Source organism: Salmo salar, chromosome 13, assembly GCF_965601325.2.
Source record: "Salmo salar chromosome 13, fSalSal1, whole genome shotgun sequence".
Lineage (NCBI taxonomy): Eukaryota > Metazoa > Chordata > Actinopteri > Salmoniformes > Salmonidae > Salmo > Salmo salar.
In genome coordinates this window covers 78826206-79044301 of record NC_138303.1, presented here as the reverse complement: position 1 = coordinate 79044301, position 218096 = coordinate 78826206, and the positions used below count along the sequence as shown (strand labels likewise).

General features: G+C 42.6%; 1 protein-coding gene and 1 pseudogene across 1 annotated transcript; both read right to left on the bottom strand.

Annotated features, from left to right (window-relative positions):
* Positions 1-4506: 4506 nt before the first annotated feature.
* On the bottom strand, positions 4507-146348 carry LOC106567995 (polypeptide N-acetylgalactosaminyltransferase 10). The gene is made up of 12 exons (XM_014137962.3): positions 145859-146348; positions 106895-107003; positions 106364-106502; positions 87093-87259; positions 24206-24391; positions 23834-24017; positions 18360-18477; positions 14687-14794; positions 9808-10029; positions 9342-9458; positions 8122-8271; positions 4507-7725 (listed from the first exon to the last, which is right to left on the bottom strand). The coding sequence occupies exons 1-12, from the start codon at positions 146015-146017 to the stop codon at positions 7561-7563; spliced, it is 1824 nt and encodes a 607-aa protein (XP_013993437.1). The 5' UTR covers positions 146018-146348; the 3' UTR covers positions 4507-7560.
* LOC145860067 (general transcription factor II-I repeat domain-containing protein 2 pseudogene) lies at positions 126770-129157 on the bottom strand (annotated as a pseudogene).
* Positions 146349-218096: the final 71748 nt, after the last annotated feature.

Genomic DNA, 218096 nt, shown 5'->3' with positions numbered 1-218096 from the left:
TTTATATTCTGGACAACTTTTTATTTTACTCCACTACATTCCTAAAGAAATAATGTACTTTTTACTCCATACATTTTTCCTGCCACCCAAAAGTAGTTGTTACATTTTTAGTGTTCAGCAGGACAGGAAAATGGTCCAATTCACACACTTATTAAGAGAACATCCCTGATCATCCCTCTGATCTGGCGAAGTCACTAAACACAAATGCTTTGTTTGTGTATTATGCCTGAGTGTGGCTCTGGGTAGCCATAAATAAATAAAAACATGAAAATCCTACTGTCTGATTTGCTTAATAAGGAATTTGACATTTATACTTTTATGTTGCATACTTACATGTGCATTCAGAAAGTATTTAGATCCCTTGACTTTTTCCACATTTTGTTATGTTACAGCCTTATTCTAAAATTGATTAAATAAAACAAAATCCTCATCAATCTACACACAATACCCCATAATGACATCACAATACCCCATAATGACGAAGGGAAAACAGCTTTTTAGATTTTTTTGCAAATATATTAAACATAAAAAACACAAATACCTTATTTACATAAGTATTCAGACCTTTTACTATGAGACTAGAAATTGAGCTCAGGCACATCCTGTTTCCATTGATCATCCCTGAGATGTTTCTACAACTTGATTGGAGTCCACCTTTGGTAAATTCAATTTATTGGACATGATTTGGAAAGGCACAAACCTGTCTATATAAGGTCCCACTGTTGACAGTGCAGGTCGGAGCAAAAACCAAGCCACGAGGTCGAAGGAATTGTCCATATATCTGGGAAAGGTTACTAAAAAATGTCTGCAGCATTGAAGGTCCCCAATAACACAGTGGCCTCCATCATTCTTAAATGGAAGAAGTTTGGAACCACCAAGACTCTTCCTAAAGCTAGCTGCCCGGCCAAACTGAGCAATCGAGGAAGGGCCTTGGTCAGGGAGGTGACCAAGAACCCAATCGTCACTCTGACAGAGCTCCAGAGTTTCTCTGTGGAGATGGGAGAACCTTCCAGAAGGACAACCATCTCTGCAGCACTCAACCAATCAGGTCTTTATGGTAGACTGGCCAGACGGAAGCCACTCCTCAGTAAAAGGCACATGACAGACCGCTTGGAGTTTGCCAAAAGGCACCTAAAGGGACTCTCAGACCATGAGAAACAAGATTATCTGGTCTTATGAAACCAAGATGAATGCCAAGCGTCACGTCTGGAGGAAACCTAGCACCATCCTTACGGTGAAGGATGGTGGTGGCAGCATCATGCTGTCGGGATGTTTTTCAGCGGCAGGGATTGGGAGACTAGTCAGGATTGAGGGAAAGATGAACAGACCAAAGAAAATGTCAGAACACAACAGCTGCCCAAGGTCTGCACATGCTCTGAGGGTACGGCTAGGGAGCCTCCTGGGCCGGCAGACTTGTGAAAACACCTGGTTTTCTGAGCAATCTTTAGAATTATTAGGTAAACACCTTATTTGGAGTTCCAGCGGTGTATTTGATCTGCGCATGTGCCAGCACCAGTTGTTTATGCCTCGTTCTTTAGCGCGAGTTGTGAACAATTTAACATATGTGTTTTAGAAATAGTTTTCACTTGATAACGCCCGAACTAAGAATCAAATATAGTCCTCAAAAATAAGATGGTCGCTGTTATATGTTTATTTTAATTGACGATTTTTTTCAGATGTGCCCATGTAAACGAAATGATTTGGAAATATCTACTTTTGCAAAGCATGTAAACGTTTTATCGAACTATTTATTATATTAATCTGACTATGCACAATAATCGCATGACTGTGTGCGTGTAACTGTACAGATTCACTTACGAAACGTTGGCTCCCCTCGGTGGCAAAATAATGCCACATCCTGGTGGTGTGACGAGGGTTTACTGTTTTGCAATAGTTACTTTGTGAAGATGTCACTACCTACTGTAGTCTTCCAGTTGGTGACAGATTTTCATGTAAATATTCTAAAATTCACATTAATAAAATATGCACATTCTCCCATAGAGATGTGTTTCAGTCAAATTAGGTTGTTGCGGATAAAAGTCTGTGCGTGATGACATAGCGCACATAAAAATAACTTTTGGGTTTAAATTCCAATGTACCATATAAAAAGACAAGTTAAATGGGTTTCCATTGCATTTTCAACTCTGATGGTTTTGTCACAAAAAATGTTGCGTTATATAGCGAATGTGCGTGTGTGGCAGGTGTGCTCTAGCCAACAGCTCGCTGGTATACATGAGAGCAAATATATACATTTGTCAAACGGCAGCCAAGTATCGACCATGTCACCAGAATAAGTCCACTGATATTTATTGGAAAAGAGCATCAAGCTCATCACCTTGCACTTTCACCATCCTGTGAAGTTTATTGTATTTATTTAATCGGTTTCCACTTCACAAAGATCGCACTTACAGTTGACCGGGGCAGCTCTAACAGGGCAGAAATTTGACCAACTGACTTGTTGGAAAGGTGGCGTCCTATGACCGTGCCAGATTGAAAGTCACTAAGATCTTCAGTAAGGCCATTCTACTGCCAATGTTTGTCTATGGAGATTGTATGGCTGTGTGCTCGATTATATAAACCTGTCAGCAACGGGTGTGGCTGAAATAGCCAAATCCACTAATTTGATGGGGTCACCACATACTTTTGTATATATAGTATATATAACTTTCATTCAAATGTCCTTCGCAAGTTGGACAATAAAGTACTAATCTATTTTATACTGAATATAACTATAAACACAACAGGCAACAATTTCAAAGATTGTACTTAGTTACAGTTCATAAGGAAATCAGTCAACTGAAATACATTCATTACGCTCTAATCTATGGATTTCACATTACTGGAAATACAGATATGCATCTGTTGGTCACATATACCTTTAAAAAAAAAAGGTAGCAGCATGGATCAGAAAACCAGTCGGTATCTGGAGTGACCACCATTTGGCTCATGCAGCGCGGCATCTCCTTCACATTGAGTTGATCAGGCTGATTGATTGGTGCCTGTGGAATGTTGTCTCACTCCTCTTCAATGGCTGTACGAAGTATCTGGATATTGGCGGGAACTGGAACAGGCTGTCATACACGTAGATGCAGAGCATCCCAAACATGCTCAATGGGTGACATGTCTGGTGAGTATGCAGGACATGGAAGAACTGGGACATTTTTAGCTTCCAGGAATTGTGTACAGATCCTTGCAACATGGGGCCATACATTATCATGCTGAAACATGAGCTAATGGCGACGGATGAATGGCACGATAATGGGCCTCAGGATCTCGTCACGGTATCTCTGTGCATTCAAATTTCCATTGATAAAATGTAATTGTGTTCATTGTCTGTAGCTTATACCTGCCCGTACCATCACCCCACTGCCACCATAGTGCTCTCTGTTCACAATGCTGACATCAGCAAACTGCTCGCCCACATGTGGTCGGTCTGCGGTAGTGAGGCCGGTTGGACGTACTGCCAAATTCTCTAAAGTGACGTTGAAGGCAGCTTATTCAATTCTCTGGCAACCGCTCTAGTGGACAGCATTACATCTGTGGCATTGTGTAGTGTGACAAACTGCACATTTTAGAGTGGCCTTTTTTTGTCCCCAGCACAAGGTGCACCTGTGTAATGATCATGCTGTTCAATCAGCTTCTTGATATGCCACACCTGTCAGGTGGATGGATGATCTCGGCAAAGAAGAAATGCTTACTGACAGGGATGTAAACAAATTTGTGCATAAAATGTTAGCGAAATTAGCTTTTTGTGAGTATGGAACATTTCTGGGATCTTTAATTTCAGCTTATGAAACATGGGACCAACACTTTACATATTGTGTTTATATTTTTTGCATTGTGAACATTACGGCCAAGGGACTGCCATAGGACAGCCACAGAATTGGCCACTTCTAATTGCCCAGGAATCTTTCAGTCAGTGGTCACACCCTCAAAGAGGAAGAGAGCATCTGATGAGTCTGCCAGTTTCCTCACCTCTATGGTCACCTGTAAGAGGAGGTGGGAGTCCAGCCCTTCAAGAAGCCCATGCTGCTACCAGCTAGAGGGCAACCCTCTGAAGAAAAATAGGAAGTATAAGGACAGTGACATTTCCAATGTGCTAGTCCCAAGCGTACTTTCGATTTCTCGGAAGAGGACCTAGGATGGGAATCAGCCAGTGGCCCAGGAAACTCAAGAGTCCGAATGAAGTCTGAATAGACAGAGGGTCCAGTGAGGACAGTGACTCGTCTCAACTATAGTCGACCAACCAACTAAAAACTGTATTTGTTTTGTTTGTTGTTACAATTATGTTTTGTGTGGTTCCGAATACAACCAACCATGGCCCACATATGGTGAATTTGTTTAATAATTATTAAATTACTTAATGAAATTGGAAATAAAAATATTATTTCCATTATCTGCATGTCCTTGTTTCTTCAAATTTGAGATGGGATTTAACTATTGCTACATAAAAATTACAAAGTTATTCAGGAACAACATTCTCTCAGTTTACTATACAACAAATAATTCAAATATAGAAACATTTATTTTACAATTTCAGGAAAAAATATTACACAATTCCAGTTTAGTTGTACACAGTGTGTTAAAACACCTAAATACACTTTTACAGTCATTATGTCAGTAGAAAAAAATATTGGATATTCATGATACAAAATGTACACTTCCCTACAAATAAAAATTGCATACACATGTACATAGCATTGTGTGAATGACCAACAATGGTCTAAAACATTACAAACTTTTATTTAAAAAAAAGTAGTATTGTCTTCACATTTTAGCTCAATATTTAATTCCAACACAAGATCATGAAAAAATTGCACTGTATAAAATGTCGCTTAAAACCACAATGACATTTTTTTTAACAACTTCCAACCCAAGTTATAAATCATAACATAATCAAAATAAATGCTCTTTACATGTGCAATGGACAGGGTCAATGTACTGCAAATATTCTTGTTCCATAAACTAAACAGTCTACTAGGTATTCAATAAACTGCCATGGATTTGGGGCAGTCTTACCACCTTTGCAAGATGATCATTCGTCAACAGGTACAACAACCCTGTTTACTCCCTCAAGACACAAACATAGCATTACTACATAAACGTCAACGCTTTAAAGTAAACATGTTTCGACCGATCATTCTGGCATAAGAGAAAAAGCATAAATCAAAATGGAGGTTTTAAAGTTTCCCTCAATGGACATGGTCTCATTTTTTCCACCCGCAGTGGCGGTTTGATTGAATTCCAGCCTTAGTTCTATTATAGTAATTTAAACCATGTGAAGTTATTTTGCTACTTCACTAATAATATTAGTGTAAAAGAGAAGGGACAATTCATCAACTTAATTTATAATTCTAGTACAGATATAATACTTATGTTAGCATAATTGTGAAATCTATTTAGCTGGAATAGCCAGACATTCTATATTTTGGATTGCAAAAATAACACGCAAAACTCCAAGACAGGGGATAAAACACCAAATAACAAACAAGAAAACTTGTTCAATGTCCTTCAAAAAAGTGTTAACTTAGATATGTCCATTTTGAATAGCTTTGGTCTTCCATACATGCTGCTTACTTGCCTGGGTAAAACTATGAACATTTATAGAAAGTGAAACCAAAGAAAGTGAGCAATTTTGCATTCCCCAGCCAGTCCTACATTTCAGTTTAATAAGAAGGAACACATACAACATTACATGTTGCAATGAAGATCCTTCATAAGTAAAGTTGCACAAAGCCATATTGTGCAGCATCTCTTACCAATGTTCCACGTAGACTTTCTCTTATAGAACTTCTAGAATAGAACTTCAAATTTTCTCCACAAAGCATGGAAGGAACACTTTTAGTTTAAACTGCTGACCAACAGTTAAAATCTACAACACATACTAGTGTACTGGATTTATATCGATTTCCCGAAAAGGTGAGGAAGATGGTTAGATTAAGGAAGGGTGTGATCTTTGCATCATGCATATTACATGCACTCTGCTTTGGAATTATTCCTGAGGAGAAGAGGGGAACAAAAACTTAACTACACAGCAGGCAATGTAAGCCGTCTTTCTGAACAACATCCAAGTCAAAACTTTGCATTAAACTAAGACAAAACACTTAAAGAAAATATGAAACACCGAGAAAGTGATAACGCGACAAAACCTAAACAAAGGAAATCAATATTAATGAATGCTTGCATGTCCAACTGGGTTTTGATGATAACAACATGGCATGATGGTGACATGTCACAAACATAAAGAGGGTCTTTGCAGGGAAGCTGTTCACTTTTAAAGGCAGGAGAACACATAGTTGTTTGCTAGTCTCTTCAGCTATTCACTATCATTACATATACATTAGTGTTGTAGAAACCCATCCATGGTTAAGAGCCAGTGTCACCTCAGATGGCCTCTCTCTCCACCATCTCAGTCAGTCTGAGACAGTGGAGGAGTTAGAGGACTGGAATATGGCACCAGGCCAGGCCAAGTCAGACCAGGTTGTATACTTTTTCTCTCATCCAGCAAGGCACTAAGATTTTCATTCAAGTTTATCATTGCAAGTGCTTAATGCATTTAAAACACCTATAATACCCATCACCAACCCCTCCCCCTGGGCAAACCAGTCTAGAGACACTCCTGATGAGTTTGGGAAGCCACCATGGTCTCGCTACTGTCTCGGCGCTGCTGACCTCAGTGTGTTTTTCTGCCACACGGTTTAGTGTTTTCATAATGAGGTCGTTCCAGAGACTGCCTGGGTTTATCCCAGAGGGCAGATGGAGCCTCTGTTCAGGGGATAGGACAGAAAGAAACTAACAACAGTAGTTAGAGCCCTTACAGTTCCCTCTCTGGACAAATCACCTGGAAGAGATCCATCATTGGCATCAAATCACAGCTCTTCAAATAGACAAAGTGCTGCTACTACAGTATTATTCATTCAGATCTAAAAATTAACTCCCTAAAAGATGGGGGGCTTTTCTTTCCCCTCTACATTTGGACAGAGTTTGCCCAACTCCACTTTCGATCAATGCAATAAAGAGGAAACCAAGAATGAGAAACTGCTAGCCAAGTGAACACAGCAAGAAAACAAAAACAAGAACCAACACGGTGCTTTGCAGAGAGTGGTTGTTTCTGGCTGGCTTTACCCAAGTGTCAGTCTGGGTTTGGTTCAGCGAGAGTCTCAGGGGGGCTGTCAGAGCAGTGGCTCCAAATAAGGAGAATGGAAAGAGTGACTGAGTAAGAGGCACACTCACGCAGGGTGATGGAGATGGACATATGGGCAGAGACACCTGGGAGATGCACGGAGAAGCAGAGCGGAGCGTGAATAAGGAAGTGAGATGGGCAACCTCAGAATGGCCATGCCAGACCTAATCCCCTTGAAGCAGGAAGTCCCCGCCACCACAGAGAGCGCCATACCTTCTCCATCTCCCAATAACTGATGTGTCTAGACTGGCTTGCCAATGCTAACCCCCCCCTTTTCCCCCCAGACCCTTTTAGAGAAACAGCCCACTTCTGTCTTAGTAACACAACACAGTCCCTGGGTGAGTGGTATTCAGGTTCAGTGCTGACCCCTACTGGTCTCAGTTGTTACTGCGGTTGAATGTCTCCAGCACTGTGGTGTTGGTCTTCTCAAACACCCACTGCTGGCTGGGGACGCTGGGGTCACACATGTTCATAAACACCTTTCTCTCTGTGGGGTTGCTGTCGATACAGCTGTTACTGATGTGGTGGTATAAACTTTTATCCTACAGAGATGGAGGGAGAGAAAAGAGGTGAACGAGATGGCAATGTTTATTTAATTACAGTGCATTTAACTGAAAATATTTTCCGAAATAGGTAATTTTAAAAATACATATTTATTAGCCTGCATGGAAAACTAGGAGTCATTTTTTTCTAACAAGGTACACCAAGCTTAAAAGGTGAATGTCGGTTTCTATCTAGGAGAAAACTGCCTTATCAATGAGTAGCAGCTGTGTCATTTCATCAAAAGGAGAAGGAAATACAAAGGATCAAAAATACATCTTGAAGCTTGCTCAGCTCGAGCAAAAAAAGTGCACCATAAGCAACTCACAAACTTGCCTTTTTCATACTTGGAAAAAGATTGTGTGTGTGGGTATGTGTGTGAGAAAGAGAGACCTTACCTTCCTGTAGCGCCACAGCTGGTTGCCCTTCATGCCGTGGCAGTCGTACAGGGTGACGGGGCTGTTGTGGGAGATGGCATCAAAGCACACCTTCTTAGTGTGCATGGGGTCCCCCACGCGGATGTCCTCCCTCCAACCAAACGTGAACACCTGGAGGGGGCAGAGACAACGTGGATCAGAACACCTCAGGAGTGGGGCCCCCACTTCCAGCTCGCCTCTTGGAGCCAGTGTCACTCCTGATCCTGGAGTCCACAGGGCAGGCATTTGTTCTAGCCCAGTACTAACATCTGATTTAACTCATCAAGCCTTTGAGATGTGTTAGTAATAAGCTGGAACAAAAGCCTGCACACCTTGTGAGTCTTCAGAACTAGGGTCGAAGAGAACCGCCCTGGGAGTTCCAACATCGGTCACCCCCCCCCCCCCCCGGGACGTTCACTCATAGGGAACAAAATAGTTGTTTGGAAGGGGCTCCTCTGCTGTAACATTCAAAAGGCTCCGGCTTGGACTGTAGCCAGAAAGAGCTCTTTGATTTGCACTGATGCTGTTTGTCGTCCCAGCATTGAATACAAATTGCAACCATGACAGAGATTAAAATACAACAGCCTTTTAAATTACTGTAATTAAACTGTCAAAGCACAGAGCCAGAGCAGGCAACTTAGAAAATAAAGAGAAAACATGGCCATCCATCAACATTCGGTTATGAGCTCTTCTAAACATTATTTGGGATGACAAGGGGGAAAAAAAAATGGGACTACATTAGAACAGAAGAGATAATGAAGTTGTGTGTGTGTGTGTGTGTGTGTGTGTGTGTGTGTGTGTGTGGAGAGAGAGAGAGAGAGTGTGCACCAGTGTGTGGGGGTTGGTTCTTCTAACCTTGTGGGGACCTAAAATCCACAAAAGTCCCCACAAGGATAGTAAAATAAGGAACAATCACCTCCGTGGGGACATTTCCCATGTCCCTGTAAGGACGATGGCTACTTTATGAATAGAGGTTAGGTTTAGAGTTAGAATTAGGGTTAAGTTTAGGGTTACTGAAATAGATTTTAGGTCCCCACGAGAACAGAAAAACATAACGTGTGTGTGTCGGTAGTACTTATGAAGGCAGAAAGCTGTCTGTACACAGTACAAAATGAAGGTTAAGTGTATGCAAAACTAGAGGAAAACTAGCATGTTACAGCAGACAGATGTCTGTATTTAGTTGTGTGTACTAAGCTCCTCACCTGTCCATGGCTCCACCCGGCCTCGCCCCGCCCCTTAAGACATGTCTCCAGGCGGATGGGTGACCCAGACGAAAAGTGTTTGTTCTCCATGCACATGCCACTGCCTACGTTGCGCAGCTAGAACACACAGAAGCAGACAAACCAGTTAACAGAGAAAGACAAATATCATTCAATACTAGTCAGTGTATTAACCACTGACTAGAGCTCTGTCTGGATCTCTCAGCACTATCTGTCAGCTCTCCTCTTTAGTGAAAAAGTGTGACGAGTAATGATGAAGACGAGGCTGTGGCAGGAGCTTGGCCCTCTGACGGCTGATGTGACATCGGGCTGTCACAGGCCAGACACGGTCTCTCTCTTCTAACTTTCTCTCCATCTACTGTCTCGCTTGCGCTTATCTCAATCTTCTAACTTTTTCTCTTTCTAGCTTTCGGTCTCTCGCTAAAGAAACGAGTAAATTAATGTGTACCTCTCCCCAGGCGGCAGCAGGGGGCTCCACAGGTGGGTAGTGCTTGGGCAGGTCCCAGGCCACCTCTGTCATGAACCACTTGAAGCTCTTACAGTTGAGGCTGCTCCTCAAGTCCTTCTGCACAGTCATGTCTCCTGCTGACAGGTGCCTGTACTCTGGCCTCCGCTGGTAGATGTACTCTGCATACTCATCCATCCACACCTCTGCCACTCGCTTTAGGTTCTGTACAGGGACCAAGGGAGAAGAGAAAGGGTTAAAACATTGTTGCTCCACAATGACTGTAGGAGAGGGATGGATGCATGGTGTCAGTCTTCTGGGGTCTCGTTGACTACTGGATGGCTGAACAATAATATACTGAACAAAAATATAAGCGCAACAATTACAACGATTTTACTGAGTTATAGTTCATATGAGGAAATCATAAAATTCTATGGATTTCACATGACTGGACAGGGGCCCAGCCAAGTGGGGTGGGCATAGGCCAACCCACTTGGGAGCCAGGACCAACCACTGGGGAGCCAAGCCCAGCCAATCAGAATGAGTTGTTCCCCACAAAAGGGCTTTATTACAGACAGAAATACTCCTCAGTTTCATCAGCTGTTAAGGTGGCTGGTCTCAGACGATCCTGCAGGTGAAGAAGCCAGATGTGGAGGTCCTGGGCTGGCGTGGTTACACATGGTTTGCCGTTGTGAGGCCGTTTGGAAGTACTGCCAAATTCTCTAAAACGACATTGGAGGCTTACGGTAGAGAAATTCATATTCAATTCTCTGGCAACAGCTCTGGTGGACATTCCTGCAGTCAGCATTCCAATTGCACACTCCTACAAAACGTGAGACATCTGTTGCATTGTGTTGTGTGACAAAACTGACCATTTTAGAGAGGCCTTCTTTTGTCCCCATGCTGTTTATTCAGATTCTTGGTATGCCACACCTGTCAGGTGGATGGATTACCATGGCAAAGGAGAAATGCTCACTAACAACATTTTAGGGAATAAAGCTTTTTGTACATTAGGAAAACTTCTGGGATCTTTTATTTTATAACATGGGACCAACACTTTACATGTTCCGTTTTATATTTTTGTTCAGTATAATACCTCATTAATTTCAGTCAAAGACAGGTTGAGGAGGGTTTAGGGGATGTGCCTGTGGGGTAGAGTTGGGCGATATGGAAGAAAATACATATTGCGATAAATTGCCTGAATTGATGAGATAATAGAATGATACGTTTCTAGCATTAATGTGCACCGCAGTTTAAAATGATCCTTTAAACTACTAGTTTGATGGTTGTAGCCATCAATTGTCCCATTAACAAATCACCAATATTAGCAAACTTGTTTCATTTCAAACTTCACATTTCTCTAGTATAGGCCACTGAACATTATCAGCAAAATGCGTGCGATAAGTGATAGGTGTCGATAATTTCTGGTTTATTGTCCCAACTACTGTGGGGTGGTGCTGATGGCGGTGTCTAGGAGAGGCAGCTGTAGTCAAGTTTTGGGGGAGCAAAAAAAAGAAGCGGCGCCGCAGGCCAGCAATTAATGTCTCTGTGACTCTGAATTACACCCTTTTCTCTGAGCTCACTTCAAAAAGGAACAAAAGGAAATCAGGATGATGCTAAACACAAAGCTGTGCTTAATAGGCACTTTCTATTTTAGGTACAATATTCACCCAACGATCATTCACAGATTTCATTCTTTCGGCATCATGTTAAGGAAAATCAATCAATATGAATGTACATATTATGCATGTATTTGAACTATTGCATAGGCGGCCATTTCTAACTGGAGGCCTTTTCTAAGGTGCTTATGTCTTTGTTGGTGCGTCTTCTTTCTGAAGAAATACATAAACAATTGACCCCACTCCTCAAGTCATTAACATTCCTCACTCAGACAGAACAGGCCTTCCTCATCTGAGAGACTATTCCCCCATGGTGGGGGAACACAACACAAAAATTAACCCCCAAAACAGGCCAATAGTTTTCAATTACACATCCGACCAAGCCAATGGTTTGGGCAAGGATCAGCATACATAATGGATTGTTTCAGCTGCATTCCAAAGGTTTCAAAAGAACGTGGAAATGCACTATATATATATACAGAAAGGTATGTGGACACCCCTTCCAATTAGTGTATTTGGCCATTTCGCCTCACTCGTTGCTGACAGATGTATTAAAAATCGAGCACACAGCCATGCAATTGCCATAGACAAAAATTGGAACTAGAAACGCATTACTGAAGAGCTCAGTGACTTTCAAATCTGGCACTGTCATAGGACGCCACCTTTCCAACAAGTCAGTTGGTCAAATTTATTCCCTGCTAGAGCTGCCCCGGTCAACTGTAAGTGCTGTTATTGTGAAGTGGAAACGTCAAGGAGCAACAATGGCTCAGACGCAAAGTGGTGGGCCACACAACCTCACAGAATGGGACCGCCGAGTGCGTAAAAATCATCTGTCTTCGGTTGCAACAGTCACTACCGAGATCCAAACTGCGTCTGGAAGTAACGTCAGCACAATAACTGTTCCTTCGGAGCTTCATGAACTGGGTTTCCATGACCGAGCAGCTGCACCACAAGCCTAAGATCACCATGTGCAATGCCAAGCGTCGGCTGGAGTGGTGTAAAGCTCGCCGCCATTGGACTCTGGAGCAGTAGAAATGCATTCTCTGGAGTGATGAGTCACGCTTCACCATCTGGCAATCCAACGGAAGAATCTGGGTTTGGCGGATGCCAGGAGAACGCTACCTGCCCAAATGCATAGTGCCAACTGTAAAGTTTGGTGGATAAGGAATAATGGTCTGGGGCTGTTTTTCATGGTTCGGTCTAGGCCCCTTAGTTCCAGTGAAGGGAAATCGTATCGCTACAGCATACAATGACATTCTGGATGATTCTGTGCGTCCAACTTTGTGGCAACAGTTTGGGGAAAGCCCTTTCCTGTTTCAGCATGACAATTCCCTCATGCACAAAGTGAGGTCCATACAGAAATGGTATTTCAAGATCGGTGTGGAAAAACTTGACTGGCCTGCACAGAGCCCTGACCTCAAACCCATTGGAACGCCGACTGCGAGCCAGATCTAATCGCCCATCATCCGTGCCCGACTTCACTAATGCTATTGTGGCTGAATGGAAGCAAGTCTCAGCAGCAATGTTCCAACATCTAGTGGAAAGCCTTCCCAGAAGAGTGGAGGCTGTTATAGGAGCAAAGGGAGACCAACTCCATATTAATGCCTATGATTTTGGAATGAGACATTCGATGAGGAGGTGTCCACATAAACTACATGACCAGAAGAAAAACGAAGCATAAAACTTATTTTTCAAATCTAAAGATTCCGTACCTGCAAACCTGTTTAACCTCTTTGGGATAGGGGGCAGTATTTTGACGTCCGGATGAAAAGCGTGCCCAAAGTAAACTGCCTGTTACTCAGGCCCAGAAGCTAGGATATGCATATAATTGGTAGATTTGGATAGAAACACTCGAAAGTTTCTAAATGTGTTAAAATAATGTCTGTGAGTATAACAGAACTGATATGGCAGGTGAAACCCCGAGGACAAAAAAAAAAAAAAAAAAAGTCAGCCTACCACTTTTTCCAATGACTCATGTTTATTATGAGGCGAAATCCTCCCATATTGTAGTTACTAGGGCTTCCACTAGATGTCAACAGTCTTTAGAAAGAATTTCAGGCTGGAATTTTTGGAAAAATTTGCTAGAATTTGTAGTTTTTCTAAGTGGCTCCCATTTTGGCTGTAGTGTTTTCATGCGCATAGATGAGAGCGCGTTCTTTGTTGTTTATCTCCGGTAAAGACAATAACGATTCTCTGTCTTAAATTGTATCGTTTATTTATGTATTAGGGTACCTGAGGTTTGATTAGAAACGTTGTTTGACTTGTTTGGAGAAGGTTATTGGTAATGTTTGGGATTCAATTTGTATGCATTTTGAAGGAGGGAAACCGGTGGATTATTGAATGAAGCGCGCCAGCTAAACTGAGTTTTTGGGGATATAAAAAAGGACTTTATCGAACAAAAGGACCATTTGTGATGTAGCTGGGACCTATGGGAGTGCCAACAGAAGATCTTCAAAGGTAAGGCATTTATTATATCGCTATTTCTGACTTTCGTGGCGCACCTGCCTGGTTGAATTTTTTTTTCTCATGCTTTTGTATGCGGGGCGCTGTCCTCAGATAATCGCATGGTGTGCTTTCGCCGTAAAGCCTTTTTGACATCTGACACAGCAGCTGGATTAACAAGAAGTTAAGCTTTATTTTGATGTATGACACTTGTCTTTTCATGAATGTTAAATATTTCTATTTCTGTCATTTGAATTTCACACTCTGCAATTTCACCGGATGTTGTCGAGGTGGGTCGCTAGCGGAATTCCTGCGCCAGAAAGGTTAAAGTGTCTTTACAGCGTATTCCTCATCAAGGTCACTTATCTAGCTTTGTGTATTTTGGGGACAAAACCAATAGGGGGCCGTATCACAAGGAGGAAGAAAAGCAGGGGGAAAAAAACAAAGGCATTTGTTAGGTCTCTTTTTTCTGAATGCTTACGTTGTTAAAACACAGCGCCAGGCGAGGCAGGTGCATGAGGAGGTTAAATCAATTCACCACCAAAAAGAAAAGAGGAGTTTCTCACTCGTTCATTCCCACTTGCGGGCCTGACTGTGGAACACAATCAACGTTCACTTCAAACATTCCACAGTATTCCTGATGGATGTGACGAGAGTAGGTGGGTTTGTGGCGGCAATATAAAGGTGTCCAACTATTGCAGAGAAACTCAGCAGAGATGAATGCTCTTTTCACTAGACACTTAAGTTTTATCTTTGTAGATTCCTTATAAAGAGGAGAAGCGAGAGGAAAAGGTGGGTCTAGGAACCAATCCAACACTCACCCTGGCCAGGCTGACCCCGCCGGGGACCTTGTAGGGAACATACTTCCTGTAGATGTGACCCACCCTGGAGCATGGGATGTCCTCCATACGCCCACCACACATCCACACCTGAGGGGGAAGAGAAAGAGAGAGGCTTAACAGACAGCTGTGTGGGGATCATGGCAGCACTGCTGTGTTAGTGTGTGTGTATCCGTGTGCCCTTGGTGTGTAGCTGTGAACAGTGTGAGGACATGAGAGGCTGACAGGTACTAGGCGAGCAGGGAAGGAGAAAAGAGAGAGTGGTTCCAGAGGGAGGGATTGGAGGGAAGATAGATAAAGGTAGCAGGGAGGGAGGGAGGCAGGCAGGAGGTACGATTAGCTATACAGTGATATCATCACCATACTGACAGAGAGTGAGACTATTACAAATGCCTCCTGGGGCTCTTTGGACCAACACATCAATTATGACATATTTAGAGCAGTCCTGGCTAAGACTGAAGGAAAACCTGACAAGTCAGAAAATGTGTAGAAATATGTACAGTATTAAGACTGCATGATGCCAAACGCAGGACTGAAATGTCACAGTTTGAATGTGACATACTTCAGGTTGACTCTTCTGAGTCAGGTGAAAGCTTTGAGCCACAAGCCAAAACAAGTCTACTGTAAACTTTGTGTGTTGCAGGCCTGAAGGGGACGAGAGGCTGTCGGAAGCACCATCGTGTGGTAGCTGTTGATACTGATTTGTAACCCTCCATCATATGTGTGTGCTTCATAAGCATGCTCACTAAACTGAGAAAGAAACTGGACAAAAGGGCAGAGAAAAATAATGACAAATTAAAAGATAGGAGGGAATAACAGAGAGATCGATTAAATATTCCGACCGGGAAACCCTGTTTTCGTTCAAAGACGAAAAAATAAAAACATGGTGTCGGCTTGTGCACGCGCCTCAGTCTCATTGTTCTCAGATCGACCACTATCCAAATGCGCTACTGTTTTTCAGCCATGGCCTGCAAAGTCACCATTCATCGTTCTGGCGCCTTCTGAGAGCCTATGGGAGCGTTAGAAAATGTCACGTTATGCCAGAGATCCCCTGTTTTGGTTAGAGATGATCAAGAAGGCCAAGAAATAGTCAGAGAGAGCGCTTCCTGTTTGGAATCTTCTCAGGTTTTGGCCTGCCAAATAAGTTCTGTTATACTCACAGACACCATTCAAACAGTTTTAGAAACTTTAGGGTGTTTTCTATCCAAATCAAACAATTGTATGCATATTCTAGTTACTGGGCAGGAGTAGTAACCAGATTAAATCGGGTACGTTTTTTTATCCGGCCGTACAAATACTGCCCCCTATCCCCAACAGGTTAACACTTTTTTTGGTTACTACATGATTCCATATGTGTTATTTCATAGTTTTGATGTCTTCACTATTATTCTGCAATGTAGAAAAATCCTTGAATGAGTAGGTGTGTTTTTCTATTTAAAAAAAAAGTGTACACAAAAACTATGTGGGGGATTGGAAGTGATGCAGACAATTACATTGATAGAAGCCACAATCTGCAATATTAAAGCTGATCTACCCCCTAAAAACAACCAAATAAATAGAAATAAACCGTGAAGTGAGCGCTACCGGTACTGGAATGAAATTGGAGCGGGCGAGAAGGCCTATGCTCCAGACTTTTGGAAACTCCAGTCAAATTGGGCACACTCCGCTCCTCTCATAGTCTGGTCTGTACTCACAAAGCTAACTGTTTTTGTGCTTGCCAGTTAAGCTAGCAGTTCTAAGATGTTAGCAGCCAATGGCTAGCAGTTTCTTACTGCCGATAAAAACAGATTAATGCCATAATTTTTTTGAGTCATTACTGAATACTTTAATGTAACAAATCAAACATTAACCCTTGTAAACAATTCATGGTAATGCATGGTAACCTCGCAAACAATTCATTTTAGACACGGAGTCTATTTGAATCTGGCACTTATTTGCTGAAATGTGTGCCACTGCCCAGCTATTAAAAAGGGACAGGTGGCTATTTGAGACTCAGCGTTTAATTTAAGTTTTAGGGTATATATGTTCGTATTGAAATGTAGGCAAGGTTTGAAGTGATTATGTTTTAGTCAAATGTTATATCTGTTTGGGCTTCTTGAGGTCAATTTGCAGTCTACAAATGATTTGTAATTATGTTTCGGCCCTCTGATCATCGGCTGAATCTAGTTGATGATCCCTGCATTCGGGGAATACAACATATATCTGACCCTACAATGGATGTTAGTGTTAACTTCATCCTACTCCTATCACTTTAGCATCCAAGGCAGGGTCACTTTGCCTGACCTTTGAACCCTGTGCCCTCCCTGACCAACACACTCCACTTGGCATGTTATGTCTTCTCTAAAAACATATATATTTAATGAGAAAGTGGGATCAAACGTTTTAGCAGAGTGCAGTCAGTGGATTAGTGTGCAGCGCTGCTAATCCCTCCACCTCTATTGACGACCTCTAAAACCAGTGGTACGGAGCAGGGTGGGCAGTCTACAATAGAGAACCTATAACACACTACAGCCAATGACAGTTACCAAAGCAGCACTCCATAACCTCTTTCTCTCTGCCCACAGTGGGGCCTAACATATGCATTTGTCAACTGAGGGGTGTGTTTTGGCAAATGTAAAGTGCTATTTATAGTTATTTAATGTTTGTGGTTACATTTACATTAAGATAATACTTTAGCAGATACTCTTATGCATTCGCCTTAAGATAGCTAGGTGAGACAACATATCATAATCGTAGCAAGTACATTTTCCCTCAACAAAGTGTTTATCAGCAAAATCAGTGCAAGTCGGCCAGGACAAGTGTATGTCTTTTCATTTGGCTATATTACGAAAGTATCATCTGACAGCAACAAAGAGAATATTCTCTTGTCTCTGCCATGGTATTATTATCCTTTTATATCAGTTTCTCTCTGCATTCCAACAGTGGAGTCAGCATTACATCGGTAAAAGGCTACAGAATGATCCGAGTGAATTCTGGGCCGCTTTTAACATTTTGGTCTCCGTCCTATTCCCAGACCAGGCCTGAGATCTGTCAAGAGACTAGACGGCAAATCAACCTCTTTCATTTGATGAGAGGAAGGATGAGAGGATGGGTTGCTCTCGGTGAAGCAGAGCAGATTTGGACCAAAATGATTGAAACATGAGGTGAAATCTAAATGCCAACTTCCACCATTGCCTTAGAGCTCGTTAGTTAATGGGCTTCTGATAAAACTAGCTTCAGCATGTTGGTGGTGAGATTTGGTGTTCTTCAACCCTGGTCCTGGAGAACTACAGGATGTGCAAGCATTTGTTCCAGCCCAGCACTGACATACCTGACTCAACTAGGCATCTTATCCATTTGCCATTTAGCAGACACTCTTATCCAGAGCAACTTACAGTAGTGAGTGCATACATTTTTGTACTTGTCTTCGGTGAGACTCGAACCTACAACCCTGGAGTTGCAAGCGCATGCTCTACCAACTGAGCCACACGGGACCAACTTATTATGAAGCCCCTTATTATGAAGTGTTACAGTTGTACTAGGGTTGGAACAAAAGCCTGAACACCCTGTGCATCTCCAGGACAAAAAATACAAGAACACAGCTGTAAGTCAATAAGGTAATCTTCCCAAAAACAACAAAGCCGTCTTAATGTCTAGTGTCATTGTGGCATTTTACCTTGAAAGAGATCTCGTACTGCTCTCCTCCCCAGATCTCCAGTCCTGTGTCATATCCTCCCAACTCCCAGAACCACTTTCTGTCCACGGCGAAGAGTCCACCAGCCATCACAGGAGACCTCAAGGACAAGAGGGGGGGTATACAATGCCAATACCGGTCACACTCACACCCCAACATGATGACACTGTCCTTTAAAGCAAATCACTGCTTTCAGACCAGCCAAAAGGACAGGAAGATATTCATACAAATGAAAAGTGTGTAAATCAGTAAGGAAAGGTGGCGGCAATGGCAGGCCCGCGGTTTACAGTCGTCTTTATAGACTGTTTCTGCCAGACGAAGGCTTTATAACGCAACTAGACTCAATTTGAGAGTTATGTGCACCCGGCTCAGCTTTTCCCGGGGGTTCTCTGAACAACACAGAAACAATTAAACCATCAACCATGGCTGAACCTGACTGGCATAATAGGTGTCATACTCAATGCATAATGGGAAACACATAATGACACTCCAGCTCTACAGTAGGATCGCTTCCCTCAAGTGGCATGGAATGAAAATAAGGGCCTAAGTCTTGCTGTGAACCCCAAGGATGTACACAGAGTATACAAAACAGACTGACCTCGTGAAAGCTATGATCCCTTCTTGATGTCACAATCCACTTCAATCAGTGTAGATGAAGGGGAGGAGACGGGTTAAAGAAGGATTTTTAAGCCTCAAGACAATTGTGACCCGTTTCAGGAAACTAGGCGTATGTCGAAGGTCATTACTTCACACGATCGCCACTTGAACGTAATCTATGTAATTCATGTGCCTTAATAACAAACTTGTATGCCATCTGTAAATACGAATAAAATTATCCAAATTACGAGCCTAGTTGGTTTAGCCACAGAAAAAGACAGCAACCTTCCTGCTACCAATGATTGGCTGAGATAATGAGTGGGCTGGACATGCCGAGAGATGAGTTCGGATTGGTCTGCCATATTAGCATGCTTTTGTTTATTTGAGCTGGTTAGTATGTGTAGGTAATCCTGTCTAACGGGGCTTTTTCAAAAATATGTTGTTTAGTAGAACTGCATAAGTGTTGCTCTCCACCTTCTGGAGGACCGAGTTTTGATATCAGTGGAATTAGAGTATGATAGCTAAGGAGATGGAGAAAACACCTGTCTCCGGATTACATTCTTCAAACTGGGCAACCATGGCATCCGTGACAGGGAGAAGCGTCCAACCATGATGTATACGGGTAAGATAGTCTAGCTAGCTACATTTTCAGATATTACACATTTATAATTTTGACAAAGTCGTTTTCATTTCAAGTTAAAGTGTACTGTTAGCTAGCTAGCTAAAGTTAGCTGGCTGGCTCGCTAGCTAACGTTATGTGTCTGAGCTTATTATTCGTATCTCAGCCATTTGCTTGGCTAGTTATAGTCTAATGTTAGCTAGCTAACACTGAACCTGGTTGATTAACTATCTGCCGATTCATGCAGGGTAGTAACGTCATGAGTTGGGATTATGGTTCATTGTTTAGCTAGCTAGCTACATATGTCTTAACAAAAGACTCCACTATTAGGCTGGACAATAGAACGAGTCTAAATTCACCCAAGGCTGAAAAACAGCAAAAGAATGTCGGCTAAGCTGGAACACTAGCGCGAGCCTATAGCAAATTAATGGAATCCAACGTTCGCAGAGCCTGTTTTGACTGGAGTGATGCTTAGAATTCCATTTAGCCTAAATGGCACAAAAAATGTATCCCTTTTTATTTTACCACTACAATCTGTTCATTGGACGAAACTGGAAAAAAACAACTTGTGTAGAAAGTAAACATCCGCACCTCGATGGTGTCAACTGTGCTTATGTCGGCGTAATGAGAAAGCAGGGAAAAAATGAAAACTTCAGACTATTTCTGGTCTAGTGATCGATGACAAACGAGCTCGCTGCCCAGACTTACATAATTACAAAGAAGAGATTCTCCTGATTAAAATGGTGCTTGTCATGAAAAAAATCAAAATATACACATTGTGAGATATTTGGCGAAATAGACCGGCATGCCTCTCCAAAGGAAAACAATTGGGAGAGCACAGCGTTCCAAGGGCAAAAAATATTTTGGGGCTAGCATTTGATGACAACCGAGCTCGCTGCCCAGACTTACATAATTAGATAGAGGAGATTCTCATGATTAAAATGGCGTCAGACTTTAAAAAAATCTAAATTTACACATTGCGAGATATTTGGCGAAATAGACAGACATGCCTATGTAACCGGTTTGAAATGGCTAGCTAGTTAGCGGGTGCGCGCTAATAGCGTTTCAAATTGGTGACTTCACTCGCTTTGAGACCTTGAAGCAGTTGTTCCCCTTACACTGCAAGGGCCGCGGCTTTTGTGGAGCGATAGGTAACGATGCTTCGAGGTTGACTGTTGTAGATGTGTGCAGAGGGCCCCTGGTTCGAGCCCAGGTAGGGGCGAGGAGAGGGACAGAAGCTATACTGTTACACCTACATTTAGCCTATAGGAATCAATGGGGCGACCTCAGAGCTCCATGAGTATTTTATTTTTATTTTGTTTACATTTGAACTATAAAAAACATGAGCAGATCTCATTGTCAACAGTAGCAAAGCAGGCATTGTGATGTAGAACAATAAGCTGGGAATAGAATGTTCGGAAGGCAAGTTGGTGCCACGGTGCTCAATAGAACTAATAGGAGCTGGCAGGGTGAAAAATGCCCTAAAATAAGGCCTGTTTTATCGTGATTACTTCAAAACAACGGCAAGCAGCTGAGAAATATGGTCATATTATGAAACTGGGCTCCACAGCGGATGTAATGAACTAGTTATCAGAAAAAAGCGTTGTTGAAAATGTAATGTGTCCAGCCTACCACTATGCAAGTATCCATTTCAATAGAATGTCACTGTGACAACTGTTGATAGACATAGCTGGTAAATTCACTCTGGCTATCTACTCCAATTTCAGACCACGGGTAAGATAGTCCAGCTAGCTACATTTTCAGATATTACACATTTCTCATTTCGACAAAGTCATTTTCATTTCAAGTTAAAGTGTACTAGCTAGCTAGCTAATGTTAGCTGGCTGGCTCGCTACCTAACGTTACATGTATGATCTTATTATTCGTATCTCAGAGCAATTTGCTTGGCTAGTTATAGCCTAATGTTAGCTAGCTAAAATTGAACCCGGTTGGTTAATTACCAGCCGATTCATGCAGGGTAGCAACGTCATGAGTTGGGATTATGGTTCATTGTTTACCTAGCTAGCTAGCTACATGTCTTAACAAAAAAGACTACACTATGCAAGTAACCATTTCGAGTGCATTTGTAAATACAGTCTGGCCATCTTCCCCGATTTCACAGCACTCTCGTCTGAGAGCGCTCAATACCCGTTGAATATGGCCTGTGGCAGTAAACGTCGGCAAAAAAGTATAATTAAATTGTTGCCAGCGGCAAAGTTACAGCCACCAACGCTCCGGATAACATGAAAACTGCCTAACCAGCTCTGCTAGGGCGAGTAAAATGGTCAGAGTGGGGAGTTCTCTCATTTGTGTCTGGAAGTAGCTAGCAAGCTAGTCAATGTTAGCTTGGGTGCTTGATTGCCGTTGTGAGGTCAGAACGTTCGGATCAACCCTTAAAGAGATGGGTTGGGCTAAAGCCTAAGAGGGTGTGAACGACGCTGAATAGATGTAGACAAAGAGCTCTCCAGTTGCTACCAAAACATTAACAAGGCCCGTGTCTTAAAAGTGAGGTTACAAGTTTATCAACTTTCAAAGCAGAATTACTTTCCCATTGTTCCTCAAATGCAGTGCATGATATATCATTTTGTACCTTTGTGGTCTGCTTTTATCCAATGTAAAAAAAAAAAACAATTTCAAATTTTGATACATAAGACTGAATCAAGGCGGTTGGTTACAATTGAGACATGGATTATGTATGTGTGCCATTCAGAGGGTGAATGGGAAAGACAAAAGGTTTAAGTGCCTTTTCACGCTCAACAGTTTGCCCATGTGTATCAATAATTGTCCACCACCCAAAGGACATCCAGTTAACGGCAGGCCAGTGGTCGAAAACGGGTAATTGATGAGAAGACAAAGGAGGCTGACACAAATTGTATAGAGCAACAGATGGGCTACTGTCCATGCCCCGACGGATTGAGCCTGTTCTGAGTGCAAAAGGGGGTGCTGCTCAGTATTAGGAAGGTGTTCTTAATGTTTTGTACACTCAGTGTACATAGTCATGTCAAAACGTGTGTGTGTGTGTGTGTGTGTGTGTGTGTGTGTGTCAGAGATACACATTTGGCTAAGTATTAATTATGTGTGTATCCATTTGGGGCGAAAAGGGTAGTCATTTGCACCTCCGTGATTTGATGAGCCGTCACTCTCTGGACATTCAAACTCATCCGACGGGTTCTAATAAATCAGAGTTGCAGACAGGTAATGATGCATGTAGTGTTTATCGACGGCCCGTAAAGGCAGACAGGATTTGGGGGGACACACTGGAGAGGTGTCCCTGACTGGAAGGGCTGTCAGAGGGAGACAATTAACCAGGCAAGGTGTCCAAGTGAGACACACTACTGTCTCCGTCTCACATTACAGGCCCTCCCAACAGAACAGGCCCTGGCAACACACACTTCCCGCATGAACGCCATGGGCTGTCATGGATATCAGTGGCCCCCTCCATCTCTAAATTGGAGGCAGAGATGAACCCTCACTGTATTGATATTGTAGGGGGTGAGAAAAGCTTGACATTTCACTCTGACTCATGAGAGAAAGAGCCGGACAGGGAGGAAGACAGGCAGGCACACATTTGGGTCCTAAGCCTCTCTGTTAGGATGATCAATTAAGGAAACAGGGCAGATAGTGGGAGGCTGGAAGCTCAGTGCATTCCGGGGCTTCCCAAGCATAAGGAAAAATCCTGAAGTAGCTAGAACGGTAACAGCCAAGTTCATTTTTTTTTTTTTACTTCCAAGGGCAAATGGTTCTGTTTTGGAGCATTCAAAATGGCAGAAGTCTTTGGCAGTCAACAGCCGTGAATCCGCAGGCTGCACCGCACAGATAAGGAAGGAAGGTAACCGTGGAGACAGTGATGTTTTATGTAAAGCAAAATAGGTCTGCTCGTCCAACGTTACTCCCTCACTGGTACCATGTCGTTCCTATTCCACCCCTCCCTCCATCCCTCAGATTTTCATCATGCTATCCTGTATCACTGTAAGAATTAGAATCCCATTTAATCGACCATGAATATTCAGAGTCACAATTTAGTTGATATTCCCAATTTCTGTCTATTGACCTCCAAGGGAACGCTCACAGAAGCGTGGAGCCCAGGGAAGCCTTGCCTCATCTTGCAATGAAAGAGGGGAGCATATTGTCTAACAGGCCAGTAGCCATGGAGTCCTTCACACTAGCATGGACTTGACTTTTGCGCCCCATGTGCTGATTTGCTGGGCCCTGATATGTTGTCTGGTCCAGTAATACTCACTCGAAGGGTTCGCTAGAGTCCTCTTTTGACAGCTCAGAGGGGATGGGGATGCGTTTGTAGTACATCTCCCAGTCAAACGCTCCTCGCATGGCGTCACCGGCCTGTGTCTCGTAGCCAAAGTTGTCATGGTCGATCACGTCGATCATCGGACAGACAATGGACTTCCTGTTTGTGGCGATACGGTCTGAGAGAGCGAGAGAGAAAGAGGTACACGGCCAAAGTCAAACAAACATCAGTGTTACCGTGAAATGTCCCCCCTTTGGACAAGGTAATGGGCACATTGTACAGATAAGTAATTATATTCATCTTCCACAGAATGACCAGAAAGCATCTCCATAGCAAAGCTCAGTGCGTTCTAACAGAATGACTCACCCAGCAGCGGGGGCAGCCAGTTGACGTTGGCTTCACAGTGCGAGTCGAGGAAAGTGATGACCTCTCCCTTGGCGGCTGCCGCCCCCAGCAGACGTGTCCTGATGAGCCCCTCCCTCTTCTTGGTGCGCAAGATCCTCACCTTGGGCATCCGCACCATGTACTCCTCCAGAGACGCCTTAAGGTGCTCTACAGGGAGAGAGACGAGTTACAACACACACAGAACATGCATGCAGACACACATATGCACACTGCATCGCTTTAGTAAGGAGTCCAGGAGATCTGGAGGACAGACCCATCCACACAAAAGGACAAACACACATATGGAAACAGATTTTTTTCAGGTGCTTTGTGGACAAGGAGAGATTAACATGCGCATGGAGAGTGGTTAATAAGGAACGGTGCGCATAAAGACATGGCCAAAGAAGACCTTCGACTGCTGCAGTGAGTGTTTACAAAAGCATGCTTCCCCACATGAATATGAAGAAAAAGTCTACAGGCATAACAGACATGGATAGCTGCTTCAACAAACATGTCAAAGGGCTCTACGCTGACATTTCTATACAAGGAGCACATGTGCTCCTAAGTTAAAATGTAGGAGCACATACAGAAATGTAGGAGTACAATGAAAAATATTCTAGGTATTAATCCATTAGTCTAAGCTGGGGGAGGGGGTTCTACCAAGGCTCATTTTGCTATTTGATTTTCAATTTTAATACCCCTTGAAGTATCAAAATAAAATAACATATATTTTTTTGATGAAACATTTATTTTGGCTTTACTGCTATTAGGCCATAGAAACACATTAAATAACTGATTCAGAACATGGACCAACAGATAGTCCCCTGAAAAAATCTAAAGGAAGTTTGTTCTTAAGTGTGGTTCCTATATCTGAGTGATAAAAAAGATCAGGATATAGATATATAGATATCTATATAGATATATCCATATCCACAGCAGCAAGAAAAAGTATATATGTGAACCCTTTGGAATTACCTGGATTTCTGCATAAATTGGTCATCAAATTTTATCTGATATGTTTCTTGTCTATACTGAATACATCATTTAAAGATTCAGTGTAGGTTGGAAAAAGTATGTGAACCCCAAGTCTAATGACTTCTCCAAAAGCTAATTGGAGTCAGGAGTCAGCTAACCTGGATTCCAATCATCAATGAGACGAGATTGGAGATGTTGGTTAGAGCTGCACTCACAAAATTTGAGTTTACTATTCACAAGAACCATTGCCTGATGTGAACCATGACTCGAACAAAAGAGATCTCAGAAGACCTAAGATTAAGAATCGTTTACTTGCTTAAAGCTGGAAAGGGTTACAAAAGGATCTCTAAAAGCCTTGATGTTCATCAGTCCACAGTAAGATAAATTGTCTATAAATGGAGAAAGTTCAGCACTGTTGCTACTCTCCCTAGGAGTGGCCATCCTGCAAAGATGACTGCAAGAGCACAGCTCAGGATGCTCAATGAGGTTAAGAAGAATCCTAGTGTGTCAGCTAAAGACTTACAGAAATCTCTGGAACATGCTAACATCTCTGTTGACGAGTCTACATCAACACTAAACAAGAATGGTGTTCATGGGAGGACACCATGGAAGAAGCCACTGCTGTCCAAAAAAATCATTGCTGCACTTCTGAAGTTTGCAAAAGTGCACCTGGATGTTCCACAGCGCTACTGGCAAAATATTCTGTGGACAGATGAAACTACAGTTGAGTTGTTTGGAAGGAACACACAACACTGTGTGGAGAAAAAAAGGCACAGCACACCAACATCAAAAATGTATCCCAACTGTAAAGTATGGTGGAGGGAGCATCATGGTTTGGGGCTGCTTTGCTGCCTCAGGGCCTGAACAGCTTGCTATCATCGACAGAAAAATGAATTCAAGTTTATCAATACATTTTGCAGAAGAATGTTAGGTTATCTGTCCGCCAATTGAAGCTCAACAGGACAACGACCCAAAACACAGAAGTAAATCAACAACAGAATGGCTTCAACAGAAGAAAATACACCTTCTGGAGTGGCCCAGTCAGAGTCCTGACCCTCAACCCGATTGAGATGCTGTGACATGACCTCAAGGAAGCAGTTCACACCAGACATCCCAAGAATATTGCTGAACTGAAAAAGTTTTGTAAAGAGGAATGGTCCAAAATTCCACCTGACCGTTGTGCAGGTTTGATCTGTAACTACAGAAAACGTTTGGTTGAGGTTTTTGCTGCCAAAGGAGGGTCAACCAGTTACTAAATCCAAGGGTTCACATACTTTTCCCACCTTGCACTGTGAATGTTTACACAGTGTGTTCAATAAAGTCATGAAAACTTATATTTGTTTGTGTGTTATTAGTTTAAGCAAACTGTGTTTGTCTATCATTGTGACGCAGATGAAGATCAGATCAAATTTTATGACCAATTTATGCAGAAATCCAGGCATTTCCAAAGGGTTCACATACTTTTTCTTGCCACTGTGTGTGTATGTATGTATGTATGTATGTATGTATGTATGTATGTATGTATGTATGTATGTATGTATGTATGTATGTATGTATGTATGTATGTATGTATGTATGTATATGTATATACTGCTCAAAAAAATAAAGGGAACACTTAAACAACACAATGTAACTCCAAGTCAATCACACTTTTGTGAAATCAAACTGTCCACTTAGGAAGCAACACTGATTGACAAATGCAAATGGAATAGACAACAGGTGGAAATTATAGGCAATAAGCAAGACACCCCCAATAAAGGAGTGGTTCTGCAGGTGGGGACCACAGACCACTTCTCAGTTCCTATGCTTCCTGGCTGATGTTTTGGTCACTTTTGAATGCTGGCGGTGCTTTCACTCTAGTGGTAGTATGAGACGGAGTCTACAACCCACACAAGTGGCTCAGGTAGTGCAGCTCATCCAGGATGGCACATCAATGCGAGCTGTGGCAAGAAGGTTTGCTGTGTCTGTCAGCGTAGTGTCCAGAGCATGGAGGCGCTACCAGGAGACAGGCCAGTACATCAGGAGACGTGGAGGAGGCTGTAGGAGGGCAACAACCCAGCAGCAGGACCGTTACCTCTGCCTTTGTGCAAGGAGGAGCAGGAGGAGCACTGCCAGAGCCCTGCAAAATGACCTCCAGCAGGCCACAAATGTGCATGTGTCTGCTCAAACGGTCAGAAACAGACTCCACGAGGGTGGTATGAGGGCCCGACGTCCACAGGTGGGGGTTGTGCTTACAGCCCAACACCGTGCAGGACGTTTGGCATTTGCCAGAGAACACCAAGATTGGCAAATTCGCCACTGGCGCCCTGTGCTCTTCACAGATGAAAGCAGGTTCACACTGAGCACGTGACAGACATGAAAGAGTCTGGAGACGCCATGGAGAACATTCTGCTGCCTGCAACATCCTCCAGCATGACCGGTTTGGCGGTGGGTCAGTCATGGTGTGGGGTGGCATTTCTTTGGGGGGCCGCACAGCCCTCCATGTGCTCGCCAGAGGTAGCCTGACTGCCATTAGGTACCGAGATGAGATCCTCAGACCCCTTGTGAGACCATATGCTGGTGCAGTTGGCCCTGGGTTCCTCCTAATGCAAGACAATGCTAGACCTCATGTGGCTGGAGTGTGTCAGCAGTTCCTGCTAGAGGAAGGCATTGATGCTATCGACTGGCCCGCTCGTTCCCCAGACCTGAATCCAATTGAGCACATCTGGGACATCATGTCTCGCTCCATCCACCAACGCCACGTTGCACCACAGACTGTCCAGGAGTTGGCGGATGCTTTAGTCCAGGTCTGGGAGGAGATCCCTCAGGAGACCATCCGCCACCTCATCAGGAGCATGCCCAGGCGTTGTAGGGAGGTCATACAGGCACGTGGAGGCCACACACACTACTGAGCCTCATTTTGACTTGTTTTAAGGACAATACATCAAAGTTGGATCAGCCTGTAGTGTGGTTTTCCACTTTAATTTTGAGTGTGACTCCAAATCCAGACCTCCATGGGTTGATAAATTGGATTTCCATTGATTATTTTTATGTGATTTTGTTGTCAGCACATTCAACTATGTAAAGAAAAAAGTATTTAATAAGATTATTTCTTTCATTCAGATCTAGGATGTGTTGTTTAAGTGTTCCCTTTATTTTTTGGAGCAGTATATATTTTTACATGTATTTAACGAGGGGGGGGGGGGGTCCTACTAAGCTACAGTGCATTCGGAAAGTATTCAGACCCCTTTTAGAATAAGGATGTAACGTAACAAAATGTGGAAAAAGCGAAAGGGTCTGAATACTTTCTGAATGTATACTTTCATACATTTTTTTCAACTGGTTCCCGGGGGACCTCCAGACGAGTCATGAAAACGGCATCCTAGAGCAAAACAACCAACGTGTTTGTGAGAGTCTATTAGTTGGTAGCCCAAACTTTTCGGACCCTACAGACAGAAGTTGGCAGATCAACTATACCAACTTCAGACGAATCCCAAGACACTTGTGGGCGTCGTAAAGCAAAATGGAGAACACCATTATGTTCTTGATTGTCTCACCTTCCATAGAGGAAACGCTACAGACGATTTTGTAAGAAGACTGATTTTCAGGATGTCTCATGGTCTGACAAACACCACTCTAGCTCTTTCACCGCAGATGCGGAAGTGCGACATCGGCGGATACGGTGCAGAGATGCATCCAATGCAAAAAAACAGATACCTCTAGCTTAAACTGATGGATTTTTATGGGGAGTTTTTCATTATGCTAATTAGATTTCCACAGGGACATTTATGAGCATATGCGACCAAAATGGTAGCACTGTAGAGCCCTGTGTCATGGCCACACTAATCCCTCGAGACCTTATTATTTTACTGTCAATGCTTAAAAAAAAATACTTTTACAGCACAGGACTCGCGTCACTTCATTTGTAGTCTTCACTCTTCAGTGAGTATCTTTAGTAAGACAATTAACATATTGGCAATGTTATAAGAACAAGAGGACGGGTTAAATTGTGACAAAAGGTATTTAAGCAATCCTTTAGAAATGTAATTCATAGCGTAGATAAATAGCCTCAAGAACTACTCTAGCATAGAAGGAAGAAGAAAATGAGTTATTGGTAGTGGTGTTTTTTCAACACGTTTCTCCCAATCTCAAATATATTTTCAGAGCAGTAGCAACGCCGCTTAATCAATCCAGGAGAGTTAAACATAAGCCTACATTCAGTTCACAGAGAACATTCTCTTTTACAATAACCACCTGGCCATTCTGACTGGATAATATAACATGACGTATATGGATTTGGTTGTTCTCCGTTCGCCTCATGCTTCAAGGTCAGTGCGTTACAGAAAGACATTAACACCATCTATGTGCAACCAAATGAACTCGACACTGATTACATAAAATTCACATTAAGGCCCTCATAATGGATTAAGGCGATTGAAGGCAAATTTCCATCAAACCTCTCCTGCCCCCCTCACACTAACCATCACCTCCCTCTTCCAGCCACAGAGGAGAGTCCCATATCCTGTCTCTTCAATATACTTGAGCAAGCCAGTAATGAAATCCATCCGATTCTCCCCCTCTCCTGTGTTCCCTCTTCCTCATTCCCTCTCTCGCAGAAGTGCCCAGATGCAGACACATTACTGAGTTATTCCATCCGACACCACAGTAAAACTTACAGGGTGAAAACTAAAAGTTGTTTTACATGAGTACATACAGTGGGTATTATAAGTATTTACTCACCTTGGATTTTTACACATTTTGTTGCGTTACAAAGTGGGACTGAAATAGATTTAATTGTTATTTTTTGTCATTGGTCTACACAAAATACTCCAATGTCAGAGTGAAGAGCAAATTCTACAACTTTATAAAAAATGTATAACTAAAATGTAGTTGTTGCATAACTATTAACCCCTTAAATTAGTTCAGGAGTAAAATATGGGTTAACAAATTACATAAGTTAAATGGACTGAAATAATATGGGTTGATGTGATTTAAATCACTACCCCTTCCTCTGTCCCCCATACATACAACAGCTGTAAGGTCCCTCAGTCAAGTATTACATTTCAAGCACAGACTCAACTACAAAGACCTGGGAGCTTTTCGAAAGCCACAAAGGGCAGTGATTGGTAGATGGGTAACAATAACAGACATTGAATATCTCTTTAGGCACAGTCAAGTTAATAATTTTGCTGCGGATGAGGTAGTAAACCACCCAGACACAAAGACACAATCGTCCTTCTAGACTGAGCTGCAGGACAGGAAGGAAACTGTCAGGGATGTCACCATGAGGCCATTGGTGATTTTAAAATAGCTACGGAATTGAATGGTTGTGATGGGAGAAAACTGAGGATGGATCAATATCATTGTAGTTACTCTACAATAATGACCTAAATGACAGAGTGAAAAGAATAATACAAACATACAGAAAAAAAATGTATCAAAAACATGCATCCTGTATGCAAAAAGTCACTAAAGTAATACTGCAACAACAAAAACACGACAAAGGAATACACTTTGTCCTAAATGCAAAGCCTTATGTTTCAGGCAAATCCAACACAACACTGACTAACTGCCTGCTTATTTTCAAGCATGGTGGCGACTGCATCATGGCATGGGTATGCTTGAAATCCTCAAAGACTGAGGAGTTTTTTTTCAGGATAAAATAAACGATATGGAGCTAAACACAGGCAAACTCCTAGAGGAAAACCTGCTTCAGTCTGCTTTACACTAGACACTGGGAGAAGAAATTCACCTTTCAGCAGGATAATAACCCACAACACAAAGCCAAATCTACATTGGAGTTGCTTACCAATAAAAGTGAATGTTCCTGAGTGGCCAAGTTACAGTTTTGACTTAAATCTGCTTGAAAATCTATGGCAAGACTTGAAAATAGCTGTCTAGCAATGACCCCCAACACCTTGACAGAGCTTGAAAAAGAATATTGAAAATAATAATGTCTCTTAGAGACTTACCCAAGAAGACACTTGCTGCCAAAAGGTGTTCCCAACTAATCTTTAAATAAAAAAGAACCTTCCACATTGACAGAGTATTTTGTATAGATCACTGACCGAAACCGATCGCTGCCTACACCTGCCCGCCCGCCCAGCATCACTACTCTGGACGGTTCTGACTTAGAATATGTGGACAACTATAAATACCTAGGTGTCTGGTTAGACTGTAAACTCTCCTTCCAGACTCACAGCAAACATCTCCAATCCAAAGTTAAATCTAGAATTTGCTTCCTATTTCGCAACAAAGCATCCTTCACTCATGCTGCCAAACATGCCCTTGTAAAACTGACCATCCTACCGATCCTCGACTTCGGTGATGTGATTTACAAAATAGCCTCCAACACTCTACTCAACAAATTGGATGCAGTCTATCACAGTGCCATCCGTTTTGTCGCCAAAACCCCATATATTACCCACCACTGCGACCTGTACGCTCTCGTTGGCTGGCCCTCGCTTCATACTCGTCGCCAAACCCACTGGTTCCAGGTCATCTACAAGACCCTGCTAGGTAAAGTCCCACCTTATCTCAGCTCGCTGGTCACCATAGCAGCACCCACCCGTAGCACGCGCTCCAGCAGGTGTATTTCACTGGTCACCCCCAGGGCCAATTCCTCCTTTGGCCGCCTCTCCTTCCAGTTCTCTGCTGCCAATGACTGGAACGAACTACAAAAATCACTGAAACTGGAAACGCTTATCTCCCTCACCAGCTTTAAGCACCAGCTGTCAGAGCAGCTCACAGATCACGGCACCTGTACATAGCCCATCTATAAATTGCCCAAACAATTACCTCATCCCCTACTGTATTTATTTTTCTCCCTTGCACCCCAGTATTTCTACTTTGCACATTCACCTACTGCAAATCTACAATTCCAGTGTTTTTTAATTGCTATATTGTATTTACTTCGCCACCGTGGCCTTTCTATTGCCTTTACCTCCCCTCATTTGCTCACATTGTATATAGACTTGTTTTGTACTGTATGTTTGTTTTACTCCATGTGTAACTCTGTGTTGTTGTATGTGTCGAACTGCTTTGCTTTATCTTGGCCAGGTCGCAGTTGTAAATGAGAACTTGTTCTCAACTTGCCTACCTGGTTAAACAAAGGTTAAATTAAAAAATAAAATAAATTGACAAAAAAAACTAATAAATACATTTTTATCCGACTGTCACAAAATGTGAAGAAATCCAAGGGGGGTGGGGGTGAATACTTATGATACCCACAGTACCTAATTTTTGACAGTGGCGCTTAAGAGGGCGCGCGTCTTGTCGGTCCCTGCTCAACTTTTTTCTATGGCTAATTTTGCGTTAATTACTACTTTGTTTGCTCAGAATGTTCATGCAATAATTTCCTACGATCAAAATACTTCTGGATCATTTATTGGAAACTACACTTCTCTCAGCCTCCCAGAACCGGAATACTACTTTTACTCTTTTGTTCCCCGCACAGCAGGCTTGCCTGTTGCTCCTGGCCGAGATGATCTAAGGCAAGGGCGACAAAGAGGAAGGAAATGGGGAATCCAAGAGACGGGCTACACAGCCTCCTCTTCTTAGTATCCTGGTGGCTAATGTCCAATTGCTGGAAAATACACTTTGTGAACTCAGAGCAAGGCTTCAATCGCAGAGGGACAACAGGGGTATGTTTCCTCAAACAATTCCGGTGTACCGAAGGTCAAAACATCGGGAGCTCCTGTTCACTTGACCTGGAGTTTCTGATGCTAAAATTCCGACCCCACTATATGCAGAGGGAATTCAAGTGTGATATTATCACAGATGTGTACAAACCGCCACAAGCAAACGCCAATGCGTCACTCAGCGAACTGTACAAGATCATTAGACAGCCAGAATCCTCTCACCCGGAAACAGTCCTTACTGTCACACGTGACCTCAACCAAGTCCGGCTAAAACACATTTTCCCAAAATATCCCCAATATTTATCCAGCCCCACAAGAGGATCCAGCGTGCTTGACAATGTATACACAAACATCTGTGACACGTACATAGCCATCCCGTCCCCACTTCGGCCAATCAGATCTCGTCTCTGTTCCTACACGACTACAAGCAGCAACTCAAGAGGGAGCCACCAACACAGAGAATAGTGTGGCGCTGGACAGAGGCAGACTCAATGCTGCAGGATTGTTTTGAGAATACCGATTAGAATATGTTCAAAGATGAATTCACCCAGGACTCAATCCATCAACATTGAGGAATATACATAGTCAGTCTTTATTAGGAAATATTTTGATGTTGTACCCACAATAACAATCTGGACATACCCGTACAATGATGAGAGCCTGTATTGCAGCATTCAATGTCAGCAGAACGAACCCCGATGACTCGGTGGCGAGTACAAGGCAAGCAGGTACGAGCTTTGCAAATCCATTAGGGGCACAAAAAGACAACAGACTCAAACTTGAATTGATGTTTGACAATTCAGTCTTGGCGCATGTGGTAAGGACTACAGGCTCTCATAGACTACAAAGGCAAATTCAGCTGTGCGACCGAAGCCTACCTCGCAGACGAGCAAGACAATACTGAGCCATACAGGAAGACACTCGCTGCTCTCGCTTGCTGAGGCAGACGTGAGGAAAGCTCTAAAAATAGTGAATACTCACAAAGCCGCCAGGCCAGATGGCATCCCTGGCCGTGTCAGTGTGTGTGCTGACCAGCAGGCGGGCGTCTTCTCGGACATCTTCAACCTGTCCCTGTTCACAACTGCTTTAAGGACACCACCACTGTCCCAGTGCCCAAGAAAAACAAGCAACCCATAGCGTTCACCTCTCATGGTGAAGGTCTTCGAGAGGCTGGTCATGGCCCACATAAAGGCCAGCATGCCAGGCACACTGGACCCACTTCAATTTGCCTACTGCTCCAACAGATCCATGGAAGATACCATTGCCACTGCTATTCACACGACCGTAAAACATCTGGTCAAGAGGAATAAATATGTGAGAATGCTGTTCACCGACTACAGTTCAGCATTCAATACTATTGTTCCCTCCAAGCTCAGAGCCCTGAGTCTGGACACCACCCTCAGCAACTGGATCCTGGACTTCCTGACGGGCAGACCACAGGCTGTGATTGGCAACAACACCTCCTCCACACTGACTCAACACAGGGGGCCCCCAGGGGTGTGTCTTCAGTCCTCTGCTGTACTTCCTGTTCACCCACGACCGCGTGGCTTTGCACGTCACCAACATCAAGTTTGCTGACGACATCCCGGTTGTAGGCCTGATAACCATCGAATGAGTCTATAGGGAGGAGATAAGTGAACTGACATTGTGCTGTCATGACAACCTCTCCGTCAACAAACAAGAAAGAGTTGATTGTGGACTTGAGGAAATAGAGGGAACATGCCCCGATCCACATCAACAAGACTGCAGTAGAAAGAGTCACAAGTTAAGTTCCTCAGCGTCCACGAGGACCTGTCATGGACCAACAACACCACCACTCGACAATAAGGTGCAACAGCATCTCTACTTCCTAAGGCAGCTGAAGTATTTCGGCATGCCGCCCCGGGGCCTCTCCAAATACCGTTGCACCATCGAGAGCATCTTGACCGCTTGCATCACGGCCTTGTACTGGAATTACTCCGTCCATGAACGCAAGGCCCTCCAGCAGGTGGTGAAGACAGCCCAATTCATCACTGAGACCGCACTCCCACCCACCCAGGTCATCTACTTGAAACGGTGCCCGAGGAAAGCACGCAGCATCAAAGACCCCACACAACCCTGCCACGAGCTGTTCTCTCCCTTACCATCAGGCAGACTGTATCGGAGCATGAGGTCTGATAGAAACTGTCTCTGAACCTGTTGGTATCTACAAGCCATCAGACTGCTGAACACTTGAACTGGACTGACCACCTGCTCTGAATCTTACTCACTCATGCATGCCCACATACACTGTACATTCATGCTTCACACACATCACAATTGCTGCTACCACTCTTATTATACACTTGCCCCCCAACCCATCCCCAATACACATGTAAATATTGGACTATAAATTGTGTCTTCCTATATTATACTTCTGCTAAAATGTATTATTCTATTCTTCTGCAATTTATTTTATATTCATATATTTTATTATTGTTGTTGAATTGTCTTGAAGGAATCTACAAGCAAGCATTTCATTGGATGATGTATACCATGCGTATCCCGTAAATATGACAAAAACAACTTAAAAACTTCGGTCTCCATCTACCCTTTATTTCTTGGAATACTGGGTATATGGCAGGTTCATTGCCTTTATAAGTTTTGGACTACTGCATTGCGGAGGCCAGAGTGATGGTACAGTCCATTGCGGAGGCCAGAGCGATAGCACAGTCCATTGCCAAGACATGTGATACAGAAATGGTATATGGTTATATTAATGTATGAATAATGGTGCAACACTAAGGAGGACGCGGTTATGAAACATACGGTAATCTTTAGCGCGCCTATGAATTGGCGCCTTTATGTTGCTGTGTACATAATAGAAAAGTTAACCAGCATATTGGTGTTGAGAACAATGTGGCGAAGGCAGCAGAAAATGTTGGAAACCAACTTAATTAGGTCTATGATCAATAGCCTAACTATTGAAATGTGCTTGGCTTTATAAGTCATCTATATACAATACCAGTCAAAAGTTTGAACACACCTACTCATTCGAGGGTTTTTCGTAATTTTTACTATTTTCTACATTGTAGAATAATAGTGAAGACATCAAAATTATGAAATAACACATATGGAATCATGTAGTAACCAAAAAAAGTGTTAAACAAATCAAAATATATTTTAGATTTTAGATTCTTCAAAGTAACCACCCTTTGCCTTGATGACAGCTTTGCACACTCTTGGCATTCTCGCAACCAATTTCATGAGGAATGCTTTTCCAACAGCCTTGAAGGAGTTCCCACATATGCTGAGCACTAGTTGGCTGCTTTTGCTTCACTCTGCGGTCCAACTCATCCCAAACTATCTTAATAGGGTTGAGGTCAGGTGATTGTGGAGGCCAGGTTATCTGATGCAGCATTCCATTACTCTCCTTCTTGTTCAAATAAACCTTCCACAGCCTGGAGGTGTGTTGGGTCATTGTCCTGTTGAAAAACAAATGAGCGCAAACCAAACGGGATGGCATTTCGCTGCAGAATGCTGTGGTGGCCATGCTGGTTAAGTGTGCCTTGAATTCTAAATAAAGTCACAGACAGTGTCACCAGCAAAGCACCTCCACAACTCCTCCGTGCTTCACGTTGGGAACCATACATGCAGAGATCATCCATTCACCTACTCTGCTTCTCACGAAGACACGGCAGTTGGAACCAAAAATATCAAATTTGGACTCATCAGACCAAAGGACAGATTTCCACTGGTCTAACGTCCATTGCTTGTGTGTATTGGCCCAAGCAAGTCTCTTCTTCGTGTCCTTTAGTAGTGGTTTCTTTGCAGCAATTTGAACATGAAGGCCTGATTCACACAGACTCCTCTGAGCAGTTGAGATGTGTCTGTTACTTGAACTCCGTGAAGAATGAATTTGGGCTGCAATCTGAGGTGCAGTTAACTAATGAAGTTATCCTCTTCAGCAGAGGTAACTCTGGGTCTTCCTTTCCTGTGGCGGTCCTCATGAGAGCCAGTTTCATCATAGTGCTTGATGGTTTTTGCGACTGCACTTGAAGAAAAGTTCAAAGATCTTGAAATTATCCAGATTGACTGACCTTCATGTCTTAAAGTAATGATGGACTGTAATTTTTCTTGGCTTATTTAAGCTGCTCTTGCCATAATATGGACTTGCTCTTTTACCAAATAGGTCCATCTTCTGCATACCACCCCTTCCTTGTCACAACACAACTGATTGGCTCAAACGCATGAAGGAAATTCCACAAATTAACAAAGTCACACCTGTTAATTGAAATGCATTCCAGGTAACTACCTCCTGAGGCTGGTTGAGAGAATGCCAGGAGTGTGCAAAGCTGTCATCAAGGCAAAGGTTGGCTACTTTGAAGAATCTCAAATATAAAATGTGTTTTTGATTTGTTTAACACTTTTTTGGTTACTAAAGATTCCATGTGTGTTTATTTCATAGTGTTGATGTCTTCACTATTATTGTACAATGAAGAAAATAGTAAAATAAAGAAAAACCTTGGAATGAGTAGGTGTCCAAACGTTTGACTGGTACTGTATATCTACAGAAATAAGACAGATCCTGCTTCTGTTGCCTGTTTAAGTGTTTGTTTAATATCCTACTGATTCAGCTGTCCATAAAACATTATTCCAAGAGTCTTGATGATCCCCAGGTGCTTCCAGATGCTTTTTAGAGTCAACTTTTTGGACAAGATGGGTCCCATTATGTCTGGCAAAAACCAAACACTGCATTCCACAGTAAGAACCTCATACTAACCAACGGTCAAGCATGTTGGTGTTAGCATCCCCAAACATCACACTTCGCTACCTAAGGACCTGGATGACTTGCCTTAATACAAGGAACCATGAATTCTGCTCTGTATCAGAGAATTCTACAGGAGAATGACATGCCATCCGTCTGTGAACAGAAGCGCAGCTGGGTTATGTAGCAAAACAATGATCCTAAACACACAATCAAGTCTACATTCAAATTATTAAAAAGCAACAAATTTGACATTTTGGAATGGCCTAGTCAAAGTCCAGACCTAATCCCAATTGAGATGTTGTGGCAGGACTTGAAACGAGCAGTTCATGCTTGAAAAACAGAATGTCACTGAGTTAAAGCAGTTCTGCATGCAAGACCGGGACAAAATTCCTCCAGTGACGTAACGGACTGATCAACAACTACAGGAAACATTTGTTTGCAGTCATAGCAGCTAAAGGTGGCACAACCTGTTATTGAGTGTTACTTTTTCACACAGGGGAAATAGGTATACTTTTTTGTTGTTATTTGTAAACTCAGGTTCCCTTTATCTAATATTAGATTTTGGTTGAAGATCTGATAATTCAGTATAAAAAAATATGCAAAAATAGAGAAAATCAGAAAGGGGACAAATACTTTATCACAGCACCGTAAGTCAAATGTCTTCTACAGACCTGGCTTCCCCTTCCCCCCTGAGCAATCAGTAAACATTTGCCCGTTTCGAGTTTCTATTTCACATCCTCCACATCCATTTTGCTGTCACGTGTTTCGGTGTTTGGAGTTTGTTATAACCAATATATTGATGGAATTATGATATTATGTAGGTATGACCTTACTGGTCACATGCATGCAATGCGGACATGTTTCACGTAAAGAGAGCAAGAGTTGGGAATGTTTTTCCTAAACAAATTAGGGATTTCGGTAATAGAACTTTTCAGTCAGAGAAACAAGTAAAAAACAAAATGGCTGAAATTATGTTGCAGCTTCAGCATGGACAACGCGATAAACACTTGCAATGCTGTGGTGCCTTTTCGCTGCAGCAGGGAGGAGAGAGCGAGAGAGACAACGTGAGCCAGTTACACAGGCACTGGCTGTAAAAATTTTTTTAACACAGCTTGGCCATCGGGCTCCCTCGAATCACTTGTCTTAATTACTTAATCAAACAATGCATTTAAAGCATCAAACAAGCTCAGTGCATATAGTTGATTTTATTCTACATATTGTAAAATACTTGTTTTCAATTTTTTTTGAATCTATTGGTCAAAAGTACAGATGACTCGAGGGAGCCCGATGGCCAAGCTGTGTTAAACATTTTTTTTTTTACAGCAAGTGCTTGTGTAACTGGCTCACGTTGTCTCTCTCTCTCCTCCCATGCTTTCCACCTGGCTACCCCAACCTCAGCCAACAGCTCTGCACCCCCCGCCAACACCTCCTTTGGCCGCCTTTCCTTCCAGTTCTCTGCTGCCAATGACTGGAACGAATTGCAAAAATAACAGAAGTTGGAGACTTATTTCCCTCACTAACTTTAACCTGTTGGGGCTAGGGGGCAGTATTTGCACGGCCGGATAAAAAAACGTACCCGATTTAATCTGGTTACTACTCCTGCCCAGTAACTAGAATATGCATATAATTAGTAGATTTGGATAGAAAACACCCTAAAGTTTCTAAAACTGTTTGAATGGTGTCTGAGTATAACAGAACTCATATGGCAGTCAAAACCCTGAGACAAATCCTAACAGGAAATGGAAATCTGATGTGTGGAAATCACTTCAAACATTTGCCATTGAAACACACAGGGGCTTATTAATCATTTAGCACTTCCTAAGGCTTCCACTAGATGTCGACAGTCTTTACAAAGTGGTTTGAGTCTTCTATGGTACAAACTGACCCAAAGAGAGGCTGTGGAACTTGGTCACAGGGGGAGGGCCATTTACTACAATGACGCGGCCGCCCATGGCTACCCTCCCCTTTCGAAACGTTTAGTAAGACAATGCAATCGTCCGCCTTGAATATTATTGAAGCTCTGGTTGAAAAAGGCCCTAAAGATTTATGTTATACAACATTTGAACGAACTTAAATATATATTTTTTGCACATTCGTGACGACAAGTCCCGCGCACTATGGTACATTTTGAGTAGCCTTCGGAACGCGCTAACAAGAAGGAACTATTGGGACATAAATTATTAACTTTTTCGAACAAAACTACATTTGTTGTGGACCTGGGATTCCTGGAAGTGCCTTCTGATGAAGATAATCAAAGGTAAGGGAATATTTACAATAGTATTTTTGATGGTTGATGGTTCCAAGATGGAGCTAACATGAATCGCCTAGCCTATTTTTCTGAGCATATCACGTCGTTTATTGCAAAGTGTGATTTCCCAGTAAAGTTATTTTTAAATATGGCAATGCGGTTGCATTCACGAGATGTTAATCTATAACTTTGAATGACAATATTACATTTTAACAATGTTTTCGAATAGTAATTTTGTAAATTGTAGCGCTGATCCACCGGAAGCATTTGAGGGAAAACATTTTCTGAACGTCACGCGCCGATGTAAAATGCTGTTTTTATATATAAATATGAACTTTATCGAACAAAAAATCCATGTATTGTGTAACATGATGTCCTAGGAGTGTCATCTGATGAAGATTGTCAAAGGTTAGTGCTGCATTTAGCTGTGTTTTGGGTATTTGTGATGCATCTAGTTGCTTTGAAAATGGCTGTGTGATTATTTCTGGCTGGTTACTCTCCTAACATAATCTAATGTTTTGCTTTTGCTGTAAAGCCTTTTTGAAATCGGACAACGTGGTTCGATTCAGGAGAGGTGTATCTATAAAACAGTGTAAAATAGTCATATGTTTGAGAAATTTAAGTTATAGCATTTATGAGGTTTTGTATTTCGCGTGACGCGATTCCACTGGCTGTTGACTAGGGTCTTACCCAGACAGGTTAAGTGTCTGCTGTCAGAGCAGCTTACCGATCGCTGCAGCTGTACACAGCCCATCTGTAAATAGCCCATCCAACTACCTACCTCATCCCCACGTTTTTGTTTTTCTGCTCTTTTGCACACCAGTATTTCTACTTACACATCCTCATCTACACATTCTATCACTCCAGTGTTATTTGCTAAATTGTAATTACTTCACCCCTATGGCCCATTTATTGCCTTACCAGCTTACTTCATTTGCACACACTGTATATAGACATTTCTATTGTGTTATTGACTGTACGTTCGTTTATCCCATGTGTAACTGTGTTGTTTTTGTCGCACTGCTTTGCTTTATCTTGGCCAGGTGGCAGTTGTAAATGAACTTGTTTTCAATTGGCCTACCTGGTTAATTAAAGGTGAAATAAAAAAATAAAGCAAGATGCATTCAAAACGCAGCGGTAACAGCATTAGGGGCAAATTATCATGCACGACATTAGGCATTTGTGTCGGCCGTCAGGCTGGAATTGGAAGAAGGGCCACCGAATAATTTCGAATAGAAAAGTAATACAATGTAAAGAATTGCAGAGGGGAATGCAATGCCCGGGGGACCGTTTCCAATGCCTCGCCGCTGCCTGATAAATGGACCAGCCAAACAGAACAATCTCATATTGGGACCGTGTGGAACAAAACGAGTGTCTCCCCAAAAAAATGACTGAGCATTAAAATATAACCTGGGCTGCTGCTCCTCCCAGACACTAGGCAACAGGGGCCATGCGTTACAAATGGGAGTCTGTCACTGGCCTCCCTTCCTTGGCAGCCACAAATTGGATTCTGATGAGCGGGGGAAAAGCAATGACCCTTTCAAAACTTTTTCTAAAGCTGTTGCTGGGCTACTAAAAGTGGCTCACAAAATGTGCTTAACCCTCTCGATCTGATTTCGCACTGGTCGGGGCTTGTCCTTTTGGCTGCCGAATGCTCTGGGGGGCTAGACCTGATCCAAAGTGACAGCTGGTTCACTAAAAACATTTCCTGAATGGTCCAATGGCTACCAACCTGAGGCCAGTTTCTCAGTCTGACTCTCCGTTTCGCTCTCTTTCTCTCCCTCCGTCTTTCTCCCCCTACCTCTCTCTCGCCATCTCTCAATCTTTCACTGTCACTCATTCTCGCTCTCTCACTCGCTTTACCTCCCCCGCACTCTCTTTGGCAGGATGTGTCGTGGCTAGTGAGGAGACTGTCCGCTGCCGGCTCTTTAGGGAACATGCACTGACCAAATTAAAAACCATCTCCCTGGATCACAGTATTAAAAAATCTGAAACACAAATATCCTCAAGTTCCCATCTGTTACACAACCCCCACGATGAAATGCCCTGGCTGTGGTAGAAAAACACCCCAACAACAGATAAAAGGTCAGGGAGAAAGCATAACACCATATGGTGGGCACAGCAACATCTTACAGTTAGAGGTCAACACTCAATTCTCCACGACATTTACATTTGGTTTAAATATCTACTAGGCTGTTAGAATATTCCAGATTGAGCTCTGCTTTGACATTGGAACAAGGGCTATGGGGCTTGCGTCACTCAGGAAGGCAAGTCCCCCATACGCACCGGCAATAAATCACAGGTAATGAATTGACCATTATGAAATTTTGGCTAATTCCGACTGAAGCGCGCTGACAGGAACATTACATCATGGTCCCCTGGACGTCCTGTGATTAAACAGCGGAACATTTGCATTGTGGAGTGAATGCGAGGGAAAAGGTTATGGCGTCAAATTATGACTGGTTAATTTCACCTGCATAATTTATCCCGACGACTCATCTGGTTTACTCAAACAGGGAAGGCAATTAATCAGTGGAATGAGCAGCACCCCGCTCCACAAACACATTAGTCTTTATTAAATGTGGGACAAGGGAGATGATTGGGGCTGTGACATCATCAACGGTAATAATTTTACGGTACAGAAGAGGCGTTTACAACCAAGCGCCTCAAATGCATTTCTGCTTGGGGGAACATGTCACATTTTCCAAAACCTTAGACCTAATTGAATGAAAACCAAGAGAGAAGCGAGTCACGCAAGCAGCAGCAACTATGTCAAGTTCCAAACAGCAAAACACAGTCACATTGATTAATATATTGCTAATTAAGTTTTTCAGCATACTGTATCAAAGGTCGGTAATGTAATGTCAAGTCTGTAAAAGGACCCCTTGATTCAAATGCAGCTTCAGCTACAACAGTCACAAACAACCTTGATATGCCTGATGCACTTAAGTTGCGCACTTAAACCGACCTACCCTTTTTAAAATAACTTTTCAATACACAGTAGCAATGTGCATTGTGTGCTGATTACCTTTTTATTGCTATTTGTTATAAAAGGAAAACAGTCAAGTGACAAAATCCGTAAACTCTTACCCAGTAACTTAAAGGAAAAATCCACCCAAAACCACAAATGACTATAATTTACAGTGTTAAATAACACTGAGAATTTTTTTTGTTTACAAATCTTTAATTTTGTCGTTATAAGGTTGGTAGCAATGTGAAAATCGTTGTGGAAATCTGTTGCAGCTCAAGTCGACAACTAAACCCATAATTCAATGCCCTCTATATGGGCTGGCTGGCTAGCTTGCGAGGTAGCAAGCTAGCAAACGTACTACACACAATAACAAAGTCAATATCAGCATGTAAAGTAGCTAGATAGCTGTAAAATTGCCTAAACAAACAGCACACTCAATTTAGGAGTCTACAATCTCACCACGTTCAACTGGCAGATCGATGTGCCTCGCAGAGTGGAGTCTGACATTCGCAACAGCACCATGCATTGCACCCTGGTCTGAAGAGGCAGACAACTAGGAGAAATGTGGTGGACCCACATATCTTCAGGTTGGAATATCGCAAAAATATAATCAATGACTAATTCGAGAGAAGACAACTTCCCGCGTTATGACAATGGGCAGCATTGAAATCTGACATAAGACATTTTCGCAATCTAAAAATATGTATTCCTTTTAACTTCTAGTGTAGTGAGAGTGGCTTAATCGTAATGCTATGTCATACTGGGCAAATTTCTGCCTTCTTGAACAGCAATAGCTCAGATACCCATGAAAACATCAAACGACGCCAGGAATCGATGGTACATCGCTCAGAGATTTTTCAATTTTTGTAAATGTTTATTCAACTTTTATTTAACAAGGCAAGTAAGTTAAGAACAAATTCTTATTTACAATGACGGCAAACCCCGGCCAAACCTGGATGACGCTGGGCCAAATGTGCGCCGCCCTATGGTCTATGGGCCTCCAAATCTCGGCCGGATGTGATGCAGCCTGGATTCGAACCAGGTACTGCAGTGACACCTCTTGCACTGAGAAGCAGTGTCTTAGACCACTGCACCACTCGGGAGCCCCGAGAGATGCACAAAAACAATAACATTTAAAAAGAATCTTTCCTTTAAAAGAAGTTAACAAGTTCATGACCATGAAGCATTTACTAACAAAAACAAATATAGTAGTTCCATTAACTCAGAGTACAGTAACTCCAGTGAGTTTGCAGTGTAAAGCAACTGAGTGTTTGGATTTAAACTGCTGTGGGCTGGAGACAGTGAGTCTCGGAATAGGAGAGACCGAGGGATGGTAGAGAACATTCGGGGACACATGATGAGTAGCAGAGACAACCTCTGGTCCCACAGCCATGTCATCCTAATGCACTTCTTTATTCAATTAGCCTCCAATTATAGTGAAGGCAATAAGGCCCAGGGAGGATCTGTCTGAGATGGTGGATTCATTCCCAGATGCTTGGCAGCACACCAAAGACTGTAGCGGGGCCCGGGAATTTATTCCTCCGGCAAAATATTCAAGTGCCCTTGTAAAATTCATAGGGATGGGCATGAGTAATCAAGTACTCGAACGGACGTCAAAGCCCAATCTTTAACCAGAGATAAAAAATAAAAAAATGGGTCTTGCAGACCACGTTAATTTGCTTTGACTCTAGTGTTCCATTTGTACATGTGCATTTGCGGGGCACAACAAAAAAAGAAACCAAGCCAATCACACTCTTCTCCCTAAATTCCCTCCGCGTCTCATTCACTTAAATCAAAACTTATTGGTCACGTACACATGGTTAGCAGATGTTATTGCGAGTGTAGCGAAATGCTTGTGCTTCTAGTTCCGACAGTAAAGTAATATCTAACAAATTTACAATGACTACTTTATACACACAAATGTAAAGGGATGGAATAAGAATATGTACATATAAATGTATGGCTGTGCAGCATAGACAACATGCAATAAATGTTATAAAATACAGTCTACACATATGAGATGAGTAATGATGGATATGTAAGCATTATTAAAGTGGCATTATTTAAAGTGACTAGTGATACCTTTAACTTCTTTGGGATAGGGGGCGGTATTTAGACGTCCGGATGAAAAGCTAGCCCAAAGTAAACTGCCTGCTACGCAGGCCTAGAAGCTAGGATATGCATATAAATTGGTAGATTTGGATAGAAAACTCTAAAGTTTCTAAAACTGTTAAAATAATGTCTGTGAGTATAACAGAACTGATATGGCAGGCGAAACCCTGAGGACAAACCATTAAAAAAAAAAATACTGATTTGCTGTTTGCTGATTTCAATGCCTGGCACTTTTATAATGGGGCAAAATTTTACCCGATTGCACTTCCTAGGGCTTTCACTAGCTGTCAACAGTCTTTAGAAAGAGTTTCAGGCTGTTTTTTGGAAAAATGAGGGAGAAGTTGTAGTTTTTCTAAGTGGCTCCCATTTTGGCTGTCGTTTCCAAGCGCATGGCCAAGACAGCGCGTTCTTTTTGTTTATCTCCGGTAAAGACAACGATTCTCCGTCTTAAATTTGATTGTTTATTTGCGTATTAGGGTACCTAAGGATTGATTATAAACGTTGATTGTCTTGTTTGGATACGTTTATTGGTAACGTTTGGGATTCATTTTGTATGCATTTTGAAAGAGGGAAACCGAGTGGATTATTGAATGAGTTTTTATGGATATAAAAAAGGACTTTATCGAAACAAAAGGACCATTTGTAATGTAACTGGGACATTTTGGAGTGCCAACAGAAGAAGATCTTCAAAGGTAAGGCATATATTATATCGCTATTTCTGACTTTCGTGTCGCAACTCCCTGGTTGAAAATCATTTGTTATGCATTTGTGTGCTGGATGCTGTCCTCAGATAATCGCATGGTTTGCTTTCGACGAAAAGCCTTTTTGAAATCTGACACCTTGGCTGGATTAACAACAAAATATAGCTTAACTTGATGTATTGTACTTGTGATTTCATGAAAGTTTAATATTTATAGTATTGAATTTTGTGCTCTGCAATTTCACCGGATGTTGGCCAGGTGGGACGTTAATGTCCCACCTATCCCAAAGAAGTTAATACATGTTAGTGATGGCTGTTTAACAGTCTGAAGGCCTTGAGATAAAAGCTGTTTTTCAGTCTCTTGGTCCCAGCTTTGATGCATCTGTACTGACCTCGCCTTCTGGATGGTAGCGGGATGAACAGGCAATGGCTCGGGTGGTTGTTGTCCTTGAGGACAGGTAGTTTGCCCCCGATGATGCGTTGTGCAGACTGCACTACCCTCTGGAGAGCCTTGCGGTTGAGGTTGATGCAGTTGCCGTACCAGGCGGTGATACAGCCCGACAGGATGCTCTCGATTGTGCATCTGTAAAGGTTTGTCAGGGTTTTAGGTGACAAGCCAAATTTCTTCAGCCTCCTTTCAGTTTGTCCGTGATGTGTACACCGAGGAACATAAAAAAAAACTTTCCACCTTCTTCACGACTGTCCCGTCGATGTGGATAGGTGGGTGCTCCCTCTGCTGTTTCATGAAGTCCACGATCATCTCTTTTGTTTTGTTGACGTTGAGTGCGAGGTTATTTTACTGACACCACACTCCGAGAGCCCTCACCTTCTCCCTGTAGGCTGTCTCATTGTTGTTGGTAATCAAGCCTACCACTGTAGTGTCGTCTGCAAACTTGATTGAGTTGGAGGTGTGCATGGCCATGCAGTCATGGGTGAACAGGAAGTACAGGAGAGGGATGAGAATGCACCCTTGCGTCAATTGCGTTTTGACCGCTCCGTACATACACGCTCTGAGAGTGCACACAAGCGCCCATTAGGCCTACATAAATAAATGCCTATAAAAACATATCTAACTGACGGTATACACAAACTAAATTCTTTGCAAATTCAAAAAGTACTGGTTGATTGAAGTAGGAAAATGTGTTCCAAAACAAGCTGCAGTTTTGGAATAATTGTGTCCCATCTATTTTCCACCTAGGCTACTGCTAGTGCCATTTGGAATTGGTTAGCCTAGGGCAGGGGTGGGGAACATTTTTGCCATCAAGGGCCATTTGGATATTTATAAATACATTTAGGGGCCATATTATTAAAATGTGCTATTTTCTGCTTTATTCATGTTTTAATGTGACTTTAATCACTGACATTGGTTTTATAGCTTATATATGACTTTTATGATGTTTCTTGTGTCCTTGAGTATTTAGAAAAGTGCTAGTCCTATTTAAATAAAAATTAGTATTGTAAATAATGTTATTACGATTACTTGATCAAACTCACCTCTAATGCGATGGCTGAAACTGCTTATCTTTGACGAGGCGTTTGATGTCTGCTGGCAGTGAAGATGACGCTACGCGCAGCTGTTTTCCAGGTTTTTCCAGGTTCCAGTCAGTCTTGAGCGGAATAGTCTTTGCAAGAGTCAGTTTGGAAAAGAACTGCCCACAGCAGTAGGTTGTCCCGAACACAGATGCAAATTTAGGTGCACGTCTCCTCAGAACAGGAAAATACTCAGCGCTAATGTCCATTTTGGTGAACTCAAGGAGAGGGATGTTGTTGTACCTGGCTTTGAGCTCATCATTGCTTTGCAGCTTAATGACTTCGTGTTGTAGGTCATCCGGCACATCCGTTAGTTCGACGTTAAACAGGGTTGCAAATATGTTCAACTCCAGTTTTCACATCCTTAACCGCTCACAAAATGCCTTCGCGAGCTTTCCACACTCACTAGCATATTCCGACGTAATCTCAAGGTGTTGTTCATGCAGAGTAGGAAAATGCACCGTGTTACTACTTTCTAGTTGGATTTGCCACACCTTTAATTTCACGTTTGACAGCAGATCGCTGAGAAGGTGGTTCGGCCCTTGGAGCTTGACATTCAAGTCAAACAGACACTTGGTAACTTAACAGCCTTGGTTTTTCAAATGACTGCCTTGCCTGGTCCACTAACTACTTCTCAGAGAGTTCAGTGTGTCAAATCGGAGGGCCTGTTGTCCAGACCTCTGGCAGTCTCTATGGGGGTGCCACAGGGTTCAATTCCCATGCCAACTCTTTTCTCTGTATACATCAATGACGTCGATCTTGCGGCTGGTGATTCTCTGATCCACCTCTACGCAGACGACACCATTCTGTATACTTCTGGCCCTTCTTTGGAAACTGTGTTGACACACCTCCAGACAAGCTTCAATGCCATACAGCTCTCCTTCCATGGCCTTCAACTGCTCTTAAATGCAAGTAAAACTAAATGCATGCTCTTCAACCGATCGCTGTCCGCACCTGCCTGCCTGTCCAGCATCACGACTCTGGGCGGTTCTGACTTACAATATGTGGGACAACTACAAATACCTAGGTGTCTGGTTAGACTATAAACTCCAATTCCAGACTCACGTTAAGCATCTCCAATCCAAAATTAAATCTAGAATCGGCTTCCTATTTCGCAACAAAACAAAGCATCCTTCACTCATGCTGTCAAACACTCCCTCGTAAAACTGACGATCCTACCGATCCTTGACTTCGGCAATGTCATTTACAAAAAAGCTTCCAACACTCTACTCAGCAAATTGGATGCAGTCTATCACCGTGCCATCCGTTTGTCACCAAAGCCCCATATACTACCCACCACTGCGACCTGTATGCTCTCGTTGGCTGGCCCTCGCTTCATATTCATCACCAAACCCACTGGCCCTAGGTCATCTATAAGTCTTTGCTAGGTAAAGCCCCGCCTTATCTCAGCTCACTGGTCAGCATAGCAGCACCCACTCGTAGCACGCGCTCCAGCAGGTATATTTCACTGGTCAGCCCCAAAGCCAATTGCTCTTTTGGCTGCCTTTCCTTCCAGTTCTCTGCTGCTAATGACTGGAACGAACTGCAAAAATCACTGAAGCTGGAGACTCATATCTCCCTCACTAGCTTTAAGCACCAGCTGTCAGAGCAGCTCACAGATCACTGCAACTGTACATAGCCCATCTGTAAATAGCCCATCCAACTACCTCATCCCCATACTGCTATTTATTTTTGCTACATTGCACCCCAGTATCCCTACTTGCACATTCATCACTCCAGTGTTTAATTGCTAAATTGTAATTATTTCGCCACTATGGACTATTTATTGCCTTGCCTCCCTTATCTTACCTCATTTGCACACACTGTATAGACTTTTCTATTGTGTTATTGACTGTATGTTTGTTTTCCATGTGTAACTCTGTGTTGTTTGTGTCGCACTGATTTGCTTTATCTTGAAGGTTTCCCCTTCATCTCCATGAATTGTTTTTCTTAATCCTTCTGTCCGTAAAATTGCGCGAGCATGTTTCCACGGCTCAACCATCGCACCACACAGAGGTAAACCAGATCACCATACTCCGATTCAAGATCACTCAATAGCTCCATAAATTGCCGGTTGTTCAGCCCTTTGCTTTTGATAAAATTGATGGTCGACACTACAGTTGCCATTGCGTTGTTTGGCTTCATGGACTGTGCACACTGACTTTCTTGACGTATGATGCAGTTGCATACAATTTGATCACTTGGAAAAAGACAAAATTCATTTCTTCTTTCACTAATGCGGTTAAACCCTTTTTCGAGCCAACCATGGCTAGTGCGCCATCTGTAGGCTACTTAATTTTTCAAACCGTAGCTCAAATTTGCTCATGGCCGAGACACTTCTCTCAAACAAGTTCTCACCTCTGGTTGTGCCATGCATGGCTTCCAAAGACTGCAATTCCTCCATTGTGTCAAACTCAGCGGTAATCCAACACACAAAAATGGCAAATTGGGCAGTATTTTTTACATTTTTATTTTTGTGTAAATCAGCTAGAAAGATGTGTCGGCATCGATTAATTGTCTCTGGCCCCCTCCCAGTTAGGGGGAGTGATGAGCTCTACAGCAGAGTCTCACAACTCAATCGCTGGTTGAAAACTGTTTTCTGCCCCTCCCAAAAGATAGAATTTGTAGATAATTGGCCCTCTATCTGGGACTCACCCACAAACAGGACCAAGCCTGGCCTGTTGAGGAGTGACGGACTCCATCCTAGCTGGAGTGGTGCTCTCATCTTATCTACGAACATAGACAGGGCTCTAACTCGTCTAGCTCCACAATGAAATAGGGTGCAGGCCAGGCAGCAGGCTGTTAGCCAGCCTGCCAGCTTAGTGGAGTCTGCCACTAGCACAGTCAGCGTAGTCAGCTCAGCTATCCCCATTGAGACCGTGTCTGTGCCTCGACCTAGGTTGGGCAAAATTAAAGATGGCGGTGTTCGCCTTAGCAATCTCACTAGTATAAAGACCTCCTCCATCCCTGCCATTATTGAAAGAGATTGTGATACCTCACATCTCAAAATAGTACTACTTAATGTTAGATCCCTCACTTCAAAGGCAGTTATAGTCAATGAACTAATCACTGATAATAATCTTGATGTGATTGGCCTGACTGAAACATGGCTTAAGCCTGATGAATTTACTGTGTTAAATGAGGCCTCACCCCCTGGTTACACTAGTGACCATATCCCACGCGCATCCCGCAAAGGCGGAGGTGTTGCTAACATTTACGATAGCAAATTTAAATTTACCCCCCCAAAAAACGACGTTTGTCTTTTGAGCTTCTAGTCATGAAATCTATGCAGCCTACTCAATCACTTTCTATAGCTACTGTTTACAGGCCTCCTGGGCCATATGCAGCGTTCCTCACTGAGTTCCCTGAATTCCTATCGGACCTTGTAGTCATCGCCGATAATATTCACATTTTTGGTGACTTTAATATTCACATGGAAAAGTCCACAGACCCACTCCAAAAGGCTTTCGGAGCCATCATCGACTCAGTGGGTTTTGTCCAACATGTCTCTGGACCTACTCACTGCCACAGTCATACTCTGGATCTAGTGTTGTCCCATGGAATAAATGTTGTGGATCTTAATGTTTTTCCTCATAATCCTGGACTATCGGACCACCATTTTATTACATTCGCAATCGCAACAAATAATCTGCTCAGACCCCAACCAAGAAGCATTAAAAGTCGTGCTATAAATTCTCAGACAACCCAAAGATTTCTTGATGCACTTCCAGACTCCCTCTGCCTACCCAAGGACGTCAGCGGACAAAACTCAGTTAACCACCTAACCGAGGAACTCAATTTAACCTTGCGCAATACCCTAGATGCAGTTGCACCCCTAAAAACTAAAAACATTTGTCATAAGAAACTAGCTCCCTGGTATACAGAAAACACACGAGCTCTGAAGCAAGCTTCCAGAAAATTGGAATGGAAATGGCGCCACACCAAACTGGAAGTCTTCCGACTAGCTTGGAAAGACAGTACCGTGCAGTATCGAAGAGGCCTCACTGCTGCTCGATCATCCTATTTTTCCAACTTAATTGAAGAAAATAAGAACAATCCGAAATTTATTTTTGATACTGTCGCAAAGCTAACTAAAAAGCAGCATTCCCCAAGAGAGGATGGCTCTCACTTCAGCAGTAATGAATTCATGAACTTCTTTGAGGAAAAGATCATGATCATTAGAAAGCAAATTACGGACTCCTCTTTAAATCTGCGTATTCCTCCAAAGCTCCGTTGTCCTGAGTCTGCACAACCCTGCCAGGACCTAGGATCAAGGGAGACACTAAAGTGTTTTAGTACTATATCTCTTGACACAATGATGAAAATAATCATGGCCTCTAAACCTTCAAGCTGCATACTGGACCCTATTCCAACTAAACTACTGAAAGAGCTGCTTTCTGTGCTTGGCCCTCCTATGTTGAACATAAACGGCTCTCTATCCACTGGATGTGTACCAAACTCACTAAAAGTGGCAGTAATAAAGCCTCTCTTTAAAAAGCCAAATCTTGACCCAGAAATTATATAAAAAAAACTAAAATCGGCCTATATCTAATCTTCCATTCCTCTCAAAAAAATTTGAAAAAGCTTTTCCGCAGCAACTCACTGCCTTCCTGAAGACAAACAATGTATACGAAACGCTTCAGTCTGGTTTTAGACCCTATCATAGCACTGAGACTGCACTTGTGAAGGTGGTAAATGACCTTTTAATGACGTCAGACCGAGGCTCTGCGTCTGTCCTCGTGCTCCTAGATCTTAGTGCTGCTTTTGATACCATCGATCACCACATTCTTTTGGAGAGATTGGAAACCCAAATTGGTCTACATGGACAAGTTCTGGCCTGGTTTAGATCTTATGTCGGAAAGATATCAGTTTGTCTCTGTGAATGGTCTGTCCTCTGACAAATCAACTGTAAATTTCGGTGTTGCTCAAGGTTCCGTTTTAGGACCACTATTGTTTTCACTATATATTTTACCTCTTGGGGATGTCATTCGAAAACATAATGTTAAATTTCACTGCTATGCGGATGACACACAGCTGTACATTTCAATGAAACATGGTGAAGCCCCAAAATTGCCCTCGCTAGAAGCCTGTGTTTCAGACATAAAGAAGTGGATGGCTGCAAACTTTCTACTTTTAAACTCGGACAAAACAGAGATGCTTGTTCTAGGTCCCAAGAAACAAAGAGATCTTCTGTTGAATCTGACAATTAATCTGGATGGTTGTACAGTCGTCTCAAATAAAATTGTGAAGGACCTCGGTGCTACTCTGGACCCTGATCTCTCGTTTGAAGAACATATCAAGACTGTTTCAAGGACAGCTTTTTTCCATCTACGTAACATTGCAAAAATCAGAGAATTTCTGTCCAAAAATGACGCAAAAAAATGTATCCATGCCTTTGTTACTTCTAGGTTGGACTACTGCAATGCTCTACTTTCCGGCTACCCGGATAAAGCACTAAATAAACTTCAGTTAGTGCTAAATACGGCTGCTAGAATCCTGACTAGAACCAAAAAATGTGATCATATTACTCCAGTGCTAGCCTCCCTACACTGGTTTCCTGTTAAGGCAAGGGCTGATTTCAAGGTTTTACTGCTAACCTACAAAGCATTACATGGGCTTGCTCCTACCCATCTTTCCGATTTGGTCCTGCCGTACATACCTACACGTACGCTACGGTCACACACTAATTGTTCCTATAATTTCTAAGGAAACAGCTGGAGGCAGGGCTTTCTCCTATAGAGCTCCATTTTTATGGAATAGTCTGCCTACCCATGTGAGAGACGCAGACTCAGTCTCAACCTTTAATTCTTTACTGAAGACACATCTCTTCAGTAGGTCCTATGATTAAGTGTACTCTGGCCCAGGGGTGTGAAGGTGAACGGAAAGGCTGGAGCAACGAACCGCCCTTGCCGTCTCTGCCTGGCCGGTTTCCCCTCTCTCCACTGGGATTCTCTGCCTCTACCCCTATTACGGGGACTGAGTCACTGGCTTACTGGTGTTCTTCCATGCCATCCCTGGGAGGGGTGCGTCACTTGAGTGGGTTGAGTCACTGACGTGGTCTTCCTGTCTGGGTTGGCGCCCCCCCTTGGGCTGTGCCGGAGATCTTTGTGGGCTATACTCGGCCTTGTCCCGGGATGGAATGTTGGTGGTTGGAGATATCCCTCCAGTGGTGTGGAGGCTGTGCTTTGGCAAAGTGGGTGTGTTTATATCCTACCTGTTTGGCCCTGTCCGGGGGTTTCATCGGATGGGGCCACAGTGTCTCCTGACCTCTCCTGTCTCAGCCTCCAGTATTTATGCTGCAGTAGTTTACATGTCGGGGGGCTAGGGTCAGTCTGGAGTATTTCTCTTGTCTTTTCCGGTGTCCTGTGTGAATTTAAATATGCTCTCTCTAATTCTCTCTCTCTCTTTCTTTCTTTCTCTCTCTCGGAGGACCTGAGCCCTAGGACCATGCCTCAGGACTACCTGGCTTGATGACTCCTTGCTGCCCCAGTTCCAACTGTTCTGCCTGCAGCTATGGAACCCTGACCTGTTCACCGGACGTACTACCTGACCCAGACCTGCTGGAACCCTGACCTATTCACCGGACGTGCTACCTGTCCCAGACCTGCTGTATTCAACTCTCTAGAGACAGCAGGAGCGGTAGAGATACTCTCAAAGATCAGCTATGAAAAAGCCAACTGACACTTACTCTTGGGTTACTGACTTGTTGCACCCTCGACAACTACTATGATTATTATTATTTGACCATGTTGGTCATTTATGAACATTTGAACATCTAGGCCATGTGCTGTTATAATCTCCACCCGGCACAGCCAGAAGAGGACTCGCCACCCCTCATAGCCTGGTTCCTCTCTAGGTTTCTACCTAGGTTTTGGCCTTTCTAGGGAGTTTTTCCTAGCCACCGTGCTTCTACACCGGCATTGCTTGCTGTTTGGGGTTTTAGGCTGGGTTTCTGTACAGCACTTTGAGATATCAGCTGATGTAAGAAGGGCTATATAAATAAATTTGATTTTTCGTTTTTGGTTTTTTTAATTTAGGAATTGTTTGTTGATTTGACAGAGCATTCGGAAAGTATTCAGATCCCTTCACTTTTTGGTACATCACAGCCTTATTCTAAAATGGATTAAATAAATAAAAATATCCTCATTCTACACACAATACCCCATAATGACAAAGTGAAAACAGGTTTTCAGAACGTTTTTCAAATTAAAAACAAAAACATAAATGTCATATTTACATAAGTATTCAGAACCTTTGCTATGAGACTCAAAATTGAGCTCAGGTGCATCTTGTTTCCATTGATCATCCCTGAGATGTTTCTACAACTTGGAGTCCACCTTTGGTAAATTTTATTTATTGAATTTAAAAAGAATACCGAAAAACGGCGATTTACCCAATAAATTACTGAGAGTTGCGGCAAATTTGACCACGACTCCATCTTGCTCCCTCCTGTCCTATGAGTTTCTGCCTAAACAGGTACCCATGCTTCGAACTATTCAATGCTGGTCTGACCAAGTTTATAAGGAAGTGTATAGAAGACGTAGTACCCACTGTGACTATTAAAACCTAACCAGAAACCGTGGACGGCAGCATTCGCGTGAAACTGAAAACGCAAACCACCGCATTTAACTATGGCAAGGTGACTGGTAATATGGAAGAATATAAACAGTGTAGTTATTCACTCCGCAAGGCAATCAAACAAGCTAAACCTCAGTATAGAGAAAGTGGAGTTGCAATTCAACGGCTCAGACACGAGACATGTGGCAGGGACTACAGACTACAAAAGGAAAACCAGCCACGTCGCGAGACCGACATCTTGCTTCCAGACAGGCTAAACACGTTCTTCGCACGCTTTGAAGATGACACAGTGCCACCGACACGGCCCGCTACCAAGGACTCTGGGCTCTCCTCCTCCGTGGCCGACATGAGTAAAACATTTAAATATGTTAACCGTCGCAAGGCTGCCAGTCCAGACAGCATCCCTAGCCGAGTCCACAGAGCATGCGCATACCAGCTGGCTGGTGTGTTTACAGGCATATTCAATCTCTCCCTATCCCAGTCTGCTGTCCCCACATGCTTCAAGATGGCCACCATTGATCCTGTACCCAAGAAGGCAAAGGTAGCTGAACTTAGTGACTATCGCCCCGTAGCACTAACCTCTCATCACAAAGTGCTTTGAGAGACTAGTCAAGGATCATAAACAGCAAAAAAGAAACGCCCTCTCACTGTCAACTGCGTTTATTTTCAGATAACTTAACATGTGTAAATATTTGTATGAACATAACAAGATTCAACAACTGAGACAAACTGAACAAGTTCCACAGACATGTGACTAACATAAATGGAATAATGTGTCCCTGAAACAAAGGAGGGGGATCAAAATCAAAAGTAACAGTCAGCATCTGGTGTGACCACCAGCAGCATTAAGTACTGTAGTGAATCTCCTCCTCATGGACTGCACCAGATTTGCCAGGTCTTGCAGTGAGATGTTACCCCATTCTTTCACCAAGGCACCTGCAAGTTCCCGGACATTTCTGGGGGGGAACGTCCCTAGCCCATTGTTGCCGGTGATGTCTGGTGAAGACCTGCCTTACAACAGGCCTAGAAGCCCTCAGTCCAGCCTCTCTCAGCCTATTGCGGACAGTCTGAGCACTGATGGAGGGATTGTGCGTTCCTGGTGTAACTCGGGCAGTTGTTGTTTCCATCCTGTACCTGTCCCGCCGGTGTGATGTTCGGATGTACCGATCATGTGCAGGTGTTGTTACACATGGTCTGCCACTGAGAGGACGATCAGTTGTCCGTCCTGTCTCCCTGTAGCGCCGTCTTAGGCGTCTCACAGTACGGACATTGCAATTTATTGCCCTGGCCACATCTGCAGTCCTCATGCCTCCTTGCAGCATGCCTAAGGCACATTCACGCAGATGAGCAGGGACCCTGGGCATCTTTCTTTTGGCGTTTTCAGAGTCAGTAGAAAGGCCTCCTTAGTGTCCTAAGTTTTCATAACTGTGACCTTAACTGCCTACCGTCTGTAAGCTGTTAGTGTCTTAGCGACCGTTCCACAGGTGCATGGTCATTAACTGTTTATGGTTCATTGAACAAGCATGGGAAACCGTGTTTAACCTGTTATGGCTAGGGGGCAGTATTTTCACGGCCGGATAAAAAACGTACCCGATTTAATCTGATTATTACTCCTGCCCAGAAACTAGAATATGCATATAATTATTAGCTTTGGATAGAAAACACTCCAAAGTTTCTAAAACTGTTTGAATGGTGTCTGAGTATAACAGAACTCATTTGGCAGGCCAAAACCTGAGAAGATTCCATGCAGGAAGTGCCCTGTCTGACAATTTCTTGGCCTTCTTGATTATCTCTATCCAATACAGGGGATCTCTGCTGTTACGTGACACTTCCTACGGCTCCCATGGGCTCTCAGAAGGCGGCAAAAAGCTGAATCGTGGCTTTGCAGGCTCTGGCTGAAAAACATTAGCGCGTTTGGATAGTGGCTGGTCACAGTACTGTGAGACTCAGGCTCGTGCACGAGGGGATCCCATGTTTTATCTTTGAACGAAAACCACCACTCCCGGTCGGAATATTATCGCTTTTTTCCGAGAAAAATGGCATAAAAATTGATTTTAAACAGCGGTTGACATGCTTTGAAGTACGGTAATGGAATATTTAGAATTATTTTGTCACGAAATGCGTCGTGCGCGTGACCCTTCGTCACCCTTGGATAGTGTCTTGAACGCACGAACAAAACGCCGCTATTTGGATATAACAATGGATTATTTTGAACCAAACCAACATTTGTTATTGAAGTAGCAGTCCTGGGAGTGCATTCTGACGAAGAACACCAAAGGTAATCAAACTTTTCTAATAGTAAATCGGAGTTTGGTGAGTGCTAAACTTGCTGGGTGTCTAAATAGCTAGTCCTGTGATGCCGGGCTATGTACTCAGAATATTGCAAAATGTGCTTTCACCGAAAAGCTATTTTAAAATCGGACACCTCGATTGCACAAAGGAGTTCTGTATCTATAATTCTTAAAATAATTGTTATGTTTTTTGTGAACGTTTATCGTGAGTAATTTAGTAAATTCACCGGAAGTGTTCGGTGGGAATGCTAGTTCTGAATGTCACATGCTAATGTAAAAAGCTGTTTTTTGATATAAATATGAACTTGATTGAACAAAACATGCATGTATTGTATAACATAATGTCCTAGGGTTGTCATCTGATGAAGATCATCAAAGGTTAGTGCTGCATTTAGCTGTGGTTTTGTTTTTTGTGACATTATATGCTAGCTTGAAAAATGGGTGTCTGATTATTTCTGGCTGGGTACTCTGCTGACATAATCTAATGTTTTGCTTTCGCTGTAAAGCCTTTTTGAAATCGGACAGTGTGGTTAGATAAAGGAGAGTTGTCTTTAAAATGCTGTAAAATAGTCATATGTTTGAAAAATTGAAGTTTTTGTATTTTTGAGGAATTTGTAATTCGCGCCACGCCTATCATTGGATATTGGTGGAGCAGGTGTTCCGCTAGCGGAACGTCTAGATGTAAGGGCTAGGGGGCAGTATTTGCACAGCCGGATAAAAAAACGTACCCGATTTAATCTGGTTACTACTCCTGCCCAGTAACTAGAATATGCATATAATTGTTTGATTTGGATAGAAAACACCCTAAAGTTTCTAAAACTGTTTGAATGGTGTCTGTGAGTATAACAGAACTCATATGGCAGTCAAAACCCTGAGACAAATCCTGACAGGAAACTGAAATCTGATGTGTGGATATCACTTCAAACATTTGCCATTGAAACACACAGGGGCTTGCAATTCATTTAGCACTTCCTATGGCTTCCACTAGATGTCCCCAGTCTTTACAAAGTGGTTTGAGCCTCCTACCATCAAAATTGACTGAAAGAGAGGATGTTTACCTTGGTCACAGGGGATGGGCCATTACCATTGTGACATCGCGCCCATGGGTACTCTCCCTTTTCGAAACGTTTTGAAAGACAATGCAACCGTCCCAATGGAATATTATTGAAGCCCTGGTTGAAAAAGCCCCTAAAGATTTATGTTATACAACGTTTGACATGTTTGAACGAACTTAAATATATATTTTTTGCTCATTCCTGACGACAAGTCAGGCGCACACGGTACATTTTCACTAGCCTTCGGAGCGCGCTAACACTATTGGGACATAAATTATAAACTTTTTTGAACAAAACTACATTTGTTATGGACCTGGGATTCCTAGAAGTGCCTTCTGATAAAGATAATCAAAGGTAAGGGATTATTTACAATAGTATTTTTGATGGTTGATCGTTCCAAGATGGCTCCAACATAGACTTCTTTTCTGGGCATACCACGTCGTTTATTGCAAAGTGTGATTTCCCAGTAAAGTTATTTTTAAATCTGGCAAAGAGATGGCATTCAAGACATGTTAATCTATAAGTCTTTGAATGACAATATTACATTTTAACAATGTCTTTGAATAGTAATTTTGTAAATTGTAGCGCTGATCATCGGAAGCATTTGAGGTAAAAGATTTTCTGAACGTCATGCGCCGATGTAAAATGCTGTTTTTATACATAAATATGAACTTTATCGAACGAAAAATGCATGTGTTGTGTAACATGATGTCCTAGGAGTGTCATCTGATGAAGGTTGTCAAAGGTTAGTGCTGCATTTAGCTGTGTTTTGGGTATTTGTGATGCATGCTAGTTGCTTTGAAAATGGCTGTGTGATTATTTCTGGCTGGGTACTCTGCTGACATAATCTAATGTTTTGCTTTTTCTGTAAAGCCTTTTTGAAATCGGACAACGTGGTTCAATTCAGGAGAGGTGTATCTATAAAACGGTGTAAAATAGTCATATGTTTGAGAAATTGAAGTTATAGCATTTATGAGGTTTTGCATTTAGCGCGACGCGATTCCACTGGCTGTTGATTAGGGTGGGACGCAAGCATCCCACTGGCCCAGACAGGTTAATGAGAGTCTTATCTTTCAAATGGTGTAAAATAGTCATATGTTTGAGACATTGAAGTTATAGCATTTAAGGTTTTTGTATTTCGCGCCACGGTCTACCATTGGATATTGGTGAGGCGTTCCGCTAGCGGAACGTCTAGATGCAAGATGTTTTAATGACTTTTTCATTGGCAAGATAAACAAACATGCCAGCAACAAATGCTGAAACCACTCATCCAAGTATATTGTGCCAAATTATGAAAGACAAGAATTGTACTTTTGAATTTCGTTAAGTTAGTGTGGAAGAGGTAAAAAATGATTGTTGTCTATCAACAATGACAAGCCACCGGGGTTCTGACAATCTGAATGGAAAATTACGTAGGATAATAGCAGAAGATATTGCCACATCTTCAATTTAAGCCTACTAGAAAGCGTGTGCCCTCAGGCCTGGAGGGAAGCTAAAGTCATTTCGCTACCCAAGAATAGTAAAGCCACCTTTACTGGCTCAAATAGCCGACCAATCTGCCTGTTACCAACCCTTAGTAAACTTCTGGAAAAAATGGTGTTTGACCACATACAATGCTATTTCACAGGAAACAAATTGACAACAGACTTTCAGCATGCTTATAGGAAAGGACATTTAACAAGCACAGCACTTACACAAATGACTGATGATTGGCTGAGAGATATTGATGATAAAATGATTGTGGGGGCTGTCTTGTTAGACTTCAGTGGAGCTTTTGACATTATCAATCATAGTCTGTTGCTGGAAAAACATGTGCGTTATGGCTTTTTACACCCCTGCTATAATGTGATGCAGAGTTACTTGTCTAACAGAACACACAGGGTGGTCTTTAATGAAAGCCTTTAAAACATAATCCAGTTACAATCAGGAATTCCCCAGGGTAGCCGTTTAGGCCCCTTGTTTTCAATTTTTTACTAACGACATGCCACTGACTGTGTAAAGCCAGAGTGTCTATGTATGCGGATGACTCAACACTATACACGTCAGCTACTGCAGAGACTGAAATGACTGCAACACTCAACAAAGAGCTGCAGTTAGTTTCAGAGTGGGTGGCAAGGAATAAGTTAGCCCTAAATATTTCTAAAGCTAAAAGCATTGTATTTGGAACAAAACACTCACTAAACCCTAAACCTCAACTAAATCTTGTAATAAATAATGTGGAAATTGAGCAAGTTGAGATGACTAAACTGTTTGGAGTAACCCTAGATTGTAAACTGTCATGGTCAAAACATATCAATGCAGTAGTAGCTAAGATGGGGAGAAGTCTGTCTATAATAAAGCGATGCTCTGCCTTCTTAACAACACTATCAAGTTTTGTCACACATTGACTATTGTTCAGTCGTGGTCTGGTGCCACAAAAAAGGACTTAAGAAAATTGCAATTGGCTCAGAACAGGGCAGCACAGCTGGCCCTTGGATGTACAGAGAGCTAATATTAATAATATGCATGTCAATCTCTCCTGGCTGAAAGCAGAGGAGAGATTGATTTCATCATTACTTTTATTTATGAGAGGTAGTGACATGTTGAATGCACCGAGCTGTCTGTCTAAACTACTGGCACACTACGGACACCCATGCACACCCCACAAGACATGCCACAAGAGGTCTCTTCACAGTCCCCAAGTCCAGAACAGACTATGGGAGGCACACAGTACTACATGGAACTCTATTCCACATCAAGTAACTGACGCAAGCAGTAAAATTTGATTTAAAAAACACCTTATGGAACAGCAAGGACTGTGAAGCATCACAAACATTGGCACAGACGCATGCATACACACACACACACACACACGATAACATACGCACTATACATACACATGGATTTAGTACTGTAGATATGTGGTAGTGGTGGTGTAGGGGCCTGAGGGCACAGTGTGTTGTGAAATCTGTGAATGTATTGTAATGTTTTTAAAATTGTATAAACTGCCTGAATTTTGCTGGACCCTAGGAAGAGTAGCGGCTGCTTTGGCAGCAGCTAATGGGGATCCATAATAAATACAACACCATAGCACCCTCCAAACTCATCACTAGACTCGAGGCCCTGGGTCTGAACCTCGCCCTGTGCAACTGGGTCCTGGACTTCCTGACAGGCCGCCCCCAGGTGGTGATGGTAGGAAACATCATCTCCGTTCCACTGATACCCCACAAGGGTGCGTGCTCAGCCCCCTCCTGTACTCCCTGTTCACCCATGACTGCGTGGCCAAGCATGCCTCCAACTCAATCATTAAGTTTGCAGACGACACAACAGTAGCAGCCTTGATTGACAAGACAGCCTACAGGGAGGATGTGAGGGCTCTGGGAGTGTGGTGCCTGGAAAACAACCTCAGTCAACGTCAACAAAACAAAGATGTTTGTGGACTTCAGGAAACAGCAGAGGGTGCACCCCCCTATCTAAAATCGACAGGACCGCAGTGGAGAAGGTGGAAAGCTTCAAGTTCCTTGGCGTACACGTCACTGACAAACAAAGGGACCACCCACAAAGACAGTGTGGTGAAGGTGCAGAGCCTCTTCAACCTCAGGAGGCTAAAGAAATTTTACATTTTAGTCATTTAGCAGACGCTCTTATCCAGAGCGACTTACAGTAGTGAATGCATACATTTCATACATTTTTTCTCTGTACTGGTCCCCCGTGGGACTCGAACCCACAACCCTGGCGTTGCAAACACCATGCTCTACCAACTGAGCCACGAGACATTTTGTTGGGTGGCAGGTCCTGCAAACTATTACAGACTACAAAGGGAAGTACAGACGCAATCTGCCCAGTGACATGAGCCTTCCCAGACGAGCTAAATCACTTCTATGCATGCTTCAAGGCAAGCAACACGGAGGCATGCATGAGAGCATCAGCTGTTCCGGATGACTGTGTGATCACACTCTCCGTAGCCGACGTGAGTAAGACCTTTAAAACAGGTCAACATTCCCAAGGCCGCTGGGCCAGACGGATTACCAGGACGTGTCCTCGGGGAATGTGCTGACCAACTGGCAGGTATCTTCACTGACATTTTCAACATGTCCCTGATTGAGTCTAATACCAACATGCTTCAAGCAGACCACCATAGTCCCTGTGCCCAAGAGCACTAAGGTAACATGCCTAATTGACTACAGACCCGAAGCACTAACGTTCGTAGCCATCAAGTGCTATGAATGGCTGGTCATGGCTCACATCAACACCATTATCCCAGAAATCCTAGACCCACTCCAATTTGCATACCACCCAAACAGATCCACAGATGATGCACTCCACACTGCCCATTCCCACCTGGACAAAAGGAACACCTACGTGAGAATGCTATTCATTGACTACAGCTCAGTGCTCAATGCCATAGTGCCCTCAAAGCTCATCACTAAGCTAAGGATCCTGGGACTAAACACCTCCCTCCAACTGGATCCTGGACTTCCGGATGGGCCTCCCCCCAGGTGGTGAGGGTAGGTAGCAACATCTGTCACGCTGATCCTCAACACTGGAGCCCCTCAGGGGTGCGTGCTCAGTCCCCTCCTGTACTCCATTCACCCACGACTGCATGGCCAGGCACGACTTCAACACCATCATTAAGTTTGCAGACGACACAACAGTGATAGGCCTGATCACCGACAATGATAAGACAGCCTATAGGGAGGAAGTCAGAGAACTGGCCGGGTGGTGCCAGAATAACAACCTATCCCTCAACGTAATCAAGACAAAGGAGATGATTGTGGACTACAGGAAAAGGAGGACCGAGCACGCCCCCATTCTCATCGACGGGGCTGTAGTGGAGCAGGTTGAGAGCTTCAAGTTCCTTGGTGTCCCCATCACCCACAAACTAACATGGTCCAAACGCACCAAGACAGTCATGAACAGGGCACAACAAAGCCTATTCCCCCTAAGGAAACTAAAAAGACTTAGCATGGGTCCTCAGATCCTTGAAAGGTTCAACAGCTACAACATCGAGAGCATCCTGACTGGTTGCATCACTGCCTGGTACAGCAACTGCTCGCCTCTGACTGCAAGGCACTACAGAGGGTCGTGCGTACGGCTCAGTACATCACCGGGGCTAAGCTGCCTGCCATCCAGGACCTCTATACCAGGTAGTGTCAGAGGAAGACCGTAAAAATTGTCAAAGACCACAGCCATAGACTGTTCTCTCTGCTACCACATGGCAAGCGGTACCGGAACACCAAGTCTAGGATCAAAAGGCTTCTCAACAGCTTTTATCCCCAAATCATAAGACTCCTGAACAGCTAATAAAACGCCAACCCGGACTATTTGCATTGTGTCCCGCCACTTCTATATCATTCTAAATCAATAATAATCGCTTTGTTTAAAAAAATATATATTTTGGAGATGATTTTGTTTTTAAATAACATAAAATGAGCGAGAAAAAGGCCATTCATGAACGTGGGGTGAGACATTGTTACTAATTTGTATATAAAGCCAGTTTGTTATTTAGAATGATTTATTTATGTTAGTAGATGGAGAGAAACCAAAAACCTACAGTCATCTCATGGGTCTCCCAGTCGAGGTTGCCATGGGTATTGAACCAGCATCTGTAGCAACACAGTGGGCTACAGTAAGAGCAAAATAATCCTAAAAACCTTAATAATAAAAAAATGATCAGTTTCCATTTAGGTTTATGTCGCCCATTCATTGTCAGAGACACAGTAGGACCCAAAAGTATAATCAGTGCTCTAACACCACCTTGCGCTGGTCTGGAGCAATGAAGTGGTGACGCAGGGTCCCGTACTAAACCACCAATTACATCCAAGTCCCACAGGATAATCGCAAAACTTTTAGTGGAGCAGCCACTGTACTCATCTCATATGTGTATACTGTTTTCAATACTATTCCACGGTATCTCATTCACTTAATATTGTTTATATATCCGGCATTACTTATCTCTTATGTATATACTGTATTCTATGCTTTATCTTAGTCCGTTCCACTCTGACATCGCTCATCCATATGTATATAATCTTAATTCATTCCCACTCAGATGTGTGTATTGGGTATATGTTGTGTAATTTGTTAGATATTAATGCACTGTCAGAGCTAGAAGCACAAGCACTTCGCTACACCCGCAATAACATCTGCTAATCACGTGTATGTGACCAATAAAATTTGATTTGAGTGTGCGACTTATTTTTATAGCTTATAAATCAAATTGATTGAACATGATTTGGAAAGGCACACCTGTCTATATAAGTTCCCACAGTTGAGAGTGCATGTCAGAGCAAAAACCAAGCCATGAGGTTGAGCGAATTGTCCGTAGAGCTCCGAGAGAGGATTGTGTCAAGGCACAGATCTGGGGAAGGGTACCAAAAGAATTCTGCTGACTGCTGACTGCACACAGACACACAATACATTTTTGAAAACAGGCTGATCAGTGATGAGCTGCATTTCTAACCGGAATGGAGTTAAATGGCAAATGGTTGCATAGGAACCAAAACACTTCCTGACCCCGTTACCCTTAACAGTCGAACACTTTTGAAACATCGATAATATCATTCACACATACATTCCTACATTTTCAGTCTCACGCATGGCTAAAACGTCTGAGGACGGATGGTGAGCGCCACAATTCTGAGCCTCTGAAGCTGCAAAGTACCAACGTTTTGGAGCTCCGCTAGCACTCAGAGTTCAAACCAGTTGAGATAATCAAATCCCTGTTTGTTCATATTCTAAATATAATTTCCTGCTAAGAGAAAAATGTGTCTATGAAATATTCATGAGCCCATACTCTGAGCGGAGTAGCAGGTAAGATATAATGCACTAGAACGCAGCTATCATTTATTTGTTTAGCAGAAATGTGCCTCCCTTCTTCCAGGGCGACTTATCAGCCTCCTTAGCACTTAAAAAAAAACACACCCTGTTTCCATCCAAACTCATTAAATTGGGGCATTAGAGGCAAAGTACTTTGCTATAGGGGTAGGACAGCTGTTCCCCACCAAAGAGTGAACAGTGAAGCCAATATCCTTCGGGTCACCAGTGGGCTGCTCTAACCACTCGGCTGGTCCTCTGATTGAAGCCTCCCTCAACCCAGAGCTGCTCCCATTAGCAGAACAGCAGGAAATGGGCCTGCTGCTCCCCAGGGTAGGGCTATTAAAATAGAATTAAAAAAATAAAAACTTGCTCTCTCGCACTCCCCCTCTCACTCGTTCGCTCTTTATGCAAGGTGCATAATGGTTAGTTAGGATGATGATAACAATGCTCCCATTAAGCCAATCTAACGCCAACACTTATTTCTACCATTACAGATCTTAATGAGCCGCGGCGAATGAGCCTTGCCCCAGAATAAACTAAAATGAAAGACAAAAGAATAACTGCTTAGTGAAAACATGCTCACGCCATCGACTACAGATGGCCTGCATAAACACAGCAGCCGAGGCGCCCAGCCCCCTGAAAGAGCTCTTCAAAAATACAAAAGGGGCTAATGAATAACCCGATGGTAAAAAGTAGAGGTCGACTGATTATGAACTTTTATTCTTTCAGTGAAATATGGAACCGTTCCGTATTTTATCGAACGGGTGGCAACCATAAGTCTAAATATTGCTGTTACATTGCACAACCTTCAATGTTATGTCATAATTATGTAAAATTCTGGCAAATTAATTACGTTTTTTGTTAAGAATAAATGGTCTTCACACAGTTTGCAACGAGCCAGGCAGCCCAAACTGCTCCATATACCCCGACTCTGCTTGCACTGAACACAAGAGAAGAGACAATTCCCCTAGTTAATATTGCCTGCTAACATCAATTTATTTTAACTACGTATGTAGGTTTAAAAAAATACACTTGTGTATTGATTTTAAGAAAGGCATCGATGTTTATGGTTAGGTACATTTGTGCAACGATTGTGCTTGTTTTGCGAACACGCTTTTGTTAAATCATCACCCGTTTGGCGAAGTAGGCTGTAATTTGATAAATTAATAGGCACCGCATTGATTATATGAGGCACAGAACAAGCTAGTTAACCTAGTAATATCATCAACCATGTCTAGTTAACTACTGATTATGTGATGATTGATTGTTTTTTTTATAAGACAAGTTTAAAGCTAGCTAGCAACATACCTTGGCTCCTTGCAGCCACAAGGTCCTTTTGATGTTGCACTCGCAAACAGGGTCAGCCTACCACGCAGTCTCCTCGTGGACTGCAATGTAATCGGCATCCAAAAAGGCAGATTAGCAATTATGAAAACAAAAATCGGCCATGCCAATTAAATCGGTCGACCTCTAGTAAAAAGCACTCTTTCCTTCACTCAACTTGAGATTAATGAGATAATATGTGGTTAACTGCTATAAAGACAACTGTCCGTAAAAAGGCAGCAATGAATACGGTTTCACGCCATCTAGCAAACAGGTGTCTATGAACAGGCACCACCACCTCCCTTGCCGTGCCTGGGCCAGACAAACAATGACGTTGTTTAGGGTAGAAAGAAGGAATAATAGAGGGTATATGGAAGAATAGAGGGAAAGGCAAGGATAGAGGGTATAGGGAAGGATAGAGAGGGAATAGAGAAGGATAAGAGAAGGATAGAAGGTGTAGCTCAAGGTAAGGTACAGCTACTGTGCATTGAGTGTGTGATGTAGATCACATCAACAGTATGTGCTGGGGAAAATTCAATTACAGCCTAATGAAGAGCGAGACAATCCCCCCCCCCATGCGAGCGACTAAGCCCGATAATTATCCAACGCAAGAAGGCAAGCATCAGACAGACAGGCGAAGGGGTTTTAATAATGCTGGGCGGGAAGAGCTGGGCTGCCCATCTTCAGTGCATCTGCTCACAACACCACAGTGTGATTAATGCAGCCTGGCCTGATTATCACTCATCACAAAGCATGGCAGCCCTCTGTTCTCTCCATCACCTCTCTGGTCACTCTCTCGATCTATACACTGAGTGTACAAAACATTAAGGACATCTTCCTAATATTGAGTTGTGTGTGTGTGTGTGTGTGTGTGTGTGTGCCCCCCCCCATCAGAACAGCCTCAATTCGTTGGGGCATGGACTCAACAAGGTGTCAAAAGCGTTCCAGAGGGATTCTGGCCCATGTTGACGCCAATGCTTCCCACAGCTGTCTCAAGTTGGCTGGATGTCCTTTGGGTGGTGGACCATTCTTGACACACACAGGAAACTGGTGCACCTGGCACTTACTACCATACCCTATTCAAAGGCACTTACATATTTTGTCTTGCCCATTCACCCTCTGAATGGCACACATACACAATCCATGTCTCAATTGTCTCAAGGCTTAAAAATCCTTCTTTAACTTCATCAGGGTAGGGGGCAGTATTTTGACGTCCGGATGAAAAGCATGCCCGTAGTAAACTGCCTGCTACTCAGACCCAGAAAGTGGGATATGCATATTATTAGTAGATTTGGATAGAAAACACTGAAGTTTCTAAATCTGTTTGAATGATGTCTGAGTATAACAGAACTTTAAAATGGGATATAATAGTTGTATGTTTGAGAAATTTGAATTATGAGATTTTTGTTGTTTTGAATTTGGCGCCCTGCTATTTCACTGGCTGTTGAATAGTGTGTCCCACATACCCCAGAGAGGTTAACCCATCTCCCCCTTCATCTACACTGATTGAAGAGGATTTAACAAGTGACATCAAGAAAGGAACATAGCTTTCACCTGGTCAGTCTGTCATGGAAAGTGCAGGTTGGTGGATTTTGTATACTCAGTCTATATCTATATTATCGCCATCTATAGACTGCCTATTGTCCTCTCTTTAAGGTCCATCACCTCCCCTTGCAGTTAGTCTTTTTTTCAACTCTCAAATGCAATCCATCTCTCCCTTTAAATTCTCTCCATCGGGTTTGGAAAGTTTCTCACTCCATCTCCAAGTCTCTTCCCTTCTCTCCCCTCCATTTCTGTCTCTGGTAAAGAAGGCACACAAAGATTATAGAACCTCCCCTTAATTCACTGTTGCTTAATGATGATTAAAAATAGGACCCGCCAGGGTTTAAGTCATCAGACGACACAGCAGCAGTGGTGTTGCATCGGGGGAGAGAAACATGTTGAGAACAACACAGCAGCAGTATTGCGTCGGGGGAGAGAAACAAGTTCAAAACGACGCCCCTGAGCCTTATGTGGGGTTGGTTATGACTGATGGCGACACAGATAAGACAACAGGGTGTTGACAGAAGAGGGAGGCCACAAAGCAATATGGAGGCCATCTTCCCAGACATGTATGTGTTAGTGCAGGTCGGACAATGTTTCTACCGATTACCTAAACACACTGTTTGTGGAGCAGGAAGGCATATAGATGCTACTAGACTGTGTACACTGCTGTGGATTAGACAGGGAGTTTAGATGTAATGTACTATTAGATGTACTATTAGACAACGCAGAAGGGAATGTCATGTACCGTCACAACAACCCTCCTATGACCGCTAGATAAATCTTCTGAATTACTTCTCGTACTGAAGATTGTTTAGAACTAGCATCCATACTTCCTTCTGCCAAATGAATACTTAAAAAAATATATGCGCTTGCTGAAGATCAGTAAATATTTTGGAAATTACTACAAAGTCAACGCATAATGTTATCTAAATTTAATGATGCAGGGAACACCTGTTGAAATATACTGCAGTTCCAAGACAGAAAGTTACAACTAGTGTATCAGGTGCTCTGGCTCCGCTGACAGAAAGCAATGACAAGTGATTGAGTGCCAGTGGAGGGAAGAAAGGGAGCGAAAGAGGCTCAAAAGAGAGGATGAAAGGAAGCGAGAGGTGCATGTGACAGGACGGGGACGAGTGTAATCGGGTAGGGGGACGGGGGGGGGGTCTGATGCATTGCAGCCGTTCACTCAATTGATCCCATCAGGGGCTCGAGAGTGAGCGAGTAATTGGACGATCAATCTGCCAATGACAGGCCTCCATCACAGAGCGCCGCTCGATGCACGCAGCAGTCCCGCCGCAGTCCCGCCTAGACGGATGGGGCTGTCACAAACCCCCATCAATGATGGAAACACCAGGTGCCGCGTTGTCAAACACTCCCCAATAAAATAAAGCCCCATTTAGACAGAGGGTAATTTTAGTGGCACTGCGAGTCCCGGTATGAGCATCGCGTTGTGGCACTAAAGCCCCATGTCACAGACTGGTTATGGATCTGGTGTGGCGTTTATAAGGGGGATGGAACAATGGACGGATTAAATCAATTAGGGTGAAATCTCCATGAAAATGGCTAGTGGTAGAGGGCCAGACGGCGGCATCAGTCAAACAGCTGCGTGACAGTATCCCTCATGGGAGAATATAGTGTGGCAGCCTGGTGGCAGGACCAGGTTACCGATTGGGCATGTGCCCCGGGGCCCCTGACCTCCAGGTGGTCCCCTACCACAAAAAATAAACACTTGGAGGTCGTGGGGCCCCCAGATTACATATGAACACGTCATAAGCAATGGGAAAACGTATAGAATTGTAGTAAATTAGCTTAAACTGCAACATTTTCTCTCATCCTTATGGCAAAAGAAGAACAGCATGAGATCAGCAACAGAAACAGCACATTGTTCTCTGCATCCTGGCAAACTGTAGAATTGCAAGAAATTAGCTTTAAAACTGATAAATTGTCTCTCTGCCTCAACACACAATGTGTAGAATAGCATTATAAAACTACGTTTCCCACAGCTCTAGAGCAAAATGTATTGAAATGCACCGCCCCCCCCCGCCGCCCAAAAATGGTTTCTTAATTATAATATATATATTTTTTAAATGTGTTGGGGGGCCCCCTGGAGTTAGGTTTCCCAGGGCCCCAAATACAGTAGTCTGGCCCGGCCTGGTGGCTATGTCAACCTGGAGAAAGAGCCAAGCCCACCTTTCTGACAGGAGCTGCGGGGATGACGAGAAGTAGAGCAACAGTTTAAAATGTGTGAAATTGTGAGAGAAAGTAAAACCTTGAGCGCTCTGATTCATGAAGCGTAGATTAAGAGGCTTTGCGAATCTGATCCCTACAAAAGCAGAACATGATGATGCAATATGGGACAGGGGAAGAGATCAGCTGATCGACCTCACACAAAGATTTTGGTCAGCGCCCTTGGCATTGTCTGTCATCCTCTCTGTACAGCCCCAACAACCCACTAGACAACTTACTGCATAGGATCTGACAGGCAGAACAACCTCCTGTGCTGAGCGCTGTCTTGTCTGCACTGTGAAATCACCTGAACTCCGTGACCAACGCTGCTTGACAACGGTGGGCACGGAGCTCAAGCACAGTCCCTGGCATTTAACCTCCCCCATTCCTGAGGTGACAGTGTGACATTGGCACAGCCGTTCCACCGCAGTAACAGCCCCCTTCCACCTCAGGTGTCCACCAACCTGGGTGTCCAGGAGGGAGAGTGGAGAGGAATGGCGAGCGAAAAAAGAGGAAAAGATAGGAAGAGAGAGAGAAAATGTCAGTGCTGATTGTGCTGCTTTGACTCCAAACTTCCGCCTCAGCTGCTCAGTGAAAATCAGAGCTGCCCACAAGACAGACCTGGTAACACAATGTACGCATGGGCGGAAGAGAGACAGATAGGAGAGAGAGGGGAGATGAGCCTGATACAGGAAGGGAGAAGTGGAATGAGAGGGGAGTGTGCAATCGGAATGAAGAGCAGGCTAGGCTGTGTCATACTTGTGTGAGAAAATAAGTCAATACAGTGTATTCAGAAAGTATTCAGACCCCTTGACTTTTTCCACATTTTGTTACCTTACAGCCTTATTCCAAAATGGATTAAATACGATACCCCATAATGACAAAACAAACAGTTTTTCTACATTGTAGTATAATAGTGAAGATATCAAAATTATAAAATAATACATATGGAATCATGTAATACCAAAAAAAGTGTTAACCAAATCAAAATGTATTTTATAATCTTCAAAGTAGCCAAATCAAATCAAATGTATTTATAAAGCCTTTCTTACATCAGCTGATCTCAAAGTGCTGTACAGAAACCCAGCCTAAAACCCCAAACAGCAAGCAATGCAGGTGTAGAAGCCACCCTTTGCCTTGAGGATAGCTTTGCACACTTGGCATTCTCTCAACCAGCTTCACCTGGAATGCTTTTCCAACAGTCTTGAAGGAGTTCCCACATATGCTGAGCACTTATTGGCTGCTTTTCGCAGTGTCACCAGCAAAGCACCCCCACACCTACTCTTCCATGCTTCAAGGTGGGAACCACACATGCGGCGGTCATCCGTTCACCTACTTCGCGTCTCAAAAACATACGGCAGTTGGCACCAAAAATCTCAAATTTGGACTCATCAGACCAAAGAACAGATTTCCACCGGTCTAATGTCTATCGCTTGTGTTTCTTGGCCCAAACAAGTCTCTTCTTCTTATTGGTGTCCTTTAGTAGTGGTATCTTTGCAGCAATTCGACCATGAAGGCCTGATTCCCGCAGTCTCCTCTGAACAGCTGATGTTGAGATGTGTATGTTACTTGATTTCTGAAGCATTTATTTGGGCTGCAATCTGAGGTGCATTTAACTCTAATGAATTTATCCTCTGCAGCAGAGGTAACTCTGGGTTTTCCATCCCTGTGGCAGTCCTCATGAAAGCCAGTTTCATCATAGCGCTTGATGGTTTTTGCGACTGCTCGAGGAAACTTCTAAAGTTCTTGAAATTTTCCTGATTGACTGACCTTCATGTCTTAAAGTGATGGACTGTCGTTTCTCCTGTTAATTGAAATGCATTCCTGGTGACTACCTCATGAAGCTGGTTGAAAGAATGCCAAGAGTGTGCAAAGTTGTCATCAAGGCAAAGGGTGGCTACTTTGAAGAATCTCAAATATATTTTGATTTAACTTTTTTGGTTAATACATGATTCTGTGTTATTTCATAGTTTTGATGTCTTCACCATTATTCAACAATGAAAAAATAAAAATAAAAACTGGAATTAGTAGGCGTGTCCAAACTTTTGACTGGTACTGTAAGTATTCAGACCCTTTGCTATGAGACTCAAAATTGAGCTCAGGTGCATCTAGGGTTGCACATTTTGGGGAATATTCAGGAGGTGGAAACTATCCGTGGGAATTAATGGAAATATATGCAAATTGATAATGCAATTTAAATGTAGATGTTTTTTGGATTGGACATAACCATATCATATGGAGACAAACATTTTACCTTATCCTAAGTAGACATAATTTCAAATCATTAAATCCTTCCTAAATAAATGTGAAAAAAATATTTAGGTACGAATTGAAATTTAATTAAATGAGTTGACTCTTCACATGGGATGATTTCACTGAACAACAAAAGAAAGGGAATATTCAATGATCCATCACATCTCCCAAAAACGTTTAACATACATCTGTAAAATGATAGTCTAGAAACTAGAGCTTTGGTCGTCTTCCTCTCAGGCTTCCAATGTCTTCTCCCTTGACCTCCACAATGTCCACCTCTTGAACATCAGACTGAGGCCTCATCTTCACTGTCCCTTTCCAACCTTGTTGATGGCTCGTTGCCAGGCTCAAAAAGGCCAAAATTTGCCCAGATGGCCACCAATTTTTCAACCCTTGTATTGGTCAGCCTGTTGCATGCTTTGGTGTGTGTGTTCCCAAACAAGGACCAGTTGCGCTCCGAGGCGGCTGAAGTCGGTGGGATTTGGAGGATGATGGAGGCAACAGGGGAAAGAGCCTCAGATCCACAAAGTCCTTTCCACCAGGTGGCTGATGAGATATGTTGGCACGACTGCCATATTGCATCTCCATGCCAAAGCCCTTGCTTGGAAATGTACTTCACTAGACTGCCAAGAACCTTGCCCTCATCCAGGCCAAGGTAGCGAGACACAGTAGTGATGACACCATAGGCCTTGTTGATCTCTGCACCAGACAGGATGCTCTTGCCAGCATACTTGGGGTCCAACATGTACGCTGCAGCGTGTATGGATTTCAGGCAGAAGTCTTCACGCTTTTTGATGCATTTCAGAACTGCAGTTTCCTATGCTTGGAGCAACAGTGAAGTGGGCGGGGCAGTACGGATTTCTTCTCTTACATCTGCAAGCAGAATCTGAACATCAGACAGGGGGGCATTGTCTCCCTCAATCCGTGCAATGGCTACTGCTATAGGTTTCAGGAGTTTCAGGCAGCGTACCACTCTCACCAAAAATACATTATCCAGGAGGATCCTCTTGATGGGGTTGTCCATATTGGCAGACTGTGATATGGCCATTTCTTGGAGAGACTACTTTCCCTCCAGGAGACTGTCAAACATGATGACAACACCACCCCAACGGGTGTTGCTGGGCAGCTTCCATGTGGTGCTCTTATTCTCACCTTGCTTGGTGAGGTAGATTGCTGCTATAACTTGATGACCCTTCACATACCTAACCATTTCCTTGGCTCTCTTGTATCCATTGTTTTCAGGGCTGTGACGTCCTTGAGGAGCAGATTCAATGCACCAGCAGCACAGCCAATGGGTATGATGTGAGGGTAGGACTCCTCCACTTTAGACCAAGCAGGCTTCATGTTCACAGCATTGTCTGTCACCAGTGCAAATACCTTCTGTGGTCCAAGGTCATTGATGACTGCCTTCAGCTCCTCTGCAATGTACAGTCGTGGCCAGAAGTTTTGAGAATGACACAAATATTAATTTTCACAAAGTCTGCTGCCTCAGTGTCTTTAGATATTTTTGTCAGATGTTACTATGGAATACTGAAGTATAATTACAAGCATTTCATAAGTGTCAAAGGCTTTTATTGACAATTACATGAAGTTGATGCAAAGAGTCAGTATTTGCAGTGTTGACCCTTCTTTTTCAAGACCTCTGCAATCCGCCCTGGCATGCTGTCAATTAACTTCTGGGCCACATCCTGACTGATGGCAGCTCATTCTTGCATAATCAATGCATTTTTACATTTTTTTTACATTTTAGTCATTTAGCAGACGCTCTTATCCAGAGCGACTTACAGTAGTGATTGCATACATTTCATTTCATTACATGCATTTTTTTTTTTTGTATTAGCCCCCCGTGGGAATCGAACCCACAACCCTGGCGTTGCAAACACCATGCTCTACCAACTGAGCCACAGGAAATGCTTGGGGTTTGTCAGAATTTGTGGGTTTTTGTTTGTCCACCCGCCTCTTGAGGATTGACCACAAGTTCTCAATGGGATTAAGGTCTGGGGAGTTTCCTGGCCATGGACCCAAATATCTATGTTTTGTTCCCCTAGTCACTTAGTTATCACTTTTGCCTTATGGCAAGGTGCTCCATCATGCTGGAAAAGGCATTGTTCGTCACCAAACTGTTCCTGGGTGGTTGGGAGAAGTTGCTCTCGGAGGATGTGTTGGTACCATTCCTTATTCATGGCTGTGTTCTTAGGTAAAATTGTGAGTGAGCCCACTCCCTTGGCTGAGAAGTAACCCCACACATGAATGGTCTCAGGATGCTTTACTGTTGGCATGACACAGGGCTGATGGTAGCACTCACCTTGTCTTCTCCGGACAAGCTTTTGTCCGGATGCTCCAAACAACCGGAAAGGGGATTCAGAGAAAATGACTTTACCCCAGTCCTCAGCAGTCCAATCCCTGTACCTTCTGCAGAATACCAGTCTGACCCTGATGTTTTTCCTGGAGAGACGTGGCTTCTTTGCTGCCCTCCTCCAAAAGTCTTCACCTCACTGTGCATGCAGATGCACTCACACCTGCCTGCTGCCATTCCTGATTAAGCTCTGTACTGGTGGTGCCCTGATCCCGCAGCTGAAGCAACTTTAAGAGACAGTCCTGATGCTTGCTGGACTTTCCTGGGCACCCTGAAGCCTTCTTCACAACAATTGAACCGCTCTCCTTGAAGTTCTTGATCCGATAAACGGTTGATTTAAGTGCAATCTTACTGGCAGCAATATCCTTGCCTGTGAAGCCCTTTTTGTGCAAAGCAATGATGACGGCACGTGTTTCCTTGCAGGTAACCATGGTTGACAGAGGAACAACAATGATTCCAAGCACCACCCTCGTTTGGAAACTTCGTCTGTTATTCGAACTCAATCAGCATGACAGCGTGATCTCCAGCCTTGTCCTCGTCAATACTCACACCTGTGTTAACGAGAGAATCACTGACATGATGTCAGCTGGTCCATTGTGGCAGAGCTGAAATGCAGTGGAAATGTTTTTGGGTGATTCAGTTAATTTGCATGGCAAACGGACTTTGCAATTCATCTGATCAATCTTCATAACATTCTGGAGTGTATGCAAATTGCCATCATACAAACTGAGGCAGCAGACTATGAAAATGTATATTTGTGTCTGTTGTCCCTTGTGTCTGTGCTCGTGTAGAATACTGGTTGAGGGGTGTAGATTACGTAGTTAATTATTCCTTGCCCACAAACATTCAACCACCCATGAGAGATGATTGCAATACAGTCTGCTTTCTCTATGATTTGCATCACCTTCACTTGAACTCTGTTGAACTCTGCATCCAGCAAATGAGTAGATAAAGCATGTCTGGTTGGAGGGGTGTATGCTGGGCGAAGAAATCAGAAATCTCTTTCAATACACATTTCCTGTGAGCATCAGAGGTGAACCTGTTGCATACACAGACATTCATCAGCATTTCTCTGACTACGTTCCTCCATTGAGTCAAAAAAACTTCTGATTCCAGGAGGACCATGAGCTGTTGCTATCAATAAGGTGTGATTCATCATTTTCACCGTGAATAGAAGTAGCGGGATTTCTGTTAGAGGTTGCTTGTTGTGAGAGCTGAGAGAACTTTATGCACTTGGCCAGATGATTCTGCATCGGTTGCATTCTTCACATATGATTTGGCACAGTATTTTGAAATATACACAGCTTTTCCTTGTATATTAGCTGCAGTGAAATGTCTCCACACATCAGATAGTGCCCATGGCATTTTCCTGTAAAGAGTAGGGGGGAAAAAAAGAGTAAATAAATAAATAAATAATACAATTCCATGTACAGATAAATAGTTAAGTAGTTAAATTAAACTCCTTTGTAAGATAAATATTTGAAAATTAAACATGGAAACAGTTAGCAGGCTCAAGCAAGCTAAACCCCACATAGTAGCAAAAACTAACTAGCAGAAATTGTTAACAAGTTAAAAATGATTGAAACACACTTTGCAGTAGGCTACTATTTCCTAGTTAACAAAAAATCATGTCATAAAATACACTGCTCAAAAAAATAAAGGGAACACTTAGACAACACATCCTAGATCTGAATGAAAGAAATAATCTTATTAAATACTTTTTTCTTTACATAGTTGAATGTGCTGACAACAAAATCACAAAAATAATCAATGGAAATCCAATTTATCAACCTATGGAGGTCTGGATTTGGAGTCACACTCAAAATTAAAGTGGAAAACCACACTACAGGCTGATCCAACTTTGATGTAATGTCTTTAAAACAAGTCAAAATGAGGCTCAGTAGTGTGTGTGGCCTCCACGTGCCTGTATGACCTCCCTACAATGCCTGGGCATGCTCCTGATGAGGTGGCGGATGGTCTCCTGAGGGATCTCCTCCCAGACCTGGACTAAAGCATCTGCCAACTCCTGGACAGTCTGTGGTGCAACGTGGCGTTGGTGGATGGAGCGAGACATGATGTCCCAGATGTGCTCAATTGGATTCAGGTCTGGGGAATGGGCTTGCTTGAGCCTGCTAACTGTTTCCATGTTTAATTTTCAAATATTTATCTTACAAAGGAGTTTAATTTAACTACTTAACTATTTATCTGTACATGGAATTGTATTATTTATTTACTCTTTTTTCCCCCCTACTCTTTACAGGAAAACGCCATGGGCACTATCTGATGTGTGGAGACATTTCACTGCAGCTAATGTACAAGGAAAAGCTGTGTATATTTCAAAATACTGTGCCAAATCATATGTGAAGAATGCAACAACGATGCAGAATCATCTGGCCAAGTACATAAAGTTCCCTCAGCTCTCACAACAAGCAACCTCTAACAGAAATCCCGCTACTTCTATTCACGGTGAAAATGATGAATCAGACACCTTATTGATAGCAACAGCTCATGGTCCTCCTGGAATCAGTCCATAGCATCAATCCCTTCCTCTTGCAGGAACTGCTGACACACTCCAGCCACATGAGGTCTAGCATTGTCTTGCATTAGGAGGAACCCAGGGCCAACCGCACCAGCATATGGTCTCACAAGGGGTCTGAGGATCTCATCTCGGTACCTAATGGCAGTCAGGCTACCTCTGGCGAGCACATGGAGGTGCGGCCCCCCAAAGAAATGCCACCCCACACCATGACTGACTCACCGCCAAACCGGTCATGCTGGAGGATGTTGCAGGCAGCAGAACGTTCTCCACGGCATCTCCAGACTCTGTCACGTCTGTCACATGTGCTCAGTGTGAACCTGCTTTCATCTGTGAAGAGCACAGGGCACCAGTGGCGAATTTGCCAATCTTGGTGTTCTCTGGCAAATGCCAAACGTCCTGCACGGTGTTGGGCTGTAAGCACAACCCCCATCTGTGGACGTCGGGCCCTCATACCACCCTCATGGAGTCTGTTTCTGACCGTTTGAGCAGACACATGCACATTTGTGGCCTGCTGGAGGTCATTTTGCAGGGCTCTGGCAGTGTTCCTCCTGCTCCTCCTTGCACAAAGGCGGAGGTAGCAGTCCTGCTGCTGTGTTGTTGCCCTCCTACGGCCCCCTCCACGTCTCCTGATGTACTGGCTTATCTCCTGGTAGCGCCTCCATGCTCTGGACACTACGCTGACAGACACAGCAAACCTTCTTGCCACAGCTCGCATTGATGTGCCATCCTGGATGAGCTGCACTACCTGAGCCACTTGTGTGGGTTGTAGACTCCGTCTCATGCTACCACTAGAGTGAAAGCACCGCCAGCATTCAAAAGTGACCAAAACATCAGCCAAGAAGCATAGGAACTGAGAAGTGGTCTGTGGTCTCCACCTGCAGAACCACTCCTTTATTGGGGGTGTCTTGCTTATTGCCTATAATTTCCACCTGTTGTCTATTCCATTTGCACAACAGCATGTGAAATTTATTGTCAATCAGTGTTGCTTCCTAAGTGGACAGTTTGATTTCACAGAAGTGTGATTGACTTGGAGTTACATTGTGTTGTTTAAGTGTTCCCTTTATTTTTTTGAGCAGTGTATATTCAACCCACCCAGTATTGTAATCAAAACTTACCAGAAAGGATGTAGTCCTTGGCTCAGACAGTGTAGTAGTGTGGGCTCAATAGCATCTCATTAGTGTGCAAGATCTTGAGAATCAGCTGTACATGTGATGGAGTGCACTGCACATGTGATGGAAGAATGCACTGTGCATGCAGAGTGTTGCAATTCCAATGAATTGGGGATAGTTTAACCAAAATATGCCACAAGACCTAGAATTGCCTTGCGTATCCCACAAAAAAAGGTTCACCGTTATGAGCTAACTTTTTTGATGAATTTAAGCAAAATTCCCCAAATTCCAGGGCTTAATTTCCCCTGGGTAAGTTTCCAACCCTAGGTGCATCCTGTTTCCATTGATCATCTTTGAGCTGTTTCTAAAACTTGATTGAAGTCCACCAGGGGTAAATTCAATTGATTGGACATGATTTGGAAAGGCACACACCTGGTCTTTTTAAGGTCCCAAAGTTGACAGTGCATGTCAGAGCAAAAAGCCAAGCCATGAGGTCGAAGGAATTGTCCGTAGAGCTCTGAGAATGGTACCAAAAAATGTCTGCAGCATTGAAGGTCCCCAAGAACACAGTGGCCTCCATCATTCTTAAAATGGAATTAGTTTGGAACCACCAAGACTCTTCCTAGAGCTTGGTCAGGGAGGTGACCAAGAACCCAATGGTCACTCTGACAGAGCTCCAGAGTTCCTTTGTGGAGATGGATGTCCTTCTGGAAGGTTCTCCCATCTCTGCAGCACTCCACCAATCAGGGCTTTGTGGCCAGACGGATGCCAATCCTCAGTAAAAAGGCACATGACCCCCGGCTTGGAGTTTGCCAAAAAGGCACCTAAAGGACTCTAACCATGAGAAACAAGATTTTCTGGTCTGATGAAACCAAGATCGAACACTTTGGCCTGAAAGCCAATTGTCATGTCTGGAGGAAACCAGGCACCATCCCTACGGTGAAGCACGGTGGTGGCAGCATCATGCTGTGGGGTTGTTTTTCAGTGGCAGGGACTGGGAGACTAGTCAGGATCGAGGGAAAGATGAACGGAGCGAAGTACAGAGAGATCCTTGATGAACATCTGCTACAGAGTGCTCAGGACCTCAGACTGGGGTGATGGTTCACCTTCCAACATGACAACGACCCTAAGCACACACCCCAAAACAACACAGGAGTGGCTTCGGGACAGTTATGACAATAATTTGTTCTTAACTGACTTGCCTAGTTAAATAAAGGTTAAAAAATGAATTCAAAAAGTAATTGAATGTCCTTGAGTGGCCCAGCCAGAGCCCGAACCTGATCGAACATCTCTGGAGAGACCTGAAAATAGCTGTGCAGCGACGCTCCCCATCCAACCTGAGAGCTTGAGAGGATCTGCAGAAAAGAATGGAAGAAACTCCCCAAATACAGTTGTGCCAAGCTTGTAGCGTCATACCCAAGAAGTTGAGGCTGTGATCGCTGCTAAACGTGCATCAACAAAAGTACTGTGTAAAGGGTCTGAATACTTACGTGAATGTGATATTTCCATATTTTATTTTAATACATTTGCACAAATTTCTAAAAACCTGTTTTTGCTTTGTCATTATTGGATATTGTGTGTAGATTGAAGAACAATAACAATTTAATCAATTTTAGAATAAGGCTATAAAGTAACACAATGTGGAAAAAGCCAAGTGTCTGAATATTTTCTGAATGCACTGTAAATGTACCGCAAAGGCAACAATTGGCATATGAGTAAAAACAGGCAGCTTAAAAGCATCCAAAGTTGACCTGGCTTTGTCTGACAATGTGCGTAATTTGGCTTCTGACGATAATTGCTTTAGTGCACCGCATATTTTAATGCTGGTTTGAGGCCCCATCTGACGGCCTGTCATCTGTCCCTGATTGCACAGTCTGTCTGAGCGCAGACTTTTCTAAAAAGAGAGACTCAAACTGGAGCTGATGAGCCCAGGGTGATTCTCATGTTCTCTGAGACAGTCTTAAAAGAGACAACACCCCACCTGAAAACCAGTGTAATGGGAGAGAAATTGGAGAGATTAAGAACATGCTGAATGCAATAGGAAAATGAGTCTGGATGTAAAGTACTCTGCATGCGTCTTCTGAGATGATGATGAACCAAGGGGAACTATCTGTGTTCCTACAGCAGGCACAATAAGTAGATGTACCGGCCTCTTACACAAAAGGAAAAAACAGATAAACCATAAATAATGAATAGCTCAGTTGGTAGAGCATGGTGTTTGCAACACCAGGGTTGTGGGTTTGATTCCCACGGGGGGCCAGCACAGAAAAATAATGTATGAAATGAAATGTATGCATTCACTACTGTAAGTCGCTCTGGATAAGGGCGTCTGCTAAATGACTAAAATGTAAATGTAATGTAAATGTTGATTATAGCAACTTGCTGATTTGTACCTTGGAGGCCCATGGTTCAAGTGACGAGTATGTACCAGTGATGAGAACCATTCAACACTGGTCTGACCAATCGGAAGCCACGCTCCAAGATTGTTTTGATCACGCGGACTGGAATATGTAAAAAAAAATTTTTTTAAAAACCTACCCTAACCAGAAACTGTGGCTGATGGCGGCATTTGCGAAAAACTGAAAGTGCGATCCACCGCATTTAAGCATGGAAAGAGGTCTGGTGATATGGCTGAATATAAACAGTGTAGTTATTCCCTCCGCAAGGCAATCCAACAAGCAAAATGCCAGTACAGGGACAAGGTGGAGTCGCAATTCAACACCTCAGACACGAGACGGATGTGGCAGGGTCCACAGGAAATCACGGACTACAAAAACAGCCACGTCACGGATACCGATGTCACGCTTCCAGACAAACTAAATACATTCTTTGCCCGCTTTGAGAATAATACAGTGCAACCGTCGCGGCTCGCTAACAAAGACACAGGCCCCCCCTCTCCTTCTCAGTGGCTGACGTGAGTAAAACCCTCACAAGGCTGCTGGCCAAGACAGCATCCATAGCCACGTCCTCAGAGCATGCGCAGACCAGCTAGCTGGTGTGTTTACGGGCATATTTAATTGCTCCCTATCCCAGTCTGTTGTTGTCCCCATATGCTTCAAGATGGCTACCATTGTTCCTGTACCCAAGAAGGCAAAGATAACTGAACTACATGACTACCGCCCCGTAGCACTTAATTCTGTCATCATGAAGTGCTATGAGAGACTAGTCAAGGATCATATCACCGCCTCCTTACCGGCCACCCGAGACCCACTTCATACCGCCCCAACAGGTCCACAGATGACACAATCGTCATGGCACTGCACACTGCCCTATCCCATCTGGACAAAAAGAAACCTATGTAAGAATGCTGTTCATTAACTACAGCTCAGCATTCAACACCATAGTAACCTCCAAGCTCATCATCAAGCTGGAGGCCCTGGGTCTCAACCCCTCCCTGTGCAACTGGGTCCTGGACTTTGACGGGCTACCACCAGGTGGAAGGTAGGAAACAACATCTTCACTTCAATGACCCGCAACACTGGGGTCCCACAAGGGTGTGTGCTTAGCCCTCTCCTGTACTCCCTGTTCACCCATGACTGCATGGCCATGCACACCTCCAACTCAATCATCAAGTTTGCAGACGACAACAGTGGTGGGCTTGATCACCAACAACAACGAGAGAGCCTATAGGGAGGAGATGAGTGCACTCGGAGTGTGGTGTCAGGAAAACAACCTCTCACTCAAAGTCAACAAAACAAAAGGAGATGATCGTGTACTTCAGGAAACAGCAGAGAGAGCACCCCCCTATCCACATCGAAGGGTCAGTAATGGAGAAGGTGGGAAGTGTTATGTTCCTGGGCGTACACATCACAGACAAACTGAAATGGTCTACCCACACAGACAGTGTGGTGAAGAAGGTGCAACAGCGCCTCTTCAACCTCAGGAGGCTGAAGAAACTTGGCTTGTCACCCAAAATCCTGACAAACCTTTTACAGATGCACAATCGAGAGCATCCTGTCGGGCTGTATCACAGCCTGGTACGGCAACTGCACCGCCCTCAACCGCAAAGCTCTCCAGAGGGTGGTGCGGTCTGCACAACACATCACCGTGGGCAAACTACCTGCCATCCATGACACCTACACCACCCGATGTCACAGGAAGGCCAAAAAGATCAAGGACAACAACCAACCAAGCCACTGCCTGTTCACACTGCTATCATCCAGAAGGAGAGGTCAGTAGAGGTGCATCAAAGCTGGGACCGAGAGATTGAGAAACAGCCATCTCAAGGCCATCAGACTGCTAAACAGCAATCACTAACTCAGAGGCTGCTGCCCACATTGAGACCCAATCACTAGTCACTAAACAATGCCACTCTAAATAATGCCACTTTAATAATGTGTACATATCTTACATTACTCATATCACATGTATATACTGTATTTTATACCATCTACTGCACCTTGCCTATGCTGCTCGACCATCGCTCATCCATATATTTATATGTACATATTCTCATCCACCCCTTTAGATTTGTGTATTAGGTACCATACTTTCCGGACTATTAAGCACACCTGAATATAAGCTGCACCCACTGAATTAGTTTTATTTAAATATTTTGAACATAAATAAGCCGCAGGTGCCTACCGGTACATTGAAACAAATGAACTTTACACAGGCTTTAACAAAACATGGCTCGGAACAAAAATAAATAGGCTTTAACGAAACACGGCTTGTAACAAAAATAAATAGGCTTTAATGAAACACGGCTTGTAACAATTTTTTTTTATTTTTAATTAGCAGTAAGCTTTAGTTGTCTTTTTGCACTGAGTCAATTCCTCACGCTGCCGTTTCCAAAGTCTTATCATCGACTCATTAAGACCAAGCTCCCGTGCAGCAGCTCTATTTCCTTTTCCAACAGCCAGATCAATCGCCTTCAACTTGAAAGCTGCATCATATGCATTTCTCCGTGTCTTTGCCATGATGAGGGTGACAAAATGACTACCGTAATCAGAATGATGGGAAGTTTGAGAGCGCTCGATTTAATCTAAACAGTAAACAAAAAAGTTGTTTGACCTTAACCTGTTCGGCAATTTCATTGGTCTAATGAAAGCTTCATGCCGCCAAAAAACTGAGCACGTCACAGAATGTTTTTTTGGAGAAAAAAAAACATTTAAAGCGGGAAAAATCCATATATTAGCCGCGTCATTGTTTAACCCGCGAGGTTCAAAGCCTGGTAAAAAAGTTGCGGCTTATAGTCCGGAATTTACGGTAGTTGTTGGGGAATTGTTAGATTATTTGTTAGATATTACTGCACTGTTGGAACTAGAAGCACAAGCATTTCGCTACACTTGCATTAACATCTACTAACCATGTGTATGTGACCAATAAAATTTGATGTTGTTCAAAAACCTCTTCATTTGAACCACTCAGACAAATACTGTACATCAATTCCATATGCACCTACCGTGCATTGACGAATAATTTGGTATTGCAAATGTAATGTGAAAATGTAATGAATCATGATGAATCCTGTGATCCTACATTTTCTTAAATTCAATGAAAGACAGATGGTTTATTCGGTCTGGAACATGAAGAGCAGAACATATACATTGCATCCCTTATTCATGAGTTAATGCTTTCTGCACTATGCTCAAAATGAAGATGTGATGTGGCAAGGGAAACGGTTCGATACTGAAAACATACGCTGAATGGAAGTTCTACTGAAAAGTCCAACAACAAAAGACTGACTTTGCAGTGACTTAAATGAAGTGGTAGAGAAAAGTTTGGTTGAATAATACAAAAATGAAGCTCACAGGTAACAAGACAAATGATCAAACATGGCTTATGATACAAAAGCCTGGAAACGTTTTGCAGATGACGCAGCAGTTTGTTGTGTACTGATATGTACACTAGGGCATAATTACCATAGCTACCGGGAGGTTAGTTAATGATTACAAACACCTACCTACCATGTGTTTCATCAATAGTAGTACATTGTTTTCCATATCTCCTATGACCAGCAGAAGCCAATTGTAACCAAACCATTCATTTTTATTTATTTAACTAGTCAAGTCAGTTAAAGAACAAATTCTTATTTACAATGATGGCCAAACCCTTACCCGGACGACGCTGGGTCAATTGTGCGCTGCCCTATGGGACTCCCAATCACAGCTGGTTCTAATACAGCCTGGAATCGAACCAGGGTCTGTAGTGACGCCTATAGCACTGAGATGCAGTGCCTAAGACGGCTGCGCCACTCCGGAGCCCCAATGTGCATTCATCCAAATAATATAATCTGCATTACCACAGGCTACCTAGCTACCACAGAAGATATAAAAGTAGGAAAGGCTAATCACCGCCAAATAACAAATTAGGTGGTTTCACTTGGTGGTGGGAGGAGGCGTATAAAGAATGCTGTGGCCTCACTGCTGCAAATGAGTCACCCAGGGCTGGCACAGGACCTGGATTGATTATAGCCCAAAGTTTTTTTTTCTTAAAGAGGACCGAATAGCAATCAGACCCTGGACAGCATTAGCATAATCATTTGTTCATTTTCCCTAAGCAAATATGACTCGTCCACAGCTCTGTGTCAGAAGGAGCTATACAGTACGGTGTGCGTGATTCAGCAGCACTGTAGGCTCTATGCAACCCCACGCTAAAGTCTGTAGTATGTGACCTATAGCATTTACAGTCTTTGTACATTGCACTGCAGTGTGTAGATCACATGATGGCCTGACATATTCTGCACCCCTATAACTAAAACATTATTAATATTCTCGCTTCTATTTAGCCAGAATGCATTATTAAATATTCTGGGAGAAAGTGTGGGCAAGAATGTATACACCTCCGATTCATTATGTAAGAGTTCAGAGTCGTGCATTGACTCCATAGTTCAAACTGATTAAACCGTGTTTGGGAACACAAACCCACAGAGACTGTAGGATTCTTCTTAAACAGGCCTACTCAAACACTAGTCTTCAATGTCCAGTCAGCAGCACTGCTGGTTTTAATCCTTCCACATCTAACCAGCAGCTGATTCAGTCCTGACAACAGGTGATTTTCCCCCTCACTGACAAAGTCAAGATCTGTATAAGATTTCCAGTAATTTGTGGCCTGTGTGGTCCAGCGGTTAGAGCCACTAACTGACCCCGGCACACGTTTAATATGTCAGAGTCGGCATGGGTTTGAATCCTCCTCCTACCTTTCCAATCTTTTCTCAACTGTCTCTATACCCACCCACATTAAAAAGTTTGGGGTCACTTAGAAATTTGAAAGAAAAAAGTTTTTTTTGTCCATTAAAATAACATCAAATTGATCAGAAACACAGTGTAGACCGTGTTAATGTTGTAAATGACTATTGTAGCTGGAAATGGCTGATTTATAATGGAATATCTACATAGGCGTACAGAGGCCCATTATCAGAAAACATCACTCCTGTGTTCCAATGGCACGTTGTGTTAGCTAATCCAAGTTTATCATTTTAAAAAGTCTAATTGATCACTAGAAAACCCTTCTGTAATTATGTTAGCACAGCTTAAAACTGCTGTTCTGATTAAAGAAGCAATAAACTGGCCTTCTTTAGACTAGTTGAGTATCTGGACCATCAGCATTTATGTGTTCGATTACAGGCTCAAAATGGCCAGAAACAAATAACTTACTTCTGAAACTCGTCACTCTATTATTGTTCTGAGAAATGAAGGCCATTCCATGCGAGAAATTGCCAAGAAACTGAAGATCTGTGTACTACTCCCTTCACAGAACAGCGCAAACTGGCTCTAACCAGAATAGAAAGAGTGGGAGGCCCCGGTGCACAACTGAGCAAGAGGACAAGTACATTAGTGTCTCATTTGAGAAATAGACGGCTCACAAGTCCTCAACTGGCAGCTTCATTAAATAATACCCGCAAAACACCAGTCTCAACATCACCAGTGAAGAGGCAACGCCAGGATGCTGGCCTCTAGGCAGAGTTCCTCTGTCCAAAATCTGTGTTCCTTTACCCATCTTAATTTGTTATTTTTATTGGCAACTCTGCCTAGAAGGCCAGCATCCCGGAGTCGCCTCTTCACTGTTGACGTTGAGACTGGTGTTTTGCGGGTACTACTTAATGAAGCTGAGGACTTGTGCTGATGCTCCAGATACTCAACTAGTCTAAAGAAGGCCAGTTTATTGCTTCTTTAATCAGGACAACTGTTTTCAGCTGTGCTAACAATTGCAAAATGATTTTCTAATGATCAATTAGCCTTTGAAAATGATCAACTTGGATTAGCTAACACGTGCCATTGGAACACAGGAGTGATGGTTGCTGATAATGGGCCTCTGTATGCCTACGTTGATATTCTATTGTAGCCGTTTCCAGCTACAATAGTCATTTACAACATTAACAATGTCTACACTGTATTTCTGATCAATTTGATGTTATTTTAAAAATGGACAAAAACAAAAAAAATCTTTCCAAAACAAGGATATTTCTAAGTGACCCCAAACTTTTGAACGGTGACACACACAGTAATTTCAATGAATGCAGTAAAGGTTTTGAAGAACATGACTTACACAAACTCAAAAGGACCAGTGACTTGTCCAACTTCATGCCATGTCTTTGCGCCTAACTTAAAGGCACTGAACAATTAATTCCTTATGAGGTGACGGAGATGGAAAACACATCCATCAATGAGGTTGGGGTGGCGGTGGAGCTAATTAAAGATTAATTAAACACTGCTTGGTGAAGGCTGGGCTGAGAGGTGCTGAGAAGAGAAGAGCTCAGCTGCTGAAGGAGGCTCTAGAGCTGCAGTCTTCGTCTAGGCCTTGTTAATAAATGACTGCGGGACAACCCTCAGCAAACATGCTGGTAAACAAATGAGTCACTTATACACTGAGGGAACACTGTGTGTGTGTGTGTGTGTGTGTGTGTGTGTGTGTGTGTGTGTGTGTGTGTGTGTGTGTGTGTGTGTGTATCCATGCATGTCTCAGTGTACCTTTGTCGCTGAAGTCGTCCACCAGTATGACCTCTGCAATGAGCTCAGGCGGGGACCGGTTGAGCACGCTGTGTACAGTCCTGAGCAGGGATGACCAGCCCTCGTTGTGGAATGGTATGATGATGCTGGTGTTGGGCAACTTCTCCGCATACAGCTTCTGTTTACAGCTAAACACACAAACAAGCAACTAAACAAATAAGACAACAAACAGCAATTACCAAAAAGTGAAGAGAGAGACTACAGTGCAGAGCTGGTGTTCATAGTTTCTCAAGATTATTATTGCTGATCTAGGATTAAATCGAAGTTTATTTGTTGCGTACACAGATATGCAGATGTTATCACAGATGCAGCGAAATGCTTGTGATTCCAGCTCCAAAAGCGCAGTAACACCCAGCAATACATACAATTTATTTATTTACATCCTATATCAGAACGAGCAATGTTATTAAATAAATAAATACTGGTGTATAGACATATGAATAGAAAAGGTCTGTACAGCAGTAGTTATATAGGATGAGTAGGACTAGAATACAGTATATCAAATCAAAGTTTGTCATGTGCACTGAATTCAACAGGTGTAGACGTTACAGTGAAATGCTTACTTACAGGCTCTAACCAATAGTGCAAAAAAGGTATTAGGTGAACAATAGGTAATAAGTAAAGAAATAAAACAACAGTAAAAAGATAGGCTATATACAGTAGCGAGGCTATAAAAGTAGCGAGGGTACATACAGACACCGTTTAGTCGGGCTGATTGAGGAGTTTGTACATGTAGATATGGTTAAAGTGACTACGCATATATGATGAACAGAAAGTAGCGGTAGCGTAAAAGAGGGGTTTGGCGGGTAGCGGGACACAATGCAGCTAGCCCGGTTAGCCAACGTGCGGGAACACTGGTTGGTCGGCCCATTTGAGGTAGTATGTACATGAATGTATAGTTAAAGTGACTATGCATATATGATAAATAGAGAGTAGTAGCAGAGTAAAAAGAGGGGTTTACAATGCAAATAGTCCAGGTAGCCATTTGATTACCTGTTCAGGAGTCTTATGGCTTGGGGGTAAAAACTGTTGAGAAGCATTTCTGTCCTAGACTTGTCACTCCGGTACCGCTTGCCATGCGGCAGTAGAGAGAACAGTCTATGACTGGGGTCTTTGACAATTTTTAGGGCCTTCCTCTGACACCGCCTGGTGTAGAGGTCCTGAATGGCAGGCAGCTTAGCCCCAGTGATGTACTGGGCCATACGCACTACCCTCTGTAGTGCCTTGCAGTCGGAGCCCGAGCAATTGCCGTACCTGGCAGTGATGCAACCAGTCAGGATGCTCTCGATGTTGCAGCTGTAGAACCTTTTAAGGATCTCAGGACCCGTGCCAAATCTTTTTAGTTTCCTGAGGGGAAATAGGCTTTGTTGTGCCCGGACCATTCTAGTTTGTTGTTGAGGAATTTGAAGCTCTCAACCTGCTCCTCTACAGCCCCGTCGATGAGAATGGGGGCATGCTCGGTCCTCCTTATCCTGTAGTCCACAATCATCTTTGTCTTGGTTACGTTGAGGGATAGGTTGTTATTCTGGCACCACCCGGCCAGGTCCTTGACCTCCTCCCTATAGGCTGTCTCGTCGTTGATCAGGCCTACCACTGTTGTGTCGTCTACAAACTTGGTGTTGGAGTCGTGCCTGGCCATGCAGTTGTGGGTGAAGAGGGAGTACAGGACAGGACTGAGCACGCACCCCTGTGGATCTCCAGCGTTGAGGATCAGCGTGGCAGATGTGTTGCTACCTACCCTTACCACCTGGGGGCGGCCCGTCAGGAAGTCCAGGATCCAGTTGCAGAGCGAGGCGTTTAGTCCCAGGATCCTTAGCTTAGTGATGAGCTTTGAGGCTACTATGGTGTTGAAAGCTGAGCTGTAGTCAATGAATAGCATTCTCACATAAGTGTTCCTTTTGTCCAGGTGGGAAAGGGTAGTGTGGAGTGCAATAGAGATTGCGTCATCTGTGGATCTGTTTGGGCAGTATGCAAATTGGAGTGGGTCTAGGATTTCTGGGATAATGGTGTTGATGTGAGCCATTACCAACCTTTCAAAGCACTTCATGGCTATGGACGTGAGTGCTACGGGTCGGTAGTCATTTAGGCAGGTTGCCTTAGTGTTCTTGGGCACAGGGACTATGGTGGTCTGCTTGAAACATGTTGGTGTTACAGACTCAATCAGGGACATGTTGAAAATGTCAGTGAAGACACCTGCCAGTTGGTCAGCACATGCCCGGAGCACACGTCTGGCCCCGCAGCCTTGTGTATGTTGACCTGTTTAAAGGTATTACTCACGTCGGCTACGGAGAGTGTGCCCACACAGTCATCCGGAACAGCTGATGCTCTCATGCATGTCTCAGTGTTGCTTGCCTCAAAGCGAGCATAGAAGTGATTTAGCTCGTCTGGTAGGCTCGTGTCACTGGGCAGCTCGCGGCTGTGCTTCCCTTTGTAGTCTGTAATAGTTTGCAAGCCCTGCCACATAAGACGAGCATCGGAGCTGGTGTAGTATGATTCAATCTTAGCCCTGAATTGATGCATTGCCTGTTTGATGGTTCGTCGCAGGGCATAGCAGGATTTCTTGTAAGCTTCCGGGTTAGAGTCCCGCACCTTGAAAGCGGCAGCTCTACCCTTTAGCTCAATGCGAATGTTGCCTGTAATCCATGGCTTCTGGTTGAGGTATGTACGTACAGTCACTGTGGGGACGACGTCCTCGATGCACTTATTGATAATGCCAGTGACTGATGTGGTGTACTCCTCAATGCCATTGGAAGAATCCCGGCACAATTGGTTGGGCACCCGTAAAACTCCTGCCATTTCTTCCGGCGCCATTTTATATATACATATAAAGTTTGTAAAACCATTCATGCAACATTATTAAAATGTGACCAGTGTTCAATGACTATGTACATAAGGCAGCAGAATTTAAGGTGCAGGGTCGAGTACCAGGTGGTAGCCGGCTAGTAACAGTGACTAAGGTTCAGGGCAGGGTACTGGGGGTACAAGGGGTGACTGTTTAACATTGATGGCCTGGAGATAAACAGTTTTGGTCCCAACGCTGAGGCACCTGTACCGTCTTTGCCTTCTAGATGGTAGCGGGGTAAACAGGCCATGGCTCGGATGGTTGAGGTCCTTGATGATCTTCTTGGCCTTCCTGTGACACCATGTGCTGTAGATGTCCTTGAGGTCCTTGCAGCCCCCGGTGATGCACTGGGCTGACTGTACCAACCTCTGGAGAGCCCTGTGGTTACGGACGTTGCAATTGCCGTACCAGGCATTGATACAGCCCGACAGGATGCGCTCAGTGGTGCATCTGTAGAAGTCAGAGGGTCTTAGGGGCCTAGCAGAATTTCTTCAGCCTCCTGAGATTGAAGAGGTGCGTTTGGGTCTTCTTCGCCACACTGTCTGAAGGGACCATTTCAGGTGATCAGTGATGTGCACGCCGAGGAACCCTCTCCACTGCGGCCCAGTCAATGTGGATGGGGGCGTGCTCTCTCCTGAGGTCCACAATTAGCTCCTTCGTTTTGTTGAGGGAGAGGTTATTTTTCTGGCACCACTCAGTTAGGGCTCTCACCTCCTCCCTGTAGGCTCATCGTTGTTGGTAATCAGGCCTACCACGATTGTGTCGTCAGAAAACTTGACGATTTACTCGGAGACGGGCGTGAACAGGGAATACAGGATGAGGCTGAGCATGTGTTGTTGCAAACCTTCACAACTTGGGGGTCAGCCAGTCAGGAAGTCCAGGACCCGGTTGCACAGGGATGGGTTCACACCCAGGGCCCCGAGTTCGAAGGGCACTATAGTAAATGGTGTTAAAGGCTGATCTGTAGTCAATGAACAGCATTCTGACATAGGTATTTCTCGTCCAGGTAGTATAGGGCAGTGTGCAGTGCTATGGCAATTGCATCATTCGTGGATCTGTTGGGGCGGTATGCGAATAGAAGTGGGTCTCGGGTGTCGAGTAATGTGGATGTGATATGGTCCTTAACCATCCTCTCAAATCACTTCATGATGACAAAAGTGAGTGCTATGGGGCGAGTCATTAACCTGTTAGGGCTAGGGGGCAGTATTTGCACGGCTGGATAAAAAAAATGTACCCGATTTAATCTGGTTACTAATCCTACCCAGTAACTAGAATATGCATATACTTATTATATATGGATAGAAAACACTCTAAAGTTTCTAAAACTGTTTGAATGGTGTCTGTGAGTATAACAGAACTCATTTGGCAGGCAAAACCCTGAGACATTTTCTGACAGGAAGTGGATACCTGATGTGTTGTATTACCTTTAAACCTATCCCATTGAAAAACACAGGGGCTGAGGAATATTTTGGCACTTCCTATTGCTTCCACTAGATGTCACCAGCCTTTACAAAGTGTTTTGAGTCTTCTGGAGGGAGATCTGACCGAACAAGAGCCATGGAACGATGATGGCCCATTAGACACCTGGCGCGCGAGTTCATGTTGGGTACCCTCGTTCCAATACGTTATAAAAGAGTATGCATTCGTCCACCTTGAATATTATTCATGTTCTGGTTAAAAAAGGCCCTAATGATTTATGCTATACAACGTTTGACATGTTTGAACGAACGTAAATATATTTTTTCCCCTCGTTCATGACGAGAAGTCCGGCTGGCTTAGATCATGTGCTAACAAGACGGAGATTTTTGGACATAAATGATGAGCTTTTTTGAACAAAACTACATTCGTTATGGACCTGTGATACCTGGAAGTGACATCTGATGAAGAGAATCAAAGGTAATGGATTATTTACATAGTATTTTCGATTTTAGATCTCCCCAACATGACGTCTAGTCTGTATCGCAACGCGTATTTTTCTGGGCGCAGTGCTCAGATTATTGCAAAGTGTGATTTCCCAGTAAGGTTATTTTTAAATCTGGCAAGTTGATTGCGTTCAAGAGATGTAAATCTATAATTCTTTAAATGACAATATAATATTTTACCAATGTTTTCTAATTTTAATTATTTAATTTGTGGTGTTGACTTGACTGCCGGTTATTGGAGGGAAACGATTTCCTCAACATCAATGCCATAGTAAAACGCTGTTTTTGGATATAAATATGAACTTGATAGAACTAAAAATGCATGCATTGTCTAACATAATGTTCTAGGAGTGTCATCTGATGGAGATTGTAAAAGGTTAGTGCATCATTTTAGCTGGTTTTATGGTTTTGGTGACCCTGTCTTTGAATTGACAAAACATTACACACAACTCTTGTAAATGTACTGTCCTAACATACTCTAAATTTATGCTTTCGCCGTAAAACCTTTTTGAAATCGTAAAACGTGGTTAGATTAAGGAGATGTTTATCTTTCAAAGGGTGTAAAATAGTTGTATGTTTGAAAAATTTGAATTTTGACATTTATTTGGATTCAAATTTGCCGCTCTTGAAATGCACCTGCTGTTGATGGAGTGCACCACGGGGGGGACGCTAGCGTCCCACCTAGCCCATAGAGGTCAAGTTACCATTGCTTTCTTTGGTACAGGAACAATGGTGGAAATCTTGAAGCAAGTGGGGACAACAGACTGGGATATGGAGAGATTGATTATGTAGGTAAACACTCCAGCCAGCTGGTCTGCACATGCTCTGAGGACGTGGCTTGGGATGCCGTCTGGGCCAGGAGCCTTGCGATGGTTAACATGCTTAAATGACATCCCTCACGTCGGCCATGGAGAACGAGAGCACACAGTTCCTGGTGAGCGTCAGGGGCCTGTGTCGGCGGCTTGATGTTGTTCTCCATGAAGCAGGCGTAAAATACGTTTATACCTTTTTCAGTAGGGAGGCGTCTGTGTCCACAACATGGCTGGCTTTATAATCCGTGATTGTCTGGAGTCCCTGCCACATAATATCTCGTATCCGAGCCGTTGAATTTCGACTCCACTTTGTCCCTGTATTGTTGTTTTGCCTCCGATTGCATTACAAAAGTAAGGCATAGCTGGTCTGTTTGTACACATCCATGTTCCTAATGGTTCGCACTTTCAGTTTTGCGCGAATGCTGCCATCTATCCACAGCTTTTGGTTTGGATAAGTTCTAAATAATCACTGTGGGACCATCTTCTATGCACTTCCTTATGAACCCAGTCAATGAGTCCGAGTTTGTCGATTCTATTCTCAGAGGCAACCCAGAACATTTCCCAGTCCAATTGATCAGACCAACATTGAACAGTCCTTACCACGGGTGATTCCCGTTTTAACCTGTTGGGGCTAGGGGGCAGTATTTTCACGGCCGGATTAAAAACTTCCGCAATTTGAACAGGTTACTACTCTGGCCCAGAAACTAGAATATGCATATTATTAGTAGATTTGGATAGAAAACACTGAAGTTTCCAAAACTGTTTGAATGGTGTCTGTGAGTATAACAGAACTCATATGGCAGGCAAAAACCTGAGAAAAAGTCAAGCAGGAAGTTGAAAATCTGAGGTTGTAGTTTTTTCAAGTGATTGCCTTAACTGTATACAGTGACTTAGGGTTCATTTTGCACTTCCTAAAGCTTCCACTAGATGTCAACAGTCTTTAGAACGGTGTTTGAAGAATCTATGGTGAATTTGATGGGAATTACAGCACAAGAAAGTAGGTGTCCCATTATAAGTCATGGGCTCAGTCATGCGCAATGACTTGGGAGCGAGCTGAGTTCATATTCACTCCTAAAGAGAACAGATAGGTTCAGTTGGAATTGTATTCAAGATATGATAAAACCAACCTAAAGATTGATTCTATACATCGTTTGACATGTTTCTACAAACTGTAGTATAACTTTGACTTACTTTTCGTCTGGACTAAGTAAGCATGCGCGTTGTGGATTTGGATAGTGAACCTAACGCGCGAACAAAATTGATTATTTGGACATAAATATTAACTTTATCGAACATTTATTGTGGAGCTGGGGTTCCTGGGAGTGTCTTCTGATGAAGATAATCAAAGGTAAGTGAATATTTATAATTTCTTAGTTTTATTGACTTCAAGATGGCTGGTTTCTGTTTGCTTGTTATTGGTGTCTTCTGGGCTGTACTCAGATTATTGCAAATTGTGCTTTCGCAGTGAACCTTTTTTTAAATCTGACAAGGCGGTTCACATTTAGGAGAAGTGTATTTATAATTCTGTGCATAACACTTCTATATTGATCAAAGTTTATGATGAGTATTTCTGTAATATGTGTGCTCATTCTGCTCATTCACCGGAGGTTTGGAGGTAAAACATTTCTCAACATTACGCGCCAATGTAAAATGCTGTGTTTGGATATAGATATGAACTTTATCGAGCAAAACATACATGTATTGTGTAACAATGTCCTAGGAGTGTCATCTGATGAAGATGGTCAAAGGTTAGTGCATAATTTTAGCTAAATTTCTGGTATTTGTGACGCCTGTCCATGCTAGGAAAATGGCTGTGTGGTTTTTCTTGTGTTGGAACTGTCCTAACAATCAAATTTTATGCTTTCGCCGTAAAGCCTTTTTGAAATCGGACAATGTGGTTGGATTAACGAGAGTCTTATCTTTAAAATGGTGTAAAATAGTTGATTGTTTGAGAAAATGGAATTATGAGATTTTAGCTGTTTTGAATTTGGCGCTCTGATTTTCCACTGGCTGATGTCAAAATCAATCCCGTTAACTTCTATGGGCACCTAGTCAACAGCCAGTGGAATCTCGTGGGGCGAAATTCAAATACCTAAAAAATGCTATAACTTCAATTTCACAAACATATGACTATTTTACACCATTTTAAAGACAAGACTCTCGTTAACCTGTTAGGGCTAGGGGGCAGTATTGACACGGCTGGATAAAAAAACATACCCGATTTAATCTGGTTACCACTCCTACCCAGTAACTAGAATATGCATATACTTATTACATATGGATAGAAAACACCCTAAAGTTTCTAAAACTGTTTGAATGGTGTCTGTGAGTATAACAGAACTCAAATGGCAGGTCAAAACCTGAGAGATTCCTTTACAGGAAGTGGCCTGTCTGACCATTTCTTGAACTTCTTTGCCATCTCTATCTTTTACTAAGGATCTCTGCTCTAACGTGACACTTCCTACGTCGTCCATAGGCGCTCAGAGCCCGGGAAAAAACAGAATGTCGTCATCCCAGCCCCAGGCTGAAACACATTATCGCCTTTCTCAAGTGGCCGATCAAGGGACTCTGGGCTTAGGCGCGTGACCCGACCGCCCCCGCCTTTGTGATTTTTTCCTCTGTTTGCCGAAAAGGAGATTCCCTGTCGGAATATTATCGCTTTTCTACGAGAAAAATGGCATAAAAATGGATTTTAAACAGCGCTTGACATGCTTCGAAGTACGGTAATGGAATATTTAGATTTTTTTTTGTCACGAATTGCGCCATGCGCACGACCCTTATTTACCATTTCGGGTAGTGTCTGGAACGCACGAACAAAACGCCGCTATTCGGATATAACGATGGATTATTTTGGACCAAACCAACATTTGTTATTGAAGTAGCAGTCCTGGGAGTGCATTCTGACGAAGACAACAAAAGGTAATCAAACTTTTATAATAGTAAATATGATTATGGTGAGTGCTAAACTTGCCGGGTGTCTAAATAGCTAGCCCGTGATGCCTGGGCTATGTACTTAGAATATTGCAAAATGTGCTTTCACCAAAAAGCTATTTTAAAATCGGACATATCGAGTGCATAGAGGAGGTCTGTATCTATAATTCTTAAAATAATTGTTATGCTTTTTGTGAACGTTTATCGTGAGTAATTTAGTAAAATGTTAGCGAATTCCCCGGAAGTTTGCGGGGGGTATGCTAGTTCTGAACGTCACATGCTAATGTAAAAAGCTGGTTTTTGATATAAATATGAACTTGATTGAACAAAACATGCATGTATTGTATAACATAATGTCCTAGGGTTGTCATCTGATGAAGATCATCAAAGGTGAGTGCTGCATTTAGCTGTCTTCTGGGTTTTGGTGACATTATATGCTAGCTTGAAAAATGGGAGTCTGGCTTGGTACTCTGCTGACATAATCTAATGTTTTGCTTTCGTTGTAAAGCCTTTTTGAAATCGGACAGTGTGGTTAGATTAACGAGAGTCTTGTCTTTAAATGGCTGTAAAATAGTCATATGTTTGAGAAATTGAAGTAATAGGATTTTTAAGGTTTTGAAAATCGCGCCACAGGCTTCAAGTGGCTGTTACGTAGGTGGGACGAATTCGTCCCGCCTAGCCCATAGAGGTTAATCTAACCACATTGTCCGATTTCAAAAAGGCTTTACAGCGAAAGCAAAACATTAGATTATGTCAGGAGAGTACCCTGCCAAAAATAATCACACAGCCATTTTCAAAGCAAGCATATATGTCACAAAAACCCAAACCACAGCTAAATGCAGCACTAACCTTTGATGATCTTCATCAGATGAGACTCCTAGGACATTATGTTATACAATACATGCATGTTTTGTTCAATCAAGTTCATATTTATCTCAAAAAACAGCTTTTTACTTTAGCACGTGATGTTCAGAACTAGCATACCCACCGCAAACTTCCGGAGAATTTACTAAATTACTCACGATAAACGTTCACAAAAAAACAATTATTTTAAGAATTATAGATACAGAACTCCTTTATGCAATCGCTATGTCAGATTTTAAAATAGTTTTTCGGCGAAAGCACATTTTGCAATATTCTGAGTACATAGCCCGGCCATCATGGCTAGCTAATTTGACACCCACCAAGATTGGCTTCACCAAACTCAGAATTACTATAAGAAAGATTGGATTACCTTTGCTGTTCTTCGTCAGAATGCACTCCCAGGACTTCTACTTCAACAACAAATGTTGTTTTGGTTCCAAATAATCCATAGTTATATTCAAATAGCTCCGTTTTGTTCGTGCGTTCAGGTCACTATCCGAAGGGTGACGCACGAGCGCATTTCGTGACATATTTCAAAATATTCCATTACCGTAGTTAGAAGCATGTCAAACGCTGTTTAAAATCTATTTTTATGCGATTTTTCTTGTAAAATAGTAATAATATTCCAACCGGGCAACGTTGTATTCATTCAAAGGCTGAAAGAAAAAAATGGAGTAGTCTCGTGAACGCGCATCTCAGTCTCACTGTCCCCAGGCTGACCACTCTCAAACTCTCCTGCTGTTCTTCGCCCAGAGACAGCAGACACCCCATTCCACTTTCTGGCGGCTTTAGAGAGCCAATGGAAGCCTTAGAAAATGTCACGTTACAGCACAGATGCTGTATTTTCGATAGAGATGCAACAGAAGGACAACAAATTGTCAGACAGGGCACTTCCTGTATGGAATCTTCTCAGGTTTTGGCCTGCCATATGAGTTCTGTTATACTCACAGACACCATTCAAAATGTTTTAGAAACGTTAGCGTGTTTTCTATCCAAATCTACTAATTATATGCATATTCTCGTTTCTGGGCAAGAGTAGTAACCAGTTTAAATCGGGTACGTTTTTTTATCCGGCCATGCAAATACTGCCCCCTAGCCCCAACAGGTTAACGGGATAAGAACGGGAAGGGAATGGGGAGGATAAGAATGGAGGTGTGATCTGATTTGCCAAAGGGAGGGCGGGGAGGGCCATGTAGCCACCCCGGAAGAGAGAGTAGCAATGATCCAGGGCCTGTGATGTGTGTGTAGCACAAGAGATGTGTTGACAGAATTTCGGTAGATTTGCTTTAATAAAATCCCCAGCTACAATAAATGCGGCCTCAGAATACACGGTTTAGAGTTTGCCCATAGTCCAGTGTAGTTCCTTGAGACCTGTCGGTGTGTCAGTTTAGGGGGGGTAATGTACACAGCAGTGATGATGACGGAAGACAATTCTCGATAGTTAAGTTGGTCGGCATTTGATGGTGAGGTATGCCAGATCGGGAGAACAAAAGGACTTGAGTTCCTGTACTTTAACACAAACCCACCATGAGTTGTTAATCATGAAACAAACCCCTCCACCTTTCTTTTTCCAGGAGATTTCGTTCTTCCTGAACACGCGATGGACGGAGAACCCATCTGGCTAAATGGACGGGGATAATACATTTCGGAGAAGGCCATGACAGCGTAAAACAGAGTGTTACGTCAGCGAGTAATGGTATATACGCCGCCTGAGTCTGACTAGGGCCCCACTTCTTCCTCTTCTCCGGCATCTGCGTTTTAGTGCAGATGAATAGTGCTGTAGTGGGAAGTTAAAACAAAAGGATCCAGGTCAAGAAAGTCTAATTTCTGGTGAGTGATCGCCAATTTAATATCCAAGTTATTTTCGGCTGTAGATAAGTTTCAGTTTTTACGTTTGGTGAGGCTATCTTCAGGCCTGCTTGAGGATCTGAGGGCCTCAGAAACTGTACACATTTTTAAGAAAAAGCTTAACACCATTTTAGCCATGGTTTTACTAAGCGTGATTTTAGTCATACTATCCATTTTATTTATTTTGTTCCATTCTACAGTGAACTAAAATATAAAATGCAATAATTTCAAAGATTTTACTGAGTTACAGTTCATAAGGAAATCAAATCAGTCAATTGAAATAAACTCATTAGGCCCTAATCTATGTAGTTCCCATGACTGGGAATACAGATCTGCATCCGTTGGTCACAGATAACTTTTTTTTTTAAAGGTAGGGCCGTGGATAGGGCTGTGGCAGTCATGAAATTGTGTCAGCCGGTGAATGTTAAACAAATAACTGCCGGTCTGACCGTTTATTAACAAACACATTTAGCATTATCGGTCTTCCAAGCATAGCCTACAAGCCACTGATGCAGACCTTTGGAACATCTACATTTTAAAAAGTCTTAGACTACACCATCACAAAAAATCCATTATTTATTTTAGACAGGTCTAAAGAAGCATGATATGAAGAAAATGTAGTCCATTTCAGAAGAACAGAATAGCATACTCCGAGTTGTCTTTATGTTAGGCCCGGATCTAGCTATGTCATTTGGCTGTGGGCTACACTAGTTAATTTAGTAGACAAGATTTGCTTAGAATTCCGTGGCATTATTTTATAGTATGTTGACAATTGAACAAGGCTGAATAAAATAAATAATATTTTCTCCAAGTGATTTGAGGGAGTGTGCACATGCAGCTATTCTGTGTTGAGCGGTTAACAAAGAAATAGGTACTCCTATATTTTAATTTTACCTTTATTTAACTAGGCAAGTCAGTTAAGAACAAATTCTTATTTTCAATGACGGCCTAGGAACAGTGGGTTAATTGCCTGTTCAGGGGCAGAACGACAGATTTGTATCTTGTCAGCTCGGGTATTTGAACTTGCAACCTTTCGGTTACTAGTCCAATGCTCTAACCACTAGGCTACCCTGCTTAATTTAGAGTTATTAATGCAACTTTTAGTTCTACAAATTTTGAGGCTATATGTTTAGATTTGTATACATTGTAAGGCTGCATGATGCGACTAATGATCATTTGAAAAAAGTAGCTTGAAAGGCATAAGCTCTGCATTGTTTTTCTGCACAGGCTGGACTCCATCAGTCTTTCATTACGGCTAGTGGCTGTTGCGCCCTTGGGCTGAATATAATAATTATAATTCCCTTCTCCCGGCTGCATGCTCCAAAGCACCTCTCATTAAATTACTGTTTTTTCTCACAGGCTACAAGTGAAGACAGACCGACATCGCGGACGCAACTGCGTGCGTCCTTATTAAATTCCGAGGTGCATATTGAAGATATTGGAAGAACTGTCCACATTTACTTTATCAGCCAACAAGATCAGTAGCCCTAATGAACAGCAAAAGCACTAGCCTATGTCAATCTACTATCCCCCATAGTACAAAAGCTGACCTATTCTATTCTGTGCGAGAAATAAATATTCCAAACATGTTGTAGGATGGGATAGAGCCCATCCTACAACTAGCATCCCAAAAACTTTTAAGCAATGAGGCTCAGAACAGATCAGAACATTTAGCTTAAAATGTTGATATAGCCTAATAGTTTTTCTTCACATTATAAGCGCAGCAATGTGCACATGGCAATAGGCTATAAGCGCAAATGTTCCATTAGCAGGAAAACACCATATTCAAAAGTGACCGCAAATGCGATTATGCATGTAAAGCATTTATTATAAAAGGTTCATCTTCCCCAAACTTGAAACTCACGTGCTGCGTATGTATGCCAGTTAGGCTCTAAACCAGTTGTAAAGCTGATTAATGTGCTTAATTTTAAGAAGTTATTTGACCACTTTAGCTGTGATCAAAACGTAAAGGCGTATGGGTTAGGCTACATGAAGTGTGCAACTATGATTTGAAAAAGTCGGGGGGGGGGAAAGGCATGAATTTCTTTCCTTACAGCACACAAGCTGGGCATCATTCACAAGTGATACGCTAATATTGTCAGCCATCAGGCTATGGATTTAATATTGTCTTTACATATACTAAATAATATATATATATATATATATATATATAGTGTGAAATTAGTTTTGATTTAGAATGGACCATTATCGTGCACCAGTCGGAATAGGGGCAGGGGGGGGGGAAAATAAGTGTCATCTATGCACTTAAATAGAAAATGGAGGACGCATTTCCCGTGGTTCATTTTCATGCCAGCCAGGTAGGCTATACATTTTCATGCCAGCCAGGTAGGCTAAATGTGCTTAATATTAGGAAAGTTGAGAAATAAATAGTAGGCCTAGACTACAGAAAGCTGATGGAATCCTCTTTTTAATAGATGCCACTGTTTTTTCATGCAACTGCATAGCCTATAGAAATGTTGCGCAACATGAGCGCTCATCAAGTGTTTGATTAGATTTTCGATGACATTTGCCATGATGTCAGAGTGATTAGAGGGACAATAGAGTGCTGTGTACCAGGCAGTTAGCACGTTGTGTAGGCTACTAATGACCATCAGCAGCATCAGAGCATGGAGAAGCCTAATTAAACGTGACTAAACAGTCACATGGAATTTGACTGCCATCATGACTCGTGAGCGCTGGTGTGGTGGTAATATCGTCACCGTAACAGCCCTAGGTGCGGATCAGAAAACCAGTCAGTATCTGGTGTGACCACCATTTGACTCATTCAGCGCAACATCTCCTTCGCATAGAGTTGATCAGGCTGTTGATTGTGGCCTGTGGAATGTTGTCCAACTCCTCTTCAATGGCTGTGTGAAGTTGCTGGTAATTGGCGGGAACTGGAACATGCTGTCATACACGTAGATGCAGAGCATCCCAAACATGCTCAATGGGTTACATTTCTTGTGAGTATTGTTGGATTCGACATGTTGAACATTGAGATATTAAAGACATGATTGATCAGACGCATAGTATAGTAAAAGAGACTGGGTCTCTGTAGAAAGACAGATAGCTGTGGAATGTGTTGGGGGACGGGAGCAGAGCGGTGTTGATGCAGGAAAGACAGATGGACATCTGTGGATTAGATGAAGGAGGGGTTGAGGACAGGTCACCTGAAGGGAGTAATAAGGGTTTGGTATCTTGTTCCTCTTTTCCTGTTAAACCATAAAATGTAAGGATGGGAGAGAAGGAGTGTCTTTAGTATAGAATAGTTAGATAGATCTATCTATCTAGATGGGAGAAGTGTTGGGTTGTCTGAATTACAGCTGTACAGAACCTTTGGGAAGAATTAAACTTGGTTAAAGCTCCTCTAGTGTCCGTGAGTTATTTACTCTGAAAAATAAGAACCTAACAGATTGCAGGCCATGGAAGAACTGGGACATTTTCAACTTCCAGGAATTGTGTACAGATCCTTGCGACATGGGGCTGTGCATTATGCTGAAACATGAGGTGACGGCAGCGGATGAATGGCACGACAATGGGCCTCAGGGTCTCGTTACGGTATCTCTGTGCATTCAAATTGCCATCGATAAAATGCAATTGTGTTCGTTGTCCATAGCTTATGCCTGTCCATACCATAACCCCACCATGGGGCACTGTTCACAACGATGACATCAGCAAACCGCTCACCAACATTACACCATACACACCATCTACCATCTGCCCGGTACAGTTGAGCTGGTCTCAAATGATCCCTCAGGTGAAGAAGCCAGATGTGGAGGTCCTGGGCTGGCGTGGTTAAGTATGGTCTGCGGTTGTGAGGACAGTTGGACGTACTGCCAAATTCTCTAAAATGACATTGGCAGCAGCTTATGGTAGAGAAATTAACATTCAATTCTCTGGCAACAGCTCTGGTGGACATTCCTGCAGCATGCCAATTGCACACTCCTTCAAAACATGTGGCATTGTGTTGTGTGACAAAACTTCACATTTTTAGAGCTGTCTTTTATTGTTCCCAGCATAAGGTGCACCTGTGTAATGATCATGCTGTTTAAATCAGCCTCTTGATATGCCACACCTGTCAGGTGGATGGATTATCTTGGAAAAGGAGAAATGCTCACTAACAGGGATATAAACAAAATTGTGCACAACATTTGAGAGAAATAAGCTTTTGTGAGTATGGAACATTTCTGGGATATTTTATTTCAGCTCAGGAAACATGGGACCAACACTTTACATGTTCAGTATATATTTATTTTTGTATTTTTATACAATAGCCTCTCATGTACTATTGTTTTACAATTTTAAGTGGTTTCTTAATTTTATTTTTTGTCCATTTATAGCAAAGTGCGCTTTCTCAAATTTGATTATTTTATTTGCTAAGCACTTGGAAATAAAGTTTGATTTGATTTAAGATCACAATGAATAACATATGGACAAATGGGAACTGATCCTAGATCAGCACTCCTACTCAGATGCTTTATAACAAACTTTAGTATTATCATGTAGGCCTATTATTCATGACCCATAATTGTCACTGGACACCATGATACACAGTGAGTATATTGTGATATTACATAATATGAGTACTACTGTATATTGAAGTAATCATTGCAGATAATGAAAGTGCTTTGTTGGGGCAGAATGAGCACCGCCAGTCTCTGGTTCATGAGTGAAATGAGTGCTAGAGCAGAGCACTAGCCCAAATCTAATTTGTCGTAAAACAGAGACAACTGAGACAGACTGTGTTGCTCAAACCAATTTCCAACCCACCCATATTTCCTGGCATTGTATTACACCCTGTGGAATTATGTGGCTTCCTTCATTGGAATTCTGTCGCAGCGCAAACATCAACAAATCGAATGTGTCAAGATCAGATATCCGCTCCATGCCTCCGGCGGTGACAACATGCCAATCACCAGGCGAGTGTGTGCCTCCAGGGCACACAGGGCCACCGATTGGGTATTGGAGAGCAGATGTGGCCGGCTGATTGGTCTAACTGACACAGAATGACAGGGACTGTGACAGTTGGGTGTCACTTCAGCCGTTGGAAGGCCAAGCTTCTGCCACAGCCTCTTCATCATTACTCATCATCCCTCACTTTTTCACATAGACAGAGCTGAGAGAGAGAGGAGAGAGAGAAAAAGAGAAACAAATTACTCCCTAACAAGACTATGCAGGCTCCTTAGCGGGGCTACAAAGGATTGAGAGAGTAAAAGTGAGATGCCAGCCACAAAGCACAAAGAGCCCGGAAGAGTGACAGCGAAGGCGGGCCGGCAATAAGCTGCCGCTTCATTACACTTTATTAAACGAATTAGGCAGATCAGAGGGAGTTAAGGGACCCATGTGGCCAACCTGTGATTCCCATAGCTGTAGGAACATCAACGGGCTGCTCCAAGGGAGACTGCTAGAGCACTGAATAGCAACAGTCTGTTCCTCAGAGGCTCTATTCACTGAAAAGAGGCTCAGGGAAATGTACCCAGAGGAAACCACAACGCCCTGGATACTAAGACCCAGCCAACACACACCCTGGAACAGCTTAGGGAACATGCTATTCTCTACTGGCAGTGACAATTCATTATACAGTGCATTCGGAAAATATTCCAACCCCTGGCCTTTATCCACATTTTGGTACATTACAGCCTCATTCTAAAATGGATTCAATATTTTTATCCTCATCCATCAACACACAATACCCCATAATTATAAACTGAAAAACAAAAAAACAAATACCTTATTTACAGAAGTATTGGGACCCTTTGCGTTGAGACTCGAAATTGAGCTGAGGCGCATCCTGTGAGTCCACCTGTGTTAAATTCAATTGATTGGATATGATTTGGAAAGGCACACACCTGTCTATTTAAAGGTCCCACAGTTGACAGTGCAGGTCAGAGCAAAAACCAAGCCATCAAGTCGAAGGAATTGTCCGTAGAGCTCCGAGACAGGATTGTGTCGAGGCATTGAAGGTCCCCAAGAAAACAGTGGCCTCTTAAATGGAAGAAGTTCGAAACCATCAAGACTCGTCCTAGAGCTGTCCGCACGGCCAAACTGAGCAATCGGGGGAGAAGGGCCTTGGTCAGGGATGTGTCCAAGAACCCGATTGTCACTGACAGAGCTCCTCTGTGAAGATTGGAGAACCTTCCAGAAGGACAACCATCTCTACAGCACAACTAATCAGGCCTTTATGGTAGAATGGATAGACAGAAACCACTCAAGTAAAAAGCACATGATCTCCCCCCCCCCCCCCCCCCCCCCACTTCGAGTTTGCCAAAAGGCACTTAAAGGACTGTCAGACCATGAGAAACAAGATTGAACTCTTTGGCCTGAATGCCAAGCGTCACGTCTGGAGGAAACATGCTACCATCCCTACAGTGAAGCATGGTGGTGGCAGCACCATGCTATGGGGATGTTTTTATAGCTAAGGATATGGAGAAAAATCAGGCATTTGATTGCAAATACGCGGAGGGAGTCGTAAAGAGAACACACAGAAGGCCGTTGTACAACGGATTACATCTTCAAACTAAGGGTAACCATGGCATCCGTGACAGAGGGAGAAGCGTTCATCCATGTATACAGGTTAGTCTAGCTAGCAACATTTTCAGATATTATATGTTTCCAATTTTGTCAGCAAATTGTTTTTATTGCAAGTTTAAGTGTGCTGTTAGCTAGCTAAAGTTATGTGTACGATCTGTGTAGTAATATTATTCGTATCTCAGAGCCATTTGCATGGCTTGTTATAGCCTAATGTAAAAATCTCCAGTAGAATGCCCTGCTTTTATTTTGTCACACTCACAACCGTAAGCTATTTCCTATAATTAGCTTGCCATTGACTTGTAATCTTGATGCATGTTTATTTTCCTGTAATAATGAATACAAATTAGATCAGGTTAAGACGTTGTCAGCTATATGTCGTGGTCATTATTTGAATTGGCTAGCCAGCTAGCTTAACATTAGCTAGAAATTAACCAAAAATGTTTTAAAGTTGCTTTTAGTTGCCTGGGTTGCTAGATTGACATATACTAAATTAATTTTCCAACAGATGGGTTTATTTATGCTATTTTGGACCACCAGGCTTCTGACGTCATGGGTGTGAATCCTTACAAAGATGGGTGCAGCTAAGGCTTAAGCGGGTGTGAACATGCTGAATGGACAAAGAGCTCTCCAGTACGTGTACCAAAATATTCAATGGCCATTTTCTCAAACATGGGGTTACAGGTTTATCAACTTTCAAAGCAGAATTACTTTCCCATTGTTCCTCAACTGTAGTGTATGATACAATTTTCTAGCTACAAGTCTCTACTTCTATCCCAAGTAAAAAAAAAAAAACATTTCTAATTTTGCCACATAAAACCGAATCGAGCCTGTCGGTCATAATTGATTCCCCATTGAAATCATAGCTGGGGAATAGAAGGTCAGAGTTTTTGTTAGGGTTTTGTAATTGTCCTCATAGACATAGAACAGGGAAAGGAAAGAGCAGGGAACAGGGAAAGAGGAAACAAAGATTGGACTCCTGCTGCATTGTTAAGGTAAAGGCAACTCAAGGTCCCAATTGACAGCTCCTTTTTTTTGTAAAGGACATGAAGAGAAAAATGATAGAGTTTGGAGAGAAGAGAGTAAGTAGGGAAGAGGTGAAGAGTGACAAGTATGTCCTCTGGTAAAAAACTGTTCATATGTCCGAGACACACAAAATACTGGGAAAACTAGTCTAAGAGGAGGATTCATGGCACCAACCCAACAGCGATTTGAAAGAAAGCTAAATGCATGATTAAAGCTAAAGCATAGTCCCCTTTCACTCATTGGCTTATAAGGAAAGTAGCTACATCTTCAAATAGGAATGAAATACAAATTACACCAAGCCATTAGGAGAAAAACACCTTACACCTACTGCTCACAGTTATTTTGCTTATGCATCATCAGGAGAATGTGAAACAACTTTGACTAAACTATACTTATCTTTTGGAAGGAATGTGTGAGTTGACAAGTGGGGTCATTTAAAAGAGAAAAAGACGCACTCACTTTGGGTGCCGGATGTCTGCGACAGAGCGATTGAGGGAGATCCTATCGCTGACGTAGATGTTGAACCCATTCTCCCTGTAGGCCTGGTCCACCCGGTCAGCGTCAGTCAGCGGAAAGGGCTTTCCCTGCTCGCCGTTACCTACACACACACACACACACACAGAGAGAACAGACAAGAGTGCAACGATGCTGTTTGAGGAAGACTAGGGACAAAATGCCTTGCGCCAACCATCTGCTTTTCTCTGACAGACCGTGAAAGTACCTGGACTTAATGTCAGGTAAAATATCTTCGGTCTGAAGTACAGTACCTGCTGAATGAACCATAAGGAACTTGGAAATGTCTTGCAGTCTGTCGAGCACATAAATTTTAATGGCTTTGTGCTATAATGACACTTTTTTCGAAAAGCTCATGTTCCTACACACACGTGTCTTGTGAGGAATCATTTGTTATCGTAGTATATTAGTTGTGGGCTTCAAACCTCAAACTAAAAAGGGAATATAGGGGAGGGACTTCTTGAAGTTCTGTCCTACCAGAGCGAGTAGCGTCTCTCCTAATTGCATCGTAGTCGTGCCAGTCTTTCCTCCGCACGCCGTCCCGCCCCAGCTGGGCATTATTATTCCGGGGCCTGACGTTCAATCCCTGCCAAAACACACAGCATCAGGGAGTCACACATCAGGACATACACACAGAGGGTATCACACATACAGAGGGTAAAATGCACACAGACATATACACCGACACACGGGAACAAAGGGTCGCACATCAGGACATCTAACAAACCAGCAACCCTTCTGCCAGAGCCTGTCAGGCTTGATGCTCAAGTAGCTAACATTATCACATTCTGAAAGCATACCAGAAACAACCAGATAATGAAAAACAGTTGCCCATTATCCAACTGCAGAGAACCTTGCAAAAAAGAAAAAACATTTAGTCTACTGATTGTCAATATTAGGGCTGGGAATTGACATTCCAAACATGCTCACTACAGTACATTTGGAAAGTATTCAGACCCCTTCACTTTTTATTATGTCTAAAATGGATTAAATACATTGACACTCAATCTACACACAACACCCCATAATGACAAACCAAAAATAGAACAAAACAGAAATACCTTATCTACATAAGTATTCAGACCCTTTGCTATGAGACTCAACATTGAGCTCAGGGGCATCCTGTTTCCATTGGTCATCCTTGAGATGTTTCTACACCTTGATTGCAGTCCACCTGTGTTAAATTCAATTGATTAGACATGATTTGGAAAGGCACACACCTGTCTATACAAAATGTCCCACAGTTGACAGTGCATGTCAAAGCAAAAACCAAGCTATGAGGTCGAAGGAATTGTCCGTAGAGCTCCGAGACAGGATTGTATCGAGGCACAGATCTGGGGAAGGGTACCAAAATATTTCTGCAGCATTGAAGGTCCCCAAGAAATCAGTGGCTTCAATCATTCTTAAAATGGAAGAAGTTTGGAACCACCAAGACTCTTCCTAGAGCTGGCTGCCCGGCCGAACTAAGCGATTTGGGGGAGAAGGGCCTTGGTCAGGGAGGTGACCAAGAATCCGATGGTCACTCTGACAGAGCCCCAGAGTTCCTCTGTGGAGATGGGAGAACCTTCCAGGATGACAACCATCTTTGCAGCACCCCACCAATCAGGTCTTTATGATAGAGTGGCCAGACGGAAGCCACTCCTCAATAAAAGGCACACGACAGATCGCTTGGAGTTTGCCAAAATGCACCTAAGACTCTCAGACAATGAGAAACAAGATTCTCTGGTCTGATGAAACCAAGAATGAACTCTTTGGCCTGAATGCCAAGTGTCATGTCTGGAGGAAACCATGCACCGCTCATCACCTGGCCAATACCATCACTACGGTGAAGCATGGGTGGCAGCCTCATGCCGTGGGGATGTTTTTCAGCGGCAGGGACTGGGAGACTAGTAAAGATCAACGGAAAGCTGAACAGAGCAAAATACAGAGAGATCCTTGATGAAAACCTGCTCCAGAGCACTCAGAAACTCAGACTGGGGCGAAGGCTCACCTTCCAACAGGACAACAACCCTAAGCACTATAGTAGCAATTCTATAAGATGAGAGAAACTGCAAATACTTTTAAAAACTATTATAAAGATTTGCAAAAATTGATTAAATCAACCATCCACTTAACAGCGCATAGTTGAAAGCTCAACGAACAGTGTCGGTACAAATCAAATTTATTTATATAGCCCTTCTTACATCAGCTGATATATCAAAGTGCTGTACAGAAACCCAGCCTAAAACCCCAAACAGCAAGCAATGCATGTGTAGAAGCACGGTGGCTAGGAAAAACTCCCTAGAAAGGCCAAAACCTAGGAAGAAACCTAGAGAGGAACCAGGCTATGAGGGGTGGCCAGTCCTCTTCTGGCTGTGCCGGCTGGAGATTATAACAGAACATGGCCAAGATGTTCAAATGTTCATAAATGACCAGCATGGTCAAATAATAGTAATCACAGTGAACAGGTCAGGGTTCCATAGCTGCAGGCGGAACGGTTGAAACTGGAGCAGCAGCACGGCCAGGTGGACTGGGGACAACAAGGAGTCATCATGCAAGGTAGTCCTAAGGCATGGTCCTAGGGCTCAGGTCCTCCGAGAGAGAGAAAGAGAATTAGAGAGAGCATACTTAAATTCACACAGGACACCGGATAAGACCGGAGAAATACTCCAGATATAGACTGACCCTAGCCCCCCGACACAAACTACTGCAGCATAAATACTGGAGGCTGAGACAGGAGGGGTCAGGAGACACTGTGGCCCCATCCGATGATACCAGTTCTCAGCTTTTATAGAGAAGCACATCCTTTTTGTATACGTGGCAGTCAGCAGATAGTGTGTAGAAGGCAATTAGTTAGCTGTGCAGATTTAAGAAAGCATGAGGTTGATATGTGATTTTCCACAACAGCCAAGACAACGCAGGAATGGCTTCGGGACAAGTCTCTGAATGTCCTTGAGTGGCCCAGCCAGAGCCTGGACTTGAACTCGAGCGAACATCTCTGGAGAGAACTTAAAATAGTTGCCCAGCAACGCTCTCCATCCAACCTTACAGAACTTGAGAGGATCTGCAGAGAATGGGAGAAACTCCACAAATACAGGTGTGCAAAGCTTTTAGCATCATACCCAAGGAGACTCCAAGCTGTAATTGCTGCCAAAGGTGCTTCAACAAACTATAGTAAAGGGTCTGATTATGTAAATGTGATAATTAACTTTAGTAATAAATTTGCCCCAAAAAATACAAAATAATAATAATAATAACAATAATGTTTTTGCATTGTCATTATGGGGTATTGTGTGTAGATGGATGAGGGGGAAAAAACAAATTAATACATTTTAGAATAAGGTTGTAACTAGTGATGGACCGATATGACATTTTTGTCTGATACCGATATTTTCCTTGCCAAAAAAAAAAAAAGATACCGATAACAGATGTTTAAAATTTTTGCGACCTTTTAAGCATTATAGTACAGTTAAATAGTTAACACACACACATGGACGCAGTGGTCTAAGGCACTGCATCTCAGTGCAAGAGGCGTAACAGTCCCTGGTTCGAATCCAGGCTGTATCACATCTGGCCAAGATTGGGACTCCCATAAGGCGGCACACAATTGGCCCAGCGTCATCCGGGCCGTCATTGTAAATAAGAATTTGTTCTTAACCGACTTGCCTAGTTAAATAAAGGTTACACACACACACAGACCAAAAAGTTATTTTGTTGGCATTTACGCATGTCCCCATTACCAGTAAAACATAGTCAAAACCTATTTCTTTCACTAACTTGCTGTGCTGTTTCTTTGTTCAGTTGTTTCATTCTCAACCAGGATTTCTATGGAATGCCGTTTGGATCTTTGCATGTCAAAAAACCATACACGTCAAATTACACTATTTGACGTGTCAAATAAGCTTGTTGACCAATCAGGACATGAATGACTGCACGTCACATTAATTTAACACGTTCATATTTTTTTTATGTAGTTATTACACTCTCACTCATATGTCACAATGACTCATCGATACGCATGCTATGATGCTGGTAAAGTTGTCTCACGTGCTTACAGTGCTGGTCATTAAAAAAAGCTAGCTAGCTCATGGATGCAAACAATGTTCTTCCCCAAAAACATAGCAAAACGACAATCCGTTTTAGTAGCTGTAGTTAGCTAGCTTATTATATGTATTATTATAGGTGTCATCTAAAATAACCCTAATTTATAAGACAGTTCTATTTGATTAATGGTGGTCGGACCCATCTATGTGAAGCTAGCCACATAAAGATTAGGCACAAAAGTGGACTTTGCGGTCGAACAAATGATGCTTTATTACCAACGCAGTATTGTAAACATCGTTCGTGGCTATTGTTTGCAGACTTTTTTGTACAGCTTTGACAGTGCTAGTGTATCTTTTTTGACACGCAAAGACCCAAACAGCGTTCCATAGTATGCATGTCGTGAAGTTAATAGCAGTGACGCTATTAATGTGTAACTCCGGTAGGGCAACATCTGAAAAAAAAGCACACTTGGTAGTGTGTACCGGTGCTCGACCAGTCGGCGAAAGCCAACATCTCCCACAACAGAGAACGGTTGATTTTCAAGGGCAATGAATTCCATTATCTAGGCGTTAATGGATTTTGCCTATGAGTTGTCTCGCTGAAATGTTCTTACTCTTTCAAATGACTGCTCGATCCACACAGCAGACATTGTGTGGGCTAGGTCAGGAATGCTGTGTTGCACGTATAAAACGAGTGTTGATCAGTCATGGAAATAAGTGCTGAAAACATGTTGGCTCAACATTTAAATACAAGATGGAGAACAAGCTATAGGACAAAAGTGTTTTAGAGCAATTTTGGCAAACATTATGTACCTAGCAACTCGATACTTGGAAGTCTCAGAATCTAAATAATATTGTAAAAAATAATATTGCAATACTCTACTATATCCACCCCCCATCACAAGCCATTATGTTTTTTGTTTTTTTAAAGACTAAAACACAGATGTCCATGCTTGATTGATTGATTTAAATAAACCCCATTCTCCTTACACTCGATTTGAGAAAAAATGCCATCAGTTATAATTAAAAGCAACGTAAACTCCTTCAAGTGCTCCTAATTTTCTGCTACGCTGGTCACCGTTTCTCAGAGGCTGTTCTTATGACAGCAGAAGTGGAAAAGGGGAAGGAAGGAAGACAAGTATTAAGAAATTAATCTTTAACACATTATCCTAGCTGTGTATGGGGCCTGTTCTGTTGACAGGCTGGGACGGTGTAAGAGAGGTCTTGATCACGCATGCGCACAAATGGCTCAGACACGCAATAGTCTTTCAATGCAATAAGAGGTTCTTCACACGAGGCTGCACAATACCTCAAATCAGTCTCTGAGGGGGAGGGACACACATTGGGTGTCAGGTACCCCAATGGTGGAACAAGCTCCCTCACGACGCCAGGACAGCGGAGTCAATCACCACCTTCCGGAGACACCTGAAACCCCACCTCTAAGGAATACCTAGGATAGGATGAAGTAATCCTTCTAACCCCCCCCCCCTTAAAAGATTTAGATGCACTATTGTAAAGTGGTTGTTCCACTGGATATCATAAGGTGAATGCACCAATTTGTAAGTCGCTCTGGATAAGAGCGTCTGCTAAATGTCTTAAATATAAATGTAAGGTAGGATGTCCATCGGCTATGAGGTGAGAGAGCAGTGAGAGGTTTGAGTGCGTCAAAGTTTAAACAATGGAAATTCAATGTTTCATTTCACACTTGACACCTCTGAGAATATCAATCCAAAGGCTTGCGCGCACACACACACTTTTCTACTCCTTTGAAAAATGCAAATGCAGTGATTTAGCCATTACCACTTAATCTTTCATGCTCTAAAATCTATCCTTTCAGAGTTCAGATGTCACAAATTTGGTTCACAACACAATAGGGAAATAATTACCTCAATGAGAGGATGCAATGAGTACAACATTGTTAATTCAAATGGCAAGTCTAATTGCATGGAATACAATTAATTATTAAAGTCAGGCTGCTAAACGATATCACTGAGACGAGAAACAAACAACCAAACACACAAATACAACTTCCTGGTAGGTGAGATGGGGGCAACTGATCCAGAGAGCCCTCCAGGTCACTCAACCTCCAACAGGATAACCAGTACTTGCAATGTATGTAGGCAATTAGGCTAGCCCTTTTTCTCAAACAGATGATACATCAAAGGCCTATGTAAAAGTTTAAACAGTTGGGTTGAGTGTGTGTGTGTGTGGTAGTAGTTAGGCTATAGTATAGTGAATAGTAGTTCTGGTCAGGTCCCTGTTTATTACAGTGAGGGGAAAAAGTATTTGATCCCCTGCTGATTTTGTACGTTTGCCCACTGACAAAGAAATGATCAGTCTATAATTTTAATGGTAGGTTTATTTGAACAGTGAGACAGAATAACAACAAAAAAATCCAGAAAAACGCATGTCAAATGTTATAAATTGATTTGCATTTTAATGAGGGAAATAAGTATGACTCCTCTGCAAAACATGACTTAGTACTTGGTGGCAAAACCCTAGTAATCTACTAATCTATTTTTCAAACAGCTGAGGGGCCTAAGTACACAGTACTGATAACAATGCACACTGGCCAGAAGTCACCAAAACACCACACGGTCCACTTTCCAACAGGTACTGTATGTTGTCTGGAGGCCATTATCTCTCCAGCTACTCCATGTCCCCCCAGGCTCTAGCCTACATGCAAGGAATCTTAAGTGTTAAGATTAATTTTCTTCAGTAACCTGGACAGAGACATGACAGGGAGGTTCTGGTTACAATGCCTACACTCAAACCCATTGAGTGGCCTGTAAACACTCAACCAGAGCTGCTAATAGGTAGAGACACTGAGAAAAGTAAGCCTTAATTCATGAATACAAAACAAGACTATTAAAAGTTGGGTGCTTTACATTGGTGGTAGATGGTTGAGTTACGCCCAGACTACAATGTAAAGCACTTTGTGACCTATTGAAAAGCACTGTATAAATGTATATTGCATTTATGCAATCCATCATGACATGATTTCACTGCACAGCCAATTATACCAAGTGTACAAAACATTAGGAAGACCTGCTCTTTCCATGATAGCCTGAACAGGTGAAAGCTATGATCCCTTAAATCCACTTCAATCAGTGTAGATGAAGGGGACGAGACAGGTTACCAAAGCATTATATCGATACTTTGACTCCAAGTATTAACTTGTAAAATATATACAATTATTTATAAAAACATTTTTTTTTTTCTTCGTCTTTTTAAATTGTGAGCTAACATGTTATCAGCACTTTTATTTTCATGACTGATCAAAACTAATTTTCTCATGATCTTTCATCTCTGCAGCAGACATATAGTGAGCAATATGTTGGGGACATCAAATCGCAATACATATATAATCGTGAGAATCGCAATACTGTATCAGCAACCAAGGTATCATGATATTATCGTATCATGAGGTCCCAGACAATTCCCAGCCCTACCACCTATACCATCTTAAGGCGTCCACATGGTTCCCACGCGAAACAATTCGTGCATATATTATGACAACATTTTGTTTCGGCTATTCGTGCACTAGGGATGAAATGGTTACCGGTTTCACGATAAACCACGGTAAAATTCCCGACGGTTAGTATTACCTTTTCAAATTTGAATTATCATTAAAAACGTGTTTGATTTTTACAGGTTGAAAAACTCACGGGAAATACTGTCCAGCATCAACCAAAGTTAGTAACAGTCTGAAGCAGGGGCAGCATGCAACGTGGGTTATGTTTTGAGTGAAAACATGGAGAAGGCAGTGACAGCGCTCGGGAGATTTTTCAGCCTTCTAAGAGGACCAAATTCATTTGTTGTTGCTTGGTTTTCAATAGACAACTTGGTGAAATGATTTCAGTGTGTGTATCAGTACTTTTCGAACATTTACAGCACATTTTAACAATACCGCAATAATATTGATAACTGTGATAATTTTGGTCACTACAATCGTGATATGAAATGTTTATACCGTTTCATCTCTTTCATGCACACAACATTTTTTCTCAAGGCAAGGTTAAGTTAGCAGCCGAAGTTACGCCCCTTTGTCGGAAATTGGTCAACAGTAGGGATTCTTCAATTAAGTGTGTCACTCAACAAGAGACTAATCATTTACTTTTAAAAAATGTACTTGAGAAATACTGCACCGAACAGCTTAGTTAAAGACAGATATTTAAGCATTGAGACATGGATTGTGTGTGTGCGCCATTCAGAGGGTGAATGTGAAAAACAAAAGACTCAAGTGCCTTTGAACAGGGTATGGTAGTAGGGGCCAGACGCACCGGTTTGAGTGTGTCAAGATCTGCAACGCTGCTGGGTTTTTCACCCTCAACAGTTTCCCATGTGTATCAAGAATGGTCCACCACCCAAAGGACATCCATCCAAAATGGCAACTGTGGGAAGCATTGTAGTCAACATGGGCCAGCATCCTTGTGGAACGCTTGACACCTTGTAAAGTCCATGCCACAACGAATTCAGGCTGTTCTGACTGCAAAAGGAGGGGAGCAACTCAATATTAGGGAGGTGTTCCAAGGGCTGTGGTGGTCACGTAATTTGGTCTGCTGGTGATCACAGTTATTTCCTTGACTATCTCATGGTAATTGACCGTTAATTAACCTAGAAATTTAGCATCTCCTGGCTTCCACACTGATGCAGACCTTTGGAACATCTACATTATAAAGTCTAATAAATCCATGTAATATACCCTACACCTTCACAATAAATCCATTTATTTTAGACAGATTTAAAGAAACATGATATGAAGAAAGTGTAGTCTATTTCAGAAGAACAGAATAGCATAAGTTGTCCTTACGTTAGGTCCTGATCTGGCTACCCCATATGGCTGTGGGCTACACTAGTTCATTTAGTAGACAAGATTCGCTTAGAAATCCGTGGCATAATTTTATACTATGAAGAAAACAATTGAACAAAGCTGAATAAAATAGAAAGGGTATTGTCTCCAAATTATTTGAGGGAGTGCACACGAGGCTATTCTGTGTTGAGCGGTTAACCTCTCTTAGGTAGGGGGCAGTATTTTCACGGCCGGATGAAAAGCATGCCCAAAGTAAACTGCCTGTTACTCAGGCCCAGAAGTTGGATATGCATATAATTGGTAGATGTGGATAGAAACACTAAAGTTTCTAAAACTGTTAATATTATGTCTGTGAGTATAACAGAACTGATATGGCAGGCGAAACCCCGAGGACAAATCATCCCCCCCCCAAAAAAAACTGTTCAGCCTACCACTGTTATCAATGGCTGTCACTTTTATTATAAGGCGAAATCCTCCCAGATTGCAGTTCCTAGGGCTTCCACTAGATGTCAGTCTTTAGAGTTTCATGCTGGTTTTTTGAAAAATGAGCCAGAAATTGTAGTTTTTCTAGGTGGCTCCCATTTTGGCTGTAGTGTTTCCAAGTGCGTGGAAGAGAGCGCGTTCTTTGGTATTTTTCTCTGGTAAAGACAATAACGAGTCTCCGTCTTAAATTTTATCGTTTATTTACGTATTAGGATACCTAAGGTTTGATTATAAACGTTGTTTGACTTGTTTGGAAAAGTTTATTAGTAACGTTTGGGATTCATTTTGTATGCATTTTGATGGAGGGAAACTGGGTGGATTATTGATTGAAGCACGCCAGCTAAACTGAGTTTTTATGGATATAAACAAGGATATTATCAAACAAAAGGACCATTTGTGATGTATCTGGGACCTTTTGGAGTGCCAACAGAAGAAGATCAAAGGTAAAGCATTTATTATATCGCTATTTCTGACTTTCATGGCACATCTGCCCGGTTGAAATATATGTATGAGGGGCGCTGTCCTCAGATAATCGCATGGTGTACTTTCACCGTAAAGCCTTTTTGAAATCTGACACAGCGGCTGGATTAACAAGAAGTTAAGCTTTACTTTGACGTATTACACTTGTGATTTTATGAAAGTTAAATATTTATAATTCTGTAGTTTGAATTTCGCGCTCTGCAATTTCAACGGATGTTCGCCAGGTGGGACGCTAACGTCCCACCTGCCCATAAGAAGTTAAAGAAATAGGTACTCCTATGCTTAATTTAGAGTTATTAATGTAACTTTTAGTTGTTCTACAAACATTGGGGCTATACGTTTAGATTTTTAATACATTGTAAGGCTGCATGATGCGACTAATGATGATTTGAAAAAGGTTGCTTGAAAGGCATGAGGTCCGCATTGTTTTTTTTGCGCGGACTATACACACTTCAGTCTCGTAACAACTTGACACACTTGATAATGCCTCAAATTCCCCGGTGGCATCCCCTTAGTGTGGCCATAATGCACCCTAAAAACATCCATACCTTTTGCGGCCATTGGCCGTTGTGCCCTTGGGCTAATTATAATTCCCTTCTCCCTGAGTGCTGTGCTCCGAAGCACCTCTCACATGGCTCTCTATCACGTGATCGGGTCTTTCGCACAGAGACATCGGGGACGCAACTGCATGTGTCGTTATCGAATTCTGAGCTGCATATTGAAGATATTGGAAGAACAGTCCACTTAACGTCGTCAGCCAACAAGATGAGTAGGCCTAACGAACAGCAAAAGCACTAGCCTATGTCAATCTACTATCCCCCATAGTACAAAAGTCGACCTATTCTATTCTGTGCGAGAAATAAATATTCCAAACCGTCTGGGACAGTTGTGGGATGCGATTGTTCCCAAATTAATACAACTACTAGCATTAAAAAAAACTTTTTTCTCGCAATGAGGCTGACGCAACAGATCACAACATTTAGCTTTCTTCACATTATAATAAAAGAATTACATGCATAAATCGCAATGCGCACACAGCAGTAGGCTATAAGCACAAATAGCCTACTATTAGCGCGAAAACGCCATTATCAAAAGTGACCACAAACGCGATTAACCATGTAATGCTTTTATTATAAAAAGGTGTATTATGATGAAAATTGTCTTCCCCAAACTTGAATCTCACATGCTGCTTATGTATGCCAGTTAGTCTCCACACACCATGTAAAGCAGATTAATGTGCTTAATTTAAGAAGTTATTTGGTCACTTTAGCTGTTATACAAACCTTGTCTAAACATATAGGCCTATGCTGGGCATCATTCCCAAGTGATAATATATAATTCACAAGTTATAGGCTAATAGTTACCCATCAGACTATTCTTGATTTAATCTCATTTTTGCATATACTAAATAAGATATGTGATTTTTTATTTAGAATGGACCATTATCATGCACCTGTGTCGAAACCGGGGCTGGGCACAAAAAAGTGTCATCTATGCACTTAAATAGCGAATGGTGGACACATTTCCCATGGTTCATTTTCATGCCAGCCAGGTAGGCTATACTCCTCCTGTTGTAAAGAGAAGCTTGTGCTTAATATTAGAAAAGTTGAGAAATAAATAGTAGGCCTAGACGACAGAAAGCTGATGGAATCCTCTTTTTAATAGATGCCATCACTGTTTTTTCATGCAATTGCATAGCCTATAGAAATGTTGCGCAACATGAGCTCTCATTAAGTGTTTGATTGATTTTCAATTTACATTTCCATTGGTGTCAGGGTGATTAGAAGGACAATAGAGTGCCGAGTACCAGGCAGTTCACAAGTTGTGTAAGTAGGTGACTTATGACCATCAGCAGCATCAGAGCTTGGAAAAGCCTAATTACCGTGACCAAACGGTCACGTGGAATTTGACTGCCTTCATGACTCGTGACCGTCGGTGTGGCGGTAATACGGTCACCGCAACAGCCCTAGGCGTTCCTAACGTTTTGTACACTCAGCCCAATGTTACAGGGTAGGGTCTACATTAATATATACTGCTCAAAAAAAATTAAGGGAACACTTAAACAACACATCCTAGATCTGAATGAAAGAAATAATCTTATTAAATACTTTTTTCTTTACATACTTGAATGTGCTGACAACAAAATCACACAAAAAGAATCAATGGAAATCCAATTTATCAACCCATGGAGGTCTGGATTTGGAGTCACACTCAAAATTAAAGTGGAAAACCACACTACAGGCTGATCCAACTTTGATGTAATGTCCTTAAAACAAGTCAAAATGAGGCTCAGTAGTGTGTGTGGCCTCCACGAGCCTGTATGACCTCCCTACAACGCCTGGGCATGCTCCTGATGAGGTGGCGGATGGTCTCCTGAGGGATCTCCTCCCAGACCTGGACTAAAGCATCCGCCAACTCCTGGACAGTCTGTGGTGCAACGTGGCGTTGGTGGATGGAGCGAGACATGATGTCCCAGATGTGCTCAATTGGATTCAGGTCTGGGGAACGGGCGGGCCAGTCCATAGCATCAATGCCTTCCTCTTGCAGGAACTGCTGTCACACTCCAGCCACATGAGGTCTAGCATTGTCTTGCATTAGGAGGAACCCAGGGCCAACCGCACCAGCATATGGTCTCACAAGGGGTCTGAGGATCTCATCTCGGTACCTAATGGCAGTCAGGCTACCTCTGGCGAGCACATGGAGGGCTGTGCGGCCCCCCAAAGAAATGCCACCCCACACCATGACTGACCCACCGCCAAACCGGTCATGCTGGAGGATGTTGCAGGTAGCAGAACATTCTCCACGGCGTCTCCAGACTCTGTCACGTGCTCAGTGTGAACCTGCTTTCATCTGTGAAGAGCACAGGGCGCCAGTGGCGAATTTGCCAATCTTGGTGTTCTCTGGCAAATGCCAAACATCCTGCACGATGTTGGGCTGTAAGCACAACCCCCACCTGTGGACATCAGGCCCTCATACCACCATCATGGAGTCTGTTTCTGACCGTTTGAGCAGACACATGCACATTTGTGGCCTGCTGGAGGTCATTTTGCAGGGCTCTGGCAGTGCTTCTCCTGCTCCTCCTTGCACAAAGGCGGAGGTAGCGGTCCTGCTGCTGGGTTGTTGCCCTCCTACGGCCTCCTCCACGTCTCCTGATGTACTGGCCTGTCTCCTGGTAGCGCCTCCATGCTCTGGACACTACACTGACAGACAGAGCAAACCTTCTTGCCACAGCTCGCATTGATGTGCCATCCTGGATGAGCTGCACTACCTGAGCCACTTGTGTGGGTTGTAGACTCCGTCTCATGCTACCACTAGAGTGAAAGCACCGCCAGCGTTCAAAAGTGACCAAAAGATCAGCCAGGAAGCATAGGAACTGAGAAGTGGTCTGTGGTCCCCACCTGCAGAACCACTCCTTTATTGGGGGTGTCTTGCTAATTGCCTATAATTTCCACCTGTTGTCTATTCCATTTGCACAACAGCATGTGACATGTATTGTCAATCAGTGTTGCTTCTTAAGTGGACAGTTTGATTTCACAGAAGTGTGATTGACTTGGAGTTACATTGTGTTGTTTAAGTGTTCCCTTTATTTTTTTGAGCAGTGTATATTGCTTTTATCCCTGTCAAAGACATTGTATCAGTTTGCTTTGCTAAATAAGCAGGTTGAAAACAGTAGGCCTACAATACATGCAGAACAGACACTTGTTAATTGGCACAAACACCAATTAAAACACTTAGTCAAAGTATTTCACTACAAATCCTCTATTCAAAAGCTCTGAATTTCTCACTGTGCATCTGATGATCCTTCTGCTGCTGTATATTGAGATTTACTTTATCCTTACAGAGACAAAGCAAGCAGAGAAAATCATCTCTGACAGACAGGTAACCTTATTATTCACCAGCTTAGACTCGCTGCCACACTTCCTGTACTGAGCCAGGCGCCGAGATCAAGCCTCAGTTCAAGAGAGCCGCTCTCAAAATGTCACGGTGAGAGCCTTTCCCCTCTGCACTGACGAGGACCGACGAGTCCATCTGTGCAGATCCTGCTAAGAGGAAGCAAGATTGTGCCGCCCCATTTCCTTTTGATTAAAATTTCAACACACGGAGCTATGATATTCCACTGGGGCTTTGCTGCTCTAACAAGACCTTGGGAAACAAGACAAGGAGCTTCGGAAAACTTTTCGCTGCGTGTGTCGGTGTTTCTAGTGACAGAAGAGAAATGAGAAGAGAGAGCGAGCAGGGGGGTAGACAGATGAATAGGGCGAGAAAGAGGGGATAGGGAATAACAGAGAGCTGAAAGGAGCGATACGATTGAAGGAGAGAGAGAAAAAGAGTGTGTGTGGGGGGTAGACAGAAGAATAGGGCAAGAAAGAGAGAGGGGATAGGGAATAACAGAAAGCTGAAAGGAGCAATAAGATCGAAGCCGATAGACAGAAAGAGAGAATGGTTGGATCTTCATTAGTGATGTGGAGGAGGAATCGATAGTTGCATATCACAATATTTTTTGATGACATTATTATAGTCGATACTTTGACTCCAAGTATCAACTTGTAAAAAATAAAATACAAATTGGATGTAGCTGCGCCAAAACAGTATTTTTTTCATCCTATAGCTTGTTCAGTCTTTTTAAATAGCGAGCTAACATGTTATCAGCACTTTTACTTCCATGACAGATAAACTCATCTTTCTGCAGCAGACATAGTGAGCAATATGTTGGGAACATCAAATGACAATACCGAAATGCAATACATATTGAATCGTGAGAATCGCAATACATATTGTATTGGCACCTAAGTATCGTAATATCGTATCATGAGGTCCCTGGCAATTTCCAGCCCTACCTCCTATTCCATCTTAAGGCATCCGCATGTATAACAGTATAGCTTCCGTCCCTCTCCTCGCCCCAACCTGGACTCGAACCAGGGACCCTTTGCACACAGACAACAATCACCCCCAAAGCATTGTTACCCATCGCTCCACAAAAGCCGCGGGGAACAACTACTTCAAGGTCTCAGAGCGAGTGACGTCACCGATTGAAACACTATTAGCGCACACCCTGCTAACTAGCCAGCCATTTCACACCGGTTACACATGCTTCCCTTTTTGTGACATTTATTTGTTTCGGCTGTTCATGCACACATTTTTTCCTCAAGGCAAAGTTAAGTTAGTAGCCCAAGTCCACGCCCCTTTGTCGATGATTGGTCAACAGTAGGGATTCTTCAAATAACGGTCAATCAATGAGAGACTAATTGTTTTCATTTTTATATCACCTGAGAAATACTGCACCAAACATCTTAGTTATATGCAAAATAGTGTGACTAAGACCTCCTCAGCAAGAAATTTCTAAATTAATGAAAGATTTGAGTTACCTTAGATTCATTCTGACTATATTGAGACTGGCTATGGCATCTCAAAATGGACAAACAGTGCTATTGCAGCTTTTTTCTTGTTTTTCAAACGAAGGTCTTTTAAGGGAGTATGCAAGCACTAGAGCTGGGACGATAAACCGAAAATGCTTGACACCGACCATACTGATCACTTATAGCAGGCATTTTGCTTATATTGTTCATTACGATAAGTTGCCTATAGTAGAGAATTGTGAAGTTTGAAATAAGTTTGCAAATATGGTTGATTGATGGTTGTAGCCATCAATTGTCCCATTAACAAACTATTAGTAGTTTAAAGGATAAAAAATATAAAAATTAATTTGGGCAATTTATCATCACACATACATTTTTGTCCATATGGCCCAGCTCTATCAAGCACACTCGTTTGGTTCGGCTAGGCGCCAGCCAAACCGAAGCATGATGATGCCTTTACTCAGTGTCAGCTGAACAAAATAGAGCTCCACTATGGACCTACAAGAAGAAAACAAACGCGCCAGCAATGGCATATTCATATCCAGAAAAGCTGTTGTAACCACTAAATACTAAAGTCAGGAAAATGAAACCGAAAATTACATTAACACAACAACATTAATCGGATCTTCTTTTTTCACAGACACATTAGTCATACTACCATCCGTGCTATGGCCCAGACTTACTGTACAAACACAAACATCCTTACCACCGCTGATCAGAGTGATGCCCACTACCTTCATAATCAACACCATCAGATGGCTCCACACTGGCTGAAACTAATTTCACCAGAGGCTCTTTTCCGCTCCATCGGTATTCAGGGCACAACACAAACACACTAATACTGCAACGCTTAGACGCATCTCTTGTTTTGTCTCGCGGATGCACCCAGTCTTTAAGTGACGGCCCACAAAGCATCTGCAATCAAGCACAAATTTGGCAGAGGTGAAAAAATATTATCCCATTTTAACCCGAATGAGTGATCATTAACTTCAATGTACTCTAAATCAGGTCTGCTGATCTGATGGCTGTACCTCGTAAATCGTCTGTGTGAAAGGGTGGAAATATGTATATGAAAGTGTGTGTCGACTGCACCCTGTCGTTAATGAGAAAATGGTAAGGCAGCAGCAGCGATGGCCTATAACTTGCAACAAGCAAATAACATTTGAGGGCTGAAATAACTAGCAAAACAAATGGCTGGTCAGTCAGACAGACGGACAGAAAGGCTTCGTGGCATGACATGGTACAGCTGGATGCCAGAGGCTGCTCTCTGGATGAGTGCCAGAGATCTGGTCCCAGTGACCTCAGCCAGGTCTGTAAATGGAGGGATTTGAAGATTATGGAGAGCCCTCTCTGAATCACGATCACTCTCTAAACTCATTTTCATCCAGCTCTGGTCCATCGTTAATCTCACAAACACCAGATTATGTATGGCATTGAGGAGGGCTGGGATTGATGTTGCATCCTCCTCTGCTTGAGTTCTCATTATACAACTCAATATTTCAGAGTTCCAGATTTTGGATGTGCGACACAGACCAGCCTAATACACACATGCGAACGCAGACACACGCACTTTAGCTCTGTGTCTACTCTGGGTATGCTGCATCTTGTGGTTACTCTATCAGATAATGTGATGCATGGCATGGGACTGGCGTTACTGGCTTTCCTATCGATGTCCAAACAAACGCACGACCCAGAAGAATGAGGACTAAGCCTTGAGCTTAGCTAAAGGGGTATACATCTAAGGAGAGTACATTACTGTGTTCAGATGGAGCTCGGAGAGCTGGACCTCCGTAGTCTTCAATAAAATGTGCAAAACTGCAGAACACACAAAAAGTGGACAACAGACGTGGTCACTTAACTGAATAATTCTCTACATCTAATGCCTGTCAAACAAAGCTACTGCCCAACCAACTCCTGTTTGTTTGAGACACCTTCATGATTGGCAAAGCAAGTCCCCCAGAAGAGAGCTTTGTCCTCAGCCCAAAGTGGGTCTGGGCCTTGGGGTCATGGGTCTTTACCCAGAGTTCAAGGTATTGTACACACATCCACGATTCCACAACATATCAAAGCCACTATTTCTGTATATTTGTACTAAACCAATTCACATCTAGCAGGTGAAGTGTGAAAGTCTAGAGAAGACCTGCAGTGGTGTAAACTTTGCAAACATTTTCTGTGAGAATCTGAACAGTGTGTTGGAGTTGGTCTCCAACCTGAGTTCTGAAGAAAATAATGTTGAAGGACACCACAAATGATGTGTCAATCACAATTCAAAAACAAGTACAGGAAATATGCCTCAGGTTTTAGGACTTTTATACATCAAAACTAGGTTGTGTCCTCATTTAGTGGACACAAATACATGCCCTGACATTAAGCATGAGCTTGCACAATGGAACTAAAAGATATTTGGCAACCTTGAATGGAAATTCAATCATTATGCAGAGGTTTTCAATGCAATGACGACTTTTGTTGAGTTCGGGCCCTGCATGCAAGGACGATGGGTAAGTATCTGGTATAAAACGCTTGCCTATCCTTGAGTTGGAATTAAATCTATTATGTAGTGGAAGAATCAGGCTAGCATCCCAATAACTAAAACTAGGGCGATATGGTAAAACACTTTTAAACATATGGGTGATTGACATATCTTGATTTTTTAAGATGTCTCTAAATAAGCTTTGTTGCACAATTAAAAATATTAAATTCACTGCATTTCAAGCAGTCAGCAATAATCTAATTGCTGACTGAATCTAATCCAAACCATAAGACCCACTAATAAATGTAATTATTTTATCAAAATAGTTTATTAACCTGCTTTTTTGGAATAATCACTGATCTGGCTTTTAAGTCTATGAAAATGCCATTTTTATTACAAATTTAACCAGAACCATGCATAATCCACATTCACTAATAATGACTAACTTCTTGTAGCAGGCATTATAGAAAATGAAATGGAAATTTAACAAAAATTTCAAATTCATCATCTCCAGCACCATCCCAACATCAGCATATGTGAAAATGGCCCGTTTCTATGTTTTGTAGTAAAAAAGATAAGGTAAGTATTTCCAATGACATCAACCAATGATATAAATTAGGGCTTACCCCATTTAGCCGGCTGTTTGGTCGACCAGTAGCAACAAAAAAAGACAGGACACCCGTCTGATTCGCGCCTGTCTGCGTGGACTGATCCCTTGTGGAGGCCATGGGGACGGAACAGTCAATCAGTCTAAGACAGGCTTCCTCGTCGGGCTAGGGGGCACTATTTTCACGTACGGATGAAAAGCGTGCCCAAAGTAAACTGCCTGTTACTCAGGCGCAGAAGCTAGGATATGCATATCATTGGTAGATTTGGATAGAAAACCCTCTAAAGTTTCAATTTTTTTTATTTTATTATGTCTGAGTATAACAGAACTTATTTGGCAGGCGAAACCCTGAGGCCAAACCATCCAGGGGGAAAAAAATTGAGGTTACTTTGTTTTCAATTTGTTTTCTATGGGAAACTATATTTATGAGGCACCTGGTTGCAGATCCTATAGCTTCCACTAGATGTCAACAATCTTTAGAAATTGGTTGATATTTTTCTTTTGAGAAATTAAGAAGTACGGCTGTTCGTTGTGTCAAGCCAAGTGGACTCTATTGTTTGTAGCGCGCGACCTGGCGCTCGCTCCACGTTGATTTTATCCGCTATTGAACACAGTATATTCAGTCTTAATTTTATCGATTATTTACGTTTTAGGATACCTAAGGTTGGATTAGGAAAGTTGTTAGAAATGTTTGGACCAAGTTTACAGGTAACTTATTAGATAATTTGTAGTCATGTTGGGCGAGTTGGAACCGGTGTATGTCTGAATCAAACGCGTCAAATAAATGGACATTTTGGGGATATAAAGAAGGAATTTATCAAACAAAAAGGAGCATTTGTTATGTTTCTGGGACATTTTGGAGTGCCAACAGAAGAAGATCTTCAAAGGTAAGGCATGAATTATATCGTTATTTCTGACTTTCGTGTCGCACCTCCCTTGTTGAAATATGTTTGTCATGCATTTGTATGATGGGGCGCTGTCCTCAGATAATCGCATGGTTTGCTTTCACCGTAAAGCCTTTTTGAAATCTGATTAACAAGGAGTTAAGCTTTATTTTGATGTATTGCACTTGTGATTTCATGACAGTGTAATATTTATAGTAATTTAATTTGAATTTGGCGCTCTGCAATTTCATCGGATGTTGTCGAGGGTTTCCGCTAGCGGAACGTCTAGCCGTAGCAGGTTTTAAGGCACTGCATCTCAGTGCTAGAAGTGTCACTACAGACACCCTGGTTCAAATCCAGGCTGTATCACAACTGGCCGTAATTGGGAGTCCCATATGGCGCGCACAATTGGCCCAGCATGGTCCGGGTTTGGCTGGGGTAGACAGTCATTGTAAATAAGAATTTGTTCCGACTTGCCTAGTTAAATAAAAGGTTACACACACACACACACACACAAACCAAAAAGTTATTTTGTTGGCATTTACGCATGTCCCTATTACCAGTAAAACAATCAAAACCTATTTCTTTCACTAACTTGCTGTGCTGTTTCGTGGTTCATTTGTTCAGCCGTTTCATTCTCAACTAGGATTTCTATGGAAAGCCGGTAGGGTCTTTGCGTGTCCAAAAATATACTATTTAACACTATTTGACGTGTCAAATACACTTGTTGACCAATCAGGACCCAAACATGACTCATCACATAATAATTGAACGGGTTCATACATTTTTTTACGTAATTATTACACAATGATTACACTATCACTGATATTTGATATGTAACAACAATTTATCGATACGTATGATATGATGCTGGTAAAGATGTCTCGTGCACCTACAGTGCCGGTCATAAAAAAAGCTAGCTAGCTCATGGATGCAAACAATGTTCTTCCCCAAAAACATAGCAAAACGACAATCTGTTTCACTATATAGCTCGCTGTCATCATCTAAAACAGGGGTGTCAAACTCAAATACCCAGTGGGCCAAAATGTAAAACCTGAACAAAGTCGCGGGCCAACATTGAACAAATGAACCTTTTAATATGGACCCAAACAAGTTTTGCTTTAACATTGAATATGGAACAAGCATCGCTTATTACCATACAATATATAATTTAATAGTGGAGACATGCAAAATCGAATTTCAAATGAAAAAACACAATGGCATTCATTTATTAAATAAATAAAATTTAAATAAAAATCGTATGCCTCTTTTCTATTTGCAGCCTTCTGATTTAAATACCAAAATAAACTTTTTCCACTGGCTAATAATTTTACAAATAAAATGATAATAAATCAACCATTCAAGCCCATGCCTTGTAGCAAGAAAAAGTGCACAAAGAAAACATTAATTATTGCACACTGATCTAATCTGATGTGCCCAAGCCAGATACCTGGCATCTCTTCTTGGATGCTAGTTCATCAATGTCTGGGCTCAGGCTCTGAGCTGAAGAAATCCTCAGTATCGAGCGAAGGTGTTCATCAGTCAGACGTCTCCTGTGAGTTGTTTTGGTCATCTTCATCGAGGAGAAAAGTTGCTCGCATAGATAAGTGCTGCCGAACATGGAGAGCATCTGAGCAGCTTGGGTGCGGAGCTGAGGCATTGTGTCAGGGATGAACCGTGGAAACTGTGCGGCGCCCACAGCATCATACTTTGACTTCAGCGTGTCGTTGCACTGGAGTTCAATCAGCTCCATTTGGATGTTGGTTGGTGCATTTTCCACATCAACTGCGAAGGGATTACTAAGCAGTTCAAACCTACATTTCTGGACATCGAAGTCGGCAAATCGCCGGCTAAACTCAGCGGTGAGAACACTGAGTTTTTCAGCAAACTGTGCGCATGGGAACACGGCGGTAGAGATCTGCGCTTTTATGGTTTGGCAGCAGGGAAAATGGCAAGGGTTTCCTTGCAGCATCTGATTCTCCCACAGGCACAGTTTAGTTTTAAAGGCCCTCACTGCAGCGTACATGTCTGTGATGATGCGCCCCCCGCCCCTGAAGCTGCAGGTTCAGCGCATCGAGATGGCTCGAGATGTCACAGAGAAAGGCCAGCTCACACAGAAACTTTTGCTCCCGGAGCTCTGCTGTATCCTTCCCTTTGGTTTCCAGGAATTGACATATTTCCTCACGCAGCTCGAAACATCTGTTCAGTACTTTTCCTCTGCTTAGCCATCTCACCTCTGTGTGATACGGCACGTCTGCGTATTCCGAACCACACTCATCTAGAAAATGTTTTAACTGGCGGTGATTCAGACCTTTGGCTCTTATAAAGTTAACTACCTGTGTTACTGTGGTCATAACATGTTCCATTTTTAGGGCTTTGGCACACAGTGATTCCTGATGCATGATGCAGTGGTAAACAGTTAGCTCACCTGCACAGTTCTCTTCCCGCATCTTCTCCCGAACCATGCCCACCAGTCCACTCTTTTTACCGCACATCGCTGGCGCACCATCTGTCGTTAATCCAACGAGTTTATCCCACGGCAGCTTTATTTCAGTTACACATTTGGAAACCTCCTCAAAGATTTCCTTTCCTGTGGTTGTGCCATGCATTGATTTGAATCCCAATAGCTCCTCCGTAACACACAGATTTGAGTCCACTCCACGGATGAAGACTGACAGCTGAGCAGTATCAGATGCGTCGCAGCTCTCATCCACAGCGAGGGAGAACGCAACGAAATCTTTTCCCTTTTCCATCAGCTGGTCATACAGATTGGTAGCAAGATCACATGTGCGATCAGCTACTGTGTTCCTGCTCAGGCTCACGTTTGAAAATGCTTGCTTTTTCTCTGGGCATACGAGGTTACAAACTTTCATCATGCACTTTTTCACGAACTCTCCCTCATTAAAGGGCCGGGCTGATTTTGCGATCTCTGCTGCCACTATATAACTAGCCTTTACAGCAGCCTCACTTTGTGATGTGGCTTTTTTTAACATATTCTGTTGTGAAACCAAACTTCTTTTCATCTCCTCTACTTTCTGGCTCCTTTGAGTCATGTCCAGGTCCTTGTATTTGTCATGGTATTTCGTTTCATAGTGTCGCCTAATGTTGTACTCCTTACTTACAGCCACGTTGACTCCACAAACAAGACAAACAGGTTTGTCTTTTACATATGTAAACAGATATTCTGCCTCCCACTTGTCCAGAAAGCTCCTGTTTTCTGCCTTTCTTTTCGCCATTTTTGGGAAGGGATAGCGCGCTGACAGTTGTAGCGTCTATGTTGCTATGACTACTGTCACAGAGGAGAGGGCGTTTCTGGGTCCTGTCCTGATTGGCGCGCGAAAACAACTGCAGAGCATTATGGGATTCGTAGTATTAGCGGTGAATGCGCTGTATAATACCGGCGGGCCAGCTCTAGTAGTAATTTGGTATTGTCTCGCGGGCCAAATATAATTACCCCGCGGGCCAGAGTTTGACACCCATGATCTAAAATAACCCTAATTCATAAGACAGTTATTATTTGATTGGTGGTCGGACCCATCTGTGACGCTAGCCACAATAAGGATTAGCCACAATAGTGGACTTTGCGGTTAGCCTTCAAAATAAGTATGGCATAATTCTACTATTTGTATTCAATTGCATCACCGTCAATGACATACTTTTATTTTGAAGGCAAACCACAAAGTCCACTATTCTGCCTAATCCTTATTGTGGCTAGCTTCACAACATATAACAAGGTCCAGTCGAGCCTCACTAGCCAGATGAAGCTAGCTGGCTGCTTATAACGTTAGCTTTGGGCAACAGGGTTAAGAAGCTGGCAAGCTATTTATTTTTATGACCTGAAGTTCAATTTCAATAGGCGAACAACAAGTGGCAACCTAGCTAATACTTACTCACAAGGATTCCTAAATCATTGCTAAGAATAATGAAAATGACTGCAGGTTCTACTGGTCATTATTTTCAGGCTGGGTGTATTGGTGCTAGCTAGGTACCAAGCTAAAGCTAGCTACCCCAGAAGTTGAGGTCGAACAAATTATGCTTTATTACCAACGTGGTATTGTAAACACATTGTTCGTGGCCGGTGTCTGCAGACTTTTTTTGTAGAGCTTTGACAGTGCTACTGCACATTTTTTTACAAATTTTTTGACACATAAAGACACAAACGGCGTTCCATAGTATGTATGTTGTGAAGCTAATAGCAGTGACGCTATTACTGTGTAACTCCGGTAGGGCAACATCTGAAAAATCACGCACTTGGTAGTGTGTACCAGTGCTCGACCAGTTGGCGAAAGCCAACATCACCCATGACAGAGAACGGTTGATTGTCAAGGGCAATGAATTCCATTATCTAGGCGTTAATGGATTTTGCCTATGAGTTGTCTCGCTGAAATGTTCTTACTCTTTCAAATGACTGCTCGACTTGTTGACTGCCCGATCCACACAGCTGACATTGTGGACTAGCTGAGGAATTCTGTGTTGCACAGAGCGCAACATTTTATGTGGCGTCATTACATCATGTACCTACGTTACATACATTTGAAGTCGGAAGTTTACATACACTTAGGTTGGAGTCATTAAAACTCATTTTTCAACCACTCCACAAATTTCTTGTTAACAGACTATTTCAAGGCCTACCTTCAAAATCAGTGCCTCTTTGCATGACATCATGGGAAAATCAAAAGAAAATCAGCCAAGACCTCAGACCTCCACAAGTCTGGTACATCCTTGGGAGCAATTTCCAAATGCCTGAAGGTACCATATTCATCTATACAAACAATAGCACCGCTCATACCACTCGGGAAGGAGACACGTTCTGTCTTCTAGAAATTTCCACGAAAAGTGGAAATCAATCCCAGAACAGCAGCAAAGGACCTTGTGAAGATGCTGGAGAAAACAGGTACAAAAGTATCTATGTCCAAAGTAAAACAAGTCCTATCTCAACATAACTTGAAAGGCCGCTCAGCAAGGAAGAAGCCACTGCTCTAAAACCGCCATAAAAAAAGACAGACTACGGTTTGCAACTGCACATGGGGAAAAAGATCATACTTTTTGGAGAAATGTCCTCTGGTCTGATGAAACAAAAATAGAGCTGTTTGGCCATAATGACCATCGTTATGTTTGGAGGAAAAAGGGGGAGGCTTGCAAGCCAAAGAACACCATCCCAACTGTGAAGCACAGGGGTGGCAGAATCATGTTGTGGGGGTGCTTTGCTGCAGGAGAGACTGGTGCAATTCACAAAATAGATGGCATCATGAGGACGGAAAATTATGTGGATATATTGAAGCAACATCTCAAGACATCAGTCAGGAAGTTAAAGCTTGGTCGCAAATGGGTCTTCCAAAATGGACTATGACCCCAAGCATACTTCCAAAGTTGTGGCAAAATGGCTTAAGGACAACAAAGCCAAGGTTTTGGAATGGCCATCTGAAAGCCCTGCCCTCAATCCTATAGAACATTTGTGGGCAGAACTGAAAAAGCATGTGTGAGCAAGGAGGCCTACAAACCTGACTCAGTTACACCAGCTCTGTCAGGCGGAATGGTACAAAATTCACCCAACGTAGTATTGTGGGAAGCTTGTGGAAGGTTACCCAAAACATTTGACCCAAATTAGACAATTTAAAGGCAATGCTACAAAATACTAATTGAGTGTATGTAAACTTCTGACCCACTGGGAATGTGATGAAATAAATAAAAGCTGAAATAAATCATTCTCTACTATTATTGACATTTCACATTCTTAAAATAAAGTGGTGATCCTCACTGACCTAAAACAGGGAATATTTGCTAGGATTAAATGTCAGGAATTGTGAAAAACTGAGTTTAAATGTATTTGACTAAGGTGTATGTAAACTTCCAACTTCAACTGTAGGTATGCACGTCAGCTTTGACATCGGTTTTGCACATCGGGGAGTTAAACTAGACATCGTCGTCTTTCCTTCCAGTTCTCTGCTGCCAATGACTGGAACGAACTGCAAAAATCTCTGAAGCTGGAGACTCATATCTCCCTCACTAGCTTTAAGCACCAGCTGTCAGAGCAGCTCACAGATCACTGCACCTGTACATAGCCCATCTGTAAACAGCCCATCTATCTACCTACCTCATCCCCATACTGTATCTATCTATCTAATCTTGCTCCTTTGCACCCCAGTATCTCTACTTGCACATTCATCTTCTGCACATCTACCATTCTCCAGTGTTTAATTGCTATATTGTAATTACTTCACCACCATGGCCTATTTATTGCCTTAATAACTTAACTCATTTGCCCTCACTGTATATAGACTTTTTCTTTTGTTCTACTGTATTATTGAATGTATGTTTTGTTTATTCCATGTGTAACTCTGTGTTGTTGTATGTGTCGAATTGCTATGCTTTATCTTGGCCAGGTCGCAGTTGCAAATGAGAACTTGTTCTCAACTAGCCTACCTGGTTAAATAAAGGTGAAATAAAAAAATAAACTAGACAGACATCGGCCGATACTGACGTTGGCATTTTTAGCTAATATCGTACGATTCCGATATATTCACCAATATATCGTGCATCCCTATTGCCCAGCCCTATTTAAAACCCTCACTGGGATGCATGGATTAGTAAATGAATGGAGTTGCTCAGCCAGATCCCTGGGGCTGAGAGGAAAAGTGTTATTGGATGGTCTTTTTTGGAAGATAACTTATTACCTAAGGCCAGATAAAAGAACTGTCCATGCATTCACAATGAGGTAGAGATTCAGAGGGCAGTTGGTCAATACTTGTTTTTCCGTTTCCATTACACCTGCTGTGAGAGCCCTGCATTCAAACATGAAGCCGGATCATACACAGTCCAGCCATGCCCTACTGAGATACAAAAATCAGCTGCTTCACCTCCCCAGGTTCAGGGACAAAGAAACCGACCAGGGAAGTCGGCACTCTGCAGATCACCTCCCTGGTAGTTAACGCTAGAGGTCGACCGATTAATTAAGGCCGATTTCAAGTTTTCATAACAATCGGTATTTCTTGCAACCTTACGGTTAACTAGTCCAACGCTCTAACCACCTGCTTTACATTGCACTCCACGAGGAGCCTGCCTGTTACGCAAATGCAGTAAGAAGCCAAGGTAAGTTGCTAGCTAGCATTAAACTTATCTTATAAAAAACAATCAATCATAATCATTAGTTAACTACACATGGTTGATGATATTACTAGTTTATCTAGCCTGTCCTGCATTGCATATAATCGAAGCGGTGCGCATTCGCGAAAAAGGACTGTCGTTGCTCCAACGTGTACCTAACCATAAACATCAATGTCTTTCTTAAAATCAATACACAAGTATATATTTTTAAACCTGCATATTTAGCTAAAATAAATCCAGGTTAGCAGGCAATATTAACCAGGTGAAATTGTGTCACTTCTCTTGCGTTCATTGCACGCAGAGTCAGGGTATATGCAACAGTTTGGGCTGCCTGGCTTGTTGCGAACTAATTTGCCAGAATTTTACGTAATTATGACATAACATTGAAGGTTATTCAATGTAACAGGAATATTTAGACTTATGGATGCCACCCATTAGATAAAATACGGAACGGTTCCGTATTTCACTGAAAGAATAAACGTTTTGTTTTCGAGATGATAGTCTCCGGATTCGACCATATTAATGACCTAAGGCTCGTATTTCTGTGTTATTATATTATAATTAAGTCTATGATTTGATAGAGCAGTCTGACTGAGCGGTGGTAGGCACCAGCAGGTGGTTGTTCCCCTTGCTCAGCATGGGTAACACTGCTTCGAGGGTGGCTGTTGTCGATGTGTTCCTGGTTCAAGCCCAGGTAGGAGCGGGGAGTGGGACGGAAGCTATACTGTAACACTGGCAATACTAAAGTGCCTATAAGAACATCCAATAGTCAAAAGGTATATGAAATACAAATCGAACAGAGAGAAATAGTCCTATAATTCCTATAATAACTACAACCTAAAACTTCTTACCTGGGAATATTGAAGACTCATGTTAAAAGGAACCACCAGCTTTCATATGTTCTCATGTTCTGAGCGAGGCACTTAAACGTTAGCTTTCTTACATGGCACATATTGCACTTTTACTTTCTTCTCCAACACTTTGTTTTTGCATTATTTAAAACCAAATTTAACATGTTTCAATATTTATTTAAGGCTAAATGTATTTTATTGATGTATTATATTAAGTTAAAATAAGTGTTAATTCAGTGTTGTTGTAGTTGTCATTATTACAAATAAATAAATAAACTTTTTTTTTTTTAAATCCGTCGATTAATCGGTATCGGCGTTGAAAAATCATTATCGGTCGACCTCTAGTTAACACGATATAAAACGAATGTGTGGCACAGTGAACTTTTGGCCCAAAGTGAGGTCAGCCCAGCTCAGCATAGAGGACAGTGACCGGAGGAAGAGAGGTTGTTCCAAGTCTAGTAGCTTATATTCCATAGGCAGGGGCCTACAGTGAGGCACACAGACCCCCCTTGCAAGGGGGAGGCTCAGATCCTTTCATCCTAGCAATGCTCCCAAGTAGGAGTCATTATGCATGCCCTTGCTGGGCTGTGTCTACAGAGTAACATGGGGCAGCTGCCACAGCCAGACCTTCCACAGGCCCTCTCGGTCTCTCTCTCACTCTGCTCTAGTCTGTTAACCTGTTAGGGCTAGGGGGCAGTATTGACACGGCTGGATAAAAAACATACCCGATTTAATCTGGTTACCACTCCTACCCAGTAACTAGAATATGCATATAGCGAATTACAAATTCCTCAAAAATACAAAAACTTCAATTTTTCAAACATATGACTATTTCACAGCTATTTAAAGACAAGACTCTCCTTTATCTAACCACACTGTCCGATTTCAAAAAGGCTTTACAGCGAAAGCAAAACATTAGATTATGTCAGCAGAGTACCGAGCCAGAAATAATCAGACTCCCATTTTTCAAGCTAGCATATGTCACAAAAACCCAGAAGACAGCTAAATGCAGCACTAACCTTTGATGATCTTCATCAGATGACACACCTAGGACATTATGTTATACAATACATGCATGTTTTGTTCAATCAAGTTCATATTTATATAAAAAAACTGCTTTTTACATTAGCATGTGACGTTCAGAACTAGCATACCCCCCGCAAACTTCCGGGGAATTTGCTAACAATTTACTAAATGACTCACGATAAACGTTCACAAAAAGCATAACAATTATTTTAAGAATTATAGATACAGAACTCCTCTATGCACTCGATATGTCCGATTTTAAAATAGCTTTTTGGTGTAAGCACATTTTGCAATATTCTAAGTACATAGCCCAGCCATCACGGGCTAGCTATTTAGACACCCGGCAAGTTTAGCACTCACCAATATCAGATTTACTATTATAAAAGTTTGATTACCTTTTGTTGTCTTCGTCAGAATGCACTCCCAGGACTGCTACTTCAATAACAAATGTTGGTTTGGTCCAAAATAATCCATCGTTATATCCGAATAGCGGCGTTTTGTTCGTGCGTCCCAGACACTATCCGAAATGGTAAATCAGGGTCGCGCGCATGGCGCAATTCGTGACAAAAAAAATCTAAATATTCCATTACCGTACTTCGAAGCATGTCAACCGCTGTTTAAAAATCAATTTTTATGCAATTTATCTCGTAAAAAAGCGACAATATTCCGACCGGGAATCTCCTTTTCGGCAAACAGAGGAAAAATCACAAAGACGGGGGGCGGCCAGGGCACGCGCCTAAGCCCACAGTCCCTTGATCGGCCACTTGAGAAAGGCGATAATGCGTTTCAGCCTGGGGCTGGGATGACGACATTCAGGTTTTTCCCGGGCTCTGAGCGCCCATGGAAGACGTAGGAAGTGTCACGTTAGAGCAGAGATCCTTTGTAAAAGATAGATGGCAAAGAAGTTCAAGAAATGGTCAGACAGGCCACTTCCTGTAAAGGAATCTCTCAGGTTTTGACCTGCCATTTGAGTTCTGTTATACTCACAGACACCATTCAAACAGTTTTAGAAACTTTGGAGTGTTTTCTATCCAAAGCCAATAATTATATGCATATTCTAGTTACTGGGCAGGAGTAGTAACCAGATTAAATCGGGTACGTTTTTTATCCAGCCGTGAAAATACTGCCCCCTAGCCATAACAGGTTAACTCCGACATATTGGTACGGCTGACTTCCAGGTTAAGCAAGCAGTGTGTCAAGATGCAGTGTAGCTTGGCAGGGTAGCGTTTCAGAGGACACATGTCTCTCGACCTTCGCCTCTCCCGAGTCCGTACGGGAGTTGCAGCGATGGTACTATAACTACCAATTGAATATCACAAAATTGGGGAGAAAAAGGGAGAAAAGTAAACACCAAATGTTTTTTAAATAACAGGACTGTTGAGCTGAACTGTCCTAAGGGTTTGGAAGTCAATTGAAAAACAAAGTTCTTTCTACTGTACTTACGCAGGTTTCAATTCCTATTACCTCACATACAGGTTTAACTACATGTTTTTGTATCATTAGAGTAATTATTCAGCTTCACACTGACGGCTATGCCTGCAGTCAGTCAGCATCATCCTGGCCCTGGCCAGATCAGAATGTCTCGCTCCTCTCAACTCTCTTCTCCCATCTTTGCTGCAATCCACTGCCCAGCCCGGCCGACAGACAGCACAGCAGGACCTGGGCTTTGTGCAAATGGCTGCCTGTTACGATAATTTGACCGACAGTTTTGTTTCTGTACACGCATGCAGAACAATAAAAACAGATAAGTGAACCATAAACCCACACAGCTGTCCCCTTCATATCATCTCCTCCTAAGGATATCCTGAAATGACATTATTTGGCAACCAGCCTCTCCACTATCTCTATCATAAGAATGAGGCCACTTCAGAATAGGACAATCTGAGTAGGGTATGGGGAGAGAATGGACTTCCAGCATTGTCATTCAATAGAAATATTGACTAGCTATAACCTCTGAACTTTGATCCTGTCCTCACCAGAAGTCTCTTCAAAATGTCTTGCTACACAATTAGGCCTATGTTTTCCATAACCATAGACTTAGAGAACACTTATTTTTCTAGGTCTGGTCATTAGGTCAATGACAACTGGAAGACCACCATGTTGCCAGGTCAGAAAAGAATTTCAATGTGAGTGACATGGTGCAGTCAGTGTCTAGGGCACAGCCATAACTTAGAGCTCTGCTGGCACGATCAGAGTACTCCCTGGCACCACCCCAATCCCATTCCATCGGAGAGAAGTGCTGTTCAAATAAGCGTCTTATCATCATCATGTCTGGAGGAGAGGCAGAAGGTTAATAAAAGTAGAGAAATATGGTAGAACATTAACTGCTGATGCAAGGTAATACCAGCTATAAGTGCAGTCAGTATCCCCCTACCCAGTACCCTCTGTGCCCTGTCATTTCACAGCTTCCTTCATGCACATCAGCACAAGGGTCTGGCTAAAATGCCATTTCAGTCCACTCTCCTCCAGGTAATCAGTGTCTCACTGGGTCTAAATCCTCCTGATGTCCCCCTCGAGATGGACCATCACAGGTTTGCCACCGCCGTGCTGGGAAGGCCAGCCTACAGCAGGTCACTCATAATGGCGCAATCAATGAGCAGTTTGGTTAAGAGGAAATCAATGGTCGGATCACTAGGCAGGGGAGTTTTTATGACTCTGCAGGAAAGCACTTACCTGTGTCTCTGAAATGGCAAAGTGGACAGAAATCATAATACATGAAGGAGTTAAAAATTCTGTATGTTGAAGCACTGATTTGTTTGATTAATACTAAAAGTAGTGCTTTCAAAAAAGTAGCCAACTTTGAACTCATCCAGCAACTGCACAATTTCATACAGACTATTTTCCTCATTAACATGTGCAATATTGTTTTGGATGTCAGTCAAGCAAGCACTGAGTAACTGCGACACAGCGACACTACCAGCGACACAGAGAGACCACCAGCGACACAGAGAGACCAACAGCGACACAGAGAGACTACCAGCGACATCCTCTCCTCGCTGTGCCTTCGTGGTAATAAAAAGGCCAAAAGTTAAATGATTTAGCAGATTTAAAAAAAAAACTTTGCCTCTAGTGACTGAAATATAAATCGGAAAAACAGAAATGTGTGAAATAAGAAATCAAAACACAGCTTTGCCGCCCGCCGGTAGTTTGCAGAGAAGCCGTGGTCTAATGGAGCAAGAAATGCAGCAATTCTGACAAAGACAGCATCTCAATCTTCAAACAGCTGTTCTGAACTGCTGGTTCAGTGTCTGTGAAAGTGCTTTAAGAATAGGACTGCCTCTTAAATTCTTCCTCTGAAGTGCTAGAAGAAGACATTTGCCTCTATGATTTAGAAGTATTTGAGAAAAGTCTAAGGGTGAATCCCAAATCACTCCCTTCCCCTCGGAACTCCATGTGCACTTCTGCCATATGTACAAGTGTCCCAAAGCTGCGGGAGTGAAAATTGAGTGTGTAGGGTAGGCTTGGCTGGTATACCGTATACTGGGGTATTTTGAAATAGCCACGGGATGGTTTTTCAATACCGTCAAAAAACTTCAAAGAAATAGTTTCCAAAAAATGTTATACTTGTAGCTATTTTTTTAATAAATACTTGCAGTCAACTTGTGCAATGCATTAGGAGATAAAGCACATTCTTCATTCACCCTTCACATTATGACGCTTACAGTTCCACAGAAAAGTTGAGCCAGTCACGTGTTTGTTTGTAAATAGCACAACGGGTGAAAGCGGGAGCTGGTGAGTCCAGCTGTGTATGGATGGGTCGCGTTTGATATTGAATGTCTTTTTTTTGCTTCAATAGAGAAAATCAGCGACGTGCAACTTTGTTTTACTTCACAGAAAATTGGGGCTGACCCCATTTAGTCAACTGGTCGATTGTTCAGTCGATATGCTGTTGGTCGACCAAGATTTCTTAAGTCGAAAACTAGCTAAAATAAATCAATCATGGTGTATAAAACACCTTTCTGATTCGCGCCAGTCTGAGTGGACTGATCGATTGTGGAGGCGGCACAGTCCATCAGTTTAAGACGTGCTACTGAAATTGTATGGTTATATAAGACCAATAAAAAAAATGTTATTCTTTTATAACAAACAAAGCAACACTGATTGACAATAAATTTCACATGCTGTTGTGCAAATGGAATAGACAACAGGTGGAAATTATAGGCAATTAGCAAGATACCCCCAATAAAGGAGTGGTTCTGCAGGTGGGGACCACTTTTCAGTTCCTATGCTTCCTGGCTGATGTTTTGGTCACTTTTGAATGCTGGCGGTGCTTTCACTCTAGTGGTAGCATGAGACGGAGTCTACAACCCACACAAGTGGCTCAGGTAGTGCAGCTCATCCAGGATGGCACATCAATGGGAGCTGTGGCAAGAAGGTTTATATATATATATATTTATTTTTTTTAATCATCTTTGCAGTGGTTGCAACTATTGAGCAGCAGTGGGCCACCGCTAAATTAATAGGGAAACACTGACAATCCCAGGCAGCCATTGTGAGTCTACCAGGGTTAGAGGTTCCAAGTCCATTTTATTCATTCTATTTCTATGTGTGCTGCTGGAGCAGGGAGGGGGGGCATTGCCTAGGCAACCAAAGACTTTGCTACAACACCTTGGTTTTTCAGCAAGGAGCAAGTGTCATCACCTTAAGAGTCCATGTTACCTCAGAAATGGACTCAACCACAGGAATGCCCAGCCGTCCAGTCTTCAGTCAGCTGTTTGTTCCACACAACAAATATACATATTTTTTTTACAGTTAAGACAGTTATTTTAATGACGGTCTTCATCCATACCCGTCAGTTACACGATTATACGGTAATTGTGCCAGCCCTAAACTCAAGTTTCACTGCTGAAGAGTGAATCAGAGTAGGCCAACTTCAACAAGAACCAAACATCACTGATATCAAATGGTTGAGAAAATATATTTTATCAGCTGAGAAATTCCCTTTGTGCATCCTTTCAGATACACATCAAGATGACTAGGGATGCTGGTGATTCCTTGTCTGACAACACATGCAGTATATGCAGTGTAGGAGACAAATGTGAAAGCGCAACACCAGACACTGCATAAAAAGCAGCTCTACAATAATACAAAAACACCACCACAACATTCACTGCCTTCATTTCATTATTTTACCAGGCAAGTTGACGGAGTCAACATTTGTCGTCATCATAACCCATGGCTGCACATTTCCTGCACCTGCCTCTCATTTGGCCCCTTGTTCTTAGCAGGGCTGAGGAGCTCGCCGAGGCATACAGAGTAGGCAGCAGCAGGCGCACAGCCTCCGCCAGCAGCGGTCAACGCTCGCCTTGTCTGGGAAATGACGGGAGGAAACGCTTTACAACAAAGTGAACAAACATCTCTGCCTTTACTCCAAAAGGTATTTTCCTCCCCGCCATAATGTGGAATGTATGAGCCTTTAACGAGTGACTCTCCATCCAACTTGCTCCCTCCAATCTTCTAATCTTCCAAGGTCTTAACACATTCAAAACAAAATAACATTTCAGGTTCTCTTAATGTACTGCCTGAGGTTGCTGTGTTAACATTTTACCTCGGCTGACATCAACTTCTAAAGGTTGCAGGGGGGGGGTTGTCCTTACTGAGACAGTGTCTGTGCATAGGATAATGAATCATAACACAGTTTAAACTGTCTATTTTCCACACCATTCATATAGGCTAGTTTATCATCTCCCTGGTTCAAAGTTGCATTCTCTCAGAAGAAGCACTGCTCTATTCAACAGGGATGCAAACTGGTGAGGGTCCAAAAAGGTGTTGAAATGTACATATACTTTTCATATTTTCAGAGAATAACAAGTACATAATACATATTTGAACAATGTTTATTGTAGGCTGGCATTGCTTAATTCATTGAGTGGGTCGAATTTAATCCAGAAGTGTATTATGCCGCTCATGAGTACAGCGACACGTTGGGATATGGCACGATTTTCCTTGTCCGAAGCAGGCCTATAGGTCTATTTGTTTGGCAAGACAGCCATGCATGTCTGCATCTCACTTTAGACTGTCTTTTGGATCTCCGTTCGCCTTTTGTTTACGGTGTTTGCTTCCTGTTAATGTAACTAGCCTAAATATAGATTGTGTCATGCCTTTATCGAGCTGATATATTGTTTACTAGGCCTACTTGGTGCCGCTGTTTTGTTCTGTTTGCATTCATTTGTTTGAATTCGCAGAAGTATCTGTATTCTAAGCCAAACTGCTATTCAGTATTTTTGTTGCATGCATGAATAACTAGGCTACTACTTTCAGCATTTAGTTTGCATTATCTTGGTAAGGCAGCTGTAATAGGTGAATTATCCCATCAATCTTGTAGCCTATATTCATTACCAAAACAGCCTTGCTTTAGTAACTTCAAAAGCACTCAATGGTCTCAGAGTCTCAGCATTCTACTTTGTGTTTTTGGTATAGCGTGATATAAGCCAAATTCAATATAATTCCAATGCAAGAACCCCCAACAAATGTGCCACCACACCAATTTCAACTGCCCCCTTAGTCACTTTATCCTAGCGCTGGGATGGAGAGAAGCAGACCAGTAGATTAATGGCTGGTTAGGGGATGTGGTTGGCTGCTCACAGCTGTCACACATGGTATTGGATGAAGCACTCATTCTGATATGACATATCTGACATCATGCTCTGAACTCTGATATTCTATTTGTAGGATGCATTCTGTGTTTAGTGATTAATTTCAATATGATGCTAACGTAGCTAGCTAACGTTAATTACTTTGTGTGTAATAATAATTTGTGCTACGAAACATACATGCTACTATTATTTGCTTCTTGTCAACTATAACCACAGCATTATTTAAAACACAGGTTGGTTATCTCGAGTTAAATTCCAAATTTTCCAGTCAGTCTGTTGCGCTGACAGCGTGATGACACAGCAGCCAGAAAAGGTAACGTTAGTGAGCACACAGTGGGAGAATCTCAATTGCGTACTCCTCGCATCCTCTACTCAAAACCCATTGGATGAGAAAGCCAAAGGTCCCTCCCCTCTAACCCCCTGGGTTTTGAGAAGGAGACGAGGACAAAAGGAGTATGCAATTGAGATTCTCCCAGGGAGAAAATCTGTTCACGCTGTTCTTTTATAGCTCAACTGGTGACACACCGTCTGCTCACTGTCAGAGCCATCCCACCCCAAACATTTTTGATGAGACAGACAGACACACGTGGCAAAATGGCTTAAGGACAACAAAGTCAAGGTATTGGAGTGGCCATCACAAAGCCCTGACCTTAATCCCATAGAACATTTGAGGGCAGAACTGAAAAAGCATGTGCAAGTAAGGAGGCCTACAAACCTGACTCAGTTACACCAGCTCTGTCAGGAGGAACTTATTGTGGAAGGCTACCCGAAAGGTTTGAACCAAGTGAAACAATTTAAAGGCAATACTACCAAATACTAATTGAGTATGTAAACTTCTGATCCACTGGGAATGTGATAAAATAAATAAAAGCTGAAATAAATAATTATGTAACCCAAGGTTACTGGAGCCTTGAAATAATAGCATAAAACTTTTTCCCTCTCACTCACATTTCAGGAGATTCAAATAGGGAATATTTCATTGAACCAGAGGCTAAACTCTTACTCAACCTTAATGTAATAAAATGGCACATCAGGACAAAGAGAAAAGGCCTCCAGCTCAACTAGACTCACTTTACTAAACCTAACACATGAGAGGAAGGGGGTCACAAAAAGTTCTGATTTGCATCACTTTCATTGTGAGGCAGGCGTGATTTACAACCACAGAATCTGAAGTACAGCAGAGCAGACGTACGGCCTATTGCCCGGGTACCAGAATTTCTGCACTAACTGGCTCTCAAACAATATACTGTACCCTCGGATAGGTATCACTTTGGTGCCGGTCTTGTGATGCTCTCCATGAGCCGTGTTAACTCCTATTGAGCTCTAATAGACTCAGAAACAAGACAGGGCCTGGTGGCTGAATAACCTCCTGGACAAATTTAAAGGCTCAGGCACACCCTCAGCGTTTGCTGGCAGAGAGTCTTTAGCACATCTGAACGTAATTTGCGAAACGACTGTGCACCGATTTTACATGTAGAATTGCATGAATAATGTCAGCTGTTTCACACAAAAACCCAAATAACCCTGCAACAGGGCAAGAAAAACATTACCGTTCACCAAGCAGCAGGATATTATTCTTGCAGCACGATCACTGATATTGTTTCACTCAAAATAAGAGTCCCCCTGCAAAGACATGCTAAACTTTGGGAATATATGCAGTGCAACTGTTTTTTCACAGCATTGCAACCACCTTTGAATTGTTTTATTTTTTGGGGGGGGAAATCACTTGATGTATTTTATTTTATTTTGGATATTGTATTATTTATACCAGCATTTCTTTTGAAAGTTTAAACAAATACTGATATGTTGAATGCTATTGCATAGGCTATACTTAAAGAAATACAATTTTAATAAAACACGTTTTTCAAATTACTCAATAGTCTGCAAAACTTTAATTGGTCTATTGTGCTGGGCAACAGGTTTAATATAGACTGCTGGTGATTAGCTTGCTAGCTACTTCCAGACACAAATAAGAGAACAGCTCACTGACCATTTTACTCGCCCGAGCAGAGCTGGTAAGGCTGTTTTTATGTTATCCAGAACTTTGGTGACTAACTGTGCTGCTGGTAACAATTTAATTGAGCTTTTTTAGCAATGTATTTCTGACACCAGCCATATTCAACGGGTGTTGAGCATTCATAAATTTGTCAGTTATTCTGTGCTCTGGCACACTCAGACGAGAGTGCTCTAAAAGAGGAATAGATTGACGTAGCTGGTAAATTCGCTCTGGCTATCGACAGTTGTTGCAGTGACATCATGAACATTCTATTGAAATGGTTACTTGCATAGTGGAGTCTTTTGCTTAGACATGTAACTATCTAGCTAAACAAGTAGTGACCTGCGACAGTTTCCTGAAACAAATCACATTTGGCACCTCCAATAAGGCAAGACAAGGGTATATGAAATCTAGTATGGAATTACATTTTATTTCACACTGGAAGCAAACAGGGTAAGCCACACCCCCAAAAAAACATGTTCAACACAACAGTATATTCATTTGTTGTTTTGAAATGAATATAACATGCAGGACTAAATGCATGTCTATAAGACAGTCTCCCTCCAAAACTATACATATTTGGTTAGCAGAAACCCTACTGAGTATTTTACACCCCACTGTAGCGGAAACAGGTAGAAAAGTTATATTCCATGTACAGTATATTTGTGTTTTGCATTGGGGGCTATCGAAGGGGTGGAGAACACATTTGGTTAGTAGAGACCTAGTCCTTGATCATGATTCTCAGGTCCATTATATTACACATAAGAGTCATTGGACAAAGGCTTCTTCTGTATGGGTGTGTTTTGTTAAGAGTCACAAATCTCAGTCTGAACATTAGCACCCATCGCTTGCTGTACAGTTTTGGAAGCATAAGGACCTGATCTTTCATATCGGCAAGAAATAATTTTCTAAAACCAAAAGTTTAAATTGATACACACCTTTATAGTGTTAGTGTTCCCACACGGCCATTCCTCCATGTTACAGCGAGTGTTTACGTTAAACAGAGGGACCACCTGTGCTAATTAGCTATCTAGTATGCTCCAAACACTAGTGTGTAAAGGAAGAAGGCCACCAGATTGTGTCACTGAAAAATACTGTCGGCAGCAACTGTAATAAAGCTGATTAAGTGTATATTTTTCAGTTATGAAATTATTTTGATGTGATATGAAAGTAAAGGGCTTTATGGTTGTGTATCACAATTGACCTTATTAAGGAGTAATGGTAAGCTCCTTGAAAGTACATGCTGGGCTAGTAGAGACCCTACTGAGTATTTCCTATCCAACTTTAACCTCTACGGGACCGGTGTCCCCCCCATCACGGGATGGTTGAGCTAACGTAGGCTTATGTGATTAGCATGAGGTTGTAAGTAACAACGAAAAATTGCCCAGGAAATAAACATATCTGATATGGGCAGAAAGCTTAAATTCTTGTTAATCTAACTGCACTGTCCAATTTACAGTGAAACAATACCATACTATTGTTTGAGGAGAGTGCACAATTATTTGGGCAGTCTGATACAATAATTTGAACAGTGGTCCTGTGTGGCTCTGTTGGTAGAGCATGGTGTTTGCAACACCAGGGTTGTGGGTTCGATTCCCACGGGGGACCAGTACGGGGAAAAAAGTACATGTATGGATAAGAGCGTCTGCTAAATGACTAAAATGTAAATGTAAATATGCAATGGTTCATAGGATCAGTTTAAAACTTTGCACATTCACTGCTGCCATCTAGTGGCCAAAATGTAAATTGTGCCTGAGCTGTAATAATACATTATGGACTTTCTCTTGCATTTCAAAGAAGGTACAAATTAAAATAGTGTTTTTCTTTTACCAGCTCTAATGTGTTATATTCTCCTACATTACATTTCCCATTTCCACAAACTTCAAAGTGTTTCCTTTCAAATGGTATCAATAATATGCATATCCTTGCTTCAGGTCCTGAACTACAGCAAGTTAGATTTGGGTTACTTATTGCCTTTTCTTGAGGGCACAATAAGTGCCCATTGATTAAAATGAATCATCATCTTTTGAATGACTAATCCACAATGAAGTGTGGGCTTTTATTTTGAAGGTTTCCTCATTACCATACAGACGTGACATCATTTGTGCAGCTAGTAGAATACTAGTAAAAATAGCTTACAGAACCACACAGAAACATTCTTTCAAAACAGCATCTTTGTGCTGGGTCTCAACAACCAATGTGCACAACAACTGTCTGCTGCACAGCACAACTTCCTTTCGTATAACGAACGTTAGGCTTTGTAACTTGTAACACAGCTATTTCCTGACTGCTACGTGGCCTTTTCACCATCCACCAGCGTAGCTACCTGGCACTATCCTCCCACATTCTTCTGAAAAGCTCGACTTTGGCGACAACATGCCCCTTTTCATAAAGAAGAGATGTATTGGTAAAGTAGCGTAACTAGTTAGCTAGCAATCTAGCTAATGTCATTGAAAAGGAGGTGACAAGCAGTGCCACACGTAGCAAGAACACATGAATAAGTAATGTAGAAACTTGCTAGCCAATTGACCATTTAAGAACCAGCTGCCAAAAAGCCTCACATTGTCAACATGTTCAACAAGCTAACTAACGTTAGACAGTTAATGTTGTCGCACAATTGCAGATATTTTACATGCGTGCAGCTAACTAGCTGCGTCCATTTCCAACGTGATCAGACAGTCAGTGACACCAAGTCAAGAAGTGTTTTCACTTGCAGCGCGAGCCAGCCAAACCGTGTACTAGACAACCTTACCTGTATTTGAAGGATGCCACCCGGTCCCTCCACTATTTCTGGCGAGTTCTCAAAGACTCGGTCTCGATACAATGACCACAGACCAACGTTCGGCAGGAAAAGAAGAGCCGCTATAAGCAACCCTGCGAACTGCAGTAGACGTTTTTCTTTCCGCCTCATTTCTCCAGAAGAAATGCGAGAAAAGCTGTCGACAGTGTATTCCCAGGCAGCTCCTTCCCGGTGGAAACAACTTTCGCAAATTCACTCTGATCAAACGAACGATGTAGCTTATTGAGCTGCAGGCACTTCCGCTAGGGGGAGTTAATCAATATCCTGGTTGGGGGGGGATCACAAAACGGAAGGAGACTTTTGCATTCTTCTTTGTAGTGAAAAATTATGAGATTCCCTAAAAACACACCACTTCAATACAGCAACGAGTGGAAATTACTTTTTCGTAGCAGGTTCCGATAATGAAGTTAAAGACATGCTCCAGAACGTTGGCGACTAGTAACAAAGATGGTATATTATATTGACAAGATAGTCAAGTGACCGCTCTAACAATGGAAATACAAATATGGAAGGCAGGGCGAGATCAGGTGGGACCATTCTAGCCAATGAGAGGGTAGATACGCATTATAACAACATACAATAGAGATAGATATAGAGGACTCCGTGCTACTATAGTCTGTTTGATTGCATGAGCGTTCTTCATTGGCTGATTGCTCCCAACTCATAGGAATCCCCACCCATTTGACTACTATACAAGGGTGGAAGCCCTCAATGGCAACGTCCATGCTAAAACAAGTTATATCCATGATGAGTCCTCTATCTATCTCTATGACAACAGGCACAACTCAAATATAAAGTTGCCGAAATGCCACATGCATCCACTTATATCAGTGCATTTGTAACAACCTAACCATGACAAAACATATGTTTGATCAAGCCTCACATAGCAAAGTAACTACATTTGTTGACCAAATTTGACACCTCTACAAAAATTCCTAACTTTCATCAGCTCTATATCACCCCATCTAGACTGCACATGTTCAACCCTGATATCTCCTCCCTATGTTTTAGATGTGGCTCAGATGAAGTAGCATTCCCCCATTCCACTTGGCAGTGTTAAAAACTACACGGTTTCTGCCAGGGGGTATGCGATACCATATCCTCAATTCACGGGGTTGCATTCTCTTTAGACCCGGAGGTCTGTCTACTGGGTAACTTTACTAACACCAATCTTAGGTAAAGCCATACTATAAAGCTAACAGAAATTTTGCTAGCGATTGCCAAGAAATGTATTGCCTTGAAATGGAAATCGGATTCCTCCCTGCCAGTTGCAATGTGGCTATCGGAAGTTAATAGTTGTATCACACTGGAGAAAATCACTGCTTGAGGAATAAGTTAGAGACATTTTACAGAATTTGGCTACCTTTTATTGGCTATATGGAGAATCTCCCCCCACATCACATTGATTGAATCTCTATATAATCCTTATATAATGTTTCACACGTAATGTATAATATGTAGCTTACAACAGGTGACCATATGATCCAATGTCTCATTATTATTATTTTTTATTTTACTCTTTATTATGACTTATTTATTGTATGTTTGTATATATAATGATTATATTTTTTTTTAAATGTTACGCTCGTCTGTTACTGTCACTTTGTCCTATTGTTGTCTAATATCTTTTCACTTTTGTTTTGAATGTTCTTAATTGGAAAATGCAAAAATAAAATATTCAAAAAAATAAATAAAATAAAAATCCTAACTTTGTGGGCTTATTTTTTTGGAAATTTTTCGGCTGAGTAAAACCTCTGCTTCGCCTCTTCCTCCCTGCTAGTAAGTAGGGAAAGGGTTAGCGAAAATGCTCTCCTAACCTGCTAGGAAAAGTCACTTCTGGTCAAACCTGTATCAAAGTGGTGTGTTTTTAGGGAGTCCCAATAATCAATATTTGAATTCCAACCAAACCATAATGTTTATATTAAATCACCTACAGACCTGCAGAAATAAAAATGACAGTTACCCTGGCTCCTTTATGACATTAAAGTGGAAGTCTTCACAAAGTTCCTTAAAGGGATATTGGCAATGAAGCCCTTGGTCTACTTCCCCAGAGTCAGATAAACTTGTGGAATCATTTTTATGTATCTGTGTCCAGTATGAAGGAAGTTAGAGGTAGTTTCGAGATCAATGCTAACTAGCATTAGCGTAAAGACTGGAATTCTACAGGAATAGACTACAGGAATCGGGAGGGAACCAAAGTTATTTTCCAATCGTTTCATTCTGAACAGAACCATAATTATTTTCTCCAGTTCCACTGTTCCGACCAGGAAAATAAACTCTGAACCAGTTTGAACCCCAAAAAAGTAACAGTTTATATTGTTAATTTCTCTGAAATCAACATTAAATTACTTTACCAATCAGTGCGGATAGAGCAGCTTGCTTTCTCCGGATCAAGTGATTGTTTTCATTCTATCGGTGGTGCAGGACGGATGTTGCTCTAAGATACAGAGTAGCCACGTTTTGCGAGCATGAAGAGGCCAGAGAAAGCCAGACAAGTAAATTGGCCTAAGGAACAGAAGTTGGGTATTGGAGAAAGGCCATCAGTGTGTGTTCTATTTTCTGTGTTTGGGACACATGGGCAAGGTTTGGTAGGTTACTTTATAAATGTAATCCGTTACAGTTACTAGTTAACTGTCCGAAATTGTAATCCGTAACTTTTGGATTACCCAAATTAAGTAACGTAATCTGATTACATTCCGTTACTTTTAGATTACTTTCCCCTTAAGAGGCATTAGAGGAAGACAAACATGTATATTACCAATTGAACAACATCTATTGCGGGATAAATCAATGTTAAAGTTTACATATCTGGCCATATATGGATGTTAAATTTTACTTTATGGGTTGGTTATGTAGGCTTCTTCTAACCCATTATGTTCTACTACATATAATAATACAACTAAATTATATATTTACATTAAAAAACAAAGTTTATCAGAATTCCAGTCATTCCAATACATGTTAAACCCCTTGATCTTCAAGAATAGGACTTGGAAATATGGAAGTATAGATTAGCCAAGTTGTGTTACCTGAGCATAACCCCGAAACTAAGAACTTATTAGTCATGAGGACTGATTAGGCTCATTGATTTGAAAAATAAATGCTGCGCTCATGGAATGGCATGCTTTGAGCACTACTGAAAAGTGCTATTTACATGTGCAAAATGAATGCTATATGCTGCATTTTCTATAGGCCTATTGTTTACCTTTTTGTTGGTGATACTTTGATATCTTGATAATATGCAGCTGTTTAAAGGGAAAATCCACAGATGAAACAATAACAAATCGGCCGCACCAGCCTCTGTTTTGGTAAAGAGCTGAGGGATGGGCCTGGAGAAATGTAACCACTCTCAGATTAATAGACAGAGCTATGGATGCAAGGACTGACCAACCATGATATCAAAATTATTGTTTTAACCATACTATGAGGATATACAGGTTTGTTTACATTTACAATTTTTACAAACATTAGAGAAAAACAAGCTTATATTTTAGGTTCTCATGGAGTGTGACAGTTAAACTAAGCTCATGAGGCATTTTTAAGTTATATTCTTCAAGAATCAATGGATGTACAGTACCAGTTAAAAGTTTGGACACACCTACTCATTCAAGGGTTTTTCTTTATTTTTACTATTTTCTACAATGTAGAATAATATGAAGACATCAAAACTATGAAATAACACATATAGAATCATGTAGTAACCAAAAAAGTGTTAAACAAATCAAAATATATTTTAGATTCTTCAAAGTAGCCACTGTTTGCTTTGAGGATAGCTTTGCACACTCTTGGCATTCTCTCAACCAGCTTCAGGAGGAATGCTTTTCCAACCATCTTGAAGGACTTCCCATATATTCTGAGCACTTGTTGGCTGCTTTTCCTTCACTCTGTGGTCCAACTCATCCCAAACCATCTCAATTGGGTTGTGGAGGCCAGGTCATCTGATGCAGCACTCCACCACTCTCCTTCTTGGTCAAATAGCCCTTACACAGCCTGGAGGTGTGTTTTGGGTCATTGTCCTGTTGAAAAAAAAATTATAGCCCCACTAAGCGCAAACCAGATGGGATGGCATATCGCTGCAGAATGCTCTGGTAGCCATGCTGGTTAAGTGTGCCTTGAATTCTAAATAAATCACAGACTGTGTCACCATCAAAGCCCCCATTGCTCGTGTTTCTTGGCCCAAGCAAGTCATTTCTTCTAATTGGTGTCCTTAAGAAGTGGTTTCTTTGCAGTGATTCGACCATGAAGGCCTGATTCACGCAGTCTCCTCTGAACAGTTGATGTTGAGATGTGTCTGTAACTTGAACTCTGTGAAGTATTTATTTGGGCTGGAATTTCTGAGGCTGGTAACTTTAATGAAGTTATACTTATCCTCCTTTCCTGTGGCGGTCCTCATGAGAGCCAATTTCATCATCGCGCTTGACGGTTTTTGTGACTGCACTTGAAGAAACATTCAAAGTTATAGAAAATGCTGGACTGTCATTTCTGTTTGCTTATTTGAGCAGTTCTTGCCATAATATGGACTTGGTCTTTTACCAAATAGGGCTATCTTCTGTATACCACCCCTACCTTGTCACAACACAAGTCATTGGCTCAAACACATTAAGAAGGAAAGAAAATACACAAATTAACTTTTTTTTAAAAACTTCTTAGGGCTAGGCCCCTTTTTTCTCCACGTCCTGTCTGAATGACGTGCCCAAAGTAAACTGGCTGTAGCTCAGGCCCTGAAGCCAGGATATGCATATAATTGGTACCATTGGAAAGACAACACTTTGAAGTTTAAAGAAATGTTTAAATACTGTAGGAAAATATAACACAATAGATATGGTAGGAGAAAATACAAAGAAAAAACAACTGGACATTTTAGTTTTTGAGAGACCATCCTCTTAGAAGTTCAAGAGAAAGGTCATATTAAAGATTAGCTCCCTGTATGCAATTCATATGGCTTCCACAGGGCGTCAGCAGTCTATGTCCAAGTTTTCAGGCTTGTAACTTAAAAAATGAATAAGAAATATCAGTTTTAGCAGGACACTGTCTTGCAAATTCGTGTTTGCGCGCACCATGAAGACTTTACGCACCTGCTAAAATCGGTTTCCTATTGAACATACTTCTTTCCATAAAAAATAATATAGTTTGATTACATTTTAGGGTGTCTGAGGAGTAAATAGAAACTTATTTTGACTTGTTGAAACAAAGTTTAGGGGTAGATTTTAGGATTCCTTTCTCTGCATGTTGAACGAGTGTATTACTCAAATCGATGGCGCCAACTCAACAGACTTTTTGGGATATAAAGAAGGATTTTATCTAACAAAACGACACTACATGTTATAGCTGGGTCTCTTTGGATGACAAATCAGAGGAAGATTTTCAAAAAGTAAGTCAATATTTAATCGTTATTTGTGAATTTATGAAACCGGTGCCGGTGGAAAAATATTTTGATGTGGGGCACCGTCCTCAAACAATCACATGGCATGTTTTCGCTGTAAGAGCTACTGTAAATCGAATAGTGCAGTTAGATTAACAAGAATTTAAGCTTTCAGCTGATATAAGACACTTATATGTACCTAAATGTTTAAAATCCATAATAACTATTTGAATTTATTTGAATTACGCGCCCTCCAGTTTCACCGGAAGTTGTCCCGCTAGAACAATTGTCTAATTCAAGAGAACATCTCTGGTCATCCCTAATGCCTCTGATCTGGCGGACTCACTAAACACATGCTTCGTTTGTAAATTATGTCTGAGTGTTGGAGCATGACCCTGGCTATCCATAAATTTAAAAAACAAGACAATGTTTGCTTTAAATAAGGAATATGAAAAGATTTATACTTTTACTTTTACTTTTGATACTTAAATATATTTTAGCATTACATTTACTTTTGATACTTAAGTATATTTAAAACAAAATACTTTTAGACTTTTACTCAAGTAATATTTTACTGGGTGACTTTCACTTTTACTTGAGTAAAACTTAAAATACCTTTATAGAAAATGACTCAAGTATGACAATTGGGTACTTTTTCCACCACTGCACACACACACTAATAGGCTCATCATTTGCTGCTGCTACTTTGTTCTTAATATTTTTTATTTTACTCTTAAATATCTATGCTGATGCCTAGTCACTTTACACTGCCTACATGTACATACATTATACAGTGAATTCGGAAAGTATGCAGACCCCTTGACTTTTTACACATTTTGTTACGCTACAGCCTTATTCTAAAAAGGATTAAATCGTTTTTCCCCACATGAATCTACACACAATAACACCATAATGACTGTCACGTCCTGACCCTAGTAAGATGTCATTTTCTATAGTAGAGTAGGTCAGGGCGTGACAGGGGTGTTTTGGGTTGTTCTATTTCTATGTTTAAGTTCTAGTTTTTCTATTTCTATGTTGGGATTGTTTGGGTTGATCTCTAATTGGAGGCAGCTGATCCTCGTTGCCTCTGATTAGAGATCATATTTAAGTAGGGATTTTTCTTCCTGGGTTTTGGTGGGTAGTTGTTTTCTGTTTAGTGTATGTCACCTGACGGAACTGTTGTCGGTCGTTTTGTTAAAAAGTATATTCATTAAAAGTAAATATGAGCACACTACATGCTGCGCCTTGGTCCCCTTTATACGACCCGCGTTACAGAACTACCCACCATGATTGGATCAAGTGGCGTGCCCGGGCAGAGATGGACACCTGGTCACATCAGGAGTGGATTGAGAGGAGAGACTGGACTTGGGGCCAGGTAATCGAGCGATATCAGAGCCTACCTGGGAAGAACGAGAGGCAGCAGGAACACGGGTAGTTTGGCTGGGCCAGGACTGGGACCTGAGCCAATTCCCCGTGCTTTTTGTGGTAAGCATGTGCCTGCCTCTCACATTCTCTCTCCAGTGCGCCTCCATAGCACAGTACGTCCTGTGCCTGCTCCTCGCGCTCTCCCTCCAGCGTGCCTCCAGAATCCAGTACGTCCTGTGCCTGTTCTTCGCACTCTCCCTCCAGTGCGCATCTATAACCCAGTACGGCCGGTGCCTGCTTTGAGCACTCGGTCCTCAGTGCGTCTCCCCAGTCCGGTGAGACCGGTTCCTGCTCCACGTACAAAGCCTCCAGTGATAATCGATGGTCCGACGCCTGTAGAGATGATCCATGGCACTAAGCCTCTAGTGATGATCCATGGCCTGGTGCCTGCAGGGATATTCCATGGCACGAAGCCTGAAGAGGTAATCCATGGCCCAGAACCTGAAGAAATAATCCTTGGCAAAAAGCCTGGAGGGATTATAAATGGTCCAGAACCTGTAGGGATAAACCATGGCACGAAGCCTGTAGGAATAATCCATGGCCCGGCACCTGTAGGGATAATCCATGGTAAAAAGCCTCCAGTGATGATCCTTTGCGCGGAACCTGTATAGATGATCCATGGCATGGAGCCAGCAGCAACGGTCACTAGTCGCCACCCAGTCTGGAGCCTCCGGCGATGCTTTTCCGTCCGGAGCCTCCAGCAACGCTCCCCAGGCCGGAGCCTCCAGCGACGCTCCCCAGGCCGGAGCCTCCAGCGATGCTCCCCAGGTCAGAGCCTCCAGCGACGCTCTTCAGTCCGGAGCTTCCAGCAACGCTCTTCAGTCCGGAGCCTCCGGCTACACTCCCCAGTCCGGAGCCTCCAGCGACACTCCTCAGTCCAGAGCCTCCAGCAACGCTCCCCAGTACGGAGCCTCAAACGAAGCTCCTCAGTCCAGAGCTTCCAGCAACGCTCCTCAGTACGGAGCCTCAAACGACGCTCCTCAGTCCAGAGCCTCCAGCGACGCTTATCAGTACGGAGCCTCCAGCGACGCTCATCAGTACGGAGCCTCCAGCGACGCTCCCCAGTCCGGAGCCTCCAGCGACGCTCCCCAGTCCGGAGCCTCCAGCGACGCTCCCCAGTCCGGAGCCTCCAGCGACGCTCCTCATCCCGGAGCCTCCAGCGACGCTCCCCATCCCGGAGCCTCCAGCGACGGTCCGCATCCCAGAGCCTTCAGCGGCGGCCCGCAGCCCAGAACCTTCAGCGGCGGCCCGCAGCCCAGAACCTTCAGCGGCGGCCCGCAGCCCAGAACCTTCAGTGGCGGCCTGCAGCCCAGAACCTTCAGTGGCGGCCTGCAGCCCAGAGCCTCTAGCAATGATCTACAGTCCGGTTCTTTCGACGACGATCCACGGTCAGGTGGGAAAGAAGCAGAGGGATCAATGGGTGGAGCGGGGGTAACGCCCCGAACCCGAGCCACCTCCATGGGGGGAGGCGTTGGATAAGAAGGTTCTGGGTACTGCATATGAGCCGCCATAGACATTAGTCGCCCACCCTACCCTCCCTTTGTGTTTTGTTGTTGGGGGGGTTTGTTGTGTGGGGGGGGGGGGGGGGGGGTTGTTGTTGGGGGGGGTTTGGTGTTGTTTTGTTGGGTTTTATTATGTTGCATTCGGAGTCTGCACCTTTGGGGGGTACTGTCAGGTCCTGACCCTAGTAAGATGTAATTTTCTATAGTAGAGTAGGTCAGGGCGTGACAGGGGGTGTTTTGGGTTTTTCTATGTTTTCTATTTCTATGTTTAAGTTCTGGTTTTTCTATTTCTATGTTGGGATTGTTTGGGTTGATCTCTAATTGGAGGCAGCTGATCCTCGCTGCCTCTAATTAGAGATCATATTTAAGTAGGGGTTTTCTTCCTGGGTTTTGGTAGGTAGTTGTTTTCTGTTTAGTGTACGTCACCTGACAGAACTGTTGTCGGTCGTTTTGCTGTTTTGTTAAAAAGTATATTCATTAAAAGTAAATATGAGCACTCTACATGCTGCTCCTTGGTCCCCTTTATACGACCTGCGTTACAATGACAAAGCAAGATTATTTTTTTTAACTCCCGTAAATATCACATTTACATAAGTATTCAGACCCTTTACTCAGTACTTTGTTAAAGCACATTTGGCAGCGATTACAGATCCTCTCAAGCTCTGTCAGGTTGGATGGGGAGCGTCGCTGCACAGCTATTTTAAGGTCTCTCCAGAGATGTTTGATCACGTTCAAGTCCAGGATCAGGCTGGGCCACTCAAGGACATTCAGAGACTGTCTTGGCTGTGTGCTTAGGGACATTGTCCTATTGGAAGGTGAAACTTCACCCCAGTCTGAGGGCCTGAGGGCTCTGAAACAGGTTTTCATCAAGGGTCTCTCTGTACTTTGCTCCGTTCATCTTTCCCTCGATCCTGATTTGTCTTCCAGTCCCTGTCACTGAAAAACATCCCCACAGCATGATGCTGCCACCAACATGTTTCCCGATAGGGATGGTGCCAGGTTTCCTCCAGACGTGACGCTTCGCATTCAGGCCAAAGAGTTCAATCTTGATTTCATTAGACCAGAGAATCTTGTTTCTCATGGTCTGAGAGTCCTTTATGTGCCTTTTGGAAAACTCTAAGTGGGCTGTCATGTGCCTTTTACTGAGGAGTGACTTCCGTCTGGCCACTCTGCCATAAAGGCCTGATTGGCGGAGCGCTGCAAGATGGTTGTCCTTCTGGAAGGTTCTCCCATCTCCACAGAGGAACTCTGGGGCTCAGTCAGAGTGACCATCACATTCTTGGTCACCTCCCTGACCAAGGCCCTTCTTCCTTGCTCAGTTTGGCCAGGCGGCCAATAGCCTTGGTGGTTCCAAACTTCTTCCATTTAAGAATGATGGAGGCCTCTGTGTTCTTGGGGACCTTCAATGCTGCAGAAATGTTTTGATACCCTGCCCCAGATCAGTGCCTCGACACAATCCTGTCTCTGAGCTTTACGGACGATTCCTTCAACCTCATGGCTTGTTTTGTTTTTGTCTGACATGCACTGTCAATGGTGGGATCTTATATAGACAGGTGCGTGCCTTTCCAAATCATGTCCAATTATTTGAATTTACCACAGGTGGACTCAAATCAAGTTGTAGAAACATCTCAGGGATGATCAATGGAAACAGGATGCACCTGAGGTCAGTTTCGAGTCTCATAGCAAAGGGTCTGAATACTTATGTAAATAAGATACATAAGAACACGGCCATTCCTGTCTTGCAGGAAATCACGCACAGAAGGAGCAGTATGGCTGGTGGCATTGTCATGCTGGAGGGTCATGTCAGGAGGAGCCTGCAGGAAGGGTATCACATGAGGGAGGAGGTTGTCTTCCCTGTAACGCACAGTGTTGAGATTGTATGCAATGACAACAAGCTCAGTCTGATGATGCTGTGACACACCGCCACAGACCATGACTGACCCTCCACCTCCAAATCAATCCCGCTCCAGAGTACAGGCCTCGGTGTAATGCTCATTCCTTCGACGATAAACGCGAATCCGACCTCTTGAGACAAAACCGCAACTTTTCAGTGAAGAGCACTTTTTGCCAGTCCTGTCTGGTCCAGTAACGGTGGATGTTGCCCATAGTCAAAGTTGTTGCTGGTGATGTCTGGTGAGGACCTGCCTTACAACAGGCCTACAAGCCCTCAGTCCAGCCTCTCTCAGCCTATTGTGGACAGTCTGAGCACTGATGGAGGGATTGTGTGTTCCTGGTGTAACTCGGGCAGTTGTTGTTGCCATCCTGTACCTGTCCCGCAGGTGTGATGTTCGGATGTACCGATCCTGTGCAGGTGTTACACGTGGTCTGCCATTGCGAGGACGATCAGCAGTCCGTCCTGTCTCCCTGTAGCGCTGTCTTAGGCGTCTCACAGTACAGACATTGCAATTTATTGCCCTGGCCACATCTGCAGTCCTCATGCCTCCTTGCAGCATGCCTAAGGCACATTCACGCAGATGAGCAGGGACCCTGGGCATCTTTCTTTTGGTGTTTTTCAGTAGAAAAGTCAGTCAAAGTCAGTAGAAAGGCCTCTTTAGTGTCCTAAGTTTTCATAACTGTGACCTTAATTGCCTACGGTCTGTAAGCTGTTAGTGTCTTAACGACCATTCCACGGATGCATGTTCATTAATTGTTTATGGTTCATTGAACAAGCATGGGAAACAGTGTTTAAACCCTTTACAATGAAGATCTGTGAAGTTATTCTGATTTTTACGAATTATCTTTGAAAGATAGGGTCCTGAAAAAGGGACATTTCTTTTTTTGCTGAGTTTATATTTTTTTACCCCCTTTTCTCCCCAATTTCGTGGTATCCAATTGGTAGTTGCAGTCTTGTCCCATCGCTGCAACTCCAGTATGGACTCAGGAGAGGCAAAGATCAAGAGTGATACGGGTTGCCCATGTGTTTTGTTATTTTTGTATGCCGGTAGTTATGTACATTAAACGGCTCCGACTATTTACCACCCCTGACAGAGCTGTGCGTCCTCTGAAACACAACCCAGCCGAGCTGCACTGCTTCTTGACACAATGCCCGCTTAACCTGGAAGTGTGCCGCACCAATGTGTCGGAGGAAACACCGTACACCTGGCGACCGTGTCAGCTTGCATTGCGCCCAGCCCGCCACAGGAGTCACTAGAGCGCGATGGGACAAGAACATCCCTGCCAGCCAAACCCTCCCCTAACCCTGACGATGCTGGGCTAATTGATCGCCGTCCCATGGGTTTCCCGGTCGCGGCCGGCTGTAACAGAGCCTGGACTCGAACCAGGATCTCCAGTGGCACAGCTAGCACTGCGGTGCAGTGCCTTAGACCACTGCACCTCTCTTGAGGCCCTATTTTTAATACATTTTCATACATTTCTAAAAAACTGTTTTTGATTTGTCATTATGGGGTATTGTGTGTAGATTGAAGAGAAAAAAATGCTTAATCCATTTTAGAATAAGGTAACATAACAAAATGTGGAAAACGGGAAGGGGTCTGAATACTTTCCGAATGCACTGTATATACAGAAGTATGTGGACAGCCCTTCAAATTAGTGGATTCTGCTATTTTAGCCACACCAGTGGATGACAGGTGTTAAAAATCGAGCATACAGCCATGTAATCTCCATAGACAAACATTGGCAGTAGAATGGCCTTTTCTGAAGAGCTCAGTGACTTTCAACGTGGCACTGTCATAGGATGACACCTTTCCAACAAGTCAGTTCGTCAAATTTCTGCCCTGCTAGAGCTTCCCCGGTCAACTGTAATTGCTGTTATTGTGAAGTGGAAACGTCTAGTAGGAGCAACAATGGCTCAGCCATGAAGTGGTAGGCCACACAAGTTCACAGAACCGGACCGCCGAGTGCTAAAGCGTGTAGCGAGTAAAAATCGTTTGTCTTCGGTTGCAACACTCACTACCAAGTTCCAAACTGCCTCTGGAAGCAATGTCAGCACAAGAACTGTTCGTCGGGAGCTTCATGAAATGAGTTTCCATGGTCGAGTAGCCACACACATGCCTCAGATCACCATGCACAATGCCAAGTGTCAGCTGGAGTGGTGTAAAGCTCGCTGCCGTTGGACTCTGGATCAGTGGAAACGTTTTCTCTGGAGAAATTAATCACACTTCACCATCTGGCAGTCCAAAGGACGAATCTGGGTTTAGCGGATGCCAGGAGAATGCTACCTGCCCGAATGTAGTGCATCTACCTTAAATACCTCATACCTCTGCACATTGATCTGGTACTGGTACTCCTTGTATATAGCTCCATTCTTGTGTATTTTATCTTATTCCTCTTCTGTTACTATTTTATCTTCATCATTATTTTTAAACTGCATCGTTGGGAAAGTTTCGCAAGCAAGCATTTCATGGTAAAGTCTACACCAGTTGTATTTGACGCATGTGAGAAATATCATTTTAATTTGATTTAATTTCAAACTGAACGCAGAGACATAAAATGGTATACATGAGTTCATCTGACTCTGGGTAAGTAGATAAAGGGCTTCATTGGCAAAATCTCAAACTATTCCTTTAAAGGCCCGATGCAGCCATTTGTGTATCAATATCAAATCATTTCTAGGTAACAATTAAAAAATGCCTTAGTTCTCCATTAAAATGGCCAAAAATAAACAAAAATAGCTTTTTAGCTAAAAACATTTCTCAACCAATAATTGTGCTGAGACTTTCTGGGAGTGGTCTGAGTGGGGAGGGGAAGGGCACCAAAGCAGTGCATTAACCACAGTCTGGATCAATCCACCAGGGCCCGGTTTCCCAAAAGGCTAAAAGCTAAGTTCATCGTTAGAACTATATAAATTTTGCCTTGAGATGCTTTTGGGAGACCGGGCCCAGAGTGGGAGGGATATGTAACATGAAAACTAGCTGTTATTGTCAGAGGTTTGGAACTCTCTTTGTTATTGGTCTATTCAATTTATGGTGATGTCACCAGGCAGGCCATAACCCCACCCATGCAAAACCTGGTAATTAGAAGGTCCTGTGTAGATTGTATTTTCAACCAGCAACTATCAAGAAATAACACTGACCATGTTTCATCAGCTATTGTACAAATATGACACAAAACACAAGACTGCACTGGGCCTTTAACAGGTTGTCATTGCATTTCTGTAGCCACTTCATTGCAATTTATACAAGTCTACTGATAATGTTACATTGTAATTCAAGCATTTATTTTGGTAATTGTAAATTACGGAAAGAATCATGTGGTTGTTTTTTCCTGGGCAAATGTATCAAAAAAGTTAAACAACTGTAAATGTTGTCATGAGTAGCCTATCATTATCCTCTCTCATCCCTCTGATCTGCCTCATGAATGGCAGAAGACCTTAAATACCAACTATTTTTGAACTTTTACTGTTGAAAAGCGATATCCCAAGTATAAATACAGTAAAGTACACACTAAAGGGTACGTTTTGAACAAAATGTTGTTTTTTTAGACACAACTGCAAACTTCAAGAAGTAGGACATTACAAAAGTTGGTCTGATGGGAATCCGTGATGTCACCGGCCTACCCCCTTGCTTGAGAAACAATAGAGGAGCAATAGAGAACAAAATACGAAAAGCCCACCCCCCCTCTCACTTGGGCTATACCATGACCTACCTGGACCACGTTTTACTTGGGTACTCAATAACTATTTTAAAAAGTGGATAATGTAATTTATCGGCATTTACAAACCCCAACTTCACAACCCATGCGACCGCAAACTGTTCACAAACCTCTTATTGCCAGAGAGAACATTTTATAGGGGCACAAGGCGAGACCCAAATGCAGACACAGGAGGCAGATGGTTGAGCTCCGATATTTATTATGCCAAAAGGGGTAGGCAAAAGGCAGGTCGGGGTCAGGCGAGAGTTCATAAACCAGGTCAGAGTCCAAACAGTACCAGGCTCGAGGTCAAGACAGGCAGGGGTTCAGTGAACAGGTCCGAGTCCAAACAGTACGAGGGTATAGGCGGGGTCAAGCTCAGAATAGGTAGAGTGGTCAGGCAGGCGGATACAGCATCAGGACAGGCAAGGGTCAAAACCAGGAGGGCTAGGAACAAACAGAGACTGGGAAAAATAGGCGCTAGGAGAAACGCTGGTTGACTTGGCAAAACAAGACAAACTGGCACAGAGAGACAGGAAACACAGGGATAAATACACCGGGGACTAATGGGAAAACAGGAGACACCTGGAGGTAGGTGGAGACAATCACAAAGACAGGTGAAACAGATCAGGGTGTGACACATTTGCTGTTATAAAGCTCATTTCCTGCAATTCTATGCATTCTTCAATGTCTTATGTGTGTTTATATGATACCAGGGGTCGAAGCCCAACCGAATAAAACAATTAATAATTAATAATAACAAAAACGTATTGACCCCGTTCTGGGTCCGGATCTGGTCCGTGGTCCGCCAGTCGAGTATGTAGGACCTATTAAGATATGCCTTTGTTAAGTAAATCAAGTGTTTAATGTGGTGAAAAGGAGACTGTCACCTTAAAATGACCACAAAATGTCGCCTAATCAAAAGAGGGATATAAATTTAACTTTGCCATTTTGTTTTACAACATTTGCGCCAACCTGAATTTACTAGACTGGTAGCCTAAGTCAATAGCTAGGTTTTCATCCAATTTGCGATAGATTGTCATGCAAATATTATAAAATCTGCAGAAAAGAATCTGCACATTTTCCCACCAGAGGTTTGTTTCCATCAAACTGACATGTTGGAGATTAAAGGTTGTGTGTGATGACAGTGCACATAAAAAACAGAAGTTCAATGTGTTTCCATTGCATTTTCCACTGTATTGATGGTTTTGTCACACAAACTGTTGCTATGAATGGCGAACTTGGAGCATGCTCTCTTGACAACAATTCGCTGATAAAGTGGACAGGTTAGGTTATATGATGAGATGGATAGAGTAAGATCATTTTTATTAGTTAATTGGCATCTAAGCACCGATCATCATGTCACTACTAGCATACAAATTATGACCCTTGATATTTTTTGGAAAGGAGGATCAAGCTCGTCATCCTCGCACTTTCACTTTCACTTTTACTTATTTCCTCTGTAGCCTAATACACTGTGCATGCTTTTTCATGTTTTAGTGGGAGGACCACACAAGCATCGCGTGACTGCAAATTTACCTTGACAATATCATGGTTATTCTGTCAACAATTGCCCAAGAAATCGTTTCCACCTCAATTTGTCTCATAATTAATTTTACCGATACACCATGTCGAACAAACAAATTGTCTGTGGACATTTATGAAATGGTACCGACACTTCCTGCTTCTATCACAGCTGTCGTGATTTTTTTCATACAGTATGACTTCACTTGCATAAAAACTGTGGATGGAAATGTGGTTAGTGAGATAGAATTATAATTTTCTTTGTAAACATCAGAAATCTATTTGCCTACTCTGCGTTTTTCAGATGAAGGGGCAGCAATATCACTAACATGTGCCATATTTCTCAAATCCCCAGCACTTGATGTTGGAGGCTATTATTAATGATTGAGAGGATAATAATGTATTTTTTTTAATCCACACATTTGGCATCATGCCATCAACTGAGCAATAACAAATGCAGTTTGCTCTAATGTGCAGTTGTGAAATGATGTTTCGCATGATAAAAGTAGTCTATTTCCAATCCATGGTCCAAACAACAGGCATTTCACTATAATACAACAACAGTGCAGTGGCCAATATCCAGTCAGGGACTAGGCAGCTGTGCTCAAGTCAATGTTAGGGGCTAAGGATCAGATTGAAAGCAAGGCATCAGGCATCACGCCTACTTTGTAAGCATAGGAGACAAAAGAGGACATCTGCTGCTCTGTGTGTATTTGTGTATATGTATTTCTTTGCAATCATGCAGGGCTGTGTCTTTTATGGAATTGGTTCACTGGGTTTGGATAATTTCAGCAGCACCACATTGCTGTGTATTATAAAGATGACAGTTCTATATGGGTAGTAATTAGATTCCAGTGTTGGTTCAAGGGGATTTTCAATTGCTGATTCAACTAAATTGCATGTGTTGATTACATGTCTTTACTTCATTGAGGAAGAAACACACATATGCAATATTGTTTGGTTATTTATACATACTTACTCAAACATACAACATGCACAGAAACCCTGAAATATCAAGCATGAAGGGAGGAGGAACATGTAATTACATCATTGTTGTGTACATCAGCCAGCTATGGAACATGCTTAGTGTAACCTATGTACAGTATCTCCTATATTCATGAGTGCAGCGATTATGATGCATCCTGTCCACATAGAATATGGTCTCTCCAGAAGATGGGGATTCAAATATACACTTCAAGATCTGACTGACATATGTAAGTCCTTCACCTTTGATTATTCATGTTTCCTTATCTTACCCATTGCATGAGGATCAGTGATTAGAGGACACCTCAAGAACACCCTGTACGCTGCACAGACCAGACTGTCATGTATCCGTTCAATGTTAGTTTAGCTAACGCTGGTTCAATTTACCTTGACTGTGTTTGAGTCCTAATCAAATGAATATATCTCAAACAAAGCATTGGTTTGTTTACTTGACCCCTGGTCAATTGCAGGACTATCCATTGAGACAGGAATGGTTCTGACTAATTGGTTATTAGAGGGGGCTCAATTCCCGGCCGTCACAGAATTAACACTGGTAATGGATTTTAGTGTACATGAGTCAATCAGATGTAACTGCCACTTGGGGATAATGATGCTAACATTTCCCCTGCTTTGATGTTCAGCAAATTACCTTGATTCCCAGGGCCTTGCAGAAATCGACTGTGAGATTTTGACATGGGCAGAAGAGAGGGGATGCTGCTGTATCCATGTAAATCATTCATATTCTGTGGTTCAAGAGTTCATCCATGTAATAAGACATTACACAGATTGATTTGTCACAACTCTGACTGGCACGCCAGTGGATGTGAGTGGAATGTATGCCCTGACGGAAATAGAAAAGTGGGGGAAACATCAAACATGCTATGGCTTAGGAGTCCACTCAATTGAGCAGAGTGAATAATCTTTGTTTAACCTGGGCTCACCCCCAAAACATGTCTGCCAGTCAAGTGTAAGTGCTATGTATGTTGAGAGGTTCACAGTTGACTGATTTTGAATTGATTTCAGGATTATTTCAAAGTGTATTTCCAACGTTATGTGGTAGAGACAGGATAGAGAGCCACAGAAATGTTTCCTGACCACATGATCTGACCAGGAAAAACTTCTGTCCTGGACTGGCCCTACACATGAGTTACAGTATCCCACTTCTGTTCACTCTCCTATCATCTTATACCCCTCAAGGCATGAGCCAGAGAGTGGTTCCTTACTTACAGTGACAACAAATATATCAGACAGTGTTATGAAGCCTCCCAAATGTCATACTGGGCACTTGCCCATTATCCCCATAACCAAATAGATATTAATGCGTGGAAGAGGCTATATTAGAGTGGAACATCTGGACCATATGGCCGGGCATGGACACTATTACACTATCATGTAAAATGAGAGCAAAATGCCATTCAGCAGGTGATTGAAATTTACTGGAGACATCTGGACAGATCTGTTTCAGATGAAGACAGACTTGGATGGTCTAAAAATGGTTAAGGATAGACTGGAATTTGACTTTTGTAAGATAGTGGACCCTAGGCAGTCTTGTCAATGGGTGCGAAGCATCAGGAGTAGTGGGACACAGTGTTAACAATTCCTCACACAGCTAAAGTTAAAAGAGATCCCTGGGACAGCATGTCACTAAGCTCGGATGAAGTAAAAGCACAACCTCTAACACTGGAATATTCCAAAATGCACCTAACAGATATTTTATAAATTAACATGAATATCTCACTCTATAATCAATGCTCTTCAATAGTTATAATTTAAAGGGCCAATAATAATAAATGTCAACATATCAGGACATAATATCACATTCATCGAATTATGATAATAGGAAAATACCCCTCAACAAAGACAATTTTAAATCAGTCCACAAACAATCCGCGGCGGTGAGTACAGGTTGGCGATACAATGTAACTTTAATGTAAACCCTAAAAACAATAGGCTATTAACATTTCTACTCGCATCTGGTCTTTTGTAAAACAACTGTGGAGTTTGTTTAGCGATAGCAACATGAACAAACATAAGCAAACATAAGCAAACTGTGTCTGGCACTAATGAGGGGATAGCATGTGGAATGTCCATATTGACGGGTGCTCTCCATTGCACATGGTCACAGCTTTGTAGGCTACTCCAGGGGCTCGTTCAGCAGGATGTTATATTTTGGAACATGTAGATAGAAATAGACTACCGGTATGTAGAAAAAGTGTTCACATTGTCTCTATTCATGCCATTTCTATCTGCAACATTACACAACGTTTGGCACCTGAACATGGCCCGGCTCTTTGCCTTTTTTGATACTCATAAATACAGGTAACTGCCAAAATAATGGAAACACTTGAGCAAATGAGGAATACAAAGTATATTGAAAGCAGGTGCTTCCACACAGTAGTGGTTCCTGAGTTAATTAAGCAATTAACATCCCATCATGCTTAGGGTCATGTATAAAAATGCTGGGCAGGTCATTATTTTGGTTACCATGATTACCATTATTTTGGCTGAATGGTTTGATGAGCATGAAAACGATGTTAACCATATGCCATGGCCATTTCAGTCACCAGATCTCAACCCAACTGAAGACTTATGGGAGATTGTGGAGTGACGCCTGAGACAGCATTTGACCACCATCAACAAAACACCAAATTATGTAATTTATTGTGGAAGAATGGTGTCACATCCCTCCAATAGAGTTCCAGCTTGTAGAATCTATGCTAAGGTGCAATGAAGCTGTTCTGGCTCATGGTGAACCAACACCTTATTAAAAGGTCTAAGGGCCCAGGGCTGTGTTTCTACTAAGCTCACATATGGAGTTGTTTTAACATGGCTATACCAAGGCTCATATAGCTATTTTATTTTGAATTTTACAATTCTTGTAAGTATAAAAAAATCTATAACAAAATGATTAAATGAAACGTTGAGTTTGGCTATTAGCCCATAAAAGCGCATTGAATAACAAATTCATACATGCAAAACAGTAAATAAATCAAAAGGAAGTAAGTGTCTGCCCTAAATCAGAGAGATATAAGAAATGTCAGGAAAGTATAATATATTTTTTAACTCATAATTAATCCCTTTTTTTGGACACTGAAGTACCTCCATATACTGTATACTTCCATTAATTTCTTTAAAACCTGTTGAGGACAGACGTTCCGCTAGCGAAATACAAAAACCTTAAAAATGCTATAACTTCAATTTCTCAAACATATGACTATTTTACACCATTTGAAAGATAAGACTCTTGTTAATGCAACCACATTGTCCGATTTCAAAATGGCTTTACAGTGAAAGCAAAACATTAGATTATGTCAGGAGAGTACCCTGCCAAAAATAATCACACAGACATTTTCAAAGCAATCATATATGTCACAAAAACCCAAACCACAGCTAAATGCAGCACTAACCTTTGATCCTCTTCATCAGATGACACTCCTAGGACATTATGTTATACAATACATGCATGTTTTGTTCAATCAAGTTCATATTTATATCAAAAAACAGCTTATAGATACAGAACTCCTCTATGCACTCGCTATGTCAGTGGTGGGTCATATTAGTGTGTAGCCCAAACTGTTCAGATGCTATAGACAGAAGTTTGCAGATCGGCGGTACCAACTTCAGACAAGTCCTGTGACGCTTGTGGGAGTCTTAGGGGTCGAAGAGCAAAACGGAGAACACTATTGTGTTTGTGAGTCACATCTTCCGTAGAGGAGATTCGTTTGTAGGCAAAACCGTTTCGATGCTACAGGCATTTCCGTGAGAAGACCGATTTTCGGGATGTATCCTGGTCTGACAAACACTGCTCTTGGCCGACATCGGTGGATGTGGTGGATTGAGATGCAGCCCATGCAAAAACAGTTATCTCAAGCTTAAACAGACATATTTTTATGTGGATGTTTCTATTATGCCAATTGAATTTCTGCGGGGTCGACTCTAAGGGACACTTTATGTTGGTGTTTCCTTTATTTTGTAAGATACCTTTACATTGGAGTGTATTTTGGTTGAACATAAAACAAATTGAGAAAGACTGGAACTCATTGTTGTGAACAAGGTAGGTTTTTACATAGTTTATGACATTTAATGAGAAATTGCTTTTCTGTAGTTTTTTATTTGAGAACCAAACTGTAAGGTAGCCATTAAAAACCAGCCTGACATTTAAACATACAGCATTTTAAACAGCAGTAGGTTGACAGTATGTACAGGCCTCGTCATGAATATTGATGCTCATTGTTTCGTTTTTATGTCTAAATCAATACGGTGCCATGTTCCACTTGAGTGATGCATCCCAGGAGGAGAGGGGACATAATTGCATCCCATTACTTCGCTGCACTTTCTTCTTGGTAGATGGACTAGCACTAGCACAAGCCTACAATCTCTAAACTCTCTACTGTGATAGTTAAATATCCATACAAGGCCTCAGGCTGTCCTTATACTCTGAAAGTATTGTAATGGAGTCGTGATCAACAGGGAAATGGCTGATGAAATTGCTGGATGAACTTGGCCATGCAGGCTGATGTATTATGTATGCTTCTGTGTGAGAGAGCTTCGTTTTATGGCACTACTACTTGGTTATTATTCTCCCACCAGCAGTGCAGGAGAGACTCTAAAAGGCTTTTGTGAGATTTTGAGGAATGGAGTTATCTCCCAAGTACCTCGTGTTGTGAAAAGTACAGAAACTTTTGAGACAGAGAAACTTTTGGTTATGTATTCTCTTGGTGTTCTTATGCATAACTAAGAGTTTAGGGCTTCAAACCGTCTCAACTTTTTAACCTTTCTTAACTAAAAGCTGCAATGTATAACTATTTGGGCGACCCCACCATTCTCATTGAAAGCAAGTCTAGGAAGTGGTAGATCTGCTATTTCTGCCTCCCGTTCTTCAGTTTTGTACACTGCTTCAAACAGCTGAAAACACAATATTTTTGTTTATGGAAAATATATTTTACAGCGGTTTAGATGGTACAATGATTCTCTACACTATACAGTGCATTCGGAAAGTACATTATACTACGTTACAGTCTTATTCAAAAATTTATGAATTTTTTATTTATTTAATCCATCTACACACAATACCCCATAATCACAAAGAGAAAAAAACGTTTTTTAGAAATGTTTGCCCATCTATTAAAATAAAAAACAGAAAAACCTTATTTACATTAAAAACAGAAAAACCTTATTTACATAAGTATTCAGACCCTTTGCTATGAGACTTGAAATTGATCTCAAGTGCATGCTGTTTCCATTGATCGTCCTTGAGATGTTTCTACAACTTGATTGGAGTCCACCTGTGGTAAATTAAATTGATTGGACATGATTTGGAAAGGCACACACCTGTCTATATAAGGTCCCACAGTTGACAGTGTATGTCAGAGCCAAAACCAAGCCATAAGGTCGAAGGAATTGTCCGTAGACCTCCGAGACAGGATTGTGTCGAGGCACAGATCTGGGGAAGGGTACCAAAACATTTCTGAAGCATTGAAGGTCCCCAAGATCACAGTGGCCTCGATCATCCTTAAATGGAAGAAGTTTGGAACCACTAAGACTCTTCGTGGAGCTGGCACCTGGCCAAACTGAGCAATCGGGGGAGAAGGGCCTTGGTCAGGGAGGTGACCAAGAACCCGATGGTCACTCTGACAGAGCTCCAGAGTTCCTCTGTGGAGATGGGAGATCCTTCCAGATGGACAACCATCTCTGCAGCACTCAACCAATCAGGCCTTTATGGTAGAGTGACCAGACGAAAGCCACTCCTCAGTAAAAGGCACATGACAGCCTACTTGGAGCTTGCCAAACGGCATCTAAAGGACTCTCAGACCATGAGAAACAAGATTCTCTGTTCTGATGAAACCAAGATTGAACTCTTTGGCCTGAATGCCAAGCGTCACGTCTGGAGGAAACCTGGCACCATCCCTACGGGGAAGCATGGTGGTGGCAGCATCATGTTGTGGGGATGTTATTCAGTGGCAGGGACTGGGAGACTAGTCAGGATCGAGGGAAAGATGAACGGAGCAAAGTACGAGATATATCCTTTATGAAAGCCGGCTTCAGAGCGATCAGGATCTCAGACTGGGGCCAAGGTTCCCCTTCCAACAAGACAACAACAATAAGTACACAGCCAAGACAACGCAAGAGTGGCTTTGGGACAAGCCTCTGAATATCCTTGAGTGGCCCAGCCAGAGCCTGAACTTGAACCCGATTGAACATATCTGGAGAGACCTGAAAATGGCTGTGCAGCAACGCTCCCCATCCGACCTGACAGAGCTTGTGAGGATCTGCAGAGAAGAATGGGAGAAATTCCTAAAATACAAGTGTGCCATGCTTGTATTGTCATACCCAAGAAGACTTTAATTGCTTCAACAAAGTACTGAGAAAAGGGTCTGAATACTTATGCAGATGTGATACTTCAGTTTTTTATTTTTTATAATTTTGCAAACATTTCTAAAACCTGTTTTTGCTTTGTCTTTATGGGGTATTGTGTGTAATGCTGTAAAGTAACAAAATGTGTAAAAAGTCAAAGGTTCTGAATACTTTCCGAATGCATTGTACTTGCTTATTTTGTCACAATAACTGAAATTAGGCAAAGTATTCACATTTTCCTATCAGGAAAGGTCGGAGCGATTTCGGCATAGTGCATCTTTAAAATAGATTTTAGCATGTGTTATAACGGGTGCAAACACAGAGTTAAGAAGTGCTATGCTAATGCTTCAAGGATTTTGGAGGTCTTTCACGGAGTTCAAGCAGGTGAAGGTGAGCTGTTGGACTGACAGGCTCTTATCTTTTGTTCGCTAGAGTCGTCATAGTGATCGATTGAAGCAATCCTTGTGGCTGGGTTGTCCCTTTGTGAGTCACTCACTAAACTGTTCTCTCCTTTCCCTCATTCTCTCCTTCGCCTGTTCCCCTCTACCCCCAGATCAAATACCGTACAGAATACACTAGTGACATATTTCTCTTTCCATACCTCAAAGTCTTCACATTTCATAACTCGTCTCAGGCAGGGCTATGACATTGAATGGGGTGGTGTTTGATCAGTGCTTGGTAAAGAATTAATGGTATGTTTTGGAGAGCCTTCCTACTTTCCTAGCTTCTCTATCTCTTTCCCAAATACTTGGATTGCTGCTTCCTGTCTTATCGAACAGATTTAATTTCATTATCATTAGTAAGGTAAGGTAAGGGAATAGGACACTGGGAGTGACCATTTTTCAGCAATGTTGCTTTGCTCTCATCTTGTTCATCTCATCTTTGCTCATTATTGTGTTTCACTATCCATTGAGGTTCACCTACTTCCAGACCTAGCATCAATACAATTCAGTCTATAGTAAGGGTGTGGCCATTTATTACATATAAAGATTACTCTGTAGGGGAGAATACAAAAGCCTATCAGTCTGTCTCTTATGCGGAAGCCTGCTTCTTGCCCGGGTGTGATGTGCATTTAATGCTCACACATCAGGGAGCAATCTAAAGACATCAGGAGATATAGCATGTAGGGACAATATCATTTCTCAAGGATGAAAGCCCGTTTTTGCTTGATCCGAAAATGTTGTGGAGGGTCCGTATGGAGGGTGTGATGTATGGAGGGTGTGACGCAATTGCTGAGCCTCCGGGGGCATGCAGAGGCCAAATTGAGCTTGTACCGCATTGCCGTGCGCTTCCCAAATTTTGTAACAATGCGGAGGGCTCCATATAGCTCTGTACAGCTCTGCATTGACATGAATGGGTGACGGTAGGCGGGGGCGGGAGATCCTGTATAAATACAGACTCACTTCCTTGACAACTTCCTTAAGAACAGCTCTGCTCAACTGCTCTGCGCTGCTTTTGAAGCGCAAGAACTATGAATGCCTTGACTTCTGCAGATGCCGTAGCGCCATAAATGCTGCACGGCCAGTGCAGACTTCGGATTGACCATGCAGCGCTTTTTAGGGTTCTGCTAGGAAACACGTTTCATTGGAAAATATGCTCAATGTATTTCATCATTTGTCTTAATTTTATATTTTAAGTACATCTTAATGGATCCTTTGCATTGACTTCAACCCCCCAGATGTTGGCGAGCCAGCCATACAGTATAAATATGCTGCAAGCCATGGTAATGAATTTGGAAGGGGTCGTGTCCTTAGAAAAACATGAGCCATGATGACAACCTATGAGAAGCTGAAAGTGATATTGTCAGTGAAATAATATATGTTTTGACAACACTGACAGATTTGTCAACAAACTAAGCTGTTTGCATGCTAGTGTGAGAGTCCAGATTCACATTGTACAGTTTGTTACTTTTTTGTCTCTCTGTCTACGTCTTTCTCTCTCGCTCTCTATCGCTGTCTCTCATCAGTAGCAGGCAGAAGGATGAACTGTTCATTACCGCAATGAGTGTCTCTTATAAATAAGCTCTGTCGGAATGTCCACCGCCCTGAGCTTTCTAATTTCCTTCTCTTGTCACTCCTTGTTGTGTTTTTTTTTTAGGACTTTAATCGTCTCGCTGACTGAGTCTTAAAATACACTTTCCCAAAACATGAATCCCAAATCGTTTCCCTGGGCTGGCTTTTAGAAATCCGTTATTTATTCATGGCCGAAATGATATTGCTTTTCAACTCATGAGATGTCATTGACTGTTCAGCATGTCACACCAACACATAGGGATACAGAACAAAAATGTAGAGTATAATTATAGTAAAACATTGAGGGGAACATATTTCCCAGTCGATTCAAACGCACAAATGCAAAGGTCAAAAGACATCAATGTTTTAGTACTCAATGGACCATCAAGTGTGGTTTCTCTTTGCATTCCTTTTCATCTTCAAACGTATTTTTCCTTTCAGCTGGTTTCAGGCCAAGACATAGATTTTCTCCTACAGTGATTCTTGCTCTGAAGAGTTTTTATTTTTACCTCAGAGAAAGAGCAGGTCATTACAGTGCTTTCAGAAAGTATTCACACCTCTTGACTTATTTCACATTTTATTATGTTACATTTATTGAATATTTTTTCTTCTTCGCCCATCTACACACAATACCCCATAATGACAAAGTGAAAACATGTTTTTAGATATTTTGGCAAATTTATTGAAAATCAAATACAGAAATATCTAATTTACCTTAGTATTCACACCCCTGGATCAATCAATACATGTTAGAATCACCTTAGGCAGTAATTACAGCTGTGAGTGTTTCTGGGTAAGTCTCTAAGGGCTTTGCACACATGAATTGTACAATATTTGCACTTATTTTTTATTTTTTTGAATAAAATTAATTCAAATCAAATTTTATTTGTCACATGTGCCGAATACAACAGGTATTCATTCACCTTACCGTGAAATGCTTACTTACAAGCTCTTAACCAACAATGTAGTTCAAGAAATAGAGTTAAGAAAAAATTTACTAAATCAACTAAAGTTAAAAAAATATATAAAATAACAATAACGAGACTATATACAGGGGATACTGGTACCGAGTCAATGTGCGAGGGTAAAGCTTAGTCGAGGTAATTTGTACATGCAGGTAGGGGTAAAGTAACCATGCATAAATAATAAACAGAGAGTAGCAGCTCTGTCAAGTTGGTTGTTGATCATTGCAAGACAGTCATTTTCAAGTCTTGCCATAGATTTCAAGACGATTTAATTCAAAACTGTAACTAGGACGATCAAGAACATTCAATGTCATCTTGGTAAGCAACTGCAGTGTATATTTGGCCTTGAATTTCAGGTTATTGTCCTGCTGAAATGTGAATTTGTCTCCCAGTGTCTGTTATAAAGCAGACAGAGATTTTCCTCTAGGATTTTGCCTGTGCTTAGCTCTATTCCATGTATTTAAAAAATATGACGAGTGGTACTCAGTGATGTGTTGTGTTGGATTTTCCCCAAACATAACACTTTGTATTGAAGACATAAAGTTAATTTCTTTGACAATATTTTTTGCAGTTTTACTTTAGTGGCTTATGGCAAAGAGGATGCATGTTTTGGAATATTTTTATTCTGTACAGGCTTTCTTCTTTTTACTTTGTCATTTAGGTTAGTATTGTGGAGTAACTGTTGTTGATCCATCCTCAGTTTTCTCCTATTACAGCCATTAAACTGTAACTATTTTAAAGTCACCATTGGTCTCATGGTGATATCCCTGAGCGATTTCCTTCCTCTCCGGCAACTGAGTTAGGAAGGGCACCTGTATCTTTGTAGTGACTGGGTGTACTGATACACCATCCAAAGTGTAATTAATAACTTCACCATGCTCAAAGGGATATTCAATGTCTGCTTTTTTATTTTTACACATCTACCAATACCGTAGTTGCCCTTCTTTGCGAGGCATTGGAAAACCTCCTTTGTCTTTGTGGTTGAATTTGTGTTTGAAATGCACTGCTCAACTGAGGTACAGAGATGAGGTAGTCATTCAGTCATGTTAAACACTATTCTTGCACACAGAGTGAGTCCATGCAACTTATTATGTGACTTATTAAGCATATTTTTACTCCTGAACTTATTTAGACTTGCCATAACAAAGGGGTTGAGTACTTATTGACTCAAGACATTTCAGCTTTTAATTTTTAATTCATTTGTAAAAAATAAATCTAAAAACATAATTCCACTTTGACATTATGGGGTATTGTGTGTAGGTTGGTCAGTGACACAAAATCTAAATGTAATCAATTTTAAATTCAGGCTGTAACACAACAAAATGTGGAAAAAGTCAAGTGGTGTGAATACATTCTGAAGGCACTGTCAATCCCCAGCATGTTCCATTAATTTTTTTTTAATCAATCTCAGCGTCATTTTAGAGGGGATTGGCTATACAATCGTCCTTCTCTCTCCCTCCCTCCCTTGCCCTCCCCTCCCTCTTTCTCTCTCCCCATCCCTCCAAATTAAATAAATCCAGGTAAAGACGTGATTATCAATATTTCCAATAGTTTGCCTGCCAGTGTGTTTATATATTGGGGGCAGTTTGACAAGGGCACAACATGAATGGCAAAACAGAATCCATATAGTGTTACCAGCTGAATATGACGCCACAGGCAATCCAAAACCCCCAGTCCAGTGGGTATTGTAATTGGGAACATTTAGAAGCCCTAGACAAGGTGAACATGAATAATCCACCATATTATACACAAGCTGCCAACTGACCTTTGAAAACAAAAGGCTGTTACACAAGAATGAGTCAAACATTCTGTGCATGAGATCCTAAGCAATAAACAACAACAGCAACCCAGACAATAGAGATGGTGGACCAGTCAGAGTGCTCTGCTGAGTCTGCTCCAGGGTCTTGTTAGCAGAACTTTGGTCAATGAAGGATTTCAGAAACTTTGTCAGAGAAAGAACAGACAAACACAGATGAATACCAAACAAACAAGCAACTATCCAAATAGTTAATTTAATTGAAGTTGAAGACAACAGCTATAATTCAATCATATCTAGATTACAACAAATGTTAACTTGAATGAATGTTAAATGTTTAAATAAGTAGCTTATATTACTGAGACAATGATTAATTGGGTAAACCAAAAGACATGCTGATTTTGATTGTACACAAGTCTAGCACTTTTGCCAAATAAACAAAGTTATTTACCCAGACGCCCGGTTTACCACGTCATAGATTTCTTTGAATTTCAAATTTTGTTCCACCAAGTCCAGTTCCCTCTTGTCATTGCTTAATGTGGCTATTCTGCAATGAATGAAAAAAGAATCTCTCTCAAATGATTTTGCATTGATTCTCTCCTGCCCGGGCATCAGCTCTAAAGCAAAAGGACAGCAACATTAATCATTGCACACTGGTCATTTTCAGGGCTGAGAAAGGACAATAATGCAAGGTGTCAGTGTGTGTGTCTGGGTCTAAGAGCAAGAAAACAAAGGCTGGTTAAGCCCATTGAGACAGTGCTCTCATTAAAATCACACTGCCCCTAGGAGTCGGGAATAAATACACTGCTCAAAAAAATAAAGGGAACACTTAAACAACACAATGTAACTCCAAGTCAATCACACTTCTGTGAAATCAAACTGTCCACTTAGGAAGCAACACTGATTGACAATACATTTCACATGCTGTTGTGCAAATGGAATAGACAACAGGTGGAAATTATAGGCAATTAGCAAGACACCCCCAATAAAGGAGTGGTTCTGCAGGTGGGGACCACAGACCACTTCTCAGTTCCTATGCTTTCTGGCTGATGTTTTGGTCACTTTTGAATGCTGGCGGTGCTTTCACTCTAGTGGTAGCATGAGACGGAGTCTACAACCCACACAAGTGGCTCAGGTAGTGCAGCTCATCCAGGATGGCACATCAATGCGAGCTGTGGCAAGAAGGTTTGCTGTGTCTGTCAGCGTAGTGTCCAGAGCATGGAGGCGCTACCAGGAGACAGGCCAGTACATCAGGAGACGTGGAGGAGGCCGTAGGAGGGCAACAACCCAGCAGCAGGACCGCTACCTCCGCCTTTGTGCAAGGAGGAGCAAAAGAAGCACTGCCAGAGCCCTGCAAAATGACCTCCAGCAGGCCACAAATGTGCATGTGTCTGCTCAAACGGTCAGAAACAGACTCCATGAGGGTGGTATGAGGGCCCGACGTCCACAGATGGGGTTGTGCTTACAGCCCAACACCGTGCAGGACGTTTGGCATTTGCCAGAGAACACCAAGATTGGCAAATTTGCCACTGGCGCCCTGTGCTCTTCACAGATGAAAGCAGGTTCACACTGAGCACGTGACAGACGTGACAGAGTCTGGAGACGCCGTGGAGAACGTTCTGCTGCCTGCAACATCCTCCAGCATGACCGGTTTGGCGGTGGGTTAGTCATGGTGTGGGGTGGCATTTCTTTGGGGCGCCGCACAGCCCTCCATGTGCTCGCCAGAGGTAGCCTGACTGCCATTAGGTACCGAGATGAGATCCTCAGACCCCTTGTGTGTCAGGGATTTCGTCGTCGTCAGACGATATGGCGAAATCATCGTCGGAAAAGGAGGACCAATATGCAGCAGAATTGAGATAGTTCATCTTGAACATTTAATAAACTCAAAATGAACATACGTGGACGTGACAGTACCCCCCCCCCCAAAGGTGCTAACCCCGGAAGCACCTCAAGAAAAACAAAAACCCCAAACAACAACAAAAATCCCCCTAAAGTAAAGGGAGGGAAGGGAGGGTGGCTGCCGTCACCGACGGCACTTGTGCTACACCCCCCCTCCCCAACCCACCTATGCAGGTGGTGGTTCAGGCTCCGGCCTATTGTCCTCCAGAGTGCCGACCGACCCGATCAGCCTCGGACCGTAGGCAGACTCCCCCTGCTCCGGATCATGGGCAGACCTCCACCTCTCCACCCCTTATGCAGACTCAGCAATTAAACAGTTAATCTCTTTAAGTTCTGAATTGTCAGGCTTACTCAGTTCAAGGTTGCTGCTAGACTCCCTTGGGTTTTGGTCATCGGCAGACTCTGGGCAGATGGGCCACTCTGGCTGATCCGGGCCGCTGGGCCACTCTGGCAACTCCGGGCAGTCGGGCCACTCTGGCAGCTCCGGGCAGTCTGGCCACTCTGGCATCTCCGGGCAGTCTGGCCACTCTGGCATCTCCGGGCAGTCTGGCCACTCTGGCATCTCCGGGCAGTCTGGCCACTCTGGCATCTCCGGGCAGTCTGGCCACTCTGGCATCTCCAGGCAGTCTGGCCACTCTGGCATCTCCGGGCAGTCTGGCCACTCTGGCAGCTCCTGACTAGTGGGTGGCTCTGGCGGCTCCTGACTAGTGGGTGGCTCTGGCGGCTCCTGACTGACGGGCGGCTCTGGCGACTCCTGACTGACGGGCAGCTCTGGCGACTCTTGACTGACGGGTAGCTCTGGCGACGCTTGACTGATGGGCAGCTCTGGCGACTCTTGACTGACGGGCAGCTCTGGCAACTCTTGACTGACGGGCAGCCCTGGCGACGTCGGACAGGGATGACGCACTTGAAGCCTGGTGCGTGGTGCTGGTACTGGACGTACCAGACTGGGAACACGTACCTCCAGGCTAGTGCGGGGAGCGGGAACAGGACGAGTCGGACTGGGCTGACTCACTTCCGGGTCCGCACGAGAGACAGGAACTGGAAACACCGGGCTATGGAGGCGCACAGGCGGTCTTGATCTTACCTCCTGCACAACCCGTCCTGGCTGGATGGAACTAGTAGCCCTGTACGAGCGGGGTGCTCGTACAGGGCGGACTGGGCTGTGCAGGGGCCTGATGGTTGCCGTGCGTAGAGCGGGAGTTGGGTAGCCTGGTCCTAGGAGGCGTACCGGCGACCAGATGCGCTGCGCAGGCATCCTCCTACCAGGCTGGATGCCCACTCTAGCACGGCACCTGCGAGGGGCTGGAATAACGCGCACCGGACTGTACGTGCGTATGGGTGAGATAGTGCGCTCTTCAGCGAAACATGGCGCCCTCCACCTCATACGCTCCTCCATATAACCACGGGTAGCTGGCTTCTGGCTCTTCCTTGGCCTAGCCAAACTACCCGTGTGCCCCCCAAAAAAATGTCTTGGGGGTGCCTCTCGTGCTTCAACGCCAGTCGTGTTCCTCGGTAACGTTCCCGGTCCTTACCCGCCTTTCTCCATGGGCCCTCTCCGGCCATAACTTGCTCCCATGTCCATTTCTCCCTTTTGCTCAACTCAAATTCCCTCTGCTCCTTCCTCTGCTGCTTGGTCCTGGTTTGGTGGGAGATTCTGTCAGGGATTTCGTCGTCGTCAGACGATATGGCGAAATCATCGTCGGAAAAGGAGGACCAATATGCAGAAGAATTGAGATAGTTCATCTTGAACATTTAATAAACTCAAAATGAACATACAAAATAACAAAACGAACTCACGATGTACAGACAGTCTTCTCAGGCTCACATACGCTAGACAAGAAACAATCTCCCACAAATGACAAACACAAACACACCCTAATATATGGGACTCTCAATCAAAGGCAAAGAGAAAACACCTGCCTTCAATTGAGAGTCCCAACCCTAATTAATCAACCATAGAAACACACTCACTAGACTCTACATAGAAATACATAAACATAGACCATAAACCAAAAACCCGGAAATACTAAATCAAACGCCCTTTTACCAAAACACCACCCCAAACCACATAAAATTAAATCTAGAATAGGATTCCAATTTCGCAACAAGCCTCCCTCACTCATGCCGCAAAACTTACCCTCGTAAAACTGACTATCCAACCGAACTTTGACTTCAGCGATGTCCTTTACAAAATAACCCCCAACACTCTACTCAGCAAACTGGATGTAGTCTATCACAGTGCCATCCGTTTTATCACCAAAGCCCCATTTACAGTTGAAGTGGGAAGTTTACATACCGTAAATTTCGGACTATAAGCCGCAACTTTTTTCCCACGCTTTGAACCTCGCGGCTTAAACAATGACGCGGCTAATATATGGATTTTTCCCGCTTTCAATTTTTTTTTCTCCAAAAAAACACATTCTGTGACGCGCTCAGTTTTTTGCCGGCATGAATCTTTCATTAGACCAATGAAATTGCCGAACGGGTTAAGGTCAAACAACTTTTTTGTTTACTGTTTAGATTAAATCGAGCGCTCTCAAACTTCCCATCATTCTGATTACGGTAGTCATTTTGTCACCCTCATCATGGCAAAGACACGGAGAAATGCATATGATGCAGCTTTCAAGTTGAAGGCGATTGATCTGGCTGTTGGAAAAGGAAATAGAGCTGCTGCACGGGAGCTTGGTCTTAATGAGTCGATGATAAGATGTTGGAAACAGCAGCGTGAGGAATTGACTCAGTGCAAAAAGACAACTAAAGCTTACTGCTCATTTTTAATTTTTTGTTACAAGCCGTGTTTCGTTAAAGCCTATTTATTTATGTTACAAGCCTTGTTTCGTTAAAGCCTATTTATTTTTGTTACAAGCCGTGTTTCGTTAAAGCCTGTGTAAAGTTAATTTGTTTCAATGTACCGGTAGGCACCTGCGGCTTATAGACATGTGCGGCTTATTTATGTTCAAAATAATATATTTTTTTAAATTCAGTGGGTGCGGCTTATATTCAGGTGTGCTTAATAGTCCGGAAATTATGGTACACCTTAGCCAAATACATTTAAACTCGGTCTTTCACAATTCTTGACATTTAATTCCATGTCTTAGGTCAGTTAGGATCACCACTTTATTTTAAGAATGTGAAATGTCAAGATAGTAGTAGAGAGAATGATATATTTAAGCTTTTATTACTTTCATCACATTCCCAGTAGGTCAGAAGTTTACATACACTCAATTAGTATTTGGTAGCATTGCCTTTCAGTTGTTTAACTTGGGTCAAATGTTTTGGGTAGCCTTCCACAAGCTTCCCACAATAAGTTGAATTTTGGCCCATTCCTCCTGACAGAGCTGGTGTAACTGAGTCAGGTTTGTAAGCCTCCTTGCTCGCACACACTTTTTCAGTTCTGCCCACAGAATTTCTATAGGATTGAGGTCAGGGCTTTGTGATGGCCACTCCAATACCTTGACTTTGTTGTCCTTAAGCCATTTTGCCACAACTTTGGAAATATGCTTGGGGTCATTGTCCATTTGGAAGACCCATTTGCGACCAAGCTTTAACTTCCTGACTGATGTCTTGAGATGTTGCTTCAATATATCCACATACATTTCCTGCCTCATGACGCCATCTATTTTGTGAAGTGCACCAGTCCTTCCTGCAGCAAAGCACCCCCACAACATGATGCTGCCACCCCTGTTCTTCACGGTTGGGATGGTGTTCTTCGGCTTGCAATGGTCCCCCTTTTTCCTCCAAACATAACAATGGTCATTATGGCCAAACAGTTCTATTTTTGTTTCATCAGACCAGAGGACAAATCTGTAAAAAGTACAATCTTTGTCCCCATGTGCAGTTGCAAACCAGTCTGGCTTTTTAATGGCGGTTTTGGAGCAGTGGCTTCTTCCTTGCTGAGCAGCTTTTCAGGTTATGTTGATATAGGACTCGTTTTACTGTGGATATAGATACGTTTGTACCTGTTTCCTCCAGCATCTTCACAAGGTCCTTTTCTTTTATTCTGGGATTGAGTTGTATATTTTGCACCAAAGTACGTTCATCACTAGGAGACAGAACGCGTCTCCTTCCTGAGCAGTATGACGGCTGCGTGGTCCCATGGTGTTCATAGTTGCATACTATTGTTTTTACAGATGAACGTGGTACCTTTAGGCATTTGGAAATTGCTTCCAAGGATGAACCAGACTTGTAGATGTCTTGGCTGATTTCTTTTGATTTTCCCATGATGTCAGGCAAAGAGGCACTGAATTTGAAGGTTGGCCTTGAAATACAGTCAACTTAGTGTATGTAAACTTCTGACCCACTGGAATTATGATACAGTGAATTATAAGTGAAATAATCCGTCTGTAAACAATTGTTGGAAAAATTACTTGTGTCATGCACAAAGTAGGTGTCCTAACCGACTTGCCAAAACTGTAGTTTGTTAACAAGAAATTTGTGGAGTGGTTGAAAAACGAGTTTTAATGACTCCAACCTAAGTGTATGTAAACTTCCGACTTCAACTGTACTATCCACCATTGCGACCTGTATGCTCTCGTTGGCTGGCCCTCACTACATATCCGTCGCCAAACTCACTGGCTGCAGGTCATCTATAAGTCTTTGCTAGGTAAAGCCCTGCCTTATCTCAGTTCACTGGTCACCATAGCAACACTCACCGTAGCACGCGCTCCAGCAGGTATATTGCACTGGTCATCCCCAAAGCCTACACTTACTTTGGACGCCTTTCCTTCCAGTTCTCTGCTGCCAATGACTGGAACGAATTGCAAAAATCTCTGAAGCTGGAGTCTTATATCTCCCTCTCTAACTTTTAGCATCAGCTGTCTGAGCAGGTTAACGATCACTGTACCTGTACACAGCCAATCTGTAAATAGCACACCCAACTACCTCATCCCCATATTATTACTTACCCTCTTGCTCTTTTGCACCCCAGTATCTCTACATGCACATCATCATCTGCACATCTATCACTCCAGTATTAATACTAAATTGTAATTATTTTCGCCTCTCGGGCCTATTTATTGCCTACCTCCCTATTCTTCTACATTTGCACACACTGTACATAGAGTTTCTATTTTTATTTTATTTTGTGTTATTGACTGTACGTTTGTTTATGTGTAACTCTGTGTTGTTGTTGTTTTTTTACACTGCTTTGCTTTATTTTGGCAAGGTTGCAGTTGTAAATGAGAACTTGTTCTCAACTGGCCTACCTGGTTAAGTAAAGGTGAAATAAAAAAAATTAAAAAAATAAAAGGAAGCAATGGAATTATTTCCATGAAAACTGAAGTGCTCCAGACAGAGTATTTACCATGCACTTAGAGGTAGCAAATGACACCCTCCTTCATTCTTTCATCCTACAGCTATGCGACTGAAGTACTTGCTTGATTGCATCTTATTATTTACCCTAATTAAACCCTCTTGGCAAATGTCCATGTCTTTCAGATGGAGCTCTGATTCGAGGTTATCACACTGGGTCTGCATTTCTACCTACTGCTGCTGCTGGAGATATAGTGGGGTGTACAAGACATTAGGCAAAAAAAGTGTGGCCCGCTCTACAGACAACTATAGTGGTCCACTAATACATGACTAGTAAAGGCCCAGCGCTACTTTTGTAAAAAAATAATTTTATTATTCTGATTTTTTTTATTCTGATTTTTCAGGGTTTGATGCCGCAACATCAGCACCCCTACTTCCCGTGGCTTTGCAAGAGACCATTACCTTAATGTCAAATAGAACATACCCAGAAAGTGGTTGCCATGTTCCATGTTAAGATATGAATGTTCTAGACATGTTTCATGGGAACATTACAAGAACATTCACGTGTCTAGTTTTCTGTGGGTTAGGATAATATTACATCAACGTCCCCCCAAACATACACAGAACATGGTTGCCAAGTTCTCAGAACATAAGATATGAATGTTCTAGACATGTTTCATGGGAACATTGCAAGAACATTCATGTGTCCAGTTTTCTGAGGGTTTGAATAATATTCCATCAACTTCCCACCAAACATACACAGAACAAAGTAAATTTCAGCTCTGTTTAAAGTACATAGTGATTTAGGAGTACCGTTAAAACAGGTTACCATGCCTCACCAACATTAGACAACTATACTGAAATCCCTTAAATTGCTGAAATAAGTCAATCAAATAAATGATGAGAATAGTCAGATTAACCGATACATGACACGGACATGTTGGCGTAGCAAGAAAATCAGAGTACCGTGAAGGTTGTGAATTCAAATCCCAGGTGAGGACAGTTGAAGAGTAATTGCTTTATAAATGTACATGCATAATATAATAATGTATGTCAAATAGTTGAAAACACTGTATGTTTAATGCGTCTCTAACCTTGCCAATAGACAAAGAGCTATGAATGGATCAGTGGTTCGCCAATCAGGGCCTTGACTGGCTCGGCAACAGTAACAAGGTGTGATGTGTAATGAAAAAATGTTTTTGGGGTGAGGGGACGTTTCTTTGGTTCCATCAGGTGAAGTCCTAACAACTGATACACAGAAATGTTCTTGCAACGTTAAAGCATTCTGAATAAAGAGACTATGTTTAGGCAAGCTACTCCTGAACTTTACCAATATGGAAAAGAAGGTTCATTTTTATTTTATTATTTGCCTCTTTTCCTCCTCCTATGAGCTCTCTGAAAGAGCATGATACAGGGGAAATGATGCTGTCTTGTACTCAGTCAACATAAACAGCTTCTGATGCAAAAACAAATATCAGGCAGAGTAAGTAACGGAGTGATAGTGATTATTACACAACGGGTGGGTCTAATCCTGAATGCTGATTGGTTAAAACCGCATTCCGGCTAAATCTATGACGTAAAATACCTATGTACTCTGTTCCATCTGACTGCGTAATCCACTGTCTCATCAGCCCAGCCAGGCAATTTATAAACTTGATCTCCACTATAAAAAGCATCTTGACATTATTTCACATTTCTTTTAGACTAACATTTAGTTTTCAACAGCGGAGATTTGTTTCAATATTCAATATTCAAATTCGATCTCCTGCTGTCCCATAGTAATGAACGTGTCGGGAGTCGGGCCAAGACAGACAGGCAGGCAGCATTTCTCAGCCAGTCGAAATCATGAATCAGCTGGCATCATTTTTATGGATAATTTTGTTTTTATATTGAAGGTAAAAAAAAGGTAAAAAAAGGTAAAACAAAATGCAACTTCAGTTTTGAAATGATTGTGTTACTGTAGCTGTGTTGTTGGCTAGCTCCTATGAATAACAGTGTCCTGATGAGTGAGCACATTTTCTATGCCAGGTGAAATCGCGCCTTATTACCTCATTGTTATGGATGTATCCAAATAAATGTCTCAAGAAAACAGCTTAAACAAATGCAAATGCAGCTACTTTGCTGTTATTCTGGCTGCACTTTTTGACGTGACTGTAAATTAGCCGTAGTTGGCTAGCTAGCAAGCAAGGGATAAGAATGTTGCCAGCCAGTATGGCAATGGAACATTTAGAACGAACGACTGGGTCGCGTCCATAGACACAGAACAAAAAGACTGAACAACTGGGTCACATCTCTAGCAACCCTAGATTTGTGTCGGAACTATAACTTGTGGACAGATGAAATAGTATGAATAAATTAATAAAAATAACATTTCTAATGAAAATATGTCAATTATTATTGGAATATTTTGGTAAACCGTTGTATAAAACTGTTAATGCCCTCGAAGCCGGTGTTTGGAGGATATATTGGCACGGTTTGTCGGCCCTCGACTTCGTCTCGGGACTAACAATACCCATACCAATAAATGCTCCAAACACCAGCTTCGTAGGCATTATCACTTAAATAATTCCCTCAAACATCACATTTGAAACCCAAGATGTTCTATATTCTCCTAAAATTCACTAAAATGTTCCCTGCAAACAAAAACTGGTTCTGTGAAAGTTCCAAGAACATTCAACAGGTTGCGGCATATCTTCTCATAGCACAAACGTGTCCAGTCGTACTGATCATTATACAATGTTTTGTAAAAAACATTCACCTGATGTTGCAAGAATGTTCCCAGAACACATTTAGTCTGTTCTTTAAAGGTTCCCAGAGTGATCATTAGGTTTTGGGAACAGTCTGAGGTGAACATTGTGGGTACATCTCAAAAGTTGTGCAGATGATTATACAATGTTTATTTTAGGGTGAAAAATACCTGATGTTACAAGAACATTCACAGAACAAATTTTTATGTTCTTTAAAAGTTTTTTCTTTATCACGTGTTGAAAGTTTTATGAAATGTGATTTTAGTTGGATAGATATTTATACTCTTCCTTTAAATAACTTGTGTTCCATTAAATAACTTGTATTCCTTTAAATAATGTTTCCTGGGGAAAGTGTCCGAATGGTTATGTGTAGGAATCTAATTACGTTACGTTACTGTCACGTCCTGACCAGTAAAGGGGTTATTTGTTATTATAGTTTGGTCAGGACGTGGCAGTGGGTATTTGTTTAGAGTGTTTCGGGGTTTGTTGGGCTATGTGTTTATGTAGAGGGGTGTTTGTTTAGAGTGTTCCGGGGTTTTTGGTTATGTTCTATGTTAGTATATTTCTATGTTCTGGTCTAGTCTTTCTAGTTCTATGTTTAGGGTTATTGGTTTGACCTTCAATTGGAGGCAGCTGTTCTTCGTTGCCTCTGATTGAAGGTCCTATATAGAGGGGTGCTTTTTGTAATGGGTTTTGTAGGAAGTTGTTTTGCACTGCTGTGTTTAACCTGCAATACTGTGCGTCCGTTCGTTTTCTTGTTTTGTTATTTAAGTGTTCAATAAAAGTAAATATGAGCACTCAACCCGCTGCGCCTTGGTCTACTACATACGACGACTGTTACAGTTACGTTACGAGACGAGAGAGAGACATCATCAGAGCGTGCAACAGGACACTGTACTGTCTACACTCGGTTTGTTGTTTACATTAAAACTTTTTCATTAAATCGATTTTAATCCGGACTAAAGTTTTGTTACTAAGGATTCCACAACGTGGTTAGCCTTTACAGCTGGGACTGCAAGTTAGTGTTCCTTTTTTTGTTGTTGCGTGGATTCCGCGAGTGCTAGTACTACAGACACCTGTCGTCGTCGTGGGAAAGACTCATTGTTATCTTTTCGTAAAACAACTGGTTGCAGTATAGAGCCAATCTGGATACCAAGGAGATCCTGAGGGAAATCGACAAGTACCAACAGCTTTACGTTATGGAGGAACAACATACTCCTTTGTGGAAAGATCCGACCACCTCACAAAATAACTTTAACCCGACAAAAAAAGAAAAACAGATTAATCTACAGACACGGACGATTTAACATTGAGGTAGAGGCTAGTGCTCTGGCTGGAATCCATGCAACAATGGAAAAGTTGTGTGAGGAGGTAGCAGGGCTGAGGGGGAGTTTGGAGTTCAGCCAGAGTGAAATTCTCAAGCTCCAAAGAGAAAACAAGACACTCACAGCCAAGGTAAAAATACACAATTCCGACATGGATTGTCCACTCAGGGAAAACAGGGTGATGAAGGAGACGCTACTAGACAGACATCATAGCATGCGTGAAAAGCACATTTTTCTGGTATTCCTGAGGACGCATCCAATAATCCAGAGGGCGCAATCAGAGAATTCATGAAATCCGCATTGAAACTTCCTATAGAGACTGTAAACAAGGTGGCTTTCCACCGAGTACACAGACTTGGAGCTCAGAGCGACAAGACCAAGGATCCCCGACCGATCATCGCAAAATTTGAACACTACCAACAAAAGGAGCTGATCAAAAGCAGAGGAAGGGAGCTAAAAAGGACCAAATTCGGTCTCAATTACCAATTTCCAAAGGAGATAATGAACGTCGTAAGAGACTGTATCCAGTACAAAGACAACAAAGGATGGATGGTAGGCGTGCCTTTATCAATCAAATCAAATCAATCAAATTTATTTTTATATAGCCCTTCGTACATCAGCTGATATTCTCAAAGTGCTGTACAGAAACCCAGCCTAAAACCCCAAACAGCAAGCAAAGCATGTGAAAGAAGCACGGTGGCTAGGAAAAACTCCCTAGGAAAAACTCCCTAGAAAGGCCAAAAACCTAGGAAGAAACCTAGAGAGGAACCAGGCTATGAGGGGTGGCCAGTCCTCTTCTGGCTGTGCAGGGTGGATATTATAACAGAACATGGTCAAGATGTTAAAATGTTAAAATGTTCATAAATGACCAGCATGGTCAAATAATAATAATCATAGTAGTTGTCGAGGGTGCAACAAGCACGTCCGGTGAACAGGTCAGGGTTCCATAGCCGCAGGCAGAACAGTTGAAACTGGAGGAGCAGCAGCACGGCCAGGTGGACTGGGGACAGCAAGGAGTCATCATACCAGGTAGTCCTGAGGCATGGTCCTAGGGCTCAGGTCCTCCGAGAGAAAGACAGAAAGAGAGAAAGAGAGAATTAGAGAGAGCATATTTAAATACACACAGGACACCGGATAAGACAACAGAAATACTCCAGATGTAACAGACTGACCCTAGCCCCCCGACACATAAACTACTGCAGCATAAATACTGGAGGCTGAGACAGGAGGGATCAGAAGAGACTGTGGCCCCATCCGATGATACCCCCGGACAGGGCCAAACAGGCAGGATATAACCCCACCCACTTTGCCAAAGCACAGCCCCCACACCACTAGAGGGATGTCTCCAACCACCAACTTACCGTCCTAAGACAAGGCCGAGTATAGCCCACAACGATCTCCGCCATGGCACAACCCAAGGGGGGGGGGGGGGGGGCGCCAACCCAGACAGGAAGACCACGTCAGTGACTCAACCCACTCAAGTGACGCACCCCTCCCATGGACGGCATGGAAGAACACCAGTAGGCCAGTGACTCAGCCCCTGTAAAAGGGTTAGAGGTAGAGAATCCCAGTGGAAAGAGGGGAACCGGCAAGGCAGAGACAGCAAGGGCGGTTCGTTGCTCCAGCCTTTCCGTTCACCTTCACACTCCTGGGCCAGACTATACTTAATCATAGGACCTACTGAAGAGATAAGTCTTCAGTAAAGACTTAAAGGTTGAGACTGAGTCTGCGTCTCTCACATTGGTAGGCAGACCATTCCATAAAAATGGAGCTCTATAGGAGAAAGCCCTACCTCCAGCCGTTTGCTTAGAAATTCTAGGGACAATTAGGAGGCCTGCGTCTTGTGACCGTAGCGTACGTGTAGGTATGTACGGCAGGACCAAATCGGAAAGATAGGTAGGAGCAAGCCCATGTAATGCTTTGTAGGTTAGCAGTAAAACCTTGAAATCAGCCCTTGCCTTAACAGGAAGCCAGTGTAGGGAGGCTAGCACTGGAGTAATATGATCACATTTTTTGGTTCTAGTCAGGATTCTAGCAGCCGTATTTAGCACTAACTGAAGTTTATTTAGTGCTTTATCCGGGTAGCCGGAAAGTAGAGCATTGCAGTAGTCCAGCCTAGAAGTAACGAAAGCATGGATTAATTTTTCTGCGTCATTTTTGGACAGAAAATTTCTGATTTTTGCAATGTTACGTAGATGGAAAAAGCTGTCCTTGAAACAGTCTTGATATGTTCTTCAAAAGAGAGATCAGGGTCCAGAGTAACGCCGAGGTCCTTCACAGTTTTATTTGAGACGACTGTACAACCATCCAGATTAATTGTCAGATTCAACAGAAGATCTCTTTGTTTCTTGGGACCTAGAACAAGCATCTCTGTTTTGTCCGAGTTTAAAAGTAGAAAGTTTGCAGCCATCCACTTCTTTATGTCTGACACACAGGCTTCTAGCGAGGGCAATTTTGGGGCTTCACCATGTTTCATTGAAATGTACAGCTGTGTGTCGTCCGCATAGCAGTGAAATTTAACATTATGTTTTCGAATGACATCCCCAAGAGGTAAAATATATAGTGAAAACAATAGTGGTCCTAAAACGGAACCTTGAGGAACACCGAAATTTACAATTGATTTGTCAGAGGACAAACCATTCACAGAGACAAACTGATATCTTTCCGACAGATAAGATCTAAACCAGGCCAGAACTTGTCCATGTGGACCAATTTGGGTTTCCAATCTCTCCAAAAGAATGTGGTGATCGATGGTATCAAAAGCGGCACTAAGATCTAGGAGCACGAGGACAGATGCAGAGCCTCGGTCTGACGTCATTAAAAGGTCATTTACCACCTTCACAAGTGCAGTCTCAGTGCTATGATGGGGTCTAAAACCAGACTGAAACGTTTCGTATACATTGTTTGTCTTCAGGAAGGCAGTGAGTTGCTGTGCAACAGCTTTTTCTAAAATTTTTGAGAGGAATGGAAGATTCGATATAGGCCGATAGTTTTTTATAATTTCTGGATCAAGATTCGGCTTTATTACTGCCACTTTTAGTGAGCTTGGTACACATCCGGTGGATAGAGAGCCGTTTATTATGTTCAACATAGGAGGGCCAAGCACAGGAAGCAGCTCTTTCAGTAGTTTAGTTGGAATAGGGTCCAGTATGCAGCTTGAGGGTTTGGAGGCCATGATTATTTTCATCATTGCGTCAAGAGATATAGTACTAAAACACTTTAGTATCTCCCTTGATCCTAGGTCCTGGCAGAGTTGTGTAGACTCAGGACAATGGAGCTTTGGAGGAATACCCAGATTTAAAGAGGAGTCTGTAATTTGCTTTCTAATGATCATGATCTTTTCCCCAAAGAAGTTCATAAATGTATTACTGCTGAAGTGAAAGCCATCCTCCATTTGCGAAGGCTGCTTTTTAGTTAGCTTTGCGACAGTATCAAAAATAAATTTCGGATTGTTCTTATTTTCCTCAATTAAGTTGGAAAAATAGGATGATCGAGCAGCAGTGAGGCCTCTTCGATACTGCACGGTACTGTCTTTCCAAGCTAGTCGGAAGACTTCCAGTTTGGTGTGGCGCCATTTCCGTTCCAATTTTCTGGAAGCTTGCTTCAGAGCTCGTGTATTTTCTGTATACCAGGGAGCTAGTTTCTTATGACAGATGTTTTTAGTTTTTAGGTGTGCAACTGCATCTAGGGTATTGCGCAAGGTTAAATTGAGTTCCTCGGTTAGGTGGTTAACTGATTGTTGTCCTCTGACGTCCTTGGGTAGGCAGAGGCAGTCTGGAAGGGCATCAAGGAATCTTTGGGTTGTCTGAGAATTTATAGCACGACTTTTAATGCTCCTTGGTTGGGGTCTGAGCAGATTATTTGTTGCAATTGCAAACGTAATAAAATGGTGGTCCGATAGTCCAGGATTATGAGGTAAAACATTTAGATCCACAACATTTATTCCATGGGACAAAACTAGGTCCAGAGTATGACTGTGGCAGTGAGTAGGTCCAGAGACATGTTGGACAAAACCCACTGAGTCGATGATGGCTCCGAAAGCCTTTTGGAGTGGGTCTGTGGACTTTTCCATGTGAATGTTAAAGTCACCAAAAATTAGAATATTATCTGCTATGACTACAAGATCCGATAGGAATTCAGGGAACTCAGTGAGGAACACTGCATATGGCCCAGGAGGCCTGTAAACAGTAGCTATAAAAAGTGAGTGAGTAGGCTGCATAGATTTCATGACTAGAAGCTCAAAAGACGAAAATGTCATTGTTTTTTTTTTGGTAAATTGAAATTTGCTATCGTAAATGTTAGCAACACCTCCGCCTTTGCCGGATGCACGGGGGGTATGGTCACTAGTGTAACCAGGGGGTGAGGCCTCATTTAACACAGTAAATTCATGAGGCTTAAGCCATGTTTCAGTCAGGCCAATCACATCAAGATTATTATCAGTGATTAGTTCATTGACTATAACTGCCTTGGAAGTGAGGGATCTAACATTAAGTAACCCAATTTTGAGATGTGAGGTATCACAATCTCTTTCAATAATGGCAGGAATGGAGGAGGTCTTTATACTAGTGAGATTGCTAAAGCGAACACCGCCATTTTTTATTTTGCCCAACCTAGATCGAGGCACAGACACGGTCTCAATGGGGAAAGCTGAGCTGACTACGCTGACTGTGCTAGTGGCAGACTCCACTAAGCTGGCAGGCTGGCTAACAGCCTGCTGCCTGGCCTGCACCCTATTTCATTGTGGAGCTAGAGGAGTTAGAGCCCTGTCTATGTTCGTAGATAAGATGAGAGCACCCCTCCAGCTAGGATGGAGTCCGTCACTCCTCAACAGGCCAGGCTTGGTCCTGTTTGTGGTTGAGTCCCAGAAAGAGGGCCAATTATCTACAAATTCTATCTTTTGGGAGGGGCAGAAAACAGTTTTCAACCAGCGATTGAGTTGTGAGACTCTGCTGTAGAGCTCATCACTCCCCCTAACTGGGAGGGGGCCAGAGACAATTAATCGATGCCGACACATCTTTCTAGCTGATTTACACGCTGAAGCTATGTTGCGCTTGGTGACCTCTGACTGTTTCATCCTAACGTCGTTGGTGCCGACGTGGATAACAATATCTCTATACTCTCTACACTCGCCAGTTTTAGCTTTAGCCAGCACCGTCTTTAGATTAGCCTTAACGTCGGTAGCCCTGCCCCCTGGTAAACAGTGTATGATCGCTGGATGATTAGTTTTAAGTCTAATACTGCGGGTAATGGAGTCGCCAATGACTAGAGTTTTCAATTTGTCAGAGCTAATGGTGGGAGCCGTCAGCGTCTCAGACCCCACAACGGGAGGAGTAGAGACCAGAGAAATCTCGGCCTCCGACTCCGACTCGCTTAATGGGGAGAACCGGTTGAAAGTTTCTGTCGGCTGAATAAGCGACACCGGTTGAGCATTCCTACAGCGTTTCCCTCCAGAAGCTATGAGAAAGATGTCCGGCTGCGGGGACCGTGCGAGGGGGTTTATGCTAACGTTACTATTTGTACTTACTGGTGGCACAGACGCTGTTTCATCCTTTCCTACACTGAAATTACCCTTGCCTAACGATCGCGTCTGAAGCTGGGCTTGCAGCACAGCTATCCTTGCCGTAAGGCGATCGTTCTCCTGTATATTATAAGTACAACGACTGCAATTAGAAGGCATCATGTTAATGTTACTTAGCTTCGGCTGTTTGAAGTCCTGACGAACCATGTCCAGATAAAACCTCCGGGGTGAAAAAGTTGAATGAAAAAAGTTGAGTGAGGGAAAAAGTAAAAATATACGGTAATGAAAAAGTAAAAAACCGTCAGGTAGCAAAGTAAGATCGGCAACAAAACGCACAGCAGCGTAAACAAGTCTGCAAGTTGTGACCGGAAACAGTGTTGTGGACAAACTCTTTATAGATTGACAGCTATTCCGAGACAGCTCCATAACACCGTGGCTGTACTACATTCTACAGGGACTTCAGGTTACGAAAAAAAGAAGGTATGGGAACTGTTTAAAATATCTGAACATTATGAAGTGGATATGAACACACACGTACTCAACTACATCATCATCTAATTGGCATTCACATAACTCTTATAGATTTTTCACGTGGATGGGGATATTGGAAATTTAATCAAAGTTTACTGGAGGACAACTTATTATTAACTAAGACAAAATAATTTATAACAGAAATTTTCCAGTATAATATAGATTTAGCAAATCCCCTTATTGTTTGGGATACCTTTAAATGTACCTTCAGGGGTCATTAAATTCAATATTAATCAATAATAAAAAAGCAGTTTCTGGCTAAAGAAACAAGACTAACAAGGGCAATCCATGAACTAATAGTACAGGTAGATAGCAATAAAAATGATACTACAGAGATACAAAATAAGTTAGAGGAAAAACAAAAAGAACTTGAGGAACTTATTCAAGATGATCTAATGTAATCTATTACAAAAATAAAGCAAACTGGATGGAATATGGAGACAAATGCACAGAATTCTTCTTGAATCTCCAATACAGGAACGCTAACAAAAAGAATTTGCAGAAACTCGTTACTGAAGACAGAGTCATCTATGATTTTCCGAATGATATTTTAAAAGCGGAAGCTAATTATTTTAGGCAGATGTTCTCTTTTCCGTCTCATCCTCTCCCACTGAATGAAGATTACGGTAAGTATTTCTTTCCAAATAATGTAAAAAATGGAAAATTAACAAATGTACAGAAAGATCAGTGTGAAGGCCAAATTACAGATGAAGAACTTTTTGAGGCTATTAAATCCTTTCAGTCTGGAAAAACCCCAGGGCTTGATGGCATACCGGTAGAGGTACATCAAGTATTTTTTTATATATTAAAAGCTCCATTGTTAGATTGTTTTAACTACTCCTACAGAAATGGTAGTCTGTCAGGTATTCAGCAGGAAGGTCTGATTTCTCTATTATTAAAACAAGACACAGATGGAAAATATAAAGACCCGGTCTATCTAAAAAAACTGGAGGCCCCTTACACTTCAATGTTGTGATGCAAAGATATTAGCAAAATGCATAGCACTCAGAATTAAAAGGCTTTTACCAGGTATTGTTCATCCTGATCAGACAGGTTTTTTACATGGACGATACATTGGAGATAATATACGACAACTACTAGAAATAATAGAACATCATGAAACATATAAGAAGCCAGGAATGGTATTTATAGCGGATTTTGAAAAGGCATTTGATAAAGTAAGACTGGATTTTATTTATAAATGTCTGGATTTTTTCCATTTCGGTAATTCTCTTATAAAATGGGTAGAAATAATGTATAGCAACCCCGGGTATAAAATAGTAAATAACAGCTACTTCTCAGAGAGTTTTGAATTGTCAAGAGGAGTTAAACAAGGGTGTCCGCTGTCACCATATCTATTCGTTATGGCAATCGAAATGCTAGTTATTAAAATCAGATGCAATAACAACATTAGAGGATTAGATATCCAAGGCTTAAAAACAAAGGTGTCCATGTATGCCGATGACTCAAGTTTTATGTAAAGTCCGCAAGCTAGATTCCTGCAATGTCTCATTAAAGATCTAGATAACTTTTCTGTACTCTCAGGACTAAAAGCTAATTATGATAAGTTTACAATATTACGTATTGGATCCTTAAAAAATACAACTTTTACATTACCTTGCAGCTTACCTATAAAATGGGCTGATGGTGAAGTAGACATACTCGGTATTCATATCACAAAAAATATAAATAAGCCCTCCACAATTAATTTGAATAGAAAACTTGTAAAAATAGACAAGATCCTGCAACCATAGAGAGGTAAATACCTGTCTATTTATGGAAAAATTGCCCTGATTAACTCCTTAGTCATACACTGCTCAAAAAAATAAAGGGAACACTTAAACAACACAATGTAACTCCAAGTCAATCACACTTCTGTGAAATCAAACTGTCCACTTAGGAAGCAACACTGATTGACAATAAATTTCACATGCTGTTGTGCAAATGGAATAGACAACAGGTGGAAATTATAGGCAATTAGGAAGACACCCCCAATAAAGGAGTGGTTCTGCAGGTGGGAACCACAGACCACTTCTCAGTTCCTATGCTTCTTGGCTGATGTTTTGGTCACTTTTGAATGCTGGCGGTGCTTTCACTCTAGTGGTAGCATGAGACGGAGTCTACAACCCACACAAGTGGCTCAGGTAGTGCAGCTCATCCAGGATGGCACATCAATGCGAGCTGTGGCAAGAAGGTTTGCTGTGTCTGTCAGCGTAGTGTCCAGAGCATGGAGGCACTACCAGGAGACAGGCCAGTACATCAGGAGATGTGGAGGAGGCCGTAGGAGGGCAACAACCCAGCAGCAGGACAGCTACCTCCGCCTTTGTGCAAGGAGGAGCAGGAGAAGCACTGCCAGAGCCCTGCAAAATGACCTCCAGCAGGCCACAAATGTGCATGTGTCTGCTCAAACGGTCAGAAACAGACTCCATGAGGGTGGTATGAGGGCCCGACGTACACAGTTGGGGGTTGTGCTTACAGCCCAACACCGTGTAGGACGTTTGGCATTTGCCAGAGAACACCAAGATTGGCAAATTCGCCACTGGCGCCCTGTGCTCTTCACAGATGACAGCAGGTTCACCCTGAGCACGTGACAGACGTGACAGAGTCTGGAGACGCCGTGGAGAACGTTCTGCTGCCTGCAACATCCTCCAGCATGACCGGTTTGGCGGTGGGTTAGTCATGGTGTGGGGTGGCATTTCTTTGGGGGGGCGCACAGCCCTCCATGTGCTCGCCAGAGGTAGCTTGACTGCCATTAGGTACCGAGATGAGATCCTCAGACCCCTTGTGAGACCATATGCTGGTGCGGTTGGCCCTGGGTTCCTCCTAATGCAAGACAATGCTAGACCTCATGTGGCTGGAGTGTGTCAGCAGTTCCTGCAAGAGGAAAGCATTGATGCTATGGACTGGCCCGCCCGTTCCCCAGACCTGAATCCAATTGAGCACATCTGGGACATCATGTCTCGCTCCATCCACCAACGCCACGTTGCACCACAGACTGTCCAGGAGTTGGCGGATGCTTTAGTCCAGGTCTAGGAGGAGATCCCTCAGGAGACCATCCGCCACCTCATCAGGAGCATGCCCAGGCATTATAGGGAGGTCATACAGGCATGTGGAGGCCACACACACTACTGAGCCTCATTTTGACTTGTTTTAAGGACATTACATCAAAGTTGGATCAGCCTGTAGTGTGGTTTTCCAATTTAATTTTGAGTGTGACTCCAAATCCAGACCTCCATGGGTTGATAAATTGGATTTCCATTGATTCTTTTTGTGTGATTTTGTTGTCAGCACATTCAACTATGTAAAGAAAAAAGTATTTTTTTCATTCTGGTCTAGGATGTGTTGTTTAAATGTTCCCTTTATTTTTTTGAGCAGTATATTTCAGTTTACTCACTTACTTATGGCGCTGCCTACTCCTGATGATTCGTTTTTCAAATCATATGAGCAAAAAATATTTCGCTTTATCTGGGACGGTAAACCAGACAAAATAAAATGAGCCTATCTATATAATGAATATGAATTGGGTGGGTTGAGATTATTAAATATAAAAGCACAAAACCTCTCTCTAAAAGCTTCACTCATTCAAAAGTTTTATTTGAACCCTATATAGTTCTCAAGTAGATCAATAAGAAAAGCTCATCCATTGTTTAAAAATGGCCCTTTTGCTTTTGTGCAGATTGCCATGTCTCATTTTCGATTAATTGAAAATGATACTTTTTTCAAAGTATCTGTCTCTTTCAAACAAGCATTGCAGATCTGGCTACCATTTCAATTTCATCCCCCTGAAAAGATAGAACAAATATTACAACAAATATTATGGCTGAACTCAAATGTGCTGGTTGATAAAATACCTGTATTTATGGGAAAGATGTTTGAAAAGGGTATTTTGTTCTTAAATTATATTGTAAATTGTAATGGTAGAGTTGTGTCCTTCATGGAATTATCAGAATTGTACGGGAAGGTCTGCTCAATCCAAGAGTACAACCAACTGATTACAGCATTACCCCAAAAATGGAGGAGGTGGGTGGTAGTGGGAGGAGGTAGGGAACTGGTCTGTCTGCCCAATATAAAGGATCAAAACTGGCGGAGGAATAAAAATAGCATAAATAGGAAAGTATACCAGTTTCATTTGAGGACCAGGATGTTGACAACTGTGTCATACAGATTGCAAAATAGTTGGCAAGAGATTTTTGATGTACCGATTCCATGGTCGAGGGTGTATGAGTTGATATATAAAACAATGCAAGATTCAAGACTTCGTGCTTTTCAGCTTAAAAAATTATATAGAATTCTTGCCACCAACAAAATGTAGAATATTTGGGGTATAAAATCCTCGAAGCGCTGCAGGTTTTGTGGTCAGGATACAGAATCAATAGACCATTTATTTTGGTATTGCCCTCAGGTAGCCTGTTTCTGGTCTCAGGTTCAGGAATTGCTGAAAATGCATAGCATTGATCTAGAATTGACCATAGAAATAGTACTGTTAGGAGATCTGGAGAGACCGGGTCAGTCAATTACTAATATACTAATACTCTTAGTAAAAGTATTTATCTTCAACACGCAATCTATAGATTCTATTCGATTAGATAGATTGAAATTGTACGTTAAACATCATAGCATAGTTGAAAGATATATGTTGCTTAGAAACACGAAGTGGGTGGCCAGCGGAGATAGATGGGATGGGCTGAGGGAAGCTGAGGGTCAGTATGTGGAATTGGAGACAAGTGGGAGTGGAGTTGCTGTGTCAGAGAGAGAATGATGGTCAAAAGATAAAGGGAAAAAATGTCTAAATAAAGCATAATAAAAGTAAATTTGAAAGGCAGTGTATTTACAACAAATGCTGGTTTGCCTGAGGCTAATGCCATGCAGGTGTTTGTACACATGCATATACACACACTCTCATTCAAATAAACACATACAAGAACACACACATTCATGTAATAGTGCCAGACATGCACACAAACATATAAAGTAGGCATTGCTGTTATGATTTCAGTTGTCCTTGATGTCCTTTGTTTTACATTGATTTTTATTTTTTATTTTTTTGCATTGTTGTTTGCTGTTTTCTTCTGTCTTTTTCTTTTTTCTCTTTAGTTCATTCTCTTGATTGTTGGTGCATTGGGGGGTTCTTGGGGGTGGGGAATGGAATTATTATTATTTTGTTTTTATTATTCTTCCGGGGGGGACTGTGGAAATAAAATCCCCCCCCCCCCCAAAAAAAAGAAGAAAAAAAAGGTTATGAGTGTAGTGGGTGACGATGACCTGTGGGCACTGTACAGCTACAAAGGGCAGAAAGGGAAACTATCATTTGAAAATTTGTGAAGTCATAATATACTGACTATAAAATGTGATAGGATTTAGCATTCTTACAAGGGTTGTGCTCAATTGGGAATTGAATTGAGAATGCCTCATAAATTCCAATTCAATTCTTGAATTTGAGGTAGTAAACAGGATACAGAATTGCTATTCAAATTTGAATTAAAGGAAATGTTATTGAATTCAGTAAAATTCAATGAAATTCAAATGCCTCTTCTATTCTATATTAGGTGTAGTCTATAGAAATATACATATTGTACATATAACATAAAACATGTTGTTAAATGCAAGCATATAAAATATGAATCTTTAATGTCGTGGTTAATATTGATTTCAGGACTTGTTGAGGCCAGGAAAAAATCAAACATCAACTTGAATGCTAATGTTAGATTGATGTTCCCCAGAAACACTGTCCATTGGACATTCATCACAGGAAATAGTACAGGGTTGATACCCATTTGTTAGAAATGTGCCTTGATATGACTATACGTCATGTTAATACCTACCTTCATACAGTCAAATTTTCTTTATTGATCAAAACAGTCCACTCACCGTCACGCTACAGAATTACTGCATAAGAGTTGGTTTGCACCTGTTCACACATTGTAATAAGCTTAGCTACTCCTGCAAGATGATTTCTGAGTAAATTTGTTTTGCAGTAGTGGATTTGGTACTGAGTAACCTACAAAGTCAGGCTGCCATCAAAATATTGCCTGACATTTCCGAATGGGGTGAAATTACAAAATGTAAAATACATTTCCTCATCCAGTTCTACTCTTTCAAGCTCTTTTTTTTCTGCTGACGCTGAGAGTTTGGGTTCTCACCCGATACTCTTCCTTCTGTTCCGGCCATCATCCTCTGTAAACATCAGTCTGCAGGCATGTAATTATGCACTGAGAGAGAACCCAGAGAGAGGGAAAGGGAGAGAAGGGGGGAGAGAGAGAGAGAGAGAGAGCAAGGGAACAAGAGAAATAGAGAGAAGAATAGAAGATAAATAACACTCCAGCGCCTTCTTGCACATATCTCCCTCCTACCTGCTTGTCTATTCCACCGGGAAAAGGGATACACTGTAAATATAACATGTTTTAAATTGAACTTCAATCTATTATTCATCAAAGCCAAGTGATGCCAGCCCACCTCCAACTCTACCCAGATCTCCCAGTGCCAAGCTCTGCTGTGTGTGTGTGTGTGTGTGTGTGTGTGTGTGTGTGTGTGTGTGTGTGTGTGTGTGCGTGCGTGCGTGCGTGCGTTCAGCAATTTATGTTGATAGTTTACAAAATGTGAAGTTATTACCTGTATGCCCAGGATTTTTGATTGGTTATTATCAAAGATAATTAATGTATTCAACATCTGGATGAATCTTAGGTGAAAAGATATGTTAATCAACTAATGAATCATTAAAATGATATCTCTGTGGCTTTTGACTCTTATTAGCTCTGTGACGGTTTCAGCTGCTCTCCTCAGTGCTCAGTCTGTGCTCCACTGTAGTGACAGGTGTGTGTGTGTGTGTGTGTGTGTGTGTGTGTGTGTGTGTGTGTGTGTGTGTGTGTGTGTGTGTGTGTGTGTGTGTGTGTGTGTGTGTGCGTGCGTGCGTGCGTGCGTGCGTGCGTGTGTGTGTGTGTGCATGTATTTGTGTGTATTCCAGCATATTTTCCCTATTATCACCACTCCCACAAAAACCACTTGGAATGTCGCAGCATCATACAATATAGTGTTGGCGCCGATAAAAGTTGTTACAGTGAAGTTGGAGCATTGGATTTCTCATTGATGTGATTATACCTCACCATATAATATGCAAGGCATTCTATGTGGTTTGGTCCAGAGATTCTAAATAGATGTGTTGGGGTGTACACAACAGGGACACTGATTAGCTTCATTTAGTGACCTGTGGTTTTCTACTGTGATATTGGCCTCTATCCTCTACAGCTGTGCTCAGGCCCAAACCGTCAAACCTAGATAAGGAGAGTTTCATTTTTCCTGTGTCATTCATAACTAGTCATTATAGCTCAGCATTACTGTTGTATTGTATCATCTCTTCCACTGTGGATTAGAGACCATATTTATTAAATCTCCCTCCTATTCTTATGAATGGCTCACACAGTGGATATTGTTGCTGTATATGGAAATCCTGAGATTAGCATATATGCGATCACAATGTGGCTCTGATAATGCGAGCCGTACATAAAGACATGGATTTTTAAAGGCTGATGTGGCAGTTAAGTAAAATAATGCATGCCAACAGGATTTCTGAGGGAGGCCCTCCCATCTTCAATGAACTTCATGATCTTTCTTTATGCTCAACCACCAATCCCCTTTCTGACATGTCATCATCAATCCTCACATTGTGTCTCTGGCTAAAGGGGCAGAATAAGATGCTTCTTAGAATGGTTCTTTAACAAAGTGGCTCTGTGCTGGCCAGGATCTACACACAGAGAGCGGTCAAAGGTGTATTGATGTTCTAGTTTGTCCCTTTAGGGCACCTGTAATGCCCCCCTGCTGACGTACATTGGAATGCTTGGAATGTTTTGTCTGTGAAACCCATTAAACAATGGATTAAACAATACACCCCCCCCCCCCTTGCCCTTAGAACAGCCTCAATTTAACAACAAATAGTTTAGCTTTTCTGAAGCCTGATCTTCCTGCATCTTCGTCGCTGGGGTACCTGTTTCTGCGGCCACAGTCTCTACTCCTACGATTTCGAAGTCGATGTCGGCAACCTTCTGTCCCTGCTCTGGATTGAGCAGGGCTTCTCCTGCACCAGGCGCCGGGAGCAACAGGCTCAAGTCATCCTGACTCTCGTCCGTCCATAAATGGTTCTCAGAATCCTGTGAAGCGTGGGAGTGGGCGGATTTCCTCGTCCTTCTGGCCAGCCATGATTTTGGGCAGCTCTACTGTTCCTGGTGCAAAAACAATGTCCTATCCTGGAGCTCGAGTAAATGACATTACTAAGCTGCTCCCGAATATACTATGTCAGGACATGGAAAAGATTCTATCCTAGTCCATGTGGGTTTTAATGACATTATGAAGGGCAGCTCTGAACAGTTGAAACTGGATTTTAAAGAGCTGATTGACTCTCTGCTAGACACTAATAAAAGACCCATCATATCTGGCCTTGTGCCCTCTCTGAATCGTAGTAATGAACGCCTTAGCATGATTCTTTCTCTTCACAACTAGCGACGTGATTATTGCAGCTCAATGGGTGTAACTTTTGTTGACAATTTCGATACCTGTTGGAAACAAACACGTTTTAAAAGGAGGATGGGATCCACCCAAATCATTTGGGTTCCTGGATCCTTTCACAGCATTATAAGGCTGCGTTGAGACAATCACTTATCAATGACCCAAGCCCAGCTCAGTTAATCTCTACCATTGTGATGCTGAGTTGTCATAATGCTTCAGCAAATGTACATTATAATAGGGGTGTCGGTAGACACTATGTAAGTAACCTAATTTATGTCCCTCTAACTGAATACCTCTGCTGATCCTACTGCAGTAATCATGTGTATGCAGTAATCATGTGCCTATGAACCAGATTCTTACTGTTAGCACTGAGGCGGTGTGCCCTAGTAGGAAGCTCACCCTGCACTTACATAAATAACATGAGCATATATACTTCTACTAAGCTTCCCAGTAAAGCAATGAAATCAAGTAAGCATTCCAGAAGAAAATTGCTCAAAATAGCCGACGTTAACATATGTAGCTTAAGAAACAAGGTTCATGAAATCAATAATTTGCTAGTAACAGATGACCTTCATATTCTGACTATCTCTGAAAGTCACTTAGATAATACCTTTGATGGTAGAGTGGTAGCAATACAAGGTTATAACATTTACAGAAAAGACAAATGGTGGAGGTGTTGCTGTATTATATATATTATATATTCAGAACCACATTCCTGTAAAGAGGATCTCATGATAAATACTGTTGAAGTAATATGGCTACAGGTTCATCTGCCTCACCTAAAGCCCATTATTGAGAGAAGCTGCTGTAGACCACCAAGTGCTGACAGTCAGTATCTAAATAACGTGTGAAATGCTTGATAATGTATGTGATATCAACAGAGAGGTATATTTTCTGGGTGATTTAAATATTGACTGGCATTCATCAAGTTGCCCATTCAAGAAAAAGCTTCAAACTGTAACCAGTGCATGCAACCTGGTTCAGTCAACCTACCAGGGTAGTTACAAACAGCACAGGAATGAAATCATCACATCTTTACTAATGCAGCAGAAATTTGCTTGAAAGCAGTATCCATATCTATCGGATGTAGTGATCACAATATAGTAGCGTAGCCATATCTAGGAAAACCAAAGTTCCAAAGGCTGTGCCTAATATAGTGTATACGTTTTGTAGTGATTCCTATGTTGTTGATGTAAATAACATTTGTTGGTCCGTGGTGTGTAATGAGGAGCACACAGACGCTGCACTTGACACATTTATTTTTTTTACCCCTTTTTCTACCCAATTTTGTGGAATCCAAATGATAGTTAGTCTTGTCCCATCGCGGCAACTCCTGTACAGACTCGGTAGAGGCGAAGGTCGAGAGCCGCGCGTCCTCTGAAACACAACCCAGCCAAGCCGCAATGTTTCTTGACACAATGCCCGATTAACCAAGAAGGCAGCCACACCAACGTGTCAGAGGAAACACCGTACACCTGGCAACCATGTCAGCATGCATTGCGTCCGGTCCGCCACAGGAGTTGCTAGTGCGCGATGGGACAAGAACATCCTTGCCGGCCAAACCCTCCACTAACCCGGATGATGCTGGGCCAATTGTGCGCCGCCCCATGGGTCTCAAACCAGGATCTCTAGTGGCACAGCGAGCACTGTGATGTGGTGCCTTAGACCACCGCGTCACTCGGGAGGCCACTCTTGACACATTTAGGAAATTGCTTATTCCAGTTACTAAGAGGCATGCACCAATTAGGAAAATTACTGTAAAAACTGTTAAATCCTCGAGGATGGATGAGGAATTGAAATATGGTATGGTTGAGAGGGATGAGGCAAAGGAATGGCAAATAAGTCTGCTGAACAACCGATTGGCAAACATATTGCAAATTGAGAAATCATGTGGCTAAACTGAATTAAAAGAAGAAGAAACTACACTACGAAACAAAGATTCATGAAATAAAGAATGATAGTAAAAAAGCTTAAATGACATTTTGGGAGAAAAGGCAAACTCCATCATTCATTGAATCAGATGGCTCATTCATCACATAACCGACTGATATTGCCAACTTTACTACTTTAATGATTTATTTATTGGCAAGATTAGCGAATTTATGCATGGCATGCCAGCAACAAACGCTAACACTACACATCCAAGTATATCTGACCAAATTATGAAAGACAAGCATTGTAATTTTGAATTCCGTAAAGTGAGTGTGGAAGAGGTGAAGAAATTATTGTTGTCTATTGTTGTCTATCAACAATGACAAGCCACAATGACAAGTTACTGAGGATAATAGTGGACGATATTCCCAATCCTATTTTCAATTTAAGCCTCCTACAAAGTGTGTTCCCCTAGGCTTGGAGGGAAGCAAAAGTCATTCCACTACCTAAGAATAGTAAAGCCCCCTTTACTGGCTCAAATAGCCAACCATTCAGCCTGTTACCAACCCTTAGTAAACTTTTGGAAAAAATTGTATTCGACCAGATACAATGCTATTTTACAGTAAACAACCATACAACAGACTTTCAGCACGCTTATAGGGAAGGACATGCAACAAGCACAGCATTTACAGAAATTACTGCTGATTGGCTGAGAGAAATTGATGATAAAAAGATTGTGGGGGCTGTTTTGTTAGACTTCAGCTCAGCTTTTGACATTATCGATCGTAGTCTGCTGCTGGAAAAACGTATGTGTTTTGGCTTTACACCCCCTGCTAAATTGTGGATAAAGAGTTACCTGTCTAACAAAACACAGAGGGTGTTCTTTAATGGAAGCCTCTCCAACATAATCCAGGTAGAATCAGGAATTCCCCCGAATTGAACTCTAAAAGGTCTTTACCTATCACATTTATTAACAGTCAATTTATTCATCATAACCTCGTATCATATCAACATTCTGAACAGTCGTAACGTCCTTGCATCTGCAAAAACTCTAGCCTTACTTATGATTCACAACTACACAAATTGGTTTAATTATTTATGTACTAGCTAATTAAATGGAAACACAGGATAAACACACACACTCTGCACCGGTTATTGACTGGAGACTTAATACGCTGAAAACAGGTCCTTAGCGGAATGACAACAACATGGATGCTTGTTAAAGAAGAGATTGAGAGGGAGAGAGAGGGACAGAGACACTTAACATTGCCACATTCAGAAACTAGTCTTACCTACAATAACCATATACTTTGCACATGAACAGCTGCCCGCTTTGAGCAAGAAATCATGAATGTACTTAGGTGAAATGACTGGGTTCGCCAGGGATCTCTTGGTGAATGGGGCAGCCTTGGGAAGGGAGTTGGGCCTTTTCGTGGCACACTTGTAAGGCCCTGATTGTCCGAAATGCTTCAAACAACACTCTCCTGTTGTCCTTCTTCGTAGTTGTCCGGTATCCGGTGACTTGTCATGTAGTCCTGAACAGAACGACAGAGTTTATTTTCCTTCCATTCGCTCTTGAAGATAGGCTAGCCAGCCGTATCGATGGTTCCCCAGTGGGGTGATGAGAGTAGCATAATATGATGGTTTGAGCAGAGCAACAGGATGGTCCTAGTTAAATTCGCTTTTGAAGATACTTTACTTAGGACAGATAATCAACCGTACAAGTGATTGTTCGGATGGTGAGTTTATCGTCTCCACCTCATGTTGAGATTCAAACCATTTTAAATGAGCAGCTGCAGCTTCACACTTCTCTGGTCTAATGTGTTAATTGCTGAACCCATCATTTATACCTTTTGTTTGAAAGTAGAGGTTCCGGCAGGCTGGCATGCTCCCTGACCTCATTTCGGGGCGGTGATGACTCACTCTGCAAAGTTATGGAAAACAATTATCTCTTATAACTTCTCAAATCACATCCCTCTCTTAACAAAAACACTTTCATCATGTTTCATATTACATGCACAACCCATAGTATGAAAACGTCATCTATGTTGTGTGTGTATTTTCCAAGTTACAGTATTTCCTTTATAACATTATTAATGACATCACAAAATAACAAACAAAATGACATTAGTGTTCTAGAGATCACCTCTGACTATTCCCCACATTCTACGTTTGAAATATTGTTCCAGTATTTGCTTTTGAACGTGTTAGAGTTTCAGCGGCAAAAAGGTCTGTTGAGACAAAGCACATTCCTTTGGTGAATTTGTAGAGCACAGGCCTGGATCTTCTCCCTTGATTTACAACATGACATGAGTGTCAATCCCCTCTAGTTCTTTCCTCCCCTCTCTACGAGTGAAGGGGGTCTGATTTAAGTTATTCATTGCAAATCTGATCTGACCTATTTGGATTCTCGTGGTCAGTCATGACATTGGACTACTGTTCAGCCGTGTGGTCAGGTGCCACAAAAAGGGACATTGCAATTGGAAAATTGCAATTGGCTCAGAACAGGGCAGTACGGCTGGCCCTTGGATGTACACAGAGAGCTTACGTTAATAATATGCATGTCAATCTCTCCTCGTTCAAAGTGTAGGAGAGATTGACTTCATTACTACTTGTATATATGAGAGGTATTGACATGTTGAATGCACCGAGCTGTTTGAACTACTGGCTCACAGCTCGGACACTCATGCATACCCCACAAGACATGCCACAAGAGGTCTCTTCACAGTCCCCAAGTCCAGAACAGACTATGGGAGGCACACAGTACTACATAGAGCCATGACTACATGGAACTCTATTCCACATCAAGTAACTGATGCAAGCAGTAAAACTAGATTTAAAAAACAGATACAAATTCACCTTATGGAACAGCGGGGACTGTGAAGCAACACAAACATAGGCACAGACACATGCATACACACACACGATAACATACATGTATTGTAGATATGTGGTAGTGGTGGAGTAGGGGCCTGAGGGCACACAGTGTGTTGTGAAATCTGTGAATGTATTGTAATCCTTTTAAAATTGTATAACTGACTGTATAACTGACTTCATTTTGTTGGACCCCAGGAAGAGTAGCTGATGCCTTGGCTATTGGGGATCCATAATAAATACAAATACAAATCTACACTGATTGAAGGGGATTTATCAGGTGACATCAATAAGGGATCGTAACTTTCACCTGGATTCACCTGGTCAGTCTATGTCATGGAAAGAGCAGGTGTTCTTAATGTTTTGTATACTCAGTGTATGGATGTGTGTGTCTGCAGCTATACCTGAATTCTGTACCATCAAAGACATATTATTCTACAGCTCATCAAACTCTCATGCTGGTACATGGTCAGAGGACAGTCCAGCCCGGCCCAGCACAGAGCCTGGTTAACACCTCATTGTCCATTCAGATATGTGTGTGACTGTGTCACTACTGTGTCACCTGGCGGGGCTCTGGAGGAGGGCGGGATCTGGATGCTGATAAAGGGACAGCTGCCAACCCAGCGCTAGGCAATATGGAGCCAGCCAAATTGTGGCCTGGATGTGAAGATTATGGAAGCAATTACTGATAACTAGGAGGCAGTAGAAGGCTTTGTGACTGGAGTGTTGAATCAGTGGCCAGGACAGGGAGAGGTAGGAGAGGGAGAGGCTGGGCGACTGGACACACACACAGAGATCAAATCAAATCAAACTTTATTTGTCACATGCGCTAAATTCAACAGGTGTAGACCTTACCATGAAATGCTTACTTACAAGCAATGCAGTTGAAGAAAGAGTTAAGAAAATATTTGCCAAATTACCTAAAGTAAAAAAGAATAAAAAGTAACCCAATAAAATAACAATAACGAGGCTATATACAGGGGGTGCGGGTACAGAGTCAATGTGCGGGGGTACAGGTTAGTCGAGGTAATTTGTACATGTAGGTAGGGGTAAAGTGACTTTGCATAGATAATAAACAGCGAGTAGCAGCAGTGTAAAAACTAATGGGGGGGTCAAAGTAAATAGTCCGGGTGTCCATTTGATTAATTGTTTAGCAGTCTTATGGCTTGGGGTAGAAGCTGTTAAGGAACCTTTTGGTACTAGACTTGGTGCTCTGGTACTGCTTGCCATGCGGTAGCAGGGAGAACAGTCTATGACTTGGGTGACTGGAGTCTTTGACAATTTTTTGGGCTTTCCTCTGACACCGCCTAGTATATAGGTCCTGGATGGCAGGAAGCTTGGCCCCAGTGATGTACTGGGCCGTATGCACTACCCTCTGTAGCGCCTACCGGTCAGGATGCTCTCGATGGTGCAGCTGTATAACTTTTTGAGGATCTGGGGATCCATGCCAAATCTTTTCAGTCTCCTGAGAGGGAAAAGGTGTTGTCGTGCCCTCTTCACGACTGTCTTGATAAGCCACAGTCAGAGAGAGAGAGAAGGGGAAAAGAGCGAGATAGAGAGAGAAAACGGAGTTCAGTCCTCCGGGTTTAGCAGGAGTATCTTATAATACACAGTTGAAGTCGGAAGTTTACATACACTTAGGTTGGAGTCATTAAAACTAGTTTTTCAACCACTCCACAAATGTCTTGTTAACAAACTATAGTTTTGGCAAGTCGGTTAGGACATCTTCTTTGTGCATGACACAATATATTTTTCCAACAATTGTTTACATGGAAATTTACATGGTTTTTAGAGTGAAGTACATCGGAAAAAAGCAAAAGAAAACTGCAAGACTGAAGAGGAGAAAAAACAAGCAACAAACAAAGAAGATAGGCTTTTGAAAAATAACTATTTTTCATAAAATTGTAGTTATCTTAGCTAGATGAATTATTTACCAGTTGCTAAGCAGTTGCTAGGGACTCTTTTGGAAGAAGCTAGCTAGCTAACGAAGAACAACAAAGAATATCTAGTCAACAGAAGAAAAGAAAGAGAAAATCAGGACAGAAGAAAAAGGATATCAAAGTGAAACAGTTCTCTAAAGACACAAGAGACAATAATACAAGAAACAACACTTCTGTAGCTTGTCAACTATGTGTCTGTCTATCCCTGTTCTCTCCCCTCTGCACAGGCCATACAAACGCTTCACACCGCGTGGCCGCTGCCACTCTAACCTGGTGGTCCCAGCGCGCACGACCCACGTGGAGTTCCAGGTCTCCGGCAGCCTCTGGAACTGCCGGTCTGCAGCCAACAAGGCTGAGTTCATCTCAGCCTATGCTACCCTCCAGTCCCTAGACTTCCTGGCGCTGACGGAAACATGGATTACCACAGATAACACTGCTACTCCTACTGCTCTCTCTTCGTCTGCCCACGTGTTCTCGCATACCCCTAGAGCATCGAGCCAGCGGGGTGGTGGCACTGGAATCCTCATCTCTCCCAAGTGGACATTCTCTCTTTCTCCCCTGACCCATCTGTCTATCTCCTCATTTGAATTCCATGCTGTCACAGTTACCAGCCCTTTCAAGCTTAACATCCTTATCATTTATCGCCCTCCACGTTCCCTTGGAGAGTTCATCAATGAGCTTGACGCCTTGATAAGTTCCTTTCCTGAAGATGGCTCACCTCTCACAGTTCTGGGTGACTTTAACCTCCCCACGTCTAAATTTGACTCATTCCTCTCTGCCTCCTTCTTTCCACTCCTCTCCTCTTTTGACCTCACCCTCTCACCTTCCCCTCCTACTCACAAGACAGGCAATACGCTTGACCTCATCTTTACTAGATGCTGTTCTTCCACTAATCTCATTGCAACTCCCCTCCAAATCTCCGACCACTACCTTGTATCCTTTTCCCTCTTGCTCTCATCCAACACTTCTCACTCTGCCCCTACTCGGATGGTATTGCGTCGTCCCAACCTTCGCTCTCTCTCTCCCGCTACTCTCTCCTCTTCCATCCTATCATCTCTTCCCTCTGCTCAAACCTTCTCCAACCTATCTCCTGATTCTGCCTCCTCAACCCTCCTCTCCTCCCTTTCTGCATCCTTTGATTTTCTCTGTCCCCTATCCTCCAGGCCGGCTCGGTCCTCCCCTCCTGCTCCGTGGCTCGACGACTCACTATGAGCTCACAGAACAGGGCTCCGGGCAGCCGAGCGGAAATGGAGGAAAACTCGCCTCCCTGCGGACCTGGCATCCTTTCACTCCCTCCTCTCTACATTCTCCTCTTCTGTCTCTGCTGCTAAAGCCACTTTCTACCACTCTAAATTCCAAGCATCTGCCTCTAACCCTAGGAAGCTCTTTGCTACCTTCTCCTCCCTCCTGAATCCTCCTCCCCCTCCCCCCCCCTCCTCCCTCTCTGCGGATGACTTCGTCAACCATTTTGAAAAGAAGGTTGACGATATCCGATCCTCGTTTGCTAAGTCAAACGACACCGCTGGTCCTGCTCACACTGCCCTACCCTGTGCTTTGACCTCTTTCTCCCCTCTCTCTCCAGATGAAATCTCGCGTCTTGTGACGGCCGGCCGCCCAACAACCTGCCCACTTGACCCTATCCCCTCCTCTCTTCTCCAGACCATTTCCGGAGACCTTCTCCCCTACCTCACCTCGCTCATCAACTCATCCTTGACCGCTGGCTACGTCCCTTCCGTCTTCAAGAGAGCGAGAGTTGCACCCCTTCTGAAAAAACCTACACTCGATCCCTCCGATGTCAACAACTACAGACCAGTATCCCTTCTTTCTTTTCTCTCCAAAAGTATCCCTTCTTTCTTTTCTCTCCAAAACTCTTGAACGTGCCGTCCTTGGCCAGCTCTCCTGCTATCTCTCTCAGAATGACCTTCTTGATCCTAATCAGTCAGTTTCAAGACTGGGCATTCAACTGAGACTGCTCTTCTCTGTGTCACGGAGGCTCTCCGCACTGCTAAAGCTAACTCTCTCTCCTCTGCTCTCATCCTTCTAGACCTATCTGCTGCCTTTGATACTGTGAACCATCAGATCCTCCTCTCCACCCTCTCCGAGTTGGGCATCTCCGGCGCGGCCCACGCTTGGATTGCGTCCTACCTGACAGGTCGCTCCTACCAGGTGGCGTGGCGAGAATCTGTCTCCGCACCATGCGCTCTCACCACTGGTGTCCCCCAGGGCTCTGTTCTAATCCCTCTCCTATTCTCGCTATACACCAAGTCACTTGGCTCTGTCATATCCTCACATGGTCTCTCCTATCATTGCTATGCAGACGACACACAATTAATCTTCTCCTTTCCCCCTTCTGATAACCAGGTGGCGAATCGCATCTCTGCATGTCTGTCAGACATATCAGTGTGGATGACGGATCACCACCTCAAGCTGAACCTCGGCAAGATGGAGCTGCTCTTCCTCCCGGGGAAGGACTGCCCGTTCCATGATCTCGCCATCACGGTTGACAACTCCCTTGTGTCCTCCTCCCAGAGTGCTAAGAACCTTGGCGTGATCCTGGACAACACCCTGTCGTTCTCCACTAACATCAAGGCGGTGACCCGATCCTGTAGGTTCATGCTCTACAACATTCGCAGAGTACGACCCTGCCTCACACAGGAAGCGGCGCAGGTCCTAATCCAGGCACTTGTCATCTCCCGTCTGGATTACTGCAACTCGCTGTTGGCTGGGCTCCCTGCCTGTGCCATTAAACCCCTACAACTCATCCAGAACGCCGCAGCCCGTCTGGTGTTCAACCTTCCCAAGTTCTCTCACGTCACCCCGCTCCTCCGCTCTCTCCACTGGCTTCCAGTTGAAGCTCACATCCGCTACAAGACCATGGTGATTGCCTACGGAGCTGTGAAGGGAACGGCACCTCCATACCTTCAGGCTCTGATCAGGCCCTACACCCAAACAAGGGCACTGCGTTCATCCACCTCTGGCCTGCTGGCCCCCCTACCTCTGAGGAAGCACAGTTCCCGCTCAGCCCAGTCAAAACTGTTCGCTGCTCTGGCACCCCAATGGTGGAACAAGCTCCCTCACGACGCCAGGACAGCGGAGTCAATCACCACCTTCCGGAGACACCTGAAACCCCACCTCTTTAAGGAATACCTAGGATAGGATAAAGTAATCCTTCTAACCCCCCCCCCCCCTTAAAAGATTTAGATGCACTATTGTAAAGTGGTTGTTCCACTGGATATCATAAGGTGAATGCACCAATTTGTAAGTCGCTCTGGATAAGAGCGTCTGCTAAATGACTTAAATGTAAATGTAATGTAAATGTTTACAGACTGATTATTTCACTTATAATTCATTGTATCACAATTCCAGTGGGTCAGAAGTTTACATACACTAAGTTGACTGTGCCTTTAAACAGCTTGGAAAATTCCAGAAAATTATGTCATGGCATTAGAAGCTTTTGATAGGCTAATTTACATAATTTGAGTCAAGGCCTACCTTCAAACTCAGTGCCTCTTTGCTTGACATCATGGGAAAATCAAAACAAATCTGCCAAGACCTCAGAAAAAAATTGTAGACCCCCACAAGTCTGGTTCATCCTTGGAAGCAATTTCCAAATGCCTGAAGGTACCATGTTCATCTGTACAAACAATAGTACGAAAGTATAAACACCATGGGACCACGCAGCCATCATACCACTCAGGAAGGAGACGCGTTCTGTCTCCTAGAGATGAACGTACTTTGGTGCGAAAAGTGCAAATCAATCCAAGAACAATAGCAAAGGACCAAAGGTATCTATATCCACAGTAAAACGAGTCTTATATTAACATAACCTGAAAGGCCTCTCAGCAAGGAAGAAGCCACTGCTCCAAAACCACCATAAAAAAGCCAGACTACGGTTTGCAACTGCACATGGGGACAAAGATCGTACTTTTTGGAGAAATGTCTTCTGGTCTGATGAAAGAAAAATAGAACTGTTTTATCCATAATGACCATTGTTATGTTTGGAGGAGAAAGGGGGATGTCACGTCCTGACCAGTATAAGGGGTTATTGGTTATTGTAGTTTGATCAGGATTTGGCAGGGGGTATTTGTTTTATATGGTTCGGGGTGTGTGTGTATGTAGAGGGGTGTTGGATTTATGTGTTCCGGGGTTTTTGGTTAGTGTTCTTGTTTTGTATTCTAGGGTTTCTATGTTGTGTATTTCTGTGTTGGCCTGGTGTGGCTCTCTATCAGGAACAGTTGTACATCGTTGTTGCTGATAAAGAGTCATACTTAGGTCGCCTGTTTTCACCTGTTAGTTTGTGGGAGATTGTGCTGTGTATAGCTTTGTGCCTTACCGGCCTGTTATTCGTCGTTGTGTTTTGTATACGTGTTTGTTTTGGGTTTTTCCTTCTTTGTCCGTAATAAAGAGGATGAGTGTACATATTCCCGCTGCGTTTTGGTCCTCTCCTTACGACACCCGTGACAGGGGATGCTTGCAAGCCGAAGAACACCATCCCAGCCGTGAAGCACGGGGGTGGCAGCATCATGTTGTGGGGGTGCTTTGGTGCAGGAGGTACTGGTGCACTTCACAAAATAGATGGCATCATGAGGTAGGAAACGTATGTGGATATATTGAAGCAACATCTCAAGACATCAGTCAGGAAGTTAAAGCTTGGTCGCAAGTGGGTCTTCCAAAATGGACAATGACTCCAAGCATACTTCCAATGTTGTGGCAAAATGGCTTAAGGACAACAAAGTCAAGGTATTGGAGTGGCCATCACAAAGCCCTGACCTCAATCCTATAGAAATTTGTGGGCAGAACTGAAAAAGCGTGTGCGACCAAGGAGGCCTACAAACCTGGTTCAGTTACACCAGCTCTGTCAGGAGGAATGGGCCAAAATTCACCCAACTTGTTGTGGGAAGCTTGTGGAAGGCTACCCGAAAAGTTTGACCCAAGTTAAACAATTGAAAGGCAATGCTACCAAATACTAATTGAGTGTATGTAAACTTCTGACCCACTGGGAATGTGATGAAAGAAATAAAAGCTGAAGTAAATTATTCCCTCTACTATTATTCTGACATTTCACATTCTTAAAATAAAGTGGTGATCCTAATTGACCTAAAACAGTGAATTTTTACTTGGATTAAATGTCAGGAATTGCGAAAAACTGAGTTTAAATGTATTTGGCTAAGGTGTATGTAAACTTCCGATTTCAACTGTAAATATTATTGTGTATGCAGCTCTATGGCTGTGCCATCACTTCAGATCTTAAAAAACTCTAAACAATGGCCTTTTCATACAGTATCTGGATCTCAGAGACAAGCACTTACAAGAATGCACGTTGAATACTAAATAGTTTATCTGAAATGTGTGTCATGAAGTAATGAAATGGTGTTAAATGAAACAGACAGTGGCGAATGCAAATGCCTTTTCATGTCTTTTCATCCATCTCTGTAACATGACATAGTGAAGTACCAGCAAAGTTCTTCACTGTAGTGCAACATTTTTGACCACATACTTCTCCAATTTGGTCCATGGAGAAAAGGTTGTGTGTGGGCGTGTGCGGCTGGTCGGTTTAGGGCTGTGGAAGTAATGACATTTTTGATTGTCATGCAAATAGCTGCAGGTCTCACGGTAATTGACTGTTAATTAACATAAACACTTTTAGCATCTCCAGGTCCACGCATAGCCTACAAGCCACTGATGCGGGACCTTTGGAACAAATACATTTTAAAAGTCTAATAGCCTCACAATAAATCCATTATTTATTTAAGGCAGGTCTTAAGAAACATTATGGTATGAAGAAAGTGAGGCCTATTCAGAAGAATAGAATTCCATCATCTGAGTCATCCTTATGTTTGGCCCTGATTTGGCTATGCCATAATATTTTATAGTAAAACCAATACAATTGAAAATAGCTGAATAAAATAGAAGGAATATTTTTCCCAAACAGTTTCTGAGGGAGTGTGTACATGTGGCTATTCTGTGTTGAGCGATTAACAACTAAATAGGTCCTCCTATATTCTTAATTTAAAGTTATTTATCCAACTAGTTGTGATAGAAACTTTAGGCTATATGTTTTGATTTCTAATAGATTCTAAGGCTGCATGATGCAACTCTAATGATGATTTGAAAAAAGTCAAATGAAAGGCAAGCACTGCTATGTTTCTTGTGCATGCTGCACACACTTCATCAGTCACTCATTCAGAATTTGACAAGCACTTGACAATATGCTCACTCATCAGACTATTCTCAATTTGTAAATTATTATTACATTTTTTGTGCGCCGTCTCATGGGTCTCCCGGTTGCGGCCGGCTGCGACACAGCCCAGGATCAAACCTAGGTCTGTAGTGAATCCCTCAAACACTGCGATGCAGTGCCTTAGATCGCTGCGCCACTCGGGAGTCGACTATTCTCAAGTTAATATGGTCTTTACATATAGCCTACTAATCTACTGTACGTGTGAACAAAATGTATTTCTTTGAGTGGCCCACAAAAAAAAAACATTTGCAAAAATTCCAAAAATCTATTTTTGCTTTGTCATTATGGAGTTTTGAGTGTAGATTGATGAGGAAATGTTTTTTTTTAATCCATTTTATAATAAGGCTGTAACATAACAAAATGTGGAAAAAGTCAAGGGGTCTGAATACTTTCTGAATGCACTGTATTCTAAAAAGTGCCTAATTGTCATACTTGAGTAAAAGTAAAGATACCTTAATTGAAATGACTAAAGTAAAAGTGAAAGTCACCCAGTAACATACTACTTGAGTAAAATTCTAAAAGCATTTGGTTTTAAATATACTTAAGTATCACAAGTAAAGGTGAAAGTAATTTCACATTCCTTATATTAAGCAAACCAGACCTCACAAATGTTTTACTTTTTTTTACAGATAGCCAAGGGGACACTCCAACACAGACATAATTGCCAAACAAAGCATTTGTGTTTAATGAGTCAGCAAGATCATGGGCAGTAGGGATGACCAGGGATGTTCACTTGTGTGAATTGGACAATTTTCCTGTCTTGCTAAGCATTCGAAATGTAACAAGTACTTTTGGGTGTCAGGGAAAGTGTATGGAGTAAAAAGTACATTATTTTCTTTGGGAATGTAGTGGAGTAAAATAAAAAGTTGTACAGTATGTTCAGATACTCCCCAAAACGACTTAAGTAGTACTTTAAAGTAGGCTATTTTTACAGAGGTACTTTACACCACTGCTTATATGAACACTTATTTCATTCCATGCATCAACCAGCTATGAGGAGCTGGCTTTTGCTGCACAATAGGTGATCCTATTACACTCAAACTCTGAATGCCAGGGCTCTAATCAAGTGTTTTATTTGATTTTCAATGGCATTTGCATTGATGTCAGAGTGATTTGAGGGACAATAGAGCACTAAGTACCAGACATTAGTGACTGGTCGTTAGCAAGTTTGATAGGCTACAAATGACCATCAGCTGCATCAGAGGCAGTTTTGGAGAAACCTAGTTACTGTGCTTCAATGGTCACGTGGAATTTGACTGCGGTCATGACTTTTGACTGCCAGTGTGGCGGCAATAAGGTCAAGGTGTAATTTAATAGACGTACCTTTCTCTCTGTCAACAGATTGGAGGATTTGAAAGTATATATTTTCGCTGACATTAACTGCTCTGTAAACATTTGCATTTAGCTGATGGACAGATTGCAGTGAAAGCAATGGCTGCTGACCTTCAATTTCCTGGAAACGCCAACAACTCAAGTTGTTTACTCGCACCTCTCTGAGATTCAGTTGGGAGACTTTATATATGTGAGTCTGTCATGGCCAGATACACTTCAAGGTCACATGGATTTAGTGGTAGATGTTAATTAAGGCAGTCCACATTTTTAAATGTTTTTTTATTTAACCTTTATTTAACTAGGCAAGTCAGTTAAGAACAACTTCTTATGTACAATGACGGCCTACCATAGCACTGCGTATCTTCATATTGTTCCTTATTGAAGTGTATCAACAACATTTAATGGAACCCTTTTGAAAACATTTAGAGAGAAAATCCTCTAATGATCCATGTACTTCAGGTAACCTGTTTTACAGGGGTCTCCATATTCATTGTGACATTCCAGAATGCCACCATATACAGAACAATGTGCCATTTAGAACAGTGATAAAGGCCTTCATTACATATGCATACCCCCTCATTGTCTACCCCTATCCCAAAGCTGTGCATGCATCTTTTATAGAGTCGTACATGGAGTGTGTTGAATATGTATTTGTTTCAGTGTGTCACCAGGGCTGATTTTGAGGGCTGTGTATGTATGTGTGTAAGCGAGCGCGTCCATCTGTGCGTCTGTATGTGTGTTTGTGTGTGTTGTGCAGTTGTGCGTGGGTGTGTGTCTCGTGCGGTAGCAGGGGCACTGCTACAGGCAGCAGCAGGAGCTGTCATAGCAGCCTCTCACCCAACCCCACGCTTCATTACTACCTTGGAGAAGCACTGGGAGTGCTGCATGGCACTGTTGACCTTGCTCAACTCACAAAACCTCCCTCAAACTGTCGAGTTACCCCACAGTTGGACTAGTTTTGACTCTCATTGGTAAACTCTCAGTGGCTTCTCTCCGGTGGGAGAAACGTGAAAGTTGTCTGCAGTGTAAATGCGTCAACTTCTCCGCAACCGAGTCACCGTGACAGAGAGTTCAGCACATTTAAAAAAGAAAACGCCAATATTTGACTTCCAGTATTTTTCAATTTTCAGTAGGCAGTAGTCACACTCTGAATTGAAAGGCATGCACAGGAAGAGTCTGTGTGGGACAGATACGGTATGTTTCTCATTAAACTGATGGTCCCATGAATAGGCCGTAAATGTCCCCTGGATGTACATTATATGGATGGGGACGTTTATCAAGCTCTAAATCCACTCTCTCATCAGGTATTATGAGAGACAAGACTGTAATCTTATAGGATCGCATGATGCCTATAGCCTGTGTGTAATGAAGGCTATACACTATTGGTTGTCTAATGTCACATCAAGCCTGTGTGCCACAGGATGTTTACTCACTCACTTCTCTCTTCCTACCCCTCTATCTTTAATGTCTTTTCAATACTGTCTGCTAGCTTTATGCCGTCATGGAATTGCAAGGGGCAGCAGAGGCTTCCGGAGGAAAAGGTAATAGAACGTCCTTTGTTACACCAGAGTAGATCAACAATAGAGATGAGACTAACCAAAACAAGGTTCTTAAAAGGAAGGAAATAAAGAATATAAATATAGTTTATTGGGAGCTCTCATACAGTAGGTGGTAAACATTGTAGAAGGCTCATATCTGTTTGACTAATGGAATACTAAGAACAAGGAATGCCTTGAGTTACTTCTCAGTGCACTCAATAGACTGACACAACCATACTAGCTATCACAAATAGCTATGAAAAAAATCTATCTACAGTGCATTCGGGAAAAGTATTCAGACCCCTTTACTTTTTCCACATTTTGTTACGTTACAGCCTTATTCTAAAATTGATTTAAAAAAAATTTCCCTCATCAATCTACACACAATAACCCATAATGACAAAGCAAAAAAAGGTTTTTAGAAATGTTTGCAAATAAACTGAAATATCACATTTACCTAAGTATTCAGACCCTTTTAACTCAGTACTTTGTTGAAGCACCTTTGGCAGCGATTACAGTATCAAGTCTTCTTGGGTATGAGGCTACAAGCTTGGCACACCTGCATTTTGGAAGTTTCTTCCATTCTTCTCTGCAGATCCTCTCATGCGTCGTCAGGTTGAATGGGAAGCGTCGCTGCACAGCTATTTTCAGGTCTCTCCAGAAATGTTCGATCGGGTTCAAGTCCGGGCTCTGGCTGGGCCACTCAAGGACATTCAGAGACTTGTCCTGAAACCACTCCTGCGTTGTCTAGGCTGTGTGTTTAGGGTCGTTGTCCTGTTGGAAGGTGAACCTTCGCCCCAGTCTGAGGTCCTGAGCGCTCTGGAGCAGGTTATCATCAAGGATCTCTCTGTACTTTGCTTCATTCATCTTTCCCTCGATCCTGACTAGTCTCCCAGTCCCATCCGCTGAAAAACATCCCCCCCAGCATGATGCTTCCACCACCATGCTTCACCATAGGGATGTTGCCAGGTTTCCTCTAAACGTGGTGCTTGGCATTCAGGCCAAAGAGTTCAATCTTGGTCTTATCAGACAAGAGAATCTTGTTTCTCATGGTTTGACTCCCTTAGGTGCCTTTTGGCAAACTACAAAAGGCAAACTTTTACAGAGGAGTGGCTTCTGTCTGGTCACTCTACCATAAAGGTATGATTGGTGGAGTGCTGCAGAGATGGTTGTCCTTCTGGAAGGTTCTCCCATCTCCACAGAGGAACTCTGGGGCTCAGTCAGAGTGACTATTGGGTTCTTGGTCACCTCCCTGACCAAGGCCCTTCTCCCCCGATTGCTCAGTTTGGCCGGGCGGCCAGCTTTAGGAAGAGTCTTGGTGGTTCCAAACTTCTTTCATTTAAGAATGATGGAGGCCACTGTGTTCTTAAGGACCTTCAATGCTGCATAAATGCTTTGGTACCCTTCCCCAGATCTGTGACTCGACACAATCCTGTCTCGGAGCTCTATGGAAAATTCCTTCGACCTCACCTCTGCTCTGACATGCAGTTTCAACTGTTGGACCTTACATAGACAGCTGTGTGTCTTTCCAAATCATGTCCAATCAATTGAATATACCACAGGTGGACTCCAATCAAGTTGTAGAAACATCTCAATGATGATCAATGGAAACAGGATGCACCTGAGCTCAATTTCGAGTCTCATAGCAAAGGGTCTGAATACTTATGTAAATAAGATATTTCTGTATTTTTAAAAAGTATATATAAATTTGCTAACATTTCTAAAAACCTGTTTTCGTTTTGTCATTATGGGGTATTGTGTCTAGATTTGTAATGCGGGTCGTACAAAGGGGACCAAGGCGCGGCGTGTAAAGTGCTCATATTCACTTTTATTATAAAGGCCCTGGGTTGCAGTCCACCGCCGAAGGCTCTGGGTTGCAGTCCACCGCCGAAGGCTCTGGGCTGCAGACCACCGCCAAAGTCTCCGGGCTGCAGACCACCGCCGAAGGCTCTGGGCTGCAGACCACGCCGAAGGCTCTGGGCTGCAGACCACCGCTGAAGGCCGAGTGCTCACAGCAGGCACTGGCTGTACCGGGTTATGGATGCGCACTGGAGGGAGAGTGCGAGGAGCAGGAATCGGTCTCACTGGACTGGGAAGATGCACTAATGGCCGAGTGCTCACAGCAGGCACTGGCTGTACCGGGTTATGGAGGCGCACTGGAGGGCGAGTGCGGGGAGCAGGAACAGGACGTACTGGGCTGGGCAGGCGCACTAGAGGCCTGGTGCGTGGGGCTGGCTTAGGAGGCGCCAGACTAATAACATGCACCTCAGGGCGAGTGCGGGGAGCAGGAACAGGACGTACTGGACTGGGCAGGCGCACTAGAGGCCTGATGCATGGGGCTGGCTTTGGAGGCGCCAGACTAGTAACACACACCTCAGGGCTAGTGCGGGGAGCAGGAACAGGACGTACTAATGGCCGAGTGCTCACAGCAGGCACTGGCTGTACCGGGTTATGGCTGCGCACTGAAAGGAGAGTGCGAGGAGCAGGCATAGGACTTACTGGACTATAGAGGCGCACTGGAGGCCTGGTGCGTGGGGCTGGCTTTGGAGGCGCCAGACTTGTAACCAGGTACAGGACGTCCTGGATTATGGAGAAGTACCGGAGAGATAGTGCAAGAAGCAGGCACATGCTCACCACAATAAGCACGGGGAGTTGGCTCAGGGCTCACCCCTCGCCCAGCCAAACTACCTGTGTGCCCCCCCCCCCCCCCCCAATTTTTTTGGGGGGGCTGCCTCTCGTTCTTCCCCGGTAGGCTCCGATATCTATCAATGACTTGGCCCCAAGTCCAGTTTCTCCTCTCCATCCACTCCATGTACGACCAGGTGTCCATCTCTGCCCGGGCACGCCGCTTGATCCAGTCATGGTGGGTAGTTCTGTAACGCGGGTCGTACAAAGGGGACCAAGGCGCGGCTTGTAAAGTGCTCATATTCACTTTTATTATAAATACACTTAGACCAAAAACAACAAAACGACTGACAACAGTCCCGTCAGGTGAAACATACACTAAACAGGAAACAACTACCCACAAACCACAGGAAAAAAACACCCCTACTAAATATGACCTCCAATTAGAGGCAATCGAGGAACAGCTGCCTCCAATTGAAGGTCAACCCAATAAACCTCAACATAGAAATAGAGAACAGAGAACAAA

Bases quoted from the DNA above. Each gene is read 5' to 3' on its own strand.
- LOC106567995 (XM_014137962.3), bottom strand. From the start codon at position 146,017: ATGAGGCGGAAAGAAAAACGTCTACTGCAGTTCGCAGGGTTGCTTATA. The intron at 107,004-145,858 runs GTAAGGTTGTCT...GTGTTTTGGCAG, and splicing joins GTGGCATCCTTCAAATACAG to GGATTGAACGTCAGGCCCCG. The intron at 10,030-14,686 runs GTGAGTGTTGGA...GTCCCTGTACAG, and splicing joins GCGGGGTCAGCCTGGCCAGG to AACCTAAAGCGAGTGGCAGA.